This window comes from Oncorhynchus gorbuscha, linkage group LG02, assembly GCF_021184085.1.
Source record: "Oncorhynchus gorbuscha isolate QuinsamMale2020 ecotype Even-year linkage group LG02, OgorEven_v1.0, whole genome shotgun sequence".
In the NCBI taxonomy this organism is placed as follows: Eukaryota; Metazoa; Chordata; class Actinopteri; order Salmoniformes; family Salmonidae; genus Oncorhynchus; species Oncorhynchus gorbuscha.
Window position 1 is genome coordinate 75,329,978 of NC_060174.1, and position 262,288 is coordinate 75,592,265.

At 43.1% G+C, this 262,288-nt stretch overlaps 8 protein-coding genes and 2 pseudogenes across 11 annotated transcripts in view; 8 read left to right on the forward strand and 2 right to left on the reverse strand.

Moving 5' to 3' along the window:
- Window positions 1-10,512, forward strand: part of LOC124009788 (neuronal tyrosine-phosphorylated phosphoinositide-3-kinase adapter 1) — a 54,922-nt gene extending 44,410 nt beyond the window's left edge. Inside the window, exons 3-7 of the mRNA XM_046321952.1 lie at window positions 1,618-1,994; window positions 2,121-3,890; window positions 4,082-4,336; window positions 4,768-4,874; window positions 9,330-10,512. Coding sequence (XP_046177908.1) covers window positions 1,618-1,994; window positions 2,121-3,890; window positions 4,082-4,336; window positions 4,768-4,874; window positions 9,330-9,755 — 2,935 coding nt within the window. The 3' untranslated portion in view covers window positions 9,756-10,512. The remainder of the gene's footprint in view (window positions 1-1,617; window positions 1,995-2,120; window positions 3,891-4,081; window positions 4,337-4,767; window positions 4,875-9,329) is intronic.
- Window positions 10,513-15,706: 5,194 nt separating this feature from the next.
- On the forward strand, window positions 15,707-53,732 carry LOC124009792 (sodium/potassium-transporting ATPase subunit beta-2-like). Of its 2 annotated transcripts, XM_046321966.1 has the most exons (8): window positions 15,707-16,175; window positions 46,539-46,667; window positions 46,856-46,954; window positions 47,352-47,557; window positions 47,804-47,863; window positions 52,346-52,372; window positions 52,749-52,844; window positions 53,064-53,732. In XM_046321966.1, exons 1-8 carry the CDS (start codon window positions 16,085-16,087, stop codon window positions 53,229-53,231), a joined length of 876 nt encoding a protein of 291 aa, XP_046177922.1. In that variant the 5' UTR covers window positions 15,707-16,084; the 3' UTR covers window positions 53,232-53,732. The 2 variants fall into 2 exon arrangements, with proteins under 2 accessions (XP_046177922.1, XP_046177931.1); XM_046321975.1 differs by lacking the exon at window positions 52,346-52,372 and having other exon boundaries at window positions 15,710-16,175.
- Window positions 53,733-58,017: 4,285 nt separating this feature from the next.
- Window positions 58,018-66,841, reverse strand: gltpd2b (glycolipid transfer protein domain containing 2b). The gene is made up of 4 exons (XM_046321986.1): window positions 66,177-66,841; window positions 61,986-62,044; window positions 61,645-61,823; window positions 58,018-61,460 (listed from the first exon to the last, which is right to left on the reverse strand). Exons 1-4 carry the CDS (start codon window positions 66,244-66,246, stop codon window positions 60,833-60,835), a joined length of 936 nt encoding a protein of 311 aa, XP_046177942.1. The 5' UTR covers window positions 66,247-66,841; the 3' UTR covers window positions 58,018-60,832.
- Window positions 66,842-86,731: 19,890 nt separating this feature from the next.
- On the forward strand, window positions 86,732-97,331 carry LOC123990644 (annotated as a pseudogene).
- Window positions 97,332-105,238: 7,907 nt separating this feature from the next.
- Window positions 105,239-105,682, forward strand: LOC123990646 (cornifin alpha-like). Its single transcript, XM_046291353.1, has one exon. The coding sequence runs from the start codon at window positions 105,239-105,241 to the stop codon at window positions 105,680-105,682; it is 444 nt and encodes a 147-aa protein (XP_046147309.1).
- Window positions 105,683-105,971: 289 nt separating this feature from the next.
- LOC124009812 (phospholipase D2-like) lies at window positions 105,972-142,860 on the forward strand. 2 transcript variants are annotated; one of them, XM_046322006.1, is made up of 24 exons: window positions 105,972-106,480; window positions 110,462-110,615; window positions 110,767-110,897; window positions 111,031-111,173; window positions 111,327-111,420; window positions 111,695-111,760; window positions 111,847-111,905; window positions 112,030-112,275; window positions 113,537-113,680; window positions 113,785-113,868; window positions 114,241-114,319; window positions 114,822-114,932; window positions 115,169-115,378; window positions 115,502-115,685; window positions 115,820-115,938; window positions 124,448-124,564; window positions 124,667-124,771; window positions 125,485-125,573; window positions 125,817-125,930; window positions 135,840-135,886; window positions 137,482-137,616; window positions 140,717-140,870; window positions 141,537-141,654; window positions 141,811-142,860. In XM_046322006.1, exons 2-24 carry the CDS (start codon window positions 110,474-110,476, stop codon window positions 142,033-142,035), a joined length of 2,916 nt encoding a protein of 971 aa, XP_046177962.1. In that variant the 5' UTR covers window positions 105,972-106,480; window positions 110,462-110,473; the 3' UTR covers window positions 142,036-142,860. The 2 variants fall into 2 exon arrangements, with proteins under 2 accessions (XP_046177962.1, XP_046177954.1); XM_046321998.1 differs by having other exon boundaries at window positions 105,972-106,327.
- A 2,621-nt stretch (window positions 142,861-145,481) lies between these two features.
- Window positions 145,482-198,152, forward strand: LOC124009823 (annotated as a pseudogene).
- A 6,727-nt stretch (window positions 198,153-204,879) lies between these two features.
- On the reverse strand, window positions 204,880-221,607 carry LOC124009834 (guanine nucleotide-binding protein G(I)/G(S)/G(T) subunit beta-2). Its single transcript, XM_046322024.1, has 10 exons — window positions 220,768-221,607; window positions 211,491-211,594; window positions 210,833-210,871; window positions 210,487-210,593; window positions 210,293-210,356; window positions 208,196-208,358; window positions 207,679-207,745; window positions 206,736-206,937; window positions 206,311-206,527; window positions 204,880-206,080 (listed from the first exon to the last, which is right to left on the reverse strand). Exons 2-10 carry the CDS (start codon window positions 211,545-211,547, stop codon window positions 205,974-205,976), a joined length of 1,023 nt encoding a protein of 340 aa, XP_046177980.1. The 5' UTR covers window positions 211,548-211,594; window positions 220,768-221,607; the 3' UTR covers window positions 204,880-205,973.
- Window positions 221,608-230,436: 8,829 nt separating this feature from the next.
- On the forward strand, window positions 230,437-233,280 carry LOC123994427 (zinc finger protein 467-like). Its single transcript, XM_046296989.1, has 2 exons — window positions 230,437-231,881; window positions 231,981-233,280. Exons 1-2 carry the CDS (start codon window positions 231,257-231,259, stop codon window positions 232,718-232,720), a joined length of 1,365 nt encoding a protein of 454 aa, XP_046152945.1. The 5' UTR covers window positions 230,437-231,256; the 3' UTR covers window positions 232,721-233,280.
- A 2,834-nt stretch (window positions 233,281-236,114) lies between these two features.
- On the forward strand, window positions 236,115-246,280 carry LOC124009840 (solute carrier family 12 member 9-like). 2 transcript variants are annotated; one of them, XM_046322046.1, is made up of 15 exons: window positions 236,115-236,270; window positions 236,701-236,964; window positions 237,197-237,331; window positions 237,974-238,111; window positions 238,298-238,597; window positions 238,811-238,918; window positions 239,359-239,470; window positions 240,566-240,723; window positions 240,843-240,925; window positions 241,023-241,147; window positions 241,324-241,516; window positions 243,098-243,272; window positions 243,549-243,695; window positions 243,920-244,003; window positions 244,186-244,560. In XM_046322046.1, the coding sequence occupies exons 2-15, from the start codon at window positions 236,763-236,765 to the stop codon at window positions 244,416-244,418; spliced, it is 2,193 nt and encodes a 730-aa protein (XP_046178002.1). In that variant the 5' UTR covers window positions 236,115-236,270; window positions 236,701-236,762; the 3' UTR covers window positions 244,419-244,560. The 2 variants fall into 2 exon arrangements, with proteins under 2 accessions (XP_046178002.1, XP_046177993.1); XM_046322037.1 differs by having other exon boundaries at window positions 243,920-246,280.
- The last annotated feature ends 16,008 nt before the right edge of the window (window positions 246,281-262,288 follow it).

The window sequence follows — 262,288 nt, forward strand, 5'->3', positions numbered from 1 at the left end:
GCACCATTTCTCCAGCACCATTTCTCCAGCACCATTCCCCCAGCACCATTTCTCCAGCACCATTCCTCCAGCACCATTTCTCCAGCACCATTTCTCCAGCACCATTCCTCCAGCACCATTCTCCAGCACCATTTTACCAGCACCATTCCTCCAGCACCATTTCTCCAGCACCATTCCTCTGGTCCTGCTAGGGAAGTCAGATCCCACCCATTCATCCCCTCTTTCCTTCCTTACAATGGCTACCTCTCCTCTCGTCGCCACGGTGGAACAGGAATCGGAGAAACAGGTTGAAAAAAAGGACACGAGCCATAGCTGACACTCAGTAGAGGGTTTCTGTTCTGTGCCAGATAGCCAATCATTTCCTTCTAGATGGTTGTAGCGGTATCATTTCAGCTCTTTTCACGGTAGTTGTTGTGCACAGTGTTTTTCTAATGACTTCAGCCGCTGTTGTTACAGCTGAGTCACCTTTATAAAGGGTCATTTACAGACCTATACTGTATATTTTATATGCAATAACTCCAGATTTGGACCATGTCAGCTGCAACTCCCCGTCCCATGTTGTTGCTCATCAAAATACACTGTTGTATGGATTCTGCACCAATTTAATCAACCAGTAGCTTTATTGTAGAGATATAGATTTTGGTTTCACCTGTTAGGAAACCAAAGATGTTCTGAGTCTTTGGTGTTCATGCATGATGGTAGTTTGGATGTGGTCATGATGACCTTCAAAAGACCTTCAGGGATTATCCATATGAAGTTTTTGAAAGTAAAATTGGCTTTAGAGAGCGAATAAGAATGAAGTGATCTGTTTAATCAAAGGAACAGCACAGTACTTTATACATTCAACTCCAATATATTTTAATTGAAGAAAACTCCAGTTTTAATTTTTATGCTGCACTGCCACACCTTTTTTTCAGGCAATAAATAGCCCCCAAAAATGCAGTTCCTTTGAGTGCTTGTTTGCAGTATGTTTAGTACTGTACATTGGCAAGCAATACCATGTGAAATTTCATGGGTTTTAAGACAAACCACTAAACCAATAAACAGGCAAGCCAGTTGCCATGGAAACAGATCAAATGCTTGGCAGAGGTCATGATGAGTGTAGTGAAGAGACAACGTAATAAAACAGATAAAGAATTAGTTAGAGATACCCAGTGACACAGTGATGTACATACAGGGAGATTACAGTCAGAGAGGAGTTGCTAGATTTTGGGGAGTTTGATTTTAGGGGAAGTAATTTCCTAATTGAATGTGTTTGTGAGCTAGGGGAGCAGATGTGGAGGGAAATGGAAGGACGGAAGAGTCCCCCCTACACACGATACTGGCATGCACAGCTGCTGCACTGCCTCGCCCAATCTCTCATCACTCACTCTTCAACGGGAAGCTAGTCTCTCTGTGCCATCCATGTATGAGCAGCAGTGTGTGTGTGACAGACAGAGGGAGAGGAAGAGGAGTAAAGGACTGAAGCTATTTAAAGAACGTTTCTGAAGAGAAAAAGAAAAAGGGAGCGAGGCAGAAAAGGGGAGGGGCAACACAATGGGGAAATAAATTAAGGTCCTTGACTGAGACGTGATTAACTGCTGAATGACGGAATGCTGTGCTTCCTGTGTTCTCCAGCTCCAGCCAGAAAGACCCCTCCTCAGCCACGGTGGGCAAGGTCCGTGACCTGGCGTCCTTCCGACGCCACTTCCGCATGGGCTTCATGACCATGCCTGCCTCCCAGGACCTGTCCCCTCACTCCTGTGCCTCTGCCATGGCCCCCCGCTCCCAGTCCTGCCATGCCGTGGGCGCTAGAGACACAGGTCTGGAGAATGGGGAGGATTACTCTGACACCCAGTCACAGCACGGCGGGCGCTGCCCCCCTACCAAACCCAAACGACACCCCAGCACCCGCCTCAGCTCCTCAGACCCCAGAGCACCTCACATCCTCCCGGACACCCCTCCACTGCCCCTACCCACTCACTCGCAGGCCAAACACTCAGAGAAGAAGAATGGTAGGCTACTGCAACAGTAATGAGGGCAGTGAAGTGGGGAAATTTGGAAATGTGGGTTATTATTATTGTCCCTGTTGTGATGATTGAAATATCTCTAGTTCATTGCTCTGTCTCTTTCCCCTCCAGCAATGAAGAAGTCAGACTCGGGGGACATGTCCAAGAAGGTGCCGCCTCTGAAGCCCAAACGAAGTCCTAGCACTCAGCTCTCATTTGACCCCCCACCGGCCCGCGTGCCCCCTCCTGCCACGCCCCTTCCTTTCCAGGGGGGTGAGGGTAAGCCCCAGGGTGAGGAGGGGGATGATGAGCCTGTCTACATAGAGATGGTGGGCCAGGTGTTCACAAGGGAGAGCCAGACTGCCACCCCTCACCCTGTCACTCCCGTCGCCACCACACCCGACTCAGACTCAGACCAAAACGAGGCCATCTATGAGGAGATGAAGTATCCATTGCCAGAGGACAGAGAGGGACACAAACGCATCCCTCTCAAACACGAGAGACTGAAATCCTCCAAACACCACTCCTCTGGCATCTCTGCCCATCTACCTCGCCCCTCCTCCTCCCCCTCCTGTTCCAAACCTAAAGCCACAGTGTCCATTTCCCACTCCTCGCCCCTCCCCTCCTCCACCTCCACCACCCCTGTCCCCCAGCCACTCTCCTCCAGCCCGCAACCCCCACGGGCCCCTACTCCCTATCTCCTCCAGGGGAACAAATCAGAGACAGAGTCCACCAGTAAGATCCCGGCCCCCTTCCCCAACCTGCTGCAGCACCGGCCTCCGCTGCTCGCCTTCCCCCAGCCAGCTGCTGCCTCCAGCGGGGTCGGGGTCCAACACAAAGCTGTTGCTGCCAAACTGGGAACCATCAGCATCCAGACCTCCTCCAGTATGACAACGCCATCCAGCACCTCCTCTGCCTCTACCACCCCCTCCTCCAATCTCCCCATGCTCCTGTCAGGCTGTAAGGAGTCTAAGGAAAGAGACAAGCAGAGCAGAGACAAAGACAAAGACAAAGACAGAGACAGAGACAGCCAGCTCGACCCTGCACCGGGTCTAAGGGCCAGGAGCCACTCCACACCACTGCCCCCTTCCTCCAAGTCCACCTCCCCTTACTCCCACCAGCACCACCACCCCCACCACCGCCCCTCACACTACCACCACTACCGCAAGCCAGATAGAGGAGACTCGCCCAACCCCAACACCAACAACAAGAATGGCTCAGAAACCTCCTCCAAGTCCACTGCCCAGACCCAGACGCAGGGCTCTGGCAAGGAGGGCAAGTCTGTGAGCTTCTGCTTGAAGTCAGGCAAAGGAGACAGGGACAGGGACAGAGAGAGGGAAAGAGACGGTCACAGGGACAATCACAGAGACAGAGACAGGGACAGTGACAGAGAGAGACACAGGGAGAGAGACAGAGAGCGAGACCGTGACAGAGACAGAGAAACAGGGTCCCACTCTACCTCCTCTCAGGCTGAGAGCACTCCCACCACCAACAGCCATTTATCCCAGACCAGCACCAGTTCAAACCCAAACCAGTCCTCCTCCACCTCCTCTCATTCTCGCCCTCACTCTCGTTCCCACCTCCAACGCTCCAACACCCCTCATGGCCTGCCTGCCTACAAGCCCCCCTCCTCAGACAGCCCACTGCTCTGGACCTACCCCTCAGTGGGCTTCCGGAGACCCCCGGCGTACGACAGCCTGCGAGGAGGGTCTCATCTGCCCTCCTTGCACCACCAGGGTCACGGTGATGTGGCCTCCAAAAGCAGCACGGTGCCTGGGCCCGTCCAGGGGAAGGCTGGGTTCATGCCCTGGGACAGCAGTGGCTTTGGAGACGACGGGTCCTACTGGCCCGTGCAGAGGAATCTCTCCTTCAGCCATGGCAGCCGAGAGACAGCAAGAGAAAGTAAGTTAACATGTGCTGGGGGGGCATCATGGGTTAAAATTAAATATTTAATCTTATCAGAAGTTCCTCTCATCCCTTTGAGGGATAATCAGACTATTAGACTGTAAATTGAGTGTCATCTGTTACTATACTGTCAATAGACAATCATTGTATGTTAACTCAACAATTCCCTTCTGTCATTCCCCTCTCAGAGGATGAAGGACGTGCATGGAATGGTAGTGCCGATGCCCTCCTGAGGGTGGACAAGGAGGAACTGGTCCCAGGGCATCGAGGAAGAGGAGGAGGAGGAGGCCACTCTGGGATCCCAGTACGCTTCACTGGAGGGAGGGGGCTGGGCCACAGTGAGTCCCTGGCTGGGATGGAGGAGGGGTTCTTGGGGTTCCGAGCCCTGCCTAGAGGGGGTCTCCCTCTCCCCTGCCAAACCTTCCCAGCCTATCGCAATGGAGGTAAGCACCTAGACACCTAGAACAGAATCCTTCTAGCAGAATCTTTCTGAGGGAAAGTGCTCTAAAGTATGTCAAGGATTTCACTAGCACACAAAAAGTTATTTAGAAAAGAGATAACATCAGCAGATGCCTCTGAAGATCCTATGAGGTGGATTTCTTCCATCCACAGTCACATTATCACGGTGTTGTGGGCTAAGATCATCAGTGGCAGCATGTGTAGTACCAGAGCTATATATACACACATATACACATACTTATGCACACAATGCCTCCCCCACATGTACCAGCGGTTGTACATAGACACATGTAAGAATGCACTGCCTTCTATATGCACAGCTGTTCTCCCTGGCAACATGAACAGCACAGTAAACATGATTGATTTGTGGCTATGGACAGGTGTATGAACATTGCTTGTTATTTTTGTGTTCCAGAACTGGGTCGATTCGGCCGCTCATCATCCACCTCTGGGGCGAGGCAGGTGGGTGGATGCGACGTTCAGAGGCAGAGCAGCCTGCCTCATCGAGAGGCACTGAGTCAGGTGAATAATACCTATTATTACAATAACGATGATCTTTGGTATAACTGTGATTACTATAATTTGTACAAGTAGGAGTATTGGAATTATTCTGAAGAATATGGTCATTCTTATCATGCCCTGTGCTGATAGCAACAACCCTCCTCCTGAGCTATTTATAGTGTGGAGATATGTTCAGTGAGCAGAATAAGGATGTGGCCAGCAGCCTTAAAGAATAAGTCCAGGAGAGAGCAATGCTCTAACTGACGTATGCGGAGATGTAAGGAGTATGCTTCTCTACAGTGTTTTGGAGCAGTGAGCCGGTGTCCAATCGTGTTGCGTTTTGCCCAGTCACTTGGCTGCATCTCAAATGCTGACGCAGTTCAAGTGTGCTGTGCTGCAGAGACTGTCTGCGTGTGTTGCCTGACCCTCCCTCGCACACCACGGGGAGCCACAGGCCCAAAGATGGTGTCACACTGCCCCGTAGTGGCAGGATATGGTGCAACACATTATTACAGACGCTGTGGTGGTTGCTGAGCTTGGTCTTCAATACTCAAATAAAATTGAATTGTATTTGTCACATGCTTAGAAAAAAACAGGTGTAGACTAACAGTGAAATGCTTATTTACGGGTCCTTTTCCAACATTGCAGAGTTAAAGATACAAGAAAAAATAGAAATAGTGACACAAGGAATAAATACACAGTGAAAAATGAATAACAATAAAGAGTAAATATAACATGGCCCTATACAAGGAGTACCAGTACCGAGTCGATGTGCAGGGGAATGAGGTAGCTATAGTATATACAATTGAAGTTGGAAGTTTACATACACCTAAGCCAAATACATTTAAACTCAGTTTTCACAATTCCTGACATTTAATCCTAGGAAAAATTCCCTGTCTTAGGTCAGTTAGGATCACCACTTTATTTTAAGAATGTGAAATGTCAGAATAATAGTAGAGAAAATTATTTATTTCAGCTTTTATTTCTTTCATCCCATTCCCAGTGGGTCAGAAGTTTACATACACTCAATTACTATTTGGGATCATTGCCTTTAAATGGTTTAACTTGGGTGAAACATTTCAGGTAGCCTTCCACAAGCTTACCACAATAAATTGGGTGAATTTTGGCCCATTCCTCCTGACAGAGCTGGTGTAACTGACTCAGGTTTGTAGGCATCCTTGCTCGCACACACTTTTTCAGTTCTGCCCACAAATTGTCTATAGGAGGTCAGGGCTTGAGGATGGCCACTCCAATACCTTGACTTTGTTGTCCTTAAGCCATTTTGCCACAACTTTGGAAGTATGCTTGGGGTCATTGTCCATTTGGAAGACCCATTTGCGACCAAACTCTAACTTCTTGACTGATGTCTTGAGATGTTGCTTCAAAATATCCACATAATTTTCATTCCTCATGATGCCATCTATTTTGTGAAGTGCACCAGTCCCTCCTGCAGCAAAGCACCCCCACAACATGGTGCTGCCACCCCTGTGCTTCACAGTTGGGATGGTGTTCTTTGGCTTACACGCCTCCCCCTTTTTCCTCCAAACATAACGATGGTACATTGGTCATGGTCAAACAGTTCTATTTTTGTTTCATCAGACCAGAGGACATTTCTCCAAAAAGTACAATCTTTGTCCTCATGTGCAGTTGCAAACCGTAGTCTGGCTTTTTTATGGCGGTTTTGGAACAGTGGCTTCTTCCTTGCTGAGTGGCCTTTCAAGTTATGTCGATTTAGGACTCGTTTTACTGTGGATATAGATACTTTTGTACCTGTTTCCAGCATCTTCACAAGGTCCTTTGCTGTTGTTCTGGGATTCATTTGCACTTATCGCTCCAAAGTACGTTCATCTCTAGGATTCAGAACACATCTCCTTCCTGAGCGGTATGACAGTTGCGTGGTCCCATGGTGTTTATACTTGCGTACTATTGTTTGTACAGATGAACGTGGTACCTTCAGGCATTTGGAAATTGCTCCCAAGGATGAACCAGACTTGTGGAGGTCTACAATTTTTTTCTGAGGTCTTGGCTGATTTCTTTTGATTTTCCCATGATGTCAAGCAAAGAGGCACTCAGTTTGAAGGTAGGCCTTGAAATACATCCACAGCTACCCCTCCAATAGGCTCAAATGATGTCAATTAGCCTATTAGAAGCTTCTAAAGCCATGACATCTTTTTTTCTGGAATTTTCCAAGCTGTTTGAAGGCACAGTCAACTTAGTGTATGTAAACTTCTGACCCACTGGAATTGTGATACAGTGAATTATAATTGAAATAATCTGTCTGTAAACAATTGTTGAAAAAATGACTTGTGTCATGCACAAAGTAGATGTTCTAACCGACTTGCCAAAACTTTAATTTGTTAACAAGAAATGTGTCGAGTGGTTGCAAAACAAGTTTTAATGACTCCAACCTAAGTGTATGTAAACTTCCAACTTCAACTGTACATACAGTGGGGCAAAAAAGTATTTAGTCAGCCACCAATTGTGCAAGTTCTCCCACTTAAGAATATGAGAGAGGCCTGTAATTTTCATCATAGGTACACTTCAACTATGACAGACAAAATGAGAAAAAAAATCCAGAAAATCACATTGTAGGATTTTTTATGAATTTATTTGCAAATTATGGTGGAAAATAAGTATTTGGTCACCTACAAACAAGCAAGATTTCTGGCTCTCACAGACCTGTAACTTCTTCTTTAAGAGGCTCCTCTGTCCTCCACTCGTTACCTGTATTAATGGCACCTGTTTGAACTTGTTATCAGTATAAAAGACACCTGTCCACAACCTCAAACAGTCACACTCCAAACTCCACTATGGCCAAGACTAAAGAGCTGTCAAAGGACACCAGAAACAAAATTGTAGACCTGCAGCAGGCTGGGAAGACTGAATCTGCAATAGGTAAGCAGCTTGGTTTGAAGAAATCAACTGTGGGAGCAATTATTAGGAAATGGAAGACATACAAGACCACTGATAATCTCCCTCGATCTGGGGCTCCACGCAAGATCTCACGTGGGGTCAAAATGATCACAAGAACGGTGAGCAAAAATCCCAGAACCACACGGGGGGACCTAGTGAATGACCTGCAGAGAGTTGTGACCAAAGTAACATTGCCTACCATGAGTAACACACTACACCGCCAGAGACTCAAATCCTGCAGTGCCAGACGTGTCCCCTTGCTTAAGCCAGTACATGTCCAGGCCCGTCTGAAGTTCGCTAGAGTGCATTTGGATGATCCAGAAGAAGATTGGGAGAATGTCATATGGTCAGATGAAACCAAAATATAACTTTTTGGTAAAAACTCACCTCGTCATGTTTGGAGGACAAAGAATGCTGAGTTGCATCCAAAGAACACCATACCCACTGTGAAGCATGGGGGTGGAAACATCATGCTTTGGGGCTGTTTTTCTGCACAGGGACCAGGACGACTGATCCCGTGTAAAGGAAAGAATGAATGGGGCCATGTATCGTGAGATTTTGAGTGAAAACCTCCTTCCATCAGCAAGGGCATTGAAGATGAAACATGGCTGGGTCTTTCGGCATGACAATGATCCCAAACACACCGCCCGGGCAAAGAAGGAGTGGCTTAGTAAGAAGCATTTCAAGGTCCTGGAGTGGCCTAGCCAGTCTCCAGATCCCAACTCCATAGAAAATCTTTGGAGGGAGTTGAAAGTCCGTGTTTCCCAGCAACAGCCCCAAAACATCACTGCTCTAGAGGAGATCTGCATGGAGGAATGGGCCAAAATACCAGCAACAGTGTGTGAAAACCTTGTGAAGACTTACAGAAAACGTTTGACCTCTGTCATTGCCAACAAACGGTGTATAACAAAGTTTTGAGATAAACTTTTGTAATTGACCAAATACTTATTTTCCACCATAATTTGCAAATAAATTCATTAAAAATCCTACAATGTGATTTTCTGGAGAAAAGAAAATCTAATTTTGTCTGTCATAGTTGAAGTGTACCTATAATGAAAATGACAGGCCTCTCTCATCTTTTTAAGTGGGAGAACTTGCACAATTGGTGGCTGACTAAATACTTTTTTGCCCCACTGTATAGGTACAGGTAAAGTGACTAGGCAACAGGATAGATAATAGACAGTAGCAGCATTGTATGTGGTGAGTGTGAAAGTGTGTGGGTGTGTGTGAGTGTGGCATTAGTATGCATGTGTATGCATGTTATTTGTGTGTGGGTGTATGTGTGTGTTGGAGTGTCAGTTTAAGTATGTGTGAGTGTGTGGGTAGCGTCCAGTGTGTGTGCATAGAGTCAGGGCAAGAGAGTCAATGCAGGTAGTCCGGGTATTTAGCAGTCTTATGGCTTGGGGATAGAAGCTGTTCAGGCATTCAGTGCTACAACAAAGATTCAGTGTTTACATGCATACCCCAGGTTAATTTGAAGGTAATGTACTGATACAAAATACCCAAATCATGCATCTTCCTTTAACTCCCCTTCTTTCTCCCTATCTGCCTCTCTCTGGCCAGTTGCATGGGCTGTCCCACTCCTCCCAGACACCCTGCAGTCCCAGTCTGTCTCGACAGCATCAGCAGCTCCAACTCCATCAGCAGCAGCTGCAGTTACAGCAACAGCTCCAGCAGCTGCAGCAGCAGCACCACCTCCAGCTGCAGTTCCAGCACCTGGCTCAGCTAGCCCAGGGACAGCCTCTCAACACCGGGGGCGCCGCTGCATCTGCAGCCCAGACCCAGAGGGATGGTAAGCTGCTGGAGGTCATCGAGAGGAAGCGCTGCCTATGCAAAGAGATCAAGGCCCAGCGGCGCCCGGACAAGAGCCTGTGTAAGCAGGACAGCATGCCTATCCTGCCTAGCTGGAGACGGACCCCTGAACCCCGCAAGACGGGCACACCTCCCTGCCAGAGGCCCCAGGCTGTGGTGTGGGACACTGCCATCTGAGGGGGGCGGGTGGGGCAGGAGAGGTACCGTAGAAAGATAGGGGCAAGTACTATGTACTAAATAAGTACTATTGGGCACAATTGTTGTGAGACACAAGAAGTTTACAAGTTGAGAGAGATGGTGGGAATCACTTTCTACAAAAGGTGGGGACTGTTTTCTCTCTTAGGAGTGACAGTGTGATTACCGCTGACCACAGAAGAGAGAGAATATGCATGAGAGTAAGATGAGAGTTTTGTGCTCTAACATGGTAAGACACATTTCATGCGGAGCTGATACAAGGTCGTCAAGGTTACTGAGATGTTTAGAGGTGTGTGGGCCAGAAAAATAATGAACAACTGAAACATAAAAGTGATTTAAAGTATGACTTTGTAGAGATGGAAAAAGATGGGGAAGATTCAGTTGAGGGATATACCAATACAACATGAAACCAAGAAGAGACATACAATCAGTCAGTACTGTGTGATATTTTACACTTTAAATGTGATTTCTTTGCCTTTAAATGTAGTATTCTAAAAGCCCTTCCTTGACTCTTTATTAATTTATTAAACTCTAGTCGACTCAACTTCGCTGATATAAAATAAAAGGGGAGTATTTATACTATAAGAGGGAGTATTTATACCCTAAGAGGGAGTATTTATACCCCAAGAGGGAGTATTTATACCATAAGAGGAAGTATTTATACCCTAAGAGGGAGTATTTATACCACAAGAGGGAGTATTTATACTATAAGAGCAACACTGGTTCAATTCATTTGGCCTAAATTAAAGTAACTGTCCAGTGTTTCCAGATTACTATGAAATATTACCTATAACTACTTACATTATGAGTGAAATAGTTTTCCTTCCAACATTTTATTATTAAGTATGTTAAAAATCAGCTTTTCTGTGTTGGGAATGGCGTGGGCGTACCAGAACAACAGAATGGCGTGGGCGTACCAGAACAACAGAATGGCGTGGGCGTACCAGAACAACAGAATGTTGTGGGCGTACCAGAACAACAGAATGGCGTGGGCGTACCAGAACAACAGAATGGCGTGGGCGTACCAGAACAACAGAATGGCGTGGGCGTACAAGAACAACAGAATGGTGTGGGTGTACCAGAACAACAGAATGGCGTGGGCGTACCAGAACAACAGAATGGCGTGGGCGTACCAGAACAACAGAATGTTGTGGGCTTACCAGAACAACAGAATGGCGTGGGCGTACCAGAACAACAGAATGTTGTGGGCATACCAGAACAACAGAATGGCGTGGGCGTACCAGAACAACAGAATGGCGTGGGCGTACCAGAACAACAGAATGGCGTGGGCGTACCAGAACAACAGAATTGCGTGGGCGTACCAGAACAACAGAATGTTGTGGGCATACCAGAACAACAGAATGTTGTGGGCGTACCAGAACAACAGAATGTTGTGGGTGTACCAGAACAACAGAATGTTGTGGGTGTACCAGAACAACAGAATGTTGTGGGTGTACCAGAACAACAGAATGGTGTGGGTGTACCAGAACAACAGAATGTTGTGGGTGTACCAGAACAACAGAATGTTGTGGGCATACCAGAACAACAGAATGGTGTGGGCGTACCAGAACAACAGAATGGTGTGGGCGTACCAGAACAACAGAATGGTGTGGGCGTACCAGAACAACAGAATGGTGTGGGCGTATACTGGTGATTCAAAATATTAATGTGAGTAGGCCACTCAGGAGTATGAGGAAATAGAATGCATTTTTTAAACATCTGAGATACAAGTTTAAGTAGTTTTTTCTCTCCAATGTATACTTTGGCCACAAATACAAGTATAGGACAAGTCAACAACATTATTTGGTATGAGTTAACAGAATATAAACTTTTGAAGTGAGATTTTCACTGAACAGTTACTTTAAGTACAGCTTACATCAACTCATGGTTGACATGAAACCTCTCTCCCTCAAATGTCATGGACATTGGGAGGGAGGGTTTTAATGAGACTTAAGGTTGATCCTCAGCAAGATACATTTTATACACACTTGTGTTCAAGCATATAGACATAAACTTGGTTTCCATCCAATTGACGACAGATTTACATGCGAATATTCTCAAATCCACATAAAAACAATATGTGCATTTTCCCACCAGAGATGTGTTTCCATTAAATGAACTTGTTGCACATAAAAGACTGTGAGTGATGAATTAGTGCACATAAAATAAATGTTGCTGTTACATTGTACTGCATAAAAAATACTTTTTCAAGTCTACTGGTGGTTTTCGAACAAAACATGTTGCTTTATTATAGCGAGTGTGCACACCGATATTGATGAAAGATTATCATGGACAAAAGAGCAAGATTATGTGCATTTGTCAAACGGCAGCCAAGCATCGATGATCATGTCACCCAAATAAGACCATCGATATTTATTGGAAAGTAGCATCAAGCTCATCACCTTGCACATTCACCACCCCAGTGAACTTCATCGTAATTTATTTAATTTGTAGCCTTTTAAACTGCATCCTTTCCCAACAAGTCCCACACAACATGTCATCGCGTGACTTCAAATTTACTGCGATATGATGGTTATAATATGAATATTTGCGCATAGTAGCATTTCCACCGATATTTCTCGCATAATTAATTTTACCGACACAAAAAGATCCCACCTTCTCTAGCATATTTTGTTTTGTCGACGTTTGAAAAGTTTACCAAAAAATGTTTTGTTTCCATCAGGCCTGGCATTACATTTTTTTTGTACTTTCCTCACAAAAAAAGTTTGGATGGAAACCTGGTTACAGACATTTAAAACACACTTCTCTCTAGCCTTTTATAAAAGAGATGGGATAAGGGATTCTTACTATTATAGAAGCGTTGAAACATGTTGAGTACATATGAGATGGATTGGTTTGCCTTGTTGTTTGGGTAGAAGTAGATTGTTATTGTGGAGATAATCATGATTGAAGAGGGAAATACAACCTGACTGTTTGCATATTTGTAATGTAAATATACAGACTTTCTCAAAGTTTCTGCAATTTTATAGCAATATGTTCCCAATGTGGGAGTAACGGTGTTAAAGCGTGTCAGCTGGCCAAAACATATCTCAGACTTGAACTCAAAGTCACAGTTAAAGTGTCATATCCTGCATGTCATTGATCAGACATACAGTACTGTTTAAAACCACATCAATTAATTGTGAGGAGATGGTCATTTGGGATTTGAACATTATTCTTGAAGATGCCATTATATAACTACATACAACTTGAAAAGTCCTGCTGAAATGTTAAATTGGAGTTGTTTAAAAAGATGAAAGTGTTGCTGGGGGAATCATTTAAAAATACATTATGACAGATGGCACATTCTGTACACTCAAATGCAATACAAAAGGACACAGATGAATTGTACAAAAAACATCACCAGTAAAAGAAAACCCCACTGGTCATGTGACTCACTGTTGCATATTGCTGATGAAAACAAAGCAAGGACACACCTATCAACACAGACGGTAGAAGAAGCTGCAGTTGATAGGGCTGTGTAACATCATCACACACACACCTCAAACAGAATGCTGGAAGATCCTGCATAAAAACATAGCATAGGCTTACGAGAAACAAAACCCCTATATATTACTGTAAATAGATGTACAACTGTATTGAAAATGTAGCAATTGTTTCCACTTTCATACTTGTAATCAATAAATATAATGTAGCATATAATGTATAAACGTACATTTGTTCAATTGTTGAAAAAAAATTTTTTTAGTTACTTTATCTGTTGCAATTGGTCTACACACACATTACTGTATGATTCCACCAATAAATGACAAGCCCTCAAGACGAAGGCAATGTCTCACAATTGTCGTATCATATTTGTGCAATATTCCCTTTATGCAGTACATACAGTTGTTGTATTTATGCCCTTTTCTACATACATTGTATTTATGTACAGGTTTGAACAACTCAGTTTGATCATTGTTTGGACATTTTCTTAAATACTTTGCTGCTATCTCGAACTACTACTACTACTGTTGTTGTTAATTAAACTACAAATACAATTTCAGTATTCATGGCCATATCTAACATGACTACTATTGTGGTTGTTACATACTTGTTTTTATTTACTGAAAAAGCCATGTGAGATGAAGTTTGTACTTTAATGAGTCAATCCCTCTGTACTTGTATTCTGGCACTTGAATGTCTCCTGGTTGATGTTGTTGCTTTAATAGTTCGCACCAACCTGTACATTTGCAGTTCCACCCCGTGAAAAGTATCCAAAATGTTGAGGTGACATTGCACCAATGTTACTAAGTCACTGCTTCACGTTTTGCCCACTTCACCAGTCAGTTTTGATGGTCCAGGTTATTATCAGTCATTTGACTATAGTTTAAAACAAACAAACAATGATGAAGACCATCTTGAGGGAGAGAAGGAACTGCAATGCATGCAGGGATTCCTTACATTGAAAACATGTCAGAGTTTGGGTTCTATCCCAAATCCATTGAAAAGTGTGCCCAATTGTATTTCAGATATACCAAGTTATCATATTGTTTTTAATTCATCACAACAATTGATAACTTATGCATCATCTACTAACTAGTTTACAGAAGCTGTCAGCTTTGTGTGTTGACTAAAACAGTGGCCAATATATGAGTGCCATACTATATTGATATGGTAAGATACGGTGTACCTTGGAAATCACTGCAGTGCTATATTCACATTGATATCGTAATTAAATACATTTGATATAATGAACAGGATTTCTGCATGTTTATGTTTCATGTCATGACATACAAGCGTGCTAACAAACTCTTTGCTTTGCATTATATCTTCACATTTCTTATGTTTTAGGTCTTATATCTGCTATCATTGGTAACATAAGTAGTGGTGAATGTAGAAGATTGTCTCTGGTTTAAACCATTGCAGACAGTCAGAATGCACTTTAACAGAATTTGTAAGTCGCTCTGGATAAGAGCGTCTGCTAAATGACTTAAATGTAATGTAAATGTATTCTGCTGCAAGGCCATGGACCCGGTGACACCGCATGTTGTAATGTCTTAGATCTCCATGTGAGGGCACCATTCTCATCAAATCAAATTTCATTGGTCACATACACATATTTAGCAGATGTTATTGCTGGTGTAGGGAAATGCTTGTACTAGTTACCAATCTCTGAGATTCATCAATGCAGTATACTGTATGTACACACACACACACACACGCACACACACACACACGGGCGCGCGGATGGATGCCAGCGGCAGAGCAGGCCACGTCATAATATGGCACCGGGACTACTGCAGAGTAATCCATCAGACTTTAGACTTGACCCTGCATTGCCATTAGACTGACTGGGAGACCAGACACCACTGCCACGCAATGCAGGGATCAATTTAACTAAGGCAACTCCCCAAAAGATCTGGACAGGCTTTATACTGACTCTGCCTATAATCAGATCACCCTGCTTTTCCTTGTTGGCTAGCCTCTTCTACAGTAAACTACGTGATCATTGACATCCAGTTGCCAGTTGTGTGCAAATAAGCATCACATTGATATTGTGTGAGTCAGCTCCATATGGCTCTCCTTCCTCTTCCTTCCCTTGTGATGGCCAGGTTTAGAGGACTGCAGGGGAATTAACCGCAAAATAATAAACACATCCTCGGGGGAATCTGCATTATTCACCGTGTGGGTTTCAGGAAGGGGATGTTGAGGGGGAGACATTTCGTTCAGATGGATGTGACTATGAGCTATGTTCAAGACTCATTTAATCCCACCAAATATTTCATATATTTCTGTGGCACCACTGTCTTTAGACACATGCACAGGATGCAGTTGGAATCTCCAGTGCTTATAATTAGCTGGAATGCTTGTCACTCAAGTCCTTCCTCTGACGTTAACTGAACAACACAGGTTGTAGGGGGCATATGATTGGTTAGAGAGGGATGGGTAGGGGGTGAGGTTTGAGTGACGATGAGCGAGAGAGAGACTGGTAAAGAGAGAGAGAGATGAAGAGAGAGCGCTTTACTGCAGTATCACTACATTTCAGCATCACTCATCAAAACTCTGCGGCATGCGGACGAGAACGGCAGATGGCGGGGTTGTACTGAGTGTAGTGTCAACATTAACTGTAATTAGATACCCTAGCACGGAGCTGCCAGATTTTCATCCTTTTTGCAAAGCAGCTCTTCATTTGTGTACTTGATAGCGGTTTTCTGCTTTCTATCTGAGTAATTGGCACCCGTTTGTTTCCAGAGCAACTCTGTAACAAGTTTTGTAGTGTAGGCCTACCTCACAGCTAGATACTTCACATATCACCCTAACGACTTTCTACATTAGGCTATAAAGCCCGGTAATAAAAACATCTAGAAATGGCAAAAGATGCCGAGAAGAGCACTTGGAAGGACACCATATGGAACCCCAGTACGCGGGAATTTTGTGGCAGGACAGCGAGCAGCTGGGGTGAGTCTAGTCGTGATGGTCGCCTGCAGCAAAGAAGCACATATGGCCCCTCTACCTCTAAAACCATGGAGGAAGACAGGTCTGTCATCAATGACGTGAGGCCCATTGTTTAGTTTAGCAACAAGCACGAAGGGTAAAGAAAGCTTCAAAACATCGGGAAATCCAATTACATGTGTTTTGCTTGAAATTAACATGCTATATTTGTAGGTTTAAAAAGTATTCGTGCGATTTGAAATGTCTGTATAATAGATCATTTACTACAGCACTACTAATATTCAACTTGGACTTGAATAATGTAATGTAACGAGCCTGGGTTTATAAACTCGTGCGAAATCGACTGCCGCACGAGCATGCTTTTGCGGCACAGTCGATAGCGCGCCGGACCTCGGGCTCAAAGGTCGAGGGTTCGAGACCTGCTCCCTGCTGTTTCATTACAGTATTTTCTGTAGTGTAAGTATTTCGCTAGCTGGTTGGATGGGCGGCTAGCGGATTAAACTCAACGATTTTACGATGGAGTTGAGGAGTGACTAGTGTGTGCAGACTGGAGATACGACGTCACACACAAATCAGTTTCTTTATCAACTACTGATTTCAGCACCCCAAAGTATAGCCCGCAATTTCACACAGTGTAGGCAGGTTGGTATGGCATAGATAGCTAGCATTGCAGATCGACAAAAAGGTTATAAAGTATTATGTCGGCTAGATTAAGCTAGCGTGTAACCTTATTTGGGTTATGAAACAAATGCCTAATTCGATAATAGTTAGCTAACTAGCTAACTTGTAGTATTTGGGTTGCTTGAAAGTTGTCATGTTCAAAATGCTCAACAGCTAGCAGTTTAATCAGTCACTTTAGACCGCGCAGTCAGTCCCGACCGTAAAAAAACATGTTATTCAAAACAGATTTGTAATGGACAACATCTAGCTGGCTCGGGTTTTTAATTTGCACACTGGTGATGTCGTTTCCTCATCAATATGTTTTTATTTACGCTGATGAAGAGTGACAGACACGGTTTCTGCCTTGCCACAAGCTATATATATATATATAGCTAGTTAGGTATGCATAACATGCACGAGTCATGACAATTGACAAACGCTCCTCACTTTAGTTTCGTCTCATCGATATTAGCTAGCTACTAGTAGTAACTTCGTCAGCTAGTCATGACATTAGTTGCTAAGTAATCCAATCCGTTAATGTGCGCGATATAGTTCCAGTCCTAGCCTCCAGAAATACACTGCAGTGGAGAAGTAAAGAAAAACTCAATGATAATGTTCCCACTCACGCTAGATAAGAACCCAGCAAACATGCATGTTTTTACAGTGGCACGGGACACCTGCCTGCATGCAGTTACTGCATTTAGTTAGAATTTTGCTACTTCGGCTTCATAGTTTGAAATAAATGGTCAAAGTTATTTTATTTTTAAATGAGCAGGTCCGCAGCATCTCGTTATCTACAGGCTTTACAATGATGTCATGAGCATCCTTTAATTGTACACTTAGGAATGCGTAGAGTCAATTTGACCAGGCGGAAATGTAGAATTTGTGAACAGATTGTAGCAAAGCCTGTAATGCGCAATTTAAAGCTTCTGCCTCACCCGAGCATCAGTTAATAAGATTGGTTGCTGTTGTAACGCTTGTCCTCGGACCAATGTGCAGCGTGGTAAGTGTCCATTTTAGTTTATTAAACTGAACACCGAAGAACACAAAGTGAATGATACAAACAAAAACCAAAACAGTCCTGAAATGTGAAACGAACATTACAACAGGAAACAATCACTGACAACTCAAAAGTGAAACCAGGCTACATTAGTATGGTTCTCAATCAGGGACAACGATTGACAGCTACCTCTGATTGAGAACCATACCAGGCCAAACACAGAAATCCCAAAACATAGAAAAAGGAACATAGACAACCCACCCAACTCACGCCATGACCATGCTAAAACACAGACATAACAAAAGAACTAAGGTCAGAACGTGACAGCTGTCCAGTGCAAGGCTGTGCTGAAGCTCAGATGTGCCATTATGTGTGGTTTGAGCTTGTGTGAGCTCAGGAGATTTTGCCTACATTATTATTTGTATTTATTAATTTCACTGAGTTTTATGCGCAATGTGTCTGGACATACAACCTGATCTCATAGACTAGACGAAACATAGTAAATGGTAAATCCCGGACACTTAAATTAGTATAATATGTTACATTTGGTATGGTTGCGTAAGACAAAAGGTTAATGAAAGGTGGATGGGTGGGCGTATAACGCAAACATCTAGCAACCTGAAGGTTGCATGTTCAAATCTCATCTTGCACAATTTTAGCTACTTTGCAACTACTTATTATTTTTTAGCTACTTTGCAACTTCTTAGCATGTTAGCTAACCATTCCCCCAACCTTAATCCTTTTAGCTAACCCTTCCCCATACCCTAAAGTTAATCCTTCAACAACCTAACCTTAACCCTAAGCTTAACCTCTAACACTAACCCCTAGCCTACCTAACATTAGCAACAACAAATTGGAATTCGTAACATATCATACGCTTTTAATATTTGTAACATATTTTACATTTTGCAAATTTGTCACATACATCCACCAATGAATGCATGCCATACGAAACATAACATGTCATACTACAAGGAATTGCAAAAATCACTGAAGCTGGAGTCATATCTCCCTCACTAACTTTAAGCATCAGCTGTCAGAACAGCTTACCGATCATTGACACAGCCCATCTGTAAATAGCCCACCCAACTACCTCATCCCCATATTGTTATTTATTTATTTGCTCCTTTGCACCCCATTATCTCTACTTTCACATTCATCTTCTGCACATCTATCACTCCAGTGTTAATGCTAAATTGTTATTTATTTCGCCACTATGGCCTATTTATTGCCTTACCTCCCTAATCTTACTACATTTGCACACACTGTATATAGATTGTTCTATTGTGTTATTGCCTGTATGTTTGTTTATCCCATGTCTAACTTTGTGTTGGTGTCGCACTGCTTTGCTTTATCTTGGCCAGGTTGCAATTGTAAATGAGAACTTGTTCTCAACTGGCCTATCTGGTTAAATAAAGGCGAAATAAATTAAACAAATTACATGGAGTATATCAGATTTTTTAATTTAACCTCTATTTGACTAGGCAAATCAGTTAAGAACAATTTCTTATTTACAATGACGGCCTACGTACATTTATGTACAGTATAATCCGAAATGCTCTGTGATCAGGTTGGGACATAAGGGTTGAGGCAGTGGAACTACACTATATATACAAAGTATGTGGACACCCCTTCAAATGAGTGGATTTGGCTATTTCAGCCACACCCGTTGCAGACAGGTATATAAAATTGACCACACAGCTATTCAATCTCCATAGACAAACATTGGCAGTAGAATGGCCCATACTGGAAAGCTCAGTGACTTTCAAGGTGGCACCCTGCTAGAGCTCCCCTGGTCAACTGTAAATGCTGTTATTGTGAAGTAGAAATGTCTAGGAGTAACAACGGCTCAGTCGTGAAGTGGTACGCCACACAAGCTCACAGAACGGGACCGCCGAGTGCTGAGGCACGTAGAGTGTAGAAATTGTCTGTCCTCGGTTGCAACACTCACTACCGAGTTCCAAACTGCCTCTGGAAGCAACGTCAGCACAATAACTGTCGGCTGGAGTGTTGTAAAGCTCGCCACCATTTGACTCTGGAGCAGTGGAAACGTGTTCTCTGGAGTGATGAATCATTCTTCACCATCTGGCAGATGAATCTGGGTTTGGCGGATGCCAGGAGAACGCTACCTGCCCAAATGCATAGTGACACCTGTAAAGTTTGGTGGAGGAGGAATATTGTCTGGGGCTGATTTTCATGGTCCGGGCTAGATTTTCACTAGTTCCAGTGAAGGGAAATCCTAACGCTACAGCATACAATGACATTCTAGACAATTCTGTGTTTCCAACTTTGTGGCAACAGTTTGGTTAAGACCCTTTCCTGTTTTAGCATGACAATGCCCCCGTGCACAATGCGAGGTCCATACAGAAATGGTTTGTCGAGATCGGTGTGGAAGAACTTGACTAGCCTGCACAGAGCCCTGACCTCAACACCATCAAACACCTTTGGGATGAATTGGAACACCGACTGCGAGCCTAACATTAGTGCCCGACCTCACTAATCTGAATGGAAGCAAGTCCCTGCAGCAATGTTCCAACATCTAGTGGAAAGCCTTCCAAGAAGAGTGGAGGCTGTTATAGCAACAAAGGGGGGACCAACTCCATATTAATGCCCATGAGGTGTCCACATACCTTTGGTCATGTAGTGTATTTTAAATTAAATTGACCTCCATTTACATTTAGCAGACGCTCTTATCCAGAGCGACTTACAAATTGGAGCATTCACCTTATGACATCCAGTGGAACAGTCACTTTACAATAGTGCATCTAAATCTTAAAGGGGGGGGTGAGAAGGATTACTTATCCTATCCTAGGTATTCCTTAAAGAGGTGGGGTTTCAGGTGTCTCCGGAAGGTGGTGATTGACTCCGCTGTCCTGGCGTCGTGAGGGAGTTTGTTCCACCATTGGGGGGCCAGAGCAGCGAACAGTTTTGACTGGGCTGAGCGGGAACTGTACTTCCTCAGTGGTAGGGAGGCGAGCAGGCCAGAGGTGGATGAACGCAGTGCCCTTGTTTGGGTGTAGGGCCTGATCAGAGCCTGGAGGTACTGAGGTGCCGTTCCTCTCACAGCTCCGTAGGCAAGCACCATGGTCTTGTAGCGGATGCAAGCTTCAACTGGAAGCCAGTGGAGAGAGCGGAGGAGCGGGGTGACGTGAGAGAACTTGGGAAGGTTGAACACCAGACGGGCTGCGGCGTTCTGGATGAGTTGTAGGGGTTTAATGGCACAGGCAGGGAGCCCAGCCAACAGCGAGTTGCAGTAATCCAGACGGGAGATGACAAGTGCCTGGATTAGGACCTGCGCCGCTTCCTGTGTGAGGCAGGGTCGTACTCTGCGGATGTTGTAGAGCATGAACCTACAGGAACGGGCCACCGCCTTGATGTTAGTTGAGAACGACAGGGTGTTGTCCAGGATCTCGTCACAAGACGCGAGATTTCATCTGGAGAGAGAGGGGGAGAAAGAGGTCAGAGCACAGGGTAGGGCAGTGTGAGCAGAACCAGCGGTGTCGTTTGACTTAGCAAACGAGGATCGGATGTCGTCGACCTTCTTTTCAAAATGGTTGACGAAGTCATCTGCAGAGAGGGGGAGGGGGAGGAGGATTCAGGAGGGAGGAGAAGGTGGCAAAGAGCTTCCTAGGGTTAGAGGCAGAAGCTTGAAATTTAGAGTGGTAGAAAGTGACTTTAGCAGCAGAGACAGAAGAGGAAAATGTAGAGAGGAGGGAGCGAAAGGATGCCAGGTCCGCAGGGAGGCGAGTTTTCCACCATTTCCGCTCGGCTGCCCGGAGCCCTGTTCTGTGAGCTCGCAATGAGTCGTCGAGCCACGGAGCGGGAGGGGAGGACCGAGCCGGCCTGGAGGATAGGGGGCATAGAGAGTCAAAGGATGCAGAAAGGGAGGAGAGGAGGGTTGAGGAGGCAGAATCAGCAGATAGGTTGGAGAAGGTTTGAGCAGAGGGAAGAGATGATAGGATGGAAGAGGAGAGAGTAGTGGGGGAGAGAGAGCGAAGGTTGGGACGGCGCGATACCATCCGAGTAGGGGCAGTGTGGGAAGTGTTGGATGAGAGCGAGAGGGAAAAGGATACAAGGTAGTGGTCGGAGACTTGGAGGGGAGTTGCAAAAGATGAGGTCGAGCGTATTGCCTGCCTTGTGAGTAGGGGGGGAAGGTGAGAGGGTGAGGTCAAAAGAGGAGAGGAGTGGAAAGAAGGAGGCAGAGAGGAATGAGTCAAAGGTAGACGTGGGGAGGTTAAAGTCGCCCAGAACTGTGAGAGGTGAGCCGTCCTCAGGAAAGGAGCTTATCAAGGCATCAAGCTCATTGATGAACTCTCCGAGGGAACCTGGAGGGCGATAAATGATAAGGATGTTAAGCTTGAAAGGGCTGGTAACTATAAAATACTATTCTCTGTTGTACTTTGTAAAGACTACAGTAGGCCTCTTGAGATTGAATACTCATTACTTTAACCTGTCTTCTGGTGCAGAGCGAGATTTGAGGGCCAGTTGCTACTTCAAATAGCCTCAGCGTTGATAAGGCCTGTTATTAACCCAAAAGGCTATACAAAACGCAAAAGTAGTGGGTTTGTGCTATTGATTTCAACTACATGCTATTAGGTTGCAATCAATATTACAATGCAGGTTTTGTTTCAGTGGAGAATTATTTTGATAAGAGAAATTATATCTGCTAAGTGTCAAGATCAGCACGATAATCTGTACAACCAAGATCTGCAATAATATATGGTAATATTCTAACATGCAAGATTTGAAACGATGACCGCTACGCCATAAACACCCGACCTGAATCTATTTGAAATGTTCATGAAAATAATTGTGCGCATATCAATATTAAAGTTTTTAATTTCAAGTGCAGAAGTGTAGTGAAATGCATTTCTTTCTCTAACCCGAACAATGCAGTAATCAATATCAATGTAGTGCTGAATATAACATAAGGTTGAACAAACACATATTAAATAAAAATAAGAAATAAGAAGAACACGAGAAAGTAAGCATACTATATACAGAGTCAGTTCCAATACCATATCACTCAATACCATATCACTCTATATGTATAGGGGTAAGGTGACAAGGCATCAGGATATAGGATAAACAAAGTAGCAGCAGGCTAAATGATGATTGTATGTGAGTGTGTGTGCGTGTGTGTAGAGTCCGTGTCAGTGTGTGGAGTCCTGTGAGTATGCATATAATTAAATACATTCTGTTAGCTATTTAGCAATCTAATGGCATATGGCTCTTTTCTTCCAATTTCTTTTTACCCCCCTTTCACCCCAATTTCGTGATATCCAATTGTTAGTAGTTACTATCTTGTCTCATCGCTACAACTCCCGTACGGGCTCGGGAGAGACGAAGGTCATGCGTCCTCTGAAACACAACCCAACCCAACCAAGCCGCACTGCTTCTTAACACAGCGCATATCCAACCCGGGAGCCAGCCACACCAATGTGTCGGAGAAAACACTGTGCACCTGGTTAGAGCGCACTGCGCCTGGTCTACCACAGGAGTTGCTAGTGCGCGATGAGACAAGGATATTCCCTACCGGCCAAACCCCCCCTAACCCGGACGATGCTAGACCAATTGTGCGTCGCCCCATGGACCTCCCGGTCGCGGCCGGCTGCGGCAGAGCCTGGGCTCGGACCCAGAGCCTCTGGTGGCACAGCTACTGCACTGCCCGGGAGGCCCTCATATGGCTCTTTTCCAATGACGTTGAGGCGTTTTAATCTGGGTAAAGCCGAGCGCCACATTCTATTTGTATCACCTTCAACCCCCCAGCCCTTTGCATCTCTTAGTGTGAGTAAATCAGTGCAGGATTTAATCCTAATCTAATGACTTCATAGGCTGACTGGCCAAGTATCAATTGTAGACATCAAATCAAACTGTACATCAACTTCAGAACATTCCCTTTAATTGAGTTCACTGAATTTAATCAGAATGGTTTCAGATGTAATCTCTAATCAATGTCAATTCTATGATTTGAGATGTCACCCTTGTCACGAGAATTTTCAATCCCAATCAAATCAAATGTATTTATATAGCCCTTCGTACATCAGCTGATATCTCAAAGTGCTGTACAGAAACCCAGCCTAAAACCCCAAACAGCAAGCAATGCAGGTGTAGAAGCACGGTGGCTAGAAAAAACTCCCGAGAAAGGCCAAAACCTAGGAAGAAACCTAGAGAGGAACCAGGCTATGTGGGGTGGCCAGTCCTCTTCTGGCTGTGCCGGGTGGAGATTATAAAAGACATGGCCAAGATGTTCAAATGTTCATAAATGACCAGCATGGTCCAATAATAATAAGGCAGAACAGTTGAAACTGGAGCAGCAGCACGGCCAGGTGGACTGAGGACAGCAAGGAGTCATCATGTCAGGTAGTCCTGAGGCATGGTCCTAGGGCTCAGGTCCTCCGAGAGAGAAAGAAAGAGAGAATTAGAGAGAGCACACTTAAATTCACACAGGACACCGAATAGGACAGGAGAAGTACTCCAGATATAACAAACTGACCCTAGCCCTCGACACATAAACTACTGCAGCATAAATACTGGAGGCTGAGACAGGAGGGGTCAGGAGACACTGTGGCCCCATCCGATGATACCCCCGGACAGGGCCAAACAGGAAGGATATAACCCCACCCACTTTGCCAAAGCACAGCCCCCAAACCACTAGAGGGATATCTTCAACCACCAATTTACCATCCCTAGCCCACAAAGATCTCCGCCACGGCACAACCCAAGGGGGGGGGGGGGGGGCAACCCAGACAGGAAGATCACATCAGTGACTCAACCCACTCAGGTGACGCACCCCTCCCAGGGGCGGTATGAAAGAGCCCCAGTAAGCCAGTGACTCAGCCCCAGTAATAGGGTTAGAGGCTGATAACTAATAATTACCAATGATGACCAATCCCCGAGGTTTGTAAGACCCTGGGTTTAAAAATAATTAGGCAAAGACTCAGTTTATGCAAAATGTCCGTAAAGTTTATTCAGAGAACGTTCTGAAGTCCATAATACAAAGACATGCCATTTTATAACTCACTCCCTCCCTACCTAATACGTAGAATATCATAGTTCTCACCACTCGTTTATCAGTTCCAAGCTGGCAGTTCCCTCCTCCCGAGATTAGAGGAACCTTGACAGGACTCCCTGTCCTGTCGTAAGTTCTAACCAGGTCAGGTCATACACAGTTTAATTGTTCTCTGTATTTTCTTAGTCGCACACACACACACACATTTCTACTTGTCTCGACCAAACCTTATTAGACTGAAGTTTTTCATTCTAATTCATTATAAATGTTACATCATCTTAATAATTACATTTCAGGGTGGAATTCTTTAGTCATTACCTTAAACATATAAATTCCATTATCAACCCGCCATACTCAATCACACACAAAGACACACACACGGGCACCTGACTTTATCTGAAAGTGGGTGTGTAAAAAAATGGTGTATTATTTTTTTGTGAATTGTTTTAACCATTTCGTGCAAATAAACATTATAATATATTTTTAGAACACAAGTGCACATCAATGCCTAATCTATCATATCCTTTACAGATAACAAATCCTAATTGCTAAATTGCCCCATATATATATTCAGTCAATAAAAAAACAAGTGCCATTTTAAGATTGATTTATTGAAACCATAATATCAACTTGGGCATGACGCTACAAGCTTGGCACAGCTGTATTTCGGGAGTTTCTCCCATTCTTCTTTGAAGATCCTCTCAAGCTCTGTCAGGTCTCTCCAGAGATGTTCAGAGATGTTCAAGTCCGTGCTCTGGCTGGGTCACTCAAGGACATACAGAGACTTGTCCCGAAGCCACTCCTGCGTTGTCTTGGCTGTGTGCATAGGGTCGTTGTCCTGTTAGGTGAACCTTCACCCCAGTCTGAGTGCTCTGGAGCAGGGATTCATCAAGGATCTCTATGTACTTTGCTCTGTTCATCTTTTATTTAATTAATTTTCAATTTTACCCCTTTTTCTCCCCAATTTTGTGGTATCTAATTGTTAGTAATTACTATCTTGTTTCATCGCCACAACTCCCGTACGGGCTCGGGAAAGACGAAGGTCGAAAGCCATGCGTCCTCCGAAACACAACCCAACCAAACCGCACTGCTTCTTAACACAGCGCGCATCCAACCCGGAAGCCAGCCGCACCAATGTGTCGGAGGAAATACCGTGCACCTGGCGACCTTGTGTGCACTGCGCCCGGCCTGCCACAGGAGTTGCTGGTGCGCGATGAGACAAGGATATCCCTACCGGACTAACCCGGACGACGCTAGGCCAATTGTGCGTCGCCCCACGGACCTCCCAGTCGCGGCCGGCTGCGACAGAGCCTGGGCGCAAACCCAGACCTGCACACATTTTTGGTACCCTTCCCCAGATCTGTGCCTCAACACAGTCATGTCGGAGCTCTACGGACAATTCCTTCGACCTCATGGCTTGTTTTTTATTCTGACATGCACAGTCAACTATGGGACCTTATATAGACAGGTGTGTGCCTTTCCAAATCATGTCCAATCAATTGCATTTACCACAGGTGGACTCCAATCAAGTTGTAGAAACATCTCAAGGATAATGATAAATGGAAACAGGATGTACCTGAGCTCAATTTAAGTCTCATAGCAAAGGGTCTGAATACTTATGTAATTAAGGTATATATATATATATGGGCAAGTGACATTTTGTCCCGATTTGTATTTATTTTTTATTGTCTTCAAGACACGTTGAATTGCTTTGACTCTAGTGTTCCATTTGTAGGCCGCATTTGCGTAGGAAAAAAACAAAACAAGCCAGGCATCATGCAGTTCTTCTCCATAAATTCCCTTTCCCCTCTGTGTCTCACTCACTCAATTGCGTTCTGACCACTCCCTCTACACACGTGTCCAGAGTGCACACACACATTCAGTAAAAGGCACATGACAGCCTGCTTGGAGTTTGCCATAAGGCACCTAAAGGACTCTCAGACCATGAAAACAAGATTCTCTGGTCTGATAAAATCAAGATTGAATTCTTTGGTCTGAATGCCAAGCATCACATCTGGAGGAAACCTGGCACCATCCCTACGGTGAAGCATAGTGGTGGCAGCATTATGCTGTGGGGATGTTTTTCAGCAGCAGGGACTAGGAGACTAGTCAGGATCGAGGGATAGATGAACAGAGCAAAGTACAGAGAGATTCTTAATGAAAACCTGCTCTAGAGCGCTCAGGACCTCAGATTAGGGCAAAGGTTAATCGTCCAACAGGACAACGACCCTAAGCACACTGTCATGTCCTGACCTTAGTTCCCTTTTTATGTCTCTATTTTAGTATGGTCAGGGCGTGAGTTGGGGTGGGCATTCTATGTTTTGTGTTCTATGTTTTCTATTTCTATGTGTTTGGCCTGGTATGGTTCCCAATCAGAGGCAGCTGGCAATCGTTGTCTCTGATTGAGAACCATACTGAGGCAGCCTGTTTTCCCACTATGGGTGTTGGGTAGTTATTTTCTGTTTAGTGTGTGTTGCACCTGACGGAGCTGTTTCGGTTGTTCTCTTTTGTTACTTTGTATTTAGTGTTCAGTTATATTTTATTAAATGTCGAACACGTACCACGCTGCACCTTGGTCCTCACCTTCTTCCACCAACGACCTTTACACACACCGCCAAGACAACGCAGGAGTGGCTTCAGGACAAGTCTCTGAATGTCCTTGAGTGGCTCAGCCAGAGCCCGGACTTGAACCCGATCGAACATCTCTGAAGAGACCTGAAAATAGCTGTGCAGTGATGCTCCCCATCCAACCTGACAGAGCTTGAGAGGATCTGCAGAGAAGAATGGGAGAAACTCCCCAAATACAGGTGTGCCAAGTTTGTAGCGTCATACCCAAGAATATTTGAGGCTGTTATCGCTGACAAACGTTTCTCTTATGATTCACTGTATCACCATTCCAGTGGGTCAGACGTTTACATACAGTAAGTTGGCTGTGCCTTTAAACAGCTTGGAAAATTCCAGAAAATTGTGTCATGGCTTTAGAAGCTTCTGATAGGCTAATTGACATCATTTGAGTCAATTGGAGGTGTACCTGTGGATGTATTTCAAGGCCTACCTTCAAAGTCAGTGCCTCTTTGCTTGACGTCATGGGAAAATCAAAAGAAATCAGTCAAGACCTTGTAGACCACCACAAGTCTGGTTCATCCTTGGGAGCAATTTTCCAAATGCTTGAAGGTACCATGTTAATCTGTATAAACAATAGTACGCAAGTATAAACACAATGGGACCACGCAGCAGTCATACCGTTCAGGAAGGAGACGTGTTCTGTCTCCTAGAGATGAACGTACTTTGGTGCGAAAGTGCAAATCCATCCCAGAACAACAGCAAAGGACCCTGTGAAGATGCTGGAGGAAACAGGTACAAAAGTATCTATATCCATAGTAAAACGAGTCCTAAATCGACATAACTTGAAAGTCCGCTCAGCAAGGAAGAAGCCACTGCTCCAAAACCGCCATAAAAAAGCCAGACTACGGTTTGCAACTGCATATGGAGACAAAGATTGTACTTTTTTGAGAAATGTCCTTTGGTCTGATGAAACAAAAATAGAACTGTTTGGCCATAATGACCATCGTTATTATTGGAAGAACACCATCCCAACCGTGAAGCACTGGGTGGCAATATCATGTTGTGGAGGTGCTTTGCTGCAGGAGGGACTGGTGCACTTCACAAAATAGATGGCATCATTATGTGGATATATTGAAGCAACATCTCAAGACGTCAGTCAGGAAGTTGAAGCTTGGTCACAAATGGATCTTCCAAAGGGACAATGACCCCAAGCATACTTCCAAAGTTGTGGCAAAATGGCTTAAGGACAACAAAGTCAAGTTTTTGGAGTGGCCATCACAAAGCCCTTACCTCAATCCTATAGAGAATATGTGGGCAGAACTGAAAAAGCGTGTGCGAGCAAGGAGGCTTACAAACCTGACTCAGTTATATCAGCTCTGTCAGGGGCAATGGGACAAAATTCACACAACGTATTGTGGGAAGCTTGTGGAAGGCTACCTAAAACTTTTGACCCAAGTAAAGCAATTTAAAGGCAATGATCCCAAATACTAATTGAGTGTATGTAAACTTCTGACCCACTGGGAATGTGATGAAAGAAATAAAAGCTGAATTAAATAATTCTCTCTACTATTATTCTGACATTTCACATTCTTAAAACAAAGTGGTGATCCTAACTGACCTAAGACAGGGAATTTTTACTAGGATTAAATGTCAGGAATTGTGAAAAACTGAGTTTAAATGTATTTCGCTAAAGTGTTTGTTAACTTTCAACTTCAACTTTATGTAATGAATTATGGTTTCAGTTTTATTTTATGCATTTGCAAACATTTCCAAAAGCCTGTTTTTCTTTGTCATTATGGGGTATTGTGTGTAGATTGATGAGGGGGAAAACAATTGATTCCATTTTAGAATAAGACTGTAACGTAACAGTAAAGGGGTCTGAATACTTCCCGAATGCACTGTACAAGTGAAAGTGAATGAGAGAAATTGACTAATCTCATGCACAAAGGACCTGAGTTCATGTAATTGCAATTTTTTCTATGATAGCGCACACTGCTGAAATTAGCTGGGGTAGAAATTCACTACTGTTCCTTGTGGATATGCAAGTGTGTGTTTGTGTGTTGCACAATTATGGAAATAGTTCTTAGATCCCTTGGCAATTTCAGAAGTACATGAATATTAAAACAGCCACAGCACATACATATTATTTTATCCTTACCATGTTTTCCATTCACAGCCTCTGTTTGATAACCCAGATTCAAAGCAGCGTCCACAGTATTCATTGATGTTTGAATACTATCCTCTTTTCAAAGGCGTCCATGTTGCCATTGTAGGAGTGAAAGCACAGGACGCTGCCGGCCAATTCTGTACCGCCATTATATTATTTGCTTTCAACTCTCCCTGTGATGGGCGGATGAAAAGAGCGAGGCGGAGGAAGGGTGAAAGATAGAGGGGCATGGTGATAAGAGGTCAGGCAGGATAGCTAGTAAACTGGATACCCTCCTGGTGTGGCCAGGGTAAAGTTGACCCTCTCTACACTCCACCTGACCTGGGTCTGTACACCAGAGAGAGTGGTATAGGGTGATAAAGACAGAGAGAGTGGTATAGGGTGATAAAGACAGAGAGAGAGTGGTATAGGGTGATGAAGACAGAGAGAATGGTATAGGGTGATGAAGACAGAGAGAGAGTGGTATAGGGTGATGAAGACAGAGAGTGGTATAGGGTGATGAAGACAGAGAGAATGGTATAAGGTGATAAAGACAGAGAGAGTGGTATAGGGTGATGAAGACAGAGAGAGTGGTATAGGGTGATGAAGACAGAGAGAGAGTGGTATAGGGTGATAAAGACAGAGAGTGGTATAGGGTGATAAAGACAGATAGAGAGTGGTATAGGGTGATGAAGACAGAGAGTGGTATAGGGTGATAAAGACAGAGAGAGTGGTATAGGGTGATAGAGAGAGTGGTATAGGGTGATAAAGACAGAGAGAGAGTGGTATAGGGTGATAAAGACAGAGAGAGTGGTATAGGGTGGTAAAGACAGAGAGAGAGTGGTATAGGGTGATGAAGACAGAGAGTGGTATAGGGTGATGAAGACAGAGAGAATGGTATAGGGTGATAAAGACAGAGAGAGTGGTATAGGGTGATGAAGACAGAGAGAGTGGTATAGGGTGATGAAGACAGAGAGAGAGTGGTATAGGGTGATAAAGACAGAGAGTGGTATAGGGTGATAAAGACAGAGAGAGTGGTATAGGGTGATAGAGAGAGTGGTATAGGGTGATGAAGACAGAGAGAGAGTGGTATAGGGTGATGAAGACAGAGAGAGAGTGGTATAGGGTGATGAAGACAGAGAGAGAGTGGTATAGGGTGATAAAGACAGAGAGAGTGGTATAGGGTGATAAAGACAGAGAGAGTGGTATAGGGTGATAGAATAGGTTGATGAAGACAGAGAGAGAGTGGTATAGGGTGATGAAGACAGAGAGAGAGTGGTATAGGGTGATGAAGACAGAGAGAGAGTGGTATAGGGTGATGAAGACAGAGAGAGAGTGGTATAGGGTGATAAAGACAGAGAGAGAGTGGTATAGGGTGATGAAGACAGAGAGAGTGGTATAGGGTGATGAAGACAGAGAGAGTGGTATAGGGTGATGAAGACAGAGAGCGAGTGGTATAGGGTGATGAAGACAGAGAGAGAGTGGTATAGGGTGATGAAGACAGAGAGAGTGGTATAGGGTGATGAAGACAGAGAGAGTGGTATAGGGTGATGAAGATAGAGAGAGAGTGGTATAGGGTGATAAAGACAGAGAGAGAGTGGTATAGGGTGATAAAGACAGAGAGAGAGTGGTATAGGGTGATGAAGACAGAGAGAGAGTGGTATAGGGTGATAAAGACAGAGAGAGTGGTATATTGTGATGAAGACAGAGAGAGGTATAGGGTGATAAAGACAGAGAGAGAGTGGTATAGGGTGATAAAGACAGAGAGTGGTATAGGGTGATAAAGACAGATAGAGAGTGGTATAGGGTGATGAAGACAGAGATAGATTGGTATAGGGTGATAAAGACAGAGAGAGAGTGGTATAGGGTGATAGAGAGAGTGGTATAGGGTGATGAAGACAGAGAGAGAGTGGTATAGGGTGATGAAGACAGAGAGAGAGTGGTATAGGGTGATGAAGACAGAGAGAGAGTGGTATAGGGTGATAAAGACAGAGAGAGTGGTATAGGGTGATAAAGACAGAGAGAGTGGTATAGGGTGATAAAGACAGAGAGAGTGGTATAGGGTGATGAAGACAGAGAGAGAGTGGTATAGGGTGATGAAGACAGAGAGAGAGTGGTATAGGGTGATGAAGACAGAGAGAGAGTGGTATAGGGTGATGAAGACAGAGAGAGTGGTATAGGGTGATGAAGACAGAGAGAGTGGTATAGGGTGATGAAGACAGAGAGAGAGTGGTATAGGGTGATAAAGACAGAGAGCGAGTGGTATATAGGGTGATGAAGACAGAGAGAGTGGTATAGGGTGATGAAGACAGAGAGAGTGGTATAGGGTGATGAAGACAGAGAGAGTGGTATAGGGTGATGAAGACAGAGAGAGTGGTATAGGGTGATGAAGACAGAGAGAGAGTGGTATAGGGTGATGAAGACAGAGAGAGAGTGGTATAGGGTGATAAAGACAGAGAGAGAGTGGTATAGGGTGATAAAGACAGAGAGAGTGGTATAGGGTGATAAAGACAGAGAGAGAGTGGTATAGGGTGATGAAGACAGAGAGAGTGGTATAGGGTGATGAAGACAGAGAGAGAGTGGTATAGGGTGATAAAGACAGAGAGAGTGGTATAGGGTGATGAAGACAGAGAGAGTGGTATAGGGTGATGAAGACAGAGAGAGTGGTATAGGGTGATGAAGACAGAGAGAGTGGTATAGGGTGATGAAGACAGAGAGAGAGTGGTATAGGGTGATGAAGACAGAGAGAGTGGTATAGGGTGATGAAGACAGAGAGAGTGGTATAGGGTGATGAAGACAGAGAGAGTGGTATAGGGTGATGAAGACAGAGAGAGTGGTATAGGGTGATGAAGACAGAGAGAGTGGTATAGGGTGATGAAGACAGAGAGAGTGGTATAGGGTGATGAAGACAGAGAGAGTGGTATAGGGTGATGAAGACAGAGAGAGAGTGGTATAGGGTGATGAAGACAGAGAGAGTGGTATAGGGTGATGAAGACAGAGAGAGAGTGGTATAGGGTGATGAAGATAGAGAGAGAGTGGTATAGGGTGATGAAGACAGAGAGAGTGGTATAGGGTGATGAAGACAGAGAGAGTGGGTATAGGGTGATGAAGACAGAGAGAGTGGTATAGGGTGATGAAGACAGAGAGAGAGTGGTATAGGGTGATGAAGACAGAGAGAGAGTGGTATAGGGTGATGAAGACAGAGAGAGTGGTATAGGGTGATGAAGACAGAGAGAGTGGTATAGGGTGATGAAGACAGAGAGAGTGGTATAGGGTGATGAAGACAGAGAGAGTGGTATAGGGTGATGAAGACAGAGAGAGTGGTATAGGGTGATGAAGACAGAGAGAGAGTGGTATAGGGTGATGAAGACAGAGAGAGTGGTATAGGGTGATGAAGACAGAGAGAGAGTGGTATAGGGTGATGAAGATAGAGAGAGAGTGGTATAGGGTGATAAAGACAGAGAGAGAGTGGTATAGGGTGATAAAGACAGAGAGAGAGAGTGGTATAGGGTGATGAAGACAGAGAGCTAGTGGTATAGGGTGATAAAGACAGAGAGAGTGGTATATTGTGATGAAGACAGAGAGAGGTATAGGGTGATAAAGACAGAGAGAGAGTGGTATAGGGTGATAAAGACAGAGAGTGGTATAGGGTGATAAAGACAGATAGAGAGTGGTATAGGGTGATGAAGACAGAGATAGATTGGTATAGGGTGATAAAGACAGAGAGAGAGTGGTATAGGGTGATAAAGACAGAGAGAGTGGTATAGGGTGATAAAGACAGAGAGAGTGGTATAGGGTGATAGAGAGAGTGGTATAGGGTGATGAAGACAGAGAGAGAGTGGTATAGGGTGATGAAGACAGAGAGAGAGTGGTATAGGGTGATGAAGACAGAGAGAGAGTGGTATAGGGTGATAAAGACAGAGAGAGTGGTATAGGGTGATAAAGACAGAGAGAGTGGTATAGGGTGATAGAGAGAGTGGTATAGGGTGATGAAGACAGAGAGAGAGTGGTATAGGGTGATGAAGACAGAGAGAGAGTGGTATAGGGTGATGAAGACAGAGAGAGAGTGGTATAGGGTGATGAAGACAGAGAGAGGGTATAGGGTGATGAAGACAGAGAGAGTGGTATAGGGTGATGAAGACAGAGAGAGAGTGGTATAGGGTGATAAAGACAGAGAGCGAGTGGTATAGGGTGATGAAGACAGAGAGAGTGGTATAGGGTGATGAAGACAGAGAGAGTGGTATAGGGTGATGAAGACAGAGAGAGTGGTATAGGGTGATGAAGACAGAGAGAGTGGTATAGGGTGATGAAGACAGAGAGAGAGTGGTATAGGGTGATGAAGACAGAGAGAGAGTGGTATAGGGTGATAAAGACAGAGAGAGAGTGGTATAGGGTGATAAAGACAGAGAGAGTGGTATAGGGTGATAAAGACAGAGAGAGAGTGGTATAGGGTGATGAAGACAGAGAGAGTGGTATAGGGTGATGAAGACAGAGAGAGTGGTATAGGGTGATGAAGACAGAGAGAGAGTGGTATAGGGTGATAAAGACAGACAGAGAGTGGTATAGGGTGATGAAGACAGAGAGAGTGGTATAGGGTGATGAAGACAGAGTGAGTGGTATAGGGTGATGAAGACAGAGAGAGAGTGGTATAGGGTGATAAAGACAGAGAGAGAGTGGTATAGGGTGATGAAGACAGAGAGAGTGGTATAGGGTGATGAAGACAGAGAGAGTGGTATAGGGTGATGAAGACAGAGAGAGAGTGGTATAGGTGATAAAGACAGAGAGTGGTATATGGTGATGAAGACAGAGAGAGTGGTATAGGGTGATGAAGACAGAGAGAGTGGTATAGGGTGATGAAGACAGAGAGAGTGGTATAGGGTGATGAAGACAGAGAGAGTGGTATAGGGTGATGAAGACAGAGAGAGAGTGGTATAGGGTGATGAAGACAGAGAGAGAGTGGTATAGGGTGATAAAGACAGAGAGAGAGTGGTATAGGGTGATAAAGACAGAGAGAGTGGTATAGGGTGATGAAGACAGAGAGAGAGTGGTATAGGGTGATGAAGACAGAGAGAGTGGTATATGGTGATGAAGACAGATGGTATAGGGTGATGAAGACAGAGAGAGCGTGGTATAGGGTGATAAAGACAGAGAGAGAGTGGTATAGGGTGATGAAGACAGAGAGAGTGGTATAGGGTGATGAAGACAGAGAGAGTGGTATAGGGTGATGAAGACAGAGAGAGTGGTATAGGGTGATGAAGACAGAGAGAGTGGTATAGGGTGATGAAGACAGAGAGAGAGTGGTATAGGGTGATAAAGACAGAGAGAGAGTGGTATAGGGTGATGAAGACAGAGAGAGAGTGGTATAGGGTGATAAAGACAGAGAGAGAGTGGTATAGGGTGATGAAGACAGAGAGAGTGGTATAGGGTGATGAAGACAGAGAGAGTGGTATAGGGTGATGAAGACAGAGAGAGTGGTATAGGGTGATGAAGACAGAGAGAGTGGTATAGGGTGATGAAGACAGAGAGAGTGGTATAGGGGGATGAAGACAGAGAGAGTGGTATAGGGTGATGAAGACAGAGAGAGTGGTATAGGGTGATGAAGACAGAGAGAGAGTGGTATAGGGTGATGAAGACAGAGAGAGAGTGGTATAGGGTGATGAAGACAGAGAGAGTGGTATAGGGTGATGAAGACAGAGAGAGAGTGGTATAGGGTGATGAAGATAGAGAGAGAGTGGTATAGGGTGATAAAGACAGAGAGAGAGTGGTATAGGGTGATAAAGACAGAGAGAGAGTGGTATAGGGTGATGAAGACAGAGAGAGAGTGGTATAGGGTGATAAAGACAGAGAGAGTGGTATATTGTGATGAAGACAGAGAGAGGTATAGGGTGATAAAGACAGAGAGAGAGTGGTATAGGGTGATGAAGACAGAGAGAGTGGTATAGGGTGATGAAGACAGAGTGAGTGGTATAGGGTGATGAAGACAGAGAGAGAGTGGTATAGGGTGATAAAGACAGAGAGAGAGTGGTATAGGGTGATGAAGACAGAGAGAGTGGTATAGGGTGATGAAGACAGAGAGAGTGGTATAGGGTGATGAAGACAGAGAGAGAGTGGTATAGGGTGATAAAGACAGAGAGCGAGTGGTATAGGGTGATGAAGACAGAGAGAGTGGTATAGGGTGATGAAGACAGAGAGAGTGGTATAGGGTGATGAAGACAGAGAGAGTGGTATAGGGTGATGAAGACAGAGAGAGTGGTATAGGGTGATGAAGACAGAGAGAGAGTGGTATAGGGTGATGAAGACAGAGAGAGAGTGGTATAGGGTGATAAAGACAGAGAGAGAGTGGTATAGGGTGATAAAGACAGAGAGAGTGGTATAGGGTGATAAAGACAGAGAGAGAGTGGTATAGGGTGATGAAGACAGAGAGAGTGGTATAGGGTGATGAAGACAGAGAGAGTGGTATAGGGTGATGAAGACAGAGAGAGAGTGGTATAGGGTGATAAAGACAGAGAGAGAGTGGTATAGGGTGATGAAGACAGAGAGAGTGGTATAGGGTGATGAAGACAGAGAGAGTGGTATAGGGTGATGAAGACAGAGAGAGTGGTATAGGGTGATGAAGACAGAGAGAGTGGTATAGGGTGATGAAGACAGAGAGAGAGTGGTATAGGGTGATAAAGACAGAGAGAGAGTGGTATAGGGTGATGAAGACAGAGAGAGAGTGGTATAGGGTGATAAAGACAGAGAGAGAGTGGTATAGGGTGATGAAGACAGAGAGAGTGGTATAGGGTGATGAAGACAGAGAGAGTGGTATAGGGTGATGAAGACAGAGAGAGTGGTATAGGGTGATGAAGACAGAGAGAGTGGTATAGGGTGATGAAGACAGAGAGAGTGGTATAGGGTGATGAAGACAGAGAGAGTGGTATAGGGTGATGAAGACAGAGAGAGTGGTATAGGGTGATGAAGACAGAGAGAGAGTGGTATAGGGTGATGAAGACAGAGAGAGAGTGGTATAGGGTGATGAAGACAGAGAGAGTGGTATAGGGTGATGAAGACAGAGAGAGAGTGGTATAGGGTGATAAAGACAGAGAGAGAGTGGTATAGGGTGATGAAGACAGAGAGAGTGGTATAGGGTGATGAAGACAGAGAGAGTGGTATAGGGTGATGAAGACAGAGAGAGTGGTATAGGGTGATGAAGACAGAGAGAGTGGTATAGGGTGATGAAGACAGAGAGAGTGGTATAGGGTGATGAAGACAGAGAGAGTGGTATAGGGTGATGAAGACAGAGAGAGTGGTATAGGGTGATGAAGACAGAGAGAGAGTGGTATAGGGTGATGAAGACAGAGAGAGAGTGGTATAGGGTGATGAAGACAGAGAGAGTGGTATAGGGTGATGAAGACAGAGAGAGAGTGGTATAGGGTGATGAAGACAGAGAGAGAGTGGTATAGGGTGATAAAGACAGAGAGAGAGTGGTATAGGGTGATGAAGACAGAGAGAGTGGTATAGGGTGATGAAGACAGAGAGAGTGGTATAGGGTGATGAAGACAGAGAGAGAGTGGTATAGGGTGATAAAGACAGAGAGCGAGTGGTATAGGGTGATGAAGACAGAGAGAGTGGTATAGGGTGATGAAGACAGAGAGAGTGGTATAGGGTGATGAAGACAGAGAGAGTGGTATAGGGTGATGAAGACAGAGAGAGTGGTATAGGGTGATGAAGACAGAGAGAGAGTGGTATAGGGTGATGAAGACAGAGAGAGAGTGGTATAGGGTGATGAAGACAGAGAGAGAGTGGTATAGGGTGATAAAGACAGAGAGAGTGGTATAGGGTGATAAAGACAGAGAGAGAGTGGTATAGGGTGATGAAGACAGAGAGAGTGGTATAGGGTGATGAAGACAGAGAGAGAGTGGTATAGGGTGATAAAGACAGAGAGAGAGTGGTATAGGGTGATGAAGACAGAGAGAGAGTGGTATAGGGTGATAAAGACAGAGAGAGAGTGGTATAGGGTGATGAAGACAGAGAGAGTGGTATAGGGTGATGAAGACAGAGAGAGTGGTATAGGGTGATGAAGACAGAGAGAGTGGTATAGGGTGATGAAGACAGAGAGAGTGGTATAGGGTGATGAAGACAGAGAGAGAGTGGTATAGGGTGATGAAGACAGAGAGAGAGTGGTATAGGGTGATAAAGACAGAGAGAGAGTGGTATAGGGTGATAAAGACAGATAGAGAGTGGTATAGGGTGATGAAGACAGAGAGAGAGTGGTATAGGGTGATAAAGACAGAGAGAGTGGTATATTGTGATGAAGACAGAGAGAGGTATAGGGTGATAAAGACAGAGAGAGAGTGGTATAGGGTGATGAAGACAGAGAGAGTGGTATAGGGTGATGAAGACAGAGAGAGTGGTATAGGGTGATGAAGACAGAGAGAGAGTGGTATAGGGTGATAAAGACAGAGAGCGAGTGGTATAGGGTGATGAAGACAGAGAGAGTGGTATAGGGTGATGAAGACAGAGAGAGTGGTATAGGGTGATGAAGACAGAGAGAGTGGTATAGGGTGATGAAGACAGAGAGAGTGGTATAGGGTGATGAAGACAGAGAGAGAGTGGTATAGGGTGATGAAGACAGAGAGAGAGTGGTATAGGGTGATAAAGACAGAGAGAGAGTGGTATAGGGTGATAAAGACAGAGAGAGTGGTATAGGGTGATAAAGACAGAGAGAGTGGTATAGGGTGATGAAGACAGAGAGAGAGTGGTATAGGGTGATGAAGACAGAGAGAGAGTGGTATAGGGTGATGAAGACAGAGAGAGTGGTATAGGGTGATGAAGACAGAGAGAGTGGTATAGGGTGATGAAGACAGAGTGAGTGGTAAGACATGAAGACAGAGAGTGGTATAGGGTGATGAAGACAGAGAGAGTGGTATAGGGTGATGAAGACAGAGAGAGTGGTATAGGGTGATGAAGACAGAGAGAGAGTGGTATAGGGTGATGAAGACAGAGAGAGAGTGGTATAGGGTGATAAAGACAGAGAGAGTGGTATAGGGTGATGAAGACAGAGAGAGAGTGGTATAGGGTGATGAAGACAGAGAGAGTGGTATAGGGTGATGAAGACAGAGAGAGTGGTATAGGGTGATGAAGACAGAGAGAGTGGTATAGGGTGATGAAGACAGAGAGAGTGGTATAGGGTGATGAAGACAGAGAGAGTGGTATAGGGTGATGAAGACAGAGAGAGAGTGGTATAGGGTGATAAAGACAGAGAGAGAGTGGTATAGGGTGATAAAGACAGAGAGAGAGTGGTATAGGGTGATAAAGACAGATAGAGAGTGGTATAGGGTGATGAAGACAGAGAGAGAGTGGTATAGGGTGATAAAGACAGAGAGAGTGGTATATTGTGATGAAGACAGAGAGAGGTATAGGGTGATAAATGAAGACAGAGAGAGAGTGGTATAGGGTGATAAAGACAGAGAGAGAGTGGTATAGGGTGATAAAGACAGAGAGAGTGGTATAGGGTGATGAAAGACAGAGAGAGAGTGGTATAGGGTGATGAAGACAGAGAGAGTGGTATAGGGTGATGAAGACAGAGAGAGAGTGGTATAGGGTGATAAAGACAGAGAGTGGTATAGGGTGATGAAGACAGAGAGTGGTATAGGGTGATGAAGACAGAGAGAGTGGTATAGGGTGATGAAGACAGAGAGAGTGGTATAGGGTGATGAAGACAGAGAGAGTGGTATAGGGTGATGAAGACAGAGAGAGTGGTATAGGGTGATGAAGACAGAGAGAGAGTGGTATAGGGTGATGAAGACAGAGAGAGAGTGGTATAGGGTGATGAAGACAGAGAGAGTGGTATAGGGTGATGAAGACAGAGAGAGAGTGGTATAGGGTGATAAAGACAGAGAGAGAGTGGTATAGGGTGATGAAGACAGAGAGAGTGGTATAGGGTGATGAAGACAGAGAGAGTGGTATAGGGTGATGAAGACAGAGAGAGTGGTATAGGGTGATGAAGACAGAGAGAGTGGTATAGGGTGATGAAGACAGAGAGAGGTATAGGGTGATAGACAGAGTGATGAAGACAGAGAGAGTGGTATAGGGTGATGAAGACAGAGAGAGTGGTATAGGGTGATGAAGACAGAGAGAGAGTGGTATAGGGTGATGAAGACAGAGAGAGAGTGGTATAGGGTGATGAAGACAGAGAGAGTGGTATAGGGTGATGAAGACAGAGAGAGTGGTATAGGGTGATGAAGACAGAGAGAGAGTGGTATAGGGTGATAAAGACAGAGAGAGAGTGGTATAGGGTGATGAAGACAGAGAGAGTGGTATAGGGTGATGAAGACAGAGAGAGTGGTATAGGGTGATGAAGACAGAGAGAGTGGTATAGGGTGATGAAGACAGAGAGAGAGTGGTATAGGGTGATGAAGACAGAGAGAGAGTGGTATAGGGTGATGAAGACAGAGAGAGTGGTATAGGGTGATGAAGACAGAGAGAGTGGTATAGGGTGATGAAGACAGAGAGAGTGGTATAGGGTGATGAAGACAGAGAGAGGTGGTATAGACAGAGAGAGATAGGGTGATGAAGACAGAGAGAGAGTGGTATAGGGTGATGAAGACAGAGAGAGAGTGGTATAGGGTGATAAAGACAGAGAGAGTGGTATAGGGTGATAAAGACAGAGAGAGAGTGGTATAGGGTGATGAAGACAGAGAGAGTGGTATAGGGTGATGAAGACAGAGAGAGAGTGGTATAGGGTGATAAAGACAGAGAGAGAGTGGTATAGGGTGATGAAGACAGAGAGAGAGTGGTATAGGGTGATAAAGACAGAGAGAGAGTGGTATAGGGTGATGAAGACAGAGAGAGTGGTATAGGGTGATGAAGACAGAGAGAGTGGTATAGGGTGATGAAGACAGAGAGAGTGGTATAGGGTGATGAAGACAGAGAGAGTGGTATAGGGTGATGAAGACAGAGAGAGAGTGGTATAGGGTGATGAAGACAGAGAGAGAGTGGTATAGGGTGATAAAGACAGAGAGAGAGTGGTATAGGGTGATAAAGACAGAGAGAGAGTGGTATAGGGTGATGAAGACAGAGAGAGAGTGGTATAGGGTGATAAAGACAGAGAGAGTGGTATATTGTGATGAAGACAGAGAGAGGTATAGGGTGATAAAGACAGAGAGAGAGTGGTATAGGGTGATGAAGACAGAGAGAGTGGTATAGGGTGATGAAGACAGAGAGAGTGGTATAGGGTGATGAAGACAGAGAGAGAGTGGTATAGGGTGATAAAGACAGAGAGCGAGTGGTATAGGGTGATGAAGACAGAGAGAGTGGTATAGGGTGATGAAGACAGAGAGAGTGGTATAGGGTGATGAAGACAGAGAGAGTGGTATAGGGTGATGAAGACAGAGAGAGTGGTATAGGGTGATGAAGACAGAGAGAGAGTGGTATAGGGTGATGAAGACAGAGAGAGAGTGGTATAGGGTGATAAAGACAGAGAGAGAGTGGTATAGGGTGATAAAGACAGAGAGAGTGGTATAGGGTGATAAAGACAGAGAGAGAGTGGTATAGGGTGATGAAGACAGAGAGAGTGGTATAGGGTTGGGAGAGAACAGGAGTGTGTCAACCTCACAAAGCTCTGATGAAGACAGAGAGAGTGGTATAGGGTGATGAAGACAGAGAGAGAGTGGTATAGGGTGATAAAGACAGAGAGAGAGTGGTATAGGGTGATGAAGACAGAGAGAGTGGTATAGGGTGATGAAGACAGAGAGAGTGGTATAGGGTGATGAAGACAGAGAGAGTGGTATAGGGTGATGAAGACAGAGAGAGTGGTATAGGGTGATGAAGACAGAGAGAGAGTGGTATAGGGTGATGAAGACAGAGAGAGAGTGGTATAGGGTGATAAAGACAGAGAGAGAGTGGTATAGGGTGATGAAGACAGAGAGAGAGTGGTATAGGGTGATAAAGACAGAGAGAGAGTGGTATAGGGTGATGAAGACAGAGAGAGTGGTATAGGGTGATGAAGACAGAGAGAGTGGTATAGGGTGATGAAGACAGAGAGAGTGGTATAGGGTGATGAAGACAGAGAGAGTGGTATAGGGTGATGAAGACAGAGAGAGAGTGGTATAGGGTGATGAAGACAGAGAGAGAGTGGTATAGGGTGATAAAGACAGAGAGAGAGTGGTATAGGGTGATAAAGACAGATAGAGAGTGGTATAGGGTGATGAAGACAGAGACAGAGTGGTATAGGGTGATAAAGACAGAGAGAGTGGTATATTGTGATGAAGACAGAGAGAGGTATAGGGTGATAAAGACAGAGAGAGAGTGGTATAGGGTGATGAAGACAGAGAGAGAGTGGTATAGGGTGATAAAGACAGAGAGAGAGTGGTATAGGGTGATAAAGACAGAGAGAGTGGTATAGGGTGATAAAGACAGAGAGAGAGTGGTATAGGGTGATGAAGACAGAGAGAGTGGTATAGGGTGATGAAGACAGAGAGAGAGTGGTATAGGGTGATAAAGACAGAGAGAGAGTGGTATAGGGTGATGAAGACAGAGAGAGAGTGATAGGTGAGAATTGTCTGTTAATTGAATGATTAGAATATTCCGACCCCTGAAACATATAATTGTATGGAATTGATTGGAATGTATAAAATCATAATCAATAAATGTGTCGTCCTAGTCAGAATTAGGGTAAAGACTATATGTCTTTATGGTATTATAAACACAGACTGTCTGAGCTTGGTGCCGACCTGACTAGAGATTGGGAGAGAACAGGGAGTACGTGTCAAGAACAAGGTCACAAAGCTCTGGCGGCTGGGTAGCAGGACATGTGTGTGCGTCTGTTTGTGTGCGTGTGTATGTGAGTCTGTGTGGGTGTGAGAAGTCAGTATAAACTGAATTGTTTTGTATTCTTGACTTTAGAACGTTCTCTGAATAAACTGTGCAAACCTTTTGTATAAGCTGAGTCTTTGACTAATTATTATTATACCCATGGTCTTACAAACCTTGGGAATTGGTCAGAGCTATTGATTGATTGTTATTATCATTGGGATTGGAAATTCTCTTATCAATTGGTCCTTCGAGACGGATTCTTATCTCAATGTATTTTCCTGCCCTGTTTTCTTAAAATATGTCCTGTCCAAACCTCAAAGGACCATATCTTCCCCTATTTATTATCGATGATGAATAGGATTTCTGTTCCTGTTGTAATCAATACGAGCCAATTCGAAACCTTCACCGACAGTGTTTACAGAATCCTGAACCTCTTCCTCACTAGAGTCTATTTTCCCGCTCCCCATAATTTGTCCTGTCTCAATTCCACTTTCTCCTCTGAGACTTGCTGTACCTAGTGAACTGCTTATCTCTCCACCTCTCCTAGCTCGGCTCGCCCCCACCCTACTAAGTTCTGTTTAATGGTACGGCTTGTCTCGGGACGCATTCCACTGAGGAAAGCAATTTTTAATTGTTGACTATACGGGGCCTTGAGTCCCTCCACTGCCAGGGATTCTTTTAACCAAAAATTCTCCCGGAGCGATATATATATATGATCAAGAATGTCTGCCCTTAGTCCAAGGCTATGCCATTTCTTTCTTCTCATTGGTTCAATGTACAACTATGTCGAGGAACTATAAACTCGTAAATAATTATCAGTTACTCAATTTACCTTAAAATCGGTATCACAAATTACCTTAAATCATTATCCAAATGGCCCTCCCCTGAGGCTGATCAGACCCCAAAGGAAAAAGCCATGATAGAGGTCAAGAGTCATACCACCCTTTTATGGTCGTGTTACTCAATTGATGTCTTCCCAGAACATTCCCGTATCAAAAGAATTCACGTGTTTAATTATAACTCAGAAAATAAACCGTATCATACTCCACATGTGTGTACCCCTTTAAGATTTTGTGTCTATAGAAAAATGGAAATCTTCACAAACCCTAAAGCTAAAAACAAACACAACATATGCAGGACTTTTCCATTTTGGTAGAAACATGCCTCTATTTCACTCACTCGCTCCCTTCAAGACAATGAAGCATTACTTCCCCCCCCCCCCTAAAAACCTTTGTCAAACTACCCCGATTCAGTAACCGTAACGTTAACTACAACCAAAACCTAATGATCATTCCATTTTACTCCTTCCAATCATTAGTTTTAGATTTCCTCAATGGTGATATATGAAACCCATTCAGTCTGTCTGCAGACAGTCTCCCCAAATTCTTAATAGGAATATCCTGCCATGCGATACCCACAACTGGGATTAACGTGCACTGTCCCTTTAAAATAAAATGAACTAACCTGCAATCCCCTTTACCGACCGGACATGGTTCCACATAATGGAAACAGATTATAATGTTTAGAATACGTTAACATCCTGTTCAAATTCACTGGTGTTACCTAAACAATCAAACCAAAAATCAATAACCGGGAACTATCACACAACTTTTACGATTCAACTATTCAGAACTCCCTCTCTTACAGCCAAATATAGCCCAGTGAGCCCCACCAACCAGTGAGCCCCACCAACCAGTGATGCCCCACCAACCAGTGAGCCCCACCAACCAGTGAGCCCCACCAACCAGTGATGCCCCACCAACCAGTGAGCCCCACCAACCAGTGATGCCCCACCAACCAATGAGCCCCACCAACCAGTGAGCCCCACCAACCAGTGATGCCCACCTAGCAATTTTGTTGCTAGATTTAGCATCTTTTCAGACTATCCTGGCAAATTCAGCTACTTTAAAAAAAAAATGTATTTGGAACTTTTAGCAACTTTTGAAAAATGACTCAAAACTATAATGCACGCATTTACCCTCTAAATGACACGATTTTCTCTGTCACACCCTCAGTCACAACATCATTGCCTGGCTGCAAAAGTGCATTGTGAGTGACGTCAGCAGCAGGCACTCAGCTCGTGCCCAGGCAGCAGCAACTTCAGCAAATTGTAAATCATTGTTGGCTGACTGCAGCAGCAGTAGTACGGGTTCGACAAGCCAAACTGTTAGTGTTTCATACTGGAGAGGGAATGCAAATCAACGACGCTGGACAGAGTGGAATCGGGTGTATCAAAAAGGCGGTTTATTGGTCAAAGATATCTTGTCCTGCCGTTTATCGTGCACGGACCTAAGGAATGTGACTCTGTGAAGAGTCAGAGTAATTAGGCTGCTCAGCCAGAGTTTACAGCAGAATGTATACACAGAATAATGTAGGTGGAGTCTCGTCGTGTTGGTCTTCTGACTGGTCCTGAAGAGTTGGAGGCGGGCCTGCTCTAGCCAGAGCGGGCGCCCCATTGGTGCAGAGCAGAGTCCTCTGCTGTTGGCTCCCGACCAGTAGAGGGGGGTAGAGTGTGAGTGTACAGTGCTTCATGAGATGTTTGTGTGTCAAGGAACGTAAGATAGGGGAAAACTAGCAGTGTCTGCTTTAGGCGAAGGTGTTTCCTGCTATGCAGGAGTGCATGTAGGGTCAATGTCAGTGAGATAGTTTGGCACTCTAAGCTCGTTAGTGTTGCAGGATGCTCTTTGTAGTTTTACAGGGGAGTATATTTGCGTGATGGCAGCTGTGTGTCTTTTCCCTTGAACTGTTTTGTGCGAGGATAATTATGTTATTGCACACAGGCTCTAGACTTGACTGAGGGCACTGCACCCAGAGTTATCTGAGGGCACCCGGTTTAACCAGAGCGTTGGTCTGCTAGTAATGCTTGATATTGGACTATTTATATAACAAAACCCAATGAATATAGTTAGTCACAAATGTTTGATCTTGAACAGAACTTACAACATCAATCAACATCTCTCAATCAATATTGTACCTCCAGAAGTACAGAAAAGAGTGGGAGTCTGTACCTGAAAAACTGTCAAATCAATTTGAGTAACGTTATTGTGTATTCTACGTAATGACGCAGTTTTACGTTATCACGCAATGATATCACAACATCATTTAGCAACAAATCAACCTTCCTCTAGCAACTTTACCCTGAAAATTAGTTTGCAACACTGCAACCAACTCCTATTCCTGCCTCTAGGCAAAAATCTAACCCCTATTCAGACTGAGTTCTGCTTGAATTCGTAAGAGTGAAACCAAACTTTCCAACTTTCTCTTCTCTTTCGGCTTCCTCTTTATGAAATGTCCAAAATGTAAAAGTACCATGTACTTCAATAAATATATAACGTATGTCAGTCAATCTATCGCAATTATCTCTCCGCTATTATGTAGAATTCATTAGACCTGGGTAACTGTCTCTCCTATGATTCAGTCATTTAAATACGACTCTATTCCCAATACGTTATTCCAGCGGTCCATTTAGGCAAGACAACGCATTCCATTGAAATCACCCCTCTATTATTTTGAATGGATTAGTCTTTCAATTTAACCTAAACAAGCTATTAAAACGTTCAGTTTATATCCTAAACAAACACTACACTAACTAACAGTATCTCTCCCGGCAAAACATATCAGTATTTGGATTACAATCAGAATGAATTTTAGTCTATCAGTGCCAAGGCTGAGATACGAACCCGAGTCTCCCGCGTTGGGAGAAAATAGTCATAATTTAAAGGTCCACGCTATTCGTTTCCCCTGCTGGTCTTAGGTTCTTCTCCTTACTCTCTCTCCCTTAGTTCTCTCTCTTGACCCTTGTCACTCTCGCTATCGCCTACTCAGAATTTAGGAATAATTACTATTATGACTTTTGATAAGTTATTAGGTCTCAAACACACATAGTTTTGCACCCTGCTGATATCCTTCTTGTAACTTTCTCAATAAGGTTTTGCCAAATTCTGTCCTGGGGTCCCGTCACCTTTTCTTTTAAAATCTTACTTTACTTTATTTCGCCTTCTATATTACGTTTTCCAGATACCTAATCTGTATAAATGAAAAATCTGGAATGGCCATATTCTGTAATGGCCCCAGTGTAAAGGTAATAGGGTGCCATTTTGGACATAACCATATTTTGTTGAATGTTGTGTATCCTTTGAACTTGTGTGATATTAATACTGTGTCTGTGTGCTGGCTGTGTCTCCCTCCCAGGCCTCATCCTGCTCTTCTACCTAGTGTTCTACATCTTCCTAGCAGGCATGTTCTGCCTCACCATGTATGTCATGCTGCAGACCTTGGATGACTACAAACCCACCTGGCAAGACAGGCTTAGCACACCAGGTATTATACACTAATACACCAATACCACAATTTAAGAGGTTTTGATACACTTAAACCTCACATTACAAACCAACATTTTTACAATTGCTACTGTATAGTCGTGAACACCCCAGACAATCACACATTGTATTGTAAACATATGATGAAGGCTAAAATCCCTCCCGCTCCTCTTTCTCTCTTTTCACCAGGCATGATGATCAGACCCAGGGGAGACACCATGGAGATCAACACCCACAACACTGAGAGCTGGGACATGTATACCAAGACCCTGGACAACTTCCTCTCTTGTGAGTCTGCCTGTCTGCCTGTCTGCCTGTCTGCCTGTCTGTCCTGTCTGTCTGTCTGTCTGTCTGTCTGTCTGTCTGTCTGTCTGTCTGTCTGTCTGTCTGTCTGTCTGTCTGTCTGTCTGTCTGTCTGTCTGTCTGTCTGTCTGTCTGTCTGTCTGTCTGTCTGTCTGTCTGTCTGTCTGTCTGTCTGTCTGTCTGTCTGTCTGCCTGCCTGCCTGCCTGCCTGCCTGCCTGCCTGCCTGCCTGCCTGCCTGCCTGCCTGCCTGCCTGCCTGCCTGCCTGCCTGTCTGTCTGTCTGTCTGTCTGTCTGTCTGTCTGTCTGTCTGTCTGTCTGTCTCTCTAATGTAATTTCCATTGGGGAAAACAACATGTTAAACTGTATTTCTCTCCCATCCAGCCTACAACAACTCTCTGCAGGCTGAAAAGAATGACAAGTGCCCACCAGACCAGTATTTTATTCAGGCAGACAGCGGTGATGTGAAGAACAACCCCAAGCGCTCCTGCCAGTTCAACCGATCCCTTCTACAAGAATGCTCTGGCCTCAATGACCCTACCTATGGATACCAGGCTGGCAAGCCATGCATCATCATCAAGCTGAACCGGGTATGGTAGAAGCAGGGGGGGGTTGCTTGGCGACATAAGGGAGAGGGGAATGGAGCAGGAAATGGTTGGGAGCCTGGAGGTGATCATACCAATTAAATGCAAACAACTTTGGAAAAGTTTAGAATTGTTTGTTTTATTGTTTTCAGAATCACAACATTTCTCAGTTGAATGGATCTGCTTTAGGGAGGAATGAAGTGGGGATGGTGGTGGAACTGCCAGGATAACACAGGTCTGTCTGTATTCTAGGTCATTGGGATGTTGCCAGGAAAGGATGGCCAGGCTCCATTTGTCACTTGTGGAGCGAAGGTGAGCCTCTCTCACTCTTTCAGTCCCCCCCTCTCAGAATTAACCTATCCGGTATCTTTTAAAATATATATATATATATTTTACATTTATTTAACCAAGTAGACCAGTTGAGTGCAAGTTCTCATTTACAACTGTTACCTGGCCAAGATAAAGCAAAGCAGTGCGACAAAAACAACAACACAGAAGTTACACATAAACAATTGTACAGTCAATAACACAAAAGAAAATAAAGATTTTTCTATTCATGTACAGTGTGTGCAAATGTAGAATAGTATGGAGGTAAGGCAATAAATAGGCCCTAGAGGCGAAAATAATGACAATTTAGCATTTATACTGGAGTGATAGATGTGCAGATGATGATGTGCAAGTAGAGATACTGGGGTGCAAAAGAGCAAGAGGGTAAGCAATAATATAGGGATGAGGTAGTTGGGTGTGCTATTTACAGATTGACTGTGTACAGGTACAGTTATCGGTAAGCTGCTCTGACAGCTGATGCTTAAAATTAGAGAGGGAGATATAAGACTCCAGCTTCAGAGATTTTTGCAATTCGTTCCAGTCATTAGCAGCAGAGAACTGGAAGGAAAGGCGGCCAAAGTAAGTGTTGGCTTTGGGTATGACCAGTGTAATATACCTGCTGGAGCGCATGCTACAGGTGGGTGTTGATATAGTGACCAGTGAGCTGAGATAAGGGGGTGGGATTGGGCATGTTGCTGCAGGGGGTGCTGAGATGTTGGCCAAGGTTGGGGTAGCCAGGTGAAAAGCATGGACAGCCGTGGAAAAATGGTTATTGAAATGATCAATTATCATAGATTTATCGGTGGTGACAGTGTTTCCTAGCCTCAGTGCAGTGGGCAGCTGGGAGTAGGTGCTCTTATTCTCCATGGACTTTATTTAAGATGGAGCGGAAAGCACTTTTGAAGAGCAACCAGGCATCCTCTAATGACGGGATGAGGTCAATATCCTTCCAGGATACCCAGGCCAGGTCCATTAGAAAGGCCTGCTCGCTGAAGTGTTTTAGGGAGCGTTTGACAGTGATGAGGGGTGGTCGTTTGACCGCGGACCCAGTATGCACGCAGGCAATGAGGCAGTGATTGCTGAAATCCTGTTTGAAGACAACAGAGGTGTATTTAGAGGGCAGGTTGGTCAGGATGATATCTAAGAGGGTGCCCATGGTTATGGATTTAGGATTGTACCTGGTAGGTTCCTTGATGATTTGTGTGAGATTGAGGGCATCTAGCTTAGATTGTAGGACGGCCGGGGTGTTAAGCATGTCCCAGTTTTGGTCACCTAACAGTACGAACTCTGAAGATAGATGGGGGGCGATCAATTCACATATGATGTCCAGAGCACAACTGGGGGCCGAGGGGGATCTATAACAAGCTGCAACGGTGAGAGACTTGTTTCTGGAAAGGTGGATTTTTAAAAGTATAAGCTCAAATTGTTTGTGCACAGACCTGGATAGCATGACAGAACTCAGCAGCTATCTCTTCAGTAGATTGCAACTCCACACGCTTTGGCAGTTCTATCTTTTCGGAAAGTGTAATAGTTAGCGATGGAAATTTCAGGATATTTGGTGGCCTTCCTAAACCAGGATTCAGACACGGCTAGGACATCAGGGTTGGCGGAGTGTGCTAAAGCAGTGAATAAAACAAACTTAGGGAGCAGGCTTCTGATGTTAACATGCATGAATCCAAGGCTTTTACGGTTACAGAAGTCAACAAATGAGAGCGCCTGGGGAATGGGAGTGGATCTAGGAACTGCAGGGCCTGGATTAATCTCTACATCACCAGAGGAGGAGTAGGATAAGGGTATGGCTAAAGGCTATAAAAACTGGTCATCTAGTACGTTCGGAACAGAGAGTAAAAGGAGCAGGTTTCTGGGCGCGGAAGAATAGATTCAAGGCATAATGTACAGACAAGAGTATGGTAGGATGTGAGTACAGTGGAGGTAAGCCTAGGCATTGAGTGATGATGAGAGAGGTTTTGTCTCTAGAGGCACCATAAGGGCTAGCTAAGGAATATTGAGCAGGGCTGGAGGCTCTACAGTGAAATAAGACAAAAATCACTAACCAAAACAGCAATAGACAAGGCATATTGACATTAGGGAGAGGCATGTGTAGCCGAGTGATCATAGGGTCTAGTGAGTAGCTAGGTTAGCTGGAGACACGGAGATTCAGACAGCTAGCAGGCCGGGGCTAGCAGCAGGCTAGCAGATGGGCCTCAGGGGAACGTCACAACAGGAGAGTCTGAAACCCCCTCCGATGGTTACGTCGGCAGACCAGTCGTGATGGATCAGCGGGGCCCGTGTTGGCAGCAAAGGGTCCAGGCCAATTGGCAAAAGAGGTAATTGAAGCCCAGGGATTGCTTGATGGAATCTCTTCAGCTTGCTGGGAGATGGGCCTAGTTCGAGGCTAGCTCCAGGATAACTGGTGCTTGCGTCGGGACAGAGACGTTAGACAAGTGTAGACACTCGGATAGCAGCTGCGGTGATCTGGTGCAAAGTTTCAGAGCTTGCGGTGGGAATCCGGAGATGTGGTACAGAAAAGCAGGCCGATATGGGTAGATATCGCGCTGTGCAGGCTGGCAGAAATTGCCCGGGCTGAGGCTGGCAGTCCGAGTTAACGGTGATGACCGCTAGCAGTGACTAACTGACTACTAATAAAATCAAATCAAATTTATTTATATAGCCCTTCGTACATCAGCTGATATCTCAAAGTGCTGTACAGAAACCCAGCCTAAAACCCCAAACAGCAAGCAATGCAGGTGTAGAAGCACGGTGGCTAGGAAAAACTCCCTAGAAAGGCCAAAACCTAGGAAGAAACCTAGAGAGGAACCAGGCTGTGCTGGGTGGAGATTATAACAGAACATGGCCAAGATGTTCAAATTTTCATAAATGACCAGCATGGTCGAATAATAATAAGGCAGAACAGTTGAAACTGGAGCAGCAGCACAGTCAGGTGGACTGGGGACAGCAAGGAGTCATCATGTCAGGTAGTCCTGGGGCACGGTCCTAGGGCTCAGGTCCTCCGAGAGAGAGAAAGAAAGAGAGAATTAGAGAGAGCATATGTGGGGTGGCCAGTCCTCTTCTGGCTGTGCCGGGTGGAGATTATAACAGAACATGGTCAAGATGTTCAAATGTTCATAAATGACCAGCATGGTTCGAATAATAATAAGGCAGAACAGTTTAAACTGGAGCAGTAGCATGGCCAGGTGGACTGGGGACAGCAAGGAGTCATCATGTCAGGTAGTCCTGGGGCATGGTCCTAGGGCTCAGGTCCTCCGAGAGAAAGAAAGAAAGAAAGAAAGAAAGAAAGAAAGAAAGAATGAGAGAATTTGGAGAACGCACACTTAGATTCACACAGGACACCGAATAGGACAGGAGAAGTACTCCAGATATAACAAACTGACCCTAGCCCCCCACACATAAACTACTGCAGCATAAATTCTGGAGGCTGAGACAGGAGGGGTCAGTAGACACTGTGGCCCCATCCGAGGACACCCCCGGACAGGGCACAACAGGAAGGATATAACCCCAACCACTTTGCCAAAGCACAGCCCCCACACCACTAGAGGGATATCTTCAACCACTAACTTACCATCCTGAGACAAGGCTGAGTATAGCCCACAGAGATCTCCGCCACGGCATAACCCAAGGGGGGGGGCGCCAACCCAGACAGGATGACCACAACAGTGAATCAACCCACTCAGGTGACGCACCCCTTCCAGGGACAGCATGAGAGAGCCCCAGTAAGCCAGTTACTCAGCCCCTGTAATAGGGTTAGAGGCAAAGAATCCCAGTGGAAAGAGGGGAACCGGCCAGGCAGAGACAGCAAGGGCGGTTCGTTGCTCCAGAACCTTTCCGTTCACCTTCCCACTCCTGGGCCAGACTACAATCAATCATATGACCCACTGAAGAGATGAGTCTTCAGTAAAGACTTAAAGGTTGAGACCGAGTTTGCGTCTCTGAAATGGGTAGGCAGACCGTTCCATAAAAATGGAGCTCTATAGGAGAAAGCCCTGCCTCCAGCTGTTTGCTTAGAAATTCTAGGGACAATTAGGGAGGCCTGCGTCTTGTGACCGTAGTGTACGTGTAGTAGCTAGTTAGCTTGCTAGCTTCAGCAGGTGGTTCCAGTTCGAAAGTGTAAAAATAACAGATCCATACCACATTGGGTGAGGCGGGTTGCAGGAGAGTATGCTCAGTACGCAGATGGAGAAGGAGATGGAAAAAAAAGACATTGTGCAAATATATATGATGAAAAACGATATATACAAGGGATGGGACAAGACAAATCAAAACAGACATTCCCACTGCTACGCCATCTTGGAATCGTGTTCTCATCTATGTCATCCATTAGCTTCCTTTATGTCTGTGTCTTTCTTTGCTCATCTGTGTTGCGTGATGCAATGTCATTTCATCCTTTCATACCCGATGTGTATGTTCTCTTCTTTTCTGTTATCATCCATTCTGTCCTTCCACTCTCAGAGGTACAAAGTTGGCAAAGATGAGTGGGTAAGGGTGCCACTGTAGTGATCTTAGTGACAGATAGATATGTATTGTATAGTAACTAGTGATACACTGGTACCCTCAACTTTTTATATTCCAAGCTAGAGAGATACAATAACGTTCTAGCATAGCATGTACAGGTAGACTCTGTCTAAAATAAATGTCAATAAATAGTAGTTTACTATTGCAAGTCCACAAGGACAGTATAGAGATAGACATGCAGTAAATGCCAAAGATACATTTCCATCAAGTCTACTCTAATTGTCACGGTGTCCTTTCAAAGCTCGTCCACTCCTTCAGATTGGGCAGTCCTTCCCTGCTCGCCCACACACTTTTGACCCAACATTCCCTAACTAATGGCCTTGATCCTCTGCCCCTGCAGAACGAAGACTCTGATAAGATTGGAGAGGTGGAGTACTACCCTGAAAATGGCGCCTTCAACCTCATGTACTACCCTTACTATGGCAAGAAAGCTCAGGTGAGAATCCCGCGACACCAACCAGGCAACACTCACAAAGCATCCCTTATAATCCTATTTTTATGGTTAGAATAACTAATATTGGTGATCCAATGTCATTACATTGTTATTACGCATTCATCTGCATGTGCTTTCAATACATTATAGATCAAATGTTTCTGGAAAACAGTGCTGAAAGCTTATGTAACAATAACTTACAGATCTATTGTCTTGTTTCAGGTGAACTACTCCCAGCCTCTGGTTGCCATTAAGTTCCTCAACATCACCCTCAACGAAGACATCAACATCGAGTGCAGGATCATCTCCAACAACATTCCTCCTGGGAGTGAAAGAGACAAGTTTGCTGGAAAAGTGTCTTTCAAACTGAGGATCAACACTAACCAATAGATGTACATTCTCTTTCTCTCACAAATATTCACACTGACATGCTGTGCACAGGTACACACACACACATACAGAAACCGATAACAGAATTAACACCCTCAGTTTGACGAATAGAATATGTTTACAACTTTCATTTACCCTCGATGTCGGACATTGTATGCCCAGTTTAGTGATGTCAGATTGGTGCACTAAAAAGGGGGGTAATTCTGTCTCTGTTTTTGTGTGTGAGATTTGGAACTGATTCTGTTCTGTAAGTTAGTTTGACTTGAAGTCTATTTATCAGCACGTCTTACCAGTTTACTGTGGGTCCTTCCTTGCTGCCTCCCTCTATAGAGTGCCCCTTTATATACGAATATACACTAAATCCAATACAAAACATGTATCTATTTATATATAATGGCCTTATATCAGTATTTCTATTTTGTTGCACTTGAATAGTTCAACAGCTAAACATATGATGTAAAAAACATTTTGGTGGATGAATGCAGAGACAGAGTCATTTTTCATGTGTGTATTGTCTTTCGTGTCCTAAGAAAGCGGGAGGCCTCATGTCCCAGCTCTGTGCTCTGCTATGTGGGAATTATTCATTAGGTTATGTTAAACCACTGGTCATCAGCACTCTGCAGTGATCATCCAGTTTAGCCCCCCCACACACACACACACACACACACACACAGCCATTGTGTGAATGAAATGTGAGCTATAAGAAGATAGCATCTCCAACATGGGGAGTTATAGAGGTCAACACCTTTGTGTATGTGTGCGTGCGTGTATGTTTGTGTGTGTGTGTGTGTGTACTGTGTACGTTTGTATGTGTGTGTGTACTGTGTGTGTGTGTGTACTGTGTGTGTACTGTATGTGTATGTTTGTATGTGCGTGTGTGTACTGTATGTGTGTGTACTGTATGTGTGTGTGTGTACTGCATGTGTATGTTTGTATGTGTGTGTGTGTACTGTATGTGTATGTTTGTGTGTGTGTACTGTGTTTGTATGTATGTTTGTGTACTGTATGTATGTTTGCATGTGTGTGTGTGTACTGTATGTGTATGTTTGTATATATGTATGTGTGTGTGTACTGTGTTTGTATGTGTATGTTTGTATGTGTACTGTTTGTATGTGTGTGTGTGTACTGTTTGTATGTGTGTGTGTGTACTGTATGTGTATGTTTATGTTTGTATGTGTGTGTGTGTACTGTTTGTATGTGTGTGTGTGTACTGTTTGCATGTGTGTGTGTGTACTGTATGTGTATGTTTGTATATATGTATGTGTGTGTGTACTGTGTTTGTATGTGTATGTTTGTATGTGTGTGTGTGTACTGTTTGTATGTGTGTGTGTGTACTGTATGTGTATGTTTATGTGTGTGTGTGTACAGTATGTGAATGTTTGTATGTATGTGTGTGTACTGTGTTTGTATGTGTGTGTGTGTACTGTGTTTGTATGTGTGTACTGTGTTTGTATGTGTGTGTACTGTGTTTGTATGTGTATGTGTGTGTGTGTACTGTATGTGTGTGTGGACTGTATGTGTATGTTTGTATGTGTGTGTTGTGGTAAACCGTTGGGTGGAGTGTGCAGAGATTGACACAGAGATAGGGAGGCTTTAGTCTGCAAAAACAACTTTACTAAGACAGAAAATAAATAACTTAGGTTTTGTTCGGTCTTCCTTCTCTTTCTTAACTAGTGTCCGTCTCTCTCCCTTCTCTTCTGTGGCTTGGTGTCGGTCTCTCCCAGGGTGTGCCACCGTGCTTCTTTTATTTAGCCTCCACAGCTGGTTGGCACTTACCTCTAATTACCTCCACTTAGAGCTGTCCATGTCGTGGTGCCCAGCTCCCGTATTCCCAGCAGAGGGAGCCAACATCGCCTCACGTACCTCCCCTCTATTACCATCCCCCGGGGTAGACCTCCTGGTATACCACAGTGTGTACTGTATGTGTATGTGTGTGTATGTTTGTATGTGTGTGTACTGTATGTGTATGTTTGTATGTGTGTGTACTGTATGTGTATGTTTGTATGTGTATGTTTGTATGTGTGTGTACTGTATGTGTATGTGTGTGTACTGTATGTGTATGTTTGTATGTGTATGTTTGTATGTGTGTGTGTACTGTATGTGTATGTTTGTATGTGTGTGTGTACTGTATGTGTATGTTTGTATGTGTGTGTGTACAGTATGTGTATGTTTGTATGTGTATGTTTGTATGTGTATGTTTGTATGTGTGTGTGTACAGTATGTGTATGTTTGTATGTGTGTGTGTACTGTATGTGTATGTTTGTATGTGTGTGTGTACTGTATGTGTATGTTTGTATGTGTGTGTGTACTGTATGTGTATGTTTGTATGTGTATGTTTGTATGTGTGTGTGTACTGTATGTGTATGTTTGTATGTGTGTGTGTACTGTATGTGTATGTTTGTATGTGTATGTTTGTATGTGTGTGTGTACTGTATGTGTATGTTTGTATGTGTATGTTTGTATGTGTGTGTGTACTGTATGTGTATGTTTGTATGTGTGTGTGTACTGTATGTGTATGTTTGTATGTGTGTGTGTACTGTATGTGTATGTTTGTATGTGTGTGTGTACTGTATGTGTATGTTTGTATGTGTATGTTTGTATGTGTGTGTGTACAGTATGTGTATGTTTGTATGTGTGTGTGTACAGTATGTGTATGTTTGTATGTGTGTGTGTACTGTATGTGTATGTTTGTATGTGTGTGTACAGTATGTGTATGTTTGTATGTGTGTGTGTACTGTATGTGTATGTTTGTATGTGTGTGTGTACTGTATGTGTATGTTTGTATGTGTGTGTACAGTATGTGTATGTTTGTATGTGTATGTTTGTATGTGTATGTTTGTATGTGTGTGTGTACTGTATGTGTATGTTTGTATGTGTGTGTGTACAGTATGTGTATGTTTGTATGTGTGTGTGTACAGTATGTGTATGTTTGTATGTGTGTGTGTACTGTATGTGTATGTTTGTATGTGTGTGTGTACTGTATGTGTATGTTTGTATGTGTGTGTACAGTATGTGTATGTTTGTATGTGTGTGTGTACAGTATGTGTTTGTTCGTATAACAGAATTCAGTTTGCAAGAAAAATGCTATACTGTAGGTTGGGGAGTTGCATATGCAATGTGCAATATTCATTAGAGTGACAAATCATATTCATTCTTCACATTAAACAGGACTCTTTTGTTATAAACACTTGAATTGCACATCAGTCATGAATTGGATCAGTCTTCCATAACATGGATATACATTGTTCTTACAGTGCACACACATGGTTTGTGTTCACGGCTGTGTCCCTCCAGCTCAAGGGTTAGGTCTTTTTGCATGTACATCACATATATATTTGATTTTGTATTGATTTGCGCTGGTTTGTGTTTTTCTTGTGAAGACGGGATGCTTATGGTTCTGTGGAGAAGGACAAATAGAGAGTTTGTTTTTGTTTCTATGTTTGTTTAAACATTTGTACATTGCTTGTTACTGCTGTGATATCCTTCAAACTGAGATGCACTGACTCCAACGTTTCTGATTACATTGACCAGAATGTCTATAGGGCTGTTTTGGTAGTACCGGTCATTTGTTTGCTTTTTGAAGGATTCTCTGCCATTCCATTGCTTTAAACAGGGGAGTACAACAGACCAACCAACCTTGGAGTTGGAGGCTGTACTCTAATTATAAACATCTACAATTGAGCGTTTACGAATTTGCTGTAGCATGGTGGTCAATGTGCTGTTGCACAGATACCCTGGATGTGCTGCTGACTTGAATAGGTACACATAATAAGAAAAGCCCATGCATCAGTTGAGGAATCTGTGGATCTGAGCGAGCGCTGCTGAACTCAGGCACCTCGCCTTGGCTGTGACATTGTGCCAATGTGACTGATCCTGCTACGACATCATAGCAACACTTTCAGAACACTGGCATCTGTTCACTCAAATGAAGGATTGGGTTGACTTTTAGGGCCTATTCTTTTCTGTCAGTATTGTATATCAATACATTCTCCTTCATTTGGATTGAAGTGGTGCCTCTGTAATATCATCAAGACTGACAGTAATACTATGTTTTGTTTGATAGATGTGCTGTATAATACATTTTGAGGTATATAGGAGTGATTGAACAAAGTAAATTGACTCCATGCTAAACATGCATGCTGCATGTAGCCTACCAATAGTCCTTGGTTTTGAGCAGTGCTAGTGCTACGTATTCCTTATCATTCCTGCTCCACTCAGTCTGTCACGCTTCATTTCACTGTAATCTCTTAATCTGGTCAAATAATCCAAAACAGGTCCCCTTCTTTGTCCTCTCTTTGTAGTTCCACCTTGTGTCAACCCTCCGACTTTCTCTCTCTCTCTCTCTCTCTCTCTCTCTCTCTCTCTCTCTCTCTCTCTCTCTCTCTCTCTCTCACACACTAACACACACACACGAATCATCCATGCTTTCTGTTAAGATATGTAAGGTTAGGAAAGACTATGGTATGTGTTTAGTTCCACAGTTACGTTACACTACAATATTATCAGGGTTTTATCCATGTGACCCACATATTGCCATGTTGTACCACAAGCCATTTTTCCTCATGAGCCTATTCCATTCACAATTCAATCTACACGTAAATGTGTATACTATCCATGGTGTGTGTAGCCACGCACTTACAGATATGTATATATATTCCTGATGACAAAAGTAATGTTTTCCTTTGCTACATACAAGATTAGTCCTGCCACATTCCCTCCAACCAAAGATATTCATGAGAATTGTATTAGTATGAAAAAAAACGTGCTGCAACTGCCAGACCACAGATATTTCTGAGAGAAAGGATTTAATTTAAAACATGTTTCAGAATGATGTGTGAATGTCATTTCATGAGCAGTCCTATTACATAATGATACACAAAGAAGGAGCATGCTTCACTAAATGACAACAGTGCCTCTTGGTGGACAGATCGTGTTGTTCCCCAGTGTCACCTGTTATGTAATAACATATATCCGTTTTTACGTGATCATTTGGAAATTTCTTCAAAAAGCAAACATATGTATTTGCTTGTGTGGCTGTAAGTTTTTATTCTTGGAAAGACTGCAACAAATGTATAGTAACAAAAATAATAAAGAGCTTGAGGAAGAAGACAGAAAACATGGAAATATTACGTTCACATAGATATACTTATGTTTGCTAATGCGAGTCTTCAAGGTTGAACAATAGAAACATAACGGTTTTGTTTTCAAAAAGGGATAAAGTATTTGTATTGTTATTTTGCTGAAAAGAGGAAATAATGTATTAATGTATGGCATTATGCCATTCGCAGCATGTATGTCCAAGCGAAGGGAGGGTAAATGATTGTGGTGTAGAAGTGATTACGTCACAAATGTTCATATAAATGACTTTGCCACGAACTGTTATTAGCATTCAGGGTTCAGTGAAACTGATGTGCATATGTAGTACACTATGACCTCTGGTGGATATACTGTAGTACTGCAACATAAGATCAAAAGCCCCGGATATAACACGTTTGCCTGATGAATCTTAACAGAATTCTTCCGCTGCACTAGTTCGCTACAAAATTCAGTCATGCTGCAAACACAGAGTTTCTAAAACCCAGAGGTGCAACATTGCGAAACTTCCGGGAATGCTTGTGAAACAGACCATGTCCGGGGTTTGAGAAGTAAAACATGATTCCTTAGTTGTTAATTTTCTCGAAATCTGAATGCACAACCTAGATTTGAGCCAATGTGTTAAGCAGTTGAACACGTGTTTACTCCAACCTCGTGTTAGTGTCAAACTGACATTTTAATTTCTGTAAAAAACAACTGTATGTCGAAGGAGTGCCTTTGATTAGACGGCCTGGACTTGCGCAGTTCGGCGTGAGACGAACGTTAGGCCCGATGACATTGTCGCCATGACATCTTTGCTGCAATCATTGAAGTCATTTGTGTTGTTTTCAAAATGGAGCATGTTACAAAAAAAAAACAAAGTCATCAGCTAATGGATAATCTCTAAACAATCAGAGTATCAAAGCCAGACGAATTTTCAAAACGTTGCACATGTGTTCTGGCTCTGGCCCAAACCATTGGTTTCTGGGACCAATCAGATGGTCTAGAACGGGGCCCACGGATCAATTTCCAACCAAATAAAATCATCAGTTTCTCTCAATGCACTCAATTAGCCCATGTAAACGAACATATTTCAGGTTGGTAAATTAGTCTAGCCAGCTATCTAAACTTGTAGTAATCATGGTCGAATTACCAACTAGGGGGCCCCACTGGGTTTTGTTAGTCACTAAGTCAGATATCATATATAAAATTTAAAAAACGCTATGACAAAATGTGTAGAATTGCAGGGAATTTGCTTTAAAACAGAAATGTATCTCTGCCCCATGGCAAAATGTGTAGAATTGCAGGGAATTTGCTTTAAAACATAATTTTATCTCTGCCCCATGGCAAAATGTGTAGAATTGCAGGGAATTTGCTTTAAAACAAACTTTCTCTCCTCTAGCTGTTTTGCTCACACGCCCTAAGAAGATTTGACCTAGGATCCCCCAAAAGGTTAGGGCTGTTTCTGACTGCATGTTTGGGAATGGATGTCGACACGCAGACCAGGGAGCCACTGCGGCACCCCACGATGAGTTCAGATGTTTTGTGGCCCCCACCCCCATCAAAGTCACCCATCCCTGGTCTAGAACGTATTTCCATTCTCAAAATTGTACAGGAGGTACTCAGATCCAGACTCAAAAATATTACTTCTGCAGTGTCAATTTTGTAGTAATGCATACGTACTTAAACCATAACTACAACAGTAGCTAAGATCAGTGAATCACTGCATTGTAAATGTCGTTTTGAGAACCCTGAATAAAGTCCATCTGATGTGTCCAGCAGCCCTAGAAGATCTTCACAAATGATCCCATATAAAATGATTTACATAATCACGATGTGGGGCATGGACAAAGTCCTTTGCCTTGTGATTGGCCTTTGATTCAATGATGGCAATGCTGAATTACACATCAACATACAACAACACACCAATCACTGACCTATGGAATTACATTGGCAACATCTTCAGAATTTACAACAATACATGATACGTTTCCTTGTTTTTCAACCAGTCTATGGTCTTCCAAAACCATAACAAGTCCAGTGCGTGATCTCACACAGACAAACAGGGACATAACAATGACTTATCAATTGTACAATGAAGACATTTAGCTTCAGTTGATTGTTTTCTCCAGCACTTTGGTCATATGGCCCCTAATACAAATTGGCCCTTTTGGTAAACTCTGTTGAGAGCACTCACTCATGATTATTTGAGCAGCTCATTGGTCTTGCACACATGTGAACTTTAACCTGATAAAAGATAATACAGCATATGGAACAAGACACCAGGGGATAGACTGTAAGACCTAATTCATGCTATTATGCAAACCCGAACAGTAATGTGCTGGTTTTGCTATTCTATTTTCACATTGTCCTTACCAGTATAATTCCAACCATGACGGATGTGTAACCTGGCCAGCGCAGTACAGCTCAGCTCAGCCTGGTTCGGCTCAGTAGTGTGAAAAGAGTGTTACTGTAATGTCCAGATGTGGCTGGTCCCTCAGAAACAGAACCCCCCCCCCGCTCTTCTCCTACGGCAGGTCCAGCATGCCATGCTCCTCCAGGACCCCCTGAGTTCTGTCATACACCTCTCCGATGGCCCGGACCACCCTGTTCAGCACCACGCTGGCCTCTTCCTGGTTCGTCACACACACCAGCCTGTAGAAGAAACTCCGCTCAGGCATGGCGATGAAGGCTATCTCCGCTGCCCTGCGTACAAACCAGGAGTGGTGGTGGGCCAGGGTGTGCTGATAGGCCTCACGGCAGAGCTCTGAGGGGCTCCGCAGCCGGCCGCCCACAGGCCCCTCCCCCAGCTTTTCCAGGAAGACCTGCAGCCACAACAGGGCCCGGTGCAGCCGGAGCAGAGTACGACACCCAGATTCTGTCATCTGCTGGAAGTCTACCAGGCCCCGGCTCAACTCAGTGTGGATCATAGAGCGCAAAGACAGGTAGGTACTGCTTGGTGCTGCCACTGAGCCCTCTGTCTCCTCCTGTCCTCCACCATGCGCTCTGGTACCAGACACCAAACCCAAGGCTAGGCCCACTTCTCCCTCATCACTGCTACCTGCCTCCCGCAGGGTCAGGTCACGGATTATGGAAGTTTTGGCTTCAATCTCCTGAGATATGAGTCCAACCATCGGTCCAAGAGCCTCCATGAACCTGTCACAGAGGATGGAGCAGGAGGAGGAGAGAAGCAATCAACAACCACACAGAGCCCAAATAATCCACATCTCTGTTTAGAGTTCATTCAGCGGATGTGAATGTCCCTTCTATTCAGCCAGTGAGTGTATTGACTGGCTGGAGTCTGGTCTCTGTGTCTGCATGTCCTGTTTGATGGGCTTACTTGATAAGCTCGTCCCAACTAGCCAGATAAGGCTGCAGCAGCACGTCGTTGGTGGGTGCGGGTGCAGCCAGCAGGTGAGACAACAGCTCCGACACCTGGAACTTCTGACCGGGACACACCTCCAGTATGGCCCCGTCCTCATCACTATCAGCCTCACTGCCATTGGACAGATGGCGAGGCTGGGCATGGGGGAAGAGGAGTGGGAAAGGGAGAGGAGAGGTTCATGTGAGTAAATTTGGTGGTCCCTATTAAGTTCATTCCAATAAAATCCAGCTGTGAAAATAGGTTTAGAATAAGGTTGTAATTGCATTTTACCATAGTTCTATCTCTTGTTGACTTACACTGTTTATCTGAATGTAACCTTTAAGACAAGAGTCCCACTGGTAATCCAAACTTCCTTCTGTAAAGAGAAAGAAAACTGCTAAGATTAAGATACAATGTTTTCAAAGATCAGGGGAAAATGTGTTAACTCATCTCTATGTCAATAAAGTGGGAGGAGAGGTAGCTATGGTCTGCTAAAGAATGCACTCAGAAACATTACCAGTACTTTATTCTACTGCACTGTATCCACTGGCATGTACTTGGTATTTGTAACCAACTAGTACAAAATTGTGCCAATTTGTACATGTTTTGAATCCCAAAGAATCAAACATTTAATGTACATGGGTAGGTTATTGCACGATAATGATCATTAATCATTATCATTAGTCATTTCTAAGTTAATACCTGGTCATTTTTTTACTCTAAAATAAAGTGCAACCAAAATATGTAATCCTTCAGAATAGTCACAAAACCTCACTCGGCTCTGTTAGACAGACATCATTTATAATCATTATGTTATATGACGGTCCTTCTTTTAGAACATTCTACCAAGCTGTCACACACGGTCATGACCTCAGGGGCAAGGTGCGCCCAATGGGAGTAATAAAGGCTAATTAGATCACTCATGCATTCCATCTCATATCATGAGACTGACATCTATGATAATGGGAGATGCATGGCAATAGGCTACCCTGTTGATTTAAATAACATACATCATACAATTGATTATTGCAAACTTGTGTATAACAAATGTTGAATTCACATATATCCTTGCAGCATAAACACACACCAGCAGTCAACTTCTTGTAAACGGAATGTTTCTTTCTCTATTTCAATACCTTTGTTGAGTGCATGTTTTCCTCACTGCAACTAAAGGTATGGTGCTTTATGAAGTTAGAAGAGAAGACAAGCTTGCCCTGATTATGGTGTAGAGTAGCAAGATGTGTTGGTATGTGGTATAGAGAGCAGCAGGGCCGGCTCCAGGCATAAGCGACATAAGCGGCAGTTTAGGGACCCGGACACTAGGGGGCCCCCGACCCAAAAACGTATAATATAGTGCCTTCAGAAACGAGTCACACCCACTTTTCATTTTACACATTTTGTTGCCTTACAGCCTGAATTTCAAATGGATTATATTTAGATTGTGTCACTGATCTACACACAATAACCCATAATGTCTAAGTGGAACTATGTTTTTAGAAATGTTTACAAATTAATAAAAAATGAAAAGCTGAAATTTCTTGTGTCAATAAGTATTCAACCCCTTTGTTATGGCAAGCCTAAATAAGTTCAGGAGTAAGAATGTGCTTAACACGTCACATTGCATGGACTCACTCTGTGTGCAATAATAGTGTCTGTACCACACACAAACAATTATCTGTACCTCAGTCAAGCAGTGAATTTCAAACACAGATTCAACCACAAAGACCAGGGAGGTTTTCCAATGGAAGGGCCCCTATTGGTAGATGGGTAAAAAAAGAAGCTGATATTGAATATCCCTTTAAGCATGGTGAAGTTATTTTATTTATACATTTTTAATTTTACCCCCTTTTTCATGGTATCCAATTCTTAGTAGCTACTATCTTGTCTCATCGCTACAACTCCTGTACGGGCTTGGGAGAGACGACAGTTGAAAGTCATGCGTCCTCCGATACACAACCCAACCAAGCTGCACTGCTTCTTAACACAGCGCGCAACCAACCCGGAAGCCAGCCGCACCAATGTGTCGGAGGAAACACCGTGCACCTGGCAACCTTGGCTAGCGTGCACTGCGCCCGGCCTGCCACAGGAGTCGCTGGTGGGCAAAGAGACAAGGATATCACTACCGTCGCCCGACAGACCTCCCGGTCGCGGCCGGCTACGAAAGAGCCAGGGCGCGAACCCAGGGTCTCTGGTGGCACAGCCCTTAACCACTGCGCCACCCGGGAGGCCTCATGGTGAAGTTTTTAATTACACTTTGAATGGTGTGGCAATACACCCAGTCACTACAAAGATGCAGGAACCCTTCCCAATTCAGTTGCCAGAGAGGAAGGAAACCACTCAGGGATTTTACCATGAGGCCAATGGTGATTTTAAAACGGTTACAGAGTTTAATGGCTGTGATAGAAGAGAACGGAGGATGGATCAACAACATTGTAGTTACTCCGCAATACTAACATAAATTATTTCAAACCTGCATCCTGTTTGCAATAAGGCACCAAAGTAATACTGCAAAGAATTGTCCTGCCATCAAAGCGTTATGTTTAGTGCAAATCCAACACTACGTCACTGAGTACCACTTAATATTTTCACGGATGGTGGTGGCTGCATCATGTTATGGGTATGCTCGTGATTGTTTGGATAGAAATAAACAGAATAGAGTTAAGCACAGGCTGTAACATAGTTCGTCTGTTGTTTGAAGAGAGTCAGACCGAAATGCAGCGTGTAGGTTACTCATGACTTTTAATGAAGATAATGCGGTACATGAAATAACTGAAAATACGAAAACAACAAACGAGTGAAACTAATTACAGCCTATCTGGTGACTAACACAGAGACAGGTACAATCACCCACGAAATACAACGCGCACTCAGGCTACCTAAATACGGTTCCCAATCCGAGACAACGAGAATCAGCTGACTCCAATTAGGAATCGCCTCAGGCAGCCAAGCCTAACTAGACACACCCCTAATAATACACAATCCCAATTAATGCAAACACGACACACAACATATAAACCCATGTCACACCCTGGCCTACCCAAACATATAACAAAAACACAAGATACAATGACCAAGGCGTGACACAGGCAAAATCATAGAGGAAAACTTGGTTCGGGCTGCTTTCCAGACACAGGGAGACAAATTCACCTTTCATCAGGACAAGGCATAATAGACACTGGAGTTGCTTACCACGATTAAATTTAATGTTCCTGAGTCGCTTACAGTTTTGACTTAAATCTTTTTGAAAATCTATGGTAATGATCAACAACCAACTTAACAGAGCTTGAATATTTTTTTATAAAAATGGGCAAATATTGTACAATTCAAGTGTGCAAAGCTCTTAGAGACCCAGAAAGACTCACAGCTGAGATCACTGCCAAAGGTGATTGTAACATTTATTGACTCGAGGGGTTGAATACTTATCTAATCAAGATACATTCGTTTTTTTTCCATTAATAAAAAAAATACATTCTTCCATTTTGGCATTAGAGTATTTTATGTAGATCGTTGTCAAAAATGACAATTCAAATCAATTTTCATCTCACTTTGTAACACAACAAAATGTGAAAAAAGTCAAGGGGTGTGAATACTTTCTGAAGTTAGGAACTTGGTCGGGGTCTCAAACTTACTTTTGAGAGAATAGTAGAATACACAAGATGCCATTTTGAAATTTGCTTGTGCATCAGCAGTTTTTATCTGGTTTTGTCAGTCGCTGACAGTCACTCAATCAGCTTACAATTTTTAGATTGGGAAATTAATCTAACAAGCTATTATGGTCATAAACCGAATGGGCATGCAGGGCATGAGCCCAGGGGCCCTGACCTCCATTGATTTTGTTAGTTGCTTATCATTAACATGGTATACTACTTGGCAAAATGTGTAGAATTGCAGACAATTTGCTGTAGAACTGGACATTCTCTCTGTCCCATGGCAAAATGAGTAGAATTGCAAGAAAGTTTTTATAAAATTGTCAAATGTCTCTTACCCCATGACAAACTGTGCAGAATTGCTGCAAACTTGATTTTAAACTGCAACAACTTGTCTACTCCCCATGGCAAAATGTGTAAAATTGAAGGAAATGTACTTTAAAACAAAACAAATCTATCTCCGCAGTCAAGAGGGGGACCACTCAAATGTTAGGAGGGCCACTCAAATGTTTTGCCCGTGAGGTGGGGGGCCCCCAACCAAATCACACTTAGGGCTCCCAAAAGGCTAGGGCCGGCCCTGGACCGTAGCCTAACCATAACAAGAGGAAAACAAACTTCTATAGATTCCCAGGTCAGCAGACACCGTGTGATATTATTCTATATATTCAAACAAATGAGGCATGTGTAAATCAACAAAGCTACACTATATGGCTAACACATGGAATGTTTCCTGTACAGGCCACATGCTCAGCCACTCAAAGACAGTCACATACTGCTAGCTCGAGTCACAGTAACACACATTCTCTAAAACACACACACAGCCTCCCCTCAGTGTTAGCTTGAGACAAATATGTTACTCACGGAGCCACATGGAGCCGAGGAAGAACAGTAGAACCACGATGGCCAAAGCCGCCTTGCCCTTTATCCCCATGCCGACTGCCTGTATGTGACTCAGCCTAGTCCTCTGTCCCCTCTCCCCCTTGATAAGCTACTATGTCTGCCAGCTTCTATCTATCCATACCGTTGCCTCTGCCTCGTGAGTAAGTTCTCTGGCCTTCTCTTCTTGAACGGCTCCCACTGTGTCTTTCTCAGTCTTTCTATTGACCCCTTTACCTCTGACCCACCCTGTCTTCCTAAGTCTGTCACCCTCCCCCTCTAACCACCAGACAAAAGTTGCTTTTGTCTCTGCTCTTGTGCCTCACTGCTTTAAGTGGCCACACCCATGACACTAATTCTATCAATCTTTAACTTTTAATCTTAAATTTTTGCTGTTGCAGTTTTCTCTCCTCTATTTCAAATTCAACTCTCTTGCTCCTGCTCTGCTCTGTCCGCTATGTCTTTCTTTGACTTTGTTCCAGTCCTTCTCTCCTGGCTCCCTCTCTTTTGTTTACCAAACTGTTGATCTCTCTGTGTCAGTCTCCAACCTTGTTGCTCAATGGAAGGGTCCAGAGGTTAGCTGTGTTCAGTCAGCCACTGGCTGATTAAGCAAGCTGGTCTGTCCCACCGGCCAACCCGACCGACAGTAAACCCCTCACTCTCTCCAAACTCATAATCTGTTCATTTCGAAGCAATACCCATACTCCACACCATCTTATACAAACAAGACTTCTCTCATCACCCCCTTGAAAAAAAAATACAATCCCACTTCCAGGCTTGCCAAATTTCTAACAGCATACCAGTTAGCAATGAGCAATTGGCAGGCCTGCAGCCCTCCAAATTAATAACGGTGTGCGGTCAGGAGATTTGCTCAGCTGCTTTACTGGCGTGGCGTCAGCTACTAGATGCAAATGAACCCATCAGAGATGAAAATCCATCCATCAGAGATGCAAATCAGGTCATAAGTGGCAAACTCTGTTCAACTGCTGGTGGTAGGACTTGATGGTCATCTGCTTTAAGGCAAATCAGGTAGTCTAGCAGTTAGGGCATTGGTGCAGTAACCGAAAGGTCGTTCTTTTGAATACCCAAGCCGACAATGTGAAAAATCTGTCGAAGGCACTTTAACCTAGTTTTCTCCAGGGGCGCCGTACTACTATGGCTGACCCTGTAAAACGTGTGGTCCTTCTGTAGCTCAGTTGGTAGAGCATGGCGCTTGTAACGCCAGGGTAGTGGGTTCGATCCCCGGGACCACCCATACGTAGAATGTATGCACACATGACTGTAAGTCGCTTTGGATAAAAGCGTCTGCTAAATGGCATTTATTATTATTATTTATTATTAAAACAACATTTCACTGCACATTTTGTTTTTTATTATTATTATTTATTTCACCTTTATTTAACCAGGTAGGCAAGGTGAGAACAAGTTCTCATTTACAATTGCGACCTGGCCAAGATAAAGCAAAGCAGTTCGACAAATACAACGACACAGAGTTACACATGGAGTAAAACAAACATACAGTCAATAATAAAGTAGAAACAAGTCTATATACGATGTGAGCAAATGAGGTGAGATAAAGGAGGTAAAGGCAAAAAAAAGGCCATGGTGGCAAAGTAAATACAACATAGCAAGTAAAACACTGGAATTGTAGATTTGCAGTGGAAGAATGTGCAAAGTAGAAATAAAAATAATGGGGTGCAAAGGAGCAAAATAAATACATAAAATAAATACAGTAGGGAAAGAGGTAGTTGTTTGGGCTAAATTATAGGTGGGCTATGTACAGGTGCAGTAATCTGTGAGCTGCTCTGACAGCTGGTGCTTAAAGCTAGTGAGGGAGATAAGTGTTTCCAGTTTCAGAGATTTTTGTAGTTCGTTCCAGTCATTGGCAGCAGAGAACTGGAAGGAGAGGCAGCCAAAGAAATCATTGGTTTTGGGGGTGACCAGAGAGATATACCTGCTGGAGCGCGTGCTACAGGTGGGTGATGCTATGGTGACCAGCGAGTTGAGATAAGGGGGGACTTTACCTAGCAGGGTCTTGTAGATGACATGGAGCCAGTGGGTTTGGTGACGAGTACGAAGCGAGGGCCAGCCAACGAGAGTGTACAGGTCGCAATGGTGGGTAGTATATGGGGCTTTGGTGACAAAACGGATGGCACTGTGATAGGCTGCATCCAATTTGTTGAGTAGGGTATTGGAGGCTATTTTGTAAATGACATCGCCGAAGTCGAGGATTGGTAGGATGGTGAGTTTTACAAGGGTATGTTTGGCAGCATGAGTGAAGGATGCTTTGTTGCGAAATAGGAAGCCAATTCTAGATTTAACTTTGGATTGGAGATGTTTGATGTGGGTCTGGAAGGAGAGTTTACAGTCTTACCAGACACCTAGATATTTGTAGTTGTCCACGTATTCTAAGTCAGAGCCGTCAAGAGTAGTGATGTTGGACGGGCGAGCAGGTGCAGGCAGCGATCAGTTGAAGAGCATGCATTTAGTTTTACTTGTATTTAAGAGCAATTGGAGGCCACGGAAGGAGAGTTGTAAGGCATTGAAGCTTGCCTGGAGGGTTGTTAACACAGTGTCCAAAGAAGGGCCTGAAGTATACAGAATGGTGTCGTCTGTGTAGAGGTGGATCAGAGACTCACCAGCAGCAAGATCAACATCAATTATGTACACAGAGAAGAGAGTCGGTCCAAGAATTGAACCCTGTGGCACCCCCATAGAGACTGCCAGATGTCTGGACAGCAGACCCTCCGATTTGTCACACTGAACTCTATCCGAGAAGAAGTTGGAGAACCAGGCGAGGCAATCATTTGAGAAACCAAGGCTGACGAGTCTTCCGATGAGGATGTGGTGATTGACAGAGTCGAAAGACTTGGCCAGATCAATGATTACGGCTGCACAGTAATGTTTCTTATCGATGGCAGTTAAGATATCGTTTAGGACCTTGAGCGTGGCTGAGGTGCACCTATGACCAGCTCTGAAACCAGATTGCATAGCAGAGAAGGTATGGTGAGATTCTAAATGGTCGGTAATCTGTTTGTTGACTTGGCTTTCGAAGACCTTAGAAAGGCAGGGTAGGATAGATATAGGTCTGTAGCAGTTTGGGTCAAGTGTGTCCCCCCCTTTGAAGAGGGGGATGACCGCAGCTGCTTTCCAATCTTTGGGAATCTCAAACGACACGAAAGAGAAGTTGAACAGGCTAGTAATAGGGGTGGCAACAATTTCGGCAGATAATTTTAGAAAGAAAGGGTCCAGATTGTCTAGCCCGGCTGATTTGTAGGGGTCCCGATTTTGCAGCTCTTTTAGAACATCAGCTGACTGGATTTGGGAGAAGGAGAAATGGGGAAGGCTTGGGCGAGTTGCTGTGGGGGGTGCAGTGCTGTTGACCGGGATAGGGGTAGCCAGGTGGAAAGCATGGCCAGCCGTATAAAAATGCTTATTGAAATTCTCCATTATAGTGGATTCATCAGTGGTGACAGTGTTTCCTACCTTCAGTGCGATGGGCAGCTGGGAGGAGGTGTTCTTATTCTCCATGGACTTTACAGTGTCCCAGAACTTTTTTGAATTAGTGTTGCAGGAAGCAAATTTCTGCTTGAAAAAGCTAGCCTTGGCTTTTCTAACTGCCTGTGTATAATGGTTTCTAGCTTCCCTGAAAACCTGCATATCACGGGGGCTGTTCGATGCTAATGCAGAAGGCCATAGGATGTTTTTGTGTTGGTTAAGTGCAGTCAGGTCTGGGTAGAACCAAGGGCTATATCTGTTGCTGGTTCTAAATTTCTTGAATGGGGCATGCTGATTTAAGATGGTTAGGAATGCATTTAAATAAAATAACCAGGCATCCTCTACTGATGGGATGAGATCAATATCCTTCCAGGAAACCCCGGCCAGGTCGATTAGAAAGGCCTGCTCGCTGAAGTGTTCCAGGGAGCATTTGACAGTGATGAGTGGAGGTCGTTTGACCGCTGACCCATTACGGATGCAGGCAATGAGGCAGTGATCACTGAGATCTTGGTTGAAGACAGCAGAGGTGTATTTAGAGGGCAAGTTGGTTAGGATGATATCTATGAGGGTGCCCGTGTTTATGGCTTTGGGGTGGTACCTGGTAGGTTCATTGATAATTTGTGTGAGATAGAGGGCATCAAGCTTAGATTGTAGGATGGCTGGGGTGTTAAGCATGTTCCAGTTTAGGTCGCCTAGCAGCATGAGCTCAGAAGATAGATGGGGGGCAATCAGTTCACATAAGGTGTCCAGAGCACAGCTGGAGGCAGTGGGTGTTCTATAGCAGGCGGCAATGGAGAGAGACTTGTTTTTAGAGAGGTGGATTTTTAAAAATAGAAATTCAAATTGTTTGGGTACAGACCTGGATAGTAGAACAGAACTCTGCAGGCTATCTTTGCAGTAGATTGCAACACCGCCCCCTTTGACAGTTCTATCTTGTCTGAAAATGTTGTAGTTTGGGATGAAAATTTCTGAATTTTTGGTGGTCTTCCTAAGCCAGGATTCAGACACAGCTAGAGCATCCGGGTTGGCAGTGTGCTAAAGCAGTGAATAAAACAAACTTAGGGAGGAGGCTTCTAATGTTAACATGCATGAAACCAAGGCTATTACGGTTACAGAAGTCATCAAAAGAGAGTGCCTGGGGAATAGGAGTGGAGCTAGGCAGAGGAAACGAGGAGGAGTAGGATAAGGCTAAAAGCAATGAGAATTGGTCGTCTAGAACGTCTGGAACAGAGAGTAAAAGGAGGTTTCTGGGGGCGATAATATAGTTTCAAGGCATAATGTACAGATAAAGGTATGGTAGGATGTGAATACAGTGGAGGTAAACCTAGGTATTGAGTGATGATGAGAGACATAATTGAAATCAGGAGATGTGATCGCATGTGTGGGTGGTGGAACTAATAGGTTGGACAAGGTATAGTGAGCAGGACTAGAGGCTCTACAGTGAAATAAGCCAATAAACACTAACCAGAACAGCAATGGGCGAGGCATATTGTCATTAAGGAGAGGCATGCTTAGTCGAGTGATCAAAAGGGTCCAGTGAGTAGTGAGGTTGGTTGGGGTCACGGCGATTCAGACAGCTAGCCGGGCCATCGGTAGTTAGCTAGCATAGGATGGAGGTCTGTTTTTAGCCACCTCGTTTCCGTCGGTAGGATTAGTGGGGTTCCGTGTGATAGAGGATATCAATCCAATTCGCAAATTTAAAAAAAAACAAACAGATATAGTTATAGAGGCCCAAGAAAATATAAAAAAATATATATATATCCGGTGTATGTGACAAAAAAACATCATAGCAAGCGCCATGCTTTTCTTGCATGCTGTGTAAGAGTCGGAGGAACAAAACGACTGCAGAAGTCACAGTTCAGTAGATAAAGGTCAGGTCATGTTATGTTGTAAATATGTTGTTTGTTGTTCCTGTCCGTTGCTTATTTATCATCCAATGTGGACTGTATACTGTACATACTCTGACATGAGCCCAAATCAATACATTACAAATAAAGGAAAACCGCAGGTTCACTCAGATGTTTTCACTGTCATGGTGTTAACCAAAACCCACACACAATAGGAGGTTCCTGCCATAGACGTTGTATATTGTATTGGATATTAACAGGAATTCATCTGTCCTAAATAATATTGTGTAAACATTTTCAGTCAACCTGCAGTAGGTTTTCCTGCAATTTATTGAATAGAGGAGTTTGTCAATGAATCTGCAAAGTCTTCCCTGCCCATTTATGTCAAAGGGAAGTGAAAAAATATCAAATATATGGAAGAGCGCAATCTGGTTCTCACAAAGAGAAGACTCTTTGCATCTGAAAGAAACATTTAGCTCTAAGCCCCTTATTCCGGAATCAGGTTTCGATGTCTTTATCCACCATTGTTGCAACAACAACACAAAATATTCCCTTTTCACCAACACTTCTGCTAAATGACAATTCTTCCATGGAATTTATGGTTTGCAAAAAAGGAATATGGCTAACCCGGATTTACATCAGCATAAAGGATGGTTGCATTACGTTGGCAAGACATTGCTAACTTGCTATTATCTTCTATTATTGAAAAAAACAAGAGAACTTGTATGATATATTGATCAGTAAACAGGGTTCTGTGTGGGTGGGGGGAGGGAATGGTGGGTATTTTATTTTATGCCTTGTCTTTAGTCCTAACCGTTGTCTCTTGTTTTCTTTACCATAAAACAAATACAAATGTAGCCACACACCATTTAAACAGTAGCAGTATTTGAAAAAGATCAAACAAACGTATAGTTCAGTTGGTAAAGCATGGCTTGCAATGCCAAGATAGTGGGTTAGATTCCCGGGACCACCCATCTATAATGTAGGCATGTATGACTGTCAGTTGCTCTGGATAAAAGCATCTGCTAAATATACAGTATTCTTATACAGTAGAAAAGCTCTTTCACCACACCATATTGCCTATGTGACTAGCAGCATAAATGTTGCTTCCTAGGTTGGTGATTGGCTGTAGACCAACAGTATCTTGAAGTATGTTGACGTCAGATATTACCCTGAAAAACCCTGATGACACATCATGTAGATATCTGAGATGCATATGAGATCTGAGATGCATGGGTTGATAAATTACTTGGGAATGGGGGAAATACTGTAGGCGTTCCATTATCACAATTACTGATCAACTTTGGTTATTATCAGTGGCTGTGGTGCTGTTGGGGTGGAGGAGGGGCCGAGACATTGGACTCAAGACTGTGGACTAATCACATTCATGTGATCAGGGGGGGAGGGGTTCTGCATAATTGTGCTTTTGTTGGAGGAGAGAAAAGGGAAAGCAAGGGCATTCATTAGGGAACGACGTAAGGGGAGGAGGGGTTGGTCATGTGAAGCATTTAGCCTACTACTTACCCTAAAGGAAGACAGCAATTGAGATAAGCCTTAAGTGGTGATGTAGTGTGTGTGTGTGTGTGTGTGTGTGTGTGTGTGTGTGTGTGTGTGTGTGTGTGTGTGTGTGTGTGTGTGTGTGTGTGTGTGTGTGTGTGTGTGTGTGTGTGTGTGTGTGTGTGTGTGTGTGTGTGTGTGTGTGTGTGTGTGTGTGTGTCAGAGAGTGAGAGAGATCAAAATGTTTTTATTTATAAAGCCCTTTTTTACATCAGCAGTTGTCACAAAATGCTTATACAGAAACCCAGCCTAGAGAGAGAGCGTGTGAGAGAGAGGGCAATCAAAGTTTAAATATATTTTAGGCTGTTGAAACATTGAAATGGGCAATGTTACATGGGACATGTGTCCTGCTCTATGGCTTTAATTTGTATGAAGTCTGCCATTGACCGTACGATAGGTATCGGTCTCCCAGACACAGAGGTTCTGGTTACCTCAATGGAGCACATCTTGTCACATCTGCTCCTGCCACGCCCTCTAGTGCTCATCCGGTGTCTCCTTGACCTACCGCCACTCCCCCAGTGCTCTCTCCCTCTCTCTGTGTGTGTGAGATTGTGTGGGAAGAGACAGGTGTGCTGGAGTCAGAGCAGATCCCCACCAGCTGAAACCTGTTCCATAATCAAGACCTCTACAAATACTCCGTCCTGCCACTTCCACACTGCCAGATCGTAATCTCTGCCCAGTCAGTCCATGTTTGATAACATCGTTATTAAATATCAACAACAATTGTATGCTGATATGATTGGATTCTTACCACTCCAAGCATTTTGCGTACATAGGCCATACCAGTGCGCAAATAGGCTGGGACTAGAAACCTGGCATTTCTAACACCAGGCAGGTAAATGTCTAATAGAAAAGAGGGGGCTTAGCTGTGGTAGGCACTGAAGGCTGGAAGTATCTTCATCCCTCCGTCCGTTCCCGTTTGTAAATTAGACTCATAAAAAGCTTCACAACAATGTTGCTAATAGTCCATGGAGATCCAAGGAATGAATGGTAAAATAGAAAATAGTAGGATAGAGAGAATACCGCTGCCAGACACTATCAGCAGAAGAGACTGCCGAGAGTAAGAGTGTAGCCTGTTTACCAAATAGCCAGCGGAGAGAAAGGATACGACACACCATATAAAACACAAGTCACTGCACAGGTGTAACCCAAACAATAATACCTCATACAATAATAAGGATTATAGTGACTCATATGCAACAAACAATAAATAACACAGTCATCAACAAATGATTTGCAGCAGTCTATCTCCGTCCCTCCATCCGTTCCCGTTTGTAAATTAGCCCCACAAAAAGCTTCACAACAATGTTGACTCCATGGACATCCAAGGAATAAACGGTCCCAACAGGTTCCAAGCACGCCGAAAGACAAACAAGACATGCAGAGTTGCACATACAGTCAAATCTGCCGCGCCAACCTAGGGTTTTCACACACAGCCGGAAGAGCCATATTTACTTCAACCTTCCTGACAACTGGTGCACTCTTAAAGTGTCAGCGCACAGTGAAGGCTCCGTGCAGGATTTCTCCACAACTTAATTAGGGAAGGGGGGAGTCATGGTAACACTTATGACAGGCACTGAAGTGCAATAGCCTAAGAAGTCATTAGATTAGCTTTTATAACACATAAACCAATATACATCTATACAGGTTTTTTTTTAATTAAATACAAGTCATCATGTATTAGAATGAAATACTGAATGAATGCATAATTGCTAAATAATCCGTCATCTGTTAAAGGTAAATTAAAAGCCTACTAAAATGTGCAGTTTTGTCACACAACACAATGCCACAGATGTCTCAAGTTGAGGGAGAGTGCAATTGGCATGCTGAATGCAGGAATGTCCACCAAAGCTGTTGTCATCAATCTTCACACAATACCTCATGATGACCAAGCAAAAACAGGTTTTTAGACATTTTTGCAAATCTATTAAACATAAAAAACTGAAATATCACATTTACATAAGTATTCAGACCCTTTACTCGGGACTTTGTTGAAGCACCTTTGGCAGCGATTACAGCCTCGAGTCTTCTTTGATATGATGCTACAAGCTTGGCACACCTGTATTTGGGGAGTTTCTCCCATTCTTCTCTGCAGATCCTCTCAAGCTCTGTCAGGTTGGATGGGGAGCGTCGTTGAACAGCTATTTCCAGGTCTCTCTAGAGATGTTACACAAACAACAAGTGTGCGGTTAAATTGGCAAAAAACACACACATTTCTCTCCACAGGGCCATAGGGTGAGACAGGGATGCAGCTTAAGCCCCACCCTCTTTAATATATTTATCAATGAATTGGTGAGGGCACTAAACAGTCTGCAGCACCCGACCTCACCCTACTAGAATCTGAAGTCAAATGTCTACTGTTTGCTGATGATCTGGTGCTTCTGTCACCAACTAAGGAGGGCCTACAGCAGCACCTAGATCTTCTGCACAGATTCTTTCAAACCTGGGCCCTGACAGTAAATCTCAGTAAGACAAAAATAATGGTGTTCCAAAAAAAAGTCAAGTTGCCAGGACCACAAATACAAATTCCATCTAGACACCGTTGCCCTAGAGCACACAAAAAAATGATACATACCTCTGCCTAAACATCAGCGCCACAGGTAACTCCCACAAAGCTGTGAATGAGCTGAGAGAACGGCCTTCTATGCCATCAAAAGGAACATAAAATTCGACATACCAATTAGGATCTGGCTAAAAATACTTGAATCAGTTATAGAACCCATTGGCCTTTATGGTTGTGAGGTCTGGGGTTAACCAAGAATTCACAAAATGGGACAAACACCAAATTGAGACTCTGCATGCAGAATTCTGCAAAAATATTCTCTGCATACAACTTAAAACACCAAATAACGCATTTAGAGCAGAATTAGGCCGATACTGACTAATTATCAAAATCCAGAAAAGAGACGTTTAATTCCACAACCACCTAAAAGGAAGGCGAACCTTCCATAACAAAGCCATCACCTACATAGAGATGAACCTGGAGAAGATTCCCCTAAGCAAGCTGGTCCTGGGGCTCTGTTCAAAAACACAAACAGAACCCACAGAGACCCAGGACAGCAACATAACCAAATCATGAGAAAACAAAAAGTAATTACTTAACAGATTGGAAAGAATTAACAAAATAACTGAGCAAACTAGAATGTTATTTGGCCCTAAAGAGAGAGTACACAGTGGCAGAATACCTGACCACTGTGACTGACCCAAAACGTAAGGAAAACTTTGACTATGTACAGACTCAGTGAGCATAACCTTGCTATTGCGAAAGGCCATTGTAGGCAGACCTGGCTCTCAAGAGAAGACAGGCTATGTGCCTACTGCCCACAAAATGAGCTGGAAACTGATCTGCCAAATGTATGACCATATTAGAAACACATATTTCCCTCAGATTAAACAGGTCCACAAAGAATTCAAAAACAAACCCAATGTTGATAAACTCTCATATCTACCGGGTGAAATACCACAGTGTGCCATCACAGCAGCAAAGTTTGTGACCTGTTGCCACAAGGGCAACCAGTGAAGAACAAACACCATTGTAAATACAACCCATATTTATGTTTATTTATTTTCCCTTTTGTACTTTAACTATTTCCACATCGTTACAACACTGTATATAGACATAATGACATTCGAAATGTCTTTATTATTTTGTGACTTCTGTGAGTGTAATATTTACTGTTCAGTTTAATTGTTTATTTTCCTTTACTTGCTTTGGCAATGTTAACATATCTTTCCCATGCCAATAAAGCCCTTGAATTGAATTGTTAAATCGGGTTCAAGTCTGGGCTCTGGCTGGGCCACTCAAGGACATTCAGAGACTTGTCCCGAAGCCACTCCTACATTGTCTTGGCTGTGTACTACCTGTTGGAAGGTGAACCATCACCCCAGTCTGAGGTCTTGAGCACTCTAGAGCAGGTTTTCATCAAGGATCTCTCTGTACTTTGCTCCATTCATCTTTCCCTCGATCCTGACTAGTCTCCCAGTCTCTGCTGCTGAAAAAATATCCCCACAGCATGATGCTGCCACCACCATGCTTCACCGTAGGGATGATGCCATGTTTCCTCCAGACGTGACACTTGGCATTCAGGCCAAAGAGTTCAATCTTGTTTTCATCAGACCAGAGAATCTTGTTTCCCATGGTGTGAGAGTCCTTTAAGATGCCTTTTGGAAAAATCCAAGCAGGCTGTCATGTGCCTTTTACTAAGGGGTGGCTTCTGTCTGGCCACTCTACCATAAAAGCCTGATTGAAGCTCTTAAAGAGACAGTGTAAAATGTGAAATATAATGCATCTCAATAGGTAGTGCTTTTACACAATGTAGAAACCTAAAATTCCACAAATGACTTTGTAATTTCCATGACAGGTTTTTGTATCAACATTTCAGCTTCGTACAATTAACAAATGTGTTTACAGGGTTAAATATGAGTTTCTAGAGCACAACATGTGCTTCAAAAGTATCTAGAATTCATATAGCTCAATATGCTAGGCTATATCTCAATCAATACTTTGTTATTCTGGTGCGCTTAGATTTGATGTTTTACGCTTGACTTTAAATTGGGAGCACCAGTGGTATCATTGAGCCCTGCACACACGTTTTCAGTTGTGTTTTCCGGCATATTGTTGGGCTACTCATAGTTTGAAACTCGCTGACATATCAAACAGAAACATTACCTTCATAATCGGTGTCATCACCACCGAATAGCATAATGATAATTATTATGGACGACCAGAATGTCGACAGAATTGAGCGGTTTCCGGCTGCTGTCTAACCCGATCCGTGGGTGTAGCAACAGCAGGAGAAGCGAAGCGAGGGGTAGCGGGATACGGCAGGCTACGAGCCTTTCGGAAATAATAGCTTTCTCTTTCTTTAAGTTTGTACAATACTCAAATCTGGAACTGTAAGTAAAGATCGGTTAACTTTGCGATGGCAACGCACTCCCTTTGGACTTGTTTGGTTGCAACTGTAGGTTTACTCTGGGGTGTGACAGTACTGGGTAAGTGTTTATATTGTAATGACCTGACTAGATCATAAATGAACAATTGTCCAGACAGAGGCTTGAGTTTGCGAATTGACGGTTTATTAAACCAACTTTACACAGGCTACTGTTTTGGCCGTAGCACACGCCAAATAGATGACAGATAACCCACAAGCCAATCGTGACCTTCTCTTGTGAAGCCCAGACGTAAGAGAGAGAGAACAAAGGCTGAACCTGGTCTTAACTTCCAATGCTCCACCCCCCTGCCCAACCCCCCTCCACGCCACTCCGCCAACCACCAGGATGCCCGGCATCAGAACATTCCAGGCATTCCCGTGATTGGCAGATAGCAGGTTGATTGACATGTCGGACCCCGCGAACACCGGGTACTGGTCAGTACAACACAACCACCTCCTAGCCTAACACATAAACACAAAGCTGTCTGTGCGGGTCGCTACACAGCCCCCCCCACCACAAAGTCCCTCGTCCCCGAGGGAACAAACAAAGTCTCTGAAGCGACCCGGAGGTCTCCTTTGCCTGCGTGGCCGTGATGGTCGCAGAGTGCCCCTCTGGGAACCAGGGGATGAAGGCGGGGATATGGGGGACAAGGAAGCGGGAACGGGTAATACAGTCCGTGGCTCTGGGGAACCACGCGGTGACACAGGGGGGGAGACAGGGGGAGTGGGCTGTCTTGAGCCTTGTCTGCGGCACCTGAGGGTGGGTGCCTGGAGAATGTCATTGCCAGAGAGGGGAATTGTGGGGGTTCCTGGGGTTTGGGGAGAAGAGGCCCCTCTGTATGGGGCTAACCTGTCCCGGTGCAGTGCCATCTTTCTCCCCCTGGGAGGAAGCTGCACCCGGTACACAACCTCCCCTACCCTCTCCAGGACACTGCAGGGTCCCACCCAGTGACTGTCCAACTTGGGGCATCTGCCTTTTTTCCTTAGGGGGCTGTAGACCCAGACCAGCTCCCCAGCCACAAAGTGTCTTCCCCGGGTGTGCACGTCATAGTTCCTTTTCTGCCTCACACCTGCATTCACCAGCTGCTCTCTGGCGAAGGTGTGGGCTGTCTCCAGGCGGTCCTGGAGTCTCCGGGCATACTCCGGCCCCGGAGGAACATGAGGGCTATCCAGGGGCCGACCGAACGCCATCTCCGCAGGGGTGCGGATCTCTCTCCCCAGCATGAGGAGGGCAGGCGTGCAGGAGGTGGAGTCTTGGACAGCGGAGCGGCATGCCATGAGGACCATAGGCAGGTGCTTGTCCCAGTCACGCTGGTGTTTGGAAGAGACGATGGCCAGCTGCTGTCCAAGCGTTTTGTTGAAGCGCTCCACAAGGCCATCACTTTGATGATGGAGAGGAGTAGTGCGGGTCTTGTGCATACCCAGCCTCTCACACATGGTGGCGAACACACGGGACTCAAAGTTTCTGCCTTGGTCGCTGTGGATGGACTCTGCAGCTCCAAACCTGCTGAACATCCCAGCTGTCAGGGCGTCGACGATGGTCTCTGCCTCCTGGTCAGGCAGAGCATAGGCCTCGGGCCATTTTGTGAAATAGTCCATGGCCGTGAGCACCCAGCGGTTTCCACTGTCTGTGGTCCCGTCCCTGCTGCTGGCGACATTCAGCCACGTCGACAGTCTGCAGCTCACAGCAGACATGCCCGCTCGCCCGACACACTGTGGCACAGACACCCTCCTCTGCCCGCAGCTCTCTCTCCCGTCCCTCTCTCCATTCACAGTGGCGGCAGCCGTCTGCAGTACAGGGCCGACGGGACATGGCGTCGGCGTTGGAGTGGCGTGCCCCTGCCCTGTGCACCACCGTGAAGTCATACGGCTGAAGCTCCTCCAACCAGCGTGCCACCTGCCCCTCTGGCTCTCTGAAAGACATGAGCCACTGGAGAGCAGAGTGGTCAGTCCTTACAGTAAAGGGCAGACCACCCAGGTAGTACTTGAAGTGTTTGACGGAAGCCACAACAGCCAAGAGCTCCCGCCGGGTGACACAGTAGTGGCGCTCATGTTTGTCAAATGTTTTGCTGAAGTACGCCACCACTCTCTCCCCCTCTGGCCCCACCTGGGCCAGCACCCCACCCATGCCCACATTGCTTGCGTCTGTGTCCAGGATAAAGGGCAAGGTGAGGTCAGGGGGGGCGAGCACGGGGGCCTCGATCAGTGCACGTTTGAGGGTGTTGAACGCCTCCTCACACTCCACTGTCCAAGTGAAAGCCTTGTCCTTCGGCAGCAGGCGGTTCAGTGGAGCAGCAACGCTTGAGAAGCCCCGTACAAACCTCCTGTAGTACGAGGCCAGGCCCAGGAAGCTCTTCAGCTGACGCTGGTCGGTGGGGGTGGGCCAGTCTCAGACAGCCCCTACCTTGTCCTCCATGGTGCTGATCCCCTCCTTCCCCACTCGGTGGCCCAAGAAGGACACCTCTCTCCTCATGAAGTGGCACTTCTCGGGGTGGAGCTTCAGACCTGCGGCAGGCACCCTCTCCAGCACACGCCGTAGCTCCCACCAAGGCTGATTGGAAGGAGCTGCCATGGGCCAGGATGTCATCGAGGTATACCAGACACTGCTGTCGGGGGATGCCATCCAGCACCCTGTCCATCAAACGCTCAAAAGTAGCTGGAGCGTTGCACAGGCCAAAGCACAGGACCTTGAACTGCCAGTGTCCTCTGTTAGTGGAGAATGCAGTTTTGGCTCTGGCCTCTGGGGAGAGGGGCACCTGCCAGTAGCCACTGCGGAGGTCTAGTGAGGAGAACCAGGAGGACCCCCTAACCAGGTCCAGCGACTCATCGATACGTGGTATGGGGTATGAGTCCTTCCTGGTTACCTCATTCAGCCGCCTGTAGTCCGCACAGAACCTCAGCTTGCCCCCCTTCTTCGGAACCATGACGACTGGCACCGCCCAGGGGCTGTCTGAGGGCTCAATGAAGTCTGCCCGCTGCATCTCCAACACAGCCTTGTCTGCCGCCTCCTGGCGTGCCAGCGGGATACGGCGGGGACGCATCTTGATGGGTCGAGCATCAACTGTGTCGATCTCATGCTGCACCAGATGAATCTGATCCATCTCTTCCTCACTCAACGCAAAGCTGCCTCTGAATTCAAACAGCAACTGCCACAACCGTTCCTGCTGCTCGGGGTCAAGACCAACACAGTTCCTCCCCCATATCTCCCTCACTGCAGACAGTGTCCTCTCCTCTCCCATCTGGGGTAGCTGGGCTGGGGAGGTGCGGCCCGGGCTCACAGAGGTCTGTGTCATGGAGGTAGCTGGGGGAATGTAACACACCGCCGTAGGTGATAGGGGGACTGGGGAAAAGTCACCCACAGCTGTGGGGGAGGGGGCGCAGCCATGAGTCTCTGCTGCTTTAACTGTTGGAGTAAAGGGTTTGTTGGGTTGAGTGAATGTGACATTAGGGGGGGCCATGGTGACTTCCGTCCCTCCCTGGAAGCTCAGTGTGCCCCTATTTAGGTCTAACTGGCAGCCTGTGCTCCTAAGAAAGTCCAACCCCAGGATACAAGGGTCCTGCACAGCCGCCACCCACACAGGATGACGCACAGTCCTGCCCCCTACTGTCAGAGTCATTATTCCCTTCCCTTTCATGGGTGCCAGCTCACCTGTGACTGTGCGGAGCTGCACAGTTGTAGGCTCACACTGAGTCCAACCTGGCACAATATCTGGCCTCACCAGGGTTACTGTGGACCCAGTGTCCACCAGGGCAGAGCAGGGCACCCCCTCCACAGTGACAGGGACATGACAAAAGTCCCCAACACAGGTCCGGCCCACCACAACAACAGGCTCCATCCGCTTGCCCTCGTCTGCTTCTGGGGGAAGTGGAGCCTTGCTTCCCCGTCTGTGCCGGTGGGCTCCTCCTGAAGATGATGGTGGTTGGGATAGAAAGCCAGGGGTCCGCACTACCCGGTCTATGCGGACCCCGATCCGTTTCCCTGAGCTCTGGGGGACATGGGGCAATATCGGCGCAGATGGCCTGGCTGGCCACAACCCCAGCAGACCCTGGGACCAGGGCTTGTGTTTCGTGCCGCCTGTAGCGACACAGCCTGAATGAGTTTTGTCATTTCGGCCACCCAAGCAGGCTTTTCCGGCTCCTGGCTGCTCTGCCCCCCAGCTTGCACAGAGGGTGTGTCTCCCTGCACCCCCACCAAAGCCCCAGCTGAAGCCCCAGCCCACACCAGCTCCCTCTCCAAAGCCATCTCCAAGGCTGTCTGCAATGACTCAGGATGAGCCAGCTGGGTCTGTATGCGCAGCTCTGTAGGAGAGAGCGCCTGTATGAACTGGTCCCGTGCTAGCTCGCTCTGCACGGAGGGGGGCATGTGAGCATATGCCCGCCGAGAGAGGCTCTCAATGTCATTAGCTAGCACCCGTAGAAGCTCTCCAGGCTGCCTGCGTCTACATTTACATTTACATTTAAGTAATTTAGCAGACGCTCTTATCCAGAGTGACTTACAAATTGGTGCATTCACCTTATGACATCCAGTGGAACAGTCACTTTACAAGTGCATCTAAATCTTAAAGGGGGGGGGTGAGAGGGATTACTTATCCTATCCTAGGTATTCCTTAAAGAGGTGGGGTTTCAGGTGTCTCCGGAAGGTGGTGATTGACTCCGCTGTCCTGGCGTCGTGAGGGAGTTTGTTCCACCATTGGGGGCCAGAGCAGCGAACAGTTTTGACTAGGCTGAGCGGGAGCTGTACTTCCTCAGTGGTAGGGAGGCGAGCAGGCCAGAGGTGGATGAACGCAGTGCCATTGTTTGGGTGTAGGGCCTGATCAGAGCCTGGAGGTACTGAGGTGCCGTTCCCCTCACAGCTCCGTAGGCAAGCACCATGGTCTTGTAGCGGATGCGAGCTTCAACTGGAAGCCAGTGGAGAGAACGGAGGAGCGGGGTGACGTGAGAGAACTTGGGAAGGTTGAACACCGGACGGGCTGCGGCGTTCTGGATGAGTTGAAGGGGTTTAATGGCACAGGCAGGGAGCCCAGCCAACAGCGAGTTGTAGTAATCCAGACGGGAGATGACAAGTGCCTGGATTAGGACCTGCGCCGCTTCCTGTGTGAGGCAGGGTCATACTCTGCGGATGTTGTAGAGCATGAACCTACAGGAACGGGCCACCGCCTTGATGTTGGTTGAGAACGACAGGGTGTTGTCCAGGTTCACGCCAAGGTTCTTAGCGCTTTGGGAGGAGGACACAATGGAGTTGTCAACCGTGATGGCGAGATCATGGAACGGGCAGTCCTTCCCCGGGAGGAAGAGCAGCTCCGTCTTGCCGAGGTTCAGCTTGAGGTGGTGATCCGTCATCCACACTGATATGTCTGCCAGACATGCAGAGATGCGATTCGCCACCTGGTCATCAGAAGGGGGAAAGTCTATTACTCAGTTCGGGGGGCAGTAGCCCGGGCTGTACACACTGTCCATAGCGCCTCCTCAGTGCTCCCACTAAAGCACCATAATCATGCCTGTCCTCGGGGCTAATCAATATCAAACAGGCCAGAGCTTCATCCGTGAGGCATAAAGCCAACTGCAGTGCCCTTTCTTCATCCGACCACCCCCTAAAATGAGCTAACAGTTCAAACTGAGCATGAAAAGCTTCCCAATCCGTCTTACCGGAATACTTCGGGGTCTTAACAGATACGGACGCAGCCGGGAACTGGGCGCCGCCATGTTTGTTTACATCCTGAGCCCCAGATTCCTCGTCACGCCGCGTCGACGTCGCCACTTCGGTCCGCCCACCAGAATCCGCGCGAAATACAGTCGACGAAGCACTCATGCCCGCTTCAGCCGCCATCGCTCTCACGTCCTCCCACAAGCGACCTCTGCGCTCCGACGCCCTGGCGATCTCCTCAGACAGAACCCCCGACGTTCATTCACACGCACCTCCTTGGCCATAATCGTCCCCTACCTCCACATTCACTTTCGGATTCCCTCGAAGCATTTTCAATCCCCGTTCTCACCTACGGTAGCTAGCCACATAAGTCAGCTAGCTAGCTGGCTAACTTGTATCAACGTTTTTACTTCTGACACCAATGTAATGACCTGACTAGATCATAAATTAACAATTGTCCAGACAGAGGCTTGAGTTTGCGAATTGACGGTTTATTAAACCAACTTTACACAGGCTACTGTTTGGGCCGTAGCACACGCCAAATAGATGACAGATAACCCACAAGCCAATCGTGACCTTCTCTTGTGAAGCCCAGACGTAAGAGAGAGAGAACAAAGGCTGAACCTGGTCTTAACTTCCAATGCTCCACCCCCCTGCCCAACCCCCCTCCACGCCACTCCGCCAACCACCAGGATGCCCGGCATCAGAACATTCCAGGCATTCCCGTGATTGGCAGATAGCAGGTTGATTGACATGTCGGACCCCGCGAACACCGGGTACTGGTCAGTACAACACAACCACCTCCTAGCCTAACACATAACACACAGCTGTCTGTGCGGGTCGCTACAATATTGATAGGTTTTTCTCACGGTCAGGAACACTGCTCTTGGCAGTTGCACCTCTGGATGTAAACTATTCATCAGTGGTGTAAAGTACTTTAGTAAAAATAGTACTACTTACGTAGTTTTTTTGGGTATCTGTACTTTACTATATTTTTTTACAACTTTTACTTCTACATCCCTAAAGAAAATAATGTACTTTTTACTCCATACATTTTCCCTGACACCCTCGTTACATTTTGAATGATTAAGAGGACAGGATAATGGTCCAATTCACGCACTTAACAAGAACGTCCCTGGTCATCTGTTCTGCCTCTGATCTGGCTGATTCACTAAATACGTGTGCCATTTTTGTATGTAGTTCTGTCCTTGTCTATTCATGTTATGTATCATGTCAAGTTTCATGTTTTATGTGGACTCCAGGAAGTGTAGTTTCTACTTCCGCGACAGCATAATTTTTCTTTGTATTATTACGACACACATGTTGGTTCTATTGTTCCTGCGAGGCAGGTGGCATTTTGTTTTTATATGCGCTGCGAAAACGTTTTAAACATTGTTACAACTTTTGGTGTTAAAGGCGCTACATGGTCAATTTGATGTCTGCATTGGCCATGCAGGATTAATGGTGATATGGCCTCTGCAGAAGTTAAGGCATTCATACTTCTTGCGCTTCGCGGAGCAGCGCAGAGCTGTTGTGAAGGAAGTGAGTTTCTGTTTATAGAGGACCTCCCGCACTCGCCTATCAACCAATTTTTTTAAATGCAGAGGAGCTGAAGGGGGCCCTCAGCATTGTTACACATTTTGAGAGACGCATGGCTATGCGTTACGGAGCTCAATTTGGCCTCTGCGTGCCTCTGGAGGCTTCGCAATTGTCACACAATCCATATGGCGCCTCTGAACATATTTTCGGATCCAGCATAAACGGTCTCTTATAGAGTTTACACATCCAATAAACTGCACCACACCACTAGTGATTCAGGATTCATCTCTATAGACATCCAGCTAATTACTGGCTAAACAAAATGACAAGACACTCTGAAATGTTGGAGTCCGTTTCCGGATGCTTGACACAGGAGCTCAGCCAAGATGGCAAGATGTAAAAAGGCTGCACCGTTTTCTCACCCAAGTCTCCTCATTGCCCCACAGCGAAATTATCCTACAGTTAGGCTATTGTTTATATGTGTATTTCACACTACGTTGAGGTCAAAATCAGAGTATAATGCTTGTATGGATGTCAACCCCCAACACATATTAATGTCATCGTCATTAATCAACTGCATTACAGTTAACTACTTTGACTACCAGCACCTGCTTCTGTATGCTAGCTATGCTACCCGTTTATATGAATAGAGCCAACTTCTAAATGTTATGCAGTGAAAGCAGTCAAATGTATCCAAATCCTATTTTAGTGACCACATTGTGGGCCTGTTACAATACATCAATCATGACAGATTTGACAAATATCTGCTTTGTTAGATCAGATTAGTTGAATGTGCGCCAATCCAGCGTTCTTCAATGCCATGGTCTGCATTCCAATGACCTTTTTACCACATCTATCCCCATAACCTCCCAGATATCTTTCCAGGAGTTCAAACTCATTATCATGTCTTTGAAATCCCTACACAAGGTATAAAGATGTTTTTAATGTGAATCTGTTCGTCAGGGTTCTCCATGTTTGTTGTGAAGGAAGGGAATTTGTGTTTATACAGGATATACCTCCCCCACCTACTGAACACTAATCATGTCAATGCAGATCTATGCAGAGACCTCCTCATTGTTAAAACATGTGGGAGGCGTATGGCATCGCCACCACAAGCCTCTGGAGGCTCCGCAATTGCTTCACAAACTCCATCTGGAGCCTCTGATCCACATTGCCAGATCAAGCATAAATGGGCTTTTATGGTTGACACAGGGTGGCTCTAGCCTTGTGGGCGCCCTAAGTGAGATTTGGCTGGGGAGGATTTCGAACTTGTACCTTGTGTATTAATATCTAACGCTCAACTTCTAGCTGCAAGGGGCCCTAAGCGACTGCTTATGCCTGGAGCCAGCCGTGGGTTGACATGCCTAGATGTTAATCATGTAAATTGAAAATGGTTCATTGGGTGCTTTTAGCAAATCGGTCACTGATTATTCAAGTTCCTTTGGCCTTTCAAGTGTTGAATCCTTTGAAATAGTATGCTTTATAGTCCCTATGGGTTTTATGCCATCCATATTTCATAATATCATGGTTCCCTTCCTTCCTTCCGCAGTGAGTTGTAATGAGGAATCAAAGCTGATTGGGGACCTGTTCAGAGGCTACAACAAGAGTATTTGTCCAGCAGTGCACCCCACAGACTAGGTGGAGGTGCAGGTCAAGCTGATTCTCACCAACATCATCTCCCTGGTGAGAGACAGACCACACCTGCTGCATCATAACAATACAACACACATACATTAGATGCCAGTACAAAAATGTATGCACTGTAAGTCACTCTGGATAAGAGCTTCTGCTAAATGACTCAAATGTAAAACCAAACATATTACCCACATCACACTGCTGCACCCCAACAACACAATACACATTCTGTATGGATGACATATACTGTTGGGGTGGCAGGGTAGCCTAGTGGTAAGAGCGTTGGACTAGTAACCGGAAGGTTGCAAGTTCAAATCCCAGAGCTGACAAGGTGCAAATCTGTCGTTCTGCGCCTGAACAGGCAGTTAACCCACTGTTCCTAGGGCGTCGTTGAAAATAATCATTTCTTCTTAACGTGCCTAGTTAAATAAAGGTTAAAAAACCTGTTCTGTACTTCCACCGTGCAGGGTGCACTACAGTACTATCACATGTCAAACTGAAATAGACAAATGTCTTCATCAGACAATCATATTATCTCCTCTGAAAGGGAAGAGACTCTCACAACTAATGTCTGGATTGTGAGTGTTTCTCTCACCAATCTTATCAATTCATTTATCATTTGTTTCTTGCACACTTTGACTAGATTCTGTTTTTTCCTTTCTCCTACTTTGAGTTTTTTCCATCTCAATGCTCTCTTCTCCCTCACTCGTCTGTTTTCTCCTCTGTTCCTCCCCCTCTCTTGTCTCTCCTCCCACAGCAATGGAATGATATTCGCCTAGCCTGGAACACCTCTGTGTATTTTGGCATTGAAGTTATCCATGTGCCTTACAACACAGTATGGCTCCCTGAGATCGTCCTTGAGAACAAGTGAGCCAGTAGAGGGCTTTCATATTTTTCCTCATTCTGATTTCCCCCCCTTTTCTGGCTCTGTTTTGCTTGAACTCTCCTCATCGCACACTACCCTTTCACCTCCTTTCTTCCCCTCCTCTCTTCCCCCTCTGCAGCATTGATGGCAAGTTTGATGTGGCCTACTATGCCAATGTGTTGATCTATTCCAGTAGCTACATGTACTGGCTGCCTCCAGCGATCTACCGCAGCACGTATAGAGATCATCTACTTCCCCTTTGACTACCAGAACTGCACCTTAATCTTCAGGTCCCAGAGATACAGTGCAAATGAGTTTGAAATCATACTGGCTGTTGACGGAGAGACCAACAAGCCTATTGAGTGGGTGGACATTGATCCTGAGGCCTTCACTGGCAATACACACTAATGTTGCAACATCTTGTTTTTATGATTTTCCAAATCAAATCGTATTTGTCACATGCGCCGAATACAACGGGTGTAGACCTTACCGTGAAATGCTTACTTACAAGCCCTTAATTAACCAACAATGCAGTTATGAAAATATTTACTAAATAAAGTACATAAAAAAAGTATGTTTGTGGTGGTAGATAGGATAGTCTTGAACTGTTTATTTTTCAGTGATTGCATGTTGGCCAATAGAACGGATGGTATAGGCGTGTTACCCACTCACCGATGAATTCTCACAAGGCACCCTGATCTGCGCCCCATGTATCTCCTTATTTTCTTCATGCGAATGACTAGGATTTGGGCCTTTATATATCCTTCACGTCAGATTATATAGCATTATATCCTTCACGTCAGACTCATTAAAGAAAAAGCTTTGTCTAGTTCGAGGTGAGTAATCGCTGTTCTGATATCCAGAAGCTCTTTTCGGTCATAAGAGACGGTAGCATCAACAAATAAGTTACAAACAATGCAGAAAAACACACAAAATAGCACAATTGGTTAGGAGCCTGTAAAACGGCAGGCATCTCCTCGGGCACCATTCTTTAAATAAATTATATTTCAAAATCTACCTCCCCCTAATAGATTCCCACCACTACTCAGGTCCTGCATGTGTGACACAGATACTGAATATACAACTTTGTAGTTTCTCAAAAGCAATATGTATGACTCCAACACCATAAAGTTTGCTGAGGACATGACGGTGGTAGGGCTGATCGGGGACGAGGCTGCCTATAGGGAGAATGTCAGAGACCTGGCAGTGTGGTGCCAGGACAACAACCTCTTCCTCAATGTCAGCAAGACAAAGGAGCTGATTGTGGAATACAGGAAAGGAGGTGCGAACACGCCCCCACCCACATTGGGGCTGTAGAGGAGCAGGTTGAAAGCTTCAAGTTCCTCGGTGTCCACATCACTAAGGAATTATCATGGTCCACTCACCAACACAGTCGTGAAGAGGGCATGACAATGCCTCTTCCCCCTCAGGAGGCTGAAAAGATTTGGCATGGGCCCTCAGATCCTCAGTTCTACAGCTACACCATTGAATGGCTGCATCACCGCTTGGTATGGTAACTGCTTGGCATCTGATCTCAAGGCACTACAGAAGTTAGTGCATATGGCCCAGTATATCACTGGGGCCAAGCACCCTGCCATCCAGGACCTCTATACCAGGCGGTGTCAGAGGAAGGCCAAAAATTGTCAAAGACTCCTTCCAACCAAGCCACAGACTGTTCTCTCTTCTTCCGCATGGCAAGCGGTACCAGTGCACCAAGTCTGGAACCAACAGAATCTAAACAGCTTCTAACCCCAAGCCATTAGACTGCTAATCAGATGGCTACCCTGACTGTTGCACTAACTCTCTTGCAGTGACTACACACACATACTGGACTCTACCCACACACTAACCCATACTTACGCTGACATCCCAACACACACACACACACACACACACACACGGCTACTGACGCAACACACATTCACACTCCCCAAGTACGCTGCTGCTACCATTTATTTATCCTGTTGCCGAGTCACTTAACCTATATGTACATAGCTACCTCAATTACCCCGTACCCCTGCACACTGACTCGGTACTGGTACTCTTTGTGTAGAGCCATGTTATATTTACTCTTTATTGTTATTCACTGTGTATTTATTCCTCATGTCACTTTATATTTGACTTTCTTTTTCTAATCTGAAGTACATGGTTGGAAAAGGACCTGTAAATTAGCATTTCCACCCAGCCATCGTAAATCTGAGGATTCTCTCTTCACACAGACACACGAGAGTCCTAAGAACCCTATTCTGTTGCCTCTAGAAAAAAGACTATGTTTTTTAATATAGGAATACATTCTAATGTAAAAGTAATGTGATTAACTTAATGTTGTAATTCTACGACATCGTCTAAACCTGTTGACGAAGCATGTGACATAACATTTGATTTGATTAACTGTAAACAATTGACAACCCATCAACAGGTCAAATCCTAATGAAATGGCTTCTATTGATCCCAGTGTGTCTGTTTCCACCCTGTTAGAGAACGGTGAGTGGGCCATAGAGCACAGCCCAGCCAGGAAGCTGATCAACTCACGCTACACTCCTGATGACCTGGAGTACCAGGAGATCTCCTTCAACCTGGTCATCCAGAGATAACCTCTATTCTACATCATCAACATCATCCTGCCCTGCTCACTCATCTCCTCCCTGGTCGTCCTGGCCTACCTCCTACCTGCACAGGGTAGGTTGCAACACTGCTGCTGATTGGTCAGTGGTGTAACTTAAGGATACAGGATGATGATACAGTATGCCATCAACAACTGATGTTAGCAGTTGTTCTGTTAGTGTTACAAGTGTTTTTTTCCAATATTGACTATTAAATCAAATGATTTATATTTAAAGCAGCTATCAGCAGTTGAAACAGTAAAGCGTCCTCCCTGCCCCCTTTTCAGTAAAAAGCTGAAACAGAGCTATGGATGCAAGGACTGACCATCCATGGTATCAGAATTATAGTTAATGTTCTGAGGTTATGTAGTGTTTACATTTACTTTGTTTACAAACATTGAAGTAAAACAAGTTTATATTTTGGATTCTGATGGGATACGAATGCTTATGAGGCATCAATAAGTTATTCAAGAATCAATGGGTACATATCATTAATTTATGAGTCCACAAATGGATGTAGCAACTGCAGATTACCCCTTTATGCTCTAACATAGATTTCATGGTTCTGAGTTTCAAACTAGTGAATGCACTGTGTATTGTCGGATTAAAGTTGGATTCTGTTTGCTAGATTACGAATTGACCACAAGAAACCCAAACGGATAATGTGACTAAAACAACTTCAAACCTTGCTTAGGCTACATTTGTTTACGATGACATCACTTTATTATGCTTGGGAATAAATAGGCCTATTTGGGATCAGATTTCCAAAATGTTTACCTTTTGGAGCTGGAGCTGTCCAACAAAAGTTTATTTTGCTCAGAACACTTGGTGGGCCAAATAAAACCATCTGTATATTATGTCTGATTATGGGAAAAGCACTGCACTCCCGTCTGTACCCATCTGATTCTCTGTTGTCCTCTTCATAGATTGGGGACAGAAGTTGACTGTGTCCATCTCTGTCCTGCTGGCTCAGACTGTCTTCCTATTTCTTATTGCACAGAAGGACCCTGAGACATCTCTCAATGTCCCACTCATTAGCAAGTGAGTTCGAATGTACCTGGGTGTGTTTGTATGAGGATTCAGTGTGAGAGACGCCATATAATAGTCACTGCGTTCCTTTCTCAGCTTCAAATTCATGCCCTTCATTAATGGGATTCTTCAGTCTCTTTCTTACTGCCTTCCTCCATACATTTATGTAACTCCATAAGAGAGCCAAATCCCCTCCACATCAACATCGGTCTGTTCTTCTCTTCCAGGTACCTGATCTTTGTCATGTCTGTGACCACACTCATCGCCACCAACCAAATCGTGGTGGGTACATCTCCCTCCGCAGTCCCAATACCCACACCATGTCCCACACACCATGTCCCACACAGCACGTATGTATACATTGAAACGCAAAATGATTTGTTTAACCACAAATGGGTGCTAAGTGGCATAACAAAATCCAGGTCCAGTACTTGTGTGGGTTTGAAAGTCAAATACTTTATTGCATAGGCCAAGTCATGATTAAAATACAGTGCATTCTGAAAGTATTCAGACCCCGTAACTTTTTCCACATTATACATTTATGGATTTTCTCCACAATGACAAAGCAAAACAGGTTATTAGATTTCTTTGCCAATTTATTAAAAATAAAAACAAATACCTGATTTACATAAGTATTCAGACCCGAAATTGAGCTCAGGTGCATCCTGTTTCCATTGACAATTTGGAAAGGCATACACCTTTCTATATAAGATCCTTATAGCTCCAAGACAGGATTGTGTCGAGGCACAGACCTGGGGAAGGGTACCAAAAAATGGCTGCAGCATTGAAGAACACAGTGGCCTCCATCATTCTTAAATGGAAGAAGTTTGAAACCACCAAGACTTTTCCTACAGCTGGACACCTGGCCAAACTGAGCAACCCGGGGAGAAGGGCCAGGGAGGTGACCGAGAACCCAATGGTCACTCTGACAGAGCTCTGTGGCAATGGGAGAACCTTTCAGAAGGGCAACCATCTCTGCAGCACTCCACCAATCAGGCCTTTATGGTAGAGTGGCCAGACGGACGCCACTCGTCAGTAAAAGGCACCTAAAGGACTCTCAGAACATGAGAAACAAGATTCTCTGGTCTGATGAAACCAAGATTGAACTCTTAGGCCTGAATGCCAAGCATCACATCTGGAGGAAACCTGACACCATTCCTACGGTGAAGCGTGATAGTGGTAGCATCATGCTGTGAGGATGCTATTCAGTGGCAGGGACTGAGAGACCAGTCAGGATCGAGGGAAAGATGAACAGAGCAAAGTACAGAGATCCTTAATGAAAACCTGCTCTAGAGCGCTCAGGACCTGACTGGGGTGAAGGTTCACCTTCCAACAGGACAACGACCCTAAGCACACAGTCAAGGCAACGCAGGAGTGGCTTTGGGACAAGTCTCTGAATGTCCTTGATTGGCCCAGCCAGAGCCGACTTGAACCCGATCGAACATCTCTAGAGAGCTGTGCAGCGACGCTCCCCATCCAACCTGACCAAGCTTTTGAGGTTCTGCAGAGAAGAATTGGAGAACCTACCCAAATAAAGGTGTACCAAGCTTGTAGTGTCAACCTACAAGAATCAAGGTTGTAATGGCTGCCAAAGGGGCTTCAAAGTACTAAAGGGTCTGAATACTTATGTAAATGTGACATTTCAGATTTTGTCTAAAAATCTGTTTTTGCTTTGTCATTATGGGGTAGTGTGTGTGTAGATTGAGGGGAAAAAATAATGTTATCCATTTTAGAATAAGGGTGTAACTTAACAAAATGTGGAAAAAGTCAAGGAGTCGGAATACTTTCTGAATGCACTGTATACCAATGCATATCGGCTAACAGTTGTTTGTTCACCCGTACCCAATTGCTAATAACCACCCGCAAACGCCGACTATGTGATAAAGTGAAAATCTTTCATCCGCAACCAACCCTAACCCCAAATATAGAAAATGCTCTGTCCAGTCAGATGGCAGAATCATTTTTTGACAGGCCGTTTTAGATTGGCATATGTTTCTGATAATAAGTTTCTACATTTTGGTAGGCTATTTGTTAATCCACTTGTGTATTATTAGATACAGGTGGCTTCTCTTCTGTACTTTGACCTAGAAGAGTAAATATACCCCATGCTCACCAGAATAAGTTGATAGAATGAATGCTTCAAATCAGTTAACATGGCAAAGCTCTCATCTCTGCTTCTCTCATGTGGCAAAGAAATGTATTATTAGGGGCCAGGGAGAAGATGCAATAAAACAAATCTGTTTAAGGAAATGAAAAGCTGTTAAAACGACCCAACATGGTTGAAATACTATCAGCTTTTATGATTCTTATAAAGATAGCACCTTTACAGACTGTTCTGGTCCTTCTATTAATTTTCAACTCCATTTCACAGCTTTTCTCTGACTGAATTAAACTCAGATATTGTCCCTTTTGCCTCAGTGCTTCAATGTTCAACTTTTTAAGCCTAAATTCCCAAAAGCATTTGACAATTGCTGTATTATTAGCACGCTACAGTTGGGCCCTAAAGCTTCAGGGAAATACTAACGTCAGATAGAACAACCTTAGTGTCGCCTATAGATATGAATTGCACAAGAATTATACATTTTTTTGAATGCCTTGTTTTTTTCTTTATTCAATACTATAACGAACCGATACGACAATAAGATCCTACTTTGTCAGAATGAATTTTACTTTTTTGTTTTAATCCACCTTTCCTCTCCCCTGTTTAGCCCCTCCTGGAGCTTGTTCCTCAATTCCTGGGCATGGCCCCTCTGGTGGATAATGCAGAGGCGGGAGTGAGGGAGCGACGGCGTAGCTCGTTCTTCGGCCTGATGCAGAGAGCGGAGGAGTATGTGCTGAAACAACCACGCAGCGAGATGGTGATTGACAAACAGAGAGGCATGGCCTCACACGATCATTTGGTAAGATTAGAGATACCGGTAGGGAGGGGAGGAAGGATAGCCCATGGGGGGGGGGGGGGGGGGGTATACAACATTTGTTTTGGTGTTATGGAACCCAGAAGCAGTTGTGCCAAACAACATTTGACACAGGTACGTGCACAGATGGGGCTCTACCTGTACTGAGCACATGCCCCTTTGCCCTTCCAGTCTCCAAAGTGCCCTTTTCAGTGGTGTTATAATGTTTATTTTTTTAAATGTTAAAGTTCTGTCGTGGTTGTTCCGAACCTACTGTCAGCAAGTCCTCATTAAATGATCATCTATGCTTCAGAACCAACAAGTTGCGCATCTTAATTGTTGCCCAATGACTTCATCAACGTTGGAGCATAAAGCAGGGCATGTTAGTGGTGCACGCGTCAGCTGTTTGTTCACCCGGCCGCAATTGCTAATAACACATCTGCAACTATCCAACTATGTGTAATAAAGTGGAAATCTAAGAACCGACCCTAACCCGCAAATATAGAAAATGCATGGTAGGCTAGAGATGGCAGAATATTTTTGGGGGGGAGATCTTTTTTCCTGATTTTTAGAGATGTTTCTGCTTCTAATTTCCAACATTATGGAAGGCTATTTGTTAGTCAACTTGTCTATCATCAGATACAGGTGGCTTCATTATGTCATTATTAGTCTGTCATTATGTTGTCCGTAGAGTAAATAAACCCTTGCCAGAATGTTATAAATCGATAGAATGAATGCTTCAATCTATTGGACTTTGGTAAAGTTCTCTCTGTCATCTCTGCAAAGAAGTTAAGAGATCTGGGAGAAAATGCAATAACTCAAAAATCAGGAAAGATTTTCTGTGCAACATTTTTCCAAATGACATCAGTTTACCCGGTTGTAAGGGAAGCTGTGAAAACGACCCAACATTTGTCTGATAAGATTTCATTTCGGCTTGGATGCATATATTGTGATTGAAATAATATCAGCTTTTATGATGCTGATAAAGATAGGTACTGTTTATAGGTGCTAACTGTGCATTCGCATTCTCTAAAGATTAAAAAAGATTTAGTTTCTATTTAACCCTTCTGAACAGTAGGCTTCAGTTCCCTCAACATTAACCTTTTCTGCCCGTTCCCAAATGCATTTGGCGATTGGCGTGTTGGCTATTTGGCGCGTGTACAGGTAGGCCTTAAAGTTTAGGCTAATGCACGAATGCAGATAGCCTAAAATAATGAAAGAAAAACCTCAATCTAGTTTAAGATGTATACATTGCACAAGAATTATACATTTATGGATTTAAGGTATTGTTTTTATTCAACCCGCCCGCCACCAACCCGCCCTTCATACACACAATATTTCATGACCCTCAACCCGCCCTTCATACACACAATATTTCATGACCCTCAACCCGCCCGCCCTGCGGATATAACCACGGGGCCTGCGGTTTGAGTCAACCCGAACAATTGTCTACCTGGCGTTTTGATTGATCATTTTCATATTTCAGATAGGCCTAGTGTGGGTGGCCACTGGCTATATGTCTAAAGATAAGCAGCTGTAACATCGCACTGCCATCAATATTATGGGACAAAGATAGAGGACTGGCCACCCCACATATGCTCTCTCTAATTCTCTCTTTCTTTCTCTCTCTCGGAGGACCTGAGCCCTAGGACCGTGCCCCAGGACTACCTGACATGATGGCTCCTTGCTGTCCCCAGTCCATCTGACTGTGCTGCTGCTCCAGTTTCAACTGTTCTGCCTTATTATTATTTGACCATGCTGGTCATTTATGAACATTTGAACATCTTGGTCATGTTCTGTTATAATCTCTACCCGGCACAGCCAGAAGAGGACTGGCCACCCCACATAGCCCGGTTCCTCTCTAGGTTTCTTCCTAGGTTTTGGCCTTTCTAGGGAGTTTTTCCTAGCCACCGTGCTTTTACACCTGCATTGTTTGCTGTTTGGGGTTTTAGGCTGGGTTTCTGTACAGCACTTTGAGATATCAGCTGATGTACGAAGGGCTATATAAATAAATTTGATTTGATTTGATTTGAGATATAACATATTCTGGCAAAATTCTTATGACATTTGTGAGGAAGAACTGGGCTATCCGGCTGGCAATAAGTGCTTTGCAGGCAGGCATGATAGTGGCCACAAATAGAGTTGGGTTGGATATAGTAATGGTAGGCTACAATCTTCTATTTTGACTGGTATAGTGTTGGTCGTTGTTAATAAGTGCAGAATTTGAGTTCAAAATAGTTTAGCAAAATATTTTACTAATCAGATTGTTCTGCTTTCCCTTGTAATAATTGCTCAACGAGTCTGACCGCGGCTACGAGAACCATTTTTTTTTTGGTGCCTTTTTTGGGGGTGCCCCCCTCCCAAAAGGTCGGACAGCCCTGCTTTGAGATGTAGTTAGTTATGTATATTATCCAGCAAGCTACTTTTTTGAATAGATGTCTGGGTTAATTTGAATTGATTTTAAAAAGCATTTGGTTGTATTTGTTCTTGTAAATAAGTATCACAATCAATAGGAAAAGGAGAGAGGATAAAGATTAGCACTGTGGTCCATCACCAGCATATGTGTAGGTGACTGTATGTCTCTGTTACCCTCTAGTGGATGGCATTATGAACACCACAGCCAGCCTGTACAAGAGCCTCGCCCAAGCTGCTCCTGAGATCAAGGAATATGTGGATGCCTGTAACTTTATCGCTGAGAGCACAAAGCAAGCAAATGACATTGGGTCAGTAAGTATTACTTTTATTCTGGGGATGTAGGTCAGGTTTTGGGTCAGTTTCATTTCAATTCATTCTGTTCAGGCCCATATTCACAAAGCGTGCTGATCTAAGGATCATGCTCTTTTTGATAAAATTAATTATTACACTCAAGTGAGACACTTTGAATACAGGCCCATGATGAGCTGAGGGTTAAGAAATCCTGATAGAACCGTGTGGGTCATTGTCTCCCCACTTCTGGGAAGATTATTGACAAGGTGTGTTTCTGGGTGGCCATGGCCCTCTTCTCCATCGGAACTGTCGCCATATTCTTCATGGGACATTTTAACTCAGTCCCAGAGTTTCCATTTCCTGGGGAAAACAAACTATACATTTACATTTAAGTCATTTAGCAGACACTCTTATCCAGAGCGACTTACAAATTGGTGCATTCACCTTATGACATCCAGTGGAACAGTCACTTTACAATAGTGCATCTAAATCTTAAAGGGGGGGGTGAGAGGGATTACTTATCCTATCCTATCTATACCTCCCCAGTTAGGAGGACAAGGCAACGCCCCTTCTCTTAACTTGGTCACAGATTATATGAATCATCATCATTGTCTTCATATCATTGAGACTTAAGTTGTCTTGCTCATTTCTTCACTTACAGTGCATTTGGAAAGTATTCAGACCCCTTCACTTTTTCCATGTTTTGTTATATTACAGCCTTATTCTAAAATGTCTTATAGATCCCCCCCCCCCCCTCAATCTACACACAATACCCCATAATGACAAAGGAGAAACAGGTTTTTAGAAACTTGTATTTAACCTTTATTTAACTTTATTTAAAATATCACATTTCCATAAGTATTCATACCCTTTACTCATTACTTTGTTGAAGCACCTTTGGCAGCGATTACAGCCTGGAGTCTTGTTGGGTATGACCCTACAACCTTGGCACACCTGTATTTGGGGAGTTTCTCCCATTCTTCTCTGCAGATCCTTGAAAGCTCTGTCAGGTTGGATGGGGAGCGTTGCTGCAGAGCTATTTTCAGGTCTCTCCAAAGATGTTCGATCGGGTTCAAGTCCAGGCTCTGGCTGGGCCAATCAAGGACATTCGGAGACTTATCCCGAAGCCACTCCTGCGTTGCCTTGGCTGCATGCTTAGGGTCGTTGTCCTTTTAGAAGGTGGAACCTTCGCCCTCAGTCTGAGGTCCTGAGTGCTCTGGAGCAGGTTTTCATTAAGGATCTCTGTACTTTGCGCCATTCATCTTTCCCTCAATTCTGACTAGTCTCCCAGTCCCTGCCATTGAAAAACATCATCACAGCATGATGCTGCCACCACCATGCTTCAACGTAGGGATGGTGCCAGGTTTCTTCCAGACGTGATGCTTGGCATCCAGGCCAAAGAGTTATCTTGTTTTACACCAGACCAGAGAATCTTGTTTCTCATGGTCTGAGAGTCCTTTAGGTGCCCTTTGGCAAACTCCAAGCGGGCTGTCATGTGCCTTTCATTGAGGAGTGGCTTCTGTCTGGCCACTCTACCATAAAGGCCTGATTGGTAGAGTGCTGCAGAGAGTTGTTCTTCTGGAAGGGTCTCCAATCTCCACAGAGGAACTCTGGAGCTCTGTCAGTGACCATTGGGTTCTTGGTCACCTCCTTGGCGAAGGCCCTTCTCCTCTGATTGCTCAGTTTGGCCCGGCAGCCAGCTCTAGGAAGAGTCTTGGTGGTTCCAAACTTCTGGAGGCCACTGTGTTCTTGGGGACCTTCAATGCTGCTGAAATTTGTTGGTACCCTTCCCCAGATCTGTGCCTCGACACAATCCTGTCTCGGGGCTGTACGGATAATTCCTTTGACCTCATTGCTTGGTTTTTGCTCTGACATGCACTGTCTACTGTGGGACCTTATATAGACAGGTGTGTACCGTTCCAAATCATGTCCAATCAATTGATTTTACCACAGGCGGACTCCAATCAAGTTGTAGAATCATCAATGGAAGGATGCACCTGAACTCAATTTCAAGTCTCATAGCAAAGGGTCTGAATAGTTATATAAATAAGGCATTTCTGTTTTTTTATTTTTAAAAACCTGTTTTTCGCTTTGTCATTATGGGGAATTGTGTGTAGATAATGAAAAATATATCTATTTAATACATTTTAGAATACGGCTGTAATATTACAAAATGTGGAAAAGGTCAAGGGGTCTGAATACTTCCCGACTGTACTGCTTACTTATGAGTCTTTTTGGCAGTAGATGACTGAAAATGGCATCGTCTTGATATCATGTCCTCCTATTTGATAAATATTTCAAACTGTGTTTTGTGTTTTACCCTAACCATTTCTTGTTACACGTGTGTATTCTATTTTTTAGTAAACCATGTGACATGAACATGCCAAAATAAATAAACAGTTTGAGGCAAAGCAGTTGTGATTTAATTCAGTAAGTCTGCTGTGGGCTTTGCTTGGTTAGAACAAAACGAAGAAGCCAGATCTCGGTTTCAGCCCTCACACTGCCTTAGGATGAAGTGCAGGTCTCCTATACCCTATAGAATTCTTGTCTGTCTAGTATCTCACTGTATGGTGATGTATATGTGACACAGGAATTTACTGATGTCATGTTTTGTCTTATTTTGTCTTGTCATTTTGCTTTTCCCTCTGTTCGTTTTCCCCCTGCTGGTCTTTTTAGGTTCGTTCCCCTCTTTCTCTCTTCCTCCCTCTCTCTCTTCTCTCTATCGCTCCGTTCCTGCTCCCAGCTGTTCCTATTCCCCTAATCAATCATTTAGTCTTCCCACACCTGTTCCCGATCCTTTTCCCTGATTAGAGTCCCTATTTCTCTCCTTGTTTTCCGTTCCTGCCCTGTCGTATCCTTGTCTATTGTTCACCGTGCTGTGTCTGTGTATCGCCCTGTCGTGTCGTGTTTCCCTCAGATGCTGCGTGGTGAGCAGGTGTCTGAGTCTGCTACGTTCAAGTGCCTTCCCGAGGCAACCTGCAGTTCATGATCGAGTCTCCAGTCTGTTCTTGTCATTACGAGTGGAATTATGCTTTATGATTGTAGATTTACTTTACTGGATTAAAGACTCTGTTTTCGCCAAGTCGCTTTTGGGTCCTCATTCACCTGCATAACAGAAGGATCCGACCAAGAATGGACCCAGCGACTATGGATTCTCTCTACTCTACTCTCGAGTTCCAGGGATGCTCGGCAGACACGAGCAGGAATTGTCTGCTGCTCGGCATGCCGTTGAGACCCTGGCCGCTCAGGTCTCCGACCTCTCAGGACAGTATCAGAGTCTTCGTCTCGTGCCACCAGCTACTTCCGGGTCTTCCGAGCCTCCGGAACCTAGGGTTAATAACCCACCATGTTATTCTGGGCAGCCCACTGAGTGCCGCTCCTTTCTCACCCAGTGTGATATAGTGTTCTCTCTCCAACCCAACACATACTCAAGAGAGAGCTCGGATTGCCTACGTCATATCACTCCTTACTGGTCGGGCTCGGCAGTGGGGCACAGCTATCTGGGAGGCAAGCGCTGAGTGTACTAACAATTATCTGAACTTTAAAGAGGAGATGATAAGAGTTTTTGATCGTTCAGTTTTTGGGAAAGAAGCTTCCTGGTCCCTGTCTTCCCTATGTCAAGGTAATCGATCCATAACGGATTACTCTATAGAGTTTCGCACTCTTGCTGCCTCCAGTAACTGGAACGAGCAGGCGTTGCTCGCTCGTTTTCTGGAGGGACTCCACGCTAAGGTTAAGGATGAGATTCTCTCTCGGGAGGTTCCATCCAGCGTGGATTCTTTGATTGAACTCGCTATACGCATTGAACGACGGGTAGATCTTCGTCACCGAGCTCATAGAAGAGAGCTCGCGTTAACTGTGTCTCCCCTCTCTCCGACACTACCGTCTTTCCCCACTGACTCAGGTGTTGAGCCCATGCAGCTGGGGGGTATTCGCATCTCGACTAAGGAGAGGGAACGGAGAATCACCAACCGCCTCTGTCTCTATTGCGGTTCCGCTGGTCATTTTGTCATTTCATGTCCAGTTAAAGGCCAGAGCTCATCAGTAAGCGGAGGGCGACTGATAAGCGCTACTAGACGGTCCTCTCCGTCAAGTACATGTACTACTTTACCGGTCCATCTACGCTGGACCGGATCGGCAGCTTCCTGCAGTGCATTAATAGACTCTGGGGCAGAGGGCTGTTTTATGGACGAAGCCTGGGCGCGGGAACATGACATTCCTCTCAGACAGTTAGGGAGCCCACGGTCATGTTTGCCTTGGATGGTAGTCCTCTCCCCAGTATATTATGTGAAACACTACCTTTAACCCTCACTGTATCTGGTAACCATAGTGAGACCATTTCTTTTTGATTTTTTGTTCACCTTTTACACCTGTTGTTTTGGGTCATCCCTGGCTAGTGTGTCATAATCCTTCTTTTGATTGGTCTAGTAATTCTATCCTTTCCTGGAACGTTTCTTGTCATGTGAAGTGTTTAATGTCTGCTATTTCTCCTGTTTGTTCTGTCCCCTCTTCTCAGGAGGAACCTGGTGATTTGACAGGAGTGCCGGAGGAATATCATGGTCTGCGCACGGTCTTCAGTCGGTCCAGAACCAACTCCCTTCCTCCTCACCGGTCGTATGATTGTTGTTCTGATCTCTTTAAGAAGCGTTTTGCATCCGCTCCTATCCTTGTTGCACCCGACGTCACTAAACAGTTTATTGTTGAGGTTGACGCGTCGGGGGTGGGCGTGGGAGCCATTCTGTCCCAGCGCTCCGATACTGACGATGGGGTCCACCCTTGTGCGTATTTTTCTCATCGCCTGTCACCGTCGGAACGTAACTATGATGTGGCTAACCATGAACTGCTCGCCATCCGTTTAGCCCTAGGCAAATGGCGACAGTGGTTGGAGGGGGCGACCGTTCCTTTTGTCGTTTGGACTGACCAAAAGAACCTTGAGTACATCCGTTCTGCCAAACGACTGAATGCGCGTCATGCTCGTTGGGCGTTGTTTTTCGCTCGTTTCGAGTTCGTTATTTCTTATTGCCCGGGTACTAAGAACACCAAGCCTCATGCTTTATCCCGTCTCTTTAGTTCTGCTGTGGCTTCTACCGATCCCGAGGGATCCTTCCTGTTGGGCGTGTTGTCGGGTTGACTGTCTGGGGAATTGAGAGTCAGGTTAATCAAGCACTCACGCACACTGCGTCGCAAGTAACCTTCTTTTCGTTCCTGTTTCTACTCGTCTGGCTGTTCTTCAGTGGGCTCACTCTGCCAAGTTAGCTGGCCATCCCGGCGTTCGGGTACGCTTGCTTCTATTCGCCAGCGGTTTTGGTGGCCTACTCAGGAGCGTGACACGCGCCGTTTCGTGGCTGCGTGTTCGGACTGCGCGCAGAAGAAGTCTGGTAATTTTTTTCTGCTTCTGCTCCTGGTCTTGCTGGGTCTCAGTCTGTTCCCTGCCATCGCATCTCTCCTGTTCTTGTTCCTGCCCTTGCTGTGTCTCAGTCTGTCCCTAGTTGTTAACTCTCCTGGCCTGTTTGGTCCTGTTTGCTCTAAAGCTTTCAGTTCTCTACCCGTGTCTCATTTCTTTTTTTTTTTAGAGTAGTACCCTAGTTTCCCTTTTTATCGTTTTTCGTTACGGTCCTGAGGAGAGGAGTTGGGTTCTTTCTCGGGACGTGCTGGACCGTTTGTGATCTATGATTTCCTCCGTTGCCGCCAGTGTTCCTCCTCGAGAGCGTCAGGAGGCGCTCGGTGAGTGGGGGGGTACTGTCATGTTTTGTCTTATTTTGTCTTGTCATTTTGCTTTTCCCTCTGTTCGTTTTCCCCCTGCTGGTCTTTTTAGGTTCGTTCCCCTCTTTCTCTCTTCCTCCCTCTCTCTCTTCTCTCTATCGCTCCGTTCCTGCTCCCAGCTGTTCCTATTCCCCTAATCAATCATTTAGTCTTCCCACACCTGTTCCCGATCCTTTTCCCTGATTAGAGTCCCTATTTCTCTCCTTGTTTTCCGTTCCTGCCCTGTCGGATCCTTGTCTATTGTTCACCGTGCTGTGTCTGTGTATCGCCCTGTCGTGTCGTGTTTCCCTCAGATGCTGCGTGGTGAGCAGGTGTCTGAGTCTGCTACGTTCAAGTGCCTTCCCGAGGCAACCTGCAGTTCATGATCGAGTCTCCAGTCTGTTCTTGTCATTACGAGTGGAATTATGCTTTATGATTGTAGATTTACTTTACTGGATTAAAGACTCTGTTTTCGCCAAGTCGCTTTTGGGTCCTCATTCACCTGCATAACAACTGATGGATATAATGCAACTTGTAATGTAAGAAGACCATAAAACTCTAAGAATATTAGATTTAGCTAGTTACTTGATTTTACACACGATACATTTACATGGTTAATGAATTGTTCTGTTTAACTTGTACCAAATAATGATACAATGAACCAGACACTTAATTCAAAGTTAAACTGAGGCCTTGCTTTCCTTTCTGCCCAATTGGTGCCTCATTTATAAAATGTTATATAATTAAACAATTCATTTTTGTATACAATTAAAACACCTATGCTGCTGATGTTGGCATACACAAATCATCACGATCCACAATTTGTTTTTACATTATGTCATTGGATCTGGAGTTTTAGCATCAAGAGGATGTGTTGGATGGTACATAGTCAGCAAAAACATTGGAGATTCAAACCATTGCTGGAACGTACTGTGTTTTACTGTTAGTATTTTATGTTGTTATTAATACTGTGAAAATTAAATAAATACTTTTTTTAAATCAAAAGACTTGTGGTCATTGTTGAGAGGGTGCACATACAATATGTAGCTATTAAATCTTGAAATGGCAGTTTTTTAAATATAAGACAATGTTGAAGACTAAGGTTAATGCAGGACCGCCTCAACACTGCTTGACTGATTTCCAAGGCTTAGCTAGAATCATTTGTCCAGCCCTTTGGGAACCCAAGCATAGTTTAATTTCCCAAGGATGATTAAATGGAGCGATAGCACAGCATGCTACCATGCAACAGAACAGTTTGAGGGCAGTTTTAATATTAAAGTCAAAGTAAACATTTCAACACCAGACAGCAGCAACAATTCCACATGCAAGTACGGCTGTATTGCTTCATTTAGTCTACTACTGTCATGGTTACATTTTTGTTTCACTGTAGAGTATTCTTGAAACCTTTCGAGGCATATTAATGGGAAGCGGTGTCTGATCAAGGAGTGTAGTGTGTACGGTGCAAGTAGTCTACGTGTTTGCATATAGGGGTAGCCTACATTCTACTTCATCACCCCACTATAATTATGCTACTTTTGAGTGAATCAGAATCGGCTACACACCTTCAAGATCACATTGTGATGTTGCTTTGGGCAAGAAATTAGGTTTAATATAACAAAAGATTTTCTGGTCTTTCTATTGTGTCTATACATTTGTTTATGTATTTAGAATATTACAATGTAATTTGAGATTAAAATCTCTTTAGGCTCAACACAATTGACTGTTTCTACTGAGTGTAGAGGGTGTGGTCTGACTCTGACCACTATGACTAGACAATGTCTGCTGACTCACCCAAAGATCTTCTTTGTCCTCAATTGGGAGAAAATAACATTTCAATTCAATGTCCGAGTTAATCTCTGTTCTTCAACTCCAGAGACTATGCCTCAGCACTGTGGAGTGAAAGCACTTGGACAACTCTAAATAACTTCTGTGTATCCATCCATGTCAATGTCAAAACTCTCATGCATGTGTTTAATTTGAAAGTGTGAGAGAGCTGATAATGAATCTAACATACAAACTTTGATACAACAAAACTGTTCTTGATTAAAAAAAGTGGCACATAGTGTATTTTAAACACTGACCCAATTCCCCTGCAGTAGGTACTACAAGGTCCAATTCAATTATCTCTGAGTGAAAACAAAGATATTACTACCCCAATATTGGAACCTCTCATAGAGTTAAAAAGCAATAGGTAATCAAATATGCTATTTTTCCAGATCTTTAGGACTTGTTCCTCCACAGCTAGGAAGGGATTTACAGCAGCTGTAGGGGTATCTAGTCTCCTTAATCATTTTAAATGTAACCTTAATTTAACTGGGCAAGTCAGTTAAGAACAAATTCTTATTTACAATGACAGCCTACACCGGACACCGCTGGGCCAATTGTGCGCTGCCCTATGGGACTCCCAATCACAGTGATGCAGCCTGGATTTGAACCAGGGATTGCAGCGACACCTCTTGCACTGAGATGCAGTGCCTTAGACTGCTGCACCACTCAGGAACCATGTGCTCCCAACATTCCTCTGGTTTGGCTTCTGGACCAAAGCCCCAGTTGAGACATGTCCCTTTTGTCTCAGTTCAACAGTACTCATTCAATTTGTGTGAATGAGGAGGAGGAATGTCTTGAGCCAGCAAAATCAGATCTGCCAGAGCCAGCAAAATCAGATCTGCCAGAGCCAGCAAAATCAGATCTGCCAGAGCCAGCAAAATCAGATCTGCCAGAGCCAGCAAAACCAGACCTGCCAGAGCCAGCAAAACCAGACCTGCCAGAGCCAGCAAAACCAGACCTGCCAGAGCCAGCAAAACCAGACCTGCCAGAGCCCGCAAAACCAGACCTGCCAGAGCCCGCAAAACCAGATCTGCCAAGAGCCAGCAAAACCAGACCTGCCAGAGCCCGCAAAACCAGATCTGCCAAGAGCCAGCAAAACCAGACCTGCCAGAGCCAGCAAAACCAGATCTGCCAGAGCCAGCAAAACCAGACCTTCCATATCCAGCAAAACTAGATCTGCCATATCCAGCATATCACCTCTGGTTTGCAGCTGGTTACACTTCAAATAAAGTAATCTCTTCTATTGAGAAAATCTCAAGCAACAAAGACGTTTGATAATTAAAAACCAATGAAAATCATATAAACCGGACCAAACTCTTATAATTTAGTTGTTGATTGTTAGTTCTCAATTTTATATTTGAATTTTAATAGAAGAAATGTTTCGATTCCAGGCTGTATCACAACTGGCCGTAATTGGGAGTCCCATAGAGCTGCTCACCATTGGCCCAACGTCGTCTGGGTTTGGCCGGTGTAGGTCTTCATTGTAAATAAGAATTTGTTCTTAACTGACTTGCCTAGTTAAATAAAGGTTAACTACTGTTGTGCTGCTGACTGTACAATCCGTCTTCAACTGGAGTGCTGCTACCTGCTACGTCAGGCACTATGCGACATTTTCTTTGACAATGGAATAGCTAGGTAATGTGAAAGAAAAGGGTATACGTTGTTGATACATTGATGCAATGTTTACCTGGACAAGTCATCGCGCACTATTGTATTATCAGACTATTTGTGCTTCTGTAGCGGATATTCTCGGTGAATGATTTCAGGAATATATCCTACCATGCAGCCGGAAGGAACATTTACATGTGCATGGTTTAGAGTAAGTACTGTATCGCTTTCCGTTTCTCTTTTACGTCAAAACTACTGATAAGTTTTCTAGGGCGAAGGGAGTAGGAAGAAAAACGAAGATCTTTTTGTTCAAGGATATGGAATTTGACCCTCGTCTTCCTGATCTTTTCTATGTGATGCTTTAGTAAGTAGCTACGCCTCTACTAAAACGAATATCCTCTTGTGATTCTATACCACTATAAAGGGAACTACCGTGATTTAGACAGTTTAAAACATCACGGATGCAGAATACTAATCAAGCCTATGCGACATTTCAACGGGATACTTTATTATAGTTTCAGATTGCAAATTCTGTTTGCGCCTTCGTTCTCCAACCTGGTATCATACACTAGACGTAATATAGTAAATGAAAAGGATCGGCCACTCATTAGTATAATAAGTTATGTTTGGTATGGTTACATAAGACCAAAGGTTACTTACAGGAGTAGTTCACTATTTTACAACTTGACGTTAAATGGTTCCTCACTCTAAAAGTAGTCTATGGGCCAGGGGAAACTGTATTCCATGGTTCAGTTTTCTGTTAAGAATTCCAATTAGTTGTTGCTGTGGTTAAGGTTAGGAGTTAGCATGTCAGGTTAAAGGGCAAGATGAGCTATGTAGTTGCAAAGTAGCTAAAAAGTAGTAAGTAGTTCCAAAGCTGCTAATTATTTAAAATACTAAAGTTGTCTGTGATGAGATTTGAACACGCAACTTTGGGTTGCTAGATATTTATGTTCTACACCCACCCAATCACCCTCCTTTTGTTTTTGCCTTAAGGAAAACTGATGTTAGAGGGTTCCTCGCCCTGAAAGTAGTCTATGGGCCGAGAGAGTAGATTGCACGGTACAGTTATTTAAAAAGCCACTACAAACTTCTGCTAACTTTAGCCACCACAAGTTAATCAATTGAAGTGATGTGGGTATGTGAGTCAAATCGCCTTTTAGTAATATAAAACTAGTTGATTTCCAGTGTTTTGGACATTCTTAATTTTTTAAAATAAACATGCTCATATGGCCCCATCACTTCCATTGATTGTTAGCTTGTGGCTAAGGTTAGCTGAAGTTTGTAGTGGCTTTTTAAATAACTGTACCGTGCAATCTACTCTCTCGGCCCATAGACTACTTTCAGGGCGAGGAACCCTCTAACATCAGTTTTCCTTAAGGAAAAAACAAAAGGAGGGTGATTGGGTGGGTGTATAACATGAATATCTAGCAACCCAAAGTTGCGTGTTCAAATCTCATCACAGACAACTTTAGTATTTTAAATAATTAGCAGCTTTGGAACTACTTACTACTTTTTAGCTACTTTGCAACTACATAGCTCATCTTACCCTTTAACCTGACATGCTAACTCCTAACCTTAACCACAGCAACAACTAATTGGAATTCTTAACATATCATACATATTGCAAATTCATGTCATACGAATTGTAATTTGTAACATTATATACGGTGTCCACCCACTCTGCCCAGAGTTGGTGAAAATGTGCATCGGTGATGACATTTCACTTCCTTATGCTATTAAATCAATTTTACCAAGACAAATATGGTTCTAAATTTTTCTGTGGAGTTCTCAAACATATCACATTATATCAAAAAGTCAGATTTCATAACCTAATACATCCTATAATTAGCACCGAGCTCTATTGAAAGAGCGGTGGAGTTCTCTCACCCGAAACTTATGAGGATTTAACATTTTGTGGTCATCGTCAACCAAGTTGTTCCACTTGTTCGCAAATAGCATAATTAGCATGACACGAGCTGAATTAAATGTTAAAAGGCTCTGTTGACATTTCAGAGATACCTTTGCTTTTGTAAGAAGTCTTGGAAAAAGAACAAAAATGTTGCATTAATATGAAGAGCATATATCAAAATACATGTTGTATCACAATCTATATCTATCTTACCTCTATTGATTTATGTCATCCTCATTTGAGAAGAAAGATGTCGAGTTCAATGGTGAGCCTGTCAGGTAACCTTCTTTCTCGGACAGCATCCAGCCTAGATGATGCGATACTATTTCTCAGATTTTTGCCACTTTGTCTCTGGTCTCCTTTGAGTTTAGTCATCCTATTGTTGACAATCCTACAAAGGTAAAAACGCCAGTAAGTTTTGAATGGATTATGATAGAGACATGAGGTTTGGACCATTGGTTTCTTAGGCCATTATCTACACAATTAACATATTATTTCACACATTGATGAAAATATGTTTTTGATTGTACACCTTATATCCGGGATCATCAACTAGATTCAGCTGCGGGCAGTTTATTTTTTCTTGAGCAGATGGTCAGAGGCCAAAACATAATTACAAATCATTTGTATAATGCAAATTGACCGCAAGAAACCTGAACAGATATAATATTTGATTGAAACATAATAATTTCAAACCTTGCTTACATTTATATACAATCATATATGCCTCTTTATTATGCGTGGCAATACATGAACAGATTTCCAAACTTAAAATCATTAGGAGCTGATTTCCTGGTGTTTTCAGTCTTATGTCCAACAATAAAAAATCTCAGAAAACTTGGGGGGCCAAATAAAACCTGGACCGCCAGTTGGGGAACCTGCTCTATATCATACAAAACGTGATGATAGAAATCCACAAATTAATACATACAATACGAAACGTAACATATGCTAATTTGAACGTCCATGATTTTCATTTACTATGTTACGTCTACCCCTGAGTCCCACTCACATGCCAAGATGTTCCGTTTTTTCTAGAGCGCTTTGTAACTTATATTTAACTGCAGGGGGAATGGGTGGAGGCTATGGAAAATAGAATGATGGCTTCAGTGGGGAAATCTATAGTCGGCAATAGGCCTATCATTTTGTCATTTGAATGACTGACTGGCTAGACAGATATTTTCTAGAGAATGTGGATTATGGTGTAATAAATTAAGCAAATATCTGGCTGATTGTAGATTTTGATTACATGGTAGTTTGTTTTGCAATCATTTTGGAGCCACCAAATTGGCAGAAATCCATGGATTTGAATGCTTTTTGTGTTTCCTTGTGCTGTAAATGTTTTTTGTTTGTTCTGCAATTGCCATTTATCCATAGATGCCAAGATGCTACCTAGAAAAGCAATAGAGTGAACTTTGGGATTGTAATTTGCTGTGCAGTGTCCAGTGTGCACACTTAATAACATTTCTCCCCTCATGTTTTGGTGTGTTGACCCATCCACAATTCAGAAATGTTTCCCTCCAAATAAAAACAACAAATGTTTCTTTATCCATGACTCAGAATAAGCCTACAGCACAAACTCACCAGTGGGTATAGATTTATGCTGGGAATTAGGAACCACTGTAGGGTGCCCTAGCGACAGTCCCTATGGTGAGACTTGTACAGCTTACTAGAATCTGTCCTGCATTACAGCAAAGGCAATGTAGATACAGTACCAAGACCACTGTCAGAGCTAGGCTGATACTCTGCATAGTAAGAGACGTGGAGACAGTGATGCACATTTTGTCAATGCATTGCTCTCTCTCTCTCGATTTTGTTTCACCTTGGACTTGGTTGCCCTGGAAACAAAATCTACTCATCCAATCAGATCCCTCTTCCCACACGCATTTGCACAGACTCTTCTCTCTCATTGTGTGTGCTCCCTCCAAGACTTCTTATGTGTCACACCGCTGATGATAAAACCAGGTATACACCACCAACACACGATTGTACTTTTTGATGCTGTTATCATGTCATTTGTTCCTCTTCAGATGGTGTGTGGTGTGTGATCGGTGTTATCTGGTTCACTGCAGTGTCTGAGGCACTTGAGAGGTCCCAGGATTATATTTAGACATGTGAAGCCCCAGTCTCTCCTAGTTCATAGATCAGTTCTCCCTGCTATTTATAGTCATCTGTGTTAGGTGGCCTTTAATGTAATGTACTTCATAGATAACGTGTCTGAAAAAATTCTCGGCCTTATTGACACAGGCCTGCAATTAGTCTGAATGGCTGTCATTGCATTGTACAGTTCCACTATTGTCAAGTATTTTCTATGTAATACAGTAAATTCGGCTAGATTAAGGTTTTTTTCTGGATACTATAGCGAGATGTTTGAAAGATTATGGTGATGGAATGTGATTCATATTTAGTGGATTTTTTTCTTTGTGACGAAAGGGATAGAGCACAATGGCCAGTCCAGCACCAGCATGCTGCAATACCCCTCCATGTCCAGATGGGGGAGCGGCGGAGGCCCAAAAGACAAAGCACTTCATAACGGACGACTGTGAGCTGAGCAAGGAAGAGCTGGATGGCCTCATGAGGGAAGGAGGTGAGGACACAGACCCTAGTTGTTGATGTAGCCTATAATGTTTTATTCCCTCCATCCAAATACCTTTACATCACATTAGACTGATAAGACTTCAGTAGTGGTATTGAATTATTCTGTAATAGATTGCCTGTGTCATCTGATCTCCCCACAGAGGAAAGTCGACCCTTCCTGGTGGTCCATCATCTGCTTGATGTGAAGGAGGCAGGTGTGCCTGTGTTACTGCCTGGGACTCCAGTCATCTGCAGAGTGGACAGCACCGAGAGATACACTACGCGCTCCAAGGTGTGTGTGTGTGTGTGTACACAGTGTTTATTCATGTGTCTGTATATTATATGCACACCTGTACCTTTCCACATGAGCACATGTTTACATTATGTGTCGGCTACACAAGTCAATGGTATGTTTTCTCTTCCAGGTCCGTGTGTGCACTCTGTACACTGTGAAGCTGACCCATGGCAAGTTCACCTGGACGGTTAAAAGGAAGTACAAGCACTTCCAGGAGCTGCACCGTGACCTCTACAAGCACAAGATGATGGCCCACTTCCTACCTCTGGGAAGGTCCGACTCAGAGCACCAATCAGAACTCAGACATGCAAATCAACCCATTATCTGTGCTGAGAATAATTTGTTTAGAGGGGATGAAGGCCTGTTGTGATTTTGGTATGAGTTAAAGCAGTAAAATGTTTATAATATTAAAATGTTTATTTTTAGATTTGCAGCCCAGAGAGCGCAACTGAGGGCTATGACAGAGGAGATGCCAAGTCTACACGGGACTGAGAGGATGAGACGAACATCCAGCAAACCGGTATCACTCTTACAACCATGGAACCACACATACTGTATACAAAAAGACAGACACTGATAAACACCATGGTATACATGCAGACAGATAGCCACACATCACTCAGTCTTACATCTACATAGTTGCAGATAATTCCCTCCACACAAAAAATGAGGGATCAATCTTGTGACTTTTTAAAATCATTATCAGGGGTTCTTCTGTCTATCTGACCATTTGATTTGTTGACATTTGATCATGTAGGTCCAGTCAGTTCTGATTTCTGATCTCTCTGTTATAGAAATACCTTGAGGAATACCTAAACGGCCTTCTGGAGAATTCCTTTTGTAAGAACTATCTCGGCATGGTGAGTTAAGATGGCACACACATACACCAATTACCATTCATTGTCAGACAGTGATGATAGCACATCCTATCTTGTTCTGATTCCAGCTGGAATTCCTTGATGTCAGTGCTCTCTCCTTTGTCAGTGAGCTTGGACCCAAAGGCCTGTAAGCACTATTAATAGTCTATGAGAGTGTGTGTGATGTTATATGAAAAAGAGAGACAGTGTTATTCAGTATATTTTAATGTGACTGATTCTATGTCTGAGTGAGTGATGTCATTGTGTTTCAGGGAGGGTTCCATCTTCAAAAGGTCAGGAGGTCACCGTATCCAGGGGTTGAACTGTATTGGTCATCACCAGTTCTGCTTTCGCTGGTCAAAGCGCTGGCTGGTGGTCAAGGACTCCTTCCTGCTCTATATGAACCGGGAAAATGGGGTCGTCTGCTTCGTACTGGTCTTTGATCCGGAGTTCAAAGTTCAAGTGGGTCGTGCATATACTGACACCAAGTATGGGGTTTGCATTCAGAACTTCACCAGGTAAGTTCATAGTGGAATCCAAAATATGATTACTTTTTGACAGACACTCAAAAGTGTACCCTCAAATAGACACTTGTATTCCTAACTGATTTTCTTATTAATGAGTCAATTCCTAGCTGTTTGTGTATTTGTGCGGGCAAGTATTGTCTCGCTGTGTAAACTCGTGTATGTGTATTCTCGGGATGGGCATTTGAAATGATTTCATTATTCAAATAATGCCATTATATTTTTTGGGATATCCGGATAGTCGAAATACATGTTTTTAAATAATTATGATAAATGTTTTACTTTAATGGAAACTCAAGAGAGAGAGAGAGAGTTGGTGCGCTGTGCACGGAGGGAGAGAGAGAAAATAGCCAAACCGACTAGTTGATAAACTATCTATCAGACCGTCTGTATGGCCTGTCTTGACTACATCAAATTGTTGTGAAATAGCTAGCTACTGCAGCCAGATAAGTTAGCCAGCTAGCTAGCTAAAGTAGCAAAGCTAATAGAGGCTATTTTGCAGCACTACAACAACTCCATTCATATGAAACCACAGCCTGCCTGTTGGTTCATCATTATAGCCGACTCCTTTTCATTTAGCCTTTTTATTTCCATAAGTTTAATTCCATTTTGCATTGGTTAGAAATCGCCCACTTCACTTGCTACACTTGGAGCCTCTGAATGTAGCTCCGCTTTGTTTGACTGACAATAACAACAAGCTACATGTGTGAAACCATAGACATTAAAACCAGTGTGAAACGTGTGTAAGCTACCGGTTTGTCTTTTTTATGCGGCACACTCATAAAACGGATGTTTTATTACCATTTTGGCTGTAATGGTCTATTCTTGTAGGCCGCCGAGTGGCGCAGCTGTTTAAGGCACTGCATCTCAGTGCTAGAGGTGTCACTATAGACCCTGGTTAGATCCCGAGCTGTATCACAACCGGCCATGATCGGGAGTCCCATAGGACGGCGCACAATTGGCCCAGCGTCGTCTGGGTTAGGGGAGGGTTTGGCTGGGAGAGGCCGTCATTGTAGAATAAGAACTTGTTCTTAACTGACATGCCTAGTTAAATAAAGGTTACATTTTTAAAAATATTTCGCAATATCAGATCATTTAATTTTGGACAAAGCCTTAAAAAATAATAATAGACAAAGCCTTTTTATAAAAAATGATTACTCTCCCAAGTAATCGAATAATAACATCTGTTCGGATATTCGAATAACCGTGCCCATCCCTATTGTGTTCTTACATGAGTGTTTTTTTCTGTGTGTAGGAATCTGGTCATCAAATGTAACAGCTACAGACAGGCTCACTGGTGGAGCCATGAGATCAATAGGCTGGCTGAGCCCTGTGAATTCCTCCAGGTCCAACGCTTTGGGGGCTTTGCCCCGCCACGGGAGAACACACTCACTAAATGGTCAGATGTTGCTTCCAATTAGATGATAATGTGGTATGTGTACATGCTGTATACACCCTTAACTTAAATGTAATGTCTCTGTTTATGAATTGGTCATATTAAAGGTATGTAAATGGAAGTGGCTACTTTGCAGACCTGGCTGATGCTCTGGAGCAGGCCAAGGAGGAGATCTTCATCACAGACTGGTGGTGAGAAGCAGGGCTAGCACCATATAAATATGTTTGAACATTCTATTATTATACAGTGTATCTCTATGGCTATTAAGCCTACTTTGTGTTCCAAGACTTGTACTGATGTAAGCACAGTGCTCTCCATAATTATAGAGAGTGGTTATCCAGAGCCATATACATTATACTGTAGAAAATGGCTCTGCCGTGAGCTAAATAAGAGCATACAGCCAACAAAACAAGTATTTGATCTCAGTATCAACGGAGATCACTGTTTCCAACATGTATTAGGTTTGTTTCGAATTAGTCTGTAAATAGCAGGACACAGTGTAAATATGTACATGGTTAACATTGCATGGTGAATATGTCTTTCCCTCCCTCCCTCCCTCCCAGGCTCAGCCCAGAGGTTTTCCTGAAGAGGCCAGCTACAGACACATACTGGCGCCTGGACCAGATCCTCAAACGCAAAGCAGTACGAATCTACTTCCCAACTTTCTCCTTTCTAGTCTCCCTTTTACCTCTCCTCCCTCCTCTCCTCTGAATGCACTGAAGGTTAATCCCTCCTTTCCTCATCCTTTCCACCTTCTGTGTAGCCTGGCAAAAGCGTACCTCATGACCACACAGCTGTGACCCACTGGTCTGAAAAGGAGGCTGCCTGTTAATGAAATCTTGATTGGTTGGTTGGTTCTCTGGAATATAATTTTTTTCCTGGGGGGTTGAGATTGTTTGGTTTGAAAATCAAACAGTTGTAATGGAAGGGGGTGGCACTCTGGGAATGTGTGTGGCTGTGCCTGTGGGCGTTTGAGTGAGAAAGACACAGAGGAGACCCAACCAGTAACAGCACAGCCCCCTTCATTATCAACACATCGTGCCGACAACATCAAAACAGCCTTTCCAGACTCTGAAGTCAGAAGGACTTTGGTATCAGCCAGACTACCTTCTGTGTATATCCATCCTTTCTTTTCTCTGTGCAGGAACAAGGTGTCAAAGTATGTGTGCTCCTGTACAAGGAGGTGGAAATGGCCCTGGGCATCAACAGTGGCCACAGCAAGAGGACACTGATGGACATGCACGCCAACATCAAGGTCTGTCTGAGACGCTCCAATCTCTGCTCTGCAGTCAGGTGGTGCTTTACACCTGAAAAACCAATCCACATAGTTGGCTCTTAGTCCTAACATTGTAGCACAGTGTCACACTAAACAGAGGAATCATACACATCCTCATGCTTTCATTACTATGTTATGTTAATCTGGGTATTTTAATTTAAATTCAAAACTTTAATAGATTTGTGTCCTTCGCTTCCCTAACATCTTCCTAACAGGTGATGCGACACCCCAACCACATGTCCGCGGTGGTGTTTCTGTGGGCCCATCATGAGAAGATGGTGGCCATTGACCAATCAGTGGCTTTTGTGGGAGGCTTGGACCTGGCCTTTGGGAGGTGGGACGACAGTCAGTACCGATTGACTGATACGGAGACAACCAATCATATCTCTGAAGAAGAACCAAAGGCTCCACTGGCTGAGCCAGAAGTGAGACACCTCAAGACAAAGTCAAGATTATCTTGTGTTGTTCTGTTCTGGTAATCCATAGTTCAGTGTTACCTGGTGTTGAGCGGTGACTTCATTACCAGACTGTCCTACTTTGCCCCCTAGGCAGCTGATTCGGGTGACCAGGTGGATCGGTCAGACTTGGCCCAGGATCCAAAGCCTACAGAGCCAGAGGAGGTCAAGGAGGTCAACCATGTGGACCTGAAGAACAACACCCAGTTGTGGCTTGGCAAGGACTACAGCAACTTCATCAGGAAGGACTGGGTCCAACTGGACCGCCCATTCGAAGGTACAGTATGCACACACGATAGCTCAATTCATACCCCCCCCCTATTACTCCCGCACTCACTAACACACACGTACATGCATACACAGCACACCCAAGAGGGCTCATTCTTAAATGTAAAGTCCTTTGTTCCCCAGACAACATTGACCGCACTGAGGTGCCCCGTATGCCGTGGCGTGACTTTTCTGCTGCACTCCACGGCAAAGCTGCCAGGGATGTGGCCCGCCACTTCATCCAGCGCTGGAACTTTGCCAAGGTCAGAACCCAAATAAGAGGTTCCTAAGGATCTTTCTTTCATGACTTTACTTTGATGTGCATTCAGAAAGTATTCAGACCCCTTGACCTTTTTCCACATTTTGTTATGTTACAGCCTTATTCTAAAATGGATTCAATTGTTTCCCCCCTCATCAATCTACACACAATACCCCATAATGACAAAGCAAAAACAGTTTGTTTCCCCCCCCCCACACACAATTCTTGTGATATCCAATTGTCCCATCGCTGCAATTACCGTAAAGACTTGGGAGAGGCAAAGGTTGAGAGCCAGGCATCCTCCAAAACACAACTTTGCCAAGCCGCACTGCTCACTAAACCCAGATGCCAGCTACACCAATGTGTCGGAGGAAACAACGTACAACTGGCGACCGAAGTCAGCGTGCATGTGCCCAACCCACCACAAGGAGTCGATAGAGCACGATGGGACAAGGACATCCATGCCAAACCCTCCCCTAACCCGGACGATGCTGGGCCAATTGTGCGCCGCCCTATTGGACTCCCAATCACGGCCAGTTGTGATTCAGCCTGGAATTGAACCAGGGTCTGTATTGACGCCTCTGAGATGCAGTGCCTTAGACCACTGCGTCACTTGGGAGCCCATCAAATGCCAGTCCTACATTTTCCAACAAAACATAGCTATCTACCTAACGTCACAGAGTTTCTAAACGCAGAGGCGCAACATCGCGAGACTTACGGGAACGCTTGCGAAACAATCAGACCAAGCCAGGGTTTGGGGTTTGAGAAGTCAATGAGAGAAGTGAAATATTCTTCCTTAGCAGTTTATTTTCTCAATCTAAAGGCACAACTGAGATTCCAGTAGTTGAACATTTTATTGTACCAATCTTGTGAAAGGGAAAAAACTGACATGTTTTCATTTGTCAAAAACAACTTTATCGAAGGAGTGCCCTTACAAAAAAGATTGCAGTTTTGAAACTGCAGTAAAATGCATTCGACTGTGGTATTTTGGACTGCAGCATTACTGCAGTAAAAAAAACTGTTATTTGGACACAGTAGTTGCGGCATTCTGCAGTTATACTGCACTCTTACTGCAATCTTTTTTCGTATGGGTGCCTTCGATTTCAAGGCCTGCAAATGTGCATTTCTGCGCTAGACCCGATGATGTGTTTCTACAACATGAGCATAGCTAGAAAACTTCGCCATGACGTCGCCTATAAGTGTGATCGGGGATTTCTATTGGAGAAGCAGTTTTAGCCTATCTTCATACTGTACTGTCTAACAAATTTTGGGCAAACGGTCACGCTGTGACCTTAGTATGCAAACAATGGTCTTTTGCAACACTAGCTGGCTAGCTAATCCATAGTCCAAGCTAAGGTAAAAGCTAGCCATATTTCACTAAAACAAATGCACATGTATACAGTGCGGTTGGGCACTCCATTGTGCAAATGGATGCTTACTAGCATCAGAAAAACTCACCAGTTTCGAATTTCTAGAATAGATTCCAATACCCACCTTCTCCTTTCTTCTTAACATTTTACATTTACATTTACATTACATTTAAGTCATTTAGCAGACGCTCTTATCCAGAGCGACTTACAAATTGGTGCATTCACCTTATGACATCCAGTGGAACAGTCACTTTACAATAGTGCATCTAAATCTTAAGGGGGGTGAGAGGGATTACTTATCCTATCCTAGGTATTCCTTAAAGAGGTGGGGTTTCAGGTGTCTCCGGAAGGTGGTGATTGACTTTATAGATTGATTTTATCCAAATCTGTGCTGATCAACAGTGCCAAACGAACAACTCTGCCATTTGACCATCTTGATTGTATATGCAGATCTGATTTGGATGCTGGACTAGCCCATGTCCAGCATCTCTACCTGTGTGAAGCTAGCCACAATAGATGAATTTGCGGGTTGCATTCAAAATAAAAAAACAACTATTGAAAGTGAATTTAAACGGATACAAGTAGTGTAATCATGCCATATTTCGACTAGTTAATGCTAAACAATAACGGAATGTTATATACATACAACAGAAGACAATCATTCAAATCGGTTGAAATTGCACTGGATGTATTAGACTTTAGAATTGCTTTGGGAGCATACTTACAGTTGAAGTCGGATGTTTACATACACTTAGGTTGGAGTCATTAAAACTAGTTTTACAACCACTCCACAAATTTCTTGTTAACAAACTATAGTTTTGGCAAGTCAGATAGGACATCTACAATTTTTCCAACAATTGTTTACAGGCAGATTATTTCAATTATAATTCATTGTGTCACAATTCCAGTGGGTCAGCAGTTTACATACACACATTGACTGTGCCTTTAAACAGCTTGGAAAATTCCAGAAAATGATGTCATGGCTTAGAAGCTTCTGATGGGCTAATTGACATCATTTGAGTAGATTGGAGGTGTACCTGTGGATGTATTTCAAGTCCTACCTTCAAACCCAGTGCCTCTTTGCTTGACATCATGGGATCATCCAAAGAAATCATCCAAGACCTCAGAAAAAAATTGTTGACCTCCACAAGTCTGGTTCATCCTTGGGAGCAGTTTCCAAATGCCTGAAGGTACCATGTTCATCTGTAATGACATCTGAAATGTACACCGGTCTGATGAAACAAAAATAGAACTGTTTGGCCATAATGACCATTGTTATGTTTGGAGGAAAAAGGGGGAGGCTTGTAAGCCGAAGAACACCATCCCAACCATGAAGCACAGGGATGGCAGCATCATGTTGTGGGGGTGCTTTGCTGCAGGAAGGACTGGTGCACTTCACAAAATAGATGGCATCATGAGGAATGAAAATTATGTGGATATATTCAAGACATCAGTCAGGAAGTTGAAGCTTGGTCGCAAATGGGTCTTCCAAATGAACAATGACCCCAAGCATACTTCCAAAGTTGTGGAACATGGCTTAAGGACAACAAAGTCAAGGTATTGGAGTGGCCATCACAAAGCCCTGACCTCATCCTATAGAACATTTGTGGGCAGAACTGAAAGTGTGTGCGAGCAAGGATGCCTCCAAACCTGACTCAGTTACACTAGCTCTGTCAAGAAGAATGGGCCAAAATTCACCCAACTTATTGTGGGAAGCTTGTGGAAGGCTACCTGAAACGTTTGTCCCAGGTTAAACTATTTAAAGGCAATGCTACCATATACAAACTTCTGACCCACTGGGTGTGATGAAAGAAATAAAAGCTGAATTAAATACTTCTCTCTACTATTATTCTGACATTTCACATTCTTAAAATAAAGTGGTGATCCTAACTGACCTAAGACAGGGACTTTTTACTAGTTTTAAATGTCAGGAATTGTGAAAACCTGAGTTTAAATGGATTTGGCTAAGGTGTATGTAAACTTCTGACTTCAACTGTATATGCACTGTACAGCCTAACCCTATGGATGTTGCACTCACGTAATGGAGTATCCACCTACTTAGTGACAATCACAGAACACAACCGTGTAGAGTTTACATCAAATATTAGTGTTTTCACTCTTATTGTGGGACTCTAAACATCAGTGTTTAGAATCTAATGATCAAATGAACCACATTAAGCTCACCAGTCAACCTACTGACGCAGCTCTAAGTGTACATGGGAATATCTTTGTTTAGTCTCAATGGCTGAATTATACAACCTTCAAAAGTCAATTACTTAAAACCGTTTTCCTTTACTGTGCTTTCAATGGGCATTGAGTCATTTTACAATGTAAGACTGTCACAGTCAATTGAGCTATTCATCTTCTGAAAACTGCAGACAATTACTGTTGACTGTCCATGGTAAATTCTAAACATAACTGATTTGAGCTATTAGAGGGCAGCAGACCAGGGTTTAAATCAGCAACCCTTGCAGGTATGCAAGCACACCATCTGTGCCATTAAGGCCAATACCTTTTGGCCAAATTTAAAGGTTAAAATAGCTCATTTCCTTTCTTCACATTGTTGAAATGTTGTATAATGCACCTTTTTAATGCTGCAATATGTAATAAAAGTTTGTTATAGATCTGTCATTCTCATTAAAAGCAAGTCTAAGAAGCGGTAGATATGTTCTATGTGCGCTATTTCTATGCTTCACATTTTGTTTTTGCGTCTTACTTTCGGGTTTGCACACCAGCTTCAAACAGCTGAAAAACTTTTTTTTCCACAGCAGTTTAGATGGTACAATGATTCTCTACACTATACTTTCTTGTTTTGTCACAAACTGAAATTAGGCAAACTGTTAGAATTTTAGCAACCGGGAAAGGGCGGCGCGATTTCTACATAGTGCACCTCTAACAGAAAATCACCTTCCGGTGTAAAAACAATTGGAATTAAAAACAGATTAAGTTAAAGTAGAAGTAGGCATTGGTCTGAAGCTAAAAAAGAAAGGAAATTCACATGAGCAACACAATACCTACTCCACCCATGCTCTATCAAGGTTTTCCAGCACTTACCTTTGACCTACTACAGTAGCTATGTTGGTCTATACATACTACTTCAAACGATGTATATGCAGGTTGTTTCGGATTCAAACCTTCTCAAACAGCCTAATTCATACTCTTCAGAGGAATAATGAACTTTACAGTATCCTGCTATTAAAATTGTGTGTGTGTGTGTGTGTGTGTGTGTGTGTGTGTGTGTGTGTGTGTGTGTGTGTGTGTGTGTGTGTGTGTGTACCAGTCAAAAGTTTGGACACACCTACTCATTCCATTTTTTTAAACAACTATTTTATGCATTGTAGAATAATAGTAAAGATGTCAAAACTATGCCACAACACATGGAATTATGTAGTAACCAAAAAAGTTTTAAACAAATTAAAATATATTTCAGATTCTTCAAATAGCCACCCTTTGCCTTGATGACAGCTTTGTACACTCTTGGCATTCTCACAACCAGCTTCATGAGGTAGTTACCTGGATTGCATTTCAAATAACAGGTGTGCCTTGTTAAGTTTAATTTGTGGAATTTCTTAATGCATTTGAGCCAATCAGATGTGTTGTGACAAGTTAGGGGTGGTATACAGAAGATGGCCCTATTTGGTAAAAGACCATGTCCATATTATGGCAAGAACAGCTCAAATAAGCAAAGAGAAACGACTGTCCATCATTACTATAAGACATGAAGGTCAGTCGATCTGGAAAATTAAACGCTATGATGAAACTGGCTCTCATGAGAACCGCCACAGGAAAGGAAGACCCAGACTTAGCTCTGCTGCAGAGGATAAGGTCATTAGAGTTACCAGCTTCAGAAATTGCAGCCCAAATAAATGCTTCACAAAGTTCAAGTAACAGACACATCTCAACATCAACTGTTCAGAGGAGACTGTGTGAAATCAGGCCTTCATGTTCGAATTGCTGCAAAGAAAACACTACTAAAGGACACCAATAAGAAGAGACTTGCTTGGGCCAAGAAACACGCCAATGGACATTAGACCGGTGGAAATCTGTCCTTTGGTCTGATGAATCCAAATTTGAGATTTTGGTTCCAACCGCCGTGTCTTTGTGAGACGCAGAGTTGGTGAACGGATGATCTCCGCATGTGTGGTTCCCACCATGGAGCATGGAGGAGGTGTGATGGTGTGGGGTGCTTTGCTGGTGACACTGTCTGATTTATTTAGAATTCAAGGCACACTTAACCAGCATGGCTACCACAGCATTCTGCAGCGATACGCCATCCCATCTGGTATGCGCTTAGTAAGACTATCATTTGTTTTCAACAGGACAATGACCCAACACACCTCCAGGCTGTGTATGGCCTATTTGACCAAGAAGGAGAGTGATGGAGTGCTGCATTAGATGACCTGGCCTCCACAATTGCATGAACTCATCCCAATTGAAATGGTTTGGGATGAGTTGGACCGCAAAGTGAAAGAAAAGCAGCCAATAAAACAGGACCATGTTTGCAAAACATGTATTTGAGCTTATGTCAGTATTACACAGGTACACTGACGGTTACAGAATTCAGGAATCGAGACAGGCTCTATAGACCTCTATATATGAGTGACTTTGACCCCACCACTTGTTATGTTGGGCACCTATTGACCAAAAAAACATGTTATGAAATATATATTTTTCTCAATGTCATGCATTGCTAAAATAAAGGTTTATGGAAATACAGGTAGGTACCACATTACTACAAGACAAACAGCTCGCTCAATCAAGCATGATGGTCGTTTTAAACGTGAGCTTGTCTGAGATGTCGGACTCAACGACAGTTGCTATCCATTGAAGCACTGCGATTGGTTGCCCAAAATTATGGGGCAGGGCTTAGCAAAGGGTCAATTGCATGGCTTCAGTATGGAAATATATTGTTAAACATAGCACTTTGAACCAGTGACGGGCAGTGAGGTCGGTGGCTGGGTGAGCACTGTTAATGATCAAAGCCAGATTTACTCACAAATAAACCTTGATGAAGCCCATGTTCACTATACAACACATGGCTCCAACAACCAGAGTGACATATGCTATTAACCGAAACTGGCAAACAATTTTCACCAAATTTAAATACCAATGTAGCCAAAATACACAAGTGACAGCCTCCGTTGATGGCATATTTCATATAATCTGACAAAATTACAAACTGCTCAACTCAGCCATGTAGCATCCACAGTTACAACTGATATGTGGCACTAAAATAACAATATGGACAGATTATCGGAATAACTCGCAAAGCAAACTCCATAGCCTTTCACAATGGATTTACAAATCTTCCAATGTGCCGCGCTCGCAAATACACACACATATAGAAGTGTTAGAACGTTTATTATATATGAACAATCAAAATGACAAATGTAATTCTAGCTTGATATACAACATCCCTTTGGATGCATTTGATTTATTCTCATGATTCAACAGTAGCCCAACCCTCAAGGGAAAATGCATTAAGGCCTATGTTTACTTGTAAAGCCCGTTCGTCTGGTGAACCTCTCGTGACAGCGTTGTAGAAGGCACAGCAGAACCCCATGTCCGTTATTTGATTTTGAATGCACACACCAGGCCCACGGCCGTAGGGGAGGCCTCCTTCGATTCCATTTTCACACTGACACAAAAAGTCATACACAGCTAGCAGTTGGGGAGATGGTGGTTGCCTTGCCTGTCATGAATAAAGTCAAATATTGTTTGCTGTATGTTGCCTCTGTCTGGTCTTAACTTTTATTATAGTTGACTTCCACTCCTCGAACCCTCCAAACAGCCGTTACATTACTCCAACTTGGAAAATAGTTTGAGGCGCAATGATGCAGTATGGTGGTGTCTATTTGTCAGGTTGTAAAAAAACGGCTAGCCGGAGCTCGTCTGAGCAGTCTGCTGTGAATGCCCTCGCCTGCTGGTAATTAATGCTGATTGTTTTTTTGGTTCTGCCCACTATAGTGCTGTCTGGGTAGAACATGATGTTGAGGCCCATTACTGTCTTAATTGTCACCACCACACACACGCGGACACAGTTGCTTCCATTGAAGGTATTTCTTTATGTGTGGTAATCCAAATGACTTGTGATTTTAATTGCAGATGCACGCACAACACTAAAAAAACACTGTAAACTCGGTCTCCAGCCAAATTGACATATTTTGTCGACGACTAAAAACACTCTAAACTAGAGTGGGCGGAGACAGTCGATGTCCCTTCAAACTCGCTGATTTGCTGGAAGGGCCTTTTTTTACACAGATTGTTTTGTCAATTACCAGTGACTGGAGTCAGGAAAGGCCGTGTGGGTCAATGATTTCAATGGATTTCAATGGCTGGAAAGAAAGGCATGAGTACCTTGGCTCCGTTCCTGAGGTTTTGATGCATTTTAGCCAAATATTTAGATTTTGAGCATAAAAAAACACCAGAACCATTGAGAAAAAAACATAACATTGAATTGTTTTTTATTTGGCTTTTCATAACAGCTTTTTTATTAGATTGTCAAGGGGTAAGCACTGCCTCCCCCGACCGCACATCACTGATTCACACTGATATAGGGGCTAGCTAGGCCTTCTGTAAATTGCATTATGTCTGAACCATGGACATGCCAAACTTTGTCAATTAGCATGATTTAAATTCACTGTTGATAAGGCTTTAAAAGAGTTAATCATTAGAGTCAAATTCCCCACCACCCCCCAAAAAAATGTTTTAGATAGGCTATGTCTACAAAATGGGGGGAAACCAGTAATTGTTTGATGTTTCTAAATACGAGATTCACCGGCTGTGTCAGGGCTGGATAGGCTGCGCTTCCACTCTCAAAATCCATGCCATTACCAACGGCATTACCTTTAAGACCTGTCTTTTGGTGGGTCTTAAAACCTCCCTTTGGTGCTGCATGAAATGGTGACTTTTAGCTTGTCTTTAAGGACACACCTCATATTGTCACCCCTCCCACCTGATTTTAGACAGATAAATTGCGGAACCTGGAGTAAGTGGTGGAAAATGCCAGTGCGAGAGTTTTTAAATGACGAGATTGCAAACTAACGTGCGTTTAACACTTGCGCCTCCTTAGCGCCAGCCGAAAAGAGCCTCTAGGGTTATGTGAGAGAGACATCTTATTGTCTTTGCTTTGTCTGCCTGCAGATCTTTAAGTACAAGAACATCCGAGGCAAGTTCTTCCCTTGCCTTCTGCCCAAGTCTCACAGTACTGCTGATGCACTGCCATTCACTGTGCCTGGCTCCGGGAAGGCCTCTGTGCAGGTACACATGCTCACCCAGACACATACAAGCTCACAGAGAAATGCCTGTCTTTTTACCACCAATTGTTCAATTATTTTCATTATTCTCCTCTCTTTCTCTCAGGTGTTGCGTTCTGTGGATCGCTGGTCAGCCGGCACTTGTGAGAGCTCTATCCTCAATGCCTACATTCATACCATCGAGAACAGCGAACACTACATCTACATCGAGGTAACTCTGCTACCAGCACATTACGTACATTACATACACATTATTTCATTGCACTCATTTACCAGACTCATAACCACACTACTTCTATGCCGTATCCATCCTCTCTACCTGTTTGCTTGCTGCAGGTAGAAATCAACCAGGGGACAAGGTTGTTTTTTTGTTACGCAAGACAGTGCCCTGGCCTCCCCCACAGACTTGAGACTGTGTCTCTGTACTGAAGTCAACAGCTCAAGGTTGAGATAATGACCACCCTCATGTGCCTCCACAGTCCACATGATCCTAGTGCTATCAAGTCCAATTGAAAGCATAGATTTTCAAATGAGATGAATAGTCCAATGAGGTGTTTGTTTTTAAATATGCAAATGACATGAATAGTTCAATGATAAATATGCATTGTTTCCATATCTCTTTTAACTGGAAATGGTTGTTTTAATAATAGGACACATGGGTTAGAAAGATGTATTTTCTCCCAACCTTGCTTTATTTCCCTATCCCTGCCTATTCCTGTCTCTCTAACAGTGTAATGTGGATTTTATTTGCTGTTCTATGTGAGCAGCTTGAAGTCTGAATGCTTTAACAGCAATGTCCCTTCCTGGTCACAAGTCCAGCTCCCTACCCATCACACCCCACAGCATCAAACCGAGACCAGAGCCATATATGCACGGCTCTGACAGAGATTCCATCTGTCCCTCTCTCTACCTCTCTGCTCTCAGAACCAGTTCTTCATCAGCTGTGCTGACGGGAAAAACGTGCACAATGGCATTGGTGACGCGATCGTGAAGAGGATCCTACGTGCACACAGGTGTGGTTCTACCACCATGTCTGTCTGAGTTGAATCTGTCAACACACAGCTTGGTTTACTGTATAACATGATATTACTGGACTGTTTTATACATGTTTGTCTGTTGATGATCTGTTTCTATAAGTAAAGTTAAATGATCATGATTCAATATTTTTTTATGTTACAAATACATTGTTGCCAATAGTTTCTTTCTATATAACTCTCTCCTTTCTACCCCATTCCATAACTCTTGTTGTTCCTCAGTGAGCAGAAAAAATACAGGGTGTTTGTGGTGGTGCCCCTGCTGCCTGGGTTTGAAGGAGACATCAGTGAGGGAGGTGGGAATGCCATCCAAGCTATACTACACTTCACTTACAGGTCAGAACCCTCCCTTATGGGCCTTCATACACACACACACACACACACACACACACACACACACACACACACACACACACACACACACACACACACACACACACACACACACACACACACACACACACACACACACACAGAGTACCCAGAAAACTGGGAACATTTCCAGAACATTAGCTAAGATTCCCATTAAGAGTTGTAGTTAGGGTTGTATCTAATATTAGGATGGTAACACCCCCCCCCCAAAAAAATGTCATGAAATATCCTTGGAATGTTCTAACATTCACTAAAATATTGTGCACAACATCTGAGAACAGTCCCCTAAACGTTCTCATTAGGTTTCCAGGTAATGTAATAACACAATGTACCAGTCATGTTTTCCTAGCAAACAAAATTGGTTCTGTGACATTCGTTAGGTTGCGGCAAATGTTCTCATTAGACAAAAACTGTCCAGTTGTGCTGAAGATTATACACTGAGTGTCCAAAACATTATGAACACCTGCTCTTTCCATGGCATAGACTGGCCAGGTGAAAGCTATGATTCCTTATTGATGTCACTTGTTAAATCCACTTCAATCAGTGTAATGAAGGGGGGAGACAGATTGAAGAAGAATGTTTGAGCCTTGAGACAATTGAGACATGGATTGTGTACATGTGCCATTCAGAGGGTGAATGGGTAAAACAAAAGATTTTAAGTGTAAGTCGCTCTGGATAAGAGCGTCTGCTAAATGACTTAAATGTAAATGTAAATGTAAAGTGCCTTTTGAAATGGATATGGTAGTAGATGCCAGGCGCACCAGTTTGTGTCAAGAACTGCAACGCTGCTGGGTTTTTTGTTTTTCACACAACAGTTTTCCATGTGTATCAACGGTGGGAGGGAGAGGGGTGCAACTCAATAATAGGAAGGCGTTCTTAATGTTTTGTACACTCAGTGTACAATACTTGTATAAATCATTCACCTGATGTTGCAAAAACGTTCCCAGAATACATTTTGTCTGTTCTTTCATTAGGTTGTGTGAACAGTCTGGTGGGGACATCCCAAAATATATGTTTCCAAAACACAAACAACTGGCCAGTTGTGTGGGTGATTGTACAATTTTTTATTTTAGGGTGCACAGGACATTGCCTTAATGTTGACAGAACACCTGGTCTAAGTTCTTTGAAGGTTCCCAGAACATTTCATTAAGTTATGTGAGTTGTCTGGGATGTTGCAAGAAAATTATTTTGATATTCACGAAGGTTACACAGAACATTCCTACAATGTTCCAAAATGTCCAAATAAGTCAGTTTTTATGACGTTCATAGCTTATTTTGTTAAGGTTTAACATAATATTCCATTGTTCACACAATATACATTTACCTCTTGGAGGTCTGCAGGACATTTCAAGAACATTTATAAAATTGTATATTTAAGTTTGATCTAATATTACCACAACATGCTCAGCATGCAAATATGTAGCTCCTTAAAGCCGATTTGAATACATCCCCATTATGTTTCTCTCCAGATTTTATGGCAATTCGCATTTGAGGACTATATTGTAGGCAATGGCGTGTATTCATGGATGCCAAGGCAAGCCAGGCTCCCCCCCCAAAAATATAACAATTTTTATTTATTTATTAGTAAATAATAATTCTTTTTTCTCTGTGTGTTTCATAATTTTCCTTCATTTTGCAAGAGGCTGAATGTATCTCACTAGAAAGCATCCAAGCGAGCGACACTGTGCCCCTCTGTCTCTCTCTGATGCTGTCTGGTCCAAACGAGTATGACATTGAAGGCGAGAGAAGCCAGTGAGTATCTGGCTTCCTTTTGACAAAAAAAAGTGAATGGTCCTGGCGTACTGGAAAAAAAGTGTCAAGGGAAGCCAGCTTGGACTTGGCGTCACTGAGCATATGTCATTGACTGAACTTGAATTGTTGAATCTTGTTGTGTTGTTGTCCTCCGGTGGCTAGCCAGCTAGATAAAATTGTGCCTTTCCTAAATTATAGCCATGGATGGAGATGGGGATTTGGATGTGTAGTTTTACTTAATTCTCCGTATTTTGACCAATGATTATAACTGCAATTCTGATCCAACCATTAATTCATACATTGTTGTGCCCCTGGCCTGAGAGGATAGAAGTTCAATTTGTAGCTCGATGTAGATGGCTAATGTTGACTAGCTAATATTGACCATGAATGGAAGTTAGGCTAGCAAGCAAGCATTTTTGCCAGTGTTAGGGTCTAAATAAACACAGTAAAAACTAATGGAAGATTAGTAAATCTCAAACCAAGTTTATTCACCCACCGTGTCATACAGCTGCATGAGACAAAGACATATTCAAACAAGCACTGTTATTTAACCTTTCCTCCTGAATCTCCTCCTTACACCTCTGAACAGCCAATACACCTCTGTTGCTAGACAGAACTTTGATATCTGTTCTTCCTCACCTCATCTGACCTGACCTCGGCCCCAAATTCCTCACTCCTCCCCATAGGATCCCTGATGTCTAACAATAACATATTCTGACAGAATGTGAACGTTCTTCATTCCCCTCTCTCCCTCAGTGACATGAATAAGGATATTTCATATTTTCAAGTTTAGAAGTCAGAACCCTTCACCAGATAGCCTAGGACAACAAAAACTAAAAGTGTGTACTATATGACAGAGTGATAGACCGTTTCTTCAACATAAGAGTGGAAGCCATCATCCATTGGCGTTTCTCTACAAGTAGGGTGTCAACATGTTTTTGTACTTGCACAAACTCACACGCACACATAAATCAGAACCATGGACGAGCCACATCATATTTATCTTACGTTGATTGGACTAAATTGTTTTTGGTTTCTTTTTAGTTGTCACTGTATTAGACTAAGCAGAGGTGATTTGATGATGTTGAAATGGTGCTGGAATATTGGAGGCAGCTCCTGTTTTCTTTCCGTCTTGCGGTTAACTCTCTGTGGTTATAAATCAATAGTTGTTTAGTGGTCCGAAAATGTTGGAAACATGAACTTGCTTGACCATGCTGTAGGTCATCTAACTGTCTGTTACTGTACATGAAATATGCTTTGTGGACAGAGGTTGCTATCCGTTTTTGTGTTAAAACGAAGGTGTAGTTGAATTCTGCTACAGTGTCTTCTTATTGTCTCGACCTTTAGATCACGGTCGGAAGACATGAATTAACAGATTATAGAGCAAACAACCCAATTATCACAACACATACCGTGGCAAGAAAAAGTATGTGAACTCTTTGGAAATACCTGGAGTTCTACATGAATTGATAACAACAATAGACACAGTCTGCTTAAACTAATAACACAAACAATTATACGTTTTCATGTCTTTATTGAACACACCGTGTAAACATTCACAGTGCATAGTGGAAAAGTATGTGAACCCTTGGATTCAATAACTGGTTGACCCTCCTTTGGCAGCAATAACCTCAACCAAATGTTTTCTGTAGTTGCGGATCAGACCTGCACAAAGGTTAGAAGGAATTTTGGACCATTCCTCGTTACAAAACAGTTTCAGTTCAGCATTCTTGGGATGTTTGATGTGAACTGCTCTCTTGAGGTCATGCCACATCTCAATTGGGTTGAGGTCAGGACTCTGACTGGGCCACTCCAGAAGGCGTATTTTCTTCTGTTGAAGCCATTCTGTTGTTGATTTACTTCTGTGTTTTGTGTTGTTGTCCAGTTGCATCCCCCAATTTTTGGCGGACAGATAGCCTTACATTCTCCTGAAAAATGTCTTGGTAAACTTGGGAATTCATTTTTCCGTCGACGATAGCAAGCTGTCCAGGCCCCGAGGCAGTAAAGCAGCCCCAGACCATGATGCTCCCTCCACCATACTTTACAGTTGGGATTAAGTTTTGATGTTTGTGTGCTGTGCCGTTTTTTCTCTCCACACATACTGTTGTGTGTTCCTTCCAAACAACTCAACTTTAGTTTCATCTGTCCACAGACTATTTTGCCAGTAGCACTGTGAAACATCCAGGTGCACTTTTGCAAACTTCAGAATGTTTTTTTGGACAGCAGTGGCTTCTTCCGTGGTGTCCTCCCATGAACACCAATCTTGTTTAGTGTTTTACCTAGCGTAGACTCGTCAACGGAGATGTTAGCATGTTCCAGAGATTTCTGTAAGTCTTTAGCTGACACTCTAGGAGTCTTCTTAACCTCATTGAGCATTCTGCGCTGTGCTCTTGTAGTCATCTTTGCAGGATGGCCACTCCTAGAGAGAGTAGCAACAGTGCAGAACTTTCTGTTTATAGACAATTTGTCTTATCGTGGACTGATGAGCATCAAGGCTTTTAGAGATACTTTTGTAACCCTTTCCAGCTTCATGCAAGTCAACAATTCTTAATCGTAGGTCTTCTGAGATTTATTTTGTTCGAGGCATGGTTCACATCAGGCAATGCTTCTTGTGAAACGCAAACTCAAATTTTGTGAGTGTTTTTTATCGGGCAAGGAGGCTCTAAATAGCATCTCATTGATTGGACTCCAGGTTAGTTGACTCCTGACTCCAATTAGCTTTTGGAGAAGTCATTAGCCTAGGGGTTCACATACTTTTTCCAACCTACACTGTGAAGGTTTAAATTATGTATTCAATATAGACAAGAAAAATACAATAATTTGTGTGTTATTAGTTTAAGCACACAATGTTTGTCTTGTTGTGACTTCGATGGAGATCAAATTTGATGAGAAATGTATGCAGAAAGGGTTCACATACTTTTTCTTGCCACTGTAGGATCACTACAAGGTGATAGACACACTGTGTTTTTGATTTAATTCATAGGACATTTGAACAGCATTCAATCATACTAACACAACCATATGTTTTACTCTTGATATGTTGACAATCTGCACATGTGGGGTTTGAACCTGCAATGTTTGGTTCCCAAGGCAGGTCTTTTACGGCCCTCCGTTTCCTATAGTCCATGATATGCTCCTTTGTCTTGCTCACATTGAGGGAGGGGTTGCCAGGTCTTTGTCTCATCGTCGTCAATCGTCGTCAGTGATCAGGCCTATCACCGTTGTGTCGTCAGCAAACTTAATGATGGTGTTGGAGTGGTGTACGGCCACACATTCGTGGCTGAACAGGGAGTACTGGAGGGGACTAAGAATGAACCCATGAACCCACAATCCAGTTGCAGAGGGAAGTGTTCAGTCCCAGGGTCCTTAGTTTGGAGGTGTTGAACGCTGATCTGTAGTCAATGAACAGCATTCTCACATAGGTATTTCTCTTGTCCAGGTGGGAGAGGGCAGTGTGGAGTGCTATAGAGATTGCATAGACTGTGGATCTGTTGGGGTGGTATTCGAATTGAAGTGGGTCCAGGGTGTTGATGTGAGCCTTTCAAAGCATTTCATGGCTACAGATGTGGGGCGATACCTTGGTGTTCTTGGGCATAGGGACTATGGTGGACTGCTTGAAACATGTAGGTATAGACTCAAAGCGAGCATACAGTGGTTGCTCCACAAAGTTTTGAGATTATGCAGTGGTATTTAGAGGTAATTTTAGTATGGTACCCTGCATCACCACTTCATTTCTTCAGACCAGACCGCTCCACCACACTGGGTAGCACAGAGCAACACTCTAATAATGGCGCTGACTAGGGAAACGTTCCAGCTGTTCTTAACGCCAGTCTGCACGTTCAAACTAAAACAATGTAACTAATAATGGCATCTTTATGCTTTCGTTAATAAAATAATGATAAAAATACTCTTTCAAAATGCCAATGTTTATTTAGTTATGGGATCCATAACAAATTACTATGGGACTAAATATCACTGAATTACATAAATATCCTCCAATCCTCTATAGTCACGTCATATTTATTTTTCGATATACTGTAGTCCTACCGTTAGCGCCATGAGTCTCACTAGTGTTGAGTAATGTGCTGTTAATAGTGGTGTAGGTCTTATTTATTTAAAGAGCCTATTGAAGTTAGAAGCAATAGGATACAACTATTTTAGCACCGTTTTGTGCTGCTCTGAGAAAAGCATGGGGACTGGTCTTGATAAATCAATGAGATTTTTTATTTTGACTGAATTTCCATTTGGGTCTTGGTTAGACTACAATTAGGGTGTAGAAATGTTATGCTCTTAGTGTAACCTTTTATTTACCTAGGCAAGTCAGTTAAGAACAAATTCTTATTTACAAGGACAGCCTACTCCTTCCTCCCCATCGGGTAATTGAACCCCGGTCTCCCGTGGACCCGCACGACACGGAGATTCTTTAGCTAAATAGCCAAGTACTGTAGCCTACTCCCGCCCGTCATGTTATACAGCGCCATATCTTCCGTTCCACAGAGTTTTTTTCATTTTCTTTAGAATAGAAACTCCATAATATTAATCAAATGAATTAAGCTAGATTTCTTAAAATCCATCCCATATATTAATTTAAAATAGTTTTAAAATTCTCTAGTACAGCCACTATTGAAGGCTATCAAATGCTTCTCAAAGTTGCCCTCTGGTGGTCAAACTAGCACTAACAAGCATTAATGGTACCAGTGGTTGTCACTTAAATAACTTGCCATAGAATTCTGTGGCACCACGCAAACTATGCTGCAGTACGCTGCAACTTTAAGGACGAAGCACTGTAGAAGGCATTTAGCTCTTCTGGTAGGCTCATGTTACTGGGAAGCACATGGCTGGGTTTCCCTTTTTAATCTGTGATAGTTTGCAAGCCCTGCCACATCTGACTAGCATCAGAGCCGGCATAGTGAGATTCAATCTTAGTCCTGTATTGACGCTTTGCCTGTTTGACTCGTTGGAGGTCGTAGCGAGATTTCTTATAAACATCTGGATTTGTGTCCCGCTCATTGTGGATGTTGCCTTTAATCCATAGCTTCTGGTTGGGATATGTACGTACATTCACTGTGGGGACAACACCATCTGTAACGATGTGAGCTGAGAGTTGGAAAGCAAGTTCAGGGAGTGAGTATTTTTTAAATAAATAAACACATAATACAAAATAAACACTAAAAACGCACAGACATAACACAGAAACAATAACACCTGGGGAAGGAACCAAAGGGAGTGACATATATAGGGAAGTGACGAAGTCCAGGTGAGTCTGATGACGCGCAGATGTGCGTGATGATGGTGACAGGTGTGCGCCATAACGAGCAGACTGGTGACCTAGTGGCCGGAGAGGGAGAACATGTGACAGTACCCCCTTCCCGATGCACGGCTCCAGCCGTGGACGCCGACCAGAGGGACGATCCCGGGGATCAGGAGTGGACCGGTCACCCCTGCTGATGTGGGGGAACCTGACAGATCGACTGAGGCAGAGGAGCCTGGTGATCTGGAGGAAGCAGGGGAGTCCAGCGGGCCGGCCCGAGGCAGGTCCCGGACCCGACGTCATTCCCACCAAAAAATAATAATAAAAAAAACACCACTCCCTGATGCTTCCCTTAGTCGGGAAGCAAGTTCAGGGAGTGAGTGTTTTAGTAAATAAACACAACATAATATAATATAATATATAATATAATAATAATATATGCCATTTAGCAGACGCTTTTATCCAAAGCGACTTACAGTCATGTGTGCATACATTCTACGTATGGGTGTTCCCGGGGATCGAACCCACTACCCTGGCGTTACAAGCGCCATGCTCTACCAACTGAGCTACAGAAGGACCAACATAATACATAATAAGAACCATGAACAATGCACAGACATAACACAGAAACAATAATGCCTGGGGAAGGAACCAAAGGGAGTGACATATATAGGGAAGGTAATCAGGAAGTGATGGAGTCCAGGTGAGTCTGATGGCGCGTAACGATGGTGACAAGTGTGTGCCATAACGAGCAGGCTGGTGACATAGAGGACGGAGAGTGAGCACACGTGACATCATCGTTGTTGTTAATAATAAACCCGGTGACTGATGTGGTAAACTACTCACTCCTCCCCTTCCGTATAGGTACTTAAAAATCCTACAATGTGATTTTCTGGATTTTTCTTTCTCATTTTATCTGTCATAGTTGAAGTGTACCTATGATGAAAATTACAGGCCTCTCTCATCTTTTTAAGTGGGAGAACTTGCACAATTGGTAGTTGACTAAATATTTATTTGTCCCACTGTATATGTGCTTTCTTGAGCAGGGGGACCTTGCGGGCGCTGCAGGATTTCAGTCCTTCATGACGTAGTGTGTTACCTATTGTTTTCTTGGTGACTATGGTCCCAGCTGCCTTGAGATCATTGACAAGATCCTCCCGTGTAGTTCTGGGCTGATTCCTCACCGTTCTCATGATCATTGCAACTCCACGAGGTGAGATCTTGCATGGAGCCCCAGGCCGAAGGAGATTGACAGTTATTTTGTGTTTCTTCCATTTGCGAATAATCGCACCAACTGTTGTCACCTTCTCACCAAGCTGCTTGGCGATGGTCTTGTAGCCCATTCCAGCCTTGTGGAGGTCTACAATCTTGTCCCTGACATCCTCTGAGAGCTCTTTGGTCTTGACCATGGTGGAGAGTTTGGAATCTGATTGATTGATTGCTTCTGTGGTTGGGTGTCTTTTATACAGGTAACAAACTGAGATTAGGAGCATTCCCTTTAAGAGTGTGCTCCTAATCTCAGCTCATTACCTGTATAAAAGACACCTGGGAGCCAGAAATCTTTCTGATTGAGAGGGTCAAATACTTATTTACCTAATTTAAAATGCAAATCAATTTATAACATTTTTGACATGCATTTTTCTGTTTTTTTGTTGTTGTTATTCTGTCTCACTGTTCAAATAAACCTACCATTAAAATTATAGACTGATAATTTCTTTGTCAGTGGGCAAACGTACAATATCTGCAGGGGATCAAATACTTTCTTCTCTCGCTGTATATTCCAATTGGCTTTCTTATGCTTTAAGGAGGTACATATTTGTATGCTGAGAATGTTGTTGTAATAGTAGGTAAAAACTTAAATACAACATTTTCTAAATGTTCTTGAAACGTCCTGTGGACCTCCAAGAGGTAAATACATTCGTGATCATCAATGGACTATTATTTTAAACTTGAAACAAATACGATATAAACATCATAAAAACATACTTTTGGGGAAATTGTGGGAATGTTCTGTGCAGCCTATATGAAAATTACAAGAATATTCTTGCAACATCCCAGACATCTCCCATAACTTAATTAAATGTTCTGGGAAACTAAAGACCTTAACCCAGGTGTTCTTTCAACATTTTTTACAACTTTCTAGGATTTTTCTGTGCAACCCAATTTAAACATTGTATGAATGTCATCACAACTGAGCATATTTTGTGTTTTAGGAATGTATCTCTTGTAATGTACCCACATTGTACTGTCCCCACACAACCTAATTAAATGTTCTGGGAACCGTTTAAAGAACCCAGAACGGATGTTCTGTCAACATTCTTGCAACAACAAAGGAATGTTTTGTGCACTCTGATACAAACATTTTCTGAATGTCAGCACAACTGGACAGTTCCCAAAATGCTATCTCGTGTCATGTTACCACAACCTAAATAAATATTCTGGGAGCCTTTAAAGAACAGATGAAATGTGTGCTAGGAACATTCTTGCAACATCAGGTGAATATTTTTTTGTACCATAAAAGAAACATTGTAGAATCAGCCACACAGCTGGAATGTTTTTGTGTTTTGGTAACATATATTTTGTGATGTCCCAACAATGTTTTCACCTGACTGTAAATGTGTTCTAAGAACGTTCTTGCAACATCAGGCAAACACATTCTATAGTCATCAGTTTTGTGTTATGAGAACATTGCAGAGACCTCACTAATGTTCTGGGAACTTTCACATAACCAATTTTGTTTTACTGCATAGGCACTAAGACACAATCACTTATGTCATACTGTATGATGTTAAAGCATTTTGTAGTGATTTTGTTTTTTAGACAACTGAGATTGTTGATTTTATGCTATAAGTAATATGTATTTGTCACAGGACCATGTGCCGTGGAGAGTACTCCATACTGATGAGATTGAGAGAACGTGAGTTTTCTTTTAAATTCAACCTAATATCTGTCATCTCTGATAAGATTTCTGCTTGTCTTTTTCTCTTATGTTTGGCTTATCCTCCCGCTAACTGAAGACTCATAGGTACACTACATGGCCAAAAGTATGTGGACACCTGCTCGTTGAACATCTCATTCCAAAATCATGGGCATTAATATGAAGTTGGTCCCCCCTTTGCTGCTATAGCAGCTTCTACTCTTCTGGGAAGGCTTTCCACTAGATGTTGGAACATTGCTGCGGGGACTTGCTTCCATTCAGCTACAAGAGCATTAGTGAGGTCGGGCACTGATGTTAAACTCGCAGTCGGCGTTCCAATTCATCCCAAAGGTGTTCAATGGGGTTGAAGTCTGTGCAGGCCAGTCAAGTTCTTCCACACCGGTTACAACAAAACCATTTCTATATGGACAGCATTGTCATGCTGAAACAGGAAAGAGTCTTCCCCAAACGGTTGCCAAAAAGTTGGAAGCACAGAATTGTCTAGATCAGGGGTGGGCAACTCCAGTCCTCGAGGGCCTGATTGGTGTCACACTTTTTCTCCATCCCTAGCAAACACAGCTGATTAATCAAAAGCATTTTAACCTGAAGATCATGATTAGGTGATTATTGGAGTCACGTGTATTAGCTAGGGTAAAACTGTGACACAGAGGACTGGAATTGCCCACACCTGGTCTAGATTTTTCATTATTCCTCCTGCACCAAACTTTACAGTTGGCACTATGCATTCGGGCAGGTAGCGTTCTCCTGGCATCCGCCAAACCCAGATTCATCCATCGGACTGCCATATGGTGCATTGTGATTCATCACTCCAGAGAACGCGTTTCCACTCCTCCAGTCCATTGGTGATGAGCTTTACACCACTCAAGCTGACGCTCGGCATTGTGCATGGTGATCTTAGGCTTGTTTGCGGCTGCTTGGCCATGGAAACCCATTTCATGAAGCTCCCGACGAACAGTTTTTATGCTGACGTTGCTTCCAGAGGCAGTTTGGAACGCGGTAGTAAGTGTTGCAACCGAATGCAGACAATTTTTACGCGCTTCAGCACTCGGCAGTTCCATTCTGTGACCTTGTGTGGCCTACCACTTCACGGCTGAGCCGTTGTTGCTCCTAGACATTTCCATTGCACAGCACTTACAGTTGACCGGGGCAGCTCTAGCAGGGCAGAAATTTGACGAACTGACTTGTTGAAAAGGGGTATTCTATGACGGTGCAACATTGAAAGGCACTGAGCTCTTCAGCATGGGCCAATTTACTGCCAAAGTTTGTCTATGGAGATTGCATAGTTGTGTGCTTGATTTTTATACACCTGTCAGCAACAGGTGTGGCTGAAATAGTGGATTCTACTCATTTTGAAGGGATGACCACATTATTTTTGTGCATCTGCCTTTACTATCTATACTAACTATAGTATAGTTCTCCAAATCTCCTCATACTTAATCAGTTCATACTCTTTTCCGATAATGCCATGTGTCTTCTCGTTTAAATTGTGCTCCCGTTTCCTTAGCGTTCATTTTTTCATTGGCTTCAACTCTATGCCAGTGTGCCAACCAACCAGTGTGTCCCCCTCCCCCCAGTTGAGAACCAGTGGAGCAAGTACATCACCCTGTGTGGCCTGCGCACGCACTCCCAGATCTCCCAGTCCCTTGTCACAGAGCTCATCTACGTACACAGCAAGACCCTCATAGCTGATGACCGCCGCTACATCATCGGTGAGTCACCATCATCACTTCCATACTTGAGACAGATTCAGAGATGAGATGACACATAATTGTGTCTGGAATGGCAACTTATTCCTTATATAATGAAGTCATTTTGCTCTTGATAAAATGAGTGTACTAAATAGGGGTTAGGGTGCCATTTCCAATGCTGGCTGTGACTCATTGCTGGGATCAATCACAGGCTGCTAATTACTGCCTCTGCATAATAATCACAAGATGAAAAAACATGCTGCTATATATACATCCATCCTGGACTTAAGGGGAGGGTGAGGGAGGGGAACTTAAAAGGCACCACCCTCATTAAAGATTAATGCGATCTTTAATGATATCATTATACAATATGTTATGGTTTGTAGTAGGATGTTTATACACATACACTCCACACTGTGTAATGTCCCTCCCTTTTGTTCGCCACCCACTGAAACTCTTCATCTGGCATCCCACTGCTAAGCTAAGCTTCCCCTAAAGTAAATTGAATTAAATTGCCAAAATGATATAGCCTATTTAGCCTACTCCTATCTATACAGAAATAAATAGAATCATTCAAAAAAGGCTAGTACACCAGTAAGGATGGTTTTGGAGGATCTGAGAATCATGAGCTTCTTCAAAATAAAAAGCTGTTGTTGTTTTAAATCGCATAGCCTGTCGGAAGGGCCTCTAATTTGGGCAGCGCATTTGGCAAATACCAAATAGATGATTGTTGAATTGCGAATGTCAGTGAACGAGAAGCCCAGCCAGGCATATCGCAATATTTCAAATGACAATTGTGGGAAAACATAGTTTGGAAAACAAATGGCTATTCCTGTAAAGAGAAGACAATGAAAATACTCAAATCTGTCTTTTAGTTATACAAATTCACAACTTAATTGAGCGAACATTAGCCTATCTTATTGGCAGCAGCGTATCATCGGCCATATCCCCAGTGAGTGCGCATATTCACTGTCTTTATCATTGGGTTAGTGGCACTTTGTTTTTGGACAGTATTTGGTCTCTCCTTTTTGTTGGCCTATTAGAACGTTGCAGACAACATCATTTTTATTGATCTATTTGTCAGTTAGCAGATTATTGTATTTTAAAAGATTATACTTATGTATCCAGTCAAATAAAGTATAGTAGAATTGCATGAAATTTGTTTATAAAAGGCCACATTTTTTCCGTGAAAAGAAATGGTAAGAAATATATCTATTATAAACTGGGTGGTTTGAGCCCTGAATGCTGATTTGGCTGACAGCTGTGGTATATCAGACCGTATACAACGGGTATGACAAAACATTTTCTTTTTACTGCTCTAATTATGTTGGTAACCAGTGTATAATAGCAATAAGGCATCTTGGGCGTTATAGGGCCAATATACCACGGCTAAGGTCTGTACCCAGGCACTCGGTTTTGCGTTGTGCCTAAGAACAGGCCTTAAACGTGGTATATTGGCCATATACTACACCTCCTCGGGCCTTATTACTTAAATATACCCTCGTCTAGGCATATTCCACCACACGCTGCTTTGAACAGTCTTTTTGCGAACAGTGTTTGAGTTATATTATTTGGCTAAATTATGACTATCCAATCTGCTCATCACATTAGGAATGGTAGGCCATCTTACATAAGTCTGCAAATGTGATGATGCATGGAATGCTTTATTATAAAGGTGCATTTTTATGGTGAAAATTAGCTTCCCCAAACTTGAGACTCGTAACGCATATGCACTGGAACAACCACGTCATTTCAACGTGGACATTTGTTGATATTAGGTGGAGTTGTTGATCAATGCGATTTCAACCTTTTATCAACCCACTCAAAAAGACAACCAGAAGTATGTTTAATTCCCAATGTACCTTTGTCACTATATGCTTTCAACCATCTAAAAGCACTACCAAATCCAATGGAAAAACAATGTCAGATTTTTGGTTTAGTTGTCATATAAATGTGTTATCACTGCACTTTCAACCATTTAAAAGCACACCAAAGTTCAAATTGGAAATCAGTGTAATATATTTTGTATTTATACAATAACTTTATGTATTATCACTCTGCTTCATCTAATAGCACCACCAAATGACCTGGATTGCAGTTGAAGTTACATTAAAAGTGCATAGTGGATGTGATCAGTGCTGTTTGAGATTCTGTGCAGATTATAGCAATTGTTTCTGGAAGCTGTGCTGAATAATTTTCCCCCATGTGAGCCAGTCCCCTAGCCATTCGAATTTCAGCCAATGAGCTTCCTTCAGCCCCTCACCATTTGAGTGAAAGCTAGTCCTATCCTTTAACATTTGCTCTGTTAAACCTACCCTTTGGAATTAGTTTAATAACAACAGTGAATCTCTTTAGTTATTAAGAGATCTCTCAATAATCATTCTTGCAATAGCACATTGGTAGTAGTCTGTGACAAATCAAAGTTAAGAAGGGCTGGGCTTTGTTAAAATCCTGGATGGAAGCTATAGATAATGGATAGCTATAGATAATCAACTTTCCAGTAGGAGGTGCTGCGCAGCCTATAGTTTTCTTCTGATAGTGGATATAATGTTGAAGATCTGACGTTGTTTCAAAGGTACAAACGAAACATATTTCATACAAGGTTTGTCTCTGTTGAAAATGGGTTACCATGATAACATAATCCTGTGGTTGAAATTTCACCCTCAAAACAAGTTTACTTTGATTACTTTTTTCAAATCTAATGTATTTTCCAAGTAGATTTCATGTCACAATACGTTGAAAAATTACATTAAAACAAAGTTTATTCAACCACGTTGTGCCAAGTGGGATGTTCCATAATATGATATGATTACAATTACACTGGGACTGGGTAGGGTAATTATGGTGCTCCTCTCAGCTAGATAAGAGTCCTTGAGACACAGGAAAAGGGTTTTGTAAACAGTGTTTTTTGTTAACCTTCTATCTTCCCCAACTTGGTATTAAGAAAGTTTGCTGCTATCAACTCACATGCTTAGAATAAAGTAAGTCGCTGCAGAATCTATGGCCATCATCACTGATATAAGTACTGTTACTACACTCTCCTGTTTGCTCTCTCTTTCTGGGTCTCTCTCTTTCCTCTCCGGTTTCTATTACCTACACTCTCTGTGCTCCCTCCATCCAGGCTCGGCCAACATCAATGACCGCAGTATGCTGGGCAGCCGGGACAGTGAGCTGGCTTTGCTGGTGGAGGATGAGGAGAGGGTCCCCTCCATAATGGGAGGAGAGGAGTACCAGGCCGGACCCCTCACTTTAGCACTGCGCAAAGAGTGTTTCAGGTCAGGCCTATGGAAAATATGACAGTAGGCTCGATACTCTTCTGCACTCTCTGGGATTTTACATTCAATTAGTTCACTGATAGAGGTTCACTGAGTTTGAGGGGTATATACATGATATAGCTGGGGTGAACCTGGATGTGTTTGGACTTGAAAGAGTTATCCCTTCTGCAGAAGTGAATCACTTCTCAGGAGATTAACAACTCCCACAGTCATTCTTATGTTAGTGAGGGAGGGGGTAACCAAGGTCCCTACACTGACATACTAATAACGCTGACTCCACTACTAGTAGATGGATCTATTGATTAGTAATTGTTGGCATTTGTGATGCCCTAAAACTGTCCCTTGGAGTCCTAGACAGAGTATGGATACACTTCACAGAGCTTGCCTGAAGCCTATTATTCCAGCAGAGCTATTAGTTTTGGCTCGAATCAGCAGCTACCAAGTATATCCTCTAGTTTCCAAGGGAACCATCTCAGATGACAATCGTGCGCAAGCGTGGTCTTCATTCTCTGTATGAAGGAATTCTGTTTTATTTTTTAAAAATATGAATTTGTGCACCAACCTTCACTCAGCTACTGTATTACAAACTGTCACTCTATCAACAGTTTGAATGTGCAGTTAACTTAGCTGTTTGGCAGTAACTGACTCTGTGCATGTGCTTCCCAGGGTGCTTTTAGGAGCTGATTCTGACCCCAAGATCGATATTGATGACCCAATCAGCGACCGTTTTTTCTTGTTGGGATGGAACGCGGCGGCAAAACTGAATGCTAAGATTTATGGCAAGGTATACATGTAAATTAATACGACTAAAAGCTATGTTTGGATCTCTTTTTCATGTGCATCGTTATTAGTCTCTCTTTCCCTTTAACCTCCCTCCCTGTCCTCTCTGCTGCTCACCTTTCCCCTTGACTGTTTCTTTCCTTCCCTTTACCTGGAACAGGTCTTCCGCTGCCTCCCCTGCAACTCTGTCCACAGCATGAGGGAGCTGAAGGAGCATTCAGGCCTGGAGCGCCTGTGTGACACAGACCCTCAGCAGGCTAAAGAGGAGCTGGAGGCCATCAGGGGGCTACTGGTCCACTTCCCCCTCAACTTCCTGTCAGAGGAGAGTCTGCTCCCCTCACTGGGCAGCAAAGAGGGCATGGCTCCTATGGGACTCTGGACATAAGAGTACCAGGCTACCAGCCACAAGAGCCAGGATGACACTGAAATATCCCAGTACAGAAGGGGAGCGCTTTATAGATTTGATCATCTTTGCCAGATACCACTCCATTATTAATAAAAAGATTGGAACAAAATGTATTCTAAACTGACCTAGCTCAAAAACACTAACTGATGTGTCTTCGAAGAATGCAATTAGATGCAAGATATTTACATACTGTATCTGTTGATACAGAGTGGATTTTAACTCTGTTAAAATGGTCAAACATTTCAAAACAAACCAGATGATAATGTATCCCAGGGTTCCCCAATTGGTGGCTCACAGGTAATTTTATTTGGCCCCCCATGTTTTCTGAGCAAATAAATACATTTTAAAAATATTTTTGTGGGACACAAAAGACTGTAAAAACACTAGCAAATCAGCTCAGTGATTTTAATTTTGGAAATCTGTTCCAAGGTATTCCCACGCATAATGGAGAGATATCCACAGTGTATAAAACATTAGGAACGCCTGCTCTTTCCATGACAGACTGACCAGGTGAAAGGCAGATTTAAAGGAGGATTTTTTTAGCCTTGAGACAATTGAGACATAGATTGTGTGTACCATTCAGAGGGGGAATGGGCAACTGCCTTTGAACGGGGTATGATAGGGGCCAGGTGCACCGGTTTGAGTGTGTCAAGAACAGCAAAGCTGCTGGTTTTTTGATGTTCAACAGTTTCCTGTGTGTATCAATAATGGCGTCCAGCCAACTTGACACAACTGGGAAGCATTGGAGTCAACATGGGCCAGCATCCGTGTGGAACACTTTCGACACCTTGTAGAGTCCATGCCCCGATGAATTGAGGCTTTTCTGAGGGGCAAAAGGGGGTGCAACTCAATATTGGGAATGTGTTCCTAATGTTTTGTGCACTCAGTGAATGTGATTGTATACAAATGTAGGCAAGGTTTAAAATTATTATGTTTTTGTCTTATGTTATATCTGTTTGGGCATCTTGTGGTCAATTTGCTGTCTACAAATGATTTTGAATTATGTTCCGGCCCCCTGATCATCCACTCAAGAAAAGAACGGCCCGTGGCTGAATTGAGTTTATCCTTGATGTATACTAACGCATTTTAAGCCTTTCCTGTGCTCCAAGTGACTTTGAGACATGGCTATTTGAAGGATTACCACTGTTTTAATGGCACATGTACATTTTTATAAGGTTGAATCATTGCCACACTCAACTAACCAAATGTGTTTGTTAATATAATACTGAACCTGAGTATTTCTTTTTTTAAAGGTCTTAGGTACGAGTCTGCCAATACATAACATAACAGGAACAGAATGCCACTGTATGAGGCAGGAGGAGGAATGGAGATCAGAAGTCAAGAGTCTCAGATGATTTAGGAACATTGCGTACATTTATTGTTGCAAGGTTGTGGGTGGATAGCTCCTCTCTCTGTCTCTCTCAGCCTCTCTCTCCCCCTGCCTCTTTCTCTCTCTGCCTCTCGCTTCCACTCTCCATGCAGTGCCAGCAAATTTGTCAGAACATTTGTGGTTGTTATGGTGACGGTTATAAAGAGCTGACTAGATTGTGGCCGAAAGAGGAAAGGACAGATGAGCGATAGTCTGAATCAGACAGAGGTATATGACAAAATGGAAGACAAGGTGGCCTAGCAAATTCTGTAAAAGGAGGGTCATTGGATTTGCAAGATAGGCAATGACAAAAGAGGAAGACCAAGGACCATATGAGGGGCATGGGGCGAATAGAGGGGAATGAGAGAAATATATTCAGGGGGTGCTCCTGGCGTGCTTTAATGGTTGCGTCTTGTTGTCGTCACCATGGCAACCAAGTGAATTATTGTTACTAACTTAGCCTGTTGTCAGTGGTCCAGAACATTCCACTATATTTCGAAAAAGGGGAGCAAAGAAAAAAAATGTTTTTGTAAAGCACAGTTTCTAATTTTGGATGGAATGAGTCATTTTTTGACAGTTTTAATCAAGGAAAAGGTGACTAACTGAAATAGTAACATTTATTTAGTGATACTGCTTATACCACCACCACAACTACAGGTGCTTTTAGCAACTCTGGTGTGTTTACATACACTAGCGTTGTTTTCAATTGCATTGGGTTGCACAAAAACAGTTGGTGGTAAGCCAGAAGTTAAATACAATTCCATTTCAACTTACTGTGGATATGTGTAGGATAGTTGGTAATTATTACAGGGGGAAATTGAGACAAAATATCTAAAGTATTGTATTATTAAACAGACTTTCCAAATGTGGGTCTGTTGTAGACCCAATTCCTCTCTGCTTACCTCATGTCAAAAGAAAAGTCCACCACGAATTATTCATTTTTTGTCCACATATGGAGCATGTGCAGGACATGAGGTAAGCAGAGAGGAAGTGGGTCTACAACAGACCCACATTTGGAAAGTCTGTTTAATAATACAACACTTTAGATATTTTGTCTCAAATCCCCCCTCTCATAATGACCAACTGTCCTGCCCACTGGCACAGTAAGTTGAAAGGGAATTGTATTTAACTTCTGAATTCCCACATACTGTTTCTGTTAATTATATTCACCATACTACTTTATGTTGAAAGAAGGGGAGTTGTAGCTCTTTAACATTTGAATAACATTTATATGACTTTAGTATTTTCTACTTATTTATGTAGGCCTAACTTTCACTGTATTTTAACATTTTAATGTGCATTAAATGTATGTATGCCTGCAACCTGGACTCAGGGGTAGACGTAACATAGTAATCGAAAATCTGGGATGCTCAAATTAGTATATTTTACATTTGGTATGGAATGCATTAATTTGTGGATGTCCATTTCATATGTTACGAATTCCAAGTTGTTGTGGCTAACGTTAGCTAAGAGGCACTCACCCTCCTTTCATATTTGCTTTATTAAGTTACATGTCTTATGTAACCATATTAAACATAACATATCCCATAGGGCTGCGCACAATTGGTCCCAGCATCGTCCGGGTTTGGCCGTAATTGTAAATAAGAATTTGTTCTTAACTGATTTGCCTAGTAAAATAAATGTTAAATTAAATTTAGAAAAATATACTAGTTAGAGTGTCCCGGATTTTCGTTTACTTTGTTACGTCTAGACTACGAGACCAGCCTGATCACTTAATTATTAGAATAACTAGGCTATAGTCGATAGGCTTTTATTTTTCTAAATTGTCATCTGTACGAATGTAGCTATCTTTTAACATTTAATAAATATTTTTATAAATTGTAATGTGAACAGTATTAGTTAATTTGCCTCTGGTTTTTGAGTCATGTCAATCCATGTGTGATTGTCCCAGTCAGACAGGTAAACACTAGGCTAGCCTACAGGCCAAGGCAGCTGCAGTAGTATGTATGTTTACTGATCATCTCTCAGGTAATTTGTCCCCGATGCAGTACCGTAGCACTCTTCGGGGTAGGGAGTGGGAAGAGAGAGAAAAAAAAGAGTAGAGACGAAGGGTGTTGTGTGTGTGTGTATAGATGCACACTTGCTGTAAAGGGACGTCATAGCCGATCACACAGACGAACAGGGCTAACGTTACCAAAACATGGCGATGAAATAGTTTATGGACTATATGTCGGGAAATTACTTGGATGTTATCAACTATACTCTTAACTAAAGTATATATTTAGAAGTACGTAACCACCTCAAATTCGTACAATTGGATCCGTACAGAAACTGCATTTTTCACCGTCGGTACAGGCAGTGTAAGGCGCGATCTGTGTCAACGCGAAAGGAGTGAAAGTTTGTGTTCAGATATCGAATGTCGGACATTCGACGTAGCTAGCTGGCTACATATGATCTACTGACCGCGCCATTTGCTTGCAACGTCATTTGTGGAACATTAAATCTCTGCAGGACGCGAATTACGGTCAGCTAGAATGCAAGCTTATTCAAAATAAATGTTATTTTTGATTTGTGCGTGGGTAGCTAGCTAGATAACGTTAACAGCTCTGCTGCAGACCACCTTCGTATTATTGCGCTGTTATTATTTAGCCAACAGCTAGCTACCTAGCCAGGTAACTTAGCTAGCTACTTATTCTAACTTTTGTTTAATCTCACAAACATAATTGTATTGTGTAGTTAAACATTCAAAGTATATGTAGATGACCACCTCGTTCGAATTGTCATGCAACATATACGTATTAATATTGCCAAAATGAACGCATAGAGTGCAGCACAATATTGGGTCTCTAACGCAATGGGACTAGCTTGCTAGCTAACTGCATTTCGCCTTGCCGATTTTGCGTCTGGTTGTTTATGTTAGCAAGTCAAGTCTCATAAGGTACCCCCATATCTGTCTGCGCGGGACCTGACAGTGCAGGACACCGCTTAATTAAACATTGGGCCACCTGGATTTTCTACCCGCTGCTACTTTTTAAAACTAATTTACTACTTTTGCCAGTATGTCCGAAAACGCCCCCACACGAAGCTTGGATGACATCGACCTCGCAGCTTTGAGGGTAAGTACAGCGCGTGCCAAAGCTTCATTGATGATTGTCATTTTTGGAAACTTACGAGTACTTTTCAGTTTTGATGAGCTTCCATCTAGCAAACGTTCTATTTAGGTTAAATGGCCAGTTGTGGGTAAAACATGTGTTTTAGCTTTTACTGACGATAATCTTATTAGCAAGCAAGCACTATTAGTATTTGCTGAGGGAGAGGCTGTACTGACGCGCCTAAACTGATGACGTTTGTCGCGCAGCGAGAGTTGAGTGGAGACGTACGGGTTCAGTCAGTCGTCAAACTGTCCACGCCAAACTTGGTGCAAAACCACGCCCACGAGAAACATAGCAACATTTAAAACCGCGCTGATTGGTCAGAGTTCGGTTGTTCACTGTGACGAAGTAAAGGCGCGCGAGAGACGGAGGAAGTAGAGACAGAATCCCCACCAAAACATTTCCAGCCTTACCTTGCTTTTCCCGAATTTGTGTAGGAAGTTGCATTGAACTATGTAGATTTTTTTTGTGTGAGTGATTGCAGCCAGTCTGACTGACCAGATGGATAGCATCAACATCATGGATAGTTGCGTTGTTTTTGGGGGTAGGTAAACTGTGCAGAGTTGTATTACATTTTTGTTATTTGAATGCTCGGCAGACAAGTGTTATCAATCAATCAAATGTATTTATAAAGCCCTTTTTACATCAGCCAATGTCACAAAGTGCTATACGGAAACCCAGCCTAAAACCGCAAGCAAATGCAGATGTAGAATCACATGTGCAGGACTTACTCCCTAGAATGCAGGAACCTATGAAGAAACCTAGAGAGGAACCAGGCTCTAAGGGGTGGCCAGTCCTCTTCTGGCTGTGCCGGGTGGAGATTATAACAGTACATGAAACTATCATTTTGAAAACAAAACATGAATTCTTTCAGTGAAATACGAGACCGTTCCGTATTTTATCGAACAGGTGGCAACCCTAAGTCTAAATATTGCTATTATATTGCACAACCTTCAATGTTATGTCATAATTATGTAAAATTTGGGCCAATGAATTACGTTCTTTGTTAGTGTAACAGTATAACTTTAGACTGTCCCTTCGCCCATACCCGGGCGCGAACCAGGGACCCTCTGCACACATCAACAACAGTCACCAACGAAGCATCGTTACCCATCGCACCACAAAAGCAGAGCAAGGGGAACTACTAGTTCAAGGTCTCAGAGCAAGTGACGTCACCGATTGAAACGCTGTTTAGCGCACACCGCTAACTAAGCTAGCCGTTTCACATCCGTTACATTAGGAAGAAATGGTCTTCACACAGTTCTCAACGAGCCAGGCGGTCCAAACTGCTGCATATACCCTGACGCGAATGCGCTTTTGTTAAATCATCACCCGTTTGGCAAAGTAGGCTGTGATTCGCATGACTAATTAACAGGCACCGCATTGATTATATGCAATGCAGAACAAGCTAGTTAATCTAGTAATATCATGAACCATGTGTAGTTAACTAGTGATTATGTTAAGATTGATTGTTTTTTATAAGATAAGTTTAATGCTAGCTAGCAACTTACCTTGGCTCCTTGCTGCACTCACGGAACAGATGTTCAGCCTGCCACGCAGTCTCCTCATGGATTGCAATATAATCGACGTCCAATAATGCAGATTACCGATTGTTATGAAAACTTGATTAATCGACCGTGCCGATTATTCGGTCGACCTCTACTCTCCACTGTTCTGAAACACATCAGTGCGCTGTTGAATTGGCGCCTTTTCCTAGAGCATGTTGCTTTGTGTATAATAACAAAGTTAACCAGTATATTGGTGTTGAGAACAATGCAGGGGAGGCAGAATGAGATGAGAACACAGCCCTTGCCTTATTTTCTAAGAAAAGTGAGGAGAGAGGAAACCCAAACTTAATTAGGTCTATAATCCATAGCCTAACTGTTAAATGTGCCTGTCTTTATAAATCATCAATATATCTACAGAAATAAGACAACCTGCTTCTGTTGCCTGTTTGAGTATTTGTTTAATAGCCTACTGATTCCGTGAACACCAACCCTCACGCAATGACATATCAAGTAAACAAATTTTGATTAGCTGTGATAAAGGCTTTACACTTCTTTTTTTTTCATTAGAACAGACTCTGGTAATATTTATAATTTATTTAGTGTTTACACTTCCAAATCTTCAATAATTATAATAATAACACTCATTTTTCTTGATCTCATTATTATAATAATAATTGTCATTATCATTAGTAGGCTTAGTATAGAAGCCTTGTATAACCACATTGAGCTGTAGGCCTAAGAGCGCACCCTGTTTAGTCTTAATACCGTAACTTACTTAGGCCTTTATTTCAATACTTCTATAGGCTACTGTATCAATCAATCATTCATTCATTAATGTCTTTTATGAGTCTTTCATGATTTGAAATGCAATCAAGCGTTTGTTTTAAAATAAAGCAAGCCTAGAATAATTAGCTTAAACAAGAATAAACCGTTCCATTTAGAAAATTGCATTCACAAATGAATGCTACTGTTTTAAGTCTGCTGTAATAAATGCTTAACAAAAAAATGTTACAACAGACTCTCTAGTATGCTTATACTTTATTTAGTGTTTACATTGTTCAAAACGATCAGAGAAATTATATTGTAATCTATACAGCACCTGTTTGACACACACAACATGCACACAGTGCTTGCTCCTTACCTTCTTTTTCTTGATCTCCAGTATTTTCCACAACTAGTCACATTTATTCCACACATCTGACTTTCCCTTTACCTCCTAAGCAACCTGTAAATATTCCCCTTTTTTGAGTTTATTTGTCAAGTCCTCCATTTGACTGTCAACATTCAGAGTTTGTTATAACAAATGTATTGATGTGGGGCGATTTCGGGAGCCATCAGCCACTAAATAATATAATAATACCCGTAGGAAAGGTTTTCATCTTTAGCACACAATCTGTTGGTACTATACGATTAGAATGGTTCAAAATATATGTAAAATATCACAATTTGAAAAATAAATGGCCCATGGAAACCAACTGAGGGTGGTCTATGGTGATCGGTGGGATGGGCTGAGAATGGCTAAGGGGTGGGGTTAAAGAGCTTATGTTTGGTAATTTATTATTATGTGATTGCTTTATATAAAAGTACCATGTACAGTACCAGTTAAAAGCTTAGACACACCTGCTCATTCAAGGGGTTTTCTTTATTTTTACTTTTTTTTTTGCATTGTAGATTTAATAGTGACAATATCAAAACCATGAACTAACACACATGGAATCATGTAGTAAACAAAAAAGTGTTAAGAAATGTAAATATATTCAGATTCTTCAAAGTAGCCACCCTTTGCCTTTGACAGCTTGGCATTCTCTCAACCAGCTTCTTGAGGTAGTCACCTGTAATGCTTTTGCAACATTCTTGAAGGAGTTCCCACATATGCTGACCACTTATTGGCTGCTTTTCCTTCATTCTGCGGTCCAACTCATCCCAAGCCATCTCATTTAGGTTGAGGTCGGGTGATTGTGGAAGCCAGGTCATCTGATGCAGCACTCCATCAATCTCCTTCTTGGTCAAATAGCCCTTATACAGCCTGGAGGTGTGTTGGGTTATTGTCCTGTTGAAAAACAAATGATGGTCCCACTAAGTGCAAACCAGATGGGATGGCGTATCGCTACAGAATGCTGTGGTAGCCATGCTGGTTAAGTGTGCCTTGAATTCTAAATAAGTAACCGACAGTGTCACCAGCAATGCACCCTGAGTGGAACAGCGGTCTAAGGCACTGCACCTCGGTGCTAGAGGCGTCACTACAGACCCTGGTTCGATTCCAGGCTGTATCAAAACCAGCCGTAATTGGGAGTCCCATAGGGCGGCTCACAATTGGCCCAGCATCGTCCGGGTTAGGGTTTGGCTGGGGTAGGCCGTTATGTAAATAAGAATCTGTTCTTAATTGACTTTCCAAGTAAAATAAAGGTTAAATAAAACCATAACACCTCCTACTACATGCTTCACGATCGGAACCACACATGCAGAGATAATCCATTCACCTGCTCTGCATCTCACAAAGACATGGCCGTTAGAACCAAAACTCTCAAATTTGGAGTCATCAGACCAAAGGACATATTTCCATTGGTCTAATGTCAGTTGCTCATGTTTCTTGGCCGAAGCAAGTCTCTACTTCTTATTTGTGTTCTTTAGTAGTGGTTTATTTGCAGCAATTTGACCATGAAGGCCTGATTCACGCAGTCTCCTCTGAACAGTTGATGTTGAGATGTATCTGTTACTTACATTTCTGCTGCATTCTGAGGTGCAGTTAACTCTAATGAACGTATCCTCTGCAGCAGAGCTAACCCTGGGTCTTCCTTTTCTGTGGTAGTCCTCATGAGAACCAGTTTCATCATAGCGCTTGATGGTTTTTTGACTCCACTTGAAGAAACTTTCAAAGTTCTTGAAAGTTTCCTGATTTTAACTGACTTTCATCTCATGAAGTAATGATGGACTGTTGTTTCTCTGCTTATTTGAGCTGTTCTTGCCATAATCTGGACTTAGTCCTATTTGGTAAAATACCATCTTCTGTATACCACTCCTACCTTGTCACAACACAACTGATTGGCTCAAAATTATTAAGAAGGAAAGAAATTCCACATTAAACTTTTAACAAGGCACACCTGTTAATTGAAATGCATTCCAGGTGACTACCCCATGAAGCTGGTTGAGAGAATGCCAAGAGTGTACAAAGCTGCCATCAAGGCAAAGGGTGGCTACTTTGAAGAATCTCATGTATTTTGATTTGTTTAACACTTTTTTTGCTTACTGCATGATTCCATACGTGTTATTTCATAGTTTTGATGTCGTCACTATTATTCTACAATGTAGAAAATAGTCCAAACAAAAACCCTTGAATGAGTAGGGGTGTCCAAACTTTTGACTGGTACTGGACATACATGGGCAATATTGATGGAACTTATTTGGCGGATATTGTGCTTTTCAATCAAATTCTGGCTACGGGTGGGATAATGTGGATTTGATTGGATAGAGTTTGAGTTGTCTGATAATTGAGATTTGTTTGACAGTATTTGGTGAAACGGGTGAAAAATACATGCACTTTCAGAATTGTTTGGCGACCTGCTTGTAGCTTGCCATCAACCTGTTGGAGACTCCTGATCTAGCTTCTTCCATCTCCTTACTGCGGCAAGCAGGAGCGGAGTATACGCTGCCCCGTGTTGTTGGCTTGCAGCGCAAAATCTCCCCCATTGAGCAGGGTAGACTGGAACACAGTGACATCCAGATGGTTACTACCAATAATATTACAAATGATTTATTGTGTAGGCTGCAATCCTACTCTAAATAAAACAAAGTGGGGTGGAACAAGTTGGACATGGTGACTAGGGCTGTTACGGTGACTTTATTATTATTATTATGAGTCATGAAGGCAGTCAAATTCCGCGTGACTGTTTAGTCACGGTAATTAGGCTTCTCCAAGCTCTGATGCTGCTGATGGTCATTAGTAGCCTACCAAACGTGCTAACTGCTTGATACTCAGCAATCCATGGTCTCTCTAACCACTCTTACATCAATGCAAATGTAATCGAAAATCTAACCAAACACTTAATGAGAGCCCATGAGCTCATGTTGTGCAACATTTCAATAGGCTTTGCAATTGCTTGAGGCCTAATTATATTTATTTCTCAACTTCCCTAATATTAAGCACATTGCTTATCTTTACAACAGCAGTATAGCCTACTTGACTGGCATGAAAATGAACCACAGGAAAAGTGCCCTCCATTCGCTATTTTAGTGCATAGATGTATTTTTTCCTCTGCCCCTGTTTTTGAGACAGGTGCATGATTAATGGTCCATTCTAAATCAAAACAAATTTCACACATTATTTAGTATATGTAAAGACACGATTAAATCAAGAATAGTCTGATGGGTAACAATATTAGGCTATCACTTGTGAATTATACATAATCACTTGTGAATGGTGCCCCGCATAAGGCAAGAAACAATGCCTTTTTTGTGCAACTTTTTTTAATCATAGTCATGCACCTCATGTAGCCTCGTCCATACGCCTATATGTTTTGATAAGGTTTGTATCACAACTAAAGATGCCAAATAACTTCTTAATTTTAAGCACATTAAGCCACTTTACAACGGGTGTAGAGCCTAACTGGCATACATAAGTAGTGCGTGAGTTTCAAGTTTATAGAAGGTCATTTTCACCAAAAAAATGCACCTTCATAATAAAAGCATTATATGCATAATCACATTTGCGGTCACTTCTGATAATGGTGTTTTCCCGCTAATGGAACATTTGTGCTTATAGCCTACTGCTGTGTGCAAATTGCTGCGCTTATAATGTGAAGAAATAAACTATTAGGTTATCAACATTGCATCAAAATAAATTTGGGATGCTAGTGGATGTATTAATTTGGGATCTATCGCATCCCACAACTGTCCCAGACGTTGTTTGGAATATTTCTTTGTTTGGAATACTTTTGTACTATGGGGATATTAGATCTTAGTGCTTTTTCTGTTCGTTAGGCCGACTCATCTTGTTGGCTGAAAAAGTAAATGTGGACAGTTCTTCCAATATCTTCAATATGCACCTCGGACTTGGATAAGGACGTGCGCAGCTGCGTCGCCGATGTGTCTGTCTTCACTTGTAGCCTGTGAGAAAGACCTGATCACGTGATGAAGAGCCATGTGAATGAGAGGTGCTTCGGAGCATGCAGCACCCAGGGAGGAGTGGGTGTTGTATGCTATAATTATTATATTTAGCCCAAGGGTACAACGGCCACTAGCCACAAAAGGCATGGATTTTTTTAGTGAGCATTACGGCCACACAAAGGGGATGCCAGCTGGAAATTCAAGGCATTATCAAGTGCTTGTCAAATTGGGAATGGGAGACTGATGAAGTGTGTACAGCCTGTGTAAAATAATAAATAAATAAAAATCAAAGCCGAGCTCATGCCTTTTCATGCAACTTTTTTCAAATCCTCATTAGTAGCATCATGCGGCCTTGCAATGTATTAAAAATCAAAATGATATAGCCCAACGTTTGTAGAACTGAAGTTATATTGATAATGTTAAATTAAGCATATAGGGTACCTATTTCTTTGTTAACCTCTCAACACAGAATAGCCGCACTCCCTCAAGTCATTTGGAGAAAATATCCTTTCTATTTTATTCAGCTTTGTTCAATTGTATTCTTAATAATATAAAATAATATATAACAATCCATGGAATTCTAAGCAAATCTTGTCTGCTTAGTGTAGCACACAGCCATATGGCATAGCTAGATCAGGACCAAGCTAGATCAGGACCTAACATAAGGACAACTCAGTATGCTATTATTTTCTTCTGAAATAGACTACATTTTCTTCATATCATGCTTCTTTATACCTGTAAAATAAATAAAGGACTTATTGTGAAGGTGTAGGCTTTATTACATGGATTTATTATACTTTTTAAAACACTAAGATCCAACGGCTTTTAAAATTAGAAGTTAAACATAAAGGATAAACAAATCCAGATTTTCAGTCGCTGACTTTCCAGGACCAGATACCTTTTAAGGTATCTGTAAAATGAGATGAATTTGTAATGTGGGCCATCATTTGAGGTTGGCCATTCTAATACCATGATCTGGTGTCAGTATATCATCAAACAAAGACTAAGGAGCATCTAACAGGGTGGAGTATAGTTTGATGAAGGGACATTTTAATATCTCTCACCAATACACTCTAGCAATTTCAGTACAACGAGTTACAGACCAGACCTCTCCAGGCAATGCTATTTAATTCTCCATTTTGAGAGAGGGCTCTAAGAGGGATGATTCACTTGAGCTTATTGTTTGATAGCTGTCCTTATAACACCCACTCTGCCTGCTGCACATTACACACACACATAAACACACGCATTCACATAGCAAGTAGAACCTACAGTAGGCTAATAATAGTGCATGACTATGACTTCTCTTTATGCAGAAGACTCAGATTATAGTGGTGTAGTTAGTAGAATAGGCTAAATTCTTCATGACCCAGCATCAGAAAATGTCAGGTGGTCTGACAAGTGTCAACACGCATTGAATCGACGCTTACCTTCAACTCCCAAATCTGTTCCTGGCTATTTGTTGACCGACCGGCCCCCTTACAGACGCTGTTGTTGTGTTTCTTATTTGACGTTTTGGAAGTGCGAGTCTAAAGGCCTCATTATTTGTGGTTATGATGGGCTTACTTGTCCAGGGAGAGAGAGAGATGGTTTTCTCTAGGTAAGTACACAGACATTAGGGGAGTCTTCTGACGCACAAAGCTCCAACAGCATTGTCAATGGATGGAGTTTGCACTTCTGCACCCAAGTTAAGTTGACGGAAGTGAAGTTACCAGTTGGTCCACAGTGTGTTGCTCTGTCTGTGATCAGTGTTGACAGTTTGTTGCTGGTACAGCCCTCTGCACTCCTTAGCTTTAATACAGCTCCACCCTCCCCCTCAATCTCTTTTTCTTCCCTCTCTTCTCACTCTGCGTTGGACGTGGGCGATGCTGCCATCTCTCTCTCCTCCCTCTGGATGATTGCATTAGCCTCCTCTATTCCATCGTTCCCTGTCATTTCATTCATTTCCCCTATTTTGAACACTTGTACTCAAGAGCTTTTACTCCAACCCTTTTGTCAGTCTGTTAATCCTGCTTCTCCTGCTCCTAGTGCTCCTCTTACACACAGCATGGATGCACTAATTGGACCGTTTGTCATTCCCACTCTTTATTTCATATTTTTCTCTCAAACCCTTAGCCCTAATGCTCGTATGTATGTATGTATGTATGTATGTATGTATGTATGTATGTATGTATGTATGTATGTATGTATGTATGTATGTATGTATGTATGTATGTATGTATGTATGTATGTATGTATGTATGTATGTATGTATGTATGTATGTATGTATGTATGTATGTATGTATGTATGTATGTATGTATGTATGTATGTATGTATGTATGTATGTATGTATGTATGTATGTATGTATGTATGTATGTATGTATGTATGTATGTATGTATGTATGTATGTATGTATGTATGTATGTATGTATGTATGTATGTATGTATGTATGTATGTATGTATGTATGTATGTATGTATGTATGTATGTATGTATGCCTCATTCTCTTGTACACCTCTCTCACCTCTCCTTGTATGATTTCTCTCTGTTAATTAAAGACAAACACTGGAAAAAGTCAGGAATTGACAGACCCATTATTGAAACAATATGAAGCAGGATGGTCACGCTGTACATTTCCAACCTAAACCAGCAGCAGGCCCACCACCCAAAGATCCTACACAGGCCATATTGAATCACATGGTGAAAATGGAACTGGGTGTTTCTCTTTTTTCTTCTTTTTTTTTTCATTCCAGGGAAAAAAAGCAATGACTTATTTTAATATTTCGTTTGAAGTAGCCATAATGAACGTCACCTGTGGTTTTTATCTTATGGTGGGGAAATAAATAGAAAATTAAATTACTCCCTTCCCTATAACAATAGTTGGATGATGACTAGCTTTTATGTGGCTCAAAACATCTCAATATCTCTCTGGCCTCCTTATTTGTGGGGTCAAGGCCTACAGTGCCTTCAAAAAGTATTCATACCCAATAACACTCAATCATGTCATCATGAAGTGCTTTGAGAAGTTAGTCAAGGATCATATCACCTCCACCTTACCTGACACCATAGACCTACTTCAATTTGCTTACCGCCCCAATAGATCCACAGACGATGCAATCGCCATCACACTGCACACTGCCCTATCCCTTCTGGACAAGAGGAATACCTATGTAAGAATGCTGTTCATTGACTATATCTCAGCATTCAACACCATAGTACCCTCCAAGCTCATCATTAAGCTAGAGGCCCTGGGTCTCAACCCCGCCCTGTGCAATTAGGTCCTGGACTTCCTGACGGGCCGCCCCAGGTGGTGAAGGTGGGAAACATCTCCACTTCGCTGATCCTCAACACGGGCTCCACAAGGGTGTGTGCTCAGCTCCCTCCTGTACTCCTTGTTCACCAATGACTGCATGGCCATGCACGCTTCCAACTCAATCATCAAGTTTGCAGATGACACAACAGTTGTAGGCTTGATTACCAACAACGACGAGACAGCCTACAGGGAGGAGGTGAGGGCACTCAGTGTGGTGTCAGCAAAACAACTTCCCACTCAATGTCAAAAAAACAAAGGAGATGATCGTGGGCTTCAGGAAACAGCAGAGGGAGCACCCCCCTATCCATATCGATGGGACAGCAGTGGAGAAGGCGGACAATTTTGACTTCCTCTGCTTACGCATCACGGACAAACTGAAATGGTCCACACACAGAGACCATATGGCGAAGAAGGCACAACAGCGCCTCTTCCCTCATGAGGCTGAAGAAATATGGCTTGTCACCTAAAACCCTCACAAAGTTTTACAAATGCACAATTGAGAGCATCCTGTCGGGCTGTATCACCGCCTGGTACGGCAACTGCACCACCCACAACTGCAAGGCTCTCCAGAGGGTAGTGCGGTCTGCACAATGCATCACCGGGGCAAACTACCTGCCCTCCAGGACACCTACAACACCCGATGTCACAGGAAGGCCAAAATAATCATCAATGACAACAACCACCCGAGCTACTGCTTGTTCACCCCGCTACCATCCAGAAGGCAAGGTCAATACAGGTACATCAAAGCTGGGACCGAAAGAGACTGAAAAACAGCTTCTATCTCAAGGCCACCAGACTTAAACATCCATCGCTAACACATACAGACTTGAAATCATTGGCCACTTTAATAAATGGATCTCTAGTCACTTTAATAATGTTTACATATCTTGCATTACTCATCTCATATGTGTATACTGTACTTTATACCATCTGTTTCATCTTGCCTGTGCCGATCTGTCATTGCTCATCCATATATTTACATGTTAATATTCAAATCCTTTACTTAGATTTGTGTGTTTATGTAGTTGTGGAATTGTTAGATTACGTTAGATATTGCTGCACTGTTGGAACTAGATGAACAAGCATTTCACTACACTCGCAATAACATCTGCGAAACCATGTGTATGTGACCAATACAATTGGATTAGATTTGATACCCCTTTACCTATTCCACATTTTGTTCTATTACAGCCGGAATCTATTTTATAAAATATATTTATTTTCTCTCACACATGTATACACGGTACCCCATAATGACAAAATGAGATATATTTGTAAATCTATTGAAATCTATTAAATGTTGGCAGCGATTGCAGCTGTGAGTCTTTCTGGGTAAGTCTCTAAGAGCTTTTCACACCTGGATTGTGCAACATTTAGCTATTTTTTTTATTACTCTTTTTAAAAAAAATTAAAACTCTGTCAAATTGGTTGTTGATCATTCCTAGACAACCATTTTCAAATCGTGCCATAATAGTTGCCCTTCTTTGTGAGGCTTTGGAAAATCTTACAGGTCTTTGTGGTTGAATCTGTATTTGAAATTCACTGCTCGACTGAGGGACCTTACAATTATCTGTATGTGTGGGGTACAGAGATGATTATGTTAACACTATTATTGCACACAGTGAGTCCATGCAACTTATTATGTGACTTTTTAAGGACAATTTTACTCCTGAGCTTATTTAGGTTAGGCTGGCCCTCGCTACATATTCTTCGCCAGACCCACTGGCTCCAGGTCATCTACAAGTCCATGCTAGGTAAAGCTCCGCCTTATCTCGGTTCACTGGCCACGATGGCAACACCCATCCGTAGCACGCGCTCCAGCAGGTGTATCTCACTGATCGTCCCTAAAGCCAACACCTCATTTGGCCGCCTTTCGTTCCAGTTCTCTGCTGCCTGTGACTGGAACGAATTGCAAAAATCGCTGAAGTTGGAGACTTTTATCTCCCTCACCAACTTCAAACATCTGCTATCTGAGCAGCTAACCGATCGCTGCAGCTGTACATAGTCTATCGGTAAATAGCCCACCCATTTTTACCTACCTCATCCCCATACTGTTTTTATTTATTTACTTTTCTGCTCTTTTGCACACAATATTTCTACCTGTACATGACCATCTAATCATTTATCACTCCAGTGTTAATCTGCAAAATTGTAATTATTCGCCTACCTCCTCATGCCTTTTGCACACAATGTATATAGACTCCCCTTTTTTCTACTGTGTTATTGACTTGTTAATTGTTTACTCCATGTGTAACTCTGTTGTCTGTTCACACTGCTATGCTTTATCTTGGCCAGGTCGCAGTTGCAAATGAGAACTTGTTCTCAACTAGCCTACCTGGTTAAATAAAGGTGAAATAACTAAATAAATAAATAAAGGTCTGTCATAACAAAGAGGTGGGGTTCTGTAGCTCAGTTGGTAGAGCATGGCGCTTGTAACGCCAGGGTAGTGGGTTCGATCCCCGGGACCACCCATACGTAGAATGTATGCACACATGACTGTAAGTCGCTTTGGATAAAAGCGTCTGCTAAATGGCATATATATTATATATATATATTATATATATATAGGTTGAATACTTATTGACTCAAGACATTTCAGCTTTTCATTCTTTCTTAATTTGTTAAAATCGCAAAAAACATCATTCCACTTTGACTGTGTGTGGGCCAGTAACAAATCACAATTGAATCCATTTTAAATTCAGGCTGTAACACAACCAAATTTGGAAAAAGTAGAGGTGTATGAATACTTTCTGAAAGCACTCCATGTGCTCACCATGTCTGTCTCGGCATCTTGTCTCCAAGTCTGTCTGGCCTGGTGGTTTGTTGTGTCTCTGTCTGACAATCTTAATGAATCTGTCCATCTTTTTTCCAGGACCCAGCAGGGATCTTTGAGTTGGTGGAGGTGGTTGGCAATGGGACCTATGGACAGGTGTACAAGGTAAGACAAGACGTATGGATGGGGCTTGGATCAGCAATCCAGCGTAGTTGAGAGACACTGAACCACCGAGCCAATTTAAGCTTATATTGATGCTGTCTGAGTGTCTCCCCTTATCAAACCCTTGTTGTGGTAGTAAGTCTGAGATTAGGCCAGATTAATGCAGCTGTGCTGGACCACACTGAGGCTGTCAGTCTGAGGAGCTGAGAAGACTGGTAGTAGTAATAAGAAGAGTGAGAGAACTGAAAAGTAGAGATGAAGAGAAAATGTGGTGAAACATACAGCATAATCACTCTCAAAACAGATTAAACCAGGGCAGAGTTCCTTTAACTATTAGAGAATTTTTGCTCAAAGTTAAGATGTATTTTTAGAGCTGACATCTGCTGTGCTAGCCTTCAGTTTCTTGTTTTGTTTGATTGACCAGTTAAGACAGGGGTTCTCAAACTTTTTGGGGCCTGGAACCCCTTTTGTGATAGCAAATTAATCATTGACCCCCTCATAATCATAACACAACTTGAGTGAGATAAAAATTGCATACAACAAGTTCTACTATGACTTTGGCAGGGCATGACCGGACAGACCAAGTCTCGGGCCCTTGGAAGGAACTTTTTTGAGCAACATTTTCAAAAATAGTATTTAGCCGTTTTCAAGCTTTTCCCCCCCCTGCAAACATTTTTAGGGGAATACAATAAGTATTAAGTTTAAAAAAAGTGTAATTGGTGGAGTACTGTGAATACCAATATCCCTATGAGCCTCCCAGGCCCATTGCCCACCCAGGGTTAAGAGCATACATTTTGATTAAAGGAGCTATATGTCATATTTTTGCATTTTAATTTCAGAAAATGTCCTTAATATACCTACAGTAATAGTGGAATGATGGTGTTTCACAATATTTCCCCCCAAAAAATGCTATTGGGTACACACATAATTGCATTCTAATGATGCATCCTTCTTATTGGTGTGTGTTTTCTAGCCCCAGTCAATTTGACAAAGAGACAGCCCATCTTTTGTTGACCAATAAGAAGGCTGCACCATTTTGTCTGTGCCCAAGAAGATTTTTTGTGGAAAAGAATCTGTGAAACACTATCAGTCCACTATTACTGTAGATATATTGAAGACATTTTCTGAAATTACAATGCAAAGATATGACATACTCTCTTTAATATTATTATATTGTATTACAGCGTATATACTTATTCCATGGATCCCTTGGCCAAAGTTAGTTTAATCTGTTAATTAGTTTAATCTGTTAGTAATATACATAAAAAAAGCAATGAAAAAAAAAAATATATATTTATTTTGAGATCTGGCCGCGGACCTCCTGCAGTACCTCCGCAGAAACCACTTTAAGAACCCCTGAGTTAAGATGATCAAGTCTACTCTGCCTTTATTCAGGGGCGTCATGTTAAGACGGGCCAGCTGGCTGCCATCAAGGTAATGGACGTGACAGAGGAAGAAGAGGAAGAGATCAAAGCTGAGATCAACATGCTGAAGAAGTACAGCCATCACCGCAATATTGCCACCTACTACGGAGCTTTCGTCAAGAAGAGCCCACCTGGACATGATGACCATCTCTGGGTCAGTGTGATGGCTGTTGTCCCTGTCTGGTGGTATAATCTGAGGGAGAGCTTCATTATTTAATGGGCTGTCTCTGATATCCATGAATGGCTTAATGCACAGAAACAACATTATGATTACTGCAGGCAGCATTATTTATTACAGTGAACATTGCAGTGTGTCTGTGTGTATTTATGTGTGCTAAATTCCGTCCTGTCTGTATAGCTGGTGATGGAGTTCTGTGGGGCGGGCTCTGTGACAGACCTAGTGAAGAACACCAAGGGCAACTCTCTGAAGGAGGACTGGATCGCTTACATCTGCAGAGAAATCCTCAGGGTGAGAAACCACACTGCACCCAATCGTAGAACCATTACACAGCAGTCTTTAGGCCAAGCACCCGCGTAAATACCTACAGTGGAAAAGCACTGTTACAGACTCCCTCCAGAGGGCGTCGAACCCCTGACTGAACTCTGACCTCTCTTTGATACCCAGGGCCTCTCGCACCTCCACCAACACAAGGTCATCCACAGAGACATCAAGGGACAGAACGTGCTGCTGACGGAGAACGCAGAGGTCAAACTCGGTGAGAGAATGGATGCTAAACTGTTCATGTGTTTGCTCTTCTGCTTCCTGTGTGTTATCTACATGGTTTATATGTACAGTGTGTGGGCTTGTTGTGATGAATATGTAATCCTGAGCTCTATACTATCAATCTAGTTTGAGGAGTTAGTGAGGTAACTTTGGTCAACTCTGAGTTCAACTCAGGATAACCGGGACCACAAAATTGGCTCACCTTTTAGCCAGGTACATTTCTATGGCAATGAATCCTTCAGATGTAATCTGGTCCGCGGCAGGCTAACTCAGGGCTAACTACATTTATACTGAATGTAGTGTCTGAGCGGCGAGTTAAGGACAAATTAAATCAGATTCCCTCCCTCTCAGATTACGTCATCATCCCCTTCACCTGAACAGCTTCTACCCCCAAGCCATAAGGCTGATACGTAGTTAGGTACAGTGGGTCAAAAAAGTATTTAGTCAGCCACCAATTGTGCAAGTTCTCCCACTTACAAACATGAGAGGCCTGTAATTTTCATCATAGGTACACTTAAACTATGACAGACAAAATGAGAGAAAAAAAAATCCAGAAAATCACATTTGAGGATTTTTAATATATTTATTTGCAAACTATGGTGGAAAATAAGTATTTGGTCAATAACAAAAGTTTATCTCAATACTTTGTTATGTACCCTTTGTTGGCAATGACAGAGGTCAAATGTTTTCTGTAAGTCTTCACAAGGTTTTCACACACTGCTGCTGGTATTTTGGCCCATTCCTCCTTGCAGATCTCCTCTAGAGCAGTGATGTTTTGGGGCTGTTGCTGGGCAACATGAACTTTCAACTCCCTCCAAAGATTTTCTATGGGGTGGCGATCTGGAGACTGGCTAGGCCACTCCAGGACCTTGAAATGCTTCTTACGAAGCCACTCCTTCGTTGCCCGGGCGGTGTGTTTGGGATCATTGTCATGCTGAAAGACCCAGCCATGTTTCATCTTCAATGCCCTTTTTTGATGGTAGGAGGTTTTCACTCAAAATCTCACAATATATGGCCCCATTCATTCTTTCCTTTACACGGATCAGTCATCCTGGTCCCTTTGCAGAAAAACAGCCCCAAAGCATGATTTTTCCACCCCCATGCTTCACAGTAGGTATGGTGTTCTTTGGATGCAACTCAGCATTCTTTGTCCTCCAAACACAACGAGTTGAGTTTTTACCCAAAAATTATATTTTGGTTTCAGCTGACCGTATGACATTCTCCCAATCGTCTTCTGGATCATCCAAATGCTCTCTAGCAAACTTCAGACGGGCCTGGACATGTACTGGCTTAAGCAGGGGGACACGTCTGGCACTGCAGGATTTGAGTCCCTGGCGGTGTAGTGTGTGGTAGGCTTTGTTACTTTGGTCACAGCTCTCTGCAGGTCATTCACTAGGTCCCCCCCGTGTGGTTCTGGGATTTTTGCTCACCGTTCTTGTGATCATTTTGACCCCACGTGAGATCTTGCGTGGAGCCCCAGATCAAGGGAGATTATCAGTGGTCTTGTATGTCTTCCATTTCCTAATAATTGCTCCCACAGTTGATTTCTTCAAACCAAGCTGCTTACCTATTGCAGATTCAGTCTTCCCAGCCTGGTGCAGGTCTACAATTTTGTTACTGGTGTCCTTTGACAGCTCTTTGGTCTTGGCCATAATGGAGTTTGGAGTGTGACTGTTTGAGGTTGTGGACAGGTGTCTTTTATACTGATAACAAGTTCAAACAGGTGCCATTAATGCAGGTAATGAGTGGAGGACAGAGGAGCCTCTTAAAGAAGAAGTTACAGGTCTGTGAGAGCCAAAAATCTTGCTTGTTTGTAGGTGAACAATACTTATTTTCCACCATAATTTGCAAATAAATTCATAAAAAATCCTACAATGTGATTTTCTGGATTTTTTGTCTTCTCATTTTGCCTGTCATAGTTGAAGTGTACCTATGATGAAAATTACAGGCCTCTCATCTTTTTAAGTGGGAGAACTTGCACAATTGGTGGCTAACTAAATACTTTTTTGCCCCACTGTATATACTTACCAATAGCTACTCGCACAATCTCCATTGACCCTTTTTGCACTCTTTTGACTCATCCAAAAGCTGTTGCAGTTTATCTATCCTATTGACTAGTCACTTTATACTCTTCTATATGTTCATGTCTACCTCAATAACCTTGTACCCCTGCACATTGACTTGGTACTGGTACCCTGTGTTTATGCCTTGTGTTATTATTTTTCTATTATTTCTCTTCTTCTCTCTGCATTGTTGGGAAGGGCCCGTAAGTAATTATTTCAATCTTAGTCTAGATATGTTGTTTACGAAGCATGTAACAAATACAATTTGATTACATTTTTATAAATTTGATTTTGATTTGAGGAACACAACTGATTAAATATTCTATTAATCAAACGTGTTTTTGTGTGTAGAGAAATACCTATCACATTGCACATTTAGTAATGACAAATGCACGTCACGCACAGAAACTTTTGTTTGACTTAATACAATTATTTTATCAATAGGAGTGGGGAACAAGGTGCTCATATATTGATAACCACATCAAAACACACCAAAGTAATAAAATAAGGATGCCATTTCTAAAAGTTTCTTTCACACGATAGCCTGCTGAATTTGCAAGATACATTTTCTTTAAATTTAAATGTGGCACTGACTCAATGAAGAGTTTGGCATTCAACTAGCCATGTGCGACATGCATGTGCAGTTACAAGCCTGCTAGAGGCTGGCGGTCAAGCAATATCCACCGTTATAGTACGGATGAAGCCTGAGCTGGAATGGGAAGCTAACAGAAGCTGGCTAGCTTTAGAAAACCCTGAGTAGATCTAGCTTGCAGGGGGTATACCACTCTGCTCTTTGAGCCTGCAAGTTACCCTCCAGTGTGTGTTTACAGCAGCTTTCCTCAGTCTAAACATTGACTCACCCCCAGGCACTCTATGCATTTGTATTATTTCTTTATCTACAACTTAACTAAATCAAGACTTGAAGCAAAGTCAAAAAAGAGAATAGTTGCTAATATTCTACTACTAATACTGACTTCTGTCCTCTCCACTGTGGCCAGTGGACTTTGGGGTGAGTGCTCAGCTGGACAGGACTGTGGGGCGCAGGAACACCTTCATCGGTACGCCTTATTGGATGGCCCCTGAGGTCATCGCCTGTGACGAGAACCCTGACTCCACCTATGACTACAGGGTAATGACCCCTTTCCATCCTAACGTGTGTCTATGTTTTGTGTTTGAGAGTGGCTACTAATTCTCACTGGTGTGTCCACAGAGTGATATCTGGTCCCTGGGGATCACAGCCATAGAGACAGCAGAGGGGGCTCCTCGTAAGTACAGTGAGCCCACACACACATCTGACTCCACTTTATTACCCTATTCATCTACAAACACACAGCCACGAAACAGCTTTATCTCCAGCTCTCAAGAACACATTCCGCATAACATAAACCTGCAGTAGAGAGATTGAATAATCTTCCTCCTGTCTCATTACTGGCCCGTAAATCAAGCCCCGTGTTTAAGAGGTGGCTCATTCACCACTGTGCTGCTCATGTAAGATACGAGGTGGGGGGGGCTATTGATCTGTGGCGCTAGATTGCCTACTCTATATCAAATCGCAAAGCACATACAGTGCCTTCAGAAAGTATTTGTACCCCTTGACTTATTCCACATTTTGTGTTACAGACTGAATTAAAAATGTATCAAATATATTTATGTTCTCGCCCATCTACACACAATACCTCATAATGACAGTGAAAATGTTTTTGGAAATTTTAGCTAATTTATTGAAATGAAATGCAGATACCTAATTTACATAATTATTCCCCTTTGCTATGACACTCCAAATTGAGCTTCGGTGCATCCAATTTCCTTTTATCTTCCTTGAGATGTCACTACAACTTCATCCACCTGTGCCAATTCAATTGTTTGGACATGATTTAGAAAGAAACACACCTGTCTATATAAGGTCCTACAGTTGACAGTGCATGTCAGAGCAGAGACTATACCATATACCAAGTTCAAGAAACTGTCTGTAGATCTCGGAGAGAATTGTGATGAGGCATATCTGGGGAAGGGTATAAAACAATTTCTAGAGTGCTGAAAATATCCAAGAGCAGAGTGGTCTCCATCATTGGGAATTTGAAAAAATATGGTACTACCAACACTGCCTAGAGCTGGCTGTCCAACCAAACTGAGCAACTGGACAAGAAGGAACTTTGTCAGGGGGGTGACCAAGAACCCAATAACCACTCTGACAGAACTACAGAGTTTTTGGGCTGAGATGGGAGAGCCTGCCAGAAGGACAACTGTCTCTACAGCATTTCACCAAGCTAGGCCCCACCCACTTGGGAGACTTGCCCACCCACTGGGGAGCAAGGCCCAGCTTTTCAGAATTTGTTTTTCCCCACAAAATGGCTTTATTACAGACATGAATACTTGTCATTTTCATCAGCTGTCTGGGTGGCTGGTCTCAGACGATCCCGCAGGTGAAGAAGCCTGATGTGGAGTTCCTGGGCTGACGTGGTACATGTAGTCTACGGTTGTGATGCCGGTTGGACGTAATACCAAAATCTCTAAAACAACGTTGGAGGCCGCTTATGGAAGAGAAATTAACATGACATTTTCTGGCAACAGCTCTGGTGGTCATTCCTGCAGTCAGCATGCCAATTGCATGCTCCCTCAACTTGAGACATCTGTGGCATTGGGTTGTGTGACACAACTGCACATTTTAGAGTGGCCTTTTATTGCCCCCAGCACAAGGTACACCTGTGTAATGATCATGCTGTTTAATGAGCTTGATATGCCACATCAGTCAGGTGGATGGATTATCTTGGCAAAGGAGAAATGCTCACTATCTGGGATGTAAACTAATTTGTTTAGTATAATACATTTTGAATTCAGGCTGTAACACAACAAAATGTTGAATAATTCAAGGGGTATGAATACTTTCTAAAGGCACTGTATCACTGCACACTGCTCCCACTGTAGGCAGCTTTGAAGGGGGGGGGTGCCTAACTGAAGGAGTCTCTCTCAGAAGCCTGGTGCTCCTGCTGTTGCTGTACCCACCTAGTATGCGTGACATAGCCCATGGGTCGTTCAATGAAATTAGTGTTTTTTGTGTCCCTTTTGATATTTTAAGAGTGTGCACAAATATTTCATTTTAAACGCCTGTGATATTAAATGAAGAGCCCTCTAATATGGAGCACATGAAAATGAAGACTTGCTAAAATGAAGCATTTTGACATAACCCCGTGTGAACACTTTGTGACTTCAAGGAAGATTTTAACCCATTTCCGTTTCACCATCATTGTAAAGCCCTAGTTATGTTGCATTGACAAGGTCATTTCTGGCAATTCATATTTATTTACTGTTATTATTGGTTCCTTTTTAAGGTCAAATAAAAAAAAGACTGTACCCTCATTTTAAGGTCAACCTGTTAAGTGAACTGAATACAGTTTAATATGGTGAAACTATTCCTTAAAAAATGTTTTTTTTAAATCCAAACAGCATTTTAACATCTTATGCTCAAACCCTAGTGTAAAAGCAGGTGAGCTGGCTCTACTCTTTTTGGCCAGGTTCTGGTGTCTTGGTGGAAAACTGAGCATGTCAAGCATAACATGTCAGCCCTGTTATCCATAGCTAGACAGGCTAGAAATGTTTTGATTTAATTTATGAAGCTTGCATTCAATTTCCCCTCGCTGTTGCATACAAGCTTCCATTCCCCCTGTCTCAAGGGGATTTATGGCATATTTTTTTGTTTGTATTATCTTTTACCAGATCTAATGTGTTATTCTTCTACATTCATTTCACATTTCCACAAACTTCAAAGTGTTTCCTTTCAAATGGTATCAGGAATACGCATATCCTTGCTTCAGGTCCTGAGCTTACAGGCAGTTAGATTTGGGTATGTCATTTTAGTCAAATATTTTTTTTAAAGGATCCGATCCCTAAAAATAAATCGCCAACCCCGTTACTTTATTTAACCTCTTGAGATGGGAAAACAAATTGGTGTGGTGTGCCGTCATTAATTATGCAACATGGACTTACATTCTCACTAATACTGTGTTAGTTTCTACTGGTTACTGTGGGATACTACTGGCTAATTGTCGTTCTCCAAAACCTTACCAAACCACCCTGTGGTCTGACATGAGCAGACTAGTTTCACTAATTTGAACAAACCGACATACATTCCAGATGTGCAAAACAGGTGAAACGTGCCCCCTGTCTGTCTGTACAGGTGTCACATTTAAGTTCCCACAGATGCACATACAAAAAATATACAGCACAACCCTTATACATGTCGAGAGTAAGGAATGGCCGACTTAAACTGGTCATGTAATCATTGTGTCGTCACAAGGTTCTGCAATAAAACCCACTGGATGCCTTGGGCAGTATCAGAAGTACTGCCAGTGTATGCATTCTAGAATGGATTTTATTGTTGAGTTGATAACCTAACCAGACAGGTTTTGCTAGCTACACTGGGAAGACAAGGAGTAACAGTGTTGCTCAAACAAGACAATGGGGCAATAGGTGTGAGGGAACAAAGAAAGGATAAGGATTGGGATTAGGAAGACCACAGATGTTGACTGGGAGTAGCTAGGCTATTAGTGTCACAATTCTCTGCATATAATTATGTGCTCCATTACAAGTGTATACTGTATAGTAATATACTACTGGTATTTATACTGTATAGTAATACACGACTGGTATTTATACTGTATAGTAATATACTACTGGTATTTAAATTCTGTTTTGATTTAAATGCTTGGTAGGTATAATACCAATCCATAATACCTTTTCCCCATACCTCTCGCTCTCCCCCCTCTCTCTCCACCTCCAGCTCTGTGTGATATGCACCCAATGAGAGCTCTGTTCCTCATCCCGAGGAACCCCCCTCCCAAACTCAAGTCCAAGAAGTGGTGAGTGTGCCGTTTAGATTCTGCTGTTGTTTTTTCTGAAACGTCAGTTTTATTTTTAGGACATAGCTATTGTGTCTTGACTCCCCTCACTGCCCTCCATCCCTTCCTCTGCAGTGATTCCTTCCTTACCCTAGCCCTGCTGCGCTTCACGGAACTATTTACATCCAACACCAGCTGGCCATGGATTCCTTTCATACACTGTACTTCCCACTGGAAGTACAGAGATGTGAGAAATGTTATCACTCAGACTAAATCAACATTAGGGCTGTAGTGGTCATGACATTTTCTCAGTTGGTTATTGTCATGCAAAAGACTGCCAGTCTCACGGTAATTAACATAAACCTGTTTAGTATTTCCAGGCCTCAACACATACAAGCCGCTGATACGCGCCTTTGGAACGTCTACATTAAAACCTAGTATAATGGTATAATATATCAATTGAATATACACCAACACAATAAATCCATGATTTATTTTATTCACGTCTAAAGAAACATGATATGAGGAAAATGTATTTAAGAAGAACAGAATATGAGTTGGCCTACTGTAGGCGTATGTTATTTGGCAATGCTCCTGCTTTAGGCTTGTTCATTTAGCTGACAAGCTATTCTTATGTCCCGTGGCATTATATTATTTTATTGTATAGTAAGAAGAATATAATTGAACTTAGCTGAATAAAGTAGAAAGGATATTTTTACCATTTACAGAGCAAGTGTGCATATGAAGTGGCTATGTTGAGCATAAAAGTGATTCTTTGAAACAAGTCCTAGATTTAGAGTGAATTGTCAACTTTAGTTGTGAATGATACAGACCTTTTAGAATACCTTAGAAATCCAAACATATATGGGCTGCATGATGCTACTATAGGCTACTGATGGTTTGAGAAAGTAGCAAAAACAGCTTGCGCTCTCTGTTCCTTGCCTCATCAGTCAGTTAACATGACCTTCATGAATTCTGAAGCCTTTGTGCTTATTTTGATTACATACATGCTTCAAAATTCTTCTAAGCCTGTGTTTACCACAGGCCTTATTTTTGGTGTTTATCCCCCTAAATACAATTCTTTCCCCATTTTAATTCCCACATAGCAATGGCTGAACGAACCAGAGGAAACTCATTTACATTTTTTTAGGACTACAAACTGTGGAGCTCTATTAGTCCAGTAGTCACCAACCGGTCGATATCCAAGGCATTCCTAGTTGATCACCAAACGTTTCTGTACAAAGCCCAATGATAACAGCCTTGTGTTCCCATGAAAATACCAGTGAAAGATCTACCTAAAGGAGCACTGTTGTACATTGCCACTTTAAATGAATGGACACTGACTGTCTTTCTGTCTCTATTTCACCCTCCCACGCACACAGACCTTTCCTGTTCTTCTTCTCTTTTTCTGAACACTCTTCTTGGGATAGTTTTCATTCCCAATTACATGTGACCTACAGGAGATACCAGGCCTCCTAAAAGTCCCACTCACACCAGCTGTCCCATCTCTGTCCACCAAACAGATGTTAGTCATTATCCTCCTCTGACTCACCTGACTCTGACACTCATTACCCCCCCTTCAGGTCTAAGAAGTTTATAGATTTTATTGAGGGCTGCCTGGTGAAGACATACACCAGCCGGCCGTCCACAGAGCAGCTCCTGAAGCACTCGTTCATCCGGGACCAGCCCACAGAGCGCCAAGTCCGCATCCAGCTCAAAGACCACATTGACCGCACACGCAAGAAGAGGGGAGAGAAGGGTGAGAGAGGGAAGGGCCGGCCTGAAACTGACTGAGGCCTCTGTAATTTGGGTTGAGCTATTTTGTGTTTTCCATATAATGGTTGTTGGAGACTGAGGGTGGGGTGTATTTTTGATTGGAGGGTGGGGGTGAGCTGTATTATGGTACGGAGGGTGGGGGTGTATTATGGTATGGAGGGTGGGGTGTATTATGGTATGGAGGGTGGGGTGTATTATGGTATGGAGGGTTGGGTGTATTATGGTATGGAGGGTGGGGTGTATTATGGTATGGAGGTTGGGGTGTATTATGATATGGAGGGTGGGGTGTATTATGGTATGGAGGGTGGGGTGTATTATAGTATGGAGGTTGGGGTGTATTATGGTATGGAGGTTGGGGTGTATTATGGTATGGAGGTTGGGGTGTATTATGGCATGGAGGGTGGGGTGTATTATGGCATGGAGGGTGGGGTGTATTATGGCATGGAGGTTGGGGTGTATTATGGCATGGAGGTTGGGGTGTATTATGGCATGGAGGTTGGGGTGTATTATGGCATGGAGGGTGGGGTGTATTATGGCATGGAGGGTGGGGTGTATTATGGCATGGAGGGTGGGGTGTATTATGGCATGGAGGGTGGGGTGTATTATGGCATGGAGGGTGGGGTGTATTATGGCATGGAGGGTGGGGTGTATTATGGCATGGCGGGTGGGGTGTATTAGGCATGGAGGGTGGGGTGTATTATGGTATGGAGGGTGGGGTGTATTATGGTATGGAGGGTGAGGTGTATTATGGTGTGAGGGTGGGGTGTATTATGGTGTGAGGGTGGGGTGTATTATGGTTTGGAGGGTGAGGGTGGGGTGTATTATGGTTTGGAGGGTGAGGGTGGGATGTATTATGGTATGGAGGGTGAGAGTGGGATGTATTATGGTGTGAGGGTGGGATGTATTGTGGTTTGGAGGGTGAGGGTGGGATGTATTGTGGTTTGGAGGGTGAGGGTGGGATGTATTGTGGTTTGGAGGGTGAGGGTGGGATGTATTGTGGTTTGGAGGGTGAGGGTGGGATGTATTATGGTTTGGAGGGTGAGGGCGGGATGTATTATGGTTTGGAGGGTGAGGATGGGATGTATTATGGTATGGAGGGTGGAATGTATTATGGTATGGAGGGTGGGATGTATTATGGTTTGGAGGGTGGGATGTATTATGGTTTGGAGGGTGAGGGTGGGGTGTATTATGGTATGGAGGGTGGGGTGTATTATGATATGGAGGGTGAGGTGTATTATGGTATGGAGGGTGAGGTGTATTATGGTATGGAGGGTGGGGTGTATTATGGTATGGAGGGTGGAATGTATTATGGTATGGAGGGTGGGATGTATTATGGTATGGAGGGTGGGATGTATTATGGTTTGGAGGGTGAGGGTGGGGTGTATTATGGTATGGAGGGTGGGGTGTATTATGATATGGAGGGTGAGGTGTAATGGTATGGAGGGTGAGGTGTATTATGGTATGGAGGGTGAGGTGTATTATGGTATGGAGGGTGGGGTGTATTATGATATGGAGGGTGGGGTGTATTATGATATGGAGGGTGAGGTGTATTATGGTATGGAGGGTGAGGTGTATTATGGTATGGAGGGTGAGGTGTATTATGGTATGGAGGGTGAGGTGTATTATGGTATGGAGGGTGTATTATGGTATGGAGGGTGTATTATGGTATGGAGGGTGTATTATGGTATGGTGGGTGAGGTGTATTATGGTGTGAGGGTGGGATGTATTATGGTTTGGAGGGTGAGGGTGGGATGTATTATGGTTTGGAGGGTGGGAGTGGGATGTATTATGGTATGGAGGGTGAGAGTGGGATGTATTATGGTATGGAGGGTGAGAGTGGGATGTATTATGGTATGGAGGGTGAGGGTGGGATGTATTATGGTCATTGTTTGTAGTACTATAGTACATTCTGCAAAATATTTAGAGCCCTTCATTTTTTCCACATTTTGTTACATTACAGCCTTATTGTAAAATGGATCAAATATTTTTTTCCACTCATCAATCTACAAGCAATATCCCATAATGACAAGGGAAAAACTACATAATACATTATTTACCTAACTATTCAGACCCTTTGTTATGAGACTCGCAATTGAGCTCAGGTGCCTCCTGTTTCCATTGATCATCCTTGAGATGTTTATACAACTTGATTGGAGTCCACTTGTGGTAAATTCAATTGATTGGACATGATTTGGAAAGGCACACACCTGCCTATATAAGGTCCCATAGTTGACAGTGCATGTCAGAGCAAAAAAACAAGTCATGAGGTCAAAGGAATTGTCCGTAGAGCTCAGAGATAGGATTGTGTCGATGCACAGTATAAAAACATTTCTGCAGCATTGAAAGTCCTTCAAGAACACAGTGGCTTCCCATAATTTTTAAATGGAAGAAGTTTAGAACCACCAAGACTCTTCCTAGGCCAGGTGGAAGCCACTCTTCATTAAAAGGCACATGACAGCCTGCTTGGAGTTTGCCAAAATGCACCTAAAGGACTCTCAGACCATGTGAAACAAGATATTCTGGTGTGATGAAACCAAGATTGAGCTATTTGGCCTGAAAGCAAATTGTCACATCTGGAGGAAACCTGGCACCATCCCTACGGTGAAGCATGGTGATGGCAGCATCATGCTGTGGGGATGTTTTTCAGCGGCAGGGACTGGGAGACCAGTCAGGAATGAGGGAAAGATGATTGGAGCAAAGTACAGAGAGATCCTTGATGAAAACCTGCTCCAGAGCACTCAGGATCTCAGACTGTGGCAAAGGTTCACCTTCCAACAGGACAACGACCCTAAGCACACAGCCAAGACAATGCATGAGTGGCTTCGGGACCCGTCTCTGAATGTCCTTGAGTGGCCCAACCAGAGCCTGGACTTGAACCCGATCCAACAGCACTGGAGAGACCTTGAAAATAGCTGTGCAGCGACACTCCCCATCCAACCTGACAGAGCTTGAGAGGATTTGCAGAGAAGAATGGGAGAAACTCCCCAAATACAGGTGTGCCAAGCTTGTAGCGTCATAGCCAAGAAGACGCAATGCTATAATCGTTGCCAAAGGTGCTTCAACAACGTACTTAGTAAAGGGTCTGAATACTTACGTAAATGTGATATATTTCGGGTATTATAAAAAAAAAATTTTGCAAACATTTCTAAAAACATGTTTTTGCTTTGTCATTATGGGGTATTGTGAGTAGATTGAGGCGGAAAAAAATGATTTAATCCATTATTGAATAAGAATGTAACGTAACAATGTGGGACAAATCAAGGGGTCTGAATACTTTCTGAATGCACTGTTGATGCTATGCGTTCTCACTTCTGTTCTCACTCTTACTGTCTTTGTTTCAGAGGAGACGGAGTATGAGTACAGTGGCAGTGATGAGGAGGATGAGAACCGTGGGGAAGACGGAGAGTCCAGGTAACACGACACTACCCCAACAACGTTACTACCCCAAGCAATACTGCAGTAATATAAGACCACATTGCCCTGAGATGAATGACACAATCTCCTGCTTCTCTACTATGATCTTTCCATCACCTCATCCTGCTATATGTCTCTCTCTCTGCATCGTCCTCTCTAACCCTTCCACCTCTCTCTCTCCGTCCTCTAGTACCTCCATCCTGAATGTGCCTGGTGAGTCGACGTTGAGGCGGGACTTCCTGCGTCTGCAGCAGGAGAACAAGGAGCGATCAGAGGCTCTGAAGAGACAGCAGGCCCAGCTGGCCGCCCAGCGCCGAGACCCAGAGGAACACAAGAGACAGCTGCTGCACGACCGACAGAAACGCATCGAGGAGCAGAAAGAACAGCGCCGCCGCCTGGAAGAGGTAATACACACAGGCCTTATATCAATTACATTTGCTCACCTCCTGCGCCCTCTCTCCTCCGTCCTCTCTCACCTCCTGCACCCTCTCTCCTGCGTACTCTCTCACCTCCTGCGCCCTCTCTCACCTCCTGCGCCGTCTCTCCTGCATCATCTCTCACCTCCTGCGCCCTCTCTCCTCCCTCCTCTCATCTCCTGCGCCCTCTCTGCTCTGTCCTCTCTCACCTCCTGCGCCCTCTCTCCTGCATCCTCTCTCACCTCCTGCGCCCTCTCTCCTGCATCCTCTCTCACCTCCTGCGCCCTCTCTCCTCCGGCCTCTCTCACCTCCTTTTGAAAAAGGTCAAAGTTAATCGAGGAGAGTTGGTGAGAAGAGGGAAAGTGGACAAATGCACTCGTATGAAATGACTTTTACAGGGGTGGATCCCAAAATAACTGTGTGAAGTGCTAAAAACTAATTTAGTTAGTTGTGCAAGACATTTTCTCAATAAAAGGAGGCTATCAAGGAGGGTAGGACTGTCTTCTGTTTGTCTACTAACAAATTTACACACACCTCTACCACTTATCGGTTTCTGAGTCACGGAGGAGAGAGGACGGAGGACTGGCTTTTTCCCAAATGAGAGCACTCCACTGACACATGGTCACACACAGCCTTATCAACTGCGGCTAGTGTTCTTTAGCAGGTTCAAGTAAACCACAATTTTACCCTTTGAGGTAAAACCAGTGACCAACATGGTTCAGCTGACTTTATTCTAACTTACAGAGAATGAATCATCACAAGCTTTTATACAGCTATTTATATCACCCCAAGTCTCTAAGGATTTCACAGTAGCCAGGTTTACTGAGCTTGTACTAGGCTGTTATGTATATTGCCAAAACACACTGTACAGTGTTTTTGAAGATGCCATAATACAGCAGGATATGAAGCTTGCTAATTTAGCAAGTTGGTAATGCCAGGTAGCCTTGTGGTTAGAGCGTTGGGCCAGTAACCGAAAGGTTGCTGGATCGAATCCCTGAGCTGACAAGGTAAAAATCTGTCGTTCTGCCCCTGAACAAGGCAGTGAACCCACAGTCCCCCGGTAGGCCGTCATTGTAAATAATAATTTGTTCTTAAATGACTTGCTTAGTTAAATAAAAGTGCAATTAAAAAAGCTATCTATATTGCCATTTTTTAAATAATTAATATTATAATAAATAATTGTACATAATTTCTGTGCCAACTAAAATAATTAAACTGGATTTAAATCTCAAATGTTAGATTCACCACATGCAGTAGATGGGAATTGATTATCACAAGGTCAGGTATCAACTTTTCTTCAGGGAGAGACTTTTTTAATCGCTGAATGTCCTCTGGAGATAGTTCATTAATTGGCAACAACAAAAGAGAAGAACAGCATCTTAAATGTAAAACATGTCATTAGCAAGTTATATCTTGTTTTAATACAACAATGAGGAAGCCTCTCTTAAGGGAGATGTTTTAATAGGGAGGATGTATTGTCTTTTCAGAAGGCGGCTTAAATCTATTCAGGGCGATGCCAATTAAAGTGGTGCTCCAGAGCTGTTGTATAATTTCAGCCAGTAGTTTTGAAAGTAGTGCTCACAAACCAAAACGGATCCCTGAAAATTGTAGACAATTGTGTACTACGTCATGCAATTCGTATGATATGTTACGAATAGGAATTTGTACAAGTATGTTAAGAATTTGTAAGTGCTGAAGATCCCGGACTGCATCTTTAACCCTTTAGCCCTATTCTCAACTGGCTGGCAGAGCATGTTTTGACAATGGATTTCGAAGTGGATATGAAAAGAAACTTCACGTTAACTTAATTGGTCAACTCCCCCAGCCCCACTGCATCAAAAAACCGTACTTTGTATATTTTTGGGTTGCTGCAGTTCAGTGTTGTGGCACTGTAACTTTGCTCACTCGGGGCTGTAAGAACTCTGTCTCAAAATATATGGGATAAGAGGCAGGAATTCAGTTGATGAGGGATTAATATTGCACCATTCCTGTTAGTAGAGACCTTGAAGAGTAGTCATATGAAAAGAAATTCAAATGTAAAAAGCCTAAAAAGTCAGAATTTTGTGAAAATGTGCTCAACCAGGCGGTTGTCACTATGTAATAAAAGAGAACTGCACTCTGTCATAAATTATTATCTCAAAATGTCTGAATATGTGGGGAAACAAGGTGGAAGAACCTGGATCATTTGAAATATATAATTCCTTTGGAGGCACACTGTAACATACACAACCTGAAAACTCATTCATTTCAATGTAATTGAATATTCATGTTTGAACATAAATTACCATAATTTGTATTATTTTTTATATAAATCCACTTTTACCAAAGTTTACCCATCTATAAACTCCATTTAAGCAGACCTAAAGTATGTTTCTTTTTAAATATTGTTGAGATGTGTAAAATCAAATGTATTTTTATAGCCCTTCTTACATCAGCTGATGTCACAAAGTGCTCTACAAAAACCCAGCCTAAAACCCCAAACAGCAAGCAATACAGGTGTAGAAGCACAGTGGCTAGGAAAAACTCCCTAGAAAGGCCGGAACCTAGGAATAAACCTAGAGAGGAACCAGGTTATAAGGAGTGGCCAGTCCTCTTCTGGCTGTGCCGGGTAGAGATTATAACAGTACATGACCAATATGTTCAAATGTTCATAGATGATAATAATCACAGTAGTTGTCGAGGGTGCAACAAGTCAGCACCTCAGGAGTAAATGGCAGTTGGATTTCATTGCCAATCATTAAGAGTATCTCTACCGCTCTGTCTCTAGAGAGTTGGAAACAGCAGGTCTGGGACAGAGCACGTCCGGTGAACAGGTCAAGGTTCCATAGTCGCAGGCAGAACAATTGAAACTGGAGCAGCAGCACGGCCAGGGGGACTGGGGACAGCAAGGAGTCATCATGCCAGGTAGTCCTGAGGCATGGTCCTAGGGCTCAGGTCCTCCGAGAGAGAGAAAGAGCGAGAGAGAGAATTAGAGAGAGAGAGAACCCATTGCATGGGTTTCTGTACAGCACTTTGTGACATCAGCTGATGTAAGAAGGGCTTCATAAATACATTTGATTGAATGCATTTCAATTCACAGGTGTGCCTTGTTGAAAGTTGATTTGTGGAATTTCTTAATGCAATTGAACCAATCTGTTGTGTTGTGACAAGGTATACAGAAGATAGCATATTTGGTCAAATACCAAGTCCATATTATGTCAAGAACAGCTCAAATAAGCAAAGAGAAACGACAGTCCATCATTACCTTAAGACATGAAGGTCAGTCAATCCGGAATTTCAAGAACTTCAAGCGCTATGATGAAACTGGCTCTCATGGCGACCGCCACAGGAAAGGAAGACCCAGAGTTACCTCTGCTGCAGAGGATAAATTCATTAGAGTTACCAGCCTCAGAAATTGCAGCCCTAATAAATGCTTCAGAGTTCAAGTAACAGACACATCTCAACATCAACTGTTCAGAGGAGACTGTGTGAATCAGGCCTTCAATGTTGAATTGCTTCAAATAAACCACTACTAAAGGACACCAATAAGAAGAAGAGACTTGCTTGGGCCAAGAAACATGAGCAATGGATATTAGACTGGTGTAAATCTGTCCTTTTGGTCTGATGAGTCCAAATTTGAGATTTTTGGTCCCAACTGCTGTGTCTATGTGAGACGCAGAGTAGGTGAACGGATGATCTCTGCATCTGTGGTTCCCACCGTGAAGCATGGAGGAGGAGGTGTGGGGATGCTTTGCTGGTGACACTGTTTGTGATTTATTTAGAATTCAAGGCACACTTAACCAGCATGGCTACCACAGCATTCTGCAGCAATATGCCACCCCATCTGGTTTGCGCTTAGTGGGACGGTAATTTGTTGTTCAACAGGACAATGACCCAAAACACACCTCCAGGCTGTGTAAGGACTATATGACCAAGAAGGAGAGTGATGGAGTGCTGCATCAGATGACCTGGCCTCCACAATCTCACCCAGCCTCAACCCAATTGAGATGGTTTGGGATGAGTTGGACCGCAGAGTGAAGGAAAAGCAGCCAACAAGTTCTTGGCATATGTGGGAACTTCTTCAAGACTGTTGGAAAAGCATTCCAGGTGACACCTCATGAAACTGGTTGAGAGAATGCCAAGAGTGTGTCATCAAGGCAAAGGGTGGCTACTTTGAAGAATCTCATGATTTGATTTAACACTTTTTTTTGGTTACTACATGATTCCATATGTGTTATTTCATAGTTTTGATGTCTTCACTATTATTGTACAATGTAGAAAATAGTAAAAATAAAGAACCCAATGAGGTTACTAAAGTCCGATTTGGCAGTTTTCACTGCATGACATTTAGAAGTTTCTTTTCAGGTTTAGAAGAAGTGACTACTAAATGCTAACTCTCGTTCGTATAAGCTGGTAGCATAGGCAGCATACAGTGGTGGTAGTCAGTCGTTTTTAACTAATGCAGTTGATTGGTGACAATGACATGAACATGCCTAAAGGTTGCAAGATCGAATCCCTGAGCTGACATGGTAAACATCTGTCGTTCTGCCCCTGAACAAAGCAGTTAACTGACTGGCCTAGTTAAATAAAGGTTAAAAAAAAAAAAAATTTTTTAAAGGAACGGTCATTCGAACTCCACCACAACAATGGAATTGCCATGGAAACACGTGGGAGAAAGATACTGAACAGCAGTATCAGCAAAATTAGCATACGTTTAGGCTATTGTTTGTGTTTCACACAATGTTGTGGTAAAAATTTGAGTACAATGTTTGCATATGGATGTCAATCCCAACACATGTTCATGTCATCAATCAACAGCAATACAGTTGAAAACGACTAACTACTACCACTGAATTCTGTATGCTAACTAGCTTATATGAACCAGAGTCAGTGTTTCGCTGGCATTTACCGCATCTATGGCATTGCTGGTATGGCTGTATTTTGAATTCTCAACCACCTGGTAGAGATCTGTTATTTCCTAAATAAACATCAAGTTGAAAAAAATAAACATTGCTAGTTCCTATTTGAGTTCTTAGTAGTAGGAATTTCAGTTAAAACATTTTTTTATTTAATTTTTTAATAAGAATAGACCGGTAAATGTTTAAAAGAACAACCGGCCAATTTGAATAAGGGAGCAGGTCAGTCTCAGAAGATGAGCAGAGCTGCAGTGGCTGGCGGTACATGTGTGACTCACAACCAACATCTCCCCCTCCTCTTCCCGCTCTTTCTCTCTCGCTTGTGCTTTTACACCTTTTATTTCCTCTCACAGTGGAGGGGAAAAAACGAACGGTTTATCCATTATAACCACAACATAATATAAAAAGTGGCTTCCACACTCATTTCTCTCCCTTTCTCCTGTCATCCCTCTCAGCAACAGAGAAAGGAGCGAGAGATGGTGAGACAGCAAGAAAAGGGCCCCCATCGGAGACTTGACGATATCAGGAGGGAGGAGGATAGGAGGCTGGCCGAGAGGGAGCAGGTAACCAACCATGAGAAGCGTAGGAGCACAATCAGCCAATTGTGGAGAGGTGTGGGCGTAGCCTACTCTGCAGGCCTCTCTGGCTGTGGAATGTCCGTGAGCTGGTTGCCATGGCAGCAGGGATCTAAATTAGAGTATTTATACAGAGATGAGTTTTCTGTGGGTGAGCTCAGTTTCTGCATCTCCCTTTTTCTTCGTTTCTGCTCTACCTTAGTGACACTGACTGGCATTATATCACAGTCAACCTACGTTTTATAATCAATTCTCATAGTCTCCTTTTCTCCATAAACCATTTAACTCTCCTACCATTGCCCGTTTCTAAGCGATAACTAACCTGCATCGAGTCCTAAATGAAGAAGCGATGCAATTTATATGGATTTGTATTGTAGAGGCTAACAGTCAAACTACAAAAGCGAATACCTTTTTGCAGTAGCTTTTAGTTAACCTGTAGAATTTTAAAGCCATGACAAATCACTAAGGCTGTGTACTAACTAGTGTATGTCAGTCATAATTTCCCCCCTACATCGTGGTCTATTTATATCTATCCTCTTCTTCTTCATTGTCTTTCCTTTCCCTCTTCACCCCTCCTCCACCTCTCTCTTCAGGAGTTCATAAGACATAAGTTAGAGGAGGAACAGCGGCAGTTAGAAATCCTTCAGCAGCAGCTGCTTCAGGAGCAGGCACTGCTCATGGTAACTCTCTTCCTTCCTTTATCCTGCAGTCACCTCCTCTCCTCAGCCCTAGTCTACCCCTACCTCTGCCTGCAGGGCATACTGCTTACCTTACCCTCCTCCTCCTACTGGCACTTCACACCTCTCACCACTAGAGGCGCCAAGCACTCCAGTTTGATGGTTTGCACTAACGTACTGAATTTTGCTTCTTCATTTTACGAAAACATTTCTTGAGAGAACTAGAGGATCATTGAGAGAACTCTGAGAATAAGGCCCTTGTCTATGTGTACCCTGCATGATGTCCCCATCTTTGTATGTAGGATTGTGTCTGTTTTGGGGGGCATGTCAAAGGGGTGTGTATTGTGTACTGGCCATGCTCAGGCCTAGAAAAGTCTGCTTTGACCGTATCATGGTGTGTGTGCAGGAGTACAAGCGTAAGCAGCTGGAGGAGCAGAGGCAGTCTGAGCGTCTGCAGAGGCAGCTGCAGCAGGAGCATGCCTACCTGGTGTCTCTGCAGCAGCAGCAACAGGACAAGAAGCCCCAGCCCCTCTACCACTACAGCAAGAACGTGGAGCCCAACAATAAGCCTGCATGGGCCCGAGAGGTACAATAATGCCACACGGATATTGAAAGATTAGTGGAATCTGTGTGGGTAGCTGGACAGGTAGGATGACTGACAGTGAAGGTGAACAGGTGGTCACGTGTCAGGTGACAGAGGAATGTATGAGACTGAGGCAGGAATTCCTTTAACCATAAAGTGGTATATTTACTGGGTAGTCTGTGCTGCATCACAAAGGAAACAAATAACATGTATACAATCAAATTCATAATCAAAGATCAAATCATATCAGTCATTATTAACATAAGTTAAGGAATTCAACAGTCCAGTTCATTAAGATGTCAATAGTAATCATCCGAGAGTCATTTAGGCTCATAACTATTTATCATAAATCATGAAAGAATACAAACAGTGAATGGTTATACAATCTATAATCCCCATGATCAAAGTCAATCAGTTAGCAAACAATGACGTTTCTCATTTCACGCTTTCAATAGTCTTCATGTGTACATATAAAATTAATTTCAATACACATGAACCATATCGATTGTGTAATTGTCCTATGAGGATCTGTAGGGCCGTGATCATTGACAATTCACATTACACAATATGTTTGAAGCGTGCGCTCCAAGCCGCGCTCCGCGGTGATAACTATAAACAATAACTGAATGGCCCACTCTCCCGATCACCTCAGATCATTCAGATGAAAGGTAAGAGTCGGTGGACTTACGTGGATTCATGGACGCACAGAACTTCTGGATCAGATGGAGTTAGGGAAGAGAAAGCAGCGAGATCAGGCGATGGCAATTTCCTCCTTTTATGGAATTGAGATCTGTAGCACATTTCCACCTGACCTAATTAAAGCACCCCTGGCCCAGCTGAGTAAATGGCAATGAATTAAAGGAGTATTCCACCAACTCCATGGGCCTTTTCTACAGATATGAACAGTGGAACATGCTATAACTTCAACTTAAATAACCCTATCGACCACACCTTTCATTAAATAGAGTTTTATAACCTAGAGTAATACCAGAGGGATATATTTAGCAATTACCCTGTAACAAGCTAGCATCAAGCAGTTATGCAGTATCACCTTAAGTGTCATCTTTTTTTCCTGAAAGTTAGTCTGATTCGACATCTCTGTGATGGGCTTTCTCCCTCCCTCTCCCCGTCACTTCTCCCTTTATTTCCTTCCATTTTCCTCTTTTCCTCTGTCTCAGGTGGAGGAGCGCAGTAAGCTCAACAGGCAGGGCTCCCCCAAAATCTGCAACACTGTCTCTGACACTGCCATCCAATCCCGCTCTGACTCCATCAGCCAATCCGGAGGGGGCCAGGCTTCTCAGACCCCGCCTATGCAGCGGCCTGTTGAGCCTCAGGGGGGACAGGGCAAGGTGTGTGTTGGTGTTTGTTCATCTGGGAATATATTTGTGTGTACTTTATTAATATGTTTCCATTGTTACAATATAGTGTGGACATGTTGTTGAAATACTGGTTTATTACAATGGAGACAAAGTTGAGAGAAAAATTAGATGTTCTTTCCTTCCCCCGTGTCTTTTTCCTTGGACTGCATTAACCCTTGTCTAATAATGTTTATTTTACCTTTATTTATTTTCAATCTTCTTTTCCTCCCTTTTCTCCCCTCTCCTCCTCCTGGACCCACCTTTTCCCTTCTTATTGCTTTCATATTGTCTTATTTCCCAAATTTCATAAAATGGCAAAAATCCCTAAATGCCCTGCACAATCCTCCCTCTTATCACTCTATTTTGCTTGCGCTCACTACCTGACCCTGCACTCTCCTCCACCTCCATACTTACTTCCTCCGTTCCCTCCTTCCTCACTGCTGCACCGCTGCAGTTCCAGATGGCCCACTTAGTCCCGCTGAAGCCCTACGCTGCCCCTGTCCCCCGCTCCCAGTCCCTGTGTGACCAGCCCACTAAGACCATGTCCGCCTTCCCCACCCAGGATCCCTCCCCCACCCCCCGCCCCGTCCACTCCAGGGAGCTGGTCCGACAGAACTCTGATCCCACCTCCGAGAGCCCCGCCCCACAGCCTCGCAAAAAGGGAGGACCGCGGCCCCTGGATCCGCCTGCCAGAGATCGAACAGCCGCCCAAGGTGAGAGGCCATCTGCTGGGTTTTAGTCTTTTAGATATATTGAACCAATCAAAGGTTTGGACACACCTACTCATTCAAGGTTTATTTGTTATTTTTTACTATTTTCTACATTGTAGAATAATAGTGAAGACATCAAAACTATGAAATAACATACATGGAATCATGTAGTAAGAAAAAAAAAGTGTTAAACAAATCAAAATATATTTTGTATTTGAGAATCTTTAAAGTAGCCACCCTTTGCCTTGACAGCTTTTCACACTCTTGGCATTCTCTCAACCAGCTTCATGATGTATTCGCCTGGAATGTATTTCAATAAACAAGTGTGCTTTGTTAAAAGTTAATTTGTGGAATTGATTTCCTTCTTAATGCGTTTCAGCCAATCAGTGTTGTGACAAGTTAGGGGTGGTATACAGAAGATGGCCCTATTTGGTAAAAGACCATGTCCATATTATGGCAAGAACAGCTCAAATAAGCAAAGAGAATCGACAGTCCGTCATTCCTACAAGACATGAAGATCAGTCAATCTGGAACATTTTAAGAACTTTCCATGTTTATTCAAGTGCAGTCACAAAAGCAATCAAGCGCTATGATGAAGCGATCTCATGAGGACCGCCACAGGAACGGAAGACCCAGAGTTACCTCTGCTGCAGAGGATACTTTTATTAGTTTTAACTGCACCTCAGATTGCAGCCCAAATAAATGCTTCACAGAGTTCAAGTAACAGACACATCTCAACATCAACTGTTCAGAGGAGACTGCGTGAATCAGGCCTTAATGGTTGAATTGCTACAAAGAAACCACCATTAAAGGACCCCAATAAGACGAGGACGCAGAGTAGGTGAACGGATGATCTCCACATGTGTGGTTCCCACCGTGAAGAATGGAGTAGGTGTGATGGTTTGGAGGTGCTTTGTTGATGATACTGTGTGACTTATTTGGATTTCAAGGCACACTTAACCAGCATGGTTACCACAACATTCTGCAGCAATCCGCCACCCCATCTGGATTGCGCTTAGTCCCACAATCATTTGTTTTTCAACAGGACAATAACCCAACACACCTCCAGACTGTGTAAGGGCTGTTTGACCAAGAAGGAGAGTGATGAAGTGCTGCATCAGATGACCTGGCCTCCACAATCCCCCCAACCTCAACCCAATTAAGATGGTTTGGGATGAGTTGGACCGCAGAGTGAAGGAAAAGCAGCCAACAAGTGCTCAGCATATGTGGGAACTCCTTCAAGACTGTTGGAAAAGCATTCCTTAGGAAGCTGGTTGAGAGTATGCCAAGAGTGCACAACTGTCATCAATGCAAAGGGTGGCTACTTTGAAGAATCTAAAATATATTTTGATTGAACACTTTTTTGGGGTACTACATGATTCAATATGTGTTATTTCATAATGTTGATGTCTTCACTATTATTCTACAATGTAGAAAATAGTACAAATAAAGAAAAACCCTTGAATGATTAGGCGTGTCAAATTTGACTGGTACTGTATATTTACAAAATATTTAGGGGGAATGAAAATGATGCAGACAATTACATTGATGAGAGGTACAACCTATCTGAAATATTAAAGCTGATCTACCTGAAAATTGCAGATGTACTTAATGTTTTGTACAACTAGTGTACATGTGTTAGAGGCCAATGGAACGCAGACTGTGGGGGATAGAAGGACTTCGCATTGGAGCACATTAGCAAATCAGATTTAACAAAGTGGATTTTCGTCATCCGTCATGATTGATGTATTGCAACAGGCCAACAATGTGGTCACTAAAGTCAGATTTTGTAGTTCTACCTGCATAACATATAGAAGTTTCTTTTCAGGTTTAGAAGAAGTGACTACTAAATGCTAACTCTCGTTCGTATAAGCTGGTAGCATAGGCAGCATACAGTGGTGGTAGTCAGTCGTTTTGAACTAATGCAGTTGATTGGTGACGATGACTTGAACATGCATCTATACATGCGGTAAAGAGGTCAATCGAAATCTACCAAAACAATGGAATTGCCATGGAAATACGTGGGAGAAAGATCCCACATCTCCTTCTTGCCCCCCAGCAAAATTAGTCTACGTTTAGGTTATTGTTTGTGTGTTTCACACAATGTTGAGGTAACAATTTGAGTATAATGGATGTCAACCCCAACACATGTTCATGTTTAAAACTTTTTTGTTTACTACATGATTCCATATGTGTTATTTCATAGTTTTGATGTCGTCACTATTATTCTACAATGCCTTTCTAAAGTCTTCGAATGCCAAGTGAACAAACAGATCATCGTCCATCTCTAATCCCGCCGTACCTTCTCCACTATGCAATCCGGTTTCCGAGCTGGTCACGGGTGCACCTCAGCCACGCTGAAGGTCCTAAACGATATCATAACTAACATAGATTTAAAAAACAGTACTGTGCAGCTGTCTTCACCGACCTGGCCAGGGCTTTCGACTCTGTCAATCACAGTATTCTTATCGGCAGACTCAACAGCCTTGGTTTCTCTAATGATTGCCTCGCCTGGTTCACTAACTACTTCTCAAACTGAGTTCAGTGTGTCAAATTGGAGGGCCTGTTGTCTGGACCTCTGGCAGTCTATGGGGGTGCCACAGGGTTCAATTCTTGGGCTGACTCTTTTCTCTGTATATATCAATGATTTCGCTCTTGCTGCTGGTGATTCTCTGTTCCACATCTACGCAGTCGACACCAGTCTGTATAATTCTGGCCCTTTTTTGGACACTGTGTTGACAAACCTCCAGACGAGCTTCAATGCCATACAACACTCCTTCCTTGGCCTCCAACTGCTCTTAAATGCTAGTAAAACCAAATGCTTGCTTTTCAACCGCTCGCTGCCCGCACCCGCCCAGCTGACTTGCATCACTACTCTGGAAGGTTCTGACTTATAATATGTGGACAACAACAAATACCTAGGTGTCTGGTTAAACTGTAAACTCTCCTTCCAGAGTCACATTAAGCATCTGTAATCCAAAATTAAATCTAGAATCGGCTTCCTATTTCGCAACAATCCCTCCTTCGCTCTAGCTGCCAAACATACCCTCGTAAAACTGACTATCGGCGATGTCATTGACTTCGGCGATGTAATTTACAAAATAGCCTCCAACACTCTACTCAGCAAATTGGATGTAGTCTATCACAGTGCCATCCATTTTGTCACCAAAGCCCCATATACTACCCACCACTGCGACCTGTATGCTCTCATTGGCTGGCCCTCGCTTCATATTTGTCGCCAAACCCACTGGCTCGAGGTCATCCATAAGTCTTTGCTAGGTAAAGCCCCTCCTTATCTCAGCTCACTGGTCACCATAGCAACAACCACCTGTAGCGCACGCTCCAGCAGGTATATTTCACTGGTCACCCCCATATCCAACACCGCATTTAGGCCGCCTTTCCTTCCAGTTCTCTGCGGCCAATGACTGGAATGAATGACAAAAATCAATGAAGTTGGAGAGTTATAGCTCCCTCAATAACTTTAAGCGTCAGCTGTCAGAGCAGCTCACAGATCATCTGTAAATAGCCCATCCAACCAACTACCTACCGCATCCCCATATGTTTTAGTTTTTTTCTGCTCTTTTGCACACCAGTATTTATACTTGCACATCCTCATCTGCACATCTATCACTCCAGTGTTAATTGTAATTGCTTTGCCTCTGTAGCCTATTTCTTTGCCTTACCTCCTTACTTAATTTGCACACACTGTATACAGATTGACAATACATTTGTTTATCCCATGTGCAACTCTGTGTTGTTTTTGTCACACTGCTTTGCTTATTCTTGGAAAGGTTGCAGTTGTAATTGAGAACTTGTTCTCAACTGGCCTACCTGGTTAAATAAAGTTGAAATGAAAAGTAAAAATAAAGAAAAACCCTTGAATGTTTAGGTGTGTCCAAACTTTGGACTGGTTCTGTATATACAAAACTATGTGGACACCCCTTAAAATTTGTGGATTCGGCTATTTTAGCCACATCTGTTACTGACCTGTATAGAATCAAGCGCACAGCCATGCTATCTCCATATACAAACATTGGCAGTAGAATGGCCTTACTGAAGAGCTCAATGACTTTCAACATCGCACCCTCATGGAATGCCACCTTTCCAACAAGTCAGTGTGTAAAATTTCTGCCCTGTTAAAGCTGCCCCGGTCAACTGTAAGTGTTGTTATTGTGAAGTGGAACTGTCTAGCCTGCAACAACGGCTCAGCCGTGAAGTGGTAGGTCACACAAGCTCACAGAATGGAACCGTCGAATGCTGAAGCGCGTGGTGTGTAAAAATTGTCTGTCCTCGGTTGCAACACTTACTACCGAGTTCCAAACTGCCTCTGTAAGCAACGTCAGCACAAAAACTGTTCGTCGGGAGCTTCCAAGCCTAAGATCACAATGCCAAGCGTCTGCTGGAGTGGTATAAATCTCACCACCATTGGACTCTGGAGTAGTGGAAACCCGTTCTCTGGATTGATGAATCATGCTTTACTATCTGGCAGTTTAACAGCCAAATCTGGGTTTGGCGGATGCCAGGAGAATGCACCATTTTATGGCTCGGGCTAGGCCCCTAGTTCCAGTGAAGGGAAATCTTAATGCTACAGCATACAATGACATTCTAAACGATTCTGTGCTTTCAATTTTGTGATAACAGTTTGGGAAAGGCCCTTTCCTGTTTCAGCATGACAATGTCCCTGTGCACAAAGCGAGGTCCATACAGAAATGGTTTGTTGAGATCGGTGTGGAAGAACTTGACTGGCCTGCACAGAGCCCAGACCTCAACCCCATCGAACACCTTTGGAATGAATGCAGACTGCGTGGTCTGGCACTGCGGGGAAGCAAGTCCCTTCAGCAATGTTCCAACATCTAGTGGAAAGCCTTCCCAGAAGAGTGGAGGCTGTTATAGCAGCAAAGGGGCTACCAAGTTCATATTAATGCCTATGATTTTGGAATGAGATGTCCGACGAGCAGGTGTTCACATACTTTTGGTCATCTAGTGTATTTACTAATGTCTGATATCTCTCTATCTTTCGCAGATTCCCCAGAGGACCGCCTCCATTGCCACAGCTCTCAACACCAACCTATCGTCTGGCATCAGGCATCCAGTCAGAGCCAGGTAACTCAGACGGACAAATCTAAGCTACTCTCATTCTAATTCCGGCTCCTAGAACCAAATCTCCCGCTACTTGATTTAGGTTTTGGCGGCAAACACTTTCCAATCGTTCTTAAAGAAGTCCATACCTCCCTCTGCCAAAGCCTGTTCCCAGTCTCCCTCTCCCTCTTCAGAAAGGGCACGTGTTTATTCCTATTTTATGCACTACATGCTAGCGTGGAGGTATCTGGTGACGTTTTCGATGAAACGATTTAGCGGGCAAGCAGTGTATGGAGAATTAAACAACCTAAACAACATGCACCAAACAGAAAGTTTTACTCCCTGTCTCACTCATGAGCTCATTTGGCAATACATTCACATTTTAAACACGTGTCAGAAGACTATTCTGATTCCAATCATGACCCATGGATGATGGTAGATCATGACAGAGTTATGATATTCACCTCTTGAGGTTTTAATAACTAATCATCTTATCTCTTCCTTGTAACAGCAACCCAGACCTCAGCCGCAATGACCGCTGGGAGAGAGGAGATAGCATGAACCTCGTATCCAATCTACCCCAGACTGGCTCTCTGGAGAGGCACCGGATACTCAGTGAGTCTATCACATTCTCTGTGATTCTGCTTATCCTATCTCCTTCTCTTTCTGTTGATCCCTCTTATGGAATGAAAACAAGTCCCAGCAATGATGTTAGCAATTCCATGTTAACATTCAGAATGTTGGTTTCAGGCTCCTCCAAAATAGACTCCCCCATACTAGGCCATGACGGGCGCATGGCGGGGCACAAGCCAGGGGAGTCTCGCACGTCGTCCCGCCCCAGTCGCCCTGCTGTAAGTACCCCTCGCCTGTAGAACACCCTCACTGTGAACACTGCACGAAGGATATTCAGACACTTTACACACCCTTCCATTTGTCAGCTGTTCACACGCATCTTCTTTTCAGCTTATCACTTTTTAAATGAATTTTCACTGACTATTCTGCACTATTGTAACACCTGCACTCACTCCCCAACCCGACAGCGGATCTTTTACTGGATATTGACTCCTACACTAACAGCTTCTCTTTTTTTTCATATCCTATTCTCTGCACTTTTCTTTTTCTCTCTTCCTACACCGCTCACTTCCCTGTTTGTCCACTGCTTCTTCCAATGCACAGAGTTACAAGAGAGCTATAGGAGAGGTTAGTATCTGTGTGTGTGCTGTGATACAGATGTATTGGCTTCATTATGTCAGGCTGCTGTATTAAGTTACACATGCCTGTCATAGTCCTAGTATGCTGGCAAAACCTGTCGTCTGTGTGTCGTGTATGTGTGTGTTCAGGACCATGGGCTGTATGCTAAGGAGCGTCCTGAGGAGCAGCCCAGACCTCCGGTGAAGGCCAATGACTACTCCTCATCCTCAGAAGGCAGTGAGAGCAGTGAGGAGAGTGAGAGTGGAGAGGGGAATGAGGAGGAGGACAGCCCTACAGACCGGTCAGTACCAGGGTGGGAGAACACACACACTGACAAACAGGAAGGAGAAAAAAGGGGAGACGGCTTCTCGTGTGAATAATGACATTGAAAGGAGAGACGGCTTCTCGTGTAAATAATGACATTGAAAGGAGAGACGGCTTCTCGTGTAAATAATGATATTGAAAGGGGAGACGGCTTCTCGTGTAAATAATGATATTGAAAGGGGAGGCGGCTTCTCGTGTGAATAATGACATTGAAAGGGGAGGCGGCTTCTCGTGTGAATAATGATATTGAAAGGGGAGGCGGCTTCTCGTGTGAATAATGACATTGAAAGGAGGGACGGCTTCTCGTGTAAATAATGATATTGAAAGGAGAGACGGCTTCTCGTGTAAATAATGATATTGAAAGGGGAGGCGGCTTCTTGTGTAAATAATGACATTGAAAGGAGAGACGTCATTATTCACACAAGAAGCCATCGAAAGCCCATTTTTACCCTCTTTATACCGCCACTCTCACCTTCCCTTCTTTCATTTTCCTGTCTACTTCATATCCTCTGCTGTTCTGTCATTTTCCTTCCTCCTTGACATCCTCTCCTGTCTGTCTTTAGTCCCCGGGATGCCGACACTGACTCGGTCAACACCATGGTGGTTCATGAGGAGGAGGAGGGCGAGGGAGGGGAGGAGGGGCAGGCTGGAGTCTACAGGGACCAGACCATGCTGGTGCAGAGGGTGAGTTATGTCTTTCAGGAAGTAGCCTACTGGACTAGAGAGAAGTCATCTGTATTAAACACACATATGTATACATGCATGTGTGTGGAGTTGTGTAAATGTGTGTGGGTGGTCAAGTTACTCTTTATGTAGGAGGTTGTGTTGGGCCATTGTGACTGGTTTGTCCCCGTTGCCTGGCAGACACCAGAGAAGCGGAGCCACAATGGATACACCAACCTGCCTGATGTGGTGCAGCCCTCCCACTCCCCCACTGACTCCGCCTCCCACTCCTCCCCTGGGAAAGACTCTGTCTATGATGTGAGTCTCTCTGACTGTCTCCCTGAATACAAGTACAATCATGGACATGGTTCTCTGCCCAAAACTCCATTCTCTCCCTTCCTTCCTGTTTCCTCCAGTATCAGTCCAGGGGTCTAGTCAAGGCGTCAAGTGGCAAGTCCTCCTTCACCACCTTTGTTGACCTGGGCATGTACCAACCACCAGGTGACACTGCGGATGCCATCTCTGTGGGCAGTAAGTACAGACAGAATGTCTCATTATCAAGAGGTTAAATGAGGTTCCCCTATACACCCTCAATTCCTTAGTACCCTATTCTAGTCTCTACTTTCATTACTCGGCTCACAATCCAGTATCTTTTACTTTGCTGCTGTTAGTAAATCTGAGTCAATGAAATGTCTCACAGCAGGAGGGCAGCATTTGCCCACAGTAGCTTGATTCAATATCAGTCCCTTAAGGAAGTTTTCTCTCCTCTTCCCTCTAAACTTTGCCTGCTTCTCTGCCTCCCCCTCCTGCTGTGTCCAGGCCTGGGCTCCAGGTTTGAGCAGCTGAAGATGGAGGTGAGGAAAGGCTCCATGGTGAACGTGAACCCCACCAACACACGCCCCCACAGCGACACCCCCGAGATCCGCAAGTACAAGAAGAGGTTCAACTCTGAGATCCTCTGTGCTGCTCTCTGGGGTGAGACAGACGGCATGCTGGTCTAAGCTATAGCCAACACTGTAATCGTGTTATTCCATCCACCATGAGCATCTTTTACATATTTCCTGTAGGTCCTGATTGTTTGCATTTTGAGAATATTTGTATCTGTGTGTGATTCCCAGGTGTGAACCTGCTGGTGGGGACTGAGAACGGTCTGAAGCTGCTGGACCGTAGTGGTCAGGGGAAGGTCTACCCCCTCATCAATTCCCGCAGGTTTCAACAAATGGATGTCCTGGAGGGACTGAACCTGCTCATCACCATATCAGGTGATTAGTACTGCTCAGCACTTGAACAACACTCTGCGCTCACCTGGGGTCCGTTCAGGATTGTCACAAAATCTTCAGATAGAATCTGTTAGCTCTACATTTGGCGTTTTTATCTGCAAAGTTCTGAACGTTTCATTTCAACTGAATAGACCCGTGGCTAGTTAAGAATCATATCACCTCCACCTTACCTGACACCATAGACCTACTTCAATTTGCTTAAGCTCATCATTAAGCTAGAGGCCCTGGGTCTCAACCCCTCCCTGTGCAACTGGGTCTTGGACTTCCTGACGGGCCATCCCCAGATGGTGAAGGTAGGAAACAACACCTCCACTTCACTGATCCTCAACACGGGCCCCCTCCTGTACTCCCTGTTCACCCATGACTGCGTGGCCATGCACGCCTCTAACTCAATCATCAAGTTTGCAGACGACACAACCATAGTAGGCCTGATTACCAACCATGACGAGACCGTCTACAGGGAGGAGATGCCCTGGCAGAGTGGTGCCAGGAAAATAACCTCTCCATCAATGTCAACAAAGTGAAGGAGCTGATCATGGATTTCAGGAAACAGCAGAGGGAGCACCCCCCTCTCCACATCGTCAGGACCGCAGTGGAGAAGGTGGAAAGCTTCAAGTTCTTTGGCGTACACGTCACTGACGATCTGAAATGGTCCACCCACACAGACTTGTGTGGCGCAACGGTGCCTCTACAACCTCAGAGGAGGCTGAATGAATTTAGCTTGGCTCCTAAGACCCTCACAAACTTTTAGAGATGCACCATTGAGATCGTCCTATCGGGCTGTATCATCACTTGGTATGGAAACTGCACCACCCACAACCGCAGGGCTCTCCAGAGGGTGGTGCAGTCTGCACAACGCATCACAGGGGGCAACTACCTGCCCTCCAGGACACCTACAGCACCCGATGTCACAGGAAGGCCAAAAAGATCATCAAGGACATCAACCACCCGAGCCACGGCCTGTTCACCCCGCTATCATCCAGAAGGCGAGGTCAGTACAGGTGCACAAAGCTGGGACTGAGAGACAGAAGCTGTTTTTCAATCTCAAGGCCATCAGACTGTTAAATAGTCATCACTACCACACGGTTACTCAACCCTGCTCCTTAGAGGCTGCTGCCCTATGTATATAAACATGGAATCACTGGTCACTTCAATAATGGAACACTGGTCACTTCAATAATGAAACACTGGTCACTTGAATAATGTTTACATACTGCTTTATTCGTCTCATATGTATATACTGTATTTTAGTCAATGCCACTGACATTGCTCGTCCTAATATTTATATATTTCTTAATTCCATTATTTTACATTTAGATGTGTGTGTATTGTTGTGAATTGTTAGATATTACTGCACTGTTAGAGCTGTTTCACGACACCCGCAATAACATCTGCTAAGTATGTGTATGTGACCAATAAAATTAGATTTGATTTGACAAGGACCTGTGCATCACAAACTCCATCTGTTGCTACTCAGCCCCTTTTCTTATCCACTATATAACCTCTTCCTCTGTGTCTGTGTGTGTGTGTGTGTGTGTGTGTGTGTGTGTGTGTGTGTGTGTGTGTGTGTGTGTGTGTGTGTGTGTGTGTGTGTGTGTGTGTGTGTGTGTGTGTGTGTGTGTGTGTGTGTGTGTGTGTGTGTGTGTGTGTGTGTGTGTGTGTGTGTGTGTGTGTGTCTCAGGTAAGAAGAACAAGGTGCGTGTGTACTACCTGGCCTGGCTGAGGAACAAGATCCTCCACAATGACCCGGAGGTGGAGAAGAAGCAGGGCTGGACCACTGTAGGGGAGATGGAGGGATGTGTCCACTACAAAGTGGGTGAGTAAAGGAAGGGAGGAGACTGAGTAACCGTGATGTGTATCTATTATCAATGCATTTTCCAACCATGTATATTTACACAAATGTTTTTTTGCCTTTTTGGTAGTGTTTAATTGTGGTAATATATAAAGGCTCTAATCCCGCTTTGTTGTTTGTGTCTAGTGAAATATGAGAGGATCAAGTTCTTGGTGATAGCTATGAAGAATGCGGTGGAGGTATATGCCTGGGCACCCAAGCCTTATCACAAATTCATGGCCTTCAAGGTAGGTCTCACTTTTCCTGCCTTATTGTTCTGAGTGCCAGGTGTTCTATTTCCCCTCAGCCAGTCAACCAGAACAACATTCAAACCCCCTTATGTTCTCCCTCTTTCTCCTCTCGCTTTCCATCTCCCATCTCTCTCTCTCTCCCTCTACTCTCCTCTAGTCCTTTGGTGACCTGCCCCACAGGCCCCAGTTGGTAGACCTCACAGTGGAGGAAGGTCAGAGGTTGAAAGTCATCTATGGCTCCATTGCTGGCTTCCACGCCATCGACGTTGACTCTGGGAACAACTATGACATCTACATCCCAGTGCATGTAAGTGGATAAGTTTCTAGTGACACCACACACGGATAATATATATATATGTATATATATGCAATTTAGCAGACGCTTTTATCCAAAGCGACTTACAGTCATGTGTGCATACATTCTATGTATGGGTGGTCCCGGGGATCGAACCCACTACCCTGGCGTTACAAGCGCCATGCTCTACCAACTGAGCTACAGAAGGACCATAAACAGGGCCAGACAGAAACTATGGGGGCAGAATATCCTTAAGCCCCCACAAGTTCTTCCAAATTAGATTAGAATACATTCATACCTAAAATAGCTACAGAACATGAATAATAACCTGTTTTATTGATTAGATGCCCAAACTTGACAGGTATTGATGTAAAAACCTCCTCCACAGTTTTCACCCACTTCTTGCTTGCTATACATTTTTGTCACTTCACAGCAGTGTGGAAGTACTGGAGCCCAATTTTTCATGACTTCTGACTCGACCATTGGTGACTGACTCGCCTTTTTGTGACTTGTATTTTCATTTGGACTGAGTATGCTACTAGGATAAGCAGAATATTAGCAGAACTGTGTGCGCAGAGCAGCAAGGCTTCTGTTCTCTAGCAGTGGGAAGGACGCGCCACAGTCTACATCAGCTGGTGAGCTGCTGCGATGCAAGCAATGAGTGTGGGCAGACAGTCAAGGCAGGCTCTGTGTCCCCGTAACCACCAGACTACTATTTAGCTTTGCCTGGTTAAGAAACACCAACTGCTTTATGAAATTGAAAACCATAGTATTGAGTTGAAGAGTAAAACAGTCTAGCTATTTCTCTCTCCCCTTGAGCATAGAAAAGTAGGCTTTTTGAATTTGTCGTCTCACTCTACCCTTCTAATTTCCCCCCTGCAACCTATAGCTAGGTTCTGACTAGTCTTAAGATTTCAATCCGCATTAAAAAACCTACACAAATATCAGTGGGCGATTTACAAAAAAGTAGCTGAGAGCCTGTTACCATTATTGCAAGTAATAGTCTGGTCAATCTGACAGGAGCAATAGCCAATTCCATCTAGAGAACATTCATCCATTACTAACTTGACATAACTATTGAACATTACATTAAAATAAAATGTGTGAGCCTGTGTATGAATTACTTATTTGTTTCATAGTCTATTGCATATTGCAGCCATTTATCACCATTGGGCAACAGGAGGGAAATGCAGATGGTGAAAAGTGTGTGGCACAATGTCAAATATGTAACAGAATAATAAAGATAGATAGAGAAGATCGGAACCACTTCGAACTTCAAAACTCAGACCCAGTGATTCAGACTTGAGCACTTAGACCAGGACTCAAACACTGAGACTCAGACTTCAGCCGTAGGGACTGGTGACTCGGCTATTGGTGATTTGGACTTAGCTGTAGGGACTGGTGACTCGGCTATTGGTGATTTGGACTTAGCCGTAGGGACTGGTGACTCGGCTATTGGTGATTTGGACTTAGCCGTAGGGGACTTGTGACTCGACTATTGGTGATTTGGACTTAGCCGTAGGGACTGGTGACTCGGCTATTGGTGATTTGGACTTAGCCGTAGGGGACTTGTGACTTGGACTTAGCCGTAGGGACTGGTGACTCGGCTATTGGTGATTTGGACTTAGCCGTAGGGACTGGTGACTCGGCTAATGGTGATTTGGACTTAGCCGTAGGGGACTTGTGACTCGACTATTGGTGATTTGGACTTAGCCGTAGGGACTGGTGACTCGACTATTGGTGATTTGGAATTAGCTGTAGGGACTAGTGACTCGACTACAACACTGCTTCATAGACTCTTATTCAGAACGAGAATCAGTTCATTTAACTGTTAGGTCAAAAAATATTATACTCCTTCACTCTGTTTGTCCAGATCCAGTGCCAGATCATGCCCCATGCCATCGTGTTCCTGCCCAGCTCGGACGGCATGGAGATGCTGCTGTGCTACGAGGACGAGGGCGTCTATGTAAACACCTACGGACGCATCATCAAAGATGTGGTGCTTCAGTGGGGCGAGATGCCCACCTCCGTTGGTATGGCACATGTGTACAAACACATACACACTACACTTCCTCTTAAAGTTGCTGTGTTCTGAGTTATCTCCCTCTCTTTCTCTCTGTTCAGCCCATATCTGCTCTAACCAGATCATGGGCTGGGGAGAGAAGGCCATAGAGATCCGTGCTGTAGAGACGGGCCACTTGGACGGAGTCTTCATGCACAAGAGAGCCCAGAGGCTCAAGTTCCTCTGTGAGAGGAATGACAAGGTGGGTCACACACTCACACAAACAGGTACGCGCACACATGGATTCAGAAATGTACCCGATGTATATGTGTGTGGTTGTAATCTTCTGTTTTGCATCTCAGGTGTTCTTTGCTTCGGTGCGCTCCGGGGGCAGCAGCCAGGTCTACTTCATGACCCTGAACAGGAACTGCATCATGAACTGGTGAAACAACATTGTCCCATACAACTATGTCCCGTAGTCAGTCAGTGTATGGAAACCACCAGGCCAAGCGAAAGACACTCAACCCCCCCCCCCCCATACGAGGACAAACCACACAGTCAGACTCAACACAAACACATCACACACATACAGCTCACACAAGCCTACTCTAAATCCATTCCAGCCTAAAGTCTTCACAACAAAGCCTCTCACCTGCCACCTGCTGACTCCCCTAAACTGACTGAGCTCCCTCTGAAATGGTAGCTAACTATGAGACATCACCACAGGATTCTCATGTAATATCATCTCTACTCTACTGTGTATATAAACCTGTCCTGTATTATTGTACCTCAGTCACTTGGTGGACCTGTGTTTAGTCGTAACTACTGTAGTTAGTTCCTTCTTATGTTAAAAACATTCCTTACTGGTGAAATACATTTGGAAGAAGGCAAGATTGAACCAATATAGAAGTCAAGATTGAATTGTAAATAGCCAGTATCTAACATGTTCACATGGAAGAGAACATGGGTAGATTGAAGTCACTGGCAGACCTGTATATTACACCTCCATTTGGGGCGTTACCATGGACCTGATATATACTGTACTGGCACACCCTAGAGGTTTGAAGTATTGTTGCAACACTTCACCATAGAAGCTCACTCACTATGCTAAGCTTCTGATTCCCTATGACATCATTATTCAACTCATTGTTTAAAAATAAGAAGTGTCGTTTGATTAAAACTTGATTTAATGTTTGTTATTTTGATGTTTTTTGGGATGTAGGTTTTTTTTTAAACTCCTAGGAAGATGGACTATCTAGGATGTGAACATACTATTGTTCTATTCCTTAGTAAATCCAGAGAAGTTAAAGAGAACACACTGCTGTGCTCTAGCTATACACCTTCTATTCCTTTTATTATACCCTTGCTACATCTCGGGGATGGGACTTCCTCACCGTTTAGGAGGCTTTCTAACTTGCTTTAGATATTTATACCTTTGTTTCTTGTCAATATCGCTAATATCGCTACAAAGATTTGATATCTGTACGGTTTCTGTATTTGGTATTAGCCTAACTGGTATTCTTACTTTTATCTCTACTGTTATATTGCCGTTATATTGCAATATATATGCTGTTCTAGTGCAGTTCTTGTTCGGAGAAGGGAGTTCAGTTAATTTGTTGTGTGTAAAATATGCCAGTGGAGGGGAGTGAGGTGACTTGTTAAGATGTGGGGGTCGAGGGGTGATGAAGTATGAAGGCTTTGACGTCACAGTAATAAAGAGGACATAGAGGGAGAGATGTAGTTGTAAGAATATTATAATGGAAGTGAGGTTTTCTTCATCTTGCGGATGTTATTCAGTTGAATATAGTTCCCTTTTCTCTTACTAGATCTACTCTGTCCGCAACCGACGTTTTTAATGTATATTATGTTCATTGGTATGGATTTGGGTATGTGTGTTTGTATGCAAAGGTGTGTGAGCGTTTATAGGGATGGGGCTGCAGTGGATAGTACTGAACTATTATTGTGGTTTCAAGCAATAGCTGTGTGGTTCTTGAGCCAGTATTGAACTTCACTGAGTGATGCTTTAGCAGTCCCAGTTTTGTGGCATCTTTGGCTCTGCAATACTGTACTAGAGGACTCAAACTCATTAGGGACTTTTATGTATCATACTAAACTGGTAGTAAGACAAAAATAAGGCAACAAGTTGTTGAATCTATTGGTATTGTTGTTTTCCCTACCAAAATTCACAATACTTCTCTGAACATACTATGAATCTACTTTGATTCTTTAAGAGATCAGGGGAAATGCTTAAGCTGTGGGTATTTTATGTACTTTACTCTAAATGGATTCTATATATTATAAATATATTTAGTATAGAAGCAAATATTATTAACACCTACTCATTCAAGGGTTTTTCTTTATTTTTACTATTTTCTACATTGTAGAATAATAGTGAAGACAAACTATTAAATAATACATATGGAATCATGTAGTAACCAAAATAGTGTTTAAAAAAAATCCAAATATATTTGTAGCCACCCTTTGCATTGATTACAGCTTTGTACACTCTTGGCATTCCCTTGACCAGCTTTACCTTGAATGCTTTTCCAACAGTCTTGAAAGAGTTATGCTGAGCACTTGTTGGCTGCTTTTCCTTCACTCTGCGGTCCAACTCATCCCAAACCATCTCGAATGAGTGGAGGTTGGATGATTGTGGAGGCCAGGTCATCTGATGCAGCACTCCATCACTCTCCCTTTTGGTCAAATTGCCCGGGGGTTTGAACTTGCAACCTTCTGGTTACTAGTCCAACTCTCTACCCACTAGGCTACCCTGCCGCCCCATCTAGTGTGGCCACCAGCTGCATTAAGTACTGCAGTGCATGTCCTCCTCATGGACTGCACCAGATTTGCCAGTTCTTGCTGAGAGATGTTACCCCACCGGGAACCTGCAAGTTCCGGGACATTTCTGGGGGGAATGGCCCTAGCACCTCACCCGCCGATCCAACAGGTCCCAGACGTGCTCAATGGGATTGAGATCCGGGCTCTTCGCTGGCCATGGCAGACCACTGACATTCCTGTCTTGCAAGAATTCACGCACATAAATAGCAGTATGGCTGGTGGCATTGTCATGCTGGAGGATCATGTCAGGATGAGCCTGCAGGAAGGGTACCACATTATGGAGGAGGATCTCTTCCCTGTAACGCACAGCGTTGAGATTGCCTGCAATGACAACGAGCTCGGTCCGATGATGCTTTGACACACCGCCCCAGACCATGACGAACCCTCCACCTCCAAATATATCCTGCTCCAGAGTGCAAGCCTCAGTGTAATGCTCATTCCTTCGACAATAAACGTGAATCCGACCTTCACCCCTGGTGAGACATAACCGCGACTCATTTGTGAAGAGCACTTTTTGCCAGTCTTGTCTGGTCCAGCAACTGTGGGTTTTTGCCCCTAGGCGACTTTGTTTCTGGCGAGGACCTGCCTTACAACAAGCCTACAAGCCCTCAGTCCAGCCTCTCTCAGCCTACTGCGGACAGTCTGAGCACTCTGTACCTGATGCCATCCTGTACCTGTACCTGTGATGCCATCCTGTACCTGTCCCGCAGGTGTGATGTTCGGTTGTACCAATTCTGTGCAGGTGTTGTTACACGTGGTCTGGCACTGCGAGGACGATCAGCTGTCCGTCCTGTCTCCCTGTAGCGCTGTCTTCGGCATCACACAGTATGGACATTGCAATTTATTGCCCTGACCACATCTGCAGTCCTCATGCATCCTTGCAGCATGCCTAAGGCACGTTCACGTGGATGAGCAGGGACCCTGGGCATCTTTCTTTTGTTTGTTTTTTTAGAATCAGTAGAAAGGTCTCTAGTGTCCTGAGTTTTCATAACTGTGACCTTAATTGCGTACCGTCTGTAAGCTGTTAGTGTCTTAACGACAGTTCCACAGGTGCCTGTTCATTAATTGTTTATGGTTCATTGAACAAGCATGGTAAACCGTGTTTAAACTCTACAATGAAGATCTGTGAAGTTATTTTGATTTTTATGAATTATCTTTGAAAGACAGTCCTGAAAAGGGGCCTTTAATTTTTTTGCTGAGTTTATATGATTCCATGTGTTATTTCATCGTTATGTCTTCACTATTATTCTACAATGTAGAAAATAGTAAAAATAAAAACCCTTGAATGAGTAGGTGTGTCCAAACTTTTGACTGGTACTGTATATTAAAATGGAGTACGGAACAGAATCGATTGTAAATGGATGAAAGCACTTAGTACAGTTAAAATGTCTATATTTTACTCTGAGCATGCTTGCATGCACATATATGAGCAATTCCTCCTGTATCACAATTCAGTATCAATTCTTAGATTAGTTTCCCCCGAGCCTACTTTATTGAATATCAGCTGTGTGACATTGTGACTGATATCTCACGTTTTTACATACTCCACAAGTAGCTCTGACATTCATGTAAATGGTCCTCCTATCTTAGTAAGCCAAACTGCCATGTTTACAGTTTAAGCAGTGCCTTGGAGTAGGGAAGAGACTGGGTGATGAGGGTTAAAGGGGGGTAGTGAATATGACCCTCCACTCGCTCTTATATCTGAACTCCAGGAAGAAGAGGTTATACTGAAGGACAGTTTACAATAATAAATAGTTGCCTCCTTTGTTACTGGTGTCCTGTGCCAATGAAGTGCACTTACATAGAAACCAGAACATCCCTATATGACTCAACTACTTTTACATTTGTAACATTGTCAACGACTATAGATTTGATTCTGTAATAACCTCTGTTTGCCTACTGCTTTTTAAGTGTAATAGACTCTCAGCAGTTACAGTGACTATAGATATGTTGCCATCATGTGGATGAGTTATTATTATTATTATATTATTAGTGTAGAGGAAATATTACACATGTAGTCTGTAGGCATTTTCTATAGAATTTTAATCAACATTTCATTTCAAGTATTAAATGCATACAATATCATTGTATGACCCATTCATGTAACTACAATATTGGCACAGGACAAATGTGCAGTTCATGGCAGCAAACTTACCCAATTTGGAATTTTGAAAATGATTATATGCCTATAAAGATACATTTTGTCAGAGGTTGATGTGATAGTCCTCTAGACAGTGGGAGGGGGGCCAATATACCATATTAAAAGCCATAGGAGTATTCCACATTTGTTGAGAATAATTTGATAGTATTTTATATGTTCAAATGAAACTTAAGCCAGTGACCTGGGATGTGATGTTCGAGGCGCTTGAAACGGAGATAAAGATGCAGGTTTTTCTTGAGTGATCAGATATGTGGACTGGGTGAGATGCAGTGGGAAATTAACTAACTTTAATATATTCTGAAAGGACTATTTTATTAAAGCATATGTAAATTATATTGAGAGATTTAACTAAGTGAATGTACATTATAAAACAGATTTGTATAACATACTTTACGGTCTGGTATATGAATTAATCTAAGCACAATGTATTCTAATTTACGGAACAGAGAGCAAAGCTATAAATGTGGGTGTCTACTGTCTTTGTGGGTGTGACGCATGAGCGTGATGGTGGAGCTGTATGTATTTCCAGTGGAAGTGCAGATTCCTCTTGATACTGCCTAACTAGTAGTCATACTGTTGGTTGAGAGGAAGGGAGGGACCAGTCTGATATTGAGGACATGTAATGTCATTGTGAGATGGGGGAATAGTCAACTGAGACAGAAAGGTTGGTGAATGGAGAGGGTCAACAGTTGTCATTAACTTTTTATTGTCCAATCTAAATTCATTATCAGTCAAGTGTAGTGTTACGACGAAGTTCTAACAGTAAAATGGGCTTGTTTAATGTTTCAGCCCCACAGAACATCGGTATATCACAAAGGCTGTCCTTGCCATATCAAATGTTGTGATGTTTCTCCTTCATAAGCAATATGAGCGTTAAGAACAGATGAAGTTCAATTCTCTGCTGTCTGTCTGTGAGACTTGTGGGAGGGTGTTTGTCGTGGCCTTTGGCAGACTGAATCTAAGCTGGACTGTTTGTCCTTGTCTCGTTAGTGAAGGAGATACCCGTATGTTGTTTAATAAAAAAATGTGGGGTCTTAATCACAAGAAAATATACCTTCTAATCCACAGTCTGCATAATACTCATACATCACTTTAACAGTTATGATGCTTGTCTAGTTTTGCATTCATTCCTTTAATCCAGTTATTGCCTTTTGATGAACTATAAGGTGGATCATAAGGCTGTGTTTACACAGGCAGCTCAATTCAGCTCTTTTGTCAATTTCCCTTCGCTAAGTCCCGCCCCAGAATTTTGGGCAAGCAATCGCAGCAATGGATAGCAACTGTCGTCGAGGCCTAGCCAGTGTTGACAATTTAGTGACTTTGTCGCTATGTGTAGCGATTTATTTTTGTTGTAAAAATGCAGCCTGAAAGGGTCCCTTCAGTGACTTATTGGGAAGAGGCTAGCGACAATTCAGTTACTTTTAATTTCAGGCTGCATTTGGTGTTTTGCCACCGAGTTTCCGAGCTAATTTCCCCCGTAAATTCTGAGTTGGAGAACACAGGCAGGGAAGCACAATGGGAGGGCCCGTGTGCCGTGGGTTAAAACTACATTGGGGGCTGCAGCTAGGCTAATCTGTGCTGTGACGTCGAAGCGGCACATTAATGCCAGTGAGGGGAGTGGAGGAAAAACGTAGTTTCCTGAAATGCAGAGCCTGTTGGCGCATTAATCTGAAATTATACTTTTGTTCCATAGTTTGTTAGATCAACTGGTTAGCTAGCCAAGGTTAGCTCTGTCGCACTAGGCCGTTTTAAACTGCAATGTTCTTAGCCTTGGGCTAAAATCTTCCTTAGCCCTGGGCTAAGGAGCGGTGTGAACGTATCTATTGACAACCTAACGTAATATAACTTGTTTTCTCAATGTTTGTGAGCTAGCGAAATTATCCATGCTATTAATACAACTCCCATCTGCTGTTGACATCAGGATATGATTTGAGAGCACTAACAAGTTAACTCCAACAGTGGTTAGTAGCTTTGACTGCATGCTGACAGTGAATTCAGAGAGCCATTCAGTGGCTAACCACACTAGCTACAAACCAGTGGAAGATGCTGAGGGGAGGACTGCTCATAATAATGGCTGGAACTGATTTTTTTTTTACCAGGTTCCCGTAAAGCAATTATAATGACAGTCCACCACAACATACCCAAGATATTCCTGATTAGTCAGGGGTAGTCTGTTTTAATTGAATTGTTGTGTATTAAAACAGGTTGACAACATTGCGAGGGGATTTCACCAGTGGTTGACAAGGGAATTGGGCTTCCAGGGAAAATGTTGTCAGGTTGTAACAGTAACCAAGGGGGGAAGAGCTTAACGTGGGTAAATTATTTATATATCTGAGACTCATCTGATATTTTCCCCAATGTGTAAACAACAAAAACACATTTGAATCTGATATTTTGACTTCCGATTTATACCACATCCACATGTGGATCTAAATCATGATATAATTCTGATGTTCCATATGTGACCTGTCTGGATGATTAGATTGTTTTTTTGCACATTACCTGCCATTGCCATGACAACCACAGTTACATTTAAAGGAACAGTGACAGAAATAAGCATTGCATCTGTGTGTTACATCAGTGGAAAAAGGCGATACGGACACTCCTGACCTGCAAAACAATATTTAATTGAAACATTTGTTAAAATGAGGTAAGGGTCAGTTAGATTTTGGCTTCTACGATGTTTGTGGTTTTAGGCTGGGTTTCTGTATAGCACTTTGACATCTGTTGATGTGAAAAGGGCTTTATAAATACATTTGATTGATTACAGGTCAGGAATATCCTTATAGCCTCTCCCACATCCGTGTGAATGCAAATATCTGATATGTGCACATGTAAAACAGTGTGGACAGTCAGAAGAAAAAATTCAGAATTGTGTTCTTAGGGTGGCTGTGTAAACACAGCCCAAATGAAGGATAATACACTGTTCTCATTTGGGTGGGTTTTCTGCTTCTGTGTAGTAAGTGTTTTAGGCATACTGTCTCTGAGCCTCTGCCTGTTGCTATGGAGGCAATGACCTGCTTCACCCAATGTAGTCACACTTTAATCAAGACACTATTCACAGATATATAGTCAGACTGTACAAACTCTTGGATCTCCTTGTAGAATAACATTTAAAGTATGAATGGAGTTGTGATTTTTAATAGATGCTTGTTGTTGGAAATAGGACCGGTGAAGGTCGGAAAGCTGATATCTTTGGATGGGTCTATAATCTCTTATCCTTTTTCAGTTAAGAAATTAAATGTCTTTACAATGTTTAGTGTTTCTGTTTTTGAGGGGTTCACTCCAGATTGTATTTCATAGACTGATGAACTTTCAAGATTATGTTGAATGGACTCATGAGTCTGTAAAAGTCTTAATGCAGAGTTGTTTGAAAAATAAAACTACATTGATCTAATCTTAAAATTGTTTGTATTACTGTGCCTTTATTCATAGTTCATGTTTTACACCCAATGAATGAATGGGCTAAGCATGTGTTGTATAATTGACCTCCAGTCTTCTAGAAGGAGTTCCTACCATCATGCAGGCCTTCACTCCAACCAACACATTTACCAGGCTTGGGTCCCCCAAACTCTGTCATGGGGCCCTCCCTGGGTGCATGTTTTTTTTTCTTATCTAAGCTTGATGTGTTGGTGATTTGAATCAGCTGTGTAGTGCTCAGGCACAAAACTAAACGTGCAACCAGGGGTGGGCCCCAGGACAGAGTTTGGGAAACCGTGCTAATCAACCATATCCCTGAAGTGAACATGTACACTCCCCCTTGTGTAATTAGGGAATAGACTGGTGTAAAGAACATGGTGAACTCCCTTGGTCTTGCATGCACCAATCCAATCCATCTGTGGGAGTGAACGCTCCTGGAAGAAGGGTAGAGAATCGTATACAGCCATGATTTTCATGAATACATCTAACTATTCTAAAAAAATGACCTGACACTATATTATGAATCAGTTTGTTTAGAAACTGGAACAGAAATCTGGGCGTCAGGTAGGTTTCATAAAGGTTCAAATTGGTTCATCAAAGCATTTCAAATTCACTGTTTGTTTTGTGCTAAACATGATCCCCATATCTCCCTTAAATTAGCATACATAATTTTAAACATGCAATGCTAAAAAAGAAAGTACACACAACTAGCCGAAACTGGCAAGAGGCTACGTGTATTTATTAATAGTATGTACAATGTATACCATCATAAAGTTGACATAATATATTGACAAAGTCAAAGTATGAATATTGCCCCTGCTTATTTGAGAGTTGTCTCTTGATAATCCATTTCTCACTCTTGTGAATCTCATTTTATTGATTTCATTTAGTTTAATTTCATTATTCTCTATTAATTATCCTTAAAGTGTATCTGAGGCACACAGGGAAAACATGAATAAAATAAGCGTAAAAAAAAAAAAACATCAAAACCAAAACTATCATATTTACTTATGTGGGTGTACATATCTATAAAAACAGTAACTACATGATAGCATTTTGTTTGAGCCAGGAGAAACTTTAAGAATTGATGGTTTATCTTGATTTTCCTTTAACAGTGTCACTGGAAAGTCGGCTCTATCTCCCTGTCTGTAGTCTCTCGAGTGTTAATGGATTCACTTATTCTCTTGCTTTTCCAGCCCATCAGTCTATTCCCTCTACTGTCACTTTTCCCACCCTGTCACAGAGACACACATCTACTGTAGCACAGAAAATCCATTTTAGGGGTATTTGGGACTGAGTAAACAAACGAAAAACAGAATTGTCCAATAACTACCTCTCCCCCATTTAGCTCAAGGGATAGAGTTTCTCTCAGAAATAAACATGTACTGTATATATGTGTGTGTGTGCATGTATGTGCGTGTTTTAGTTTAGCAGATGTAAGGATTTTATTGAATTTGGTCACATCTTTTACGGTGGTTCCAATGACATATGGTACTCGAGTGTGCTGTGTGCTGTGTACATATCAGTTGTGGGTAGTGTTGGCATTTGTTTGTAATTCTGGTGGACTCTTCCTGCATACAATGGGATTGGTAACATGTCAAATTGCAAGTGGCATGTGTGTCTGTGTAAACTCATACCTAATTGGCGTTATATATATATTATGTACAATGTTTCAATGTGTATGTGTACATCTTTACGTACAGTGTGAATACAGTGTGCAAACTATGTGTACCAAAATGTGAGATGTGAATACTTTGTATGATCAATAATGTGTGTATGTGTGTGCACGCGCATGGCTCAGGGAACTTGTCAGTTCCAGATCTTGAGGAAGCTGTCCCAGGACCCAGTGGCCACAGCCATGCCATCATCAGTCACGCCTAGACAGCTCACACGATTGTCATGGCCAGCTAACACTCCTAACACAGGGAGGGACAAACAAATGTCATCAGGTGTCATAGTTAGCCATCTTATCAATACCCCTTAACACAGGGATCCCTTAGTGGAGAGTTGAATTAAACTTTACTGAGATCAGCTTGTGAATTGAAGTCTAACATTTCAATAAAATCAGAAGATATACCATTGTCTTTTCTGATATCAGTCATTGGTTGCCACCTAAATGACAGCCACTCCCTAATACTCCACTGACCTGCTCGATCTCCCTTCATGGCGTCCCAGATGTTGCAGTTGAAGTCGTCGTAGCCGGCCAGTAGCAGCCGTCCGGATCTGGAGAAGGCCACGGAGGTGATGCCACAGATGATGTTGTCGTGAGAGTACAGGCTGAGTTCCTGGTCGGCGCGCAGGTCAAACAGCCTGCAGGTGGCGTCGTCGGAGCCGGTGGCAAAGGCGCTGCCGTTGGGAAAGAACTGGGGAGGGAGGAGAGAGGGAGGGACAGACATGGTAGATCAGCTAGCCATGCACCTAGCATTAGGTACATTAAACACTAGCATTAGCTAGTGCAGCTAACATGAAGGACTTTGGGTACAGTGACATGTCTATGGTATCCTGGCTTAATGCCATGACATGAACCAGAAAGCAGGTCACCAGTGGCCCCCAGCTTTTCAGCACACTCACACAGACTGCGTTGATGTCAGACTCATGGCCCGTGAACGTCTGTCGGCACATGCTGTCCCTGATGTCCCACAGCTTAATGGAGGCGTCACAGGCTCCGGACACAAAGGTGCGGAAGTCTGGGGACAGAGACAGGCTCATGACGTCACCGCTGTGGCCCGAAAACACTGTGGTCTGCTGGCTGGTCTCGATGTCCCACAGCGCACTGGGGGAGAGTACAGAACAGGGACCCACTGGATTTAACAGCTGTTATTAGACCATTTTAAGTGTAAGTTTGGGTTAGCTCATAGCTAGTACCAGTATAGACCAGGGATGGGCAACTGGTCCTTTTGTAGGCCCGTGGACCAATTTTACACCAATAAAATATATACAGTACCAGTAAAAAGTTTGGACACACCTGCTCATTCAAGGGTTTCTTTATTTTTACATTGTAGAATAATAATTGAAGATGTCAAATCTATGAAATAACACATATGGAATCATGTAGTAACCAAAAAAAGTGTTAAACATATCAAAATATATTTATATGATGTCTTAACTATTATTCTACAATGTAGAAAATAGTACAAATAAAGAAAAAACCCAGGAATGAGTAGGTGTGTCGAGAGTTAGAATAATAGAATACACAAGGTCAATTGGGACATGTGGTTGTGGCCATGCGCAATTAGCCCATGTCAGCAAAAAAAAATTAGCTGGCCCGCTAGACTAATTTACCAATCTAAACTTGTAGTAAGAATGATTGAATTACCGACCGTGGTGGGACTAATTGATCAACGGTTATCATATAAAAACTGCAAACACCTTCCTCTACCCTATGGAAAAATGTGTAGGAATTGCAGGAAAAAGTAGCTTCGCTTTCACGAGGGGGATGCTAAAATGTGGGAGATATAGTATATTTATATTTGCATTCTCCATCAGCCTTGGTAACTAATCTATCAGGACTCACCAGGTAGTGTCTCCTGAGCTTGTGATGATTTGATTGTCATCGATGAAACGGCAACAGGACAGGTAACCTGTAGCACAAATAAAAACATCTATTAGAACACTGACTGCAGCATATCAATGCATGTTACTCCGACAGAGACTTAACTACAACAATACTCATGCTACAGAATGTGACTAATTTGAAGCCACAGGTGAGCTAGCACTGTAACGCAGCTAAGGGACATTCTAGCGGATGTCTCAGGTCGTTATAATTGTGTTGCTCTGTGACTAATTAGCCATGTGAATTGAAGTCATCCTTGTTTGGAACCTGGGGCTCACCGAGGGACAGGTAGGAATACACAACTGAACTGCATACACAACCATATGTAGTGCCACAGGGGAAGTTAAGAGTCAGGGAGGTTCAAATAAAATCACAAAACCTAGCTAAGACACTTCCATGATTTCTCAAAGGAAAATGAACACAAAATCCCTCAAGCTTTTTGTCACGTAGGTATTTGTGTGTAGTAGTGTTTCTTCACCTGTGTGTCCAGGTAATTCCCTGCTGACCCTGACGTTGCCCTCACGGGTCTTCAAGCAGTAGATGGAGCAAATGTTGTCCAGACCTCCACAGGCCACGTAGTTACCAGAGGGGGCATATGCACAGGTCATCACCCAGGAGGAGCGCAGGGGGATAGCATGCATCTGGGGGGGGGGAATAAGAGTTGGTCACTGTGTGTCACAGAATAAAGGCATGACCATGGAGAAGGAGAGTAGCATCACAACTGGGGCCAGGCATGAGTCCTGCTCCAAGTCCAAATCCAGACACAGCAGAAGTAGCACAATAATAGTCCATCGTGCTTCCCCTATACTGAATTGTGGGGGTCTTTTCTGGGTGCCGTTGCATAATGTCATTTACAATGTTTGAATGTCAAAGTGACTCTGGGTGGTTATGATGTCATTTTTATTTATTTTTTTCACCTTTATTTAACCAGGTAGGCTAGTTGAGAACAAGTTCTCATTTGCAACTGCGACCTGGCCAAGATAAAGCATAGCAGTGTGAACAGACAATTGTTTACTCCATGTGTAACTCTGTGTTAACAAGTCAATAACACAGTAGAAAAAAAGGGCAGTCTATATACAATGTGTGCAAAAGGCATGAGGAGGTAGGTGAATAATTACAATTTTGCAGATTAACACTGGAGTGATAAATGATCAGATGGTCATGTACAGGTAGAGATATTGGTGTGCAAAAGAGCAGAAAAGTAAATAAATAAAAACAGTGGGGATGAGGTAGGTGAAAATGGGTGGGCTATTTACCAATAGACTATGTACAGCTGCAGCGATCACTTAGCTGCTCAGATAGCTGATGTTTGAAGTTGGTGAGGGAGATAAAAGTCTCCAACTTCAGCAATTTTTGATATTCGTTCCAGTAACAGGCAGCAGAGTACTGGAACGAAAGGCGGCCAAATGAGGTGTTGGCTTTAGGGATGATCAGTGAGATACACCTGCTGGAGCGCATGCTACGGATGGGTGTTGCCATCGTGACCAGTGAACTGAGATAAGGCGGAGCTTTACCTAGCATGGACTTGTAGATGACCTGGAGCCAGTGGGTCTGGCGACGAATATGTAGCGAGGGCCAGCCGACTAGAGCATACAAGTCGCAGTGGTGGGTGGTATAAGGTGCTTTAGTGACAAAACGGATGGCACTGTGATAAACTGCATCCAGTTTGCTGAGTAGAGTGTTGGAAGCAATTTTGTAGATGACATCGCCGAAGTCGAGGATCGGTAGGATAGTCAGTTTTACTAGGGTAAGCTTGGCGGCGTGAGTGAAGGAGGCTTTGTTGCAGAATAGAAAGCAGACTCTTGATTTGATTTTCGATTGGAGATGTTTGATATGAGTCTGGAAGGAGAGTTTGCAGTCTAGCCAGACACCTAGGTACTTATAGATGTCCACATATTCAAGGTCGGAACCATCCAGGGTGGTGATGCTAGTCGGGCATGCGGGTGCAGGAAGCGATCGGTTGAAAAGCATGCATTTGGTTTTACTAGCGTTTAAGAGCATTTGGAGGCCACGGAAGGAGTGTTGTATGGCATTGAAGCTCGTTTGGTGGTTAGATAGCACAGTGTCCAATGACGGGCCGAAAGTATATAGAATGGTGTCGTCTGCGTAGAGGTGGATCAGGGAATCGCCCGCAGCAAGAGCAACATCATTGATATATACAGAGAAAAGAGTCGGCCCGAGAATTGAACCCTGTGGCACCCCCATAGAGACTGCCAGAGGACCGGACAGCATGCCCTCCGATTTGACACACTGAACTCTGTCTGCAAAGTAATTGGTGAACCAGGCAAGGCATTAATCTGAAAAACCGAGGCTACCGAGTCTGCCGATAAGAATATGGTGATTGACAGAGTCGAAAGCCTTGGCAAGGTCGATGAAGACGGCTGCATAGTACTGTCTTTTATTGATGGCGGTTAGCAGAATATGAGATGAGTCAAACACACATTCTTAGTAAAGGAAGGTCTTTTGTATGCACCCATTTAACTTCCAATTCCTGAAGGCAGACAGTGAGTCAACCTCGTCAGGCCTCTCGGGGAGATTGTTGTTGTTATTATTGTTATTTGGGTGCAGCTCTCACCTTGTTAGTGGTGTAGCTGTCCCAGATGATCAGTTTTCCATCTTGAGAGGCGCTGACCAGGAGTCTGTGGAGACAAAGAGGTAGAACCATTGTATTATACCTACTCAAAACAAGCACAGCTTGTACCACCATCAGTGAGAGTGTGAAGAGAGAGGGATACTCCCCCTAAGGGGTTGGCATAACGTTACACCCACCTAGAGTCTGTGCCCCAGTGCATGGCATAGATCTTAGCCAGGTGGCCACGAAGAGTGCGCCTCGTCCGCATCTGAATCCTCCCCACTGGATCCAGACCTGCTGTTATCTGGTTGACACACAAACACACAGAAAAGTATTGTGATGACAAGTTCATCACAGGGTTAATGTGGCAATGTAATGTACTGTAGGCTATATTGTATGTCAGTTAAGGCATTGATAAACACTTTTATTGACTGTGTTCGGGGCTTCCAGACACAAGACACATCTATACCAATCATACTGTCTTTTATGTGGCGATGTGTTTATAATCATGTTGTCTTTTATGTAGGCATGTGTGCTACTTACCTGTGTTAGGGTTGAGTCCCCACATGCTTTCCTGGCATCCTAAGAGACAGAGAAACAGAGAGTGGTTAGACAAGCATTAGCACTCTCCCTCAATCTTACCCAGGTCAACCCCCCACCTCTCCATATGGTTCATTAGGCCAACTCCCTTTTCCACCATCCCCCTTCTCTCCTAAACCCAATGGTTTTACTGCTTTAATTGAGATCATAAAGCGTCAGAGTAGGACTGCTGATCTAGGTTCAGGTCCTTCTGTCCATATCCTGTAATCTCATTCTTTATGATCTACAGTAAAAGGTTAAACTGATCCTAGATCAGCACTCCAAGGCTCTGGGACTTTGTAAATGTGGGCCCAGATCAGTGACATTCTGGCTGCGTTTACACAGGCACACCCATTCTGATATTTTGCCCAATTATTGGCAAAAGAGCTGAACTGATTGGTCAAAAGACCAATTAGCAAAAAAAGATCACAATTGGGCTGTGTTCCGCTGCTCAGACGTTGCTGACGCATGCCTGATCTTACTTCGTCTGGATAGGTATTTTATGTGTCAGCTAACAACATCATATGTATAGTAATCTAGTGCCTGACTGCAGTGCACATTGATAAGACACGCAACCATTGGTTGATGCATGCAACGTGTGAGCAGGAGAACGCGGCCATACTCTTATCTGGTTCCTAAGTTGTTCCGCCTCCTGACGCAGCTGCTCCAGCTCGCTCATTTTGGATCCCTGGCCTCGACGATATCCTCTGTCACTCAAACAGTCACCTGGTGGGAACAAAGGATGGAAAATAGGATGAAAGGTGAAACTTAAAACATTCATGCAGATTGCCAGGAGAGTGATAGAGTTCAAAGTTAGGATTCCGTCGAAGAGAAGAAACGTCAAAATAGAATGATGGACAGTGCCTGCGTCAGAACAAACCAATCATCTGCTTGTAATGTAATGACATAGCATGCATATCAGGTTGAATGATTTGATTGCAGTGTTATCATGGTGAGTAATTGACTCAAACTACATCAGAGGTCTTGTGGTCCTCTGCTGGTCTCAACCTGATCAATGGGTGTGATCTCATCATAATAATTTTGGCATATTTCACCCGGAGGCTAGTTGTTTTACACCATCACAAACATGGCTGCGGAGCGGCAGCTAGATTGAGTAAATTGGGTGTATAAATTGTAAAATAATACTTAATTCAGTATTTTAAGAGCATGGTTTACCAACATAGCACATGTAAAATATGGAAAGCTTGTAATCTGTATGTTTACGGTTGTACAGCCCTGTCTGGTTTATCAGTGGAGAATAATCTCTAATCTGGTATAATCTGAGAAAGCGCTTAATCATTTAATGGGCTCTCTGATATCCACAAACAACTTAATGCACAGAAACAAGATTAGGATTACTGCAGGCAGCATTTGTTATTTATTAAAGACACATTGAACAACCATTGGTTGATGCATGCAATGTGTGTTAAAGCAGTTTTGAATCTCTATTTAGCATAGCTGTCATTCAAAGAATTTGGCAGTGGAATTTTTCCATAACTACCATGTTATTGCCTGTTTCTTACTATATTTTACAACGACTTGTTAATGATTCAACATTCCAACGATTATGGTCAATTCTGGTAGACACAAAAATGTCAATTTGTTCAATCTGCCGTATCAAAAGAAATGTTTTTCTCTTTAACAGCCTCATGTACTAGTGATCTATGTTGTTCACACATTACATTTACAAAATGAAGGCATACTGTGCTCTGAAAACTATTTTACAGCAGGATCTGGATCACCTAGTGAAATATCCTCCTGAAAATGGCTGATACTAGAATTATAACAAACTACATTTCCAAATTACTCAAATTTTCACATGTTAGACAAGCGTTTCCCAAACTCGGTCCTGGGGACCCCAAGGGGTGTACGTTTTGGTTGTTGCCCTAGCACTACACAGCGCCACAGGACCGAGTTTGGGAAACACTGCACTAGACCAGCAGTTGAAGTCGGAAGTTTACATACACCTTAACCAAATAAATTTAAACTCAGTTTTTCACAATTCCTGAAATGTAATACTAGTAAACATTCCCTGTCTTAGGTCAGTTAGAATCACCACTTTATTTTAAGAATGTGAAACGTCAGAATATTTCAGCTTTTATTATTTATTTCATCACATTCCCAGTGGGTCAGAAGTTTACATGCACTCAATTAGTATTTGGTAGCATTGCCTTCAAATTGTTGAACTTGGGGTCAAACGTTTCAGGTAGCCTTCCACAAGCTTCCCACAATAAGTTGGGTGAATTTTGGCCCATTCCTCCTGACAAAGCTGGTGTAACTGAGTCAGGTTTGTCGGACCCCTTGCTCGCACATGCTTTTTCAGTTCAGGTTTGTCGGCCTCCTTGCTCGCACATGCTTTTTCAGTTCAGGTTTGTCGGCCTCCTTGCTCGCACATTCTTTTTCAGTTCAGGTTTGTCGGCCTCCTTGCTCGCACATGCTTTTTCAGTTCAGGTTTGTCGGCCTCCTTGCTCACACATGCTTTTTCAGTTCAGGTTTGTCGGCCTCCTTGCTCACACATGCTTTTTCAGTTCAGGTTTGTCGGCCTCCTTGCTCGCACATGCTTTTTCAGTTCAGGTTTGTCGGCCTCCTTGCTCGCACATGCTTTTTCAGTTCAGGTTTGTCGGCCTCCTTGCTCACACATGCTTTTTCAGTTCAGGTTTGTCGGCCTCCTTGCTCACACATGCTTTTTCAGTTCAGGTTTGTCGGCCTCCTTGCTCGCACATGCTTTTTCAGTTCAGGTTTGTCGGCCTCCTTGCTCGCACATGCTTTTTCAGTTCAGGTTTGTCGGCCTCCTTGCTCGCACATGCTTTTTCAGTTCAGGTTTGTCGGCCTCCTTGCTCGCACATTCTTTTTCAGTTCAGGTTTGTCGGCCTCCTTGCTCGCACATGCTTTTTCAGTTCAGGTTTGTCGGCCTCCTTGCTCACACATGCTTTTTCAGTTCAGGTTTGTCGGCCTCCTTGCTCACACATGCTTTTTCAGTTCAGGTTTGTCGGCCTCCTTGCTCGCACATGCTTTTTCAGTTCAGGTTTGTCGGCCTCCTTGCTCGCACATGCTTTTTCAGTTCTGCCCACAAATTTTCTATGGGATTGAGGTCAGGGATTTTTGATGGCCACTCCAATACCTTGACTTTGTTATCCTTAAGCCATTTTGCCATAACTTTAAAAATATGCTTGGGGTCATTGCCCATTTGGAAGACCCATTTGTGACCAAGCTTTAACTTCCTGACTGATGTCTTGAGATGTTGCTTCAATGTATCCACATAATCTTCCATCCTCATGGTGCCATCTATTTTGTGAAGTGCACCAGTCCCTCCTGCAGCAAAGCACCCCCACAACATGATGCTGCCACCTGTGCTTCACGGTTGGGATGGTGTTCTTCGGCTTGCAAGCCTCCCCCCTTTTCCTCCAAACATAACAATGGTCATTATGGCCAAAAAGTTATATTTTTGTTTCATAAGACCAGAAGACATTTCTCTAAAAAGTACAATCAGCAAGGAAGAACCAGTGGCTTCTTCCTTGCTGAGAGGCCTTTCAGGTTGTGTCAATATAGGACTCGTTTTAATGTGGATAAAGATACTTTTGTACCCGTTTCCTCCAGCATCTTCACAAGGTCCTTTGCTGTTGTTCTGGGATTGATATGCTCTTTTCGCACCAAAGTACGTAACATCTCTAGGAGACAGAATGCGTCTCCTTCCTGAGCGGTATGACGGCTGCGTGGTCCCATGGTGTTTATACTTGCATACTATTGTTTATACAGATGAACATGGTACATTCAGGCGTTTGGAAATTGCTCCCAAGGATGAACCAGACTTGTGGAGGTCTACCATTGTTTTCTGAGGTCTTGGCTGATTTCTTTTTATTTTCCCATGATGTCAAGCAAAGAGGCACTGACTTTGAAGGTAGGCCTTGAAATACATCCACAGGTACACCTCCAATTGACTCAAATTATGTCAAGTAGCCTATCAGAAGCTTCTAAAGCCATGACATAATTTTATGGAATTTTCCAAGCTGTTTAAAGGCACCTTCAACTTAGTGTATGTAAACTTCTGACCCACTGGAATTGTGATACAGTGAATTATAAGTTAAATAATCTGTCTGTAAACAATTCTTGGAAAAATTACTTGTGTCATGCACAAAGTAGATGTCCTACCCGACTAGCCAAACTATAGTTGGTTAACAAGAGATTTGTTGAGTGGTTGAAAAACTAGTTTTAATGACTCCAACCTAAGTGTATGTCAATTCCGACTTCAACTGTATATTGTTACCATCACATTGTTACCATTACTGTCATATGTATATACTGTGTTCTAGTCAAGGCCCATCCTATATAACTACTGCTGTACACATTTTTTTCTATTCATATACGGTCCATACTCTCTACAGTACACACCATTATATACATATACAGTACCGGTCAAATGTTTGAGCTCTCATTCAAGGGCTTTTCTTTATATTTTCTACATTGTAGAATAATAGTGAAGACAAAAAAAAAAAAAAAAACTATGAAATAACACATATAGAATCATGTAGTAACCAAAACTGTTAAACAAATCAAAATATTTTTTTGATTTTAGATCCTTCAAAGTAGCCACCTTTGCACACTCTGAGCATTCTCTCAGCCAGCTTCACCTGGAATGCTTTTCCAGCAGTCTTGAAGGAGTTGCCACAAATGCTGAGCACTTGTTGGCTGCTTTTCCTTCACTCTGCAATCCATTTCATCCCAAACCATCTCAATTGGGTTGAGGTCGGGTGATTGTGGAGGCCAGGTCATCTGATTCACCACTCCATCACTCTCCCTCCTGGTCAAATAGCCCTTACACAGCCTGGAGGTGTGTTGCGTAATTGTCCTGTTGAAAAAAATATATAGTTCCACTAAGCGCAAACCAGATGGGCTTGCATATCGCTGTAGAATGCTGTGGTAGCCATGCTAGTTAAGTGTGCCTTGAATTCTAAATAAATCACACAGTGTCACCAGCAAAGCACCCTCACACCTCCTCCTCCATGCTTCACGGTGGGAACCACACGTGGAGATCATCCATTCACCTACTCTGTATTTCACAAAGACACAGGGGTTGGAACCAAAAATCTCACATTAGGATTCTTCAGACCAAAGGACAGATTTCCACCGGCCTAATGTCCATTACTCGTGTTTCTTGGCCCAAGCAAGTCTCTTCTTCTTCTTATCGGTATCATTTAGTAGTGGTTTCTTTGCAGCAATTTGACCATGAAGGCCTGATTCACGCCGTCTCCTTTGAATAGTTGATGTTGCGATGTGTCTGTTACTTGAACTCTGAAGCATTTATTTGGGCTGCAATTTCAGATGTGCAGTTAACTCTAATGAACTTTTTCCTCTGCAGCAGAGTCTGAGTCAGGGTCTTCCTTTCCTGTGGCGGTCCTCATGAGAGCCAGTTTCATCGGGGCAGCAGAGTAGCCTAGTGGTTAGAGCATTGGACTAGTAAAGGTTGCAAGTTCGAATCCCCGACCTGACCAGGTACAAATCTGTCGTCCTGCACCTGAACAGGCAGTTAATCCACTGTTCCTAAGCCGTCATTGAAAATAGAATTTGTTCTTAACTTGCCTAGTGAAATAAAGGTTAAATGTAAATTTAAAAAATTGCGCTTGATGTTTTTTGCGACTGCAATCCAAAGTTCTTGAAATTTTCCAGAATGACTGACCTTCATGTCTTAAAGTAATGATGGACTGTCGTTTCTCATCGCTTATTTGAGCTGTTCTTGCCATAATATGGACTTGGTCTTTTACCAAATAGGGCTATCTTCTGTATGCCACCTCTACCTTGTCACAACAAAACTGATTGGCTCAAATGCATTAAGAGGGAAATAAATTCCACAAAGTAACTTTTAAAAAGGAGCTGTTAATTGAAATGCATTCCAGGTGACTACCTCATGAAGCTGGTTGAGAGAATGCCAAGCGTGTACAAAGCTGTCATCATGGCATATAGAATCTCAAATATAAAATATATTTTGATTTGTTTAACACTTTTGGTTACTACATGATTCCATGTGTTATTTCATAGTTTTGATGTCTTCACCATTATTATACAATGTAGAAAATAGTAAAAAATACAGAAAAACTAGCTGTCCAGAATTTTGACTGGTACTGTATATTTACACTATATATACAAAAGAATGTTTTGTATGTGTTGACCCCCTTCAAAATTAGCCACACCCGTTACTGACAGGTGTATACAATCAAGCATACAGCCATGCAATCTCCATAGACAAACATTGGCAGTAGAATGGCCTTACTGAAGAGCTCAGTGACTTACTGAAGAGCTCAACGTGGCACCATCATAGCATGCCACCTTTCCAACAAATCAGTTCTGCACATTTCTACCCTGCTGGAGCTGCCCCGGTCAACTGCAAGTGCTGTTATTCTGAGGTGGAAATGTCTAGGAGCAACAATGGCTCAGCCGCAAAGTGGTAGGCCACACAAGCTCACAGTACAGGACCGTCAAGTGCTGAAGCGTGTAAAAATTGTCTGTCCTCGGTTGCAACACTCACTACCGAGTTCCAAACTGCCTCTGGAAGCAACATCAGCACAAGAGCTGTTGGCAGGGAGCTTCATGAAATGGGTTTCCATGGCCGAGTAGCCGCACACAAGACTAAGATCACCATGCGCAATGTCAAGCATTGGCTGGAGTGGTGTAAAGCTCGCCGCCATTGAACTCTGGAGCAGTGGAAATGCGTTCTCTGGAGTGATGAATCACGCTTCACCATCTGAATGCATAGTGAAAGCTGTAAAGTTTTGTGGAGGAGAAAAGGGAAAGGATGTATTCAACCGAAATGTGTTTTCCGCATTTGACCCAACCCTTCTGAATCTGAGAGGTGCTTAAATCGTCATCCATGTCTTCGGCGCCCGGGGATAATGGTCTGGGGCTGTTATTATGGTTTGGGCTAGGCACCTTAGTTCCAGTGAAGGGAAATCTTAACACTACAACATACAATGTCATTCTAGGCCATTCTGTGCTTCCAACTTTGTGGCAACAGTTTGGGAAAAGCCCTTTCATGTTTCAGCATGACAATGCCCCTGTGCACAAAGCGGAGTCCATACAGAAATGGTTTGTTGAGATCAGTGTGAAAGAACTTAACTGGGCTGCACAGAACACTGACCTCAACCCCATCGAACGTCTTTGGGATGAATTGGAACACTGACTGTGAGCCAGGCCTAATCGCCCAACATCAATGGAATTAGAAATTGGACCCAGGGGTAATAAGTAATCCTCCCATCTACATCCAACTCCACAAGAGAGAGAGAGAGAGAGGTTTCACATTCAAATTCTATCCCAAATTGGGCACAAGTATTTACATGAGTTGGTGGGCCTATTCAAATCCGTTAGACACCGATGAAATACCTCTAACCATTCTACTCTGTTTTGCACATTAGATTTGCATCACTGTCAATACTATACCTCTGTCGGTGGCAGTGCACCGGTACTTGGAAAACACAGATATTAAAAAATAACATGCATTCACAGACAGGTAGACTGCCTGTATCAGGTAGTATCACAGGTAGACTGTAGACTGCATGTATCAGGTAGTGTTCATAGGTAGACTGCATGTATCAGGTAGTGTTCACAGGTAGACTGTAGACTGCATGTATCAGGTAGTGTTCATAGGTAGACTGCATGTATCAGGTAGTGTTCACAGGTAGACTGTAGACTGCATGTATCAGGTAGTGTTCACAGGTAGACTGTAGACTGCATGTATCAGGTAGTGATCACAGGTAGACTGTAGACTGCATGTATCAGGTAGTATCACAGGTAGACTGTAGACTGCATGTATCAGGTAGTGTTCACGGGTAGACTGTAGACTGCATGTATCAGGTAGTGATCACAGGTAGACTGTAGACTGCATGTATCAGGTAGTGATCACAGGTAGACTGTAGACTGCATGTATCAGGTAGTATCACAGGTAGACTGTAGACTGCATGTATCAGGTAGTGATCACAGGTAGACTGTAGACTGCATGTATCAGGTAGTGTTCACAGGTAGACTGTAGACTGCATGTATCAGGTAGTGTTCACAGGTAGACTGTAGACTGCATGTATCAGGTAGTGTCACAGGTAGTGTTCACATTTTCATATATTCCTCTAATCCCAGTGCCTCATAGTTAGTTAGCATTACCTAACACTCACATCACATGTTCCATGTTATTAAAGGCTTCCAACTTCACATGCACAAACAACCAGAAACATCCACACCATCGCCATCTACTAGGCTAGGGAGACGAGCAATTAGCTGGGTCATTGTTCCCTGGGGGAACCTCCAACCAGATGGATCACACAGCACTAATGGAAGGCGACAGGAGGAAATGAGTGGGTCATAGTCTCCTGGCACAGCTGCTCATTTAGCCAATAAAGCACTAAGGGGGGTGGTGGTGGTGCATCATCACCAGACACCAGGGTGGGAGAGGAGAGGAGTGGGCATCATGAAATGTGATGAGACGCAATCACCCATTGACATCATCAAATGCCCCATTTTTGGTTTCCTCCTTTCCACATGCTTTCTTGGACTTTGTTATCACAATGCAATTCACCTCACCAGGTAGTAACCAAACCAATCCCATGTTGTCTGGACACAAATTCCTGTTCCTAACCCTTCCCCAAGAACATCACTGTATGAAAGGACTTCTGGTAGAATTGAAGTGTTGAACATCAAGGTTGTTCTTGATGCTGTGGACTGAAGGCATCATTTACATAAATGAGTGTTGTAAGCCTATTGCAGATGTACAGCAATTGTAAAATACACAGCAGACAAGACCTTAAAGTGCCCCATCTAGGCCAGGATGTGTTCCACACAGTGAATTCTCTGGGAATGGAATGCTATATTTTAACGCTCACTTTAATCTGTATATGTAATAATTGTTCAAATGGTGTTGCTGTAGCCAATCTTATTCCAATCCACATGTGCACAGGGCCCTGGACGCCCATCACAAAGAGACAGATTGTTACAGAAGGCCAGATGATGGAACACTGCTGAATAGTGATGATGATTTATTGTACCGAACAACCCACGTGTCCAGTGCTTAGAATGTGTGGGCTAAAATGTAACCATAATAGCTATTTAAGCCCTTTCTCTAAGACCAGAAATAACCAATGATAATTGACCTAAACTATGGGTCAAAGACATGCCTCTGCTTTGGAAGAATTATGCAAAATGACAATGTGGCCACACCCCTTATGTTCATGCACAGTAAATGATAGGCCTACTGGTCTATTCGGTTGATATTTCACAGAGAACCAAGACTGGTAAACTCATATTAAGCACATTATATTAGCGTCATTGGATTGACGTTCGGTATAATTTTCTAGAAATCGAAACAAATTCCTTGCATTGAATGTGAAATCCATTTTAAGGTCAGATAGCAGCACAGACACTGTTATACAGCCTTCCCTGATCAACAAATAGGTTGCCTACATCGGCCTTGCGGCGCAACTCAGACAGCTACTCCCTCACTGCAAGCAACAGTAGCCTAGGCTACCTACAAATGTATAGAGCTACTTGACATAGGTAGCAGTAACTTGATGAATTTAAGGCCCTAATTCGATTATTATAGCAGTGAGCCATGGGCATTCACGGTTAATGGCACTGACACCCTGGCAACCCTGGCATTTTTTCGAAGCCGCTAAATATGCAAACGCTTAAGGGGTTTTCTATTAATATAGGTTATCGTAATAATGTACAGCAAGTTATGCTATACGCAGATATAAAACAATTTGTACAGTGGAGATGTTTGTCCATATGTATATATTTACCAAAAAATACCGATGAAAAACTATTTCATCGAAATGATGAGCATAGTCATGAATAGGCCCATCATCATCCAGCCATCTTACATCCAAGACAATTCTGACAGCATTTTATAATGGATGGCTGGCTACCTGTTAGTTAATGCTTCCGGCGAGGTTGCTGGTCTTTCTCGAAAAAAATATCTGGATGCAATGTTTCAAAAAGGCTGGGGGTGTTTATTGGCCCCTTTTTTCTTTAGAAAACAAAATAGGGACAAAAATATGTAGATATGTTCAATATCCTCTCTGCTCCTTGTCTTCTAGATTCTTGCTCAGAGTATCTCCAATGTAGGCTGTACAAATAAATATTAAAGATCGAAGTACAGAGACACCATATCTCCGTTTGATTGGACCTCTTGAAAAGATGAGATCTGCTGTTGTGTTCCCGTTTCCTCTTCAGAATGGTTTGCTTTTCTACGCCCGAGACCTTCATAAACTCGAAAACATCTTTGTTGGAGCGAGTTGAACACAATTGCAGTCTGTCCACGCATCAAAGAAAATGCACTGAACCTTGTGAAATTAATAAATGGGTTTTCTATGCTCCGCTTTTCTCTTGATTGTATTTTTCTTGATCCTCGCTTCCTTCCTCCCTTGCTAGTTCGCGGATCTCTTCCTCCTCCCTCTCTCCTCTCACTCCCTCGCTTCGTAATGACTGCCGCCTCCTCGTCAAAAATGAATTGTTAAATAAATTGCAAAACACAGGCTTAAGCTCTTGAGAGAAAAATATAAATACAATTTTTAAAAAGGCTATCTTGCCGGAGGTACAGGAAACCCACCCATCGGTACACAAATAAATAAATAAAATAATAGCATGCAATAATGTATATTCACATGAGGTGTTATTTTATTTTTATCTCTAAATTGCAGAATTCTAATACATCTAACACAATAACGTAGTTTCAGATGAAATCTGCGCTTGCTAACGTTAGATCTCATAAACACGATTCAACCACACCCATTTCGGGCTGTACCATTTTAGAACCCCCCTCTGGTGTCTACTGGATACGGGTGGGATGACTGTCAGAAGGTCCTCGGCCTACTGCTGATTTAGATCATCACAGGGTCGCATTTGTCTACTCTATGATAACCCTTTCGCGTCTTAGTTATTGACTAATCAGACTATCCCTCACTGCAGTGTGCGATTCTAGCGTTAACTACTTCCACTAGCCTATAGGAAAATAACTGTTGAAGTTGCTCCAATGGGCCTCAACTCATCACTCAGCATAGCCGATTTCTTACTTCTTCCCCTTCATTTTTTGATTAAACTACTTGTGTAATTAATACCTCAGAGTAGCCTAATTACTCTGGAGATGTAACTAAGGGTTCCTTTAATTATTTTTTAAATAATTAACAGATGTGTGTGTGTGAGAGAGAGAAAGTGCAAGGCCATAGGCTGGTGAGAGCTGGTGGGGTTTTATCAAGCCATGGTTTTATATTCATGATAGGGAGTAATCTGCTAATTTAGAAATCATCTGTCTGTCACATTTTTTATATATTTTTTAACTTTTGCTTTATTTACTGTCATTGACTGTGTGAACATTACAGTGTAATAGAGAGGTCAGAGGCCTGTGCGTACACACACACCCCACACAAACACACACAATACAGAATACACACGTCATTTGCATAATAATTATATTCTTATGGGCTATATAATGCATTTTTAAACTGTCATTGAACTGTATACACTTTAGAGTATGATAGAGAGACAGAGAGGTGTGCACATGCACACACACACAGAGACACAAGCACGCACACACACACACACACAAACAAACACAATATGCATAATCATTATATCCTTATATTGTAATGCATTTGTAAGACAGGAGTAAACTAGAAATAAGCAGCTGGTTCTAAACGGCCATATAGGCCTGATAAATATATTCTTTGGTTTAACTGGAGTAGAGCATTGTTCAAAATTGGACCAAACAAACCAATAATTCTTATTTATAATAATGACCCCAGGGTAGGGGGAAACCTAGGCCTTCGATCAGTCAAAATGGCTGTTTCTTCAAAGAAAGACAACAAAAAAAAAGATTGGACTTTCTGAGAGAATGCATTTTAATCAACAAAACAATAACAAAAAAGCTCTCAATTTCTATATAAGTATGCTTACTCCCAGCTAAAACAATATTTTTTTTTGGGGGGGGGCTTACCCCAGAAACCCAGTGACTGGTTTTGGTTGAATTGGTGTCGAGACCTGCCATAGTCTGTGGATAGGTGAATGATCAACACACATCTAAAGGGAATGCATGGTTTGCTTTCTTTGACACTTTGTGTGTCAGTGCATTCCAAAAAGTAATTGGAAAAGCTGAAGGTGTGCTTTGAAGTTCAACATAATACCGTAGACTACCTTCTTTGGGTCTGGTTGCAGTGCACTCTGTTTCAGACAAAGGGGTTATAAGGCTTGGACATGCAAGTTAGTGAAACAGCAAGGCAGCAATATTAGAGGCAGGGACAAGCATCATCCCCCTACACAAAGTAAGGCAATGGTACATCCCACCTGCCCTGTCCCTCTGCAGGCCCCATAAGGGACTGTAGTAAATGAGGATAGGTTGCCTAGCAACAGCAAGGGTTTGAGCAAAGAGATGGACACAAGGAGCCATACATCCACAGATTGAAAAGACGCATGCATGCCACTAAAAATGTCTTACTTGAACTACTCATAAGCATATATCTTCAGATTTTTTAGTTCCAATAGGGGTTCGTTCCCCTTAATCAGAGCAAAGTCCACACATAGCCCTTTTCTGCAGTTAAATTACCTTTAGTGGCCTCATGGGTGGAATGTCATTAATATTTTTCATAATTTCATAATGAATAAACATGTATTTATTTTTAATGCTGGAAATCCAGTGTTTCTATGTCAAACAGTTTTGTTACATATCAGTCTCCTGTGATGTATATACAGTGTAATATTGGCATGCAAACTCAAAATGAAATATATTTCAACTCTGCAGTGCATTCGGAAAGTATTCAGACCCCTTGACCTTTTCCACATTTTGTTACGTTACAGCTTTATTCTAAAATGGATGAAATATTTTTTTCCCTCATCAATCTACACCCCTCTGCCCCATAATGACAAAGCAAAAACAGTTTTTTATTAAAAAGCAAAAACAATTACATAAATATTTAATTACATAAGTATTTGAACCCTTTGCTATGAGACTCAAAATGAATATCAGGTGCATCCTGTTTCCATTGATCATCCTTGAGATGTTTCTACAACTTGATTGGAGTCCATCTGTGGTAAATTAAATTGATTGAACATGATTTGGAAAGGCACACCCCTATCCCACAGGTAGGTCCCACAGTTGACAGTGCATGTCAGAGCAAAAAAACAAACCATGAGGTCAAGGATATTGTCCGTAGAGCCCTGAGACAGGATTGTGTCAAGGCACAGATCTGGGGAACGGTACCAAAACATTTTTTTGCAGCATTGAAGGTCCCCAAGAACACAGTGGTCTCCAATATTCTTAAATGGAAGAAGTTTGGAACCACCAGGACTCTTCCTAGTGCTGGCAGCCTGGCCAAACTGAGCAATCAGGGAAGAAGGGCCTTGGTCAAGAAGGTGACCAAGAACCTGATGGTCACTCTGACAGAGCTCCAGAGTTTCTCTGTGGAGATGGGAGAACCTTTCAGAAGGACAACCATCTCTGCAGCACTCCACCAATCAGGCCGTTATGGTAGAGTGGCCAAACGGAAGCCACTCCTCAGTAAAAGGCACATGACAATCCTCTTGGAGTTTGCCAAAAGGCACCTAAAGGGCTCTCAGACATTGAGAAATAAAATTCTCTGGTCTGAAGAAACCAACATTTAACTCTTTGGCCTGAATGACAAGCGTCATGTTCGGAGGAAACCTGGCACCATCCCAACGGTGAAGCATGGTGGTTGCAGCATCATGCTGTGGGGATGTTTTTCAGTGGCAGGAACTGGAAGACTAGTAAGGATTGAGGGAAAAATGAATGGAGCAAAGTACAGAGAGAAAATGAAAACCTTCTCCAGAGAGCTCAAGACCTCAGACTGGGGTGAAGGTTCACCTTCCAACAGGACAACGACCCTAAGCACACAGCCATGACAACGCAGGAGTGGCTTTGGGACAAGTCTCTAAATCTCTTTGAGTGGCCCAGCCAGAGCCCGGAGAGACCTGAAATAATATCTGGAGAGACCTGAGAATAGCTGTGCAGTGAGGCTCCCCATCCAACCTGACAGAGTTTGAGAGAATCTCCAGAGAAGAATGGGAGAAACTCCCCAAATGCAGGTGTGCCAAGCTTGTAGCATCATACCCTGGAAGACTCGAGGCTGTAATTGGTGCCAAATGTGATTTAACAAAGTACTGAGTAAAGGGTCTGAATAGTTATGTAAATGTGACATTTCCGTTTTTTATGATTAATAGATTTGCAAAACTTTTGAAAAACCTGTTTTTGCGTTGTCATTATGGGGTATTGTGTGTAGATTGGTGAGAAAGAAAAAACATTTTAATCCGTTTTAGAATAAGGCTGTAATGTAACAAAATGGGGCAAAAGTCAAGGGGTCTGAATACTTTTCGAATGCTCTGTATATGGTACAGGTGTCATCTTTTATTTTAAGCCCATAACCACGTGTGTGAGGTGTACACTTTTGTTTCAAAGTAGATTTGTTTGAGGCTACCAGGAAACACTCTGTGTGACCCTGATTTAGCCCAAAACAGTACATATGCTTTACGTAAAAAGGCATGGTTAGCTGGAGTAAATTCCAAAACTGGGTGACCACTCTTATCTTTGGACCATAAAGCTTTTCCTGATTAAACCTTTAGATAAACACAATTGTGCATTTTGCGCTCCATTTTTTGCATGCAAGAAATGTCCAAAGTCCAAGAGGCTGATTTGATGTTCAATGCTTTGCTTAAACAGTGGGTGGCAGTGGAACATTTAACAAAACATAGAGACCACAATTGTCCTAAAATATCATGTGTTCCCATTTTAAGAGAATGTCACCTACTAGTCCTTGGAGCCGTTGTTGGGTCACATCAATATGAAGCTTTGTTCCCAAGGACACTGAATGCAAGGGTATGATAGGAATGGCCGTGCCATGTATTTAGAGAGTTGGGCCAACTTTTAGAATTTAGAATATTGTTCTAGTTCTAGACATTCAGTTAAATATCATTGATTAAATATTCCTCATGTGATGTTAATGGGGAGCTGACATGGCTGCCATACAGTGTTGAAGTGTAATGTGTTGGATTCTGGCTAAACTTTGAACATTGATATATTAAAGACATGAAAGATCAGACGCATAGTATATAAAGGATAGATCTGTAGAAAGACCGAGTGGCTGTGGAATGTGCTGGGTGGACGGGAGAGAGTCACGGGAGTGCGATAGGTGATACGAGAGGACATCTGTGGATTAGGCGAAGGAGGGGTCAGGTCAGATCTCCTGAAGGGAGAAATAATGGTTATATTATCATGTTACCCTCTTCCTGTGGAACCATAAGATGTAAGGATTGGAGAGAAGGAGGAGTGTCTAAAGTGGAGTATATATACTTGTGATGATGGGAACATGTCTTTGTCTGAATTACAGCTGTAACGACCCTTTGGGAAGAATTAAACTTGGTTAAGCTTCTCTAATGTCCGTGAATTATTTACTCTGAAAAATAAGAACCTAACACATGTAAATGTATCATAATGCAGAAACTGCATTGGCCCAGCTTTCTAAATATATGGCTCTGGGAATGGCTAATTCCAAAATGAATAGAGTCATTATTGGCCACATAGGCCACATAGTTATTTAACAACGATCTGGAAAATTGTGACCTTAAAAAGAAGCAATATTGAAGAATACCATTCATTTATTGTCATGTTTGGAAGCCATTGTCACCTGGAGCGATTAAAAAACATGATATGAGAGTGTCATAGTCCATCAAATAATGTTTCTATGATTGATGGCAGCATTCGCGTGAAACTGAAAGCGCGAACCACTGCTTTTAATCAGGGCAAGGTGTCTGGCAACATGACTGAATACAAACAGTGCAGCTATTCCCTCCGTAAGGCTATTAAACAAGCTAAGCGTCAGTACAGAGACAAAGTGGAATCTCAATTCAATGGCTCAGACATAAGAGGCATGTGGCAGGGTCTACAGTCAATCACGGACTACAAGATGAAATCCAGCCCAGTTACGGACCAGGATGTCTTGCTCCCAGGCAGACTAAATAACTTTTTTGCCCGCTTTGAGGACAATACAGTGCCACTGACACGGCCTGCAACGGAAACATGCGGTCTCTCCTTCACTGCAGCCGAGGTGAGCAAGACATTTAAACGTGTTAACCCTCGCAAGGCTGCAGGCCCAGACGGCATCCCCAGCCGCGCCCTCAGAGCATGCGCAGACCCGGTGTGTTTACGGACATATTCAATCAATCCCTATACCAGTCTGCTGTTCCCACATGCTTCAAGAGGGCCACCATTGTTCCTGTTCCCAAGAAAGCTAAGGTAACTGAGCTAAACAACTACCGCCCCGTAGCACTCACTTCCGTCATCATGAAGTGCTTTGAGAGACTAGTCAAGGACCATATCACCTCCACCCTACCTGACACCCTAGACCCACTCCAATTTGCTTACCGCCCAAATAGGTCCACAGACGATGCAATCTCAACCACACTGCACACTGCCCTAACCCACCTGGACAAGAGGAATACCTATGTGAGAATGCTGTTCATCGACTACAGCTCGGCATTCAACACCATAGTACCCTCCAAGCTCGTCATCAAGCTCGAGACCCTGGGTCTCGACCCCGCCCTGTGCAACTGGGTACTGGACTTCCTGACGGGCCGCCCCCAGGTGGTGAGGGTAGGCAACAACATCTCCTCCCCGCTGATCCTCAACACGGGGGCCCCACAAGGGTGCGTTCTGAGCCCTCTCCTGTACTCCCTGTTCACCCACGACTGCGTGGCCACGCACGCCTCCAACTCAATCATCAAGTTTGCGGACGACACAACAGTGGTAGGCTTGATTACCAACAACGACGAGACGGCCTACAGGGAGGAGGTGAGGGCCCTCGGAGTGTGGTGTCAGGAAAATAACCTCACACTCAACGTCAACAAAACTAAGGAGATGATTGTGGACTTCAGGAAACAGCAGAGGGAACACCCCCTATCCACATCGATGGAACAGTAGTGGAGAGGGTAGCTAGTTTTAAGTTCCTCGGCATACACATCACAGACAAACTGAATTGGTCCACTCACACTGACAGCGTCGTGAAGAAGGCGCAGCAGCGCCTATTCAACCTCAGGAAGCTGAAGAAATTCGGCTTGTCACCAAAAGCACTCACAAACTCCTACAGATGCACAATCGAGAGCATCCTGGCGGGCTGTATCACCGCCTGGTACGGCAACTGCTCCGCCCTCAACCGTAAGGCTCTCCAGAGGGTAGTGAGGACTGCACAACGCATCACCGGGGGCAAACTACCTGCCCTCCAGGACACCTACACCACCCGTTGTTACAGGAAGGCCATAAAGATCATCAAGGACATCAACCACCCGAACCACTGCCTGTTCACCCCGCTATCATCCAGAAGGCGAGGTCAGTACAGGTGCATCAAAGCTGGGACCGAGAGACTGAAAAACAGCTTCTATCTCAAGGCCATCAGACTGTTAAACAGCCACCACTAACACTGAGTGGCTGCTGCCAACACACTGTCATTGACACTGACCCAACTCCAGCCATTTTAATAATGGGAATTGATGGGAAATTATGTAAATATATCACTAGCCACTTTAAACAATGCTACCTTATATAATGTTACTTACCCTACATTATTCATCTCATATGCATATGTATATACTGTACTCTACATCATCGACTGCATCCTTATGTAACACATGTATCACTAGCCACTTTAACTATGCCACTTTGTTTACTTTGTCTACACACTCATCTCATATGTATATACTGTACTCGATACCATCTACTGTATGCTGCTCTGTACCATCACTCATTCATATATCCTTATGTACATGTTCCTTATCCCCTTACACTGTGTATAAGACAGTAGTTTTGGAATTGTTAGTTAGATTACTTGTTGGTTATCACTGCATTGTCGGAACTAGAAGCACAAGCATTTCGCTACACTCGCATTAACATCTGCTAACCATGTGTATGTGACAAATAAAATTTGATTTGATTGATTTGATTTATGTGATATTCGAGGAACTAGCTAGTTATGTTAGGTGCATTTGGGCTTTTTTGAAAGGATATAGAGAATCTCACCTATCATTCTAGACTCGTAACATCTGACCCTCTGTCAGTACTAGACCTATACTATACTTTCCCCTATTTTAGCTGTCTCTCTATGCTGTTATGCAAGTAATGCTGGTTAAAATGACTGTATGGTCATTGCACGACATGGGGTCTGTCTGCCCTCTGTTAGAACTACAAGGTCCACAAAGCTCCTCCTCCACTGTACCTCATTTGACGCCATAACTAAGCGACACACAAAAGTTGATGCATGGTGAGGCGTGCCAAATACATCTCATTATTGTAATCATTATTTGAATATTCAATGAGGGTTGTTGACCTCAACTGCTTGTATTCAATGGAGAGAGTTGCTATGTTACTAGCCTTATTTCCTAATATGCATTTCATAATATGCATAGCCATCTCGAGATAACTGTTATAAAGTGTTTTTTCTCAAAGTTGCCGGGATGACACGTGTCCTACTTATATCAGTACACTCTTAACAATTAAAAAATTTGGACATTTCTATTTGATCAAATAAATCTCACTTAGCAAATAGGGCTCCTGGGTGGTGCAGCGGTCTAAGACACTGCATCTCAGTGCTAGAGGTGTCACTACAGACCCTGGTTTGATTCAAGGCTGTATCGCAACCGGTCGTGATTGGGAGTCTCATAGGGCAGTGCACAATTGTCCGGGTTAAGATTTGATTGGGGTAGGCCGTCATTGTAAATAAGAACTTGTTCTTAACTGACTTGCCTAGTTAAATAAAGGTTAAGTAAATTTAAAAATTATCCATTCATTTTTTTATTGACCAAATTCGACACTCATTGACCTCCATACAAAAACTCCCCCCCTTTAAGATTTAGATGCACTATTGTAAAGTGACTGTTCCACTGGATGTCATAAGGTGAATGCACCAATTTGTAAGTCGCTCTGGATAAGAGCGTCTGCTAAATGACTTAAATGTAAATGTAATGTAAATGTAAAAACCGCCACCTGCTGGAGGGAGAATTTCCACCGAGTTGGGCGTCTCTCTTCCACTTCATCTCTGGGTGAGCTTGCAAACAAGAAGTCCAAGAAACAGGATATAATCACAGATACAACAATGAGCCAGATATTTCACCGGATGAAATATGTGAAACATCTGGTCGGCATTTCAACTCCCTACCAAATATGGTGATGAGAGGAAGCCCAGTGTCAAAAAAAGAGAGAAAAAAGGAAGCCCAGTGGCAAGCAGTGGAAGAAGATGTGGCGAAATGGGATTTTGGCGGACATTCTGCAAATGAATTGATGAAACATTTGATCTCCACACAGTTTTCTGTTTCCAAAAGTATAATCTGTAACAAACCGACTGGACTGAGTTTTGTAGACCTTAACCTTTGTTTCTAAAAATTGCATTGTTTAGAATGAGCGCAAGAGCGAATTGAGTTATTGCAAACACGCACTTCACAGCGTAGGCGTTCCCCGACGGAAATATGCAAATAAATGCGAGAACGCACAAATAGGACCTCGCTAGCTCGTGCTTGGCTCTGCCCACCCCCTTGCTTGTTCTGCCCACTATGATTAATTTGCTCCCATTTGAAACAATAGGCTCTGGTCAATTATAGAAATGGGGTTAGTTATAAAAATATATAGACTTTGCTACGCTATTAGCCTCATCGACTGTGCCGTCGGGCACCAGATTGATATAACATATGACGTGGTTAGCTGTATGCGTCAGCAACGCCTGGGAAGAGGAACGCGCCCATAATCTGCGCATAAATGTTTTGGGGTCTTCAGGAAGGAACGGTTGAAACATTGCAGGGATTAGGCCTACTGGCCGCAAATGTTCCCTCTCCCAGGCCCCCGAGCCTGTGCAGGGATGTGATATCGATCGGTATGTGACTGAAGGAGTGGGATGCGCTATTATTTATTTTTGTTTTTTTATATGTAATTTTTCCTGGAATATTTTTTTCCCCAAGTTCACTACTCCGTACAGTAGGTGGCGGAAATACAGTTAATAGTTGTGGACCACAATTTGTAGTCTGCCTGGTTGCCATAAAACCTCAGAAGAAGAAAGGTGAGCTAGCAAAACATTTAACACAAGTTATTACCACGTTTTTTAGTAAGAACATCCGAGAAACAAGTTGACTCAATGTATGAGTAATTGAGTTGTTCAGTTTGTTTGATTTAAAAACAAATGACTGTCACTCGTGTATCATGCCAGAGCGGCTAGCTGGACATTTAACTTTAGCTAGCTAAGTAGCGGAGTTACGTAGCTAACGCAGTTGCTAGCTAGCTACCTTGCTTACAAAACAAGGACTGAATCCTGAGCCTCTTGTTGTAGCTTGCTTATTAGAACTGTTGGGAAACGTCCCATCTAGCTAATCACTACCATGAGTCTGACGATGGAGGCCAGTGTCTCTTTCCTCCAATATGAACTTGCATCGACCATCGAACGGGCAGTAAGGTGTGCTGTTGAAACGGTTTTAAAGGAAACTGCCAGGGTAGTCGGCATCAAAATGACCGCAGCTCGGACTGCTGCTGCTGAGTCTCATCGTGAGAACCAAAGTTTGAGAGAGAGACTTGAGCTATCGGAGGGTGAACTCAACGCTGTACGGTACTACATGACAGCAGCCGAGAACAACATCAAACAGTGTTTACTCCTTAATCACAACCATCCTAGATCAGGTACATTAGGTCCTGGTACGGGGAGTCCATCCAGCATGCTGAACAGGGGCAAGACCCGTGTGCCCAAGTCGTTTCGAGCCTCATCCACACGATCCCAGTTTTCAAAGTCACTCCCTAGTGTAGGTCTTTGCTTACCAACAGTGCAGCATGAATGGCCCAGGAGCAGCACAAGCTTGAGAGGAATACAGACATCCTCCTCCACTGTCTCTTGCTCCAATTCTTCACTAACATCCAAAGCGCCACAAGTAGAGGTTGAAAGCTCACCTCAACACACTGAGGAGGATACAGAGGATCAATTCTACATCACGGATGATGGAGTTGTAGAGAAAGGTAGGCTTACGCCGGACACAGACATCAATACTTGCATGCGTTCAATAAGTGAAAAGTCTCCTGCTCACTGGTCATGATGATGTCATTCATCTCTTTCAGAGTACAAAGTCAGGGCAAGTGGATTAGAGGACTCTAGAAGAATTCCACACGAGCAGGAGGGGGATACGGTGGCAGTAGAGGTCCCTCACAGAACCTCTATTACCAACTTTGAATTTGAGATGGGTCTGAGTCACCCAGCAGGCAATGTGAATGACCTGGGCCTGATCCAGGTGCTGGATGAGGTGCAAGAAGTCAAAGGAACAGTTAAAATTGAAAACGACCCTGAGTTACCTAGTATGCTGGAGTCACACCTCCCTGAATCATCACAACTGCCACCACAGATGCCAACTCACATCGATAACCATGACAATGATGGTAACTTCATGGGCTTTGTCCCACCTATTGTAGAAGGCCCTGGTCTTGTTGGGGCTTTTGAAGTCAGAAGGGAGAGCTCAGATAAGGTGCATCGTTGCAACGTGTGTGGCCGGGGCTTCCGTCGCTTCTACTGTCTGAAGACACACCAGCGCATTCACACGGGTGAGAGGCCATATCCTTGCAGGTATTGCGAGAAGCGTTTCCGCCACCTGGACAGTCTGCATAAGCACCAGCGCATCCACACTGGGGAGCGGCCCTACCGCTGTGCCCAGTGTGGCTGCTGTTTCAGGGAGCTGGGCCAGCTCAAGAAGCACAGGCTGACCCACTCACCTTCTCCCACCACACCCCACCCATCACTGTCTTTACTTCAAGCAGGGCCCTCCTACACATGGCCACACCACCACTCACAGTCCCTGGATTCCTGATCAGGATGGATTTGGTACACATTCATACACACACATTTGACAAATGTGATTATTTGTGTTAAGGTCATCCTAATCAGAAGTTAATATTATTAAATTGACAATGTAGACAAGCTGATTGTGTATAGAGTCATATTTATTCTCTTTTCTACTTGTTCACAATTTTCTTCATTGGCATAAAAGGGTGGTCATTATGTTGTCATAGATATGAGAGGTTTGCAGATTCCACCTGGAAAGGTTCATACAGCCATTTTGCATCAAGGGTTGATTTGCATTTACTTTAAAAATAAGATTTTTTTGTATAAAATGGAAATACAGAATACTTGAGCTGAGTTGGGATCACAATGCAGAAATCATTAGTGTGTTTTTGTTGGCATCACATCGCTATTATCAACAGTTTAATGCCATAAATAGCCCATAACAGGGAAGTGATATGCATTTTAAATTATTATTCTGGTGTATTGTTTTTATATGGAACTGTGAGTTAGCCTGTTCATTTTGAACAGCAATGCATTTACATAAAGTTTTTGACAATTTACCAATAAAAAGTGACACTTTCACAGTATTATTTGATTATTTTGTTTAACCTCTTTGGGATATGTGTTTCCCCCCTGTGGGATGGTTGAGCTAATGTGATTAGCATGAGGTTGTAAGTAACAAAAACAAATCCTAGGACATAGACATACAGTTGAAGTCTGAAGCTTACATACACCTTTCCCAAATACATTTTAACCTCAGCTTTTCCACAATTCCTGACATTTAATCCTAGTAAAAATTCCTTGTCTTAGGTCAGTTTAGGATCACCACTTTATTTTAAGAATGTGAAATGTCAAAATAATAGTGATTTATTTCAGCTTTTATTTCTTTCATCACATTCCCAGTGGGTCAGAAGTTTACATGCACTCAATTAGTATTTGGTATCGTTGCCTTTAAATTGGTTAATTGGGTCAAACTTTTCAGGTAGCCTTCCTCAAGCTTCCCACAATACGTTGGGTGAATTTTGGGCCTTTCCCCCTGACAGAGCTGGTGTAACTGAGTCAGGTTTGTAGGCATTGCTCGCACACTCATTTTCAGTTCTGCCCACAAATTTTCTATAGGATTGAGGTCAGGGCTTTGTGATGGCCATTCCGATACCTTGACTTTGTTGTCCTTAAGCCATTTTGCCACAACTTTGGAAGTATGCTTGGGGTCATTGTCCATTTGGAAGACCCATTTGCGACCAAGCTTTAACTTCGTGACTGATGTCTTCAGATGTTGCTTCAATATATCCACGTAATTTTCCTCCCTAATGATGCCATCTATTTTGTGAAGGACACCAGTCCCTCCTGCAGCAAAGCACCCCCACAACATGATGCTGCCACCCCCGTACTTCACGGTTGGGATGGTGTTCTTCGGCATGCAAGCCTCCCCCTTTTTCCTCCAAACATGATGGTCATAATGGCCAAACAGTTCTATTTTTGTTTCATCAGACCAGAGGACCTTTCTCCAAAAAGTACGATCTTTGTCCCCATGTGCAGTTGCAAACCGTAGTCTGGCTTTTTAATGGAGGTTTTGGAGCAGTGGCTTCTTCCTTGCTGAGCGGACATTTAGGTTATGTTGATGTAGGACTCGATTTACTGTGGATATATATACTTTTGTACCTGTTTCCTCCAGCATCTTCACAAGGTCCTTTGCTGTTGTTCTGGGATTGATTTGCACTTTTTACACCAAAGTATGTTCATCTCTAGGAGACAGAATGTCTCCTTCCTGAGCGCTATAACGGCTATGTGGTCCCATGGTGTTTATACTTGTGTACTATTGTTTGTATAGATGAACGTGCTACCTTCAGGCGTTTGGAAATTGCTCCCAAGGATGAACCAGACTTTTGGAGGTCTAGAATTTTTTTTCTGAGGTCTTAACTAATTTCTTTTGATTTTCCCATGATATCAAACAAAGAGGCACTGAGTTTGAAGGTATGCCTTGAAATACATCCACAGATACACCTCCAATTGACTCAAATTATGTCAATTAGCCTATCAGAAGCTTCTAAAGCCACAACATTATTTTATGGAATTTTTCAAGCTGTTTAAAGGCACAGTCAATTTAGTGTATGAAAACTTCTGACCCACTGGAGATATGATACTGAGTTATAAGTGAAATAATCTGTCTGTAAACAATTCTTTGGAAAAATTACTTGTGTCATGGACAAAGTAGATTTCCTAACCGACTTGCCAAAGCTATAGTTTGTTGTCAAGAAATTTGTTGAGTGGTTGAAAAACGAATGACTCCAACCTAAGTGTATGTAAACTTCCGACTTCAACTGTATCTGATATGGGCAGAAATCTTAAATTCTTGTTAATCTTACTGTCCTGTACACTTTACAGTAGCTATTACAGTGAAAGAATACCATGCAATTGTTTGAGGAGAGTACAAAATTATGAACTTTGAAAATGTAATAATAAAACAATTAGGCACAACATTTTGAACAGATATGCAATGGTTCATTGGATCAGTCTAAAACGTTACACATACACTGCTGCCATCTAGTGGCCATAACCTAAATGGGGTGGAATAATACATTAGGACCTTTCTCTTGCATTTCAAAGATGATGGTACAAGATGTTTTAACAGATCTAATGTGTTTATATTCTCCTACATTAATTTCACATTTCCACAAATGTCAATGTGTTTCCTTTCAAATGGTATCAAGAATATGCATATCCTTGCTTCGGGTCCTGAGCTGCAGGCAGTTAGATTTGGGTATGTCATTTTAGGTGAAAATTGAGGGAAAAGGGTCAGATCCTTTTGAAAAACAACATCTGAAAGGGACCCAAGACACCAAGTTGATTCATAATCTTAAATATAGTCATTACAATATTTTCTACAGATCACAAGATACAGAGAACTATACACCCCACCGTTGCTGTCTGGCTTTGCTCATCTGGGGCATTGTGTTTTGTACAATCTTGACTAAACACAGGGCCCCAGATGAGAATTACACCCAAAATTTAAGCAGTTGTCTATGGATGGTGGTGGACCATCTGACATAAGAAAAAGGGTACCATGTGATTAATAAAACTAAAGATTAAAATCCAAGCATGTCACATGATTGGACAAAACACAGGGCTCTAATCATTCATGACATATATTTCTGGTATTTTCACCCTCCCCTTTTTGACAGTCACATGAACAGTTAATACTGTCCCGTGACCTCCACCGAACAAATAGAGGCGGCAAGTAGACAGAATCATATCTGCAAGCTGCTCAATGTCTATGGGCATATATAGAATACATATGTACATTTGAATTACATCTGTTTAGATTTAGGCATTTCTGTTTAATAACTTATGCGCTATTGGATAATATGTATGTCGCCTATGCTACCTATGGCCATTAGTTTTCAAATCTACTAAAATCAACTATTAACTAACAAAACACGCATGTGTTAATGCTGTTAAATTACGTCATCATTTAGCTGTGAACTAATAAGCGGGCAGTCTCAGAGACAGAGGCGGGTTGAGGAGGTTTTTAACAAGCGGAAGTGCGCGCGCTGATTCTTGCTGACGGAGTTTAGGTGAGTTTCTGTTTTCATCTGGCTATACCTACCATACGGTATTATCGCAAAGCAAACAACACAATAAACAAATGTTTTATCATTAGTCAAACTACAAGTTTACGGAATTGCGAGGTTGAATTGTAGAATGACCTCGCTGAGAACCGCTGTGTATCGCCGCTTCACTTCCCCTTTGTGGATACATGAAATTAAACATCAATTTGATACAATCGCGCAACTCTTAACGTTGCATGACCTTGAAGCATCATGTTTATGTAGAATGTCTGATGCTTTTCTGGTGGCTCATAGTTTTATTTAAAACCCTCCGCTCGCCCCTTCTATTTGAACCTATTTTTGTTGTTGTAAATATAAAGCCATACTGTGTTTTCAGGAATATGTCCTATTGTCAGCGTTGCTACGAACTTATACAAATAATGACTCCATTTAACAGGGTTACAACAGGTTCAGGGGACGTCTGAACCATCTCAAAACAAAACGCTTCTGCTGAAAGCCATGTCTAATGAACACACACCCCTCCTCGCCCATGGGGTATGTGGTCTATCAGCAGACAATGCAGTGTGTGGCATAGGGGCGTCAGAGGGCACTGGGGAGGCCAGCACTCCTAATGCTGTACCTCGGAAGCTCAACACCTTCTTTGGGGTGATGGTGCCCACTGTCCTCTCCATGTTTAGCATTGTCCTCTTCCTCAGAACTGGTGAGTGCAGCATCTAGATGTCAGACAACTACAAATATAGGCTGTGAATGTGGAATTTATTTACAGTGCGATGTGCAGTGATGCTTGCTGATGGTCAGAAACTGCTGTTGGCTTCAAGCTTTGCTAGATTTTTTTTTAAAGTGTGTGTAACTGTGCATGCATGTGAATGCATTAGGTTAATATATTGTGGTCCTGTAACAAGACTAATACTGTGTAATGATGTCTCCTATAGGGTTTGTGGTTGGTCATGCGGGGCTCTTGCAGGGTCTTGTGATGCTGCTTGTAGCCTACACCATTATCTCCCTCACCATCTTGTCCATTTGTGCTATTTCCACCAACGGTGCTGTGCAGGGAGGTGGGGCCTATTGTATCCTTAACACCGGTTTGTTCTCACCCCCCCAAAACATTCTTTTTTTTAGCAAGTGTTTCTTATTCCTCTTAAGTATTAGTGCAGTTTAAAACAGCTATGCTTTTACAATTCAATCTTGATGCCACAGTCTTTACAGTAATTCTAGACCTTATCTTTAAGGGAAATTTCACCACGATTTGAACATTTTCATAATCTCCAACACCAACCCAAGATTGTGAAAATGGTGGGATTCTATGTTTTGAAGTGAAAGATAACTGTTTCTGATGACATTTGGACACGGTAAAGACATGGTGGACCCCAAGAAGAGTAGCTACTGCACGTTCAACAGCTAATGGGGATCCTAATAAACTAAATTAAACATCTGATGCATCCAGGCCCAGATTACCTAACAGACACAAAGGGGACATGTCCCGAGGCACCCGACCTCCAGGTGTTTTGTGTTTTCCCAAAAATATTTTTGGCGGGGCCCTGGAGTTAGGTGCCCCGGGCCCCGGAATGCATTAGTCCAGCCCTGTGTGCATCATATGATTTAACCAACTGAGCAGGTTGCTATGCTGACTTTTGCCTGCTCATAGTTTTAAAATCAAATGATTCACTCCAGATCAGTGATATTTAACCCCTTGACCTATTGTCTGCCAGTCATGATTAGTCGATCTTTGGGCCCAGAGTTTGGAGGAAGCATTGGCCTCATGTTCTTCCTGGCCAAAGTGTGTGCATGTGGAGTGTATGTGCTTGGTCTGGTAGAGGCACTACTTGACATATTTGGTCAGGATCCAGGTTAGTTTTGACATTCTATAATTAACAGCCCAATACTTATAATTCCTAGCATGCATGCCATGTTTTGTGGTACTGCTTAAAAAAAATCTCTTCTTAGAAGGTTGGTTCCTCATGCATTCAAAGGAGTCATTCCACCATGTGTCCATCTGACATCTTATCAACTTCTATGTCCCACTTCCACCTCAGCGTCCTCCTCTGCGTTTCGAGTGCTTCCCCAGGGCTACTGGTACACAGTGCTGTACTCTTCCATAGTTCTCCTGCTGGTTCTGATGGTGTGCCTAGTGGGCGCCCACATCTTCGCCCGCACCTCCTTCCTCATCCTGCTGGTGGTGACCATCTCCCTTCTGTCCATCTACATCAGCCCCCTGGCGCTGACCACGCCCCTAAAGTTCCTCATCACCCACCAGGGCCCTGGCAACCAGACCCTCACCTACAATGCCAGCTACACAGGCTTCAATGGCACCACGCTGAAGGACAACCTGGGCTGTGAGTACTGGCTGCCTGGGGTCAAAGGTCAGGGGGGGGGACGGTGTGATAGTACTTAGGTACACTGTATAGGGAACAGCGTGCTATTTCAGATGCATTCTAGTTATAGTAAGCCTTGATAGGGAAGTTGAACTGGATGTGTAAAAAGTTGTTAGTTTTATGGTTTGAGAGAGCTGTTGTAGAAATAGTGTTCTTCCTCTTTCTTATCCTTAGCGGGCTACACTGTGGACTACAGCACTGGTAAAGTCATGTCATTCGCCACCGTGTTCGCTGTCATGTTCACCAGCTGCACCGGAATCATGGCCGGAGCCAACATGTCAGGTACTATCCACACACATTAAAACTCATGCCAGCTGGTGGATATTACAACTACAAATAGTTGTCATTAACAACTTTCCATATGCATTCTGAATCAAGGTAATGGAATCTTTTAGTTCAGGGCAAATCCACGGTAACCAATTACCCTGAGTAAGTGAATTTGTTAGATATTACTGCATTGTCAAACTAGAAGCACAAGCATTTCGCTACATCTGCACAGTTGTACAATTTTCTATGGAAATTGTTGAAAGTAGTCTTGTGTTTTGTTCAACTTGGAAATCAATGTGTTTTTGTTTGGTATACATTTTAAAGTGATAAATCTGAGTCTTAGCATAATTGTGTTACCATGGAATTGCCCTCCATTACTTCACATCTCATTTAAGCTTCATGTAGACTCAAACTTGACATGTTCCACCATCTTCCCCTCAATCTGTTGTCTGTAGGAGAGCTGAAGAACCCCAGTGCTGCCATTCCCAAAGGCACCATTATTGCAGTCCTCTACACCTTCATAGTCTATGTCCTGCTCTTCATCCTGGCCAGCTCCACATGTGAAAGGTCTGAATTGATGGGCTGTTATTGAGGCTTGGAATGTCAACCTATCTAATTTTCTCATCATTTAATACCCGCATATTAATCATACTGAAACAACATTTCAAAGTCCTGCTACTCATGCCAGGAATATAGTATATGCATATGATAAGTATGTGTGTATAGAAAACACTCTGAAGTGTCTAAAACTGGTTAAATCGTGTCTGTGGCTATAACATAACGTGTTTAGGAGTAAAAATCCCTCAACTGTTTACCAAAAACACAAAAAAAATATCAATCCGCCAGTCAATGTATTGTCTAAGGCGACAGAAAATAAATGAGGATGCCCTGTAAACGCCTACAGCTTCCACACGATGTCGCCAGTACTGGCATTTCCAGTCTGCTTTATCCTTGGTTAGATGACGTTTTGGCCCTTCCTGTTTTAGGCTCACCACAGGATGTTGTGAAATTGAAAACATGGACGCTGATTTCAAGACTTGCTGCTATCGAATACAGATCGCCCCGTGATCAATTTTATAGATTATTAACATTTATTAATACCTAAAGTTGGTTTAGAAAAGTAGTTTGGAGTGATTTGTAAAAGTTTATAGGCAACTTTCGTCATTTTAAAAAGTGACGTTGCGTCTTGTAAAATGGAATATTCCTGGATCAGACCGGTCTAAGAAACAACATTTTGGCTATACAATGACAGATTTAATCAGGAAAAACACCCAATTGTGATGTTTATGGGATATATAGCAGTGCCAAGAAAGAAGCTCGTCAAAGGTAATGAATGTTTATATTTTATTTCTGCGTTTTGGGTAGCGCCGGCTACCGCAAAATCTGTTGTTTTGTTGACGGTCTGTTATTCTGGGGGGTGCGTGCTATCAGATAATAAATTCTCATGCTTTCGCCGAAAAGCATTTTACAAATCTGACTTGGTGGCTAGATTCACAACGAGTGTAGCTTTAATTCAGTACCTTGCATGTGTGTTTTAATGAAAGTTTGAGTTTTATCAAAAACTATAGGTGGCGCTCTAAACTTTCCGCTGATTTGGTCCCGCCACAGGAACACTCCTCCATAAGTTTTAATACAGCCAACTAATGAATGTCTTTTGTTTAGGACCCTGTTGGCTCAGGATTACGGGTTCTTCCAGCGTATAAACATCTGGCCTCCATTTGTCACCATCGGGATCTATTGTTCTGCCCTGTCAGCAGCCATGTGCTCTCTGATTGGGGCGTCCCGGATCCTCCATGCCCTCGCACTGGACCAACTCTTTGGTAAGATGTTGTTGAACAAGTTTCACATTAAAAGACAGGCTATTTCTGCAACAGAGTAAATAACATGTTTTTGTTTAATATAAAATAAGGAGCATGCTTTGATGTTGTGTTACCCGTAGGTTTTCCATTGGCTCCTGCTGCTATCACATCCAGCTCAGGCAACCCATGGGTGGCAGTGCTCTACACCTGGGGGTTGGCACAGGTGAGGAGAAGCGATGGGTGTATCGTATTTAGCTATGCAGTACTACTTTTAATATTCTACAGCCTCTGAGACTTGTGTCTTTGGTGTGACTGTGTAGTGTGTGGTGTTTGCAGGCCAGCTTAATGCCATAGCTGGCCTGGTGACAGTATTCTACCTGCTGGCCTATGCTGCTGTCGACCTGGCCTGTCTGGCTCTGGAGTGGGCATCGGCCCCCAACTTCAGGTAAACAAACACTAGCATCATGCTGTACAATCTGTTATAAAAAAAGAAGACATTGACCTCATTGTGTGATGATGCTGTCCTTAGTGAAGTAGTGTTTAACTAGAATACTTTTGACCATCAATGTCCAGTTTTCACCCATCTTTCACCTGTTTTACCTGTCTCCCTGTCTTCACCAGGCCCACTTTCCAGGTGTTCTCCTGGCACACATGTCTGCTGGGCATCCTAAGCTGTCTGGTGATGATGTTCGTCATTAACCCGGTCTACTCCTCAGCCAGCATCGTCCTCCTCTTACTGCTGTTGCTTTTCCTGCACTACAGATCACCAACCAGCAGCTGGGGATACATCAGCCAGGCTCTCATCTTTCATCAGGTACCCACACCACACACACAGACTTGTGCCAGTACATACAAACACACACTTACAGTGGGGCAAAAAAGTAGGAAACAGCGTAGAAAAATATTTTGCATCAGAAAATGAAAATCTGTTTTCTAAATTGGACAAGTTCAGGTAGTTCTTCCCCATTGCAAAATATTTTCTCTACTGAACACGACCCAGGAACTGGCCCATACAGTGGGGCAAAAAATTTAGTCAGCCACCAATTGTCCAAGTTCTCCCTCTTAAAAAGATGATAGAGGCCTGTCATTTTCATCATTTAGGTACACTTCAACTATGACAGACAAAATGAGAGAAAAAAAATCCAGAAAATCACATTGTAGGATTTTTTATGAATTTATTTTCAAATTATGGTGGAAAATAAGTATTTGGTCAATAACAAAAGTTTCTCAATACTTTGTTATATACCCTTTGTTGGCTTCACACTGTTGCCGGTATTTTGGCCCATTCGTCCATGCAGATCTCTAGAGCATTGATGTTTTGGGGCTGTTGCTGGGCAACACGGACTTTCAACTCCCTCCAAAGATTTTCTATGGGGTTGAGATCTGGAGAATGGCTAGGCCACTCCAGGACCTTGAAATGCTTCTTACGAAGCCACTCCTTTGTTGCCCAGGCGGTGTGTTTGGGATCATTGTCATGCTGAAAGACCCAGCCACGTTTCATCTTTAATGCCCTTGCTGATGGTAGGCTTTGTTACTTTGGTCCCAGCTCTCTGCAGGTCATTCACTAGGTCCCCCTGTGTGGTTCTGGGATTTTTGCTCACCGTTCTTGTGATCATTTTGACCCCACGGGGTGAGATCTTGCATGGAGCCCCAGATCAAGGGAGATTATCAGTGGTCTTGTATGTCTTCCATTTCCTAATAATTGCTCCCACAGTTTTTCTTCAAACCAAGCTACTTACTTATAGCAGATTCAGTCTTCCCAGCCTGGTGTAGGTCTACAATTTTGTTTCTGGTGTCTTTTGACAGCTCTTTGGTCTTGGCCATAGTGGAGTTTGGAGTGTGACTGTTTGAGGTTGTGGACAGGTGTCTTTTATACGGATAACGAGTTCAAACAGGTGCCATTAATACAGGTAACGAGTGGAGGACAGAGGCCTCTTAAAGAATAAGTTTCAGGTCTGTGAAAGACAGAAATCTTGCTTGTTTGTCGGTGACCAAATACTTATTTTCCACCATAATTTGCAAATAAATTCATTAAATCTTACAATGTGATTTTCTGGAGAGAAAAAAATCTAATTTTGTCTGTCATAGTTGAAGTGTACCTATGATGAAAATTACAGGCCTCCCAACTTTTTTAGTGGGAGAACTTGCTCAATTGGTGGCTGACTAAATAATTATTTGCCCCACTGTATGGGCCAGTTCCTGGCCCATACAGGAGAGAAAATATTTTGCAATGGGGAAGAACTACCTGAACTTGTCCAATTTAGAAAACAGATTTTCATTTTCTGATGCAAAATATTTTTCTACGCTGTTTCCTACTTAACAGGACCCTGGGGTGTGTCACTGCTGTCATACTTGATGCTTTGAATCTGGTTTCCACCCATTCCACCTCCTGTAGGTGCGTAAGTATCTGCTGATGCTGGACGTGAGGAAGGACCATGTGAAGTTCTGGAGGCCCCAGGTGTTGTTGATGGTGGCCAACCCTCGCTCCTCCTGCCAGCTCATCAACTTTGTCAACCAGTTGAAGAAGGGCGGGCTGTTTGTTCTGGGACACGTGAAGTTGGGAGATCTGGGTAATATTATATGGATGGTGACGGGAGTTCTGGTGCCAGCGGAATCGTGATTGACTTACAATAAATGCTTGTCATGTTTATGACCACATGAAACCTAAAGCTTCTACTATTTGATACAAAAATGAGTAATCTACAGTAAGTGTGATATTCCTAGAAATATGACATTTCTATTCATAGACAATTCATTGAACATTTTATGGAAACTAGTCAGGCTCTTCTTTTGTTTGGGAATCAAGGCAGTCCAGTCACTCGGCCAGCCTCTCATCTGTGTTTCAGACACCCTGCCCTCTGACCCTGTCCAGCAGCAGTATAACTTCTGGCTGAGTCTGGTGGATAAGCTGGGGGTGAAGGCCTTCGTGGATCTGACTCTGTCCCCCTCTGTGAGGCAGGGAACACAGCATCTGCTCCGTATCACCGGCCTGGGTGAGTTACATATCCTCCTGCTTACCATTCTGGGTCGTTGATTTCTCCTGCCTCTCCTCTGTTGATTTCTCCTCTTCACACACAACGGTGTCGGGAAGAGTATTGACACGACATATTCATTATAATATTACTACTTTGGAAAATGGAATATAACAGTTTTACCCGTCAAGCAATATACATTTTTAGTGCATTTGATTATCCTCCTCCACTCTTATCTTTTCAAGGCGGCATGAAGCCCAACACTCTGGTCTTGGGGTTCTACGACAGTTGCACCCCTGAGGACTACTTCATCCAAGACCCTGCCTTCTGTGAGTCAAAAGGGTCTGGAGGGGATGATTTTGGGGTGGATCTGCCCTCTCTGCAAGCCCACTTCCCCCCGGTCCGCCATGTGGAGAGCCCACGCTGGCTCACGTCAGAGGAGTATGTGGGAATCATCTCGGATGCCATCAAGATGAGTAAGAACGTGTGTCTGGGCCGCTATTTCTTCCAGCTGCAGGGAGAGGGCATGGGGACCAAGATGGACGGGGCCGCGAGGATCATCGACGTGTGGCCCCTCAACCTGCTGCAGCCGAGCAGCACGTCTGCAGCCTCCGTGGACGTGTGCAGTCTCTTCCTGCTGCAGATGGCGTGTGTTCTCAACATGGCCAGCCGATGGCGCCATGCCAGAATGAGAATATTCCTGTGTGTGGAGGCAGAGTCCAGCGACCAGGGTTGGGTGGTTAAAGAGGAGACCTACCGGGAGCTGTTGAGGAAGCTGAGGATCAGGGCATCCATCAAGATAGTGCCCTGGGACTCTGTGGTGCAGCTCTACGGACAGAAACAGACACAGGACCCAGAGCTGGAGGGTCTGACGAAGCCGGCCCAGGCCCTTTCAGAGGACTTCCAGTCTGCAGTCAACAGGATGCTGATGGAGCACAGTGCTGAGGCTGCTGTCCGCTTCCTGTATTTACCACGCCCCCCTGCTCACTCCAGCCAATCACACACATATCTCAGTCAGCTGGAAGCTGTGACTTATGGTTTAGGTCCAACCCTCTTGATTCATGGTCTCACCCCAGTCACATGCACTGAGCTTTGAGTGTGTCACTCTGTGTTTATGGGATCAAAATGTCATGTAATTAAATTCATCCTGAACATGATAGAAAGGGCAGTCTAAATGTTTACAATATGAGCTACTTTACATAACATACTTTTTAGTTAGAAAATAAACACACAGGCACACTACACAATGGGACCTATAAGTATAGTTCTGTTCCCTGGGCATGTAGTTTCACATTTTGTATTGTAACTCATTGACACATCCACTCATTTCTCAAATGAACACATTCAACACCTAGTCAGTCACAGTGGTACCTACCTACTTTCTGTAATATATTTATTTGTTAACTGTAATTTAATGGAGTACTTGTCTCATGCCTTTGTGTTGGTTGGGTAATAATATAAATATAGCAGATGTAGTTTTCATAAAAAACCTCCGCTCTGGAATTGACCGTGTGGCCTGAGTGTCACTGATTCAGTGTGAGCGAATGTTACATGTCAGTAGATCAAATGGTCTGTTCTGCGGCACAGGACCAAAGAAGAATCATATGATAGGTTGAATGGTGATGGAGGGGAAATGGATTCTGAAATACAGAAAGGGGAACATATGCTAACTAGCTATGGAAATTAGAATGTTGTGTTCCTTGTTCTTTTTTGTTATTTGATGCTGGTACAATCACTTTCCATTGATCCCTTTTCCCAGTGTATTCCTCTTCAGATTGTAACCCAGTTTGGGAGAGCTCACGAGTGTCTTTTGACCAAATGATCTCTTAGGATTTTGGGTCACTCAATAATTTTGGTCGTGCTTGAAATGCTGCTTCTTCAGACTACTATGTGGTCCATGATGGAACATGAATTCAAACTGCCTGAAACCACTATGAACTACATTAGTGCCTAATGCTTGACAATAATGTCATAATACACAAGCATTATGCCACTGGCAGGCAGACTAAATATGGATTGCTGATGTATTTAGTCTAATTTATAATGCATCACCCTTCTACCAAATGCTAAGGATCATGCCATTCATTTGTTACTTGGAAAAATGATTTCTATTTTTAAGCTGTCTTGCTATGCTTTTCTTATGTACAGATTTGGAAACAGAATGTTACTGCAAGGAGTTTGGTATCTATGAAAACTTTTTACTAATTTAGAGGCATGTAGTTGGCGCTATATGAAAGCTTACACATTTCACAACTTGTGGTGGGATGTTTGTGCTTAAGCAGAAATAGTTTCCTCTTTACAGTCCTATGAAGTTACTGTATATTTCTGACTCTGCTCAGAATCCATGTACTGTTCTCAGGTTGTGCCACAGTCTGTTCTCTAGAGTTTGTGGACTGATCAGTGAGTGCCAGACAGGCTGCTTGTGAGTTAATAAGGACTCTGTCCAAGCAAATGATGCAATAGAAAATGTCAAAAACCAAAGTAATTACATTAAATATGTGTTTTTATAACATACGGTTTCCTTTACACATATGTTACTCAGTAACAACAATTTGACAGTCATTTGTGAATGGGTTGGCAAAAAGCAATAAAATAAACAAAAGTAATTGTCTTTATATTTATTTCTATGAAAATCGAGATCACAAAAATGTGACTGATACCAAAAATTGTACTCTGTTAAAAGTCCAAATCAACCAGAACATGCATATGTTCAAGCATTCAGTTATGTTGTAGTCTATATCCCTAATAAGTATATAGCTAATATATGTACTGTAGAAGCCTGTTTGAGTCTCCCACAGATCATACTCTGCTGCACTCAGGCTATATAGTTCATGATGGATTTGGGGTCAGCTTGTTTACATCACATCAACATTACACAATCTCTTTCCTATAACCAATACCTTTCAATGGCAGTCAATGGAAAAACAGTAACATTGATCAATTAGTTCTCTACATATGAAGTAAAACTTCTCATATCAATTTCCAATATGACCTCTTTAAAGCACCACCAACGTTTCAGTAGCAACCTCCTTTGCACTCCTTAGTCCTCTTTGCTTGCTGAAAGTTCTGTCATGTCATCAATTTTCTTCTCCATGCTCTGTGCAAATTTCTCTGTCTGCTTCACACAGTAGAATGAAAGACGTAGCCAATCAGGGAAGAAAATGGACAGAGCGATGTTCTGTGAGATGGCAAAGAGAGACCGAGATATTTACAATCACATAAAATAGTTTAATAGTATATTCTGCATGGCTCATTTTTGGCTAAGGTAACAAAAATGTTATAGAGTAGTTTGTTTTTAATATTTGAGTGGATAAGAGAAGTTCCTACTTGAAGAGCGTGAGAGACACAGCCGCTGGTGTAGCTAGAGTGACCCACTGTGTTCAGAGCTTCACGGGCAAAAGCACTGGCACTCTTCAACAACAGGTTGGGGGGCAAGTTGTGGGTCATGTTAGTGGACACCATAAAGGGAGCCACACACTAAAGGAGAGGAAATTAAGAAAGCACAAGCGATTGGAAGAAACACAAAGATGCAAGGAAGGATACTGTAACAGGAGTGCATGTGATACAACATTCTTAAAGTATTTTACCTGAACTGTTATTCCCTGTGACTTGTACTCTGAATTCAGAGATCTGGAAAAATATGTCACAAAAATCTGCCAAGAAAAGAAAGGATAACATGGATCCTCTGTAGCTGTTATAGAGCATGTCACTGACAACACCAGGATAGTGGGTTTGATTCCCGGACCATCCGTATGTAAAATGTATGTATGACTGTAAGTCGCTTTGGACAAAAGCATCTGCTGAATGGCATATACAGTTGAAGTTGGAAGTTTATATACACCTTAGCCAAATACATTTAAACTCAGTTTCACAATTCCTGACATTTAATACTAGTAAAAATTTCCTGTCTTAGATCAGTTAGGATCACCACTTTATTTTAAGAATGTGAAATGTCAGAATAATAGTAGAGATTTATTTCAGATTTTATTTCTTGCATCACCTTCCCAGTGGGTCAGAAGTTTACATGCACTCAATTAGTATTTGGTAGCATTGCCTTTAAATTGGTTAATTGGGTCAAACGTTTCAGGTAGCCTTCCACAACCTTTCCACAATAAGTTGGGTGAATTTTGGCCCATTCTTCCTGACAGAGCTGGTGTAACTGAGTCAGGTTTGTAGGCATCCTTGCTAGCACATGCTTTTTCAGTTCTGCCCCAAAAAATTCTATAGGATGTGGTCAGGGCATAGTGATGGCCACTCCAATACCTTGACTTTGTTGCCCTTAAAGCCATTTTGCCACAACTTTGGAAGTATGCTTGGGGCCATTGTCCATTTGGAAGATCCTTTTGCGACCAAGCTTTAACTTCCTGACTGATGTCTTGAGATGTTGCTTCAATATATCCACATAATTCATCTCTTCATGATGCCATCTATTTTGTGAAGTGCACCAGTCCCTCCTGCAGCAAAACACCCCCACAACATGATGCTGCCACCACCATTCTTCATGGTTGGGATGGTGTTCTTCGGCTTGCAAGCATCCCTCCCTTTTTCTCCAAACATAACAATGGTCATTATGGCCAAACAGTTCTATTTTTGTTTCATCAGACCAGAGGACCTTTCTCCAAAAAGTACAATCTTTGTCCCCATGTGCAGTTGCAAACTGTAGTCTGGCTTTTTTATGGCGGTTTTGGAGCAGTGGCTTCTTCCTTGCTGAGCGGCCTTTCAGGTTGTGTCGATATAGGACTCGTTTTACTGTGGATATATATACTTTTGTACCTGTTTCCTCCAGCATCTTCACAAGGTCCTTTGCTGTTCACCTTGAATTGATTTGCACTTTTCACACCAAAGTACGTTCATCTCTAGGAGACAGAATGTCTCCTTCCTGAGTGGTATGACGGCTCCGTGGTCGCATGGTGTTTATACTTGTGTACTTTTTTTATACAGATGAACGTGGTACCTTCAGGCGTTTGGAAATTGCTCCCAAGGATGAACTCAAATTATATCAATTAGCCTATCAGAAGCTTCTAAAGCCATGACATCATTTTCTGAAATTTTCCACGCTGTTTAAAAGCACAGTCAACTTAGTGTATGTAAACTTCTGACCCACTGGAATTGTGATACAGTGAATTATACGTGAAATAATTTGTCTGTAAACAATTGTTGGAAAAATTTATTGTGTCATGCAAAGTAGATGTCCTAACCGACTTGTCAAAACTATAGTTTGTTAACAAGACATTTGTGGAGTGGTTGAAAAACAAGTTTTAATGACTCCAACCTAAGTGTATGTAAACTTCCGACTTCAACTGTACAAACACAGTATACAGACAGACACAGACAGACATAGTACACAGACACAGTACACAGACAGCCATCTTCACAGCCAGATCTAAGTGAGCTTGATAGGTTTTCCTTTGTTTTTATTTATATATCATGAAAGAGATTTTTTTAAAGTTTTGATGTTACGCTCGTCGAAATGATCGGACCAAGGTGCAGCGTGGTAGACGTACATTTTATCTTTATTAAAAATGAACACCTAAATCCAACAAAAGGAAACCGAACGTAACGTTCGGTAGGCTACACAGAGCTGTATAAAAACAACATCCCACAAAACTAAGGTGGCAAAACAGTCTGCCTAAGTATGATTCCCAATCAGAGACAACAATAGACAGCTGTCCCTGATTGAGAACCATACCCGGCCAAAACATAGAAACAAAGAACATAGAGTTTCCCACCCGAATCACACCCAGACCAACCAAACATAGAGAATAAAAAGATCTCTACGGTCAGGGCGTGACAGTTGAATAACAAACTTTAACTAGTCCTATCCCCACATTCTTTATCTTTTTAATAATAATTTAAGAAAAGTTGTTATATTGATTTGATTTGATTTGATTTATATTACTGTGACCTTTGATGACCCCATGTCAAAAGATATCCCATAGCTTTTTATCTATGCTGGTTGTTAGCTTGCATAACTGATATTTGTATAATTGTATATTTGTATAATTGTATAACACTTCATGTTTTATGGATAATATTTACATTTACAGAGTGGGTGAGCTCCATTCCTGACAGACTGATCAGATTCAACTTTAGCCTCAGAGCTTGATCACATTCAATCGCATCCTCAGAGGCTGATAAATCAGGATCCTGTCTTGTAGGCTGTTTCATAGGTAAAGCTCCTTGCAGGCAGATTAGCAGACAGTGCATTATGTATATCATCAAGATTGGGTGTGCTCTATTCCTGGCAGGATGATCAGATTCAATAGTAGCCTCAGAGGCTTATAAATCAGCCTCCAGTATTTAAGTTATAAGTTATGTCTCAGTCCCATTTGACTCCTATAATCATATAGGATAGGTTCCAAAATCTGCTAGGATTTTCTTTTGGATGCTAATAGGATAGGATTTTTAATAGGATTTTTGGACTCAGGCAGAATCCTGATTTATTAGCCTGTCAGGAATAGCACTCACCCACTGTAAATCAAAATATTATCCACAAAACATGAAGTGTTATATACATATCAGTTATGCACGCTAACAACCAGCATAGATAACAAGCAAGCTTGCTTGCTAGCTCACAAGACTAGCCAAGTTAGCTGCTTTATTCTTTGCATGCGATTGGTTGTGGCCTTAGGTTCAGCACCAAGCCTGGAAGACAGGGCTGTCTGTCAGGCATCAATCAGGGCTTAAATGTCACACGAGTGCATAGTGATCAACACAGCCACAGGGCTACTTGATGAAGTGCATATGAATGAAGGATGCATGGTACTTTTGATTATCTCTTAATCTCCACACAGAGACCTGTCTCATTCGCGCCCATTTCAGGGAACTAATTGATTGTGGAGGACGAGACTAATTCATTGCGGAGGCCGCCGGGATGGCACAGTCCAGGAAGAAAGGGAGTGTGGCTGCACAATGCACTTCTCTCTCCAGAATGCGCCCTCTCCCGCTAATTTGTGAACGCTCATTGTTTCATAACTTCAACGTGTGAATTGTTTGCGTTTGATTGTTACTGTCTATCAATTCCCCATTACATACGCCTATATCACCAGTAGTTAATTTACCATTAATTCCTATCATTTCTAATCTACAATGTTTGTTTGGTTATGGTAATGTCTGTTAATGCATTCATAATACTATTATTCTAGATTTTACCATTCTCATTGTCGGACTGGACATGTTGTTTGCAGAGCGCACAATCTATGCTACACTTTTGATAAACACGCTTTGGTTTTATTCCATTTACGAGTTTTGTCAATTTAGTCATTGTCTTTTGTTTGGAGCCTTCTGTCAATGTGGATTAAGGATGCGTACATGATTATGCATAGAAGTAGGCCTAAATGTTCCCATTTGGGGATCTGATGGTATTTCTGATTGGCTTAATTCACAACCACTAATGAGCTCTGGAGTTTGTTAGAGTAATGTTTTCTTCACCTCAAACAGCAAGCAAACAAAGTATGTTTTTACATCATTTACATTTACATTACATTTAAGTCATAATTCAATTATTTGAAAACGCTCTTATCCAGAGCTTACAAATTCATTCACCTTATGACATCCAGTGGAACAACCACTTTACAATAGTGCATCTAAATATTTTAAGGGGGGTGAAAGGATTACTTTATCCTATCCTAGGTATTCCTTAAAGAGGTGGGGTTTCAGGTGTCTCCGGAAGGTGGTGATTGACTCCGCTGTCCTGATTGAGGGAGTTTGTTCCACCATTGGGGAGCCAGAGCAGCGAACAGTTTTGACTGAGCTGAGCTGTCTTCCTCAGTGGTAGGGAGGCCAGGCCAGATGTGGATGAACGCAGTGCCCTTATTTGGGTGTAGGGCCTGATCAGAGCCTGGAGGTACTGAGGTGCCGTTCCCCTCACAGCTCCGTAGGCAAGCACCATGGTCTTGTAGCGGATGCGAGCTTCAACTGGAAGCCAGTGGAGAGATTTAGGAGCGGGGTGACGTGAGAGAACTTGGGAAGGTTGAACACTAGACAGGCTGAAATGTTCTGGATGAGTTGTAGGGGTTTAATGGCACAGGCAGGGAGCCCAGCCAAAGCTGTTGCAGTAATCCAGACGGGAGATGACAAGTGCCTGGATTAGGACCTTTGTGTGAGGCATTTTGCGGATGTTGTAGAGCATGAACCTGGAACAGGCCACCGCCTTGATGTTAGTTGAAACGACAGTTTGTTGTCCAGGATCACGCCAAGGTTCTTAGCGCTCTGGGAGGAGGACACAATGGAGTTGTCAACCGTGATGGCGACATCCATTGAGAATGACAATAATTCCTCAATGTATTTGAAAAATCTTTCCAGCTCTTTCCCTTTCGATAACCACTCAGTATGAAAGGGAAAAATGTCATCCTCTGATCCAGTGGAAACATCATAAAATAGACCTACCTGATTACTTCTAATAGCCTACAGCTTTGTCTGTCCCGGGTCCCAATGTTGCAAGCAGCTTTAGGCTGGACCCAAGTTAATAGTTGATATGTTTTAAGTTCGTCGCAGACAGGCCATGCATAGACAATGTGATATTTATTTTTATCAGGATATTTTCTACCTGCAGGCTGAAATGTTTTTATTTATTGGCTTTATCGGCTATTTTTTACAAACTGTTATTGGCAATGGCAGTAGAAGTAACTTTTTAGGTTTGTATCATTTTCATTTAGATTTGGACAGAATTTTGATTAACCACATGACATTTTGAGATACGCGAAGACATTATTATAAATTAAATGAATCTGTTCCATAATATATATAATAATAATAATATATGCCATTTAGCAGACGCTTTTATCCAAAGCGACTTACAGTCATGTGTGCATACATTCTACGTATGGGTGGTCCCGGGGATCGAACCCACTACCCTGGCGTTACAAGCGCCATGCTCTACCAACTGAGCTACAGAAGGACCACATGAAGGTTCCATGAAATTGTGCATATGAAAACCATAACTGGCACACATATCGGTAGAAATGGTAAGATGGATGGCATTCAACATGAGAAGGTTTACCCACTCCTTGTGTAGCCTATTACCGGCAACTTCAGGAGAGTAATGGCAGAATCTACAAAAGCCAGTAGGAGCGGGAGGAGAATGGCCAGGACAGCTTAAGTTCCCCCTCTTATGGTTATCTTGATCTCTGGCTCCCTCTTGAGTAATTTGTGTGTCATTTCATCAAACAGTGAGCTTAAAGCGTCAGACAAGCTCAATAGTTTATTTTATTAAAACACATAGGGTATTGTCTATATAAGGAAAAACAGACGTTTCACATTTTCGACCAATCAATTTGTTGAAACAGACGAAGTGCTGATGGCTTGACTGCTTTTTGCGAGTGTCGGCTCACTTGACCGCAGTGTAAATATCACATTAGCCTCTAGCCAGTAACCAAAAACTATTTAACAATCCAAGCAACTTTTCTTCTAAAACATAGCTATTACACAGTTGAATAATGCAACCAAACCATATTTCACTCTTGAATAATGCCACAATTCACAAGCATGTGCAGATAATTAAAGGGTTTATTTTCTCTTCCGTACACATTAGCTGACAATACACATCTAACTCCTGCTAGTCAAGCAGTCAAGCAAAGAAACATAAAAAATACAGTTGAGATTTAAAGGTACAGTGACAATTTCAGAATGTTACAGGCTGTTATTACAATTTCAGTTAAAAACTCAATAAAACAAGTCCTAAAAATAAGGAAAATGTATGTACATTTAAGCTGTTTCAAAAACATTTCTCTGCTGTTGCAATTTGTACTGTAAGAGTGTTGGCTCAACAATAAAATTCTGTTTACACTGTCCTGCTTAGAGGGCGGTAACTGTCAGGCGAGTGTCATGCGCTACTTCCAGAGGTGGTGGTTGAGATGTGACACGTTTTGCAAGTTTACATTGCAGTAATATGTGTGTATATGTGTGTATTTTTGCGCAAAGTCTACTAATTGTGGAGTCCCTCTAAGTTTGTTTCACAAAGCCTATATTTATGGAGTGAGACCAGACAGCTGGCTGACCCACTTGATTTCAGCAGCCTGCTCCACTCTGCTCTGCCCTGAAACACTCATCTGGATTTATGCAACAGGCAGGCCCCTGGAAGTCCTGGCTGTACTCATCTTATGGTGACCTTAATACAGATACACTGGTTCTGCCTATTTAATCTTGCTGGGAAACAGTATCGACCTCTGATTTACTCTTAACCTTACGAAGAAGTACTGAATCTTTAGATGCCAATTGTGTCCCGATGATGCCTTGAACATGAATGTAGGTCCCTAGACCCTCATTGTGACCCTTTAACAGCTAAACAATTTCCCTGGAGTTCTACTTCAACATTGCATGTCAGTATATAATTGCATTGTTACTTAACTGTATAATGTTCAACCTACATAATGAATTACGCAAACTCACTCAAACAATCACATGTAGTTTTAGCCTGCTTATTCGTTGTCGAGTCATTCCTTATAACCTACAGATGCCGTATCTTAATTTGGTCAACCATTTGTTGCAGGAATTTTCCTGCAGCAGGAAATGCACATTTGCAGTCTATTCAAGCTTTAAAAAAGATTCTAAAGTTTGTCATTTGATTTGCCCTCAAATGCATAGCTCCTAGAATAGCTCCTATTACTTCATTGAGATCTTTGATGGAGTCACATGATCAATATGACGGGGGGTGGGTGATGGGGGCTGTCTGCCGTGTACCTAAGCTGCTTTCGTGTTCCTTCTTTCTACAGGTCTACTTAATAGCAGCCAATTGATTAATTCAATTTGACTTAAAGCTTAGAGAAAAGGAGAGAAGACGAAAAGAGAAGGCAGTTGAAGACAGATCATCCAAGGATTTTTGTAACCAAACCTATTGTCAATTGACCATGCCTTTGCCTACTACCACTCGTCAGCTTTTTTCTGTTCTCTGATTTTAAAGAGCGTTGCCTTCCAATATCACTTTGCACTATTTGCTATGGCTTCACTTTGTGATGCAGATGGATATCTGTAGAGTGTAGATGGATGTGTGTAGAGTGTAGATGGATGTGTGTAGAGTGTAGATGGATGTGTGTAGAGTGTAGATGGATGTGTGTAGAGTGCATTGGTACTCTCATTGCCCTCGATGATCTGACTTTACAGTGCTATTACGAGACTGTATGAAGACCAAATTACACTTTGACCAGAGGCTCTTCATGTGTCAAAAAGAGTGTGTTCTCTCCTTGCCCTTCGGTCCTGGGTGCTCTCTCTGTTGTAGCTATAGCGAAAGGGTCAGTGTCAGGGCTTTGCTATCTGTGGGAGGCTCTATCCCTAAGAGTAACCTTGCTTTGAGGCGATCTCTGTCAGTGCTGTCAGCCTGTCTCACATACTGCTAAGAGGCTTGCAGGTAGTGGCCCAGTGTAGCAGGACCCCATCGGACTAATCTTATTAGGTCAACTTGACTCTATCAATTGCTAGACAGAAGAGCACACAGTCATACAGACCATGTGGTTAGCACATGACACGTGACACTTGTGATCATACAATCACAAAGCTGTGTGAGAGCATTCTCATGATATGTGTGTGTATGTGTGCGTGTGAGATTTCTTTTCTCTAAGAAGCAGTCAATCACAGTCCAATAAACGGTGCCATTCACCCCACCCCTCTGGTTTTCCAGGAAATCCAGCTGTATAGCAGGCCATTTCCAGGTAGCCATGTACCTACCATGTACATTGCTGCATCTGTGGACTGGCCTGGGTCAAAATAATTCAATGTATTTTCAGCCCACTATGGGGTCGGACCATCCCACTGGGCAAAAACTGGTTGAATCAAAAAAAAAATCCATGTCATTTCAACCCGAGTTGGATTTGAAAACGAATCAACGTCAGGGAATTTCATATTATTTTCACCCAAGTTTTTACCTAAATCCAATGACATGGTGATTTTTTATTTTTTTCACGTTGAATTCATGACAACTCAACCAAATGTAAATCCAAACTAGACATTGAACTGACATCTGTGCCCAGTGAGATATGTCTGTTTACTGACGGCTTTACCACTGTCACCTCCTTGAACATCGTCCTCTATATATATATATGCCATTTAGCAGACGCTTTTATCCAAAGTGACTTACAGTCATGTGTGCATACATTCTACGTATGGGTGGTCCCGGGGATCGAACCCACTACCCTGGCGTTACAAGCGCCATGCTCTACCAACTGAGCTACAGAAGGACCACGTATATATAATGGCATATTATGAGAGGATTCTCACAAAACATCCTCTCGTACTAAATACCACTTAAACAATACTAAAGCTCTCTTCCTGTACCTTGCATATAAGCTGTTTTTCTTTCCTTAAGCCCCCCTCTCATCCTCAGTTGTCTCCTCTCTGCCATTATTCTGTAAACACCTGTAAATGGCACTCAGACATCACATGAACAATAGATTAAATAAACAATGAATAAAACCAATGGCAAACTGTGTGATAGTGTAACAAAAGGATGCAATCAAGATCTTAAAGTAATTGATTTGGTGTGATGACAATGGAAGCTATACTTATCCATTTCAGGAAGTGAAATCCCCTTCACTATGTCTCACAGCCAATCCAATGGAACGGTTGTTAAGCGGTTGGGCGGAGCTAAAGAACAGGGGAGTGAACAAGGAGGGACACCAAACCAATCAAAGCCCATCAGAGATTCTTAATTGGGAAAAAGTCTGTCCTCTCCTCGACTCCTCCGTCCTCCTCTCCTCTCCTCCAGTGAACCGGAAACGGTTGGTGGTTGCCATATGTAGGAGAGTGTCAATCATTTTTTCTCTAGTGGAGGATGCTCAGCTGTATCATACTGCGGAAGAGTTTTGAAATCCACGTACCCCCTTTGAAATAGCTGTTTTTTAAATTTAAATACGCGACTTTTCTTTTTATCAATAAAATGTCTAGTATAACTATACATTTCTTTACACATTTATTTTGGGATTCCACCTCTGTAAATGTAATTTGCCTGATGATGTGCTAGTGGCGAAGTAGTCTCATTTCATACAAGCGCATTTGTTTCTACATTTCCTCTCCTCGCCTCTTCTCCCCGATTACTTTTGACCTTTTTTAAAAGGAGGCAAGGAGAGGACAGAGGAGACGATGCAAGGAATCGAGGAAATCAAATTGAGGTTCTCCCCATGAGATTTGTTTTTGCATGCAATGTCTGTGTCCCTTTACCTTCTCACCACCTGATCAGTCTAACCACTAATGGCCATGTCCAAGTTTACGTTGGGTTATGGCAGCAGTCTGCACTGTTCGTCATAATGACGAAGACATATGTCGCATAATCCAAAACACGTAAGCATGCAAGCTTTCCTGCCTGAACCAACACTTTGTAGAAGATGCACAGCTGTGCACAGGACATCTACCATCTTTCCTGCCTGAACCAACACTTTGTAGAAGATGCAGAGCGGTGCACAGGACATCTACCATCTTTCCTGCCTGAACCAACACTTTGTAGAAGATGCAGAGCTGTGCACAGGACATCTACCATCTTTCCTGCCTGAACCAACACTTTGTAGAAGATGCAGAGCGGTGCACAGGACATTTACCATCTTTCCTGCCTGAACCAACACTTTGTAGAAGATGCAGAGCGGTGCACAGGACATCTACCATCTTTCCTGCCTGAACCAACACTTTGTAGAAGATGCAGAGCGGTGCACAGGACATCTACCATCTTTCCTGCCTGAACCAACACTTTGTAGAAGATGCAGAGCTGTGCACAGGACATCTACCATCTTTCCTGCCTGAACCAACACTTTGTAGAAGATGCAGAGCGGTGCACAGGACATCTACCATCTTTCCTGCCTGAACCAACACTTTGTAGAAGATGCAGAGCGGTGCACAGGACATCTACCATCTTTCCTGCCTGAACCAACACTTTGTAGAAGATGCAGAGCGGTGCACAGGACATCTACCATCTTTCCTGCCTGAACCAACACTTTGTAGAAGATGCAGAGCGGTGCACAGGACATCTACCATCTTTCCTGCCTGAACCAACACTTTGTAGAAGATGCAGAGCGGTGCACAGGACATCTACCATCTTTCCTGCCTGAACCAACACTTTGTAGAAGATGCAGAGCGGTGCACAGGACATCTACCATCTGTCCTGCCTGAACCAACACTTTGTAGAAGATGCAGAGCGGTGCACAGGACATCTACCATCTTTCCTGCCTGAACCAACACTTTGTAGAAGATGCAGAGCGGTGCACAGGACATCTACCATCTTTCCTGCCTGAACCAACACTTTGTAGAAGATGCAGAGCGGTGCACAGGACATCTAACAGCTTTCTGCTCTGGCATGTTTAGTTCTAGTCGTTTTTCGGTCTGACACTGCCTCCTTGAATAAAACTTCCATTGTTACTCTGGCGTTGGTGGAAGTCACATTGTTACCTTTGAGCTCTAAGTTCTTTTAATAAAATAACATTTGTTGTGTGACCTTGGGATAGGTAGAACACATTCCCTTACTTTCACCCTCTTTCCCTTCCTTTCTGATCCCTTCTTGCTTTCCCTCCCCCACAAGCCTTAACTGCACTCTCAGGGCTCCAACACTGTTACTTATGGATTAGAAGCTAAAGCCAGTTGAGAAGTCAAAGCTTCCCTGTCCCCCAGCCCTTCCCTACCCTTCACCTACTCTCTTTCACCAAGTATCAGTCTATCTATTTGTTACCAGACTGGGTGAATCTCACCCTTCTTCTCACATCCTGATTAGTCCCTTGCTCCAAGGTTTGGGGCAGGTCCCAGTCCAAAATAGGGGTAGTGACCACAAGGACTAAATTACAGGAAGCCTGTGGATTTGTTTTTAACAGGAGAATTCTAAAAACAAGAGGAAATATGTAAAAAAAAAAAAAAAACTTACTTGGATTACTATTTATTTTCAATTTTCATGCCAAGATCCTTCACCTTCTCTACTGCTGAGTGTCAATCTGCTCATAACCTGGATTCCTGCCATTCATAGACAGAGAGCATTGGTATGGCACTATAGACAAACTACTCCAGGTCAGCAAAACTTCCAATCAATATGATTTAGTTTTATTATGTTTCAGTACGAGGTAGCTAGTGTTTTCATTTCAGTACATTCCAACCTAACTTTTATGCCGTTGTGCTGTTTTATGTGGTCAGTGGTTGAAATACTTACAAATTACTTAGAACTTTTCAGGATACATTTTGTGACATTTTTGGGCCCACCTGCACAAGTGTGTGATCAGCATAGGTGTATGGCCAATATCAGCTATGAAAGCTGCAGTGATATCAGGATAGCTGTATTACACCCTAGACTAACATTTCAGATTCATAGAGGAATTTGTTTTTGATTGATTCAATAATCCTAGAGTCACAGCATCACATTTTAGTTGTAAGATCAGTAAATGTCCCCAAGAGATATTGTGCTGGATTTTACATTCTATATGTATCCAGAATTTCTTTCTTATATTTTTTTTCATAGCTTAAGTCCTCACAGCTGATGTCAGTCAATTGAAATCAATGGATATCAAGTCATAATTTGATTAATATACAACAAACATTTTATATGATGCTTGTGACATCCCTGTAAATTGTACCAGCTTATTAGCAGCTTCTTAGCTATTACCATTATTAGCTTTTTAACAATAGCCATGTAGCTTAGCTACTGTTTGTACACTGTGTGTTCACTGTATGTGCTGGCAAAGGTTGAGGTTAATTCCATTTCAATTCCAGTCAATTCAGGAAGTACACTGAAATTCCAATTCTAATTCTCTTTAATGTTTTTTAATAAGGAAAATGTGTAATTGAAATTTGGTTTAATTTCTGAATTGACTGGAATTGAACCCAACCCTGATGCTACCTGCAACTCACAATAACTTTATAATGTTGTACACTCACCAAACTCAGAACAGGTCATGTTTTATCATGTCAGCAACTGAGGGGCAACCATCCATTTCATGAATTTACATGTTTGTCTTTTAGCAGAAACTCTTATCCAGAGTGACTTAAAAGAGGAATTAAGGTTAAGTGCCACGTTCAAGGGCACATCAACAATTTTCTTTACCTAGACGGCTCAGGGATTCGAACCGGCAACCTTTTGATTACTGGCCTAACCTATCCAACCTGTCCACATCATTTGCACATAGCTGTGTGTAGAGTTAAGGAAAGAGGGACAGTAAGCCTACACTTTTGCTACTTAACCAATATACTACATACATAACACACTTTTAGCAAATAACACTTTTAGTTTGAGCACTTTCATTTGAGGAATTAGCACTTTTATTTTGAAATTAGCACTTTTAGTTTGAAAGTGAGAGGGCATGGGTCAAGGTGTGGGGACAGTAACTCAGTCAGGGTTAGGGGTCAATTCCATTTAAATTCAGGAAGTATTCAGTTGAGGAAGTAAATTGAAATTCCAATTCCTATTTTCTTCAATGTATTTTCTGTTTACTTCCTGAATGGTCTGGATTTAAAATAAATTGACCCCAACTCTTAACTGCACAGTTCCATTGACAGGACATGTGCTAATAAAAGGTCAGTGACGATCAAATCAAAGATGGTCTTCCAATTCCAGTCATGTCTGGAGATATTACAGAGTGAGATAGAGGCCCCCGTGGTGAGATAGATGCCCCCGCGGTGAAGGAGAGGCTGACCAAGAGGTCACAGGGTGACTTCAGAGAAAGCGATAGGAACACGGAAGACAGATTTAGAGCCACGTTACATGGCCCCCTCTTGTCACAGCCTCATAGCAGCTAATCTGATTTCCATTTGCATGTCATGAAAGCTGACATTGCAAAGAGCTGGCATTGATTCAGCTATGGTTTCAGGGCACCCTGGTCTGAAGAGACAGATGGACAGGGACTGAGCTCCCTGTGTCGAGGCACAGATCTGAGAAGGGTACAAAAAAATGTCTGCAGCATTGAAGGTCCCCAAGAACACAGTGGTCTCCATCATCTTAAATGGAATAAGTTTGGAACCACCAAAACTTTTCCTAGAGCTGGCCGCCCAGCCAAACTGAGCAATTCGGGGAGAAGGGCCTTGGTCAGGGAGGTGACCAATAAGCCGATGGTCACTCTGACAGAACTCCAGAGTTCCTCTGTAGACATGAGAGAACCTTCCAGAAGTCCAACCATCTCTGCAGCACTCCACCAATTAGGCCTTTATGGTAGAGTGGCCAGACAGAAGCCATTCCTCAGTAAAAGGAACATGACAGCCCTCTTGGAATTTGCCAAAAGGCACCTTAAAGACTCTCAGAACATGAAAAACAAGATTCTTTGATCTGATGAAACCAAAATGTAACTCTTTGACCTGAACACCAAGCGTTATGTCTGGAGGAAACCTGTCACCATCCCCACGGTGAAGCATGGTGGTGGCAGCATCATGCTGTGGGAATATTTTTCAGCGGCAGGGACTGGGAGACTAGTCAGGATTGAGGGAAAGATGAATGGAGCAAAGTACAGAGATCATCCTTGATGAAAACTTTCTCCAGAGCGCTGATGACCTAAGACTAGGGTGAAGGTTCACCTTCCAACAGGACAACGACCCTAAGCACACAGCGAAGACTACGCAGGAGTTTCTTCGGGACAAGTCTCTGAATGTCCTTGAGTGACCCAGCGAGAGCCCGGACTTGAACCCGATCAAACATCTCTGAAGACACCTGAAAATAGCTGCGCAGTGACACTCCCCATCCAACCTGACATAACTTGAGAAGATCTGCAGAGAAGAATGTGAGAAACTCCCCAAATACAGCTGTGTCAAGCTTGTAGCGTCATACCCAGGAAGACTCGAGGCTGTAATCGCTGGCAAAGGTGCTTCATCAAAGTACTGAGTAAAGGGTCTGGAAACTTTTGTAAATTAGATATTTCCGTTAAAAAAAATATGTTTTTGCTTTGTCATTATGGGATATTGTGTGTAGATTGATGAGGGGAAAAAATGATTGAATTAATTTTAGTAACAAATGTGGAAAAAGTCGAGGGGTCTGAATACTTTCCGAATGCACTGTACTTTAGTCTGAGAATGCCATCATTGAAGTTGTTTGTGGTGAAGTCAAAATGAGGGTTGATGTACAAAACAAAGTCATCAGCAAATTGATTTTCTCTAACCAATCAGAATATCAAAGCCAATTACACATTTTCAAAATGCAGTTGTACCCACGTGTGTCATGATTCTGGCCCAATGCATTGGTTTCTGGCACCAATTCCATTCTAGAAATCATCAGGGTACTCAGATCTAGACTCATTGCAAAGAAGAACATTGCAGAGAAGAACAATGAACTTATTTGACTATGTAACATTAAAGCTTAAAATAATAAGTCAAAATCTTCTTCTCATGGACTAAAAGTCAGATTCACTCCAAATCTGGTCTTAGGACACATCACAATAGTCCCTAAAGAGTTTGAGAAAAGAATGATAATAATAATAATGATGCACTCAAAGATGCCCAAACTGTACCAGAAGATGCATATTAGCACATACACTAATATGCTAAAATATGTTAAAAAGATCAAAATAAATCTTCTCCTCATGAACCATACGTCAAATTCCCTCCAGATGTTGTATTTAGACTCGTGATTGCACATAGAGGAAGGTAGTTTCTACATGATAGGGTGCCTGCTTTGTTATTCAACTTGCTTTGTTATCTTGCATACTTTCTGTTATCCTGTGAACCCTCTTCATTGCTCC

Coding starts and splice junctions, on each gene's coding strand:
- LOC124009834 (XM_046322024.1), bottom strand. CDS start 211,547: ATGAGCGAGCTGGAGCAGCTGCGTCAGGAGGCGGAACAACTTAGGAAC. Junction 210,872..211,490: donor AACTTAGGAACCAGATAAGA/GTATGGCCGCGT, acceptor TCTGTCTCTTAG/GATGCCAGGAAAGCATGTGG. Junction 210,594..210,832: donor GGGACTCAACCCTAACACAG/GTAAGTAGCACA, acceptor TGTGTCAACCAG/ATAACAGCAGGTCTGGATCC.
- LOC124009812 (XM_046322006.1), top strand. CDS start 110,474: ATGGCCAGTCCAGCACCAGCATGCTGCAATACCCCTCCATGTCCAGAT. Junction 114,320..114,821: donor AGATCCTCAAACGCAAAGCA/GTACGAATCTAC, acceptor TTCTCTGTGCAG/GAACAAGGTGTCAAAGTATG. Junction 135,887..137,481: donor ACTGATGAGATTGAGAGAAC/GTGAGTTTTCTT, acceptor CCCTCCCCCCAG/TTGAGAACCAGTGGAGCAAG.
- LOC123994427 (XM_046296989.1), top strand. CDS start 231,257: ATGAGTCTGACGATGGAGGCCAGTGTCTCTTTCCTCCAATATGAACTT. Junction 231,882..231,980: donor TGATGGAGTTGTAGAGAAAG/GTAGGCTTACGC, acceptor CATCTCTTTCAG/AGTACAAAGTCAGGGCAAGT.
- LOC124009792 (XM_046321966.1), top strand. CDS start 16,085: ATGGCAAAAGATGCCGAGAAGAGCACTTGGAAGGACACCATATGGAAC. Junction 52,373..52,748: donor AAGTTGGCAAAGATGAGTGG/GTAAGGGTGCCA, acceptor CTGCCCCTGCAG/AACGAAGACTCTGATAAGAT. Junction 52,845..53,063: donor ACTATGGCAAGAAAGCTCAG/GTGAGAATCCCG, acceptor GTCTTGTTTCAG/GTGAACTACTCCCAGCCTCT.
- LOC124009840 (XM_046322037.1), top strand. CDS start 236,763: ATGTCTAATGAACACACACCCCTCCTCGCCCATGGGGTATGTGGTCTA. Junction 238,598..238,810: donor GCTGAAGGACAACCTGGGCT/GTGAGTACTGGC, acceptor TCTTATCCTTAG/CGGGCTACACTGTGGACTAC. Junction 243,696..243,919: donor GCTCCGTATCACCGGCCTGG/GTGAGTTACATA, acceptor TATCTTTTCAAG/GCGGCATGAAGCCCAACACT.
- LOC123990646 (XM_046291353.1), top strand. CDS start 105,239: ATGTCCCTTTTGTCTCAGTTCAACAGTACTCATTCAATTTGTGTGAAT.
- gltpd2b (XM_046321986.1), bottom strand. CDS start 66,246: ATGGGGATAAAGGGCAAGGCGGCTTTGGCCATCGTGGTTCTACTGTTC. Junction 62,045..66,176: donor CCTCGGCTCCATGTGGCTCC/GTGAGTAACATA, acceptor TTCTCTTTACAG/AAGGAAGTTTGGATTACCAG. Junction 61,824..61,985: donor GTTACATTCAGATAAACAGT/GTAAGTCAACAA, acceptor CCCCATGCCCAG/CCTCGCCATCTGTCCAATGG.